Source organism: Staurois parvus, unplaced genomic scaffold (assembly GCF_062004578.1).
Source record: "Staurois parvus isolate SC_StPar_1 unplaced genomic scaffold, SC_StPar_1.0 ptg000606l, whole genome shotgun sequence".
Classification (NCBI taxonomy): domain Eukaryota; kingdom Metazoa; phylum Chordata; class Amphibia; order Anura; family Ranidae; genus Staurois; species Staurois parvus.
In genome coordinates, this window is record NW_028318402.1 from 2,019 (window position 1) to 290,376 (window position 288,358).

At 43.6% G+C, this 288,358-nt stretch overlaps 1 protein-coding gene and 1 pseudogene across 2 annotated transcripts; both read left to right on the forward strand.

The window, feature by feature from the left end:
- The first annotated feature begins 25,506 nt into the window (after positions 1-25,506).
- Positions 25,507-95,181, forward strand: LOC149449724 (class I histocompatibility antigen, Gogo-B*0102 alpha chain-like; annotated as a pseudogene). The gene is made up of 6 exons (XR_016315374.1): positions 25,507-25,801; positions 61,882-62,160; positions 84,510-84,784; positions 88,782-88,880; positions 90,394-90,423; positions 90,743-95,181. The product of XR_016315374.1 is annotated as a class I histocompatibility antigen, Gogo-B*0102 alpha chain-like (transcript).
- Positions 95,182-119,575: 24,394 nt separating this feature from the next.
- Positions 119,576-179,166, forward strand: LOC149449725 (class I histocompatibility antigen, F10 alpha chain-like). The gene is made up of 7 exons (XM_089692839.1): positions 119,576-119,685; positions 140,301-140,561; positions 157,071-157,349; positions 166,010-166,288; positions 168,184-168,279; positions 171,295-171,324; positions 172,554-179,166. Exons 1-7 carry the CDS (start codon positions 119,631-119,633, stop codon positions 172,583-172,585), a joined length of 1,032 nt encoding a protein of 343 aa, XP_089548965.1. The 5' UTR covers positions 119,576-119,630; the 3' UTR covers positions 172,586-179,166.
- Positions 179,167-288,358: the final 109,192 nt, after the last annotated feature.

Genomic DNA, 288,358 nt, shown 5'->3' on the forward strand with positions numbered 1-288,358 from the left:
GCGATATGCAATTTCCTTTTAACCCCCAAAATTTTCCACAATTTAGCCATCACTTCGCTAGTGAAGTGCGATCCTCTATCAGACTCTATCCTCTGTGGTAGACCAAAACGTGAAAATACATGATTTATTAGCAATGCAGCACATGTCTCGGAGCTATTATTTGGTGCTGGTATACATTCGACATACTTGGTGAATAAACATGTAACTGTTAACATATACCGATTTCCTCGTGAAGATTTTGTTACGGGCCCAATAAAATCCATCTGAAGGTCTGACCAAGGCATACATATCCCCCTCTTCTGGAGAGGTGCTCTGTGAGTTGGCTTGGTAGGTTGAAATTGGGGACATATTAGGCAACCTTGGCAGTACTCCTTCACATCACGTAACATATGAGGCCAGTAGGCATAATCCTGCAGGATCTCATACGTGATCTTTTCTCCACGATGACCGGAAGTGGGAGCATCATGGGCATGCTGTAGCATCAAACCTCTAAATTTAAGTGGGACGACCCATTGTTGTACGCCACCCTTTGAGGTTCGTATCAACAATCCCTGGTATAAAGAGAATTGGGATTTGGATTTCATTAAGATACGTAAATCCTCCTTCCCACTACATACTTCCTTATTTATGGGATTTTGGTTGGATCTTCCATATGACTATAAAACAAGCCAATTATTGGGTCTTCTTTTTGGGCAGTAATTAAATCCTCACTAGGAGAATCGTGACTCCACTGTAATGCATTCGGATCACCAGCTGTTCTGGCCTGTTGCCTGGTGACAGCTTCAACCTGTACAGTACCTAAAAATTGATCAATGTCTAATAGTTCACCGGTGATTGCCCCTTCCTTGGCTAGAGAATCGGCCAGATCGTTCCCTTCTTTCTCGGCACCTAGAACCTTGGAGTGGCCTTTGGTCTTCTTGAAGTGCAGGGTGAGATCATTGGACCTTACCAGTTCATCGATGTGACAAAAGAGCTTACCATGTTTCACGGGTTTGTGATTACTCTTGTTCATGTTGTTTCGCTTCCACCTAGGGAAATACTCCACAAAACTATTCCTGACATAATTGGAATCGGTTATGATGGCACACTCTCTGATGTTGAACTCTATAGCCATCTCAACTGCTCTAAGAATTGCAGTAAGTTCAGCAACCTGACTGCTTTTTGGTCCAAGTTTGTATCCCACAGAAATTGGGGTGACACCTTGGGTCCAAACGATTCCAATACCTGCCACTAGTTGGAGCTGTTCCCCATCCTTGTGATGAAAAGCACAACCATCCACATATACACACGGCAGCTGCTTACAGTATTCTTCATCATAAACCTTGTAGGGAGAGAACAGTTGTTCTTCCAGAAAGTCAGTGTCCGGGGCCTCCATAGCAGGCGTAGTTGCGGAACAATCATGGAGCTCGGCTAAGCCCTGGGCTACTGGACTTTCCTTATTCTGTTTGTACCGAATTTCAAGAGGCCACCCTTGCAAAGACAAAGTCCAAGCAGTGATGCGGCTATTAGACACATTTCCTCCCTTGATACGTTCACTCTTTAAATACTGTAAAGGCTGGTGTGCCGTTTCAACAATGATTCTCTCTCCCTGAATGTAACTGCGGAAATTCTGTAATGCCCACACGGTGGACAATAGAGCTTTTTCACAGTCACATGGCCTTGTGCATGAACACAGCAAATTCATGTCCGGAATTTATGAATCCGAAAGGCATTCGTACCCAACAATATTGTCGATTCCCAAAACTGAAAGCCAGTTTGTATTGGTCTTCCTCACTCACCTTAATGGTCCAATACCCCTGTGCACAATCCAAGGCTGTGAAAACCTGGGATCCTTGGAGCTGGGCTAGACACTGGTCTATGTATGGGACCGGCCATCCTGACATGTACACACGTTTGTTCAGCTGACGGAGATCAGCGCACAAACGCCATTGTCCATTGGGTTTTAAAATACCCAGGATCGGGTGGTTATAGGAGCTGTGGATGGGCCTAATTATACCCCTTTCATGTAACTTCCTGATAATCTCAGCTAGAGATTCATAGGAAGCTAATGGTAACCTATACTGTCTTACGAATACTGGTGGGGCATCTGGATCTGTTTGGATCCTAGCGATGTATAGGTCAGTAGTCCCACAATCGTAAGAATCCTTGGCAAAGATCTCTTGGAATTCAAGGAGAAGCTCTCGGAGCAATTGTCGGTCGAGATCACTAGCACACGCGTCGGCGAGGGCCACCATCTCTTCCACTAACTCCTTGAATCCAGGAAAGCTTTCCGGCTGACCTATCTCATATGCCTCTTCAGGTTTGTGGTGAGGTCATTGGGTATGTGATGTGTGTGTGTGTTCTCCTGCCATCAAGGTTCTTTGGGGTACTCTTGTTCTTTCATTGGGTGATCAAAGACAATTGATGTCTCTTCGATTCGACAGGTGCCATCTTTAGAATCGAATGGATAAATGGACTCTATGGTGAAAATACCCTCTGGTAATGAATGGAATGTTTGTTCAATTAATTGTTCCTCCGACAAATATTCATCGGGGATGAGTCCAATCACCTGGTTAGTGACCCCAAAGGTGTAATATTCAGTCTCTACCGCTAGACCAATAAGGGTCTCTTTGGGTAAGACGATGTCCTGATTGGACAGATTATGTATGTAAATGTACATCGGGGATTGATGTGTGTTGACTAGGGGCGTGTGTGTAATGTTCAGTCCCTCCCCCTGCATTTTATGGGAGAGGCATACTAATGCATCTGACCCCTTCAGTCTATGTCCCTTTTTAACTTGGATGGGGAGTATGAAATTATTTATGCCCTTAGGGATGGTAATCTTTTGGGCTACCTGGACTTCAACAGCATAAGGCATCTGTTGCTGGGATTTTAAAGCTAAGTCCAGATTTTGGTATTTTTCGGGGTCCCCCTTTAGTCGACTCCATAAACAGTCATTAATTAGGTCGACTTGCATTGCAAATCGATGTAACACATCGTTGCCAAAAGAAATTTTAGTTTGGGGATTATCCAAGACTAGGAACACATGGGTGGCTGTTTTATTTCCTATAGTGACGTTTAAGAGACACCTAGCCATTGAATTGTAATCATCAGAGTCATCAATGGAGTCTGAAATCCAATGACGCTGAGGTGTGGAGAAACGGATCATTTCCATTTCGGTCAGCTGTTTTATCAGCCCATGGCTTACAAAGCTGTGTTCCTGTCTCAAATCTAGTTTGGCATATTTTGACCTATTAAGACCATTTATCCGGATGGGGATAAACAAGTCGCTGTTAACCCTTTCAATACCTGTCAAGAATTGGGTGTGATCTCCCCCTTTTCTTGGTTTATCCTCCTGATGAAAAGATATCGTAAGGATGTCATCTTGGAGGGAAATATCTTTTATTTTATCTTGGGGAATTCTAAAAATGTGTTCCTCATCTCTTCTGATAGGGTTATGGTCATCAGGTTTGATAACCGTTACATCAGGAAGTTGGCTGTTCCTGAAATGGATTTCTAATGATCCAGGCCTTTCTTCCACCAGGTGGCAGTGTTGTCGGGAATGGGGAGTTTTAAGTTTCCCATATTTAATCGGGGTATTTACCTGTGACCACAGTACTTGGTTCACACAGTCAACGATTGTGTTCAGCCTTTTTAGGAAGTCCATCCCAATTATCATGTGGTGCTGGGAGATGCTGGCAATGATGATGGGGTGTCTCAATTCCTTGTTACCCAGTTTCAGTTTAAGCCAGGCGGTACCCATGACTTGTAAAGGGTCTCCACCTACACCAATCAATGAGCTGTCAAAACTTTTAAGTCTCGGCTTGGTGGGCATGACATTCGCCACTTTATCAAAATGTTCCTGTGACATGATGGTGGCTTGGGATCCAGTGTCTATTAGGCCGACAATAGAAAGATCACTGGCATCCTGCACCTGCACCGTGGCATAATATCTCCCATCAAATTCAGTCAGCTCACACATGAAATTGGTGTGGTTGAAGATCTGTGGGCCCTTCAATGACATATGACTGGCTCTTATCTCACCGCATGTGGTGGACACATCACCCTTATCCTCCCTGGTGGGATTCTTGGACTGTCTCAAGACAGAAGCACAACTAGAAGTTGGTGCTCCGTCTGGCTTGTCAATCCCGACGACTTCCGATGCCGCGACTATATTAGGGGCAATAGATGGACACTGAAAAACAGGAGAATCGTTAATAACCAACAAATGGTCCCCCTTTGCCTGAGAACTAGCTTCTCCATTAGTAGGCGTGTCAGGGACGGGGCACACATCTCCTGTCATTTGACTCAGTGTCCTCCCCTGTTGGTTTAAGGCTTGGTTGCCTGTTAATTCTGTGACCCTTGGTTGGTCACAGGAGCTGCTCCTAAAAAAGGATTGGATGGAAATTGAGTGACAAGCCTGTCCTTTTGTTCAGCCATTTTGCTGATCTGTGCCTCGATTTGTCCAATACGCTCAGAGGAGTCATTCTGTTGATTCTCCCATTTCCTATACTTGCGCTTGTATTTTGGACGAGACTGGTAATGAGACTCAGAGTCAGAACTACTGCTCTGGTCCCGACGCCATTGTTCTCTCTGAGGTTTTGGGGTCTCCCTGTCATTAAAGGGAGCCTGGGGTACTGTATCCCCCCTTTGAGCTTGAGGGTGTTCTTGGCGTGGAGGAAATCTTTGGAAGTCGGAGTTCTTATTAAAATTGGGATTCTTATTGTAATTATGGTTCCTGTTGAAATTGGGGTTCCCATAAAAATTCCCATGTTGGTTTTGGCGAGGATAATAGAACCTCCGAGGATACCATTGACTCCTTTGATTCTCATCACTATACTGGCCCTTACCATACTTTTTATTCTTCTCACTTCCACTACCGTAGTTCCCTGGCTTTTGTCTATCCTTTCTTACCCACTGGTTTTGGGGTGCAAAGTTATGGACCTCCTTCACTTGCTGGGTTTGAGGTACAAATCTAGGGGAACCATTGGTTTTACCCCCACGGACTACTTCCGCATATGATTTCTTCTCTGCCTGCAAATTTGGATTTGGAGGGGAAACGGTAGTGGTTGCTACTATCTTGGGGCTATTTTTGGGTTCTCTTTTTATCCCGCCCTCACTGGACTGTTGGATCGAGAATAAATAGTCACTCTCTCTCACCAACCAATCAAGAGAGCATCCCTTTCTGTAATCCTTTGCAAGTCCCAATTTTATGTAAGCAGGTAATGCTTCATAGAATAGTGTCTTGAATTCTGGCTGGTTAGGATTGGGATCCTTTTCAGCCAGGAAATAGGCATTTCTGAGGACAGCCAGAAATTCTGCAGGGCTTTGGTGAGGACCACACTTTAAATTGTAGGCCGCAGCCTTGGCAGAGGTTACAGTTTTATAAGGCCCAAATTCCATGTGGCACTTATGTTTAACCTCTCTCCAGGACTGATTGGAATAAGCCCTCAAGGTCTCAAAGAATTGCCGGTATTTCTCTTCAAACACCCATGGCAGCAATTCTATTTTGGTGTGGTCATCTCTAATGCCCAGAATCTCTAACGTCTGTTCATATGTTTTCATGTGTTCGGTGATCTCAAGGGACCCTTTCTTAGAAAACATAGGAACAGTGTCCTTCAGGAACTTAATGACCTTTGGGGTGTCATATCTCCTGAATGACCCCTGGGATTTCCCTTCCTGCCTATATGAAACCTCATACTTTTCTTCTGAGCGCTCTGGAGTGTATCTTAAAAGCTTAGGAGGTGACCTATATTCTGACCCTGCCTCACTATCAGATACTTTGCTGTGATGCGGGTATCTCCGCTCATCAGCCTCCGGCTTGACTGGGTTGGTCCGGTTTTGGACCCCAGAATTTATTTGGGCCGTCAACCTCATAATCTGCTCCTCCAGAGTTTTCTGCTCAGATTTTATCCATGTAAGTTCTGACTGGTCATGCTTATCCCCTGGGTGAACTTTAATTTTGACAGGGGATAACCTCTCTGATCTGAAGTACTCCACCTCATCTTTTAAGTCCTGATACTTCTCTTGAAGTTGTTTTAATTCCTGAAAGTTTCTTTCATACAGGTCCTGAGCACTTCGAAAGTCTCTGACCAATCTATCATAATCTTTCTGGGATTCGTCTAAACGAATACCGGCATGACCAAGCTTCCCTTTCAAAGACTCAATGTCCTGATTTTTGCTTTCTAACAAGAGGCGGGCCTCTGACAACTCTTCCCTTAAAGTCATGGTTCGCTGGGCAGCTCCAGCGGTCATAAACCATAACATGGGCCAAGCTTCTAGGAGAAGTCTGTCACTGCTTTTATCACTTTCTGCTCCAGCAAATGCTATTAAAAACTCAACAACCTGGCCCTTTTGGTTGAACAGGTCCTCAAAGGTGCTCATAGCCTGCCTTTTCTCTTCATCCACGAATTCATTATTGCTATCCCCCAAACTTAATCTCTTGCAGAGGTAATCTATTACTTCACATTCAACATACTTTTGCCAAGCACCGACAGCTTTCCGGGCTGGCTTCAGAGCTTCCTGCTCAATGCCTTGAGCCGCCATATTTTCCTCGTTATGCTTGGAAGAGGTGGATCCGTGATTACTGGATGCCATTTTGATATAAAATATATGTTTGACCAAGTGTACAAATATACAATCACCAGTGCGTTTTGTGTTATGGTACGATTTCTATGGATCTCAGCAGTGCCTCCAAATTTATCCTGTGGTGGTTTATGTAAGGATATATTTTATTTATAAAGGGCGTGTCCCTTTCCCTTAGATGAAATATTACAGTGCCTCCAGCCGTTAACATACGGCAAATATTTAGTGAACCAATAATTTGGACACCTTGATAATTTGATCACCACTTATTATATACCTTGAATTCTTTTAGCCAATATGATTTCGTACCATACACACAAAATTTGCCTTATAATAGATAAATATAAAGATTTATTTATGTACAAAAATTATATATATAATAACACAAAACGCAAAAGACTGGTGATAAATGAATATTGGTACACACAATCAAAAATATACCCTACTAATGTAATATACAATAATAAGGTTTCTAACTAATTACATCAATATCACAATTTTTTAAATGATCTGATTATTAATTAAATTTATTAATAATTAATAATTTCGAGTATCTCAAAGGTGATATTCTCACAAGCCGTGGCCATAGGATTGCAAGAAGCTATCCTCTGATATATTATACTCTGATTATTAATATTCAATAAATTATGAAATATGAAAAAAAAATTATAATATGGCAACAAACAATTTTTAACAGTAAAACAGGATCTCTCTACATATATCTAACTACCCAATATTGTTGTGATACACTAAGGTAATTTTATGATTCCACACAACAGAGAAAATAGGTAATACAAAATCAAATAAACAATCTCACCGCACCCGGCATTCAGACTAGGCAACTCTCCCGTGGATTTAGCTGGCAGTGGAACGCCTTTAGAAATGATATTATAGGGCAAGTGATAGATATTTAGTATGGGAGAATGTAGGAAGTTATAAGGATAGAGGTTTAGAAATTTAGTAAAGTTTTAGGAAGTTTGAAAGGATGGAAGAGTAGTTATTCAGAGGTCTCTTCAGATGTCAGGGTCTTCTTTTGATGAGGTCTTTTCTTTTGATGAGTCTTTTTTTCTTTTGATGAGGTTTCTTTCTAAAGGTGCATGGGCTTTTTATATCCACTAATCCATTGTTCTAAGATACCTTCCCACCAGGCTTCTTGATTGGCTAGTTGAGAAATGTGTGTACATAAGCTATTTCTCACCTGCCCACCAGATGGCCGTCATGTATCATAGAACAATTTGAGTATTTGAGATGACTCATACCTCGGGTGAAATCTTAAGGTAATTTCAGGAATTAAATATACGGCTTTTTCCAGATATAGAAGTGATCATACCTATAATATTCTAAATAAGAACCATGGAATATATGTGTATATTCAGTTATTCCTTCTGGAAATACCATCCTGTCTGTTTCCTGATAAGACATATCTAATGCTAGTTTATAATACATCTTACTTTCCATCATCTCAATACTCAAGTTAGTGATATATAGTTCCCATTGCTGAATATTTGGTGGTGTGTAAAACCTATCCTTTATAATATCTCATTTATAATATGTTTTTGTAGTATATCTTTGTAGTTATATACAGTCAATTTTTAGACTTAAATGTCCTGAATTTAACTTTTTTTGTTTTAGAACCAACATTTTCTATGTGTAGGGAAAAACTCTCTGTTTGCCTGGCTCTTGTATTGGAGTCACAGTAAACAACTGTTAATCCTTTCACCCTTGGTGGACAATAGTATATTGTGATAGTTTGAGAGTTCTGTTGGTTTATCACACTCTACAAGGTTTGGGTAAGCTCTCAGACAATCAGTTTGGTTCCTCTATTGTCATGTCCAGACCTTGTATATGTTTACCTGCTATTGAAGTCTGAATAATGGTGTTTGACCACCTGTAGAACTTCAAAATAGTATATTGTCTCTAGGAGGAAAAAAAAATCCCTTCACCCACCGTCTACACCTCTCCAGCCAGATGGTCATTCGACTTTCCAACCAAGACAAATTAACCCCTTAACATCCGGCTATATTGAGCTGCTTGTCATATAATATTATGTCTTGATAAAGTCATATTTTTGAGACATAATTCAAAAGGCCCACAACAACATGGAGATCATATCCCCCCTTATGTATTATACATGGAGATCATATCCCCCCTTATGTATTATACATGGAGATCATATCCCCCCTTATGTATTATACATGGAGATGATATCCCCCCTTATGTATTATACATGGAGATCATATCCCCCCTTATGTATTATACATGGAGATGATATCCCCCCTTATGTATTATACATGGAGATCATATCCCCCCTAATGTATTATACATGGAGATCATATCCCCCTTATGTATTATACATGGAGATCATATCCCCCCTTATGTATTATACATGGAGATCATATCCCCCCTTATGTATTATACATGGAGATCATATCCCCCCTTATGTATTATACATGGTGATCATATCCCCCCTTATGTATTATACATGGAGATTATATCCCCCCTTATGTATTATACATGGTGATCATATCCCCCCCCTTATGTATTATACATGGAGATCATATCCCCCTTATGTATTATACATGGAGATCATATCCCCCTTATGTATTATACATGGAGATCATATCCCCCCTTATGTATTATACATGGAGATCATATCCCCCCTTATGTATTATACATGGAGATCATATCCCCCCTTAGTTATTATACATGGAGATCATATCCCCCCTTATGTATTATACATGGAGATCATATCCCCCCCTTATGTATTATACATGGAGATCCTATCCCCCCTTATGTATTATGCATGGTGATCATATCCCCCCCTTATGTATTATACATGGAGATCCTATCCCCCCTTATGTATTATACATGGAGATCATATCCCCCCTTATGTATTATACATGGAGATCATATCCCCCCTTATGTATTATACATGGAGATCATATCCCCCCTTAATCTTCTCTTCTCAAGAGAGAATAAATTCAGTTCCTCTAATCTTTCCTCATAGCTGATCTCCTCCATGCCTTTTATCAGTTTAGTTGCCCTTCTCTGTACTTTCTCCAGTTCCCCAATGTTCTTTTTGTGAATTGGTGCCCAAAACTGAACTGCATATTCCAGATGAGGTGTTACTAATGATTTGTACCGGGAAAATGATATCTCTCTCTCTGGAGTCTATAGCTCTTAATACAAGAGAGGATTTTGCTCGCTTTAGAAACCGCAGCTTGGCATTGCATGCCATTATTAAGCTTGTGATCTACCAGAACTCCCAGATCCTTCTCCACCATTGATTCCCCCAGTTTTACCCCCCCCCCCAGTATGTATGATGCATGCATATTCTTAGCCCCCAAGTGCAGAACCTTACATTTATCAACATTAAATCTCATTTGCCACTTAGTTGCCCAATTAAACAGAGCATTGAGGTCGGCTTGTAAGTTGGAGTCATCCTGTAAGGAGGTTATTCCACTGCACAGCTTGGTGTCATCTGCAAAGACTGAAATTGGATTTTTAATCTCAGACCCTATATTGTTTATAAATATAATAAAAAGTAAGGGTCCCAACCCTGAACCTTGGGGTACACCACTGATGACCCCAGACCATTCAGAGTATGAATCATTAACCACTACTCTCTTTTAGCCAGTTATCTATCAATTTACATACGGATTTTTCCAAGCCTGTAGACTTTACCTTACAAATTAGCCATGTGTGGGGAACTTTGTCAAACGCTTTTGCAAAATCCAAGTATACCACGTCCACCGCCACCCCTCTGTCCAAGTATACCACGTCCACCGCCACCCCTCTGTCCAAGTATACCATGTCCACCGCCACCCCTCTGTCCAAGTATACCACGTCCACCGCCACCCCTCTGTCCAAGTATACCACGTCCACCGCCACCCCTCTGTCCAAGTATACCACGTCCACCGCCACCCCTCTGTCCAAGTATACCATGTCCACCGCCACCCCTCTGTCCAAGTATACCACGTCCACCGCCACCCCTCTGTCCAAGTATACCATGTCCACCGCCCCCCCTCTGTCCAAGTATACCACGTCCACCGCCACCCCTCTGTCCAAGTATACCACATCCACTGCCATCGCTCCTCATAAAAAGAAATCAGATTTGTTTGACAACGTCTGTCTTTCATGAATCCATGCTGTCTGTTGCTTAAAATATTTTTTTTCCAAAAAAGAACTCATCTATGCGGTCTTTTATTAAACTCTCCAGTATCTTCCCAACTATAGAAGTTAAACTAATAGGTCTGTAATTACTTGGTAAAGATTTTGACCCCTTTTTAAATATTGGCACCACATTGGCTTTACGCCAATCTAGTGGTACTATGCCAGTCATTAAACAGTCCCTAAAAATTAGAAACAATGGCTTTGAAATGACAGAGCTCAATTCTTTAAGGACCCGTGGGTGTATGCCATCCGGTCCAGGAACTTTATTCACCTTTATTCTGTCTAAATATTTTTGGATCATATCAGTTGTGAACCAATGTGGATCATCTGGATCTGTGTCAATTCCATGCCCATTATGGACCAGAGCTCCCCTATCCTCCTTTGTATACACAGAGCTCAAGAAGGTATTAAATAAATTTGCCTTCTCTTTGTCTCCAGTCACCCACTCTAGATTATTCTGTAAAGGGCCTACATGCTTGGACCGGACCTTTTTACTATTAATATATCTGAAGAATTTTTTGGGGTTGGTCCTGATATCTTTTGCAATCTGTCATTCGTTTTCAATTTTTGCGGCGTTTATTTCCTTTTTGCATACTCTGTTATAATCTTTGTAATGTTTAAACGATGATCGCGTTCCTTCATTTTTATATTGAAGCTCTTTTCTTATCTATAGCCTTTTTAACTTTGGCCGTAAGCCACATAGGTTTGATTTTTAGCCTTTTAAACTTGTTGCCCATGGGAATATATTTTGTAGTGTGTTCACATACAGTCTTTTTGAAGAACTCCCATTTCTGTGTTGTGTTCATCAATGCCAATATTCCCTCCCAGTCTAAGTCTTAGAGAGCAGCTTTCAGCCTTGGAAAATTACCTCTCTTGAAATTGAGCGTTTTTATTTTTCTCGTGTGAAACCATGTTATGGTCACTGCTACCCAGATGTTCTTTTATATGGACATTCGTAATAAGCTCTGCATGGTTTGAGATTATCAGGTTCAGCAGAGCATCATTCCTAGTTGGGGCCTCTATGAACTGTACCATAAAATTGTCCTGTAGTAGGTTTAAAAAATTTTGCCCTTTAACCATTCCTGCTGTACCATTACTCCAGTCAATTTCTGGGTAGTTAAAATGCCCCATTATTATCACTTTCCCAGCACTTGCAGCCCTTTCGATCTGTGCAAAGAGCTGAGTCTCCGCCTTCTCATTAACTCTGGGAGGCCTATAACAAACTCCAATGATTACCTTTGTAGTATGCATCCCCATGTGCAGTTCCACCCATAATACTTCAGCCTCAACTAGGTCCTCTTTCACACTCGCTCTGAGATCACTTCTCACATAGAGACAGACACCACCACCTTTCCTATTTACCCTGTCTCTCCGAAAGATAACATAGCCAGGAATATTAATGGCCCAGTTATGTGAAGAATGAAGCCAATATTCAGCAATACCAATTAAATCATAGCTCTCTTCATGCAACAAAGCTTTCAACTCACCTATTTTGCTTGGCAGACTTCTGACATTGGTGAACAAACACTTTAATTGATTGACACCTTGTTCACACGTATTTTGCATATTTTTTATTTTCATACAAATGGTACCAATTCCACTGGTTGTTTGTAACCTGGGAACTTATCTGCCATAGCCTTCCCCCCATCTTTCCCCATTCCACCCACCAATAAGTAATGACCCGTCTGATCTGTCTACCCTGTTATAATCTAATTCTCCCTCCCCCCTTGATCCTAGTTTAAATACTCCTCCAGCCTTCCCACAAACCTCTCCCCCAGCACAGCAGACCCCCTTCCATTTAGGTGCAAACCATCTCTAGCATATAGGTTGCACCCCAAAGAAAAGTCAGCCCAGTGCTCTAGAAACCCAAATCCTTCCCTCTTACACCAGGTCTACAGCCATGCATTGAGTTCTCTAATCTCCCCGTCTTTCCTGAGTTGCACATGGCACAGGTAATATTTCAGAGAATATCACCTTGGAGGTCCTTCCCTTCAACTTGCAGCCTAGTTCTTTAAATTGATTCTTAAAGAGCCTCCACCTTCCATGTATTCTGTCATTGGTTCCAACATGAACCAAGACAGCTGGGTTATGCTCAGCCCCTCCCAGTAATTTATCAACGCGGTCCACCACATGCCAAACCCTTGCACCAGGGAGACAGCAAACCATTTGGTTGAGGCGATCCTGGCGACAAATTATTCTATCAGTCCTTCTGATCATAGAATGCCCTACTACCACCAGCTGTCTAGGCCTTCCTGCTCTACCCTCACCACCTCTCCCAGATGGTCTGCCCTCCCGATGTTAGGGATAGCAGTGACATCCAGGGCTGCCACCCCTGAGGTTGCCACCCCCACATCTTCACCCAACTTGGAAAATCTGTTTGGGTGCTGAAACCCAGGGCCAGCCTTCCTTTTCTGTGAGCCCCTACCACTCCTTCTCGTTACAGTAACCCATCTTCCTACCTGATAATCCTGATTAGCTCATCCGCCCTCCACATCAATCACATTAGCTACCTTCTCAGAGAGCATAAGACCACTTTCAGGGTTGATAGCTCTGCCCAGTGTTGCAACTTTTTCTTCCAGACCTCTAACGCGAGATTCCAGAAGGGCAAGCCGCTCACATCTGTCGCAGTGGTATCCAGCCTGGAGCTGTTGCTCCATTGCTTCATACATGTGGCACACTGTGCACTGTACAAAACCTTCAACCCCGCTAGCACTCATATCCCAGTTACAATATTAACAGGAAAGATCAGTTGTCACTTACAGGTTAGTTAACTCATGTTATAATCCTGTTTTCCACTCCAGTTTTTTAACTCCACTTATCAAATGTCCACTTATGCAGGCCATAGATGGGTCGAAAATCGGCCGATTTTTCGGCCGAAAATAAAATCGGCTGATTTTCGGATCGTTAGTGGGCTAAATGTTCGGCTGTTTTTCGGTATTTTGGCAGATTTTTTTGTATCGGTAAAGTTGGAAAAAATCGGCCAATTTGGCGATCGGACGATTTTTGCGGCAATGATGGGCAAATCGGCCGATCTTTTATCGATAAAAAAATCTGCGCATGAGCAGTGACCTGCAAGAGGAAGACAAAAAGAAGAAAAAAGAAGAAGAGGATGAAGAAGAAGAGAAAGAAGGAGAAGGGGAAAAGAAGAAGAGGGTGAAGAAGAAGAGGAAGAGGATGAAGAAGATGAAGAAGAAAATGAAGAAGAAGAAGAAGAGGATGAAGAAGAAGAAGAGGATGAAAAAGAGGAAGAAGAGACTGAAAAAGAAGAAGAAGAAGAGGATGAAGAAGAAGATGAAGAGGATGAAGAAGAAGAAGAAGAGGATGAAGAAGAAAAGGAAGGTGAAGAAGATGAAGAAGAGGATGAAGAAGAAGAAGAGGATGAAGAAGAAGAAGAGGATGAAAAAGAAGAAGAAGAAGAAGAGGATGAAAAAGAAGAAGAAGAAGAGGAAGAAGAAGAGGATGAAGAAGAAGAGGATGAAGAAGAAGAAGAGGATGAAGAAGAAGAAGAGGATGAAGAAGAAGAAGAATTCCAGTCCGGCAAAAAGTGTCTCTGCAGAGAGCTCCGCTATTTCTTTGACAGTTCCTTGACATTTATAGCGGTTGCAACAATGTATCTATTTGTTTCCGAATAAAAACATCTGTATCCTAAATAGATACAAATAGATACATTGTTGCAACCGCTATAAATGTCAAGGAACTGTCAAAGAAATTGCGGAGCTCTCTGCAGGGACACTTTTTGCCGGCTGTAGGCGGGATGAAAATCGGCCGATTTTTTTTACCGTTGCTGGTAACGTCGGCTGCTTGAACGACCGATTTTTCGTTTTTTTAAAAGAAAAATCGGCCGATTTTCGACCCGTCTATGGCCTGCATTAGTCAAAGGTCTGGCAAGCAAAATACAGGCAAGCTCTGAGTGAGCTCTACAGCAAGTTATATAGGACCTGTATCACCTGTGACCAATTAACCCCTCCCCTTAATTAGCAGAGTGAAGGAAGACAAGGAAAGGAATACAAAAAAATGCTATTTAAAAAGTGACAGAGGTTGTCATCAGCCCGCCTCTCTGACTCAGCCAATCCGAGCAGGCTTTGTATTCATTAGTAGAATACATCGCTTGCCATGATTGGCCCAGCGTATACTGTATGTAGCCGCAGCTACAGTACATACACACATCCAGCAGGCTGATTACAGTAGGGACGTAACGGTACGTTTTGAGATAGCTTAGCTCAGCGCAGTATACTGTATATACCGCACATCCAGCGGGCTGACAGATTGATCTGTCATAGGGACATTTGTTTTGAGCCAGCTTGGCTCAGCGCGGTATACTGTATGTACATTATTACCGCACATCCAGCGGGCTGTATATATACTGTATACTAAATGTAGCCGAAGCTACTGTACATATAGTACCGTATTACCGCACATCCAATGGCCTGACAGATTAGTGGGTATACCGTATAGTTAAACAAAATGGCTGGTAGACAAGACCCCATCATGGCTCCAGCAAGAAGAAGGAAATATGAAGCCAGTTTCAAACTGAAAGTTGAAAAATTTGCCAAGGAACATAATAACTGCGCTGCTGCAAGACAATATGCAGTAACAGAAAAGATGGTCCGAGACTGGAAAGCAAATGAAGATGCCTTAATGAGTATGCCAAGGAGTAAGTGTGCATTAAGAAGAGGCACCCCACATTAGCCAGAACTCGAAAATCAAGTAGCAGACATGGTGCATGAACATCGTCAAAATGGTTATGTAGTGACACGAAACGATACGTATGTTTGCACTTCAGTGCGCCAAATCTAACCCAGATCACATTAAAGGATTTAAGGTCACTGTATCCTGGTGTACTAGGTTCTTAGAAAGGCATAATCTGGTACTGAGGCAAAAGACCAAAATTGCACAAAAATTACCTGCAGATCTTGACAGCAAAGTAAGTAATTTCCATCGATATATAATACAACAGCGCAAGGAACATGGCTATGTGTTAAGTAATATCGGAAATATGGATGAAACTCCTATGAATTTCAATATGGTTGGAAATAAAACTGTCAATTCAAAAGGTGCAAAAACAGTGTTAATTAAAACAACAGGACATGAGAAGTTCTGTTTTACAGTGGTACTAGCATTTGTTAAAGAAAAACAATGCCAAAGATCAAGTTCCCTGTTGGAGTTTTTGTACATGTGAATGAAAAAGGCTGGATGGATGAAGAAGGGGTAAAGCTATGGCTTGATAATGTATGGAGTAGTTGACCAGGTGGACTTCATCAAGAAAGTAGCCTACTGGTGTGGGATATGTTCAGGGCTCATTTAACTACCAGCACAAAGAAAAGGCTGGCAAGAATAAACACACATGCGGCAGTTATTCCTGCAGGATTGACATCATTGGTACAGCCCCTGGATGTGTGCCTAAACAAGCCATTTAAAGATCGCATTTGAGAACAGTGGAATGAGTGGATGGTTAGCGGCGAAAAGTCATTCACAAAAGGAGGAAACATGCGTGCTCCACAATAGGATGTTTTCTGTAACTTTGTCATAAAAGCCTGGAATGCAATTGATACGTAATCAAGTCTTTCAAGAAGTGTGGAATATCAAATTCATTGGATGGTATGGAGGATGACTACTTGTGGCAAGATGAAGGGGAAGCCAAAGCTGAAGCCACATCATCTGATTTGGAATTAGATCCATATGATGACTGTCTTACAAATGTATCACAAGATGTCATTGATGAACTTATGATGTCAGAGGATGAATATGAGGATTTTGAAGGATTTTAAGTACCGGTAAGTCATAACCATTTCAATTAAAAAATCTGATGTTTTTAAATGGTCTTGCCTCGAAAGGGGGGTAGTCTTGTATGGCGAGTATAGCCCAAAACCTATGTTTTAACTGGAAAATTAGGGGGTCGTCTTATACACCCAGTCGCCTTATACGCCGGAAAATACGGTATTTTGTTTGCAGGAGCCTGGAAAGCATTGCCCCATTGATCAGCAGATCACTTATGCCATGCAGGTCTCCTGCAAATTTGTCAGTTAATCTGCTCCCCTGGGATGTAGAGACAACCAGATATACTGACAGGAAGATTAATTGAACTGATACAGGCTCAGCGCTCCACAGCACCATGGAAGTTAATTGAAAACTGCAAGCCGACAGCCGCTAAGGTGAACTTATCCTTGAAGGGAGTGCTTGACAGATTCGTTTTGAATCTTGGAGCCAGCTAAAAAAGTTAGGAGCTAGTTTTTTAGCGTAGCAGAGGTTGTACTCTGTACTCCCCATACACCCTGCATGTCCTCATGCTCTGTACTCCCCATACACCCTCCCGCCCAAGTCCTCTTATTCTGTGCTCCCCATACACACACCCCACCATGTCCTCATACTCTGTACTCCCTATTTCTCCCCCCTCCCCATGTCCTCATACTCTGTACTGCCTATATCCCCCCACCGCCATGTCCCCATACTCTGTACTCCCTTTATCCCCCCCCATGTCCTCATACTCCGTACTCCCTATATCCCCCCATGTCCTCATATTGTGTGCTTCCCATACACCCCTCATGACCTCATTCTCTACTCCCCATACACCCTCCCGTGGCCTCATACTCTGTACTCCTCATACACCCCTTTTATGTCCTCATACTCTGTACTCCCTGTACCCCCCATGCACTGATCCTATGCTGTCACAGAAGTAAAAGCTGTGGACTTGAAATTCCCACGGCTTTCTCTCCTCTCAGTGCAGGGATGACAGTACTGGTTAGATGGCTTTTGATTGACCAGAAGCCATCTAGCCCATACTGTGATCCCTGCAAGGAGAGGAGCGAAAGTTGAAGTGATTTCAAATCCCCAGAGCCGTGAAGCGGCTTTCTCTCCTCTCCTGATGGGGTTGACAGTACAGGCTAGATGGCTTCTGATTGGTCAGCACCGTCATGTTGCTGACCAATAAAAAGCCAATCTAACCAGTACTGTCATTCCTGCACTCAGAGGCAAGAATGCCATGAGGATTTAAAATCCCCGGCTTTTCGTTCTGTGACTGCATGGGAGCGGTACAGGGAGGTTTCACACGGGGCTTCCCTTACATCGGGGTACTCTGTCACCACCACCGCGTTGCTGAGCCGCTTTACAATTCAGTATGAGATGGCTCAGCCATGAAAATCCAGAAATCTCTCCATCAGAGCCCGGCTCTCCGCACAGTCCCTCATTTCTGGCCTGACGTGTTGTGATCCTCCAAAGTGGTCCTGGGCCAGTCTGACACATACTAGATGCTTCCAGCCATACCTGTACAGAGGATGAGCCACTCACTGTCCACACTATCCCATTCAGCTGGAAAGCTGCTGGGAGGGAGAATCCTGCAACCCCTGCTCCAGATCTACCCTTCCATTGCATCCTATTGGGTATGGCCTGACACGCCCACGAATCTTAATGCTACATTGGTGTCCGCTCCATTAAGGGAAAAAAAACAAAAAACAAATCCTTTCTTCTTCCCTGCAAATGATCCCTGACCAACCATGAGAATATAGCTTAAACACCATCACTATTCCTAAGTATGTTTGCAAACATTTTTTTAATAACTGAGAATGCGGTGGGGGCTGTACTGTCACAATGACAAGTTGCTAAATCATTGCTCCATCCAGTTTCATTTTTCTCTAGAAAGCGGAGTTCCCCTCAGCGGAACTATAATGTGGGTGATTGGGAATTACTATCTGTTAAATCAGCCCTAGAGGAGTGGAGTTATCTGTTGGAGGGAGCATCACACCCTGTTCTCTTTTTTACAGACCACAAGAATCTAGAGTATTTAAGGACAGTTAATACTTTTAAAAGAGAAGTTGTAGCGCTAAACACAAAAATATTGAATAATGTCAATGCCATCAAGTGCGAAAAAATAAAATTCACATAAAACAAAAAATATACATAAGTCCAATGGTGTTCAAATCAATGACTGTGCACTGCGATATACTGAATAGAATAGTCCCAATGTCCACTGTATAATAAATCTTCACCCAGTGATCCAGGAACAACAGACGTGTCACCTCCACCAAAGGCTAGAATGAAAACTCACCAGAAGATGTTGCTATTTAGAAAAACAGCAATAGCGCTTGTACGTTAAATTCCCAAAGTATGAACCTTCAGTGTATCAGGAAACTCGATAGTCCTCATATCCTGCTCCACTAGATGTCAGTACATGCACTCTCATCCTCCAAAAACCACCAACAAATCTCTTATAGTGTAGTAGTTTTAATAAAATGCGTATACACACAGATAAAATAACCAATCAAAAACAAAGAAACTACTGTGTGTTCGCTTACATAAGGGGCCGCCAGACACTCGGAATGGCGATGCGACCTCCAGCAATAACACCTAACAACCCAACACCGTTTCATGTGACAGTGCGTCCTCAGGGGTTCAAAGACTAACAAATAACAGCAGCCATCAATATGTAGCGCATCTATACAGACAGCGAAACATCACTTCCTGTCTCAGCGCCATTTTCTTGTGGTCTAAAGAAAGTATAATTACATCACATCCGATATTAGCACCATTTTCTTATAGTCTTGAAAGACCAAGACACGGCTGCCATCATGTTGAAGATCAGCTCACAGGATCTAACAGATCACAAAAACCGGACCCATTCTGTTAATTCAGAAAACAAAAAGGATAAATCAAATACTTAGATGGGCTACATATCTTGATAGAATTAATATCACAATAATAAATACATACTGACAAAGTTTTTCTGGTGGAAAGAAAATCTCAAACTAAACAAAATATATAATAATAAAAACTGAAAAAAAAATTAAAATTAAATAATATTAAAAAAAAATAGAGAAATTAGCTGGTATCAATAAAACAATTATTATCCCAATCTACATTTAAACCTAATGGGGCATAAAATTTTAATTCATACAGCCATTTTATTTCAAGTTTAGAAATTTCTATTCTATGGTGGCATCCTCTCCAATGAGGTTGTAATTTAGTATTTGCCGTAAATTTGAGGCCCATAGGGTCTATATTGTGGTGTTGCCGAAAATGTGCTATGTTTTTTAATCCCTTTTTTTATATTGTAAACATGGTTCCTAAGGTGATCTCTTATCCTTCTAGTAGTCCTACCGGCATATTGTTTCTGACATGGACACTCCAATAGATACACTATATACAGTCATGGCCGAAATTGTTGGCACCCTTGATATTTCTCCAGGAAATCATGTATTTCTCACGAAACGTATTGCATTAACACATGTTTTGCTATACACATGTTTATTCCCTTTGTGTGTATTGGGACAAAACAAAAAAAGGGAGGAAAGAAAGCAAATTCGACATAATGTCACACAAACCTCCAAAAATGGGCTGGACAAAAGTATTGGCACCCTTTCACAACTGCGGATAAATAAGAATGTTACAAGCATGTGATGCTCCTGTAAACTCACCTGGGGCAAGTAACAGGTGTGGGCAATATAGAAATCACACCTGAAAGCAGATAAAAAGGAGAGACGTTCACTTAACCTTTGCATTGTGTGTCTGTCTGTGCCACACTAAGCATGGACAACAGAAAGAGGAGACGAGAACTGTCTGAGGACCTGAGAACCAAAATTGTGGCAAAATATCAACAATCTCAAGGTTACAAGTCCATCTCCAGAGAACTAGATTTGCCTTTGTCCACAGTGCGCAACATTATCAAGAAGTTTGCAACCCATGGCACTGTAGCTAATCTCCCTGGTCGTGGACGGATGAGGAAAATTGATGAAAGATTGCAACGCAGAATAGTCCGGATGGTGGATAAGCAGCCCCAAACATGTTCCAAAGACATTCAAGCTGTCCTGCAGGCTCAGGGAGCATCAGTGTCAGCGCGAACTATCCGTCGACATTTAAATGAAATGAAACGCTATGGCAGGAGACCCAGGAGGACCCCACTGCTGACACAGAGACATAAAAAAGCAAGACTACAGTTTGCCAAAATGTACTTGAGTAAGCCAAAAGCCTTCTGGGAAAACGTCTTGTGGACAGATGAGACCAAGATAGAGCTTTTCGGTAAAGCACATCATTCTACTGTTTACCGAAAACGGAATGAGGCCTACAAAGAACAAAACACAGTACCTACGGTAAAATATGGTGGAGGTTCAATGATGTTTTGGGGTTGTTTTGCTGCCTCTGGCACTGGGTGCCTTGACTGTGTGCAAGGCATCATGAAATCTGAGGATTACCAAAGGATTTTGGGTCGCACTGTAGGGCCCAGTGTCAGAAAGCTGGGTTTGCGTCCAAGATCCTGGGTCTTCCAGCAGGACAATGACCCCAAACATACGTCAAAAAGCACTCAGAAATGGATGGCAAAGAAGCGCTGGAGAGTTCTGAAGTGGCCAGCAATGAGCCCAGATCTAAATCCCATTGAACACCTGTGGAGAGATCTTAAAATTGCTGTTGGGAAAAGGTGTCCTTCCAATAAGAGAGACCTGGAGCTGTTTGCAAAGGAAGAGTGGTCCAAAATTCCGGGTGAGAGGTGTCAGAAGCTTATTGATGGTTATAGGAAGCGACTGATTTCAGTTATGTTTTCCAAAGGGTGTGCAACCAAATATTAAGTTAAGGGTGCCAATACTTTTGTCCAGCCCATTTTTGGGGTTTTGTGTGACATTATGTCATATTTGCTTTTCTGCCTCTGTTTTATATTTGTTCCAATACATACAAAGGGAATAAACATGTGTATAGCAAAACATGTGTTAATGCAATACCTTTTTTGTGTGAAATACTTGATTTTCAGGAAAAATATCAAGGGTGCCAACAATTTCGGCCATGACTGTATTTATATTCGCATGTCATGCATGTATAAATGGAATATTGTTTATCAGTAACAGTTGAAGCAAAAGTCACTACTTTTTTCTTCCTAGTATTTACCGTACAAATCATGTATCTATTACAAGACTAAAATCCTTTGGGATGCATAAAAAAGGGAGTGAGGAGGGTTTTGATGGGTCAATTACATTTGGGGCCAGTTTATCCCTCAAATTAGGTGCTTTCCTAAAAATAACCTCTGGTTGATCCGGCAAGATCTCTCTTAGAAATGGATCCGTTTTCAATATACCCATCTCCTCTTAAGTATCTGTTTGATCTGGGTATATTGAGCAGAACAGTTAGTAATAAAAGGGCAAAATATGTTCGTTATTCTCTTTTTTACCATTTAGGAGGACCTAATAAGGTCTCTCTGTTCATCCTTGCTACTTTCCGAATGGCGTCATTTAATAAGGCCACCCTATATCCTTTTTCTAAAAATCTATTTTTAAGTACCGTATTTTTCGCTCCATAAGACGCACTTTTTTCCCCCCAAAAAAGGGGGGAAAATGTTAGTGCGTCTTATGGAGCGAATATGGAGCGGCCGGTCCGGTATTTCCACCGCCGCCGTGTCAGAATACCGGGCCGGCCGCTCAGCTCTGCAGCGGGCCTTATGGAGATGACTGCTGACCTTTGGGGAGGTGGGGAGCGGGTACCTGAATTTGACAGGTACCCGCTCTTACTTCCGCGGAGTTGTACTTTGACCTTACCTGTTCCTCTATCCAGCGGCGTGCTGTCTTCTCGGCTTCTGTAGTGTCGGCGCTGGGCTTGACAGCCGGTTGCCAAGTGCGCATGCGCAAGAAGCGGTGCTTTTTGTGAATGGTAAGGCGGTACCTGGGACACATGACAGATCCCAGAAGCCGCCAGACCAATCACAAAGCGCAAGTGCTTCTCGCTCATGCGCACTGGGCACCCGGCTGTCATGCCGAGCGCCATTACAGAAGCCGGGAAGACAGCGCGCCGCTGGATAGAGGAACAGGTAAGATCAAAGAACAACTCCGCGGAAGTAAGACCCCCCCCCCCCCTCCCCAAAGGTCAGCAGTCATCTCCTGTACTGTCTGCAGTCTCTGGTCATCTCCTGTACTGTGTCTGCAGTCTCTGGTCATCTCCTGTACTGTGTCTGCAGTCTCTGGTCATCCCCTGTACTGTGTCTGCAGTCTCTGGTCATCTCCTGTACTGTGTCTGCAGTCTCTGGTCATCCCCTGTACTGTGTCTGCAGTCTCTGGTCATCTCCTGTACTGTGTCTGCAGTCTCTGGTCATCTCCTGTAATATGTCCTCAGTCTCTGGTCATCTCATGTACTATGTCTGCAGTCTCTGGTCATCCCTGTGCTGTCTGCAGTCTCTGGTCATCCCTGTGCTGTCCGCAGTCTCTGGTCATCCCCTGTACTATGTCTGCAGTCCATTAGTTCAGAATTTTTTTTTCCTGTTTTCTGCCTCTAAAACCTAGGTGCGTCTTATGGAGCGAAAAATACGGTAAATTGGCTTGCTCAATATAATCTTACAGGTTACGACATTTCCGCCTCATTCTCAAGAATTGTCCCTTAGAAACATTCTTGAGCCAGAGTGGATGGTGGCAACTTTCCAAGGGAATATAACTATTCCTATCAGATGTTTTAAAAAAAGACTTTGTATAAATTTCTCCACTCCTTCACGCATCATCATAAGCCGATCTCTCTATGCACTCGCCATAATGTTCTAACTAGTAATCCTGTAGCAGTTTTGGAGGAATTCCGGCATCGCGAATTATAGGCCAATTTCCCTTATTAACATTGACATGAAAATTGTAACTAAAATTTTAGCCACTCGTTTAAATTCCTTTCTTTCTTGGCTGATCAAAAAGAATGTTTTGTCCCCGAAAGACAAGCAGGGGACGCCATCAGATGAGTTCTGCAGTTGCAACATCTGGCTCATATTCACAGAATCAATATGCTACTCTTATCCTTAGACATCAACAAGGCTTTTGACACTTTATCCTGGCCTTACCTTATGTCGGTCTTTTACCATTTTGGTTTCGGTCCCTCGTTCTTGCGTTGGATTTCGTCGCTATATACAGTTGTGTTCACAATAATAGCAGTGTGTTGAAAAAGTGAATAAAGCTCAAAATCCTTCTAATACCTTTTATTTCCATCCACACAAATGCATTGGGAACACTACACATTCTATTCCAAATCAAACATGAAGAAAAATATATCAAATTTGTGTTGTTCCTCTAAAAAAATTGAAGAAAGGTGAATATTAGACTGTTCAAAAAAATAGCAGTGTTTGTATTCTTCTTTACAAACTCAAACATTCACTATATAAATTGAAACATGTTCGAAGATTTTGCTTTCCTTTGAATCACTTAATGAATATTTGGTTGTAGTCGCACTGTTTCTGAGAACTGCTGTACATCTGTGTTGCATGGAGTCACCCAACTTCTGGCCCCTGTGATCAGGTATTCCAGCCCAGGATGATTGGACGACATTCCATAGTTCTTCTCTATTTCTTGGTTTGCCTCAGAAACTGCATTTTTGATGTCACCCCACAAGTTTTCTATTGGATTAAGATCCGGGGATTGGGCGGGCCACTCCATAACGTCCATCTTGTTGGTCTGGAACCAAGATGTTGCACATTTACTGGTGTGTTTGGGGTCGTTGTCTTGTTGGAACACCCATTTGAAGGGCATTTCCTCTTCAGCATAAGGCAGCATGACCTCTTCAAGTATTCTGATGTATTCAAACTGATCCATGATCCCTGGTATGCGATAAATAGGCCCAACACCGTAGTATGAGAAACATCCCCATATCATGATGCTTGCACCACCATGCTTCACTGTCTTCACAGTGTACTGTGGCTTGAATTCAGTGTTTGGGGGTCGTCTGACAAACTGTCTCTGGCCACTAGACCCAAAAAGAACAATCTTACTTTCATCAGTCCACAAAATGTTGCGCCATTTCTCTTTAGGCCAGTCAATGTGCTCTTTGGCAAATTGTAACCTCTTCAGCACGTGTCTTTTTTTCAACAGTGGGACTTTGCGGGGGCTTCTTGCAGATAGCTTGGCTTCACATAGGCGTCTTCTAATTGTAACAGTACTCACAGGGAACGTCACACCTTCTTTCATCTTCCTGGAGCTGATTGTTGGCTGAGTCCTTGCCATTTTGGCTATTCTTCTATCCATTCAAATGGTAGTTTTTCGCTTTCTTCCACGTCTTTCAGGTTTTGGTTGCCATTTTAAAGCATTTGCGATCATTTTAGCTGAGCAGCCCGTGATGAAGAATGTTAACTAATGATTATGTGTTTTTATTTAGATTAGTAGTTAAGAAAATACATATGGTGATGGCTCCTGAAGAAGTGGATCAAGTCCATGAAACGCGTTGAGCTTAAAGAGTTGGGTCACCCATGAAGCAATATATTTTTCTATGATGTTGCAATCTTTTATTCTTCGTGTGATACAGTATTTTGGATGTGATTAGGGTATAATAAATATGTTGGTTTTTGATATACAATAAAAAAAGATTTTATACAGATGCTATGTCTCAAACGTACCCATTTTTAGGGGGTTGCTCCTCTTTATTCCCCCTCTTTTTTGGTCTATGTTTTCCCATACTGCACTGGAAGAATCTGGTTGTTATAGGCAACAAGAAACGCTCATTCACACATTAATTGTTAAGTACTAAACAGCAGGAGCTAAATGATGACAGTAACCCTGTGCAGTGATATGTAACAGTCTATGGGGTCAATTTGCTATAAGAAAACAGGCTGTTCACTTTGCAAGGAAAGTTGCACATGGCAACTTTTGCCCCATAACTTGGTGAATGAGGTGAAACTCTACTGACTTCAATCATCCAATCAAGTGCAAGAAAAATTGCAGTTTTTTAAAATTAGTTTGGTGCAAATTCGCTTGCAAAGTGCAACTTTATTTGTAAAGTGAAGTTTGTTTGTCAGAGAGAATTACTAAAGTCGGTCATACTGCACAATATGATATTGTACAGGACTAAGTTTGTATGTCTCTTTCTCTCCTAGACAATTACTTTCTGCGATATTATTACACAGCGGTCTCAGCTCCCGGTTCAGGTCTGCCAGAATTTTCTATCGTTGGATATGTGAACGATCACCAGCTAGATTTGTACAGCAGTGACATTGGCCGGGCTCATCCGGTGGCTCCCTGGATGAATAAAGAAGGACCAGAGTATTGGGACAGTCAGACACAGATTGCTAAGGGCGCCGAGCCTGTATTCAGACACAATGTGAAGACAGCGATGAGCCGCTTCAACCAGACTGGAGGTAAACACAATTTACTGTACATTCATGCTGTTACTAATCACAAGCTAAAACTAACACTTACAGGGGTTAGACAATAATATGGAAACACTGCATGATTTGCAGGTGTGAAAGTGACAACATGTTTGGGGTTTTTTGCTTCTGCTGTGTCATGAGACAGCTACAGTTGCAAGAAAAAGTATGTGAACCCCCTTGGGATTACGTGGAGTTTTGCATGAATTGGGCATAAAATGTGCTCTGAACGTCATCTAAGTCACAACAATAGAAGAACACAGTCTGCTGAACATAATACTACACAAACATTAGATGTTGCCATGGTTTAATTGCACATAACATGTAAACATTCACAGTGCAGGGAGGAAAAAGTATGTGAACATTTGGACTTAATAACTGGTTGACCTTCCTTTGGCAGCAATAACCTCAACCAAACGTTTCCTGTAGTTGCAGATCAGACCTGCACAACAATCTGGAGTAATTTTGGACCACTCCTCTTCACAAAACTGTTTCAGTGTAGCAATATTCTTGGGATGTCTGGTGTGAATCGCTCTCTTAAGGTCATGCCACAGCATTTCAATCGGGTTGAGGTCAGGACTCTGACTGGGCCACTCCAGAAGGCGTATTCTGTGCTGTTGCAGCCATTGTTTTGTTGAATTACTTGTATGCTTTGGGTCATTGTCCTGTTGCATCACCCATCCTCTGCGGAGCTTCAGTTGGCGGACAGATGGTCGTACGTTTTCCTGCAAAATGTCTTGATAAACTCTGGAATTCATTTTCCCATCAATGACAACAATCCGTCCAGGCCCTGAGGCAGCAAAGCAGCCCCAAACCATGATGCTCCTTCCACCATGTTTTACAGTGGGGATGAGGTTTTGATGTTGGTGTGCTGTGCCTTTTTTTCTCCACACATAGTGTTGTGTGTTCTTCCCAAACAACTCAATCTTGGTTTCATCTGTCCACAGTATATTTTGCCAGTAGTGCTGTGGAACATCCAGGTGCTCTTTTGCAAACCTCAAACGTGCTGCAATATTCTTTTTGGACAGCAATGGCTTCCTCCGTGGTGTCCTCCCATGTACTCCATTCTTATTTAATGTTTTCCTTACTGTAGATGTGTCAATTATTATTAATAGTATTATGTTCAGCAGACTGTGTTCTTCTATTGTTGTGACTTAGATATCGTTCAGAGCACATTTTATGCCCAATTCATGCAAAACTCCACGTAATCCCAAGGGGTTCACATACTTTTTCTTGCAACTGTAGCTTACAGGTGGGAAGCCTCACTTTGTCATTCGCTGTGTGCGCCGCTAGTAATACAGAGTTGTGTCAGAGCTTACTGAGCTTCAAAGTGGGCAAATCGTTGGTGCCGCTTAGCTGGTGTCTCTGTGACTGAAGTTGCCAATTTTGTGAGGATGTGAGGTCCAGCATCAGAGGTTATGACGGCATATACAGTTTCTGGGAAAAAGTCGTCTGATAAGCATAAGCACGATCAACATGGTCAACTGACCGAAAGAGAAAAAAGGAGATTGCACAGGATTGTGACCTGGAATAAGAAAACAACAAAAGTGACTGTAGAGCTCGGTCTGAGTCCCATGAAGACTGAGATTGAGCTCTGCAGTCACTTTTGCAGTGGTTGATCATGTCAATCGTGCTTATGTTTATCAGATAACGTTTTCCCGGAAATTGTATATGCTGTCATAATCTTTGATATTGACAAATTGCAAACAAATTGGCAACTTCAGTCACAGAGGCACCAGCTAAGCGGCACCAACAATGTGCCCTCTTTGAAGCTCAGTAAGCTCTGACATAACTCCATATTACTAGCCACACATGCAGAGAATGAAGAAAGTGATTCTTCCCACCTGTTAGCTAGGTGTCTCATCACACAGCAGAAGTAAAAGAATGTTATATCACTTCCGCTTTCAACAAGAAACATGTCATCACTTTCACACCTGTAAATCATGTAGTGTTTCCTTTTTTTGTCTAAGCCCTGTAAACTATAAGCCCCCATTCACACTGGTGTGACTTGTCATGCAATTTGACAGTTTCAAATCGCATGACAAGTCGCACCCTTTTGTTTGCAATGGACACGTTTTAATTTGTGCGACTACATTGGACTTGCACCGATTTTGAAAGTAGTTCCTCCACTGCTTTTGGAGACTACAGGTGCAACTTGCATAGACATCAGTGCATGAAGTCACAATGATGTCTTCCAGGTCACACCTAAAGTCGCACTAACATGCAACTTAGAAATCGTGTGACTTCAAGGGAAGTCTCACAATTTCAAAGTCGTATTTATTGTGAACGTGGGCTAAGTGTATGTATGCTATATGCTGATGCACTTTTTTCTTCTATTTATTTTTCACTTGATTCTTTTTGCACTAAATAAGCAATAACGTTTGCAATGGTGTGGCTTAGGGCTTCACCTAAATCTAAGAGACCAGAAGCTATGAGCATTTAATCATTTCTGTTTCGCTGGATGTTAACAGCACCGTTTTTAAATTGGGAAAGCATCTGATCTCACCGATCTTGGTGTGATCAGATACATTAGCGGCAGAGGAGATATCTAGAGTCTAATAGACCCCAGATTTCTCAGGAGAGAATACCTGTCACTGCCTATTGCTATCACAGGGGATATTTACATTCCCTGTGATAACAATAAAAGTGATAACAAAAAATGAAAGGGACAGTGTAAAATGAGTGAGGAAATGTGATAGGCAGTCAGAAAATTTTTGCACCCGAGGAAATGTGATAGGCAGTCAGAACGTAGAAACTGTGAAAATCACAATATATATACCATAGTTTGTTGACGCTTTAACTTTCATACAATTCAATTAATATACACATGTTGGGATTTTTTTTACCAGACATGTAGCAGAATAATTTTGGCCTAAATTTAAGCTTCATGTACATGAGCAGCTTCTAAACTCAAGTTTAGGAGCTTTTGGCATTTTTTTGCCAAAGCTCCTAAACTCAACTCCATAAAAGCCCATCTGTCCATGTACACATGTGCTTATAGCAGAGTTTAGGAGCTGCCACGTTTAGGTGTCATGTAAACCTCCCTCTCCTGAATGCGGTAGAATCATGTTCAGGATAGGAATGTTCTGACCACGAGAAAACGCAAACCGCGGCGTAACCATGGCACCGCGTTTTTGCCGCAATTTGTATTTTCCCGTAGCTAGCGGTCAGGGTAGGCTCGTGTACAGGAAGCCTTATGACTAACTGAGTTTATTGGATACTTTTTATACCCAAAAGTGAAAAATATCATTTTCTTTCAAATTTTTTGCTCTTTTTTCTGTTTATAGCACAAAAAGTAAAAACCGCAGAGGTGATCAAATACCACCAAAAGAAAGCTCTATTTGTGTGAAAAAAAGGACATAAATTTTGTTTGGGTACAGCATTACACAACCGCGCAATTACCAATTGAAATAGTGCAGTGCTGAACAGCAAAAAATGGCCTGGTCATGAAGGGGGGTAAAAATTGCAGAGAGCAAGTGGTTAATAAGTGTTTTTTTAATTGAAAAAAATAAGCAATATAGTAATATAGTAAGTTAAGCTATTTTTATGATGTGGTTTTTTTTTTATTAAGTTGAAGATACCCTGTTGCCACATCATTCATGTTGACAACAATCTTCCCATAGGATTCTTTGTACATTTTATATATTCTATGCATGTTATTTATCTGATGTCAGCAGACCCAGAGCTACAGTATCAGTCATGTGTTCCCTTCGTTACTTCCCTGGCAGTTACATATACGTTTATGTGAGGAGGGGAAGGGTAGAGGAGCTGGCCCAGCACAGATATTTATTAGGCACTCTCAGAAAAGGAAAGGGCTGTGACATGCAAACAGAGAGAGGGGGCTTTGATAAGGCAATTTTTCTTCCTAAAGAAGTCAAACTTGCTAGCAATTTCAGAGGCATGTTGCAAGTGAATAAACAATCATTTTGGAAGGGAATAACACTGTAAGTAAGCATTTAAAATACCTTAAGTGTCCCCTCTGTAACATACCTGTTGATCCTACCGAAAATTGTATACTTTTCCACTAAATATAGCATGCTGTCCAGCAAAAGGGGCAGTCATAGTTACAGGAGGTTCCTGTCTCAGCTGCTAAATAGTCAGTCCAGTTATCAATCAACAAGCGGGTTGCTTTGACTGCAGCAGATTGAATGAAAGCTCCAGGACACCACCGTCCTGCAGAATTTGGTCACCTTATTAAAAAAAAGTTGAGCAAAGAAATAGAGCAGAAACTTGTATTTATTTATGAAACATTTACTCATACCAATATAAAAACCACCACCGCTACATTTACAAAACAAAAAATGAGCTATTTACATAATTTTCTGTGCTTTTACTTGCAATTTCTTGAGCTGATGACAAGGAGGTCAATTCACGATTATTTTACGCATTATTTGAGTTCTTTAAATATTGCATGCGATCAGAAAAGAGACATTTTATTAAAGTAAAATGTTGAATTTTAAAGTGCTACTAAACCCACAACAGTAATATCAGTCTGTATATGCAATACAGCATGCTTGTTATACTCACTGTGGAACCTAAGGGGTTAATCCTCTGCATTGTGTAAAAAGGCTGTTTGATCCTGTCTTCTCTGCTCCTCCTGTTGTTTAAAGGTCCATGTCTTATCTCCTGATAAGACAGACTGAACTGTAGCCATTCTGTACATGCTCAGTTTAGTGTGTATTGTTAGTTTTTTTTTCTTGAGAGAGTGCATGTAATCAGCACAGAGCCAATCAGCACTGCCCAGACAGAGGTCAGGGGTTTTCCATCCTCCTAGAGCAGAAATAAAACTCCTCCTACAAGCTTTAACCAGTGTTCTGCTGGACACTGATAGAAGTCACAAGACTGCTCTAACTGCTGATGAGAAAAGGTATTTAGCAGTTTATATTTACTAAAATAATTGCATTTCCATGTTGTGTGTACTGTGGGAGACCAGATATAGTGAATGCCGGGTCCTGGGTTTAGTAACACTTTAAGGTAAATACTGCAAATTCTGTAAATATGTGAGGTAATAAATACAAATAATGAGATAAATCAATAAAGTCAATTCAATTAAAGCAGAACTTAACCCATAACAACTTGATCAGCCAGGAGCAGTAAAACCATAGCTCAGACAACCATTTTAACACCCCCCATTCGCCCATCTAAAAGAGACCCATCTCATGAATAGTTGAACCTATTATTCCTAGCGCCAGGTTTTTGCTTTCTGTATGTTTACATACTTACAGACCTTCCTAGGTCCAAAAAACATATTGAGAGAAATTATGTTCGACCCTCCACAACAGTCCCAGTTTCTCATGTGGCCCCTTGGAAAAATGAATTGCCCACCCCTGCTGTACTGGATAATCTGTTTATCCACTATGTCCCCCCACCAATCACAGCCTGCCTCTGGCCCACACACCCTATCGCATTCACAGCCTGCTTCTTGAACACACCCAACTGCTCAAGCAAAGCCAACATCTTGCTTCAGGCTGAACAGATCACATATACAGGAACAATATGGGGTGATTTGCTAAAATTGGAGCACAAGAATCATGTGCAGCTGTGTATAGAATCCAATCAGCTTCCAAGTTTTATTGTCAAATCTTTATTGAACAATCTGAAGTTAGAAGCTGATTGGTTCAGGGGTGTTGGATTGCTATCGCCTGATGCCCTGGACATGTAGTTATGGGCGCCAGGCAGGTACTTTTTTTCTAGCTTTAGCCGGGCAAGCAGCAGGGCACACCTGTCAGGTGGAAGCATTCGGGCATCAGCGTTGCCGCCCGATTGCTTCCACGCAGTGCCAGGCTCACCACCCCCCTTTGTCCCCTATGTGATGAAAAAAAATGTAAAAAAAAAAAATTTTTAATTGTAAAAAATTAAAGTTACACCCAAGCACATATCATCCCCCCCAAAAAATTATTGAGGCCCCCCCACCCCCACATATACACAAACGTAAAAGCACAAGTTGGGGCGCCTATGCATGAAACCATCAATACACATGTCACATATTTAAATACAGTTTTGGTTAAATTTTTTTTTCAATCTTGACAAGTAGATTGGGGCACCAACATAGTCCCTGGACAAGTAGTTTTTCAAAACTTTCTACACCCCTGTGGTTACTATGCACAGCTGCACCAGATTTTGTGTGCTCCAGTCTTAGTAAATCCTCCCCTATGTGTCTGCAGTGTTCTGTAACCCCACCCCACTATCCTGAAGAAGAGATGCATGGTCACATGACAGAACTTTTTAAGCTTGTGAAAAAGATAAGAAAGATAATATCTGAACTAAAGAAAAGCAGTTGTGGTGCCTGTGTTGTTATACCCGTATTACAAAGTGTCTCTAACATTATATGTTCACAACTACTTTAGGAAATCATTTTTGTGTTAGTGAGAAAAAGAATACTTTTCAGGTTTTCTTCCTCTGCTAGCTGAAAGACTTCATAGGGATTTTTTTTATGAAGTATACACAGATTTAAAAAGGAACTTTGCTGTAAAAAAAAAAATCTAATTTACTTGAAAAAAAGCACAAAGGGGATCAAATATGTGTTATAAATGGGCATTTTGGAAAAACAGTACACTCGGGGCTCGTTTACACATGTGTTGATTATGGACAGCAAAGAGAGGCTCATTAACCTGCCTATGGCATTTACAACGTTTTTTTGTTGTGTTTATGAAGTATTGAAAAAGCATCAAGAATGCTTGTTAAATGTCCATGAAAGTATTGCTTTTCCTGGGGGGAAGTGCCTAAAAGGGAAGATGGATTTATGTATTTTGAGCTATTTGACACTTGGCTTGGTCCAACTCAAAATGATCATGGAAAGAATGGCCCAGTGGAAAAAGAGGAGGGTGTTGTGCCGTTAATGGATGCATACCATTGTCTTGCAGAGAATTTCCAAGAGGCATTTCTATACTCTACCATGAATTTTGGGCATTCCCCAATAGTTCTTTGATTACACCCGCATGAAGGTGTCCATGTTTGATGCCCTTGAGTTTGTTAGACCCCCTACTGATGTAAGCAACAACCGAGGTGTCCTCAAATATATGTTGCGCTCCTAAATACTTTTCAATAAATAATAATTAAATTATTACCATTAAATTAATTCAAATTATAATACAAATAACTAATAAAAGTGTATAAATACCAAAAAATATTTAAATAGATAGTTTCAACTAATCAATCTCCTCTAAATAAATATCAAAATAATTCCACATGAAATACTCCTCTAAAAAAATATTTTACCAAGTGCTCATAAATCATCTATTAGTGACATGATGTACTTACTAATACCCTCAATTTCATTTATATTCATAATACCCTCATTTAATATAATAAAAATAGTAAACCAACTAATAACCCTCAACTAAAACGCATTTAAATGATCCCCCATAAATAAAAATAACCAAATGCTCATAAATAATTAATAGTGATTAGTATGAATCCAAATATCATCAAAATAATAGTCCCATTGAATAAACAATTGTTTATATATAGTGACTTGGTGCTTGTTGTTCTTCAATTTGTGACTTTTGTGAATCCTTCAAATAGTGAAGATGTGCGCTCACCTCCTTTGATGCAATTAGGCTATACACGCTTTCGGTTCACTTTCCCTGGAACCTGCTAAACATATACTTTTGCTGGTGAAATAGGGAGATCCTTTCTTTAGGAGTAATGGATGTATCCTCTGGTGGCTGATTATCCCCTCAGGGATTACACACTCCTTTTGTTATCCCAGACCTCCTAATTATCCTCTCCTTGTGTTACTCCGCATGCAGGAAGAAATAGAGGACATGCGGACATTTTTCTACTGTAAACTTCTATGGAATAGGCATATCCCTGGATCTTTCGGAATTCTAACTCCAGTTACCTCCTGGATTTGGTCAATTATTCCCCCCCAATATTCTTGAATTTTAGAACACTCCCACCATATACAGTATCCAACAGAAGTGCGTGATTTGTAAATCTTTTATTACATCCTTTCATGTGACAACACTGAAGAAATGACATTTTGCTGCAATGTGACGTAGTCAGTGTACAGCTTGTATAACATGTAAATTTGCTGTCCCCTCAAAATAACTCAACACACAGCCATTAATGTCTAAACCTCTGGCAACAAAAGTGAGTCCACCCCTAAGTAAAAATGTTCAAATTGGGCCCAAAGTGTCAATATGTTGTGTGGCCACCAGTATTTTCCAGCACTGCCTTAACCCTCTTGGGCATGGAGTTCACCAGAGCTTCACAGGTTGCCACTGGAGTTCTCTTCCACTCCTCCATGATGACATCACGGAGCTGGTGGATGTTAGAGACATTCCGCTCCTCCGCCTTCCATTTGAGGATGCTCCACAGATGCTCAGTAGGGTTTAGGTCTGGAAACATGCTTGGCCAGTCCATCACCTTCACTCTCAGCTTCTTTTGCAAGGCAGTGGTCGTCTTGGAGGTGTGTTTGGGGTCGTTATCATGTTGGAATACTGCCCAGTCCCCGAAGGGAGGGGATCATGCTCTGCTTCAGTATGTCACAGTACATGTTGGCATTCATGATTCCCTCAATGAACTGTAGCTCCCCAGTGCCGGCAGCACTCATGCAGCCCCAGGCCATGACACTCCCACCACCATGCTTGACTGTAGGCAAGACACACTTGTCTTTGTACTCCTCACCTGGTTGCCGCCACACACACTTGACATCATCTGAACCAAATCAGTTTATCTTGGTGTCATCAGACCACAGCACATGGTTCCAGTAATCCATGTCCTTAGTCTGCTTGTCTTCAGCAAACTGTTTGCGGGCTTTCTTGTGCATCATCTTTAGAAGAGGCTTCCTTCTGGGATGACAGCCATGCAGACCAATTTGATGCAGTGTGCGGCATATGGTCTGAGCACTGACAGGCTGACCCCCCCACCCCTTCAACAATGCTGGCAGCACTTGTACGTCTATTGCCCATAGACAACCTCTGGATATGACGGTGAGCACTTGCACTCAACTTCTTTGGTCGACCATGGCTGTTAAACTGCTGTATGGTCTTGGCCACTGTACTGAAGCTCAGTTTTGGAGTCTTGGCAATCTTCTTATAGCCTATGCCATCTTTATGTAGAGCAACAATTCTGTTTTTCAGATCCTCAGAGAGTTCTTTGCCATGAGGTGCCATGTTGAACTTCCAGTGACCAGTATGACAGCATGAGAGCAAAAACACAAAATTTAACACACCAGCTCCCCATTCACACCTGAGACCTTGTAACACTAACGAGTCACATGACATCGGGGAGAGAAAATGGCTAATAATTTTGAGGGAACAGCAAATTTACATGTTATACAAGCTGTACACTGACTATGTCACATTGTAGCAAAGTGTCATTTCTTCAGTGTTGTCACATGAAAAGATAGAATATAATATTTACAAAAATGTGAGGGGTGGACACACTTCTGTGAGATACTGTATGTGCCATTGTGCCCTTAATCCGCATCCCTGCCAACACATAGGTGATTTATCTCCATATTGCATATGTGCCACATTCGGTGTAATATACCACCTAGCTAAACATTTAGAATTAATTTCCACCACCTTCATATCTACAGTCCCATGTGCTAATCTAAAAATGTTCTTTTTTTTGTTGCTCATCATATATTTCCAATTCCCTTTCCCATTTCTCCATATACAAGGGGGAAGTGACTTCTGTCATTACAGTACCATGCTTCCCTTCTCTACCTTTTCAGAGTAATTGTTCAGATGGGTTCATATCTACTTTTGTCCTTAAGGGCCTAGGGAGCTTTGCCACAAAGTGTCTTAGTTGAAAATATCGCCATTCATCTAATCTAGAAAACAGTTCTTCCTTGTTTTTCAGCTCCTGAAAGGAGCAGATTTCTTCATCAATCATTATATCTGTATATATTATATACATATAATCTGTAGCCACCATCAGCATCAACATGGAATTAGACTCCCATCCCATTTGTTTGTGAATTACATCCCAAATTCTTAATACATTTCGTGTGTAAGTGCTCGTGCTTTGTGCCAGCCTACGGTATTGATGTGGAAACCACACCATCCTACCCAATTGTGTCTCATTTAGTGTATTTTCTATATTTACCCAACTTTTCCCAAGTGCATTATATGTCCAATCAAAAATACGTGATAATAATACTGAATAATAATATCTCTTAACCACTTGCCCTCCAGAGGATTTACCTCCTGTGATGGAAGTGTAGGCGGGACAGAATGCACACGGAGAACGATAAACACACAAGGGTTTTATTGAAGGATGTGAGACACTTGGTCAGGGTAATAAGGGTAGCGTCCGGGCACACAATTGGGGAGAGTCCAGGCAAAGATAATCCAGGCACACAATAGGGCAGTTCAGGCAACAATAATCCAGGCACACAATAGGGCAGTTCAGGCAAAGATAACTGGGCACACAATGGGGCAGTTCAGGTAGCAATAGTCCGGGTACACAGTGGGGCAGTCCAGGCAAAGCTAACTGGGCACACAATGGGGCAGTTCAAGTGGCAATAATCTGGGCACTCAATGGGGCAGTCCAGGTAACTATAATCCGGGCACTCAATGGGGCAGTGCAGACAATAATAATCCAGGCACACAATAGGGGCAGTTCAGGCAAGCAATAATCCGGGCATTCAATGGGGCAGTTCGGGCAATAATAATCCGGGCACACAATAGGGGCAGTTCCGGCAGCAATAATCCGGCACTCAATAGGGAAGTCCAGGTAGTAATAATCCGGGCACACAATAGGGGCAGTTCAGGCAAGGGTAATATGGGCACACCATGGGGCAGTCCAAGCAAGGATAATATGGGCACACAATAGGTACAGTTCAGGCACTCCGCAACATGCAGCTTGGAGGGACACTCACGGCAAGTGGCATCCAGGGACACTCGGCAGAAGACAGCTTCCAGGGACACAGAGCAGACAGTGTGCAGGGACACTCACAGCGATCAGTTTCCAGGGACACGCAGCAGCCAGGGTGCAGGGACTCTCACAGCGATCAGCGTCCAGGGACACGCAGCAGACGGTGCAGGGACACTCACAGCGATCAGATTCCAGGGACACGCAGCAGACAGTGTGCAGAGAGACACTCACAGCAATCAGCTTCCAGGGACACGCAGCAGCCAGTGTGCAGGGACACTCACAGTGATCAACTTCCAGGGACATGCAGCAGACAGTGTTTAGGGACACTCACAGCGATCAGCTTCCAGGGACACGCAGCAGCCAGGGTGCAGGGACACTCGCAGCAATCAGTGTCCAGGGACATGCAGCAGCCAGTGTCCAGGGACACTCACAGCGATCAGCTTCCAGGCACACGCAGCAGCAAAGGTGCAGGGACACTCACAGCGATCAGCGTCCAGGGACATGCAGCAGACAGGGTGAAGGGACACTCACAGCGATCAGCTTCCAGGGACACGCAGCCGCCAGTGTGCAGGAACACTCACAGCGATCAGCTTCCAGGGACACGCAGCAGCCAGTGTACAGAGACACTCACAGCGATCAGTTTCCAGGGACACCCACAGGCAGTGTGTAGGGACACTCACGGGCAGTATGCAGGGACACACAGCGACAGGCTTGCAGGGACTTGGCGGGGTCTTGGCTGTGGGGTCTGGCTTCAGCTCAGACCTCACACAGCACTCTCCGACAAGCAGGGGACCAACTCTTCACGTGTCTCAGAGGGCTGTGTGTCTTGGCCGCAGCTTCAAGACTATACAGGCAATATAGGACCACAAGTCCCAGCAGTGCGCAAAGCACAGTTCAATGCATCTCATAGTTAGGGCTCAGCCAGAAGTGGCTCTGACATCCTCTTTCAAGCTCTCCCACTCATAAGGAGATAGTATGGCCCTTTCAATTGACCAAGACCCCAAACTCCTGGTGCACAAGCCTGGCCTTTCATGGCCACACAACACCATGCTGTCTGCACTTTCTGCTGAGATCAATCCCATTTCCCACCTCCTGCAGGGTGCAGGAACTCCAAATTATAAACAAAGCAGACAAGTTGACTGTTTGGCCACAAACAAAACAACACAAAAATAAAAGAATACTTCTGCTGTCCATCACCCCCCCCCCTTCCTGACCAGGCCTCTTTTTGCTACTCAGCACTGCACTAATGCAACTGATAATTGCGCGGTCATGCAATGCTGTACCCAAACGCAATTTACATCCTTTTTTTCACACAAATAGAGCTTACCTTCAGTGGTATTTGATCACCTGTGCGCTTTTTATTATTTCGCGCTATAAACAAAAAAAGACAAAAAATTTTGAAGAAAAACCATATTTTTTACTTTCAGCTATAAAAAATATATAGTAAACTCAAAATTAGTTATAAATTTAGGCCAAAATGTATTCTGCTCCATGTTTTGGTAAAAAAAATCCCAGTAAGTGTATATTGATTGCTTTGTGTGGAAGTTATAGCGTCTACAAACTATGGTATAAATACTGCAATTTACGCCATTTTTTTGCTATACAGCGCTGCTCTAATTCAACTGATAATTGCGTGGTCATGAAATGCTGCACCCAAACGAAATTTACGCCCTTTTTTGCACACAAATAGAGCTTTCTTTTGGAGGCATTTGATCACCGGTCCGCTTTTTATTTTTGGCGCTATACACAAAAAAAGTTTTGAGAAGAATATTTTTAAAAAAACGATATTTTGGTCATAAAATATTTGAAAAAAAAAAATAAAATTTAATCATAAGCGTAGGCCAAATGTATTCTGCTCCATGTTTTTGGTTAAAAAAAATCCCACTAAGTGTATATTGATTGCTTTGTGTGAACGTTATAACATCTACAAACTATGGTATAGATAATGGAATTTACACAGCTTTTACTTTTTGACTGCTTATCACATTTCTTCAGGTGCTAAAATACCAGGATAGTACAAACACCCCCAAATGACCCCTTTTCAGAAAGTAGACATCCTAAGCTATCTGCTGAGAGGCGTATTGAGTCCATGGAAGATTTTTCTTGTATCACATTTCTGGAAAATGACAAAAACATTTTTTTTTACACAAAGTTGTCATTTAAATTATATATTTCTTGCACAAGCCATGGGTATATGTGGAATTACACACCAAAATACATTCTGTTAGTTCTACCGAGTATGGGGATACCACGTGTGTGAGACGTTTTGGAAGCCTAGCCACATACAGGAGTCTGAAATCCAGTGACCACTTTGAAAGCCTGAAGGTGCATAACTTCCTCATTACACTTTATCACTACCTATCACAGTTTTGGAGGCCCTGAAATGTCAGGATAGCCCCAACCCCCCTTACCATGCTTCCTATCAAATTCTGTGGTGTGTCTACTTTCCAAAAAGTGGTCATTTGGGGGGGTTGGTGCTATTCTGGCATTTCAGGGCCTCCGAAACTGTGATAGGTAGTCAGGAAGTGTTATGAGGAAATAAAGCCCTTTAAAAGCCTGAAGGTGCTTATTATTATTATTATTATACAGTATTTATAAAGCGCCAATAGTTCGCTCAGCGCTGTACATTACAAAGGGGGACAGAACATGTGACAGAACAATACCAATACAATGCAAAACATGAGGGGATTGAGGGCCCTGCTCTTTCGAGCTTACAATCTGGGATGGAGGGGATGGTGGCACAGGAGGAGATAGCTGTGGGGGATGGGGTGGTAGGAAGAGTGGAGGAGGTCGGCAAGTTAGCAGGGGGTGGGGTAGGCTTCCCTGAAGAGATGGGTTTTCAGGGTGCGCCTAAAGGAGAGGAGAGTAGGTGATAATCTGATGGGTTGGGGCAGGGAGTTCCAGAGGATGGGTGACACCCTGGAGAAGTCCTGGAGGCGGGCATGGGAGGAGGAGACCAGGGAACTAGAGAGAAGGAGGTCTTGTGAGGAGCGGAGTGTGCGTGCTGGGCGGTACTTGGATATTAGGTCAGTGATGTAGTTCGGGGCAGTATGGTGGACGGCTTTGTACGTCAGCGTTAGGATTTTGAATCTGATCCGTTGCGCAATCGGAAGCCAGTGGAGGGATTGGCAGAGGGGGGTGGCGGAAACGGAGTGGTTGGAAAGGTGAATGAGTCTGGCAGCCGTATTCAGGATGGACTGAAGCAGGGATAGCCAGCGGCGAGGCAGGCCAGTGAGGAGGGAGTTGCAGTAGTCGAGTCGTGATATGATGAGGGAGTGGATTTTGGGGTCCTGTACTTGGCTAGGCTGCCAAAACGTCTCCAACATGTGGTACCCCCATACTCGGGAGAAGTAGCAGAATGTATTTTGGGGAGGAATTCCACATATACCCATGGCATGTGTGAGCAATAAATCATTTAAGTGACAATTTTGTGTAAAAAAAATATATATTTTTTGTCATTTTCCAAAAACCTGTGGTAAAAAAATAAATTCTTCTATTGATTCAACATGCCTCTCAGCAAATAGTTTGGGGTGTCTACTTTCCAAAAAGGGGTCTTTTTGGGGGGTGGGGGCATTCTATGCCCAGCATTAGAAGTTTATGCCACACATCACTCACTCGCATCACCTGAAGATCAAGCCTTTTCTGACACTTTTTGTTCACATGAAAAAAAAAATCAGTATTTTTTGCTAGGAAATTACTTTGAAACTGCTTTAAAACTGCGCATGCCCCATGAAATGGCGACAAACTGTATATGTTTTTAATATCCATAGGCAATGCTTTAAAAGCCTTTACAAGCTACCATTATAGATCTACAGAGGAGGACTAGTGTAAGAATTACTGCCCTTGATCTGACATTCACAGCGATACCTCACATGTATGGTGCAACCGCTGTTTACATACTGGCACAGGGTCAACGCTCACGAACACAGGTGTGCGCGTGCGGGGGGCGAGGGTGATTTTTTTTTTCAAGTTATGTTGATTTTTTTTTATTATTTTTACACTGTCCCTTTGATTTTTTTTTTAATCACTTTTAATGCTATCACAGGGAATGCAAATATCCCCTATAACTTCAATGGGCATTGTCATATATTCTTTTTTAAGAAATCTGGGGTCTATCAGACTCTAGATCTCTCCTCTGCGCTTACATTATCTAATCAAACCAAGATCGGTGTGATCACATGCTTTCCCAATTTACAAATGACGCTGTTTATATCCTGTGAAACTGAAGTGATGATATGCTAATAGCTTCCGAATTTTTAGACTATAGAGATGATTGGCACCACTCTGGTCTCCAATCAGCTCTATGGTCAGCTGGCAGAAACACCGGCTGCCTTTTCAGCTTCCCCCGATGGTGCGGGACTGCCCAAAAAGGCCGTGGAAGGCAGCGGGGGAGGTTGGGCATCATCTCCCACTACTTGTTAAAGCAATCCTGCAGCTAATTAGCCACTAGAATTGCTATTCCATGAAAGCCGATCGCTGGGTGAAAAAAATTATACCAAAATGATGCCTGCAGTTGTAGGCATCATCCTGGTATAACTATTCAAAGTCCAGTGATGTACCAGTACGTCGCTGGTTCTTGTTGGTTATATATATAAGCAAGCTCTGAGCCCTGAACCACTTGGTGAGCGCCCTATAGCAGTTCTATTACCACAGGGGGGCTGCTGTGTGCACAATCAAATCCATCATATACCTTAGTGAAAGCATCTGACACAGTACACATGAACACTGGCCAGGCACACATTTAACCCTTTCATCACCCTGGATGTTTAACCCCTTCCCAGCCAGTGTCATTAGTACAGTGACATATGTCTATATTTTCAGCACTGATCACTGTATTAGTGTCACTGGTTCCCACAAACTGTCAGTTAGTGTCAGATTGTTCACTGCGTTATTGCAGTCCCGCTATAAGTCGCTGATCGCCACCATTACTAAAAAAGAATAAAAACATTTTTTTAAAAAGTTCAGTATATATCTCATAATTTTGTAGACACTAAAACTTTTGCACAAACCAATCAATATACGCTTATTTTGATTTTTTTAACCAAAAATATGTAGCAGAATACATATTGGCCTAAATTTATGAAGTAAATTGAATTTTTAAAAACTGTTTTATTGGATATGTTTTATAGCAGAAAGTAAAAATTTGGGGTCTTTTTTGTTTATAATGCAAAAAATAAAAAAAAATCCAGTGGTAATCTAATACAACCAAAAGAAAGTTCTATTTGTGGGAAAAAATGACATGAATTTTATTTGGCCACAGCGTTGCATGAACGCGCAATTGTCAGTTAAAGTAACGCAGTGTTGCACAAAGTGGCCTGGTCATGAAGCGGGTGGGGGGCGGGGTAAATCTTCTGGAGGGCAAGTGGTTATAGTCCTTACATCTACACATCAAGTGTTTTCAGTAGATAACATGCACACTATAACGCATATATACTCCATGGGTGTGTACAAATGTGTTTCCAAGTGACCACCAATGGAAGTGTGTATGGAGATCTACACAGGAATGTTGGGACTTGTTATGGGTATAAACTGAATGTGATGAAAAGAATCATTCAGGTTTATGTCATAGTTTGATGGAGCAAATATATTGTGTACATTACCAGCCTGTACTCTATAGCAGTGTACCTCAACCTTTTTTTTTAGGAAGGGCGCCCTCTAAAATTATGGACAGTCTTGAGGCACCCCATTCTAAAATGTAAAAAATGATTCTATAACGCGGCAACATCCACACATGTAGGACACCCAACATTAGAGGGGATTTATTCTTCCAAAGCAAATACATTTTTGCACACTGGTTGTAACATACATGTGACATAAATGTACAGATTTGAGTAGATAAGATGTGATCAGTAGCAATATGTAATCGTAACTGTAGTGACATTCCTTTGTCATTAAAAATGTATATTCAGTCAGACACAGAGGCATCAATTAGTGGCTAAAAAGCCGGGCTTCCTGGATGTGACGCCTACAGTGCTAAATAAGGTTTTGTCACCTGGTGAAACCGGTTTAAAGGAAGTGGCTGGAGACATTTTGGCTTCATGACAGCAGGGGGTCTCTGATCTGTGTGGGGAGCTAAAGGTGTCTCCATACATCAAAAGGGGTATGTTTCATCTCTCATAAAAGCTAAAATATTATTTGCAGAGAGATGAACATACTCCCTTCTGTAGGCTACATCAGCACAAAAAAAACATATTTGTGGCTTAAGTAGAAGGCCAGGAAAATGCAGGAAATGGCTAGGTGGCACTGGATTGCGACAGTTGAATGGTGTTTAATACTGTCGGGATTGGGCCGATGCGCTGGTGTCTATATTATTCTACATAATTAAAAAACTAATCTTTATTTCATGATGGAATAACCTTTGGATGGTAATATATTTTCCTCAAAAAGCATTTTATTTAAAAAAATCCGATTTAAATAAAAAAAATCTGATTTTTTTGATTTTTTAAAAAAAATCATTGATTTTTATCCACCCTGGTCTAGGGGATATCTGCATTGGCCATGACCAATGACATCACCCACGCATGTGCAGTGACACTCTGTATTCACAGCCACACAGTATGCTGTGGATTGCAGAGTGCTGAGCTGCGACCGCGGCTCCTGTACACATGCACGGGAGTGACGTCATTGCAGCCCAGCCATTCAATGGCCAGAGCCCCCAATCCGGGAAGGAAGAGCGGGTGCAGATGGAAGCCTGTGCAGTGGTGACAGGACGCCACTAGGGGGCTGCGTTTCTCGGGTATGTTTATCATACTGTGTTTGTAGGTGGAGCATACTAGCACATTGTAGCAGAAACCTGAGGGGGGGGGGGGGACAGATTTTATTTTTGTGCAGTTTCACTAACACTTTCGGCAAGGTTGAGATTGTCATCCCATTTGTAATGATGGTAATGTCTGCATCCAGCTTTAGAGTACTAAAGAACCTAAACCACATGAATGTTCATATCTGAAGACTGTGGGGGGGGGATGGGTCGCCATATTTTGTCTTTTTGTTTTAGGTGGACCATACAAGATAAATCATTAGCACTTTTCCTTAGTATGACAACTGTGTTTGTAAAGAACATTCAAGGAATGCTTGGAAATATTTTGTACTGTTTTTCTTAAACTCTTTATATTCTGTTGTTTTGTTTTTAAATTTGTTGTCTGAATGTCACAAACATTTGTACAACCATCAGGAATAATCTCCGCATTGTTGTGTCCAATATGTTTAGTTCCTGTGTTCACCGGCTCTATTTAGTGTCCATAATATGCAGTATTTCCTGAAATACCTCAAACAGGAAAATATCATATTCTGCCCACTAGGGGGAGCAGATGATCATAGGAAATGGGCATACAACACACATGAGGGATTCTTTGATGGCTGTGCTGGTGACATTCATACAGCAATATGTATATAAATCGCCCCTATATCTTAGAATTGTAGAAGAGCCTCTTGTGCATGGATTGGGAATGGGAGGATCGGGGAGAATATCGATGTAGAACTACTTCTTAGTACTTAATGAAGAATATTTGTGCAGCTCTGTCAGTAAGGGGGATCCTAAGCTCCGGGTTCACACTAGAACGTGGTGCGGGAAACCCCCAATCCAATCCCATTTCCTGCACCGAGCTCAAATCGCACTGCCCTTGTGATTAGCAGCGGGTGTCAGTGCAATATCCCAAACGCAGGTCACCAATGCAGTGCGATTCCTGCATCAGATCACACGGTATAAAACTACCACACAATTTTAATCTGCCCAGCAACAAGTTGCTGAAAAAAAAGATTCAAAAAAATTCTTCAAAAACGTGCGTGTAAAAACACCAAACGCACTGCAGAATGCAAACTGCATTAGTGTGAAACAGGCCTGAAATGCATGGAAAACGCATACAAAATGCACACGTGTTGCGTTTCTAATTAGTTTTGCATTTTTAATCTGCCCAGCAACAAGTTGGCCAAAAAATAGAAAACCTTAAAAAAAAAAGCACTGGAAAACTGACAAAATGCAAACTGTGAAACAGGCTTGAAATGCATGTGTTAAAAAATGATTAAAAGGATTTTAAAAATGCTTCAAAAATGTGCATGCACGAGTTGCATTTTTTTATGCATTTTTGTGTTTTTAATCCGCTCAGCAACAAGTTGCTAAAAAAAATAAAAAAAATGCTAAAGAAACGTGCATGCAAAAACACAAAACGCAAAAAATGCAAATTGCATTGGTGTGAAACATGCCTGAAATGCATTGAAAACACATAAAAAAGCATGTGGTGTGTTTTGTAGGCATTTTGCGTTTGTAATCTGCCAAGCAACAAGTTGCCTAGAAAGTTTTTTTTAAAGCATCAAAAACGCAAAAAGGTAAAAGGCATTTTGTGCTTTTAATCTTCCCAGCAACAAGTTGCTAAAAAAAAAAAGAATTTAAAACATGCTTCAAAAACACAAAGCGCACAACGAACAAAACAAACTGCATTGGTGTGAAACAGGCCTGAAATGCATAAGTGCACATTTTGCATATTTTTATGCATTTTGTGCTTTTAATCAGCACAGCAACAAGTTGCTAAAAAAAAAAAAAAATTATAAAAATGCTAGAAAAATATCATTGCAAATAAAAATGCACTGCAAAACGCACAAAAATGCAAACCACATTGGTGTGAAACAGGCCTGAAATGCGCTGAAAAGGCATCAAAAACGCATGTGTTGCATTTTTGATCTACCAAGCAACAAGTTGGCAAAAAGTTTTTTTTAAAAAGCATCAAAAACACACATGCAAAACTAACAAAACACAAACTGCATTGGTGTGAAACAGGCCTGAAATGCATTGAATATTCATGTGTTGCATTTTTTTATACATTTTGTGTTTAAGGATGTAGAAAAGGATGTAAAGCATGTTTCAAAAACACACAGCTCCCTCCAAAACTAACAAAACGCAAACTGCATTGGTGTGAAACAGGCCTGAATGCATCAAAACGCATGTTTTACATTTTTAATCAGGCAAGCAACAAATTGGCCAAAAAAAAAAAGCGTCAACCACATGTGCAAAAAACGCAAAACGCATTGCAAAAGGAACAAAACACAAACTGCATTGGTGTGAAACAGGCCTGAAATACATGGAAAACTCATCACAAACGCTCATGTTGCATTTTGTGTTTTATACTCTAATATCCTTTATTGCAGTTTCTCCAGCAGATATAATAACATATCACAGACAGGAGACAATGGCGGCTCTTTGTTGTACAGATGATGAGGGTGAAGGGGAACAATTCCATCGTTTCCCAGGATAACAATGTATACATTTACTGACATGAACGTGTGATAATGGAATCGGCTTCAATTGTCAGACAACTAAGACCCGTAGGGGACAAGGGGGGGAGGAGGGTACGGGGAGGAGGAGGGTACGGGGGGGGGGGGAGAAGGGTACAGGGAGGAGGAGGGGAGGAGAAATGACAACAACAGGAAGAACTGTCAGAGCCAGAGGGGAGAACAACAACAGCATACCGGTCAGGATAATATTGTATACTCCGGGGAGGAGAAGTCATCAAAATGTAACTTTACAATTGGGGGTAAGTGATCACTGACACCATGAGGAAGCACATTTTGGGTGTGATAAGTTGGCAGATCTCTTCCATGTCACATTGGTATTTCTATAATGAATTATCAGTCATTGGGGGGGTCAGCGATTTCCATGGTCTGGTGATATTATTTGGCTTCTAATAGAATATGGAGAACAATCCAGCGGGGCCCAGAAGGAACGTTGTCTAATATGGAGGAAAGCTCGGGCCGGTCTGGGCGCACTGTGCAGCCTATTACTTCCGACATTCATTACAAATACTATTCCAGAATGATTGCAGGGATTTGTAGGGCCGTAGTACATGTAGTGGGGGCCTCATTCTCTGCATTGATGCCAGCACTGAGGGGAAGGGGGGGACAGATTTCTGAAAGTCGGATTGGGGTTCAGTACCATTGATGTAGGATTTTTAGGTCGGATTCCCAATGTGTGGCACATCGGGAGGATTTATAGGTGACAGGAAAGGTTTTACTCCATGTGTGATCTGAGAAGGATCGGGAGAGAATCCATTCCCAGTTGTGAAGGGATGATGTCCTCGTGGGGAGTTCTAATTTAGTGAGAAAGGAGTAGAAGATGGAGATCCCCTTTCCGGGGTGTTTAGATTTCTGTAAGTATTGGAATACTGGGGTTGGCAGAGTGGAGGGCGATGGAATCTTCTCACAGCAGATACAGGGGGGGATCTTTAGGTAGGTAAAGTATCCTCTGTGGGTACTAAACATTTGTTTTGGAGCACCTGAAAGGGTACGATGTCTTCTGCTGAATGGAGGTCTAGGACTAGGTTATATTACATTGTATCCACCTGTTTAGGCTGAGAGAGGCCATGAATGAGTGTAGGGAATGAATGGGGATCGGGATTGAGGTCGTTTCAGTGGATTTGTAGGAGAGGAATGTGGACCGGCTGCTAGGAGGCTGTAATGCAGGAGGATTAGTGGAGGTTCCTGTGTGGTCTATCCAGCTTCTGGTGAGGATATATTGTGGATAAAGGGGAAGGAATAATGATGTCTCTATAAGGGATCACATTTTCTCTGTAGACGGATGCCACCAAAAATATATTTGGTCAAGAAGTGTATCTAAGTAATATGAGTGTATATGGGGGAGACCAGCTCCTCCTTTGTGGAATGGAGGAATTCATAGATTCGGGACACATCTCGGGCGTTTTGATTCCCATAGAAATTGGGAGAATTGTTTCTGAATATTGTGGAAGGAAGCTTTGGGTGCTGGTAGAGGGGGGGTCCGAAATATATACAGTAGATTGGGTGGGACAATCATTGTTGGGGCCGCAATACGTCCTAATTTTGAAAGGCCAAACGTTTGAAGTGAGTGGATTTCTTTCGGAAGGGATTGAAGGATTGGTTTATAGTTGGTATCAAACATCTGTGAGGTGGGGGGGTGTTAGATGAATTCCTAGGAGGGTATGGAGCGGTTGGACCATATAAAGGGAAATTATTTCAAGAGTCGCAGTTGAGTTTTCAGAGGTGTGTGTAGGTTCAGTATTAAAGATTTGTTCTCGTTTAATTTGTAATAGGAAACTTCAGAATATTGGTTGAGTATAGACCTGATACGAGGCAGAGATTGGGAAGGTTTGGTGACCATTAAAATAATATCATCAGCAAATCAGCTGATTTTGTGTTCGGATCCTTGGCAAGAAATGCCTGTGAATAGACTCTTTTCTCTCATTCTGATCACAAGAGGATCGATAAGTAATGTGAGCACAATAGGGGATAAAGGGCAGCCCTGTCTAGTGCCGTTGGTGATGCTGAAAGGCTGGGATAATATGCCATCATTAAGAGCCCCGGCCGATGGGTGTGAGTATAAAGACATGATAGCATTTTGTATCCATCCTGTAATACCGAATTTTTGTAAAAAATCCCCAATGGATGCGGTCCAACGCCTTCTGTGCGTCTAATGAGAGGAGCAGAGAAGGTGTATTTGATATTCTAGGCAATGAATTATGGAGAGTATTCTTCTGGTGACATCTGGGGCTTGTCTCCCTGGTATAAACCTACTTGATGGGTGAATCAGATTTGGAAGATAAGAGAGTAATTTGTGGGAAATTAATTTTGCAAATAATTTCATATCTGTATTTATGAGAGATCTGGGTCTGTAGTTTTGTACAAGTTGGGGATCTTTACCCGGTTTAGGGATGGTAGTGATGATAGATTGTAGCATTTTGTTCGGTAAAGAACCAGAGATTGCGGCGTGATTGAAGAGGTTCGTTAGATATGGAGAGAAGATGTCAGCAAAACATTTATAATATTCGTTGGAATAACCGTCTCCTCCTGGGGATTTGTGAAGTCGTAGTGGTTTAATTGCTGATTCAGTTTCTTTGGGGGAGAACGGTTCTGAGATTTCTTGGATCTGAGATGGGGATGGGGCTGGAAGTGAGATGGAATTCATGAAATGTTGTATAGAGGTGGAGGTTGGTTGGATTGTTTCTTTGTCATCTTTGAGATTATAGAGAGATTGGTAATAGTCGGCAGACGCGTTCGCTATGTCTAGGGGGTTGGTTACCGGAGCGTTGGATAGGGGGTGTCCTACAGAATTTATTTTAGATTTGAGGCAATGTTGTTTTACCGATCTGGCAAGTAGTGATCCGGCTTTGTTTCCTAGAGAATAATATTTCGCTTTAGTTTTCTGTAGGTTGAGGTCGTATTTGAATCGTAGTAAAGAGTGAAGTTTATTTCTAAGCTCCAATAAGGAAGATGAATGGATATCACTCGGGTCATGTTTGTTCAATTCCTTGATTTTTAAAACCTCTTCAATCTGACGCCTTCTCTGGGTAAGAATTTGTGAGTTTATTTTCCTTCTCATGTAGGCTTTGTAGGTGGCCCATAGAGTAGTTCTAGAGATGTCAGCCGTGTCGTTTGTGTCAGAGAACAGAGAGTGATCTTCTATGATAGTTTTGCGATTAGTAGGGTCTTCCAGTAGAGAGGAGTTGAGTCTCCAGGGATGTGAGGTGTAAGATTTATTCGGGTGTCCTAGGGTAATGCTTATAGGAACATGGTCAGTCCATGTCATTGTGCCTATTTCCCATGAGGTGATATCTTGCAGAGTCCATTTATCAGAGAGGTCTATCCTTGAGTACGAGTGCTGAGAGGGAGAGTAGTATGAATCGTCTCTTTCCTCCCCATGTTGGCATCTCCATATGTCGTATGTCATTGGTCTGTAAGAAGTGGTGCAGAGATGAGCAGAGGGACGTTTCCTGAAGAAGAGTCTAGGGGGACATTTCCCATTATATTGAAGTCTCCTCCTATGATTAGATTGCCTTTTCTGAGTGATGAAATCTTGGTAATTAGGTGATTGCAGAACTGTATCTGGTTAGTGTTTGGGCCGTATACGATGACCAACGTGTGTTGGGTGTTAATGAGGCAGATCGAGATGTGGAATCATCCTTGGGGATCAGCAGATTGTGAGATGAATTGGACGTTTACTGTATTTTGTATTGCTGTCAGAACGCCGTTTTTCTTTTTGGCGTTAGATGTAAGGTGAAGAGTTCGGAATTGCTTGATATTGAAGTTGGGTGTTTTTGTGTTGGTGAAATGCGTTTCCTGGATGAGGATTCTGTCCGCTTGGAGAGAGCGAGCTTCCTTGGTTAATGTGGATCTCTTGAATGGACAGTTGAGGCCCCTAACGTTCAGGGATGATATTCTAGGAGCCATCATTGTGTGAGTAGAAGTTTGGGAGTTGCTTCATATGAGATATCGTATCCTTTGTACTCGGTATCTGTTTGTGACGGTGATCATTGTTACGGTCAGTCTGAGATTCATGTGAAGTAAGGTGGTAATGGGTGGATTCTGGGAGAGGAGGTTGGGTCACATACATGCAATTTGCGTGCTTTCTGTTGCCTTAGTGCAGATGGAGGGTATAGGAGAATATAGGACGGGTTGTTCCAGTAGAGAACTAGTGAGCAAAGAAAATATAAAAAGATCTTGTTAAAAATACAAGAGAAATGGGAAGCAAAATGATCTCCTGTTATCTGGGGGTACACCGGTCGCCATGACAGTAACAGATAGTCATGGTGTAGAGAACTTGTCATTCCTTGGATTGTGAGAACACGGCCGAGCCATTCCAGCTACTAATGTAAAAGGGAGATGTATAGCAGGATGATGTAAGGGATCGGGGAACCTGCTCAGGTCCAATCCCCATCCATATGGTGAGGATGGTGGGAGGTGCGCTGAGGGTCTTCCACCGGCAAGATATTCCATTCCTTCAGTAAATCAATGCCGGCTTCCAGACTTCTCATAGTGAAGTATTTGCCGTGTGGTTTATAGTAATCTTGGTGGGGAATCCCGGCTGGTATCCTATGTCATGGTTGTGGAGGGATTTAGTGACAGAGATTCATGTTTTCCTGTTGCTGAGTGTCGCTGTCGATGGATCAGCATATAATTTGATGCCCACATACGGATGTGGGAGAGATGTCGGAGCTCTTATTGCCGCCATGAGCTTTTCTCTGACATGGTAAAAATGTATTCGTGACAAAGCGTCTCTGGGGACTGAGGAGGGTGTAAAAGTGGGTTTGGGATTCTGTGCGCTCTGCCGATCGCTAGTCCCACATCTGTTAGTGACGGCATGAGGTGTTCATTCATTGTTGAAGATCGGACATCGGGGTATCGGGGCCGACCAATTCCAGGATGCCAGGAATTTATATTATTACGCCTTGAGAGGTCTTCCAGATCCGCTATTTTGAGATTTAGTTGTTGTTGTTGTGAATTGTTCTGTGTGAGCGTCTGCCATGTGGTTGTGGGCCGTGTATAGGGCGCTCATTGTTTCCCCTATGGTTGAGCCGTTTGGTATGTTCTTGTACAATGTTTGATATCGGGGCTATAACCGCTGATATGTCGCAGTGTAGAGCCTTCATGACAGCAGCTTGTTCTTCATTGTTGGCTCAGAGACTGGCTGCTCAGAAGATGGAAATGCTTCAATGGTGGATTGCAGCTGAGACTGAGCCTCATGAGGGATGGCAGGCATATGGGATCCTGTATGTGTGGGATCCTCTATTCTGGGCCTGGACTGTGCTGGGCTCATGGTGGAGGGACAAGGGGGGAGAAGACTCACCCAGGTCCCCATCATACAGTGACATCAGCATCCTCGGGTCTGGAGTATATTGTTTGTCCCGTGAGGGAGCGGAGGAGCGCTCTGCAGGCCGTTGGCGCCATCTTGGCTGCAGGGATCGTGGGCCGGATAGAAGTCTGTCAGCTTCCGTGGCTGACGGGGAGATTTGTGGCGTCGGGGCGTAGTGGCGGGTGTTACCGGGAGGGGAGACGTCACCTCGGTACGTTTGAGACCTGCTTATGGGTTGTAGCCGGTGTTCGGGCCGGGATGGCTGAGGAGCTCCGTCAGTGAGCGTCCATCACCGGAGCCGGCCGCGCATGCACCCCCCATTTTGTGTTTTTAATCTGTTTAGCAACAAGTTGCTAAAAAAAAAAAATTAAAAATGCTTAAAAAATGTGCATGCAAAAACACAAAACGCACTGCAAAACGCAAAGAAAGCAAACTACACTGGTGTGAAACAGGCCTAAAATGCATCCAAAATGCATGTGCTGCGTTTTGCGTTTTTGATCTGCCCAGCAACAAGGTAGCCAAAAAAAGTCAAAAAAGCGTAAAAAATGTATGTGCAAAACACAAACTGCATTGGTGTGAAACAGGCCTGAAATGCATTGAAAACTTAAAAAACACGTGTTGCATTTTGTGTTTTTAATCTGCCCAGCAACAAGGTGCTAAAAAAAGGGATTTAAAACACTCTTCAAAAACACAAAACGCACTGCAAAACGAACACAACGCAAACTGCATTGGTGGGAAGCAGGCTTAAAATGCATGGAAAACGCATCACAAATGCTTGTGTTGCATTTTTTATGCATGCTGTGTTTTTAATCTGTCTAGCAACAAGTTGCTAAAAAAGATTTAAAAAATGCTTCAAAAACATGCATGCAAAAACACAAAACGCACTGCAAAACGGCAGGCCTGAAATGCATTAAAACCACTTCAAAAGTGCATGTGTTGCGTTTTGTGTTTTTCATCTGCCAAGCAACAAAAAAATTTTCAAGAAAGCATCAAAAACGCACTGAAAAACGAACAAAAGTCAAACTGCATTGGTGTGAAACAAGCCTGAAATGCATGGAAAACGCATACAAAACACAAATGTGTTGCGTTTCTAATGTGTTTTGCGTGTTTAATCTGCCCAGCAACAAGTTGAACAGAAAAAAGAAAACTTTTTTTTAAAAAAGCGCGGGAAAACTGACAAAATGCATTAGTGTGAAACAGGCTTGAAATGCATTGAAAACACATCAAAAACGCACGTGTTGCATTTTGCGTTTTTAATCTGCCAAGCAACAAGTTGACCAAAAAATTATTTTAAAAATGTCAAACGCACTGCAAAATGAACAAAATACAAACTGTATTGGTGTGAAACAGGCCTGAAGTGCATTGAAACGCATAAAAACCGCATATGTTGCATTTTTTAGGCATTTTGCATATGTAATCTGCCAGGCAACAAGTTGGCCAGAATTTTTTTTTTTAAGCATCAAAAACGTGCAAAAAGGCAAAACGAACAAAACACAGACTGCATTGGTGTGAAACCGGCCTGAAATGCACAGAAAACGCATCAAAAATGCAATCTGTTGCGTTTTTGATGCATTTTTTATCTGCAAAGCAACAAGTTAACCAAAAAAAAAAGGATTAAAAAAAAGCTTCAAAAACGTGCATGCAAAGAAAGCAAACGGCATTGGTGTGAAACAGGCCTGAAATACATTGAAAACGCATGTGTTGCTGTTTGCGGTTTTAATCTGCCAAGTAATAAGGTAGCTGAAAATTTAAAAACAAAAAGCATAAAAAATGTGGAAAACGCACTGCAAAACGGAAAAAAACACAAACTGCATTGGTATGAAACAGGCCTGAAATGCATTGGCAAAAATAAATGCACGTGTTGTATTTTGTATGCATTTTGTGTTTTTAATCTACCCAGCAACAAGTTGCTACAGAAGAAAAAATTAAAAAATTCTTCAAAACCGTGCATGCAAGAACACAAAACGCACTGCAAAACGCAAAAAAAGCAAACTGCATTGGTGTGAACCAGGCCTGAAATTAATTGAAATCGCATCAAAAACGCATGTTTTGTGTTATTTTTGTGTCTTTAATCTGCCAAGCAACAAGTTGGCCAAATTTATATTTTTTTTAAGTGTCAAAACGCACTGCAAGACTAACAAAACAGAAACTGCATTGGTGTGAATGGCCTTGAAATGCATTCAAAATGCATAAAATCCGCACGTGTTGGATTTTTTATGCATTTTGTGTTTTTTAATCTTCTCAGCAGGAAGCTGCTAAAAAAAAAATTAAAAAAATGCTTCAAAACCGTGCATGCAAAAACACAAAACTGCAAACCACAAAGAAAACAAACTGCATTGGTATGAAACAGGCCTGAAATGCATTGTAAATGCAGACAAATGCATGTGTTGAATTTTTGAGGTGTTTTGAATTTTTAAGCAATAAGTTGGCCAACACAATTTTCAAAAAGCGTCAAACGCATGTGCAAAAATGCAGAACGAACAAAACAAACTGCATTGGTGTGAAACAGGCCTGAAATGCATTGAAAACGCACCAAAACCGCACGAGTTGCATTTTTATGCATTTTGTGCTTTTCTTCTGCCCAGCAACAAGTTGCTAAAAAAAATTAAAAAAGGATTTTAACAAAATGCTTCAAAAACGTGCATGCAAAAACACAAAACGCACTGCAAAACGCCTAAAATGCAAACTGCACTGGTGTGAAATGAGCCTTAATGCATTGAAAACGCATCAAAAATGCATGTGTTGCATTTTTGAGGCATTTCGCGGTTTTAATCTGCCAAGGAACAAGTTGTTCAAATGAAAAATTTTAAAAAGCGTCAAAAACGCACTGCAAAAGGAACAAAACACAAACTGCATTGGTGTGAAAGAGGCCTGAAATGCATTGAAATCGCATCAAAAATGCACGTGTTTTGCGTTTTTGAGGCATTTCATGTTTTTAGTCTGCCAAGCAACAAGATGGCCAAAAAAAAATTTAAAGAAAAAGTGTAAAAAAATGTACATGCAAAAGGAACAAAAGACAAACTGCATTAGTGTGAAACAGGCCTGAAATGCATTGAAAATGCATGCATGTGTTGTGTTTTTGATGCGTTTTGCATTTTTAATTTGTCCAGCAACAAGTTCGCCAAATAAAAAAAACAAAAAAAACGCAAAACGCACTGCAAAACAAAGAAAAGACAAACTGTATTGGTGTGAAAAAGGCCTGAAATGGATTGAAATCGCATCAAAAAGCTTGTGTTGTGTTTTGTTTTTTTATTATACTTTTTATTAATTTTAATTATCTCACATTATACAGCAATATCCTTCCATAGCAACAATTCTACACTAAAGAAAAAAACCCTACAAACCCCCCTCCCCTCCCCCTCCACACACATACTCCACTCAGCTAATCCAATCTCTATTTCGGGGGTTTCCTTCCTTTGCTGACATTTGGGGTTCAGCCCTTTAGCTGCATTTATGAAGTAAAATATTCTGGTGTTCTATTGCTCCCCCGTGACGTCTCCTGTATGGAATAGTCACCCCCGAGGGTGGTTGGTGTTCTTCTTCCTGTTATCTCCGGGATTTGTTGAATTCTTCCTTGCGGAATCTCCTGAATATCCGGGCAATCCCCCCATATATGTCCATCGTCACCCCCCCCCCCATCCCCCCATATATGTCCATCGTCACCCCCCCATCCCCCCACATATGTCCATCGTCACCCCCCCATCCCCCCATATATGTCCATCGTCACCCCCCCATATATGTCCATCGTCACCCCCCCATATATGTCCATCGTCACCCCCCCATCCCCCCATATATGTCCATCGTCACCCCCCCATCCCCCCATATATGTCCATCGTCACCCCCCATCCCCCCATCCTAGCAGTGAGTTGTGCTGGCTGTGTATTGCTGCACTCGGTGTACAGGACACCTTCCTGCACATTTACACTTCATCTCTCCTGTAGTCACCTCTCCAGCACTCGGGGCTGAATGTTCTTCTTCTCACGTTCCTCTCGTTTTCTGATCTTTTTCCCATTTCTCCAGGTCCAGCGGACAGATCGCTCCGCAATGTCGGGGAGAATCTTCTACATACAAGAAGTTTTCTGTTTACATTTCATCTCCTGACTAACAATCATTCCGGAGGATACAAACTGCCCACCGCCCTTCATGGTTGTGGAAGAGCGGATACAAAATGCCTCGGTGATCCCGCCACACACAGAACCTAAAATACAAATCCCTCTCATCTTGTAGAAAGCAGCTCCCCTCCCCCGTGATCTCCTTTATATGGCATTTGTATTCTTCATCCAGTTACCTGCAACGTCTTCCTTCCCTGGGGGGACACAATCTGTTCCTGCAGTGGAATTAATAGTGAATTCTATTCCATCCCATTCCCTTCTGTAATCCATCCCATTCCCTTCTGTACTCCATCCCATTCCCTTCTGTAATCCATCCCATTCCCTTCTGTAATCCATCCCGTTCCCTTCTGTAATCCATCCCATTCCCTTCTGTACTCCATCCCATTCCCTTCTGTAATCCATCCCGTTCCCTTCTGTAATCCATCCCATTCCCCTCTGTAATCCATCCCGTTCCCTTCTGTAATCCATCCCATTCCCTTCTGTAATCCATCCCATTCCCTTCTGTAATCCATCCCATTCCCTTCTGTAATCCATCCCGTTCCCCTCTGTAATCCATCCCATTCCCCTCTGTAATCCATCCCATTCCCCTCTGTAATCCATCCCGTTCCCCTCTGTAATCCATCCCATTCCCCTCTGTAATCCATCCCATTCCCTTCTGTAATCCATCCCATTCCCTTCTGTAATCCATCCCATTCCCTTCTGTGATCCATCCCATTCCCTTCTGTTATCCATCCCATTCCCTTCTGTAATCCATCCCATTCTCTGAGAACATTCCGTGTTACATACTTCTATTTCCCGATAAGTTGTGTGTTGTTGTGGAAGCCGTGTTGTCTGATCTGTGACCCACTTCGTGTATTTTCTGTTGTCACCCGTATCTTCTCCGGTGTATTGTGAATCCACTCAATCATTGGTGACATCAGAGCGATAATCCCTCCTACAATCCGCCGCCGAAACCTCCATCAGCCTGATCTCTGCAGAATACGTCACAACTAACCCTCGGCTTTATATGTCACCAAATGGATTTCCTTCTCCTTCTTCTTCTGGTCTTAAAGAAGGACTCCGGGAAATGTATTGGAAGCAGATGGAATTTATACCGGATTTTCGGCACTATAACCATTTTTATAATATTTCTGCGTCCAACCACGAGAGCCCCGCAGACATTTCCTCAATTCTTCCGTCACGTCATTTACAATCACATCTAGTTTATGTGGTAAAGATTTCTCCGGGAGGGAGTGAGCTTTACTCCGAAATCACTTCATTCTCTTCCCTCCAGACAAAGGGGAAGCTTCCGGCAAGTTCTGTACTTCTAACTTGGAGACGGAAATATTCCATATCTCTGATTGAGGAATTGATCTTCCAATGTGACAGATCTCCAGAATATGGGACAGTTGTCATTAGATTGGGTGATGTTACTCCGGGGTTGGTGACACAATAACATGTCATCTGCATAAGCCACACCCTTATGTCTTTCCTGCCCAATCAGAACTCCTTTTACATCTGAAGACTTCCGAACGGTCAGCAGACGTGGTTCCAGTGAGATCACAGAAAGTGGTGACAGAGGGCGACCCGCCTCGTCCCGTCATACATTCTGCAGAATTGTGATAATGGACCATTCATCTTCACTGCGGATGAAGGAAAGCGTTTATAATCTGCCCGGCAACAAGGTGCTAAAGAAAGGGATTTAAAACATGCATACAGAAACACAAAATGCACTGCAAAACGAACAAAACGTAAACTGCATTGGTGTGAAACAGGCCTGAAATGTATCAAAATGCATGTTTTGCATTTTTAATCTGCCAAGCAACTAATTCCCCCCGAAAAAAGAATCAACCACATGTGCAAAAAATGCAAAGTGAACTGCAAAAGAAACAAAACACAAACTGCATTGGTGTGAAACAGGCCTGAAATGTATTGAAAATGCATCACAAATGCTTGTGCTGCTTTTTGTGTTTTTAATCTAAAAAAAAAAAGATTCAAAAAATGCTTCGGAAACATGCATGCAAAAACACAACGCACAGCAAAACCTAAAGAAAGCAAAACTGCACTGGTGTGAAGCAGGCCTGAAATGCATTGAAAACATTAAAAAAACTTGCGTTGCATTGTTATGCATTTGTGTTTTTAATCTGCCCAGCAACAAGTTGTTAAAAAAGATTAAAAAAAAGGCTTAAAAATCACAAACCGCACTGCAAAACGCAAGGAATGCAAACTGCACTGGTGTGAAACAGGCCTGAAATGCATTGAAAATGCATCAAAAACGCATGTGTTGCGTTTTTGATGCATTTCACATTTTTAATCTGCCAAGCAACAAGTTAGCTAAACAGAAAATTAAACCGCATGTGCAAAAATGCAAAGCACACTGCAAAACGAACAAAACACAAACTGCATTGGTGTGAAACAGGCCTGAAATGCATTGAAAACGCATCACAAATGCACATCGTGTTTTTAATGTGCTTTGCGTTTTTAATCTGCCCAGCAAGAAGTTGGCCACAAAAAAAAAAAATTCAATAAAACAAAAAACGCACTGCAAAACACAAAAAATGCAAACAGAATTGGTGTGAAACAGGCCTGAAATACATTGAAAACGCATCAAAAACGCATGTGTTGCATTTTTTAGGTGTTTTGCATTTTTAATCTGCCAAGCAACAAGTTGATACAAAACAAATTTTAAAAAGCGTTAAGAATCCACGTGCAAAAACACAAAACAAACAATACACAAACTGCATTGGTGTGAAACAGGCCTAAAACGCATCAAAACCTCACGTTTTGCAATTTTTATGCATTTTGTGCTTTTCATCTTTCCAGCAACTAGTTGCTAAAAAAAAAATGTTCAAAAAGGATTTAAAAAATGCTTCAAAAACGTGCATGCAAAACGCACTGCAAAATGGAAAGAATGCAAATTGGTGCATTGGTGTGACAGGCCTGAAATGCATTGAAAACTCATAAAAATCACGTGTTGTGTTTTGTGTTTTTTGTTTATCTGCCGAGCTACAAGTTGGCCAAAAAAAAATTAAAGCGTCAAACGCTCTGCAAAACGAACAAAACACAAACTGCAATGGTGAGAAACAGGCCTGAAATGCATTGAAAACGCATTAAAAACGCACATGTTGTGTTTTTGATGTGCTTTGCATTTTTATGTTTCAGTAGTTTTTATTGAAACAGTTGAGTACTGACGTGATACTTCTTTTATCTGCACTAACATACAATTTTGAGGACAAGCTTTCGGGGTGTGCCCCCTTCTTCAGGGTCCAGGCAGTACTACTTCACAAAGTTTTAGCAGAATGTTGGAAGAGATGTGGGGGATGGAAAAAAAAAACAGTTTAGCCATACATGTACGGCTCCGATCGCACCGCACACAAGTCGCATGTGATTTGTACGGAATGCGGTGCGGTTCCTGAGCCAATCACTTGGGATTATTGCACCGCTGCAGTGTGAACCCGGGATTTACGTGTCAGAGCTTACAGCGATCAGCTAAAGAACCTTCTATAAGTGAGCCGTTCACACGGGCGGGTTTGTTTGGTATCATCTGAGCCGAGGTCACCGAAGGGAAAATACTTTCATTATTATTATAGAGGATTTCTATGGTGACAACAGTCTGCTCAGCTGTACAATATGAAGGTAAACATTCCAGTTACAATACAATTTGGTAGAAGAGGAAGCAGAGGGCCGGCTCACCAGAGCTCACAATCCAGGAGGGGACTTTTCTATATTTCCTATCTCTAGAGGCCATGACAAGTCCATGAGAACAATGCCTGGGAAGGATGCGATGGTGTCAGACGCAGGGGGCGGAGTCAGACGCAGAGGGCGGAGGAGAGGTTTTCCAACATCTAGTAATCCTCCGTCTGGCTGCCACAAGAATGTGGGGGGTGGAGGGTTCAGCATGGGGGGGGGTAATGCTGTCAGTATTTCAGTCCAGGAACAGTAAATTCGGGTTCAGGGAACAGAGGATGGTGATACAGCAGATAAAATCTGACCAATCGCAGAGCAGAAGTTGTTTAGGAGCCGACAGATGTGAATAAATCTCCCGGGGTTCCCGCAATTCCTCCATCACAGAGGGGAGACGTCATTATAACGGGCCGGGTGCTTTGTGTCTATAATCTGCCCGGCAACAAGTTGGCGAAAAAAAGAGAAAACATTCAAATGACGCAGAAAGCGTTGTGGTGCGGCGGCCATATTTGTAAGTGCGGCGATTCTCTCTCCACGCGGATGTGTTTGTTCCTTCTTACCATCAATGACTGGACTTTGTTCCTCCATTTCTGGGCTCCACTTTGTGAGCTTTTCTTTAGGATCCATCTGTGCAGAAGAGGCGTGTCCCCCCCGTAGTGAAGGAGCCGCGTGTCCCCCCCGTAGTGAAGGAGCCGCGTGTCCCCCCTGTAGTGAAGGAGCGGCATGTCCCTCCTGTAGTGAAGGATCGGCGTCTCACCCCTGTAGTGAAGGATCGGCGTCTCACCCCTGTAGTGAAGGAGCGGCGTGTCCCCCCTGTAGTGAAGGAGTAGGGTGTCCCCCCTGTAGTGAAGGAGCCGCCTGTCCCCCCCCGTAGTGAAGGAGCCGCCTGTCCCCCCTGTAGTGAAGGAGCGGCACTGAAGTCTCTGCCACTCGGATGTCACGTCCCTCCTGATGGTCGGTGAATGCAGTTGCAGTTCTGGGACCATTTGCTGCACTTCAGGACACATCACTGCGGACTCCTCTGATTGGTCGGTATTATTGGCTGTTTGTCCCGACATGTTTATTACTGACAGACGTTTACACTCCATAATGGGCGATATACAGCGCTGCGCTCTCTGTGATTGGATGTGGATTTAGTGGGATCACCATTTGTGCTGCTTTCAGCTTCTTCCGAGCGCTCACTTGTCTTGTCACTATTTCTTCAACGCAAAACTGACAAACCGCAAACTGTGTGACACAGGCCTGAAATGCATTGAAAAAGCATAAAAAAGCATGTGTTGTGTTTTTGATGCGTTTCTCATTTTTAATGTCAAGCAACAAGTTGGCCAGAAGAAATTTAAAAAAGCGTGAAACGCACGTGCAAAAACATGCAAAACCCACAAAGCACAAACTGCATTGGTGTGAAACCGGCCTGAAATGGATTGAAAACACATCAAAAACACGTGTTGCATTTTTTTAATGCATTTTGTGTTTTTAATTTGCCCAGCAACAAGTTACGAGGAAAGAAGAAAAAGATTCAAAAAATGCTTCAAAACGTGCATGCAAAAACACAACGCACTGCAAAACACAAAAAACTGCATTGGTGTGAAACAGGCCTGAAATGCACTGAAAACGCATAAAAAACTTATGTGTTGCGTTTTTGATGTGTTTTGTAGTCTGCCAAGCAACAAGCTGGCCAAAAAAAGTCAAAAACGCACGTAAAAAAAAAGACGAACAAAACACAAACTGCATTAGTGTGAAACAGTCCTGAAATGCGTGGAAAACATTAAAAAGTGTTGCATTTTTATGCATTTTGTATTTTTAATCTGCCCAGTAACAAGTTGCTAAAAAAAACAAGATTACAAAACGCACTGCAAATTGCACAAAATGCAAACTACATTGGTGCAAAGCAGGCTTGAAATGCTCTGGAAACACTTCAAAAACGCATATGTTGCATTTTTATGCATTTTTGTGTTTTTTTTAATTTGCCAGGCAACAAGTTGGCCAAAAAAAATTATTCAAAAACGTACGTGCAAAAATGCAAAACGCACTGCACAACGAACAAAACACAAACTGCATTGGTGTGAAACAGGCATGAAGTGCATTGAAAACGCATGTGTTGCATTTTGTGTTTTTAATCTGCTAAAAAAAAAAAAGGAAAAGAAAAGGGATTTAAAACCTGCTTCAAAACGTGCGTGCAAAAACACAACGCACTGCAAAACACAAACTGCATTGGTGTGAAATAGGCCTGAAATGTATTGAAAACGCATCAAAAATGCATAAATTGGGTTTTTAATGCGTTTTAATCTGAAAAGCAACAAGTTGTCCAAAAAAAAAAATGAAATTAAAAAACTTCAAAAATGTGCATGCAAAACCGCATTGGTGTGCAACAGGCCTGGAATACATTCAAAATGCATCAAAAACGCATATGTTGCATTTTTTGTGCATTTTGTGTTTTTTAATCTGTCTACTTTAATCTTCCAAGCAACAAGGTGGCCAAAAATTAAAAAAAAAATGTACGTGCAAAAACGCACCGCAAAACGAACAAAACACAAACTGCATTGGTGTGAAACAGGCTTGAAATGCATCGAAAATGCACATGTTGCATTTTTAATGCATTTTGTGTTTTTAATCTGCCCAGCAACAGGTTGCTAAAAAAATGCTTCAAAAACACAAAATGCACTGCAAAACGCATAAAATGCAAACTGATGTGAAACAGTCCTGAAATGAAGTCCATGGCTGGACACATGACACCCTCACCCACACCGCACATCACATGGGACAGCCATGGCTGGATACATGACACCCTCACCCACACTGCACATCACATAGGACAGCCATGGCTGGACACATGACATCCTCTGATCCCACCTCACATCTCCCTCTTCTCTCTGCAGGGATCCATATCTACCAGGAGATGTACGGCTGTGAGCTGAGAGATGACGGCACCACTGCGGGGTATCAGCAGGAAGGATATGATGGGAGAGAATTCTGCTCTCTGGACACACAGAGAGGGATCTGGATCCCGACCATGAATGAGGCTCAGATCACCACACAGAGATGGAACAGTCCGGAGGAGAGAGTGGGGGAGAGAAACAAGAATTATCTGGAGAATATCTGTATTCCGGCACTGAAGAGATACATTGAATACGGGAGAGAAGATCTGGAGAGGAGAGGTGAGCGCACACCATATACATTGTACTGTATACACCCTCTGTGACATCTCTGTACTCTATATACATCCTATCTGTATACACAGTGATGACACAACACACTCCACCCACTTCTGGGATAAGCCACACCCACTGACACCTTACACCACACCCACTCCTAATAACACCCAATACAGGACAGTCCTTTGCCCAGTAGTGGGTGGAGTTTAATCAAGTGGGTGTGGCTTCCCATCCCACCAATAGGGACTCCTCATTCCTGACAATCGGCCGGGTCTGTCTGTTGGTGATGATCTGTCCATCCCAGTGTGTGTCCATTCATGTCCTCCAGTCTGTAGATGTGGGGATCTGTCCGGTCACATGGGTGAGTATTGGGGTGATGTCAGGAATAATGACTCATTCAGGATCTCGGGGTTCTCCTCAGAGATCAGTCCCCTCTGTACACCTTCTCTTCCTGTAACTGCTTCCATCGCACATGTCACACCCAGTCTGTGTTCATCCGCACAGTATGAGCCGCTCCCTGCACCCCCATACTGGAGGGTTATGGGGGATTTCTGCAGAACAGGTCACAGGAGACGAGGAACCGAGAAACTCCAACACTGAGTGTATCATACAACCGAAATCTGTGCAGATCTACACACCGTACAATGCAGAGCAATCCGAAATACAGAAGAATGTCCGAGACGTGTACACTCCGCCCATCACTCAGCTGGGGTCCAATGTAATCTATCCATCAATGGCTCCGCCCTAGGAGGAGGAGTCAGACTAAGCCCTGCTTCACACTAGTGGGACATGAAAGTGGCAGCGACTTCCAGCGTGACTGCAACAAGTTGGCCAAAACACAAACTGCATTGGTGTGAAACAGGCCTGACATGCATTGAAATCGCATAAAAAATGCACATGTTGTGTTTTTATTGTCCTTTGCGTTTTTAATCTGCCCAGCAACAAGTTGGCCAAAAAAAAGAAAACTTTAAAAAAAGGCAAAGAGCACTCAAAAACTGACAAAACGCAAACTGCATTAGTGTGAAACAGGCCTGAAATACATTGAAAACTCATCAAAAACGCATGTGTTGCATATTTTAGGTGTTTTGCATTTTCAATCTGCCAAGCAACAAGTTGATTAAAAAACAAATTTTAAAAAGCGTTATAAATGCATGTGCAAAAACACAAAACAAACAATACACAAACTGCATTGGTGTGAAACAGGCCTAAACACATCAAAACCTCAAGTTTTGCAATTTTTATGCATTTTGTGCTTTTCATTTTTCCAGCAACTAGTTGCTAAAAAAAAAAATTTCAAAAAGGATTTAAAAAATGCTTCAAAAACGTGCATGCAAAACGCACTGCAAAATGGAAAGAATGCAAATTGGTGCATTGGTGTGACAGGCCTGAAATGCATTGAAAACTCATAAAAATCACGTGTTGTGTTTTGTGTTTTTTGTTTATCTGCCGAGCTACAAGTTGGCCAAAAAAAAATTAAAGCGTCAAACGCTCTGCAAAACGAACAAAACACAAACTGCAATGGTGAGAAACAGGCCTGAAATGCATTGAAAACGCATTAAAAACGCACATGTTGTGTTTTTGATGTGCTTTGCATTTTTATGTTTCAGTAGTTTTTATTGAAACAGTTGAGTACTGACGTGATACTTCTTTTATCTGCACTAACATACAATTTTGAGGACAAGCTTTCGGGGTGTGCCCCCTTCTTCAGGGTCCAGGCAGTACTACTTCACAAAGTTTTAGCAGAATGTTGGAAGAGATGTGGGGGATGGAAAAAAAAAACAGTTTAGCCATACATGTACGGCTCCGATCGCACCGCACACAAGTCGCATGTGATTTGTACGGAATGCGGTGCGGTTCCTGAGCGAATCACGTGGGATTATTGCACCGCTGCAGTGTGAACCCGGGATTTACGTGTCAGAGCTTACAGCGATCAGCTAAAGAACCTTCTATAAGTGAGCCGTTCACACGGGCGGGTTTGTTTGGTATCATCTGAGCCGAGGTCACCGAAGGGAAAATACTTTCATTATTATTATAGAGGATTTCTATGGTGACAACAGTCTGCTCAGCTGTACAATATGAAGGTAAACATTCCAGTTACAATACAATTTGGTAGAAGAGGAAGCAGAGGGCCGGCTCACCAGAGCTCACAATCCAGGAGGGGACTTTTCTATATTTCCTATCTCTAGAGGCCATGACAAGTCCATGAGAACAATGCCTGGGAAGGATGCGATGGTGTCAGACGCAGGGGGCGGAGTCAGACGCAGAGGGCGGAGGAGAGGTTTTCCAACATCTAGTAATCCTCCGTCTGGCTGCCACAAGAATGTGGGGGGTGGAGGGTTCAGCATGGGGGGGGTAATGCTGTCAGTATTTCAGTCCAGGAACAGTAAATTCGGGTTCAGGGAACAGAGGATGGTGATACAGCAGATAAAATCTGACCAATCGCAGAGCAGAAGTTGTTTAGGAGCCGACAGATGTGAATAAATCTCCCGGGGTTCCCGCAATTCCTCCATCACAGAGGGGAGACGTCATTATAACGGGCCGGGTGCTTTGTGTCTATAATCTGCCCGGCAACAAGTTGGCGAAAAAAAGAGAAAACATTCAAATGACGCAGAAAGCGTTGTGGTGCGGCGGCCATATTTGTAAGTGCGGCGATTCTCTCTCCACGCGGATGTGTTTGTTCCTTCTTACCATCAATGACTGGACTTTGTTCCTCCATTTCTGGGCTCCACTTTGTGAGCTTTTCTTTAGGATCCATCTGTGCAGAAGAGGCGTGTCCCCCCTGTAGTGAAGGAGCCGCGTGTCCCCCCCGTAGTGAAAAATGCACATGTTGTGTTTTTATTGTCCTTTGCGTTTTTAATCTGCCCAGCAACAAGTTGGCCAAAAAAAAGAAAACTTTAAAAAAAGGCAAAGAGCACTCAAAAACTGACAAAACGCAAACTGCATTAGTGTGAAACAGGCCTGAAATGCATTGAAAATGTATTAAAAATGCACGTGTTGCGTTTTTAAGGTGTTTTGCGGTTTTAATCTACCAAGCAACAAACAAGTTGGCAGAAGAAATCAATTAAGCGTCAAAAACGCACATGCAAGAACGCAAAAACCACTGCAAAACGAACAAAATGCAAACAGCTTTAGTGTGAAGCAGGCCTGAAATTAATTGAAAATGCATCAGAATGCACAAGTTGCATTTTTTTCACGTATTTTGTGTTTTTAATCATCCCAGCTAAAAAAAAAGATTCAAAAACATGCATGCAAAAACACAAAACGGAAAGAATGCAAACTGCATTGATGTGACACAGGCCTGAAATTCACTGAAAACGCATCAAAAATGTATGTGTTGCGTTTTTGATGCGTTTTGTATTTTTAATCTACCCAGCAACAAGTTGGCCAAACAAAAAATTCAAAAAAGCATCAAAAACGCACGTGCAAAGCGCAATGCAAAACGAACAAAACAAACTGCATTGGTGTGAAATTATTATTATTATTATTATACAGTATTTATAAAGCGCCAATAGTTCCCTCAGCGCTGTACATTACAGAGGGGGACAGAACATGTGACAGAACAATACCAATACAATGCAAAACATGAGGGGATTGAGGGCCCTGCTCCTTGGAGCTTACAATCTAGGAGTGAAATAGGCCTGAAGTGCATTTAAAACACATCAAAAACGCATGTGTTGCGGTTTTATGCATTTTGCGGTTTTAATCTGCCAAGCAACAAATTGGCCCAAATTTTTTTTCAAAACAAGCGTCAAAAACGCACTGCAAAATGAACAAAATACAAACTGCACTGGTGTGAAACAGGCCTGAAATGCATTGAAAACATAAAAGATGCACAAGTTGCATGTTTTAATGCATTTTTTGTTTTTAATCTGCCCAGTAACATGTTGCTTTAAAAGAAAAAACAATTAAAAAAAATTAAAGATTAAGATTAAAAATGTTTTCAAAAATGTGCGTGCAAGAACACAAAACGCACTGCAAAACACAAAGATTGCAAACTGCATTGGTGTGCAACAGGCAGTACAACTTCCCAGCGACCAGGTCATCAGGACTTTATAGCGACTTTCCTGATTACATTCTTATGTGATTTGATGGATTAGTGTTTTTTTTTTTCCCAGCCCTCACCTCTCCTCCCTGGTCATCCTTGCTGCCTTAAAACTTTCACCCCCGTACATTCACAGCTGAGTGTAGCAGAAATGCGTGTTCCCGCTCACTTTTTTTTTGTGCGTTTTTCAAACAAACATCAGTCACACACAGGGCAGTCCCTGTAGCGTAATGCGTAGGGGAGGGGCAGTGACGTCACCACACATCCGCAGTCGGACACGGCGAGTATTGACAGTGTGCGCAGGCACACGAACAAGGCTGTCTTCACCGCTATCCGCGGCTGTATATACGAAAAGCGCATTATATTTTATCTACATGTGAGTACAATATTGGCGCACATTAAACGTTTCTTACCCAGGATAAGACACTATGTATCTTTTCTTCTTTCCCTTATGATCCATGGGAGGAGAGTTGGACTAAGGAGAGTGCTGGGGAAGGAGAGATTTCGTCTATCACAGTGATTCACAGTGCAGCTCCTATTGTTTTTTTTTTTTTATAATTTAAATATTTATTGATTTTCATTTTAAATACTTTTCAACATCATGATATACAAACATATAAATATATCTATACACCATAGTATCCAACATTTCTACTTTATTTACTTTATTCCAAATTTCCCCCCCCCCTCCACCACCCTCACCCAAATCCCATCTTCCTACTTTTCCTTTTCTCTGCATCATTTTATCTCAGCAAGTGCAGTTTTCCTATTATTTTCTTTAATCTTTCCTATATTTCGTATATAACTTAGCTTTTTCCCAATTCTCCCATTTCCTATTATAAATCTCCATCCTATCTTCCTGGACATGGCACAACCTTTCCATCTTTTTAATCTGCTCAACTTCTTCTACCCAGTCTTCTACCCTCGGTACTTCTATTTGCTTCCAAAACCTGGGTATCAGAGCTTTTGCAGCATTAATGTAGCACCATATCCCTGATTTTTTATATTTATTGACTGATATGTCCATGTTATGTAAAATACACACTTCTGGGTCTAATCCAATATCTATTTCTGTTATTTTTCTTATCAAGTGGGTTATTGTCTTCCAGAATAACTGAATTTTTGGGCAACCCCACCATATGTGATATGTTGTACCCATTTCACCACATCCCCTCCAGCACCACGGTGAACTCTCTTTACACATCTTATTTTCAACAATTGGTGTAATGTGCCATCTTGTCAAACACTTATAGTTCATCTCTACTTCTCTCATAGAAATGTTTTCGTGGGTTAATCTATATATTCTCCTCTGCTTCTCCTCATCTATCACACTTCCCATGTCAGTTTCCCATTTTATTATATATGTTGGCTTTGTATTTATATCTAGTTCTGTGAGTATTTTATATACCTTAGCAATCCCGTGTTTCCCATCACCTTGTGTACCCAAAACCTTTTCAAACAAGTTCCAATTGTCTCTTGTCCTTAAAGGTTTTGGCAAGCTTCCAACAAAACTCTTCAATTAAAAATACCGCCACTTGTCTAATTTAGTGAAAATCTCACCCTCTTTTTTTTTCAATTCCCCAAATGATCCTATTTTATCCCCCACCAAAATATCTCTTAATTGAACCTCTTCCTTTTTAAACCACCTACCTCCTATTTCTTCTCTACCAGGGGGGAAAAACTCCGTGTTTTTTAGTGAAATTAGTGTTGAATTAAAAGACCATTTCAAACTTTTGTGTAAATTATCCCAAATTTTTAAAACATTCAAAGTGTATGTATTTACATTATCATTTAGGCCCCTATACTGTGTTGGTATCCATATCACTTTACCCAAATCTATTCCACTAAGTTCATTCTCTATCCTCACCCAACTTTTTTTATAGTTCTGTGTCCAGTCTATAGTTCTAGCCAATATTACAGCTTTATAGTATCTTTTAAAATCTGGAAGCCCTAAACCACCTCTTTCTTTCCTCCTACTCAACAACTCATATGACAATCTTGGTTTTTTATTCCTCCATATGTATTTTGTTATCAGTTTCTTAATTAACTTAAAAAAGGTCTCTGGGAGTTTAATTGGTATCATTTGATATCTATACATGATTTTTGGTACTATTATCATTTTTACTAGGTTAATACGACCTATCAATGTCGGGGTTCCCTCTTGCAATATTTTTAGCTCCTCTCTAATCTCATTAATCAGTGAAATATAGTTTAATTTGTAAAGGTGTTTATATGAAGCTGTGAGATTTACTCCTAAGTATTTTATATCTCTATCTTTCCATTTAAAGGGAAATTCCTTTTGTATTTTTTCTTTTTCATTTTTTGAAATATTTATATTTAGAATCTCCGTTTTTGTTGGATTAATCTTTAAATTTGACAATTCTCCATACTCCTTCAATAGCTTCATTAGGTTTGGCAGTGTCATCCTGGGGTTTCTCACGTAGAACAGCAAGTCGTCAGCAAAAGCGGCGACTTTATGTTCCGTGTCCCCTATCTGAATTCCCTTTATATCTCTATTTAGCCGTATTGTTGACAGAAGTGGTTCTAGTAATACAACATACAACAATGGGGACAGTGGACATCCCTGTCTTGTACCGTTTGACATCTCAATGGGTTCTGACCTCTCCCCGTTCACCACAACAACTGCAGAGGGGTATCTATACAACTTTCCTATCCACTCTCTCATCTTGGGCCCAATTCCCATGACTTCCAACGTATCCATCATGAATCTCCAATTCACTCTATCAAACGCTTTTTCAGCGTCTATAGAGAGTAGAATCACCGGTTCTTTTCCCTTTTTACTTTTTTGGATCAGCATCAATGATCGTAGCCCATTATCTCTACCCTCCCTCCCGGGAACGAAGCCCACCTGGTCCTGATGTATCCATTCCGGCATTAGCTCTTTCAATCTATTTGCCAAGACCTTTGCGTATAGCTTAGTGTCAGTGTTTAATAATGAGATAGGTCTATAGTTCGAACACTGTGTAGCATCTTTTCCCTCTTTTTGGATAAGCACCATTTGAGCTTGTAGCGATTCTTTTCTTATTTCCATCTCTCCACCTAATGCATTCATATATTTTCTAAGTTTTGGTACTAAGATTTCACTATATTTTTTATAATATCTCACAGTATAACCATCTGGACCTGGACTTTTCCCAGACACTGTACCCTTCAGAGCTAATTTTATTTCCTCTTGTGAGATATCTGCATCCAGGGAGTTCATTTGGACTTCGCTTAATTTTAGTAACCCAGCCTTCTCTATATATTTCTTTCTCTTATGGTTCTTCTCACTTTCTATATTTTCAGATTCCCGCAGGGGATTTATATTATACAGATCTCTATAATATTCCATAAAAACTTTGGTGATTTCTCTATTTGAGTGTTTCAGGTTCCCCTTAACGTCTTTTATTTTTTCTATATAATTTCTATTTTTCTTTTTCCTTAGGGCCCTCATCAAGTATTTTCCCGGTCTTTCTCCCCATCTATATCTCTCACTCAAAACCCTATTATATGCTTTTCTCCTCTCCTCTTCTATTACACCTTCCAATTCTTCTTTCTTTTTTTTTAACTTCAACTCTATTTCTTTTATTATTCTATTCTTGTGTTGTTGTTCTAGCTTACTTATTTCTTCTAAGAGTCTGCTCATTTTCTCTCTTCTTTCTTTTTTCTTTCTTGCCCCAATCGCTATCAATATTCCTCTTATGTATGCCTTATGAGATTCCCACACTGTAGCTATGGACACATCACCTGTCTCATTTTCCTGGAAATACCGTTCAATCTCTTCCCCTATTTTCTGGGCTATTTCGTTTTCTACTAATAGTGTCTCGTTAAGTTTCCATCCCAGCCCTCTTGTTTTCCCCTTCCCCCATTCCAATTTCATTCTAACTGGGGCATGATCCGATAAAGAGATTGTCTCTATTTCAATTTGAACTAGGTGGTCGATTAATTGATGTTCTATTAATATGTGGTCTAATCTTGAATACCTCTTATGCATGTTTGAAAAAAAGGTATAATCTCTATCTTGCATGTGTGTAATTCTCCAGGCATCTACTAATTGACTTATATGTAGTTCTTTCTTCAAGAGTTTCAGAGCCCTACTTCCTTCTCTCTGTGCATGGGAGGTAGCATCTTTTTGTGGATCCATACAAAAATTAAAATCCCCTGCGAGAATCAAACAGCCTCTTTTAAAGTCCATCAACTTCCTCAGCACTTTTTTCAGATATATCTCTGGGCTTTTATTAGGACAATAAATATTGGCCAATGTACATTCGATCTCCTGTAGTTTTCCCTTTAAGAACAAGAATCTCCCCTCTGGGTCTGTCATTCTATCGTCCAGCTCAAACCTAGTATTCTTTGCCACACCTATTGCAACACCCTTCGCTCTCTTAACCGGGGAATCAGCATAATACCATGTTGGGTGATTTCTGGATCTCAGCCTAACGTTCGATTCTATCTCAAGATGTGTCTCCTGTAGGAATACTACTGAGGCTGCTCTATGATGTAATTCTTTAAACAGTCTAAATCTTTTCCCAGGGGAGTTCAACCCATTTACGTTATATGTTATAAACTGAATCTCTTCCATCTTCCATAAATCTTCTCTTCCCCTTCTTCTCCCTTCTCACTTGCTTTTGTATCTTTTTTTTTTTTTTGCAGGAAAAATACCCCCCCTCCCCACTTACCCACCCCCCCCAACTTCCCCCTCCCCCCCACCCCCTTCCCCCCCCCTCTTTTTAGGCCCATCTTTTGCCTATTGATCATTTATGGAAGAAACTTCCACTTTTGATCTAGTCCTTGGGCTAAAAACTCTGGGCATGGACGACCTTCCCCTTGTCCGACCTCCTCATAGCTCCCCTGGTCCCTCCTAGATTCATCTCCAGCACCGTAAGGCAGGGGCAGTAGGGTGAGGGCTGACCAGTGTAGAGGAAAGACAAAAAAAAAAAAAAAAAAAAACCAGCCTTATCTTCCCTCCACCACCTCTCTCCCCCTCCCCCTCTCCCCCCGCCCCCTCCCCCCCACAAGTTGCCAATCCTCTTTTCTCTTCATTCTAAATTCCCATTGATCTTCTTCCCAGCCTGGAATCTCCATTCTTTGTATTTTTAAACTGTCACAAAAATGTTTCAGATCTTCTGGGAACCTGAGGTGCGCCGTAACCCCGTTTTTCCATCCTATTAAACATTCAGGAGACCCCCATCTGTATTGCACATTATATTCTTTTAACCTTTCCAATAGGGGCCTCAAAGTTCTCCTTCTCCACAGAGTCTCTGGGGCCAAGTCCGCATATATCTGTATGTCGCCACCTTCATAGTTAATAGCTGGTTTCCCTTTGATCTTCTTCCAAATTTTTTCTTTATCTCGAAACTCATAAAATTTAACTATAATGTCTCTTGGCCTTTCTTTCCCCAGGTATCTCTGGATGTTTCCTTTTCTGAAAATTCCTTCTATTTTAGTCTTTTCCATTTCAGTGCTGTCTGTTATAATATTTAATATTTTACAAACCACTTCTTGCAGGTTTTCTCCCTTAGAGTTCTCTGGGACCCCACGTATCATGATGTTTCTCCTCCTGTCTCTATTTTCTTGTATCTCAGCTTTATATTTCAATTTTTCTTGGGCTTTCCCTATGCTAATTATTACTTTTTCAAGCTCAGAGATAGCCTGGGTCTGATTTTTAACTTTCTCCTCCGTTTCCTCCACTCTCACCAGCAGGTGTCCCAGGTCACTTCGGATATTTACCATTTCTTGTTTTATTGTTTTCTCCAGTTCTTTAAACATTTCTGCCATTTCTTTTTTATTAGGTATTTGTAGATCTTTTTCCGTCTCTGTATTTCCTAATGCTTGCTGATTGCTGGTGTCCAGGCCTAATGATACTCTTGGGCTATTTTCCATGCTGAAATCAGCTTCTCCTCTTTCAGTCCTATTCTGGGATCTTTCTGGGGTTACGTTTCCTTGGGAGGTATATTTTTTAATTGTACCAGTCTGGGACCCTTTAAGCCCACTTCCTTTTACACTTTTATTTTTCATTTTCTCTGTAACTTTTGTTCTTTGTTCTTCTATTATAAAATTCCTGGATTTAGGGGGGAGAGAATCAAAGGTCTTGTATACTAGTCTCTGCACTATTCCCCGGCTGGTCTTTTTGGGCTGTTCTGTCCTCAAATCTTTTCCACCTTTTTTGCAGTCGCCGGGGTCCCCCCTTTCACTTACCCCCTGCTACCCTTTAGGGAGCCATGTAATGCATCACAGTTAGGGTATAGAAGATTTCAACTTAAAGTCACTCACCCTCCTCGTATGTTTCCTCCAGTGGCCCCGCTGTTTGCTCTCTCCTTCAGGTCACATAGGGTCTTTATTCAAGGAGAAGGGGGGGGGGACCCTCCAGAGTCTCTTTGATCTTCAGTTTACCAGGGCTCAGTGAATATCTTCTTATCTTGCTTTATGCCCTGGGGGTCTCGGGGGAATAGAGGGAGAATGCACCGATCCCCAGCCGACAGGACCGTTCTGCTCTCTCACCGCAGAACGCCGGCCGGCCGGCTTCCCGAACTCCCAGGCGTGCTTTGCGGTCGGTCACGTGCTCGCGCCGACTTCCCAGCATCCAACCGCTCTCTCACCGCTATTCACCAGCCACTCTCCTCTCTCCCCCCGCACACCTCCGCTTTCCGTCCCGGGGAGCCGCCAGGCCAGGGTAAGAGGCAAGCCACCAGGCTATCTACATATCTCGGGGGGATCACAGGGGACCTGGGGAGGTCAGGACACGGAGCTCCGTCCGAGAGCTCCTACATTGAGCTCTCCTCCGCCGCCATACTCAGGCTCCGCCCCTGCAGCTCCTATTGTTAACCATTATAGCCATACAGCACAGGCTACTACAAAGGAGAGTATACTGCATTCATCTCTCTGTTGAACTTGTATGGAAATTGATGGCATCTCAGTGAAATTGGGACTATCCATCCATAGTTTATTTTCAACTTAGTAGTATTATTATTAATATTATTTTTATTCACAAGGATTTTTTTGTTTTATGTAAATATTGGCACAAGGTGTTTACGGTGTTAATTGAGAATATATATTGATTTTTCATTTTTTTAAAAAAACAAGGAATAGAACGCGGCATCCCAAAAAAATTCTTTACATAAATTCTTCTTACGCACATCTCGTGAGGGTGAGCAAGGAAGCCTGCGACACTTTGTTTATATACACACAGATATTTGTATTCCTCAGTGGCTCACAAGTACAATCTAAACAAAAATGGTAACGTGTGTTGCCGTGCGTTTGTTGCTGTGCGATCAGACACGAGCCGATGTAAATGAATGGTAACACAAGCACACTGCACGTTGCCACGAGTTCACAAACACAGGTGAGAATGCAGCTGAAATGCAAATACAAGCGTGATGCACAATGCTGTACATTTTCTTGTGGTTTTCTGTGCGTTCAGAAACACGTGGATGCAATTGAATGGTAACACAAGTGCTACATGCATTGCCACAAATGCAGTTTCTTGCAAGTTGCCACATAGATGCAAATAAATAGAAACGCAAGTGCTACACGCATTGCAGCAGGTTTTTTGAAACGCAGGGCAAATCACGCATTTTACTTGCAGGTTGCTGTGCACTTGGAAAGGTGCAGATGTGAATGAATGGCAACGCTCGAGCAAAGCACATTGCAGCATGTTATTGAAGCGCACGGCAAAGCGTGAGTTCTCTTCCGGGTTGCTGTGCGTTTGGAAACACACAGATGAGAATGAATGGTAACACAGGCAGGACATGCGTTGTTGCACAATTCTGAGACAATTCCGAGACGTACAGTAAAGTGTTTTTTTGCGGCTTGCCACAAAGCACACAGATGTGAATGGAGCCTAAATGGTAACTCCAGTGTGACATGCATTGCCATGCATTTTTGAAAACGCGTGTCTGTTTTTTGTGCGGGTTGCTGTGCATTCAGAAACATACAGATGCGAGCGCAGTCTAAATGGCATCATGAGTGCAGTGTGCGTTTGGTGGGCAATGCCATGCGTTCTCTGTGTGGGTTGCATGCGTTTGGAACCAGTTATATGTAAATGGCAGCAGAAGCATGATGTGTATTTCCAAAACACGGGTTGCTGCGCTTTCACATTTGAATTTAGTCTATTTGTTAATGACGCCACAATCGCAGTTAGCAGACGTGTGTTTTGCTGCCAAGATGCGCAATGCTCCACCACCGAAAAGGTTCTTGAGCTACTTTGAGATGTTCGCTGTATGTAGGGCAGCCCATTCAAAGGAATGACCTGCCCTATACGTGATGCATGTTCACACATGAGAAACCATGCAAAAACAAAGTAAGCAGGAACGTGCGTTTCTACTACGTTGAGGTGTGAATGGAATGTGCTAGGGAGGAAGTTTTTAGACAGCAAGGCTGACCAGGGAGGAGAGGTGAGGGTTAAAAAAAAAAAAAGACTACATCAGTGGTTGCAGCAAAGTCGCTGCATCTAAGACAAATGTAGCTTTACTGGCGATTTTTTTTTTTTTCCATTGAAGTATATGGGAGTCGTGCTGCACAAGAATCGCCCAAAATTAGTGCAAGAAGTATTTTTTTTCTTTGTCACAGCGACTCACGACACGGCAATTAAGACAGGACCCATTAAAATCTATGTGTGTTTCACTAGATTTGCGATTTTACATGTCGCCAGAATGTTGCAGGTCCTGGAAAATGGCTCTAGTATGAACCGTGGCTACATGAGTGTTCAGAAATAGAAAATATATGTATCAATCGCTCCACCCTAAAGGGAACAAACCAATATACACGGCTCAGAAATATGAAAGGAACACTTTGAAAACACATCAGATCTAATGGAGAAAAACCTCCTGCTGGATATCTATACTGACATGGACGGGGTGATGTGTTAGGAATGTAAGGATGCCCCATCGTTTGATGAAAATGATCGACCTACAGAGGACTGCATTCAAAGACGCCCGAAAATCAAAGTGAAAAAATGATGCAGCAGGCGAGTCTATTTTGCTGAAATTTCATCGTAGCAACTCCGAATGGTCCTCAGTAGTCTGTATGGCCCCCACGTGCTTGTATACATGCCTGACAACGTCGGGGGAGGGTCCTAATGAGACGACGGATGGTGTCCTGGGGGATTTCCTCCCAGATTTGGACCAGGGCATCACTGAGCTCCTGGACAGTCTGAGGTGCAACCTGGCGGCGTCGGTTGGACTGAAGGTGGTTCAGAGGTGTTCTATTGGATTTAGGTCAGGTGAGCGTGGGGGGCCATTCAATGGTATCAATTCCTTCATCCTCCAGGAACTGCCTGCATACTCTCCCCACATGAGGCCGGGCATTGTCATGCACCAGGAGGAACCCAGGACCCACTGCACCAGCGTAGGGTCTGACAATGGGTCCAAGGATTTCATCCCAATAGCTAATGGCAGTCAGGGTGCCATTGTCTAGCCCAGCAATGGGCAAACTACGGCCCGCGGGCCGTATACGGCCCGGCGGACCTTTTAATCCGGCCCGCGGAGCTAGGCTCCCACAAGGCCAGTGGTCGGCAAGCCGCAGCTCTTTACAAACTTAGATGCGGCTCTCCTGTGTGCCGGGCGCCCGCTCCCCTCCCTCCTCTCGGGCGGGCGGGCGGCCTCCTCTCCTCCTCTCCCCTCCCCTCCTCTCGGATGGCCGCCCCCCCTCTCGGATGGCCGCCCCCTCCCTCCTCTCGGGCGTCAGGACTCTGCAGCTGTCAGGATGTAGGCGGGGCAGCCAGGATGTAGGCGGGGCAGCGTGACGAACTCTTCTCCTCACAGTCCTCCCTGAAGACCAGAACGGCGCGGGAATACGAGAGGAACGCGCGGAGCAAAGGTAAGTGAATTGACACAGGGGGGGACTTACTATATGGGGGACTTACTATATGGGGGATGAATTACTATATGGGGGACTTACTATATGGGGAATGAATTACTATATGGGGGACTTACTATATGGGGGACTTACTATATGGAGGACTTACTATATGGGGAATGAATTACTATATGGAGGACTTACTATATGGGGAATGAATTACTATATGGGGGATGAATTACTATGGGGGAGGACTTACTATATGGGGGATGAATTACTATGGGGGAGGACTTACTATATGGGGGATGAATTACTATATGGGGGATGAATTACTATATGGGGGATGAATTACTATATGGAGGACTTACTATATGGGGAATGAATTACTATATGGGGGACTTACTATATGGGGGACTTACTATATGGAGGACTTACTATATGGGGAATGAATTACTATATGGGGGACTTACTATATGGGGAATGAATTACTATATGGGGGATGAATTATATGGGGGATGAATTACTATATGGGGGACTTACTATATGGAGGACTTACTATATGGGGAATGAATTACTATATGGAGGACTTACTATATGGGGAATGAATTACTATATGGAGGACTTACTATATGGGGAATGAATTACTATATGGGGGACTTACTATATGGGGGATGAATTACTATATGGGGGACTTACTATATGGGGGACTTACTATATGGGGGATGAATTACTATATGGGGAATGAATTACTATATGGAGGACTTACTATATGGGGAATGAATTACTATATGGAGGACTTACTATATGGGGGATGAATTACTATATGGGGGACTTACTATATGGGGGATGAATTACTATATGGGGGATGAATTACTATATGGGGACTTACTATATGGGGGACTTACTATATGGGGAATGAATTACTATATGGGGAATGAATTACTATATGGGGGACTTACTATATGGGGGACTTACTATATGGGGGATGAATTACTATATGGGGGACTTACTATATGGGGGACTTACTATATGGGGGATGAATTACTATGGGGGATGAATTACTATATGGGGGATGAATTAATATGGGGGATGAATTACTATATGGGGGATGAATTAATATGGGGGATGAATTACTATGTGGGGGATGAATTACTATGGGGGATGAATTACTATGTGGGGGATGAATTACTATATGGGGGATGAATTGCTATATGGGGGACGAATTACTATATGGGGGATGAATTACTATATGGGGGATGAATTACTATGCTTACTATGGGGGAATATTACTATACTTACTATGGATGACACATACACATCATTCATCTACTCTTGGTCCGGCCCCCGGGTCCAATATATGAACCCATTGCGGCCCTCAAGTCAAAAAGTTTGCCCACCCCTGGTCTAGCCTGTAGAGGTCTGTGCATCTCTCCATGGATATGCCTCCCCAGACCATCACTGACCCACCACCAAAACGGTTTTGCTGAACCATGTTACAGGCAGCATAACATTCTTCACGGCTTCTCCAGACCCTTTCATGTCTGTCACATGTGCTCAGGGTGAACCTGCTCTCATCTGTGAAAAGAACAGGGCGCCAGTGGTGGACCTGCCAATTCTGGTGTTCAATGGCAAATGCCAATTGAGCTCTATGGTGCCAAGCAGTGAGCACAGGGCCCACTAGAGGATGTCGGGCCCTCAGGTCACCCTCATGAAGTCTGTTTCTGATTGGTCAGAGACATTCACACCAGTGGCCTGCTGGAGGCCATTTTGTAGGGCTCTGGCAGTGCTCATCCTGTTCCTCCTTGCACAAAGAAGCAGATACTGGTCCTGCTGATGGGTTAAGGACCTTCTACGGCCCTGTCCAGCTCTCCTAGAGTAGCATTCTGTCTCCTGGAATCTCCTCCATGCTCTTGAGACTGTGCTGGGAGACACAGCAAACCTGGCAATGGAACATATTGATGTGCCATCCTGGAGGAGTTGGACTGCCTGTGCAACTTCTGTAGGGTCCATGTATCACCTCATGCTACCAGTAGTGACACTGACCCCAGCCAAATGCAAAACTAGTGAAAAAGTCAGAAAAGATGAGTAGGGAAAAAATGTCAGTAGCCTCCACCTGTAAAACCATTCCTGTTTTGGGGGTCATCTCATTGTTGCCCATCTAGTGCACCTGTTGTTATTTTCATAAGGGCTCATGTACACGGGGCGTTTGGAAAACTCTTCTGAATGATGGAAACTGACTGCTGGAAAACGTAGGTTAAAAAACATTAGTTTAGCTGCGTTTGCATAACGTGTTTAGCCGCGTTTATGCACATTTGCGTTTAGAAGCTTCTTAAAAGATAACCTCAGGAGACCTACCTGAATGCGCTGAAAAATGGTAAATTCACTAAAAAAGGTTACTAAAATACAGCAAGGGTTATTTTATCAAGTCATGCGGTATTTTATTAGTGAAAACCATGCATTAATGTTTCAGCTGTCTGCGGGATTCCCACTGACAGCTGAATGTAAAAGAGAGAAATGCTAGCAATTAAAAAATACAAAACGGCATGGGGTCCCCCCCTCCCATCCATACCAAGCCCTTCGGGTCCGGTATCGATCTTGAGGGAACACCCCACGCCAAAGTTAAAAAAAAAAATGGCATGGAGTTCCCCCCAGAATCCATACCAGACCCTTATCCAAGCATGAAGGTCAGGAAAGGGGGGGGAGGCCCTCCTAAACCATACCAGGCCACATGCCCTCAACATGGGGGGCGCTTTGGGGTAGGGGGAGCTCCCCCCCCCCCCAAAGCACCTTGTCCCCATGATGGGGACAAGGGCTTCTTGCCCCCAAATCCCGCCTCCCCCCCCCCCCCCCCCATGTGACTGAGTATGGGGTACATGCTGTAGTGTGAAAAAGACAGGAGTCATTCTTTGACAAGTCCTTTAATAAATTAACGTCCCCCATTTTTTTTGTGAATGGGTAGCGGTACCATGTACCCCATACTCATTCACGTGGGGGGCGTGATCTGGGGACCCCTTTGCTAAAGGGGGTTTCCAAATTCCGATAAGCCCCCCCGCTCGCAGACCCCTACAACCACTGTCCAGGGTTGTGGGGAAGAGTCCCATGTCCCCATCAACACGGGGCTCCCCCTGCTCCAAAGCACCCCCCCCCCCCATGTTGAGACAAGTGGCCTGGTATGGTTCGGTATGGGGAACCCCACGCTGTTTTTTAAATTATTTTATAATTGCGTGGAGGTAGGAGAAAGATGCAATTACCCAGGAGGAGAGCAGCAGGAGTCAATGCGTTTTTGGGTTAAGAGTGGAGGTAGGAGAAAGATGCATTTACCCAGGAGGAGAGCAGCAATTCTTTATATTCAGCTGTCAGTGGAATCCCGCTGACAGCTGAAACAGGATGCACGCTTTTCACTATTAAAATTCCGCATGACTTGATAAAATCATGTGGTATTTTAGTAGCCTTTTTTAGTGGATTCAAATAGGTTTTTTAACCACTAGCCTACTGGGCACTTATACCCCCTTCCTGCCCAGGCCAATTTCCAGCTTTCAGTGCTGTTGCACTTTGACAATTGCGCAGTCATGCAACACTGTACCCATATGAAATTTCTATCATTGTTTTGTGATAGAGCTTTATTTTGGTGGTATTTAATCACCTCAGGGTTTTTATTTTTTCTTAAACAAACCAAAAACCACAGAAAATTTTGAAAAAAAAAAAAAAAAAGTTTTTTCTTAGTTTTTGTTATTTTTGTAAATACGTGATTTTTCTCCTTCGCTGATGTGCGCTAATAAGGCTGCAGTGATGGACACTGATGGGCTGCACTGATGGGCATTGACAGGCATCACTGATGGGCACTGACAGGCAGCACTGATATATGGCACTGTTAGGTGTCACTGACTGGCACTGTTAGGTGTCACTGACTGGCACTGTTAGGTGTCACTGACTGGCACTGATAGGCAGCATTGACTGGCACTGATAGGCGGCATTGACTGGCACTGATAGGCGGCACTAATTGGCATTGATAAGTGGCACTAACTGGCACTGATGGGTGACACTGAAAGGCAGCTCAGATGGGCACTGATATGTGGCATTGATGTGCGCTGGTAGGCACTGATATGTGACATTGATGTGGCACTGATGGGCACTGGCACGTGGCACTGATGAGCATTGACAGCTGGAACTGATGGACACTGACATGTGGCACTGCTGGGGCTACACTGATCATCAGGGCACACTGATCATCAGTGCTTTAATGATCAGGGCACATGTCCCCTCTGAGTAATGCCAATTACCGGCTCTCCTCTCCTCTCGAGCTGTTAGCGTGACAGCTCGTGAGGAGAGAAATGCCCATAACCGTCATTTCCCTGTTTACATGTGATCAGCTGTGATTGGACACAGCTGATCACATGACCGAGCCGACCTCTTCGGCTCTTTTCCATGGATCGGTGATCCGCTGTGTCTGAGGGACACAGCGCACCGCCGATCGCAGCGCGCTCCTGGAGCCGTGCATGCGCTGTTAGAATGGGAGGATGTCATATGACGTCCTCCCAGAGCAAGAGAACCGCCTTGCATCCATCATATTACTTAATGGCGGGCGGGAAGCGGTTAAAAAAGATGCTATACGGTATCCTACCCCATACTCAGATGTGGTAAGATACTGCTTAGTGAATTGTGGTCTGGACATGGACCAGTCAAAAACCACTTATAAATGCGGTTAGACGCGTTTACACGCGTTTGATATGCTGATAAAATCTACTCCTGAACACAAGTTTGCTGTGTTCAAAAAAACGACTGTAAACTCAACTGCCTGTAAACGACATAGTGTACATGGACACATAGGAACACATTAGGGAGGGTTCAGGGGCTGCTGAAAAAAACGCAGAAAAGCTCCTGAACGTGAGTTTATCAGCTGCAGTGTACATGAACCCTTAACACCTGACATATGAAAAATTGGGACTATATGTTTGTAGCCCCCCAGTAGGCTACTGCTGTGTAAATGTATTTTTGGCCTCCCTGTAGTCAGGAAGAGCAACAATTGTTTGGTGAAGTCTGTTCTGGGTTTTGGTGAAGGCTTGGTTACTTCCCCTGTATCCCAGGGTGTTATGAGACATAGAGGGTGGAAGAACACAGTTCCTGTCCTGCATATTAATTCCTCTCTGACCAATCCCTGGTCAGGATGGTCAATGACCAGCAGGGGGCTGCGAGGGGTATAAATAGGCTGGAGCCCAGAGCAGAGCTGTCTTGTTCCTGGGGGAGGAAGACTCAACCTGAGGGCTGTGGCATCCCTGGGAGATCTATCTGCAGCTGTAAGAATCCTTTTGGGGTCCCGGCTTCTGTTTGGTTGGGGGACCTCTGGCCTGTTCACCTGAAAATTTGCAGAGTTTAGAAACTGCAGGTGGCTACACAGTATTCAGGACATGGGGGGTCGGGGGGGGGGGGGTGTTGCTAAGGACACATATACTGTGCACTGAAAGTGCAGTTTCTCTAGATCTGAGGGGAAGCTCTGCTGATTTCTATCATCCAATCATGTGCAAGCAAAACTGCATTTTGTTCTATTTTCCTTGCATGTGATTGGGTGTTCTCTGCAAAGTGAAGCCCCCCCCCCCCCCCATTTACTAAGCTCTGGAACACCTGAACTTGCAGTGTGCAGTATATGTACATTTAGTAAATCCATCCCAGTGAGTTCCGGGCTTCTGGACTTACAGACTTTCTTTGGCCTCATTTGGGAGTTTCTTTCCTCTGCAGTACACTCAGGACTCTGCCATCTGTTGAGGAGTCCCTGTTTAGGACCAGTTTACCTTCACTTTAAAGGGGGCGCTTCACCCTGAAGTACTAGTTCAGCATCCGTGTCCTCTGCTGCAAGCTCTGAAGTTGATTGGAGTATCCCTAGGCTCACCCTCACCCTATCACAGTTCATACCATAAAATAAAACCACAAACAAGACATTCATGGCCGGGTCATTGTCTGGAGTGACTGTGAAATACCGTGTGCCTGGCTGCTGGGTGCCTATCAGGGAATGGAACCCGGGACCAAACAGCCAGACCAGTCCCGGATCTGCACTACATGTTACATTTGCCTTTACCCTCTATATACATGGATAGGGGTTGATGTATAATACAGGTGATTTCTGGGGAGCAGTGCTACAATCCCACCCGGCAATCATGATTCCACAGAGATGGGGCTGCATTGGGCTCTCTATGGGGTACAAAGGGGAAATGGTCCCACATGCGGTAAGTATTTAGTGTTCATGTCTGGTTAATGACCTCTAAAGGAGAAGTCTGTACAATCTCATCCTACCATGTATGGCCAACCTCAAAACCTATAGAAAGAGAATTATTATGGCTGACATTGCTGACCTCTATCCAAAAATGTTTTTTTTATGTAATACTTTCCGATTCGTTGGCTCAGAAGAAGCATGCAGCAAGTGAAGCAAGAATGAACATAGAACTGATCTACATACTTGTTCTGGGCCAACAACTCAGGACATATTAGAACATATGAGCAGCATGACAGCCAGGGAACATGCATTTTTATGTGAGTTCAGCAATAACAGCCTCAATATTTCTCTCTCTGCTGATTTGTATAAGATGTTCATCAACATAAAGTAATCGGCACCCAGTGCAGACAGATTTGGCTGATTGAAGAGATTAATGTCTATGGACACCTTGTAATCAGGTTGGACTTCCCTGGGTGAGCCGTTTCCTTCATGGAGAACAATCAGGTGGATTGGATTTTACCAACCAACATCTACTGCTCCCCGGGGAGAAGGTTGGGGCGGCTGAGGGGTGCGGAAGGTAAAACCCGACTCCAGGAATATTTGATGTGATCTCCTGCAGTGTGGCTGCGTCTACTGCTAGGGTGACTTGCTGGTTTTGTTTGGGGAGGAGAAACCATTTTACTTTTATAATAATAATAAACTTTATTTTATGTAGCGACTTTTAAAGGTTTCTTCCCAAAGCGCTTTACACAGAAAACACAAGAAATACACAGGATAAAACAAAGGAAAAAAGGGACCATTGAGGGAAAGATTGTCTAAAGAAAAAAGGTTTTAGATTTGTTAGAGAAGACGACTCTCTGATGTTCCTTGGAAGTGAATTCCAGAGTTTTGGAGCATATCAGGAGGAGGCTCTGTCTCCCATCCAGTGTAGGTGAGTAGGGGGGATACACAGAAGACCAGAATTTACAGGGTGGGGGGAGTAAGTTGATAAAAGACAGATAATGGGGTGCCAAGACATGAAGAGCCTTATAGGTGAGCAAGAGGATCTTAAAGTCAATGTGAAACCTGACAGGTAACCAGTACAAGGACTCCAGGATAGGGGTGATATGGTCACTTGTACCAGATCTAGTCAGGATTCTGGCTGCACAATTTTGTACATATTGAAGCTGATTAATAGTGGATTTAGGTACACCATCGAGTGTACCTAACCTGATCCTCTGTTGCCCTGGAAGATGATGCCCCCCCCTCTGGCGGTGGACTCTACGTCGGCGTTGTGACATCCAAGGCTATGGACCCTTCTTTGTCTGGATGACTTCAGGACCTGAGACCCCTAACGTGTGGGAGAGAAGATGCTGCATGGAGCCGTTTAGCAGCCGGGAGGAATTGAGGATCGGGTAAGTAAATCTTCTGTTATTGTTCCTCTAGACCTAAATGATGGACTAACCCTTGTAGTGCTGGCACAGCTCCTCTGCACAGGATCATGTTGTAGTTGTCTGGAGTTGGGCTTCAGGTGAACCTGTTGCTTTATCCTGTGTGGGAAAGGCATATGTATTTCCTAAAGCTGAATGCTAGAAATGGATCAGTGCCGGTCTGTATTCATAATTACAGCGCTGCGCAAACTGTTGGCTCTAATAATAATATAATAATTACAACATAAAATGTATTTTTTAAACATAAGCAGTGCAAGTACCTTAGTTTAACTTGGCATCAGCCGTTTGATGCAGAGCTCAGATAGTAAATGCACATTATTTTTTTTCAGGCAAAAAGTGGGGAGAAGATCTCCCACTAGCTGTCACAGCAGGGATGGGGGGGGGGGGGGGGGCGGTCAGATTGTAACATGTTAGGTAAGGTGAACTGATCCTTTTAACATGATATTGTGATAGAGATGAAGCTCATCAGTTGGCTCTCATCCTTTCACTTTCCAGTCTCAGGTTGGGGGTGGGAATGAGACCTCGAAGTGTTACTTACCTAAAGCAGAAAAGTATCTGGTCCCTTATCTGCCAGAGGGGGGGGGGGGGGGGGGGTTGTGTAATCTCAGGACTGGATTGGAGAGAGACAAATTGTTAAGCAGGTAAAACATTTCCCTGGATATGATCTTCACCTGTGTATACTTTACTGGAGTCCAGCTTCCAGAATAAGATCTTTGGAGTAACATTGATCTGCCAGATTGCACAATCAATCATTCACAAGTCATTGTTCACCAAGATTCTGACAAATAATGTCACATTTTCTGCCTCTGTATGTGTATGATCCTCTTATATCTGTTTACAATCAGTGACTTTATGTATTCTCTCTGTTTTTCCATCTCAGTGCGTCCAGAGATGAAGGTGGTGGGGCCGCCGTCAGTCGGATGATGTGACCAGACTTCATTGCCTGGTGTACGGGTTTCACCCCCGACTGTGGATGTGAAGTGGATGAGGAATGGGGAGGACCATATTCCTTCAGATGAAATGACTCCAATTCTCCCCCATCCTGATGGCACCTATCAGATCAGAGTCAGTGTGGAAGTGCAACCAAGGATGCAGAGACTTACTCCTGTCATGTGGACCACAGCAGCCTGGAGGTTGACCTTACTAAGAAATACGGTGAGTAGAAGATATTTTAATTAAAAAGCTAATCATGAATGCACATGAAGTCTGCCTTTTGATTGTAAAGATGTTAAAATGTTTTTTTTTTTTTTTTTTTTTTTTTTTGTAATAGGTCCTTTTAAAAATATTAAAATATCCATGTAATGTGTATTTATTCCTGACTCCTGATATATGTGCTCTGTACTGGGCATCACTAGAACTGTTATACACAGTGGTGTCACTAGGGTTGGTGTCACCTGGTGCAGTACAGCATGGTGTTATTCTATCCCCCCCCTCCTGTGGACATGATACAAGAGATGGTCAGACTACAGGATACGGTCAGAGACTGCAGACGTACTACAGGGGACGGTCAGAGACTGCAGACGTACTACAGGAGACGGTCAGAGACTGCAGACGTACTACAGGAGACGGTCAGAGACTGCAGACGTACTACAGGAGACGGTCAGGGACTGCAGACGTACTACAGGAGACGGTCAGGGACTGCAGACGGTACTGCAGGAGACGGTCAGAGACTGCAAACGTACTACAGGAGACGGTCAGGGACTGCAGACCTATTACAGGAGACGGTCAGAGACTGCAGACGTACTACAAGAGACGGTCAGAGGACTGCAGGCGTACTACAAGAGACGGTCAGAGGACTGCAAAAGCTACTACAGGAGACGGTCAGAGACTGCAAAAGCTACTACAGGAGACGGTCAGAGACTGCAGACTTGGTGCAGGAGATTGTGGCCATAGCTGTGCTCAGAATGGCATTGGAGTCTCCAGCAGTCATGGATGGTGCAGGGAAGGGGTCCATTCTTCTCATTAATCAGGGACATGGGTGATTCCATACACTGTAGTGGGTGAAGGAGAGGGACTGTCTCTCTATCAGGTATTCTGTGTATACAGTGGGTGAGCGGTCCCTCAGCATGTGTTGTCTCAGTGTAGCACACACACAGGCAGTAGACATGTACAACCGCCCTCCCCCTCCTGAAGACGGGTTCCTGGTCCCCTTACCTCCCCTGACAGATGGCTATAGTTCTTTCAGCACAGGCACAGAGCATTCCAGGGGGGCAGGTTAGGGAAGGGGGAGGTAGAGAAAGTGACTGACATGGAAGCACACTGTACACAGTTCTGGTTGCCTAGGCTCATCCATCCATGAGGCGGCTCTTCAGATGTGCACTTGTTCCCCGATCCCCTCCCCCTGACAATGTAATGTGTCCCGGCACTCCTCTCTATGGAGAGGGCAGAGGCTGGGGTCCCCCTCCAGAACAACACTCACTGTGTGATGGGGACATCGCTGGTTCTGGCTGCTCCTTGCTGTGAAGGGTCCGGTGCAGAGTAGAGAGATTCGTGGAGGTGAGTTAGCAGAGACTCCAGCTGAGCCAGCTCTGTTCTGTGGGATGTCGGCCCCTCTACTGACAGCAGACATCACCCAAGTGCCGGGATACTGTCATGCTATGCTGTGGCCGTTCGTTTAGAACATGACCTCACTGAGCATGCACCAGGCCTGACAAAAATTTTCCAGCCCAGTCGGCTTTGGAACTGACATACTTTTTACAGATTGCTGACCATCCTGGTGTCACCCCTCTGGCGGGTGTCACCTAGGTGCGGTCCACACCCCCATAGCTACGCCTCTGGTATACAATATATAGGATTCTTTGACCATGTACTCAGTTTTGAAAAGTGCTGATTACACTGATAGACAGTTGGGTTTGATTTACTAAAGGCAAATAGACTGTGCACTTTGCAGGAGCAGTTGCTCCAGAGCTTAGTAAATGAGGGGAAGCTCAGCTGACGTCCATCATCCAATCATCTACAAGCAAAAATGCAGTTTATTTTATCTACATTTTGAAATGTTATGTTACCTAAGAACATGAGAGAGTCACGGACCAATCCCTGTGATTAAGGCAAGGTGAGGCTACAGTCCTGTGTACAGGAGAAGTGCAGCCAGTATCCCCCGCCCCCCCCCCCCCCCCCCCGGCCACCGAGAGGAGAAAGGAGTTTAAGTGTAACTTTAGTGTGGGAAAAATAATTGCACGCAGGCAGGATGTTTAATGCAGAAGAGACATACTGGGGCTGATTTACTAAAGCCAAATAGACAGTTTACTTTCAGTTGCACTTTGCAAGGGAATTTGCTCCAGAGCTCCATAAATGAAATGACTTCCGTCGTCCAATCATGTGCAAGCAAAAATGCTGTTTTTTTTTTTATTTTTCTTGCATGTGATTGGATATTCGTTTATAGCTCTTAAGGTGGAACTTCACTCTCTCAATCCACATGGACTATTATTAATCCTTCTGCCGCTATCATTAGTAACTAGGTAGGAAAGTAGATCAGATTTACTTGTTTTAAACAGTTTTTTCCATTTCTTTAGTTACTTCCTAGTTTCCATGCCTAGGCAAATTATGTGATACATCCCAGGAGTATTCAGGAGGGAAGGAGGGGTTTTCTCAGCCAAGCACACCCTCCTGCTTGTATGCCTGAGCTAAGAGCAGATGGATTCCAGAAAATAAATGCTACATGAATCATCTGCCCTTACTCAAATTGGCCACGGCCAGAAATGCTAGGGGAGTGTTTTTGTAAGTGATTTATCAGCGACATATATCATGGAGACATGGATGGGTGGATGGGGGGGTTTGCTTTACATATTAAAAATGAAGTAAATGGTGCGTTTGGTTTGTGGAGCTCAGATACAGTGCAGTTCTGCTGGAAGTAAATGTCCTCGTAGAGTCCAATCACACTTGTAAAGTGAACAGTCTGTTTGCCTTCAGTAAGTCAACCCCACTGTGTCTCCTGCATTAGGCTGCTTACCTGTCTGTCTGCGCTGTACATTGGGCTGCGTACGCACAGCTCAGGGTGTCATTTCAGCAGTATGGAGATCACTGACCTCCTGCACATACGTGGGAGTGACATCATCGCAGCCTGGCCAATGACATCATCGCAGCCTGGCCAATGACAACAGCCGGGGATTGATACCTGGAAACAGATGATACATGTTTTACATGAGCAACGTGGCTGATAAATAAGATTTGGGGTGGTAACTGGTTTAGGGCTTGTTTACACCTTCCGTGCCCTCTGAGGAGCGATCTGCAGTGGATCACTCTTCAAAGGGCATTTGACAGGGGGTGAGGAAGCATTATGCTGCTCCTTTTTAGCGTGTTTTTACCTCTAAAGCCCTGCACATGGTCCCAAGTGGGGATCATATTTTTCTACATCACAAGGCAAAGGATCATGGCTGTGGCATGAACACCCCACTCACTGCTATGGCAGCTTTAGTGGGAGCAGTTGTAGGGTGATAAAAACGCTGCCAAACCGCAAACTCCAACCACAAGTGTAGACAAGGCCTTACTGTCAGATGATGTAACTGCACTCACCTTTGCACACAATTTGTCGGCTGATTTCAGTTGGACAGATAAAGACAATCCCAGCGTAACATTCCGGGACTTTTCCCGCACCCTGGAGGCCTCCGGTCACATTCCTGATGAAGAGGTCCTGAGAGGCTTCTACTGTAATGATGTGATTGCTGAATAAAGCGTTGGACCCATTCTGGGGATCCATGGGGTGCTGGTGACATCCTCTTGCTCTGGAAGCCTCAGGTTTTATGTACAGCCCGCCATTCTAGTGGTTGGCTGTATGCAGCCTTACACTTGTAACCACGAGAGCTTCTGAGCATCGGCATTTACCCCCCACACGTGTGCATGTAATGGGTGAGGGGACACGAGATTTGGTGTACGGTGATCATGTCATATGTACATGCAGGAATGCACAGAAGCATTTACAAGAATACAGCCACATACAGCCATTCAATTTATAGCAGGCTGTACATGGAACCTGCGGCCCCCCAGGTGTGAGAAAACACACAGAATTCTACACTGGGCATATATTCCGCCTCTCCCCATCCATGTGCATGAGGTCCAACTATGAAATGTCTCCTATTATAAAAGATCTTTACCTGAACTTCTCACTTGTAAGATTCTCACTGTTCCCTCCATCTCATGTGTCTCTCTCTTTCAGAACCTGACAATGGCCTCCCACTTGCTGTGATTATTGGCATTGCCTGTGGTGTTGTTGTGATCGCAGTCGCTCTCGGTGTTGGAATCTATTTGTACAAAAGTAAGTGACAGTTTAATCTTCTTCTCAGATGTTACTTTCTGTCACCGTATAAAGGAATGGACTGCAATATCATTTCTAGTAGTGTATTGTGAAAGATGGGATCTTGAGGCACAACTATTAAAAATATACTTTATTTATTCAATTAAATATAAAATCTGCTAATATAACATACAATATTTCATAAAATCACTCCATAATGTAATCTCATTCATCGCTTTCACCAAAACAGGTTATAAAATGTACAGATATCAGGGTCTTTTGTATCCCAATGCGTTTCATGCAATCCTCCACTCCTTCAGGAGATGCCCGTTTAGTATTGATGCAATAAATAAATAAAGTATTTTTTTTTTAATAGTTGCGCCTCAAAAACCCATATTTCCTAATACACTACTAGAAATGTACAATACAGGGGTGTGGCACTTTACAATTTATTTAGGATTTGACTTCAAAAGAAGTTGATTCCTTAAAGTGAGAAGTATGGAAGGGGTTCAAAAAACAATTCTGGGTTCAGTACTTACTCCCTCCTCAGTACTGTCCCCCACAATACTTCTTCTCTGCCAGAAGAGGCCCTCAGTGTTCCAGGTATAATTACACCTACAGTCATTCATCCAGGGAGACTGAGAACATGCTGTGAATGCGGGGTGTCATGGACCTGCTTTTGAGGGGGCATCACTATGGTGGTCTGTACTCCCAGTTTGTTGGTGCAGGGAGATGCTCTGACGTCATCATGTCCTGTTAAAGATTCAAAGAGGAAGAGGATCCTGCATGTCATGTGACCAGCCTGAACCCCTTATGAAAAAGGTAAGTATAAAGTAAAGTATGAAATACAGGGGGGCCTCAAGGGGTGGGGGGGTCATCCAGGGGGAAGTTGGGTTTTTAGTACTTTTGCATCACAGACCTGGAACAAGCATGCTGTAAATAAAGGTCAGAAAAGCATCAGATTCCATAACTCAATACCTGTTTTGGTTCAGCAGCTCAAACAACATTGAGGCCAAAGCATCAGCATGACAACAAAGGAGCATTTGCAAAAGATGATTTCAGCAATGGCAGCCTCCATTATTCTCTTATGACCGAGTCCTTTTAATGTCTTATGAGCACCAATAGGGGGAGATGTACTAAAACTGGAGCACTCAGAAACTGGTGCAGCTCTGAATGGGAGCCAATCAGCCTCTAATTTCAGCTTGTTCAATTAAGCTTTGACAATAAAACCTGGACGCTGATTGGTTTATATGCAGAGCTTCACCAGATCTCCAGTTTTAGTAAATCTCCCCCATAGTGTCATTTACAAAATTTGCAATCAGTTCATCAATGAGTTAAAAAAAAAAAAAATTCTACTATTGTTTTTTTGCATAGCCGTCCCTGTTTAGCGTGTGTAGGCCTTTTCTGATGGTTCATGTCCCATGTATGTGACCCCCAGACACAACATTGTGAAAGTTTGGATATTTTCTATGACAGATTGTGAGATAATGTTTGTTGTATTTTCCTGCCTCTAACACAATTTTATACATTGCAGAGAAGGGACGAGGCTACAAGACCACCAATAGTAAGTATCCATCATGTCCTGTTCCTGTGTGATTGTAGTGTGCGGTGTGTGTAGGAGATGTGAGGAGATGAGACGTCCTGCAGATCATCCTCTCCTATGACACAAGGAACGTTATTATCAGAGCCGACATTATATGATACAAATAGAAGTAACTGAGGAGCTCCCAATTATTGGCTGTCTGTACAGATTCCTCTGTATACTGGAAAGCAGAGTGTCAGGAGGATGTTCTCTCTGTACTTTATATAGTGGAATCATTGCATGTTACTCCTCATTCACCGTGGTCCTCATACACAATGCATTTCTACACTTTCTTTTACAGCTTCAGATACCAATTCTGACTCCTCCAACAACCCGAAAGCCTGAGAGTGCACGATGGAGCATTAAGTGAGGACATCACAGGGGGAAGAGGAGATACAACTGTTCTTCATTCAGATTTGGCCTATTTTACTTGCTTCTGTCTGCTTTTATCAATACATCAGATGCTATATAATTTAAAGAGAACCTGTCATGTATTCTAATCCATTGTTTTGTGAATGGCATAAATTTGAATGTAAAATCATGGTGGTACACCGATTGTATGAAGATTGAGAGAAGGATTTTCCAATATTGATCAAATCATCATGGCTGACCATGTGACCCCTATAAAGGACTGTGGTATCATAAATACTCATTAATAGATTTAACTGATTGGATCAGGGCTGTGTAAGTACAGGGGTGTGGAAATTTTTTTTAAATACTACTTGTCCAAGGACTAAATCGGGGTCCCAGTCTACTTGTCACGATAAACATTTTTTTTATTTTTTTTTTTTCCAGGATGGAAATTATGAAGGGTTGCTGTTATTAAGCAGAGGTGCTTTTAAAAACGAAAGGGGCTTAATGGCAAGAAAACGTTTAATGGTTTTTATTCTTTGCTAGACGATGTCTTAAAATCCCCAAACATTATATATTTTTAAAGCAGAGGCCCTAGAGAATAGATTAGTGGGGGTTGCATTTTTTTAATGTCCATTCCCACATCCTAAGGCCCTTTATTATGGTCCCTCAGCGGGCCCCTTTCCTGTCATCTTGTGGCCCTCCCATGGTGGCGGAACACCAAAGCCAGGTCACAAGTGTGACCTTTGAGACCCTGGTAGTTCCTCCACTTGGTCTCTCCACTCAGCAGCTACACAGCACACATACCAGTCCTGCAGCCTTCTTTCACAACAGCACATTTGTGGAAAGGTGTGATCACCTCTGAGTCCTGCCACACCCCCTCAAGTCCCACCCAATCACTGCGAGCCTTGTAGCAGGCTCCACCTCGGGGGTCAGGGATAAGTGTGACACTGGGGAGCCGCCTGATCTCTGCTGGGGGAGAAGGTACTGATCTTTCCCTGGCATGCTCCGCAATGGGTTCTGCCACTGCCTCCTCTATGATCAGCTGGCGGAAGTGCCGGCTAGTCGATGGGGACGGCCCGCAGAAGGCAACATGAGGGTGGCTCTAAACCCTGCTGCTTGCCTGCAGTAGAGCTAAGTGTGAAAAAAAATACTACTTGCCCAGAGCCCGAAAATGCATGTCCCGGGCATCGGCTATAGAAATTCAACATCCCTGATAGTACCATCATCTTATTCCGTACTCCACTGCTATATATTATCTGAGTGATGATGGGGAGCACACATTGGACCCCTGTACATGTATGTACTGTACAGTAAACCCATGAGGATAGATTCATGGGAGATGCCATTGCTGACCTGCTTTTTGACTTGGGTACATCATGAGTCAGTGATCTGGAACAGGCATGCTGTCAGAACTCCCTTCTGTGTGCTCGTTTCAGGTCAGGGAATCCTGTGTAGTGGATTCAAGGACCAGGATGATAGTAATTCAAGGACCAAGATGACAGCCCCAGAACTTGCACTCCTAAAAACTGATTCACAGTGGTGGCTCTCATATTTCCATCCTCACGGGTTCCGTTTATTACCAGCCATGTATAGGGAGCAGCCTTTCCTTTGATTTTGGGGGACAGATTCTCTGTACATTAGTCAGAAGAGCATTGATATCCTGATACATTGCTAATGAGATAATAAACACAGTGTGCCATATTCTATGACAGGTTTTCTGTAGGAATAGGATTTATATAGCAATTATCATATTATACAACATAATTCTGCTTTTTAGCATTGCATTTTTTAATAACTTTTACATATTTGCAATAAGGTGAAGGTTTTCAATTTTGTTGGTTTTATTATACTTGTAATTGATAGTTTATAGTTTGATTTGTTTATGATTTGTAAAAAAAGACATTATACCATACCTACATTTACCATCTCATTCCATCATGGACACCACTGTCGTATTCTGGAATTCATTGCTAGGCATCTTCAGATGGATGATGACACGTTATGTCAGATAGACACATCTCTCCCGCTGCCCTGAACATGTATGTCAGAATGTTTCTGAGAGGCTTCAGCCATCTTTGCAATGAATGGTGGTGTCATCTACACACAGCAAAGGTCAGACAACATTGGCATTTCCTTTCCATTAATTCAGAGTCCATTGCTGACCAATATACAGAATTAACAGATCTTTTCATTGTATGTATATGAGACCTCCAGACATGGAGATGAATGAAGCTTGTCAGAAAATGCAGAGCACTGAGCTGTGTCTGCCTTAGGGCCTGTGCCATCGGGCCAAAGACAAAGTACATCATGAGTCAGTGATCTGGAACAGGCATGCTGTCAGAACTCCCTTCTGTGTGCTCGTTTCAGGTCAGGGAATCCTGTGTAGTGGATTCAAGGACCAGGATGATAGTAATTCAAGGACCAAGATGACAGCCCCAGAACTTGCACTCCTAAAAACTGATTCACAGTGGTGGCTCTCATATTTCCATCCTCACGGGTTCCGTTTATTACCAGCCATGTATAGGGAGCAGCCTTTCCTTTGATTTTGGGGGACAGATTCTCTGTACATTAGTCAGAAGAGCATTGATATCCTGATACATTGCTAATGAGATAATAAACACAGTGTGCCATATTCTATGACAGGTTTTCTGTAGGAATAGGATTTATATAGCAATTATCATATTATACAACATAATTCTGCTTTTTAGCATTGCATTTTTTAATAACTTTTACATATTTGCAATAAGGTGAAGGTTTTCAATTTTGTTGGTTTTATTATACTTGTAATTGATAGTTTATAGTTTGATTTGTTTATGATTTGTAAAAAAAGACATTATACCATACCTACATTTACCATCTCATTCCATCATGGACACCACTGTCGTATTCTGGAATTCATTGCTAGGCATCTTCAGATGGATGATGACACGTTATGTCAGATAGACACATCTCTCCCGCTGCCCTGAACATGTATGTCAGAATGTTTCTGAGAGGCTTCAGCCATCTTTGCAATGAATGGTGGTGTCATCTACACACAGCAAAGGTCAGACAACATTGGCATTTCCTTTCCATTAATTCAGAGTCCATTGCTGACCAATATACAGAATTAACAGATCTTTTCATTGTATGTATATGAGACCTCCAGACATGGAGATGAATGAAGCTTGTCAGAAAATGCAGAGCACTGAGCTGTGTCTGCCTTAGGGCCTGTGCCATCGGGCCAAAGACTTGTGTTGATGGCATTAGTTTGAGACACATGAGATCATCTAGAATTCACTGACCGGTGCATGTGATCTGCAGGCGACCTCCTTTCCTGCTTCAAGCAGGTTTTGCATACCCATAGTATACTGGAGAGAACAAAAGCCATCTACACAGACCCCTAACACTGTTCATCACATATCTGAAAAAGCCTTTATATTCCAAACCCCCCCCCATGTTATGGACCCTCTGATGTTATAATACCATAGCAGGCATGTTGTAAATGAGTGCACTCAGACTATTCTAGAGGAATCTGAGAAGAGATCATTGATGACTTGAATCTGAATGGAAAATGTCCGTATGTTGTGTGTTTTTTTTAAAATTATTTTAATGTAGCTTAAAAGAGAGAAATGGTATTTTTAATTACGTATATTGCACATAAAAGCCATAAATATCAACTGATTGTGTAGTGCAGCACACGCATCGCAGTGCTTTGTGGTGCCATTTGTTTTGAATGACGCTCCAACACTCTGCACAGTAGAGCACTATGCACTGCAGCCCATCACAATGCTCATGGCAAGGTGCATGCCCAATGTTTGTAGAGTCAAGCTGCTCTGTCAGTACTTTCAGAATGAATGGGCTGTCTTAGGGCAGTGGGCCGTAATGCTCTGTAATATGTTGTTGCATTAACATTCTCTGTAATGTGAATATCCCCTAAATGCTTTTTCTCAGAAATTCCATTGGCTCTGTCTGGCCTCCCAGCTGCAGGAGGCTTAGCATTAGCTTCATGTTGTTGGAATCATAAAATAAAAATAAAGAATGATCTTCCCTCTAAACTTCACATCAGTTGGGGTGCAGAAAACTTCATACCAAACCTCCCAAAACACATTTGAGGTTGGGTGATTCATCCAACTGGAATCCACCCAAAGCTAATGTATCAGATTATGGTGGTCTAATTCCCCAATTATACATTGAATAAATTATCTAACGCTTGAAAGAAAATCATTGTCCTAATCACCAGACAGAGACCTGAAATGGTCAGATACAGGTATGAGGCGCGTGAACAAATGGCATGTTAGTAATAAGACTGTATTTACTTTGTGGACATGAAGGCAATAAATGATAGAATTTTGGGATGTAACTATTTTTCTAAGATTTAAATTATCAATAAATGTGGCTCTCCCCTAAGAGGTGACTCTGTTGACGTTTTTTGATTGTCCTGTTTTCTAAAATAGTTAAAATATATCTGCAAACTATTTTTTAAATCTGAGTCTCTGATGCTTGTCTATATAAACCCTAACAATGAACTTTTTTTTTTTTCAATCCCTTTCAGTATTAAATGCGTTTTTTAATATATGTTGTATAATAATTTATTATTAATAGTTTATTTAAAGTGGAAGTAAACTCCTTCTGGTCACTTGTACCTACCTTTTAATAAAGCGTACCTGTAGGTACAAGGAATAAACGTGTCCCTCGTAAACGTGTCCCTGCAGCTGGTGACGTCTTCGGTACATGCGCTCTGAAGGAACAGCATACGCGTGCCGTTCCTTCACAGCTCTGTGCCAGGGCCAAGACTCCCATGCACAGGAGTGATGTCATCGCGGCTCAGCCGCTGGAGGGCTTCATTCTAAGGTAAGTTTTTCATTTTCGGAGTCAAGTTTACTACCACTTTCATTTATACCTGTTGTTGATTCTGTTAGAAATCCAATAAGCTGAAAACATTGTGTGCTCTCTGCATGTGCTGCATCCTGTGGCTTTACCACATGAGGGTAGACCATACAATCACAATACAAATGAATACAAAAGGGATCAGGGGGCCTTGTAATGGAACTGGACCCCAGTCCACACTTTTGTATTTTCCGTTATACCGCAGCTTCCCTGTCCAAACACCATCCACGCACCACGCCCTTGAAATCCCTCAGGAAATAGCACCTGACTTTTCTTAAAACAGGAAGTCAACTCCTTTATTTTTACACAAAACACAAGTTATGTACACAGGGCGGAAAAACACAATCAGGAATAGGAAACACATCATCAGCCCGCCCCATCAGTGGGAAGGGCTACAGGAAGTACATCATCAGCCTGCCCCATCAATGGGAAGGGCTACAGCACATGGCAAAGGACAATGGACAGCCACATGGCCGAGAACAAAGGACAATACACAATACTAGGACATTCACACCCTGTACCCCTTATTACATTACATCGAGTTTATATAGCGCCAAAGGGTTTGCTCAGCGCTGTACAATACTGGGGGGGACAATACATGAAACATTACAGCAACTATAAACAGCACACGAGGGGTAAGAGGGCCCTATTCTTTCGAGCTTACAATCTAGGAGGGAGGGGTAGTGGTACAGAAGGAAGTGGCTGTGGGGGATGGAGTGGTAGGAGGAATGAAGGAGAGCAGCAGTTAGGTGAGGGTGGGGTAGGCTTCCCTGAAGAGGTGGGTTTTCAGGGAGCGCCTGAAGGTGAGGAGGGAAGGTGACAGTCTGATGGATTGGGGTAGTGAGTTCCAGAGGATGGGGGAGGACCTGGAGAAGTCTTGCAGACGTGCGTGTGAGGAGGAGACCAGGGAGCAAGATAGAAGGAGGTCCTGTGAAGAGCGAAGGGTACGGGTAGGGTGGTACTTGGGAATCAGGTTGGTTATGTAGTTAGGGGCAGTGTTGTGAACGGCTTTGTAGGTCAGAGTGAGTAGTTTGAATTTGATGCGTTGGGCGATAGGGAGCCAGTGGAGGGATAGGCAGAGGGGGGTGGCAGAGGTGGAGCGGTTGTTGAGGTGGATGAGTCTAGCTGCTGAGTTCAGGATGGTCTGAAGCGGGGAGAGCCTGCACTGGGGTAGGCCGGTGAGGAGGGAGTTGCAGTAGTCAAGGCGTGAGATAATCAGGGAGTGCACAAGTAGTTTAGTGGTGTCTGGGGTAAGGAAGGAGCGTATCTTGGCGATCTTGCGAAGGTGGAGCCTGCATGTGTTTGTAAGTGATTTGACATGAGGTTGGAAGGAGAGGTTAGAGTCCAGAATGACTCCAAGGACTTTGGCTTGCGGGGCGGGATTGATGGTGGTGATGTTAGTAGTGATGGATAGGATGGGGGGGGGGCAGGGGGGAAGACGAGAAGCTCGGTTTTGGAGAGGTTAAGCTTGAGGAAATGGAGCGACATCCAGTCAGAGATGTCGTTCAGGAGGTGAGTGATGCGGGCAGAGAAAGTGGAGGTGAGGTGGGGGGTGGAGAGGTAAATTTGAGTGTCATCGGCGTAGAGGTGGTAGTTGAAGCCGTGGGAGTGTATGAGTTTGCCAAGGGAGGAGGTGTAGATGGAGAAAAGAAGGGGTCCAAGGACAGAGCCCTGGGGGACCCCAACAGAGAGGGGGAGGGAAGGGGAGGTGGCACCATTGTAGGAAACGCTGAAGGAGCGTCGGGATAGGTAAGAGGAGAACCAGGAGAGAGCGGTGTCTCTGATGCCAAGGGAGAGTAGTTTATTAAGGAGGAGGGGGTGGTCAACTGTGTCGAAGGCCGCGGAGAGGTCCAGGAGGAGGAGGACAGAGTAGTCGCCTTTGGCTTTGGCGGTTAGTAGGTCGTTGGTGATTTTGAGGAGGGCGGTTTCGGTGGAGTGTAGGGAACGGAAGCCGGACTGTAGTGGATCAAGGAGGTTGTTGTCAGTTAGGTGGGCGCTTAGGCGGTCGTAGACTAAGCGCTCCAGGAATTCGGAAGTGAGTGGCAGCAGGGAGATGGGTCTGAGGTTGTTTGGGTCAGAGGGGTCCAGGGAGGGCTTTTTGAGTATGGGGGTGATGTGCGCATGCTTTAGGGGGGAGGGGAATCCCTTAACAGGCACAGGTTGAATTAAACATAATGAGGGGAACATGAGCTGACACAGAGGTCCCCCCACCCCCAAATGTCACTCCCGTCACACTTAGGGCTTACAATTACTTACATTATTCCCATCAATCTCAGAGAACTACAACCCCCATTTTATGCAGAAAAGGAAAGGGGGAAGTTTCTGTAGTCCTAATATACATTCTGGCCAATAGTGACAACACTGCTTCTACTTAGATACAGAGGTAAGCAGTGTCACACTAGGAAGGAAATGTGTTACTGGCAGGATCACCAGGTGAACATAAAGGAAAAAATCTGGAAAAAAGAAAGCTAATGCAACCACCACATCTAAGGACTGGTAATCTGGAATATGTAGAATCATCCGAGCATAGGATGCTAGGCAAATGTAGTTTTTGTCTCCTGTAAACAAGGGAGCAGAGACTGTTTGTTTTGGGCTGTTCAGGGTTTCACAGGTTGGGAGTTTGATTGCTTCTCCCTGCCTCTGAAAGAAGCTTCCAAAGTATAAGGAGGGAAAATTCAAATGTTCAACGTAAATATTTATCATGCTTCAGCCAGTCCCTATAGAGGAATGTCCAGAAGGGGGATGGACAGGGAATAGATAGTTTGAAACACTGGAGAGCTGGGCTGTCTCTGCCCAGGAGGGTTCCAAGCCTGAGGGGCTACTGTCATTAGGCAGTCCATGGACTGTGAAGCTGTTTCTGAGGCCTCCATGGAAGCAGGGCTGAGGGCCTGGATGAATCTTGGTAGAAGCTGATCGCAGGATTTCATTACAAAGTTGGCAGCTGACTTGGTGACATGTGAATAAAGCCCCTAAATCAGGGGAAGGCAATCTTTGAGAGGTGGAGATCTATCTAAACAACATGAAAGATATCAAACATCTCAGGGGTTCAAGGCTTTTTTTTTAAAGACATTAACTAGCAAGGCCTAATTAAATAGTAAGAAAATGTTAAAAATATATACAGTTGTGGCCAAAATTATTCAACCCCCACTGAAATTGAGTGTTTTGGCCAGTTTGACATTGCTTTTGATCATTCAGTCATCTTGCTTACATTTACATTAAAGAGGCACTTGTAGGTCAGACAAATATAACATAACAGTTATAATGAAATAACCACAAATGTCTTTTCTGTGCTCACAGCATTATCAGTTTTATTCAACCCCCAAGTGACATTCAATCTTAGTACTTAGTACAGCATCCTTTTACAGTTATAACAGCTTTTAAACGTGAAGCATAGCTTGACACAAGTGTCTTGCAGCGATCTACGGGTATCTTCGCCCATTCTTCATGGGCAAAGGCCTCCAGTTCAGTCACATTCTTAGGCTTGCGCACTGCAACTGCTTTCTTTAAGTCCCACCAGAGGTTCTCAATCGGATTTAAGTCTGGTGACTGCGATGGCCACTCCAAAATGTTCCAGCCTTTCCTCTGCAACCATGCTCTAGTGGACTTGGAGGTATGCTTGGGATCATTGTCCTGTTGAAAGGTCCAACGTCTCCCAAGCCTCAGGTGTGTGACGGACTGCATCACGTTTCCATCCAATATCTCCTGGTACTGAAGAGAATTCATGGTACCTTGCACACGCTGAAGCTTCCCTGTACCTGCAGAAGCAAAACAGCCCCAAAGCATGATTGACCCTCCACCATGCTTCACAGTAGGCAAGGTGTTCTTTTCATCATAGGCCTTGTTCTTCCTCCTCCAAACATAGCGTTGATCCATGGGCCCAAACAGTTCTAATTTTGTTTCATCAGTCCACAGAACACTATCCCACAACTTTTGTGGTTTGTCCACATGGCTTTTGGCATACTGCAGTCGACTCTTCTTATTCTTTGGAGACAGCAAGGGGGTACGCCTGGGAGTTCTGGCACGGAGGCCTTCATTACGCAGTGTGCGTCTTATTGTCTGGGCTGAAACTTCTGTACCCACATCTGACAAATCTTTTCTCAGTTCCTCAGCAGTCACACGGGGACTTCTCTCCACTCTACGCTTCAGGTAGCGCACAGCAGTCGAAGTCAGCATCTTCTTTCTGCCACGACCAGGTAGCGTTTCAACAGTGCCCTTTGCCTTGAATTTGCGAATGATGCTTCCTAAGGTGTCTCTTGGTATGTTTAACATCTTTGCAATCTTCTTATAGCCATTGCCCTTCCTGTGAAGAGAAATCACCTCTTCTCTTGTCTTCCTGGACCATTCTCTTGCCTTCACCATGTTTGTAACCACACCAGTAAATGTCTAGAAGGAGCTGAGTATCACAGTCATTTTAAAGCTGCCTAATTGGTGCTTATTATGCTTGATTGCTGCTCGGTGACATCCACAGGTGTTTTCAATACCTGATGGAAAGCACCTGTATGAACCTCTGTTCTTCAGAGTGGTAGTCTTTAAGGGGTTGAATAATTGTGGCAATGAAGAAACCACATAAGAACCATTTACTACTGTATTACATAAACAATTGATGTCATTTTAGTTGCATTTGGGTAGTTACAACGTCCTTGTAGGATTTGATTCTGAATACAATTCCAAATGTACACTATAGTCCCTAAACCCCTTTACAGCATTGGGGGTTGAATAATTTTGGCCACAACTGTATTAAAAAAAACACTTTACAAATATAAACTTAGCCTACATTAAAAGAAGACACTGCCAAGCTGTAGGGTAGTGAGTGGTATGTGAACAAGCAGTGAATGGGTGTGCTGGCCACACCCACTCTTTGGCCATGCCCACACATGCGCGATAGGTGGTGCTCCACGTGCTGCATTAGCACTCCCTCTTGGGGAAGCAGCACAGCACCCCCAAAAATGTTTGGAGCCACACTGCTCATTTTCCGAATATCTGAAATACACAACTCCAAATCTATTTACTCTGTACTTACTGTAGTTTTGGGCAACGCTGTACCCCCAATATTTTTATCAAAGAATTATTTTTTCACAAAGGGCCAAAGGACATTTAAAGTTGTTGAACCACAGTTTCCATTGCTTTCACCATTCTCTGCTAAATCATGTTTGATCCTACAAAATCACAAGGAACATCAACCCTTGTATCATCAGCAAAAGACATTCCTTTCATGGCCAAACCTTCAAGAAAGCTAAACAGAACATTACCACATACAAAGCCTTGTGGTACACAGCCAGTGACTGTATTTAAACAAAAACGGGTGCACATACTTCCACACCAAAGCCATGGGGAGAACAAATGCCGAACGGTTATTAGGATTGTAACCGCTTCTGTGCCGCCCTATAGCAGAAATACTGCTACAGGGCGGCGCGAGTGTGCAAAATTGTGTGCATATATATATATGTATACAGTATATATATAATATGATTTTTGCAGGTCCGGGAAGGGGGCGCATGCTCCCTACCTGCATAGCTAATGGTGGCCTCGGCTATCAATCGCCGTGTCCCGGGCCGGTGATCCCCCACCTGCACCCAGTGGTCTCTGAGGATTTCCGACGGGGGAGAGACCAGTATGTAAACAATACAGATCTCTCCCCTGTTAGCTCCTGCACACTGCTTTGTATGGCATAGCATAGCAGAGTCATACAAAGCCGTGTGCTTACAGTGAAGCACAGCACACAGCCTCAAAGTAAAACAGCACTGTGACATAAAATGTACAGATTTGAGAGAGGTGACCTGTAGCAATATGTAATCCTAAATGTAGTTTCAGTCCTTGTCATTAAAGAAATAAGGTGTTCAGAGACAGATGGTCATCAATTAGCATCTGAAGGGACTAGCTTCCTCTGGAAGTGGCACCTGGGCCTAATAAGTTTTTGTCACCTTCTGGAGAAACCGGGAAGGAAACGGCTGGAGACAGGTTGGCTTCATGACAGTGGGAGACAAGAGCTTTGAAGTATATCAGGGGATCAAAGGAGTATGTTTTATCCCTCATAAAAGCTAAAATATTAGTTGCAGAGAGATGAAAATACTTCCTTCTGATGGGGCACTCTGTAGGCTACATGGGAATATACAAACTATATTTGTGGCCTATGTAGAATGCCAGAAAAATGCAGGAAATGGTTATGTGGCACTGGAGTGCGATAACGGAACAGTGATTGGCACTGTCACGATCCGATTGATGCGCTTGTATCGAAAATCCAATCCCCGACTTGGTGATTCAAGCTGGTCTTGGTCCAATTGACTTTGGGCAGGTCAGCACCCAGAACATCCTGTGGGCGGGTACAGGAACACCCCACAGGGTCAATTGGCCGTGGACTAATGTCCCGCCTACATCCATATCCCTATAAATTGAGGACCCGGATATTGTAATTCGTACGGAGCTGGTTCGATCGACTAACGGATTACGGACTTTTTCTGACTTGCTCCAGTCGCAGGATAAATCAGGTAAAAGTTTTATTTCTGTTTTCGCTTTTATTTTATAGTGAATAGTCAATGTGTGTCTTCTTGTATTTTTTGTATTTTCTTTAACTTTTTATACTTTATACATATTTTATGCACTGCCCACTTTCGGGATATTAAATCTTAAAATTAATAAGTGACTTCTGTGTATTTAAGCATGGGCTCATATCTTCGGAGAGATTAGATTGTATTTTATGTTAGTGCCTTTATATGCTCGGTCAAACTCATTGCCAATCTGTATGCAATTGCACTGCGTGTTGGCAGATTGCGTGCAGATTGTAAAGGTAACAGATCTGCCAGACGGAGATCTGTGTGTGGGGTGTCCCAGCAGACCGTTCTGCGCAGATAAACTGTTGGGTGGTGGCAAGCTACCGTTTGTGGTGTGTCTGGTGTGGGGGTGTGTGGACAGTGGAAGAGTGATTAACACTGGGGTTCTAGCTGTAGGATAGCTGGAGGGATCCTAGAAGGGTGTGTGATTGCTAAGCTGCTCCTCAACTCTAATCAGTGCACCAGATTGTCTGTAAGATTTGTATCTGCCAGTGTGTGGTCAGCCATCTGGAGTGGAGTCTCCCTCCAATGGTGACCAAGAGGTACTGCGGGCTGTGGAAGTATATCACGGCTGGTCTTATATACGGTTTTATATATTCAAAGCTAAGTCCCCCTTATTCCCTCTCACCCCAAGTCACAGCCACACGTGCACGCCTAGGTTAGCCAGTCGCTGTGGGCGTGGCGTGTGGGTGAACTCTTGACAAGCACACAGTTAACTCTTTGATCGCCCCAGATGTTAACCCCTTCCTGCCTAGTGCCGCTAGTACAGACAAAATTTTTTTTTTTTTTTACTGGACATCTTTAATAGCAAAAAGTCAAAAATATTTTTTTATTTCAAAATTGTCAGTCTTTTTTTTTTATAGCACAAAAAATAAAAAGTGCACAGGCGATCAAATACCACCTGAAAAAAAAAAGCTGTTCGTGGGAAAAAAAGGATGTAAATGTAATTTGGGTGCAGCTTTGCATGACCACGCAATTGTCAGTTAAAGTAACTCAGCGCAGTAAAAATGGCCTCATCAGGAAGGGGGGGGGGGGGTAAATCCTCTGGAGAGCAAGTGGTTAATAAATGGTAGGACTGTTGTATGTGTGTGTTTTATATTATTAGAACATGGACCCTGAACCTCCAGACAAGCTGGGAGATCAAAATAAATCAATCTCTCTCACCCAAAGTCATGGCAGTATATAAAAATACACTCAGCAAAATCTGAACCAAAATTCAAAACGGTGTCCCTATACCATGGCGGATCAAAAATGTCTCCCCCTTAATAGGAATAAGACATCACATGAAATAACCTCTTGGCTGTATCCTCCAAGTATCAATATATCAACCCCTCTGCAGTCTTGCACTACTTGGGCTCCCTGATCACTGTGGTGGTAATCGCATCATCTCCACCACCAACTGACCAATCCCAATAGAGTACAGCTAGTGACTGGTCTCTGTTCCAAATGACCACCATTAACAACCACACTTCCATATCTATTATCCTTTATCCAGCTGCATATCCACTGAACCGAGCCGTATCTTGTACAACTTCTGAGATCCTTGAGTTGCCTTTACTAAAATGAAGATAAATATGTCCCCAGTGCCACCCTGGTCTACATCATTGGGGATCACAAATTTCAGTCAGATACTTCTGACATGATCTGCCCTCAGTAAAGCTGCGCTGGTTTGGGTCCAGCAAGTTCTATGTTTTTAAATTATCATTGATGCTTTTGTTTAGGAGTGATTACATGAATTTTATGTATCATAGTTAGTCTGGCTGAAAAACACAAAAGTCCATCCAGTTCAGTTATGTCTACAGATGTTTAACTCAATGGGCTGGTAATTCTGGTAATAATAAAGAAAATATATACGTATGTAATCCTGTTTTGGGGGTCATATGAGATAAACCTTTTCTAGACCGTTTACATCCACGAATTCACCAAAAGGAGAAGTACAGACAAAGCTCTTCTGGCTGAACTTCTGTGGATCGGAGGAGTGCAGTTCGTTCTGCACTCCTGAGACTTGTTTTCAGCTGACAGTGGGCTGAAGCCTGTCTTCTGACGTCACTCATCTGGTCCAGGCTGGTGAAAGATCCCGACTTTAAAGTCCGGAACCACCCCAGAGTCTGGAGCAGCACTTGGCTCAGCCTCTCAGCGATCCACTGAGAGCCTGAGCCAGCCGCTCCCTCCCCAGCCCAGTGCTCCAGTGAGCGCGGGGAGAACAAAGCAGACAGCGATGACTGACAGTCACATCTGTCCGCTCAGAGGGGCTGCGAGAACTCAGCGATCATCGGTCATGTGATGTCTGAGTTCTCACCCTTATAGCCGGCGGGGGACAGATGCAGCATCGGACCAATGCTGCATCCACCTAGGTAAGTATGATTGTGTGTAAATATAACATCCCATACTTCTCTTTTAAGCACCTGGTGACCTAGGAAGCTGATCTTCCCCATCAGTGAGAAGTATGGGGACTTGTATGGTTCCTCTAGTGCAGTGCTTCACTCAGAGGGGTCTGGAGCTTTGCAAGTCATACCCTTTGTGAGATCACCCAGCTCCAGGCAGTTACATTTCTTGCAGTGATGCCGGTCTAGTCCTTATGTGTCTATTAAGGGGTTTTATTGTGGAATAGAGTGAATGAGTAGAAGGAGAACTCACAATCTGCTTGTTTCTAAACCTTCTCTTGCTGACAGTCCTTGGATGGGATTCATCTTCAGGGGTATACAGCAAGCTACAGTAACTCTCCCTGAAACAGAAGTTCTAGTGGGTGCGCTGTACGAGGTCTCTGACGGTCTCTTTAGTCAGTGGCAGTTCTAGTGGGTGCGCTGTACGAGGTCTCTGACGGTCTCTTTAGTCAGTGGCAGTTCTAGTGGGTGTGCTGTACGAGGTCTCTTACGGTAGCTTTAGTCAGTGGCAGTTCTAGTGGGTGTGCTGTACGAGGTCTCTTACGGTAGCTTTAGTCAGTGGCAGTTCTAGTGGGTGCGCTGTACGAGGTCTCTGACGGTAGCTTTAGTCAGTGGCAGTTCTAGTGGGTGTGCTGTACGAGGTCTCTTACGGTAGCTTTAGTCAGTGGCAGTTCTACTGGGTGCGCTGTACGAGGTCTCTGACGGTAGCTTTAGTCAGTGGCAGTTCTAGTGGGTGCGCTGTACGAGGTCTCTGACGGTAGCTTTAGTCAGTGGCAGTTCTAGTGGGTGCGCTGTACGAGGTCTCTGACGGTAGCTTTAGTCAGTGGCAGTTCTAGTGGGTGCGTTGTACGGGGTCTCTGGCGGTCGCTTTAGTTAGTGGTAGTTCTAGTGGGTGCGCTGTACGAGGTCTCTGATGGTAGCTTTAGTCAGTGGCAGTTCTAGTGGGTGCGCTGTACTAGGTCTCTGACGGTCGCTTTAGTCAGTGGCAGTTCTAGTGGGTGCGCTGTACGAGGTCTCTGACGGTCGCTTTAGTCAGTGGCAGTTCTAGTGGGTGCGTTGTACGAGGTCTCTGACGGTAGCTTTAGTCAGTGGCAGTTCTAGTGAATGCTGCACTGTTCATTATATCTAGTGTCCCACATAGGATCTGTTAGGGTGAGGTCTTCCTGGATCATGACAACTTCTACAGGAACACAGCCTGTGAGAATACGAGGCCTCTGGACATGGGCTCCAGCCCAGGAACTTCTAATCAGGCACAGCCTGCAGGCTAAGGACACTTCAAGAACAGAGCTCAGCCTGCTTGGTCCTGGTAGTCTAGGCTAAACCTTAACGTGTCACTAAACCCACAACAGTAAAATCAGTCTGTATATACAGTAAAGAATGCTTGTTATACTCACTGTGGAACCTAAGGGGTTAATCCTGCACATTGTGTAAAGGCTGTTTGATCCTGTCTTCTCTGATCCTCCCCTTCTACTGACCCCAATCCATCTGCTGATAGAACAGAGCCCTAGGAGGCACTGTGCACAAGCTCAGTTTGGTTTGTATTGCTAGTTTTTTTTCTTTGGGGAGGGTGCATGTGATCAGCACAGGGCCAATCAACACTATCCTGACAGAGGGTCATGGGTTATGCAGCCTCATAGGACAGTCAGAGCTGAATAAAAACTGCTACAAGATTTAACCAGTGCTCTGCTGATAGAAGGCACAAGACCGCTATATACTGCTGATGAGAAAAGGTATTTAGCAGTTTATATTTACTAAAATAATTGCATTTCCATGCTGTGTGTACTGTGGCAGACCAGATATAGTGAATGCAGGGTCCAGGGAGACCGGATATAGTGAATGCAGGGTCCGGGGAGACCAGATATCGTGAATGCAGGGTCCGGGGAGATCAGATATAGTGAATGCAGGGTCCGGGGAGACCAGATATAGTGAATGCAGGGTCCTGGGAGATCAGATATAGTGAATGCAGGGTCCTGGGAGACCAGATATAGTGAATGCAGGGCTCGGGGAGACCAGATATAGTGACTGCAGGGTCCGGGGAGATCAGATATAGTGAATGCAGGGTCCGGGGAGACCAGATATAGTGAATGCAGGGTCCTGGGAGATCAGATATAGTGAATGCAGGGTCCTGGGAGACCAGATATAGAGAATGCAGGGTCCGGGGAGAGCGGATATAGTGAATGCAGGGTCCGGGGAGATCAGATATAGTGAATGCAGGGTCCTGGGAGACCAGATATAGTGAATGCAGGGTCCGGGGAGAGCGGATATAGTGAATGCAGGGTCCGGGGAGAGCGGATATAGAGAATGCAGGGTCCGGGGAGACCGGATATAGTGAATGCAGGGTCCGGGGAGACCAGATATAGAGAATGCAGGGTCCGGGGGTTAGTAACACTTTAACAAACACCTCGGGTATTGGCCAGCTAACAGACAGGCAGACTTTCCTGTGTCACACCTCTGACACAACATTCTTGAGTCTACACAACATAATCTAGCAGATAATGTGATACTGAAAACTCCCAAACAGAACATTCTTAGAGAGGCCTTACTAGCAGAAATACACCTGTAGGGTCCCTGCTTTAGGCTGGAGTGTCTCTGGATAAATTATTTTCCTGGCTATGCTGTATTCAATGGTGTGAGCCATCGGAAGGGCAAGGGTGGTCAAATATCCATCTCATGATGCTCACTGCAAAGGGGGGACACCAAATCACCCTCCATATCCCTCTATAATCAACATAAAAAAATGTGTAAATTAGGTACAAAGCTTTTTCAGAAGACCTAAAAACTGAGATTCTAGTTAATGTATGAAGAAATGCTGACCGTATATAGGACAAGGACTGGGGAGGACCATGTTCCTTCAGATGAAATGACTCCAATTCTCCCCCATCCTGATGGCACCTATCAGACAAGAGTCAGTGTGGAAGTGCCAACCAAGGAGGGAGACTCTTACTCCTGTCATGTGGACCACAGCAGCCTGGAGGATGTTCTTTCTAAGAAAGTAGAAGAAAGTTTAATTAAAAAAAAGCTAATCATGAATGCACCTGAGGTCTGCCTTTATGGTTGGAAAGATATTAAAAAAAAATGTTTAGGTCTTTTTTAAGTGGAATTTAACAAAATATCAATGTAACGTGTATTTATTCCTGCCTCCTGATATATGTGCTCTGTACTGGGCACCACTAGAGCAGGTATATTTTATATATGATTCTTCCACAGTGTACGCAGTTTTGAAAAGTGCTGATTGCACTGATAGACAGTCTGAGTTTGATTTACTAAAGGCAGATAGACTGTGCACTTTGTAAGAGCAGTTGTTCCAGGTCAGTAAATGAGGGGAAGCTCAGCTGACGTCCATCATCCAATCATGCGCAAGCAAAAGTGCAGTTTATTATATTTTCTTTGCATGTGATTGGGTATTCTGTGTGAAGAGAAGCTTCCAGCGCACAGGATTACTCAACTGTTTATAGGACTCCAGAGAGATTGTAGATCTGGGGCAGGAGAGACACACCCTTATGTCCAAAATGTAACCTACACCAGGGAGACTCATATGTTTTGGCATTGTCCAAAGCTCGCTAGATATTGGGCCGAGGTTTTATGTCCCTTCTCCTTAGTTTCCCAATCTTATGTTCAGCTAGATCCCGTCATATGCCTCTTAGGGGCAGTAGAGGCTGAACAGTACCAACCAGGAGTGTATATTATGGTTTCTCGCCCGCTATACCTTGCTAGGAAACGTATAGTCACGGACCAATCCCTGCGGTTAAGGCAAGGTGAGGCTACAGTCCTGTGTGCAGGAGAACTGCAGCCAGTACCCCCCCCCCCCCCCCCCGGCACCGAGAGGAAAAAGGAGTTCCAGTGTAACTTTAGTGTGGAAAAAGTAAACAGGATTTGTAATGCAGACGAGGCATACTGGGGCTGATTTACTAAAGCCAAATAGACTGGTCACTTTGCTAGTGCAGTTGTACTTGCTGGGGAATTTGCTCCAGAGCTTAGTAAATGAGGCAACACTCTGCTTACTCCATCGTCCAATCATGTGCAAGGAAACATGCTGTTGTATTTAATTCCCTTGCATGTGATTGGGTGTTCCTAGTAAATGAGGTGAAGCTTCACTTCCCTTGAAGAGTTCAATCGCACTTGCAAAGTGAACAGTCTATTTGCCTTTAGTAAATCCAGGCCACTATGTCACGTCTGCAGTATATCTGCGTACCTGTCTGTCTGCGCTGTACACTGAGCTGTGCGCACACCTCAGCCTATCATTTCAGCAGCGTGGAGATGACTGAACTCCTGCGCAGTGGCGTCCCGAGGCAGGTGCAGGGGGGGCGGTCCACACTGGGTGACACCGACAGCACGGGGTGACACCGGACCCGCTCCAAGAAAAAGTAAGTTGTAAAGCAAGCCGACGATCCCCGCAGGATGGATCGGATCTGCGGATTGAGCATAATGGTTTGGAGTCTGATCCATCATGCTCAATCCGCTGATCCGATCCATTCTGTGGGGATCATCAGAGGGGGTGTTACCGCACCGGGTGACACCAACCCTAGGGACGCCTCTGCTCCTGTGCATACGCGGGAGTGACATCATCGCAGCCTGGCCAATGACAGCGGACGGGATTGATACCTGGAAACAAATGATACGTGTTTTACATGAGCGACGTGGCTGATAACATAAGTCTGTGGGTGGGAACTTGGTTTTGGGATTGTTTACACCAGCAGTGCCCTCTAAAGAGTGATGTGCAGTGGATCACTCTTCAAAGGACATTTGACACGGGGTGAGGAAGCATGATGCTGCCTATTGTAACCTCCAAAGACCCACATGTGAACCCAAAGGGGATCGTTTGTAAAGCATCCTGGCTGTGGAGTGAACATCCCACTCACTACCATGGCAGTATCAGTAGGAGCAGTTGGAGGGCAATAAAAATGTTGGCTCAACCGCAACCTCCAACTGCAAAGGTAAACCAGCCTTATGCAGGCCATAGACGGGTCGTTTTTCGGCCAACAATTTGGCCGTTCTGTTGCCACCAATACTTACGAAAATCAGCCGTTTTTTGTAGATTTTCCAGCATGACCAATAAAAGAAACGAGAAAGAACTGGGAAAATCGGCCGATGACATTGCCCACTAATGGTGCAAATATCGGCTGATTATTCTTTCGGACGAAAATTCGGCAGATAAATGACCCGTCTATGGCCTGCATTACTGTCAGATGATGTAACTGCAAATAATCTGTCAGCTGATTTCAGTTGGAAGGTAAAGACAAGCCCAGCGTACGACTCCAGGAGTTTTCCGGCACCTTAGAAGCTGCAGGTGTCATGTACAGCCTGTCATTCTAGTGGTTGGCTGTGTGCAGTCTTTGCTTGTCAACACGCATGCTTCTGCCCATCGGCATTTACCCCCCACACGTGTGTACAATGCATGTGGGTACACAGCGGGTCAGTGTATGGTAATTCTGTCATATGTACACGTGTGGGGGAACAGAGATGCACAGAATCATTGACAAGAATACATACAGCCATTCAGTTTTATGGCGGACTGTACATGGAACCTGCGACTCCCCAGGCATGAGAACACCCCCAGAACTTTACACTGGACATATATTCCCCCTCTCACCATCCGTGTGCATGAGATCTAAATATGACATGTCTTCTATATAAAGTATCATTCCCTGAACCTTCAGATTCTCAGTGTTCCCTCCATCTCATGGGTCTCTCTCTTTCAGAACCTGACAATGGCGCCCCCTTGCTGGGATTCTTGGCATTGCCTGTGCTGCTGTTCTCATCGCAGTCGCTCTTGTGGTTGGAATTGGTTTATATAGAAGGAAGTGACAGATGATCATTTTTCTCTCAGAGGTCACTTCCTTTCACATTATAAATGAATGGACTTCAGATGAATTTGATTGCTTAAAGCGACAAGTATGGAAGCAGCCATTGTTGGCCCCCGAGAGGTTAGAGCAGTGCTGGGTCCAGTACTCACCCCCTTCTCAGTTCGGCCCCCACATTAGTAAACAGAATATGTCCTCAATATTCCAGGTGAACTCACACTTACTGTCTTTCAACCCAGGAGACTGAGGACATATTGTAAATGTAGGGTGTCATGCACCTGATTTTGAGGGGCATCACTAGGCACCCCGTACTCATGGTGTATTGGTGCAGAGAAGTCATCTCCAAAGTGTGGCCCATGGGTCAGATGTGGCCCTTTGCTTGGCTTTATCTGGCCCTTGGGGTATTATTCCTCCCACTTATACAAGGCACTACTCATCTCACTGACAACATAGATAAGGCATCATTTTTCCCACCGACACCAACAATGGGGCACTATTCCTCCCACTGACACCAACAATGGGGCACTATTCCTCCCACTGACACCAACAATGGGGCACTATTCCTCCCACTGACACCAACAATGGGGCACTATTCCTCCCACTGACACCAACAATGGAGCACTATTCCTCCCACTGACACCAACAATGGAGCACTGTTCCTCCCACCGACACCAACAATGGGGCACTATTCCTCCCACTGACAGCAACAATGGGGCACTATTCCTCCCACCGACACCAACAATGGAGCACTGTTCCTCCCACCGACACCAACAATGGGGCACTATTCCTCCTTCTGACACCAACAATGGGGCACTATTCCTCCCACTGACACCAACAATAAAGCACTATTCCTCCCACTGACACAGCTTCACAAAGACCTGCTCGGGTTGTACAGTAAGGTTAGGTAATATCCAGTCTTAGGTCTCACTCATACATTGTAGATTTCCATGGTGCTGCAAGTATACTGCCAATACCTTCCTGTACACCTGAGTGGCAGGCTGAGAGCCAAGGCTGTCCACTGCTGTGAACATGTATCTGCCCGTCATGAGGTTACCTGCTGTTAGGGACAAATGTCCAAGCCTGGATGCAGAGAGATTGGGTCCGAGGGCAGACATGTATCCCGACCTGCAGGTAACATGACATGACATGTATCCCGACCTGCAGGTAACATGACATGTATCCCGACCTGCAGGTAACATGACATGACATGTGTCCTGACCTGCAGGTAACATGACATGACATGTATCCCGACCTGCAGGTAACATGACGACATGTATCCCGACCTGCAGGTAATATGACATGACATGTATCCCGACCAGCAGGCAACATGACATGACATGTATACCGACCTGCAAGTAACATGACATGACATGTATCCCAACCTGCAGGTAACCTCAGGACATCATAGCCAGTGAGGAGTGTGACGGGCGCAGCGTCAGACCCCAGCTCTTCTCACCAAACTTGTGACCGAAGGACTAGCCAATCTAAAACCGAGCTGTGACGTGCGTAACAATGCCACGCCCAGCTGCACCCTGCACAAAGATTTTCCAGCTAATGGACCACAACCTGTGTGTCGGCTGCCTGGGAGTGATTGTTACTGGGTCAGGTTAATTACACAATTAACCCTTCACACTGTCACCACCTCCTTTTTGTACAGAGAAAGAGGAAACTCGGCAATATCAGCAATAACACTATGAAGGTTGAATAATCGTCGGTGTACCACTGTCACCGCAGGCAGAGATATACCGAAATTTAAAACACAGACAGTAGCGCTTTTCAGGGGTAGGGATTCTTAGTTTGCAGTAAGGAGCTTTAGAAACAGTTCAACACTTTGAGAAAATAAGATTTATTACTAAAAGGTCAAAAGGGTGCAATAAAAATATTTACAGAAAAAGATGTAGCCTATATATATATATATATAGATACAGAAAACAATAGCACAGCAAAGAGATAACAGAAAGAGGTTTAGAGGGTTAAAGTACTTGCCAAACGTCCTGGTTTAAGCATATCAGGTTTCATGAGCCAAAAGGATGCCTTATCTCCCAACGTTCGTTCCGATGTTAAAAAGGGAGAATTCTTCAACTCCCTTAACTCAGCTCAGCTTTTTCTAGCAACTCCACAGGGTGTCTCCCTGAAACAGAGAACCAATCGCCTCATTTGGGAAGGGAGTTGTAGGTGGAGACCTCAGGCTATGACCAAAGCCTGCACAAATTATAATATGGTTCATAACTTACCCTGGATACATATAACATTCTATCCACGAGTAGATTAATACGCAGAATCTTCTGCTGAATGGTTAGATATGAAATATCCGCTTGAATGGTTACAGAGATATAATTTTCTGCTCTCCTGTATATGCCAGCTAGGGGTTGTAATATACCAGGAGACTTATTTTAAAGTCAGCCGTCCGAATATGTGCTCCATGTTTGTGTAAATATTTTCTATTTGAAGATATAAACTTATATTGAAAAGTGAGATTTTAAATGTAAGTATGTTTTTACGACCTCCTTTTGAAGCTCAGTGAGGGCTCGGTTTATGGCTTTACGAGCCCTTCTCTAGCAAGAGTCTGGCAGACATCAGGGAACCTAGCTAGTGAGGTTTATAGCCATGACGCCCTCCCAATGAGTTTGTTGCCTGTGATTTCTGCAAACACACACCGACCACATTCCTGAGGAAGGGGGGAAATCGGAAGAGTAAGACTGATTTGGGAGAGAGAGAGATACAAAATGGAGGGGTTTGGAGCAAAATGGATGACCGCGTCCATCTCTGTGTGCATGATTGCTACACCGGTGACCATGTGTTCCCCCTCCCCCTAAGCAAAAATATCTGCCATTCAATAAAAACCTCCCTACACTAGGCACATCTCTGCCCAAAGCACCCCTTTTTCCTCCAGCAGCCCCCTAAAAACTAAATTATCCTCCTCCAAGCAAAACTCCCTCCTAAAGCAACCTACCAACCCCACCCCAACCATCTCCCCTTCTCCCAGCAAATATAGCCCCCCGTCTCTAAACCCCCCCCCCCCCCAAAAAAAAATCTGGCAAGACCCTCCTAGGCAAAAATTCCTAAACCTAAAGAAAACCTCCCTTCGTTCAAGCAATCCCCCCCCCCCTTAAAAGCAAGTCTCTGCGTATAACCACCCCTCTGTAAACTTCCACACATAAAACTACCCCCCTTCCCAAAAGTGAAACCATCCTCTTTCCCTAACCCCCCACCAAAAGAAACTTTCAAAGGCATGAATTCTCACGTCCTCCTTCCACCAAACAGAAGGTCTATGCCTTTCCACTTACCAGACCTTAGATTCAGGGTGTCACAGAAGCAGGAGAAGTTCTGCCTCCCTGCTCTCCCTTTGGTTCTGCAGAGCAGAGGAGGAGTCCGAGTTCCTTTGGCTGTGCGCTGTCATTTGCCAATATGTGTGTGCTGTGCGTCTGTTCTTAGCATCGGCACCTTGCAGGGGATGGGGTAGGTGCCTGGGGCAAGCGAGTTTCAGGTCTCTCGGGACCCCCTTATTAAACTGATAGAGCTTGAGCTCCTAACAGGGATACGGACCTGACAGATAACTCCATTTCTACTGTGCTGAGGATGAGTGGCACAGCAGCATAGACATTGACTGGGCATTTTGGCAGGTTTCTGGGGGGGGGGGGTTGAACCCCCTAACTCCCCCCTTATCTACATCCCTGTACTACTGCATGTAGTACCGCCACACTGGTATCCCTTTTTATACCTGTAAAATTAAAAGTCCCGGTTTGACTTGAATGCCCTTCGTAGTTCGTTTGGACCAGGACTACTTTCCTTCACTAAGTTCTACATTGGCTCTGTTGTGTTTACACTATTTGATTTATTATTATTTCTCTGTGACCATCACTTGTTTATTATTGCTCTGTGTCTTTAATCTTTCTTCTCCTGTCTAAGCTGAACTCTTTCTCTCACCGTACTTGTGTATACCCCTCCCCCCTGCCTCTCTCTGGTAGTCATCCTACAGTATCCTGTCCTCCTGTATGCATCTTTTCATGAGGCTTATAACATTAACGTTTTTCTATCTATGATTATCCTCCATTAAACAGAACATTTGAATGGTTTTTCCTCATCTGACTTCCTCAACATGTGAATTTATTCATTGAATTAAACTGTCTGACCCGATGCAAGAGATAGATTCAACACCACATCATATAGCTGTATACATTGCTGGAGATGAAGTTTATCGTCTCGTAGTTGAGTCAGAACAGGCTCTTAGCACTGTATGAGCTGTATATATCTTCAGCTACATACAGTACACAGTGCTGGGTTCTGGCTGTGAGACAGAGACTCCCCTCCTCACACCTGAAACAAAACAGTCAGTCTAAGCGGTGCTCAGCCAATAACAGCCAATCATAACCATTCTTTCATAGCTGCCTATGAATGGCTGAGCACTGCTCATCCCGACTCTGCATTGTTCCGGGTGTGAGAAGGGAAGTCTCTGTCTCAAAGCCAGAACCCAGAACTGTGTACTGTATGTAGCTGAAACTTCATACAGCGCTAAGATCCAATGCAGCACTTAGTGAAGGACATACTTCCTATGGACCAGCTTGGTCCAAACAAATTATTTAAAGTCACAGGAAACATGGAATCAGCTTTAATGTATACCTAAAGGCAAAATCTTTCTTTAATTTTGTACAGAGTGGATAGGGATCAGACCAACTGTCAGGTGTTTATTACTGTTAGTGCCCCCACTAGTGAAGTTCACCCTCTCTCTGTCATGGTTACTGTTGTCACTGAGCGTGAAAGCAATTCCTAAATTCCAGGTTGTCACCAGAATAGGAATAAAGGGGAAATCTTTTTGGGGAGACAATAGTTCTAGTGACAACAGAACTACTTTATTTTGAAGGGATTTCCTCTCACTCCCTGTCATGGATGTATAGGGCAGGAAGTGAAAGGAAATCTTCCCTATGGGACACAGATGTAAAAAATAACTGACAGGGGTTATAACCCTCCCCTACTTTAAAATGATAAAACAGTTTTCCATTTAAAGTGTTACTAAACCCCCAACCCTGCATCCACTATATTTGGTCTCCCCGGACCCTGCATCCACTATATCTGGTCTCCCTGGACCCTGCATTCACTATATCTGGTCTCCCTGGACCCTGCATTCACTATATCTGGTCTCCCCGGACCCTGCATCCACTATATCTGGTCTCCCTGGACCCTGCATCCACTATATCTGGTCTCCCTGGACCCTGCATTCACTATATCTGGTCTCCCCGGACACTGCATTCACTATATCTGGTCTCCCCGGACCCTGCATCCACTATATCTGGTCTCCACGGACCCTGCATTCACTATATCTGGTCTCCCCGGACCCTGCATCCACTATATCCGGTCTCCCCGGACCCTATATTCACTATATCCAGTCTCCCCAGACCCTGCATTCACTATATCCGGTCTCCCCGGACCCTGCATTCACTATATCCGGTCTCCCCAGACCCAGCATCCACTATATTCCGTCTCACCGGACCCTGCATTCACTATATCCGGTCTTCCCAGACCCAGCATCCACTATATCCGGTCTCCCCGGACCCTGCATCCACTATATCCGGTCTCCCCGGACCCTGCATTCACTATATCTGGTCTCCCCGGACCCTGCATTCACTATATCCGGTCTCCGCAGACCCAGCATCCACTATATCCGGTCTCCCCGGACCCTATATTCACTATATCTGGTCTCCCCAGACTCTGCATCCACTATATCCGGTCTCCCCGGACCCTATATTCACTATATCCGGTCTCCCCGGACCCTGCATTCACTATATCCGGTCTCCGCAGACCCAGCATCCACTATATCCGGTCTCCCCGGACCCTATATTCACTATATCTGGTCTCCCCAGACTCTGCATCCACTATATCCGGTCTCCCCGGACCCTATATTCACTATATCCGGTCTCCCCGGACCCTGCATCCACTATATCCGGTCTCCTTGGATCCTGCATTCACTATATCCGGTCTCCCCGGACCCTGCATTCAGTATATCCGGTCTCCCTGGACCCTGCATCCACTTTATCCGGTCTCCCCGGACCCTGCATCCACTATACCCGGTCTCCCCGGACCCCACATTCACTATATCTGGTCTCCCACAGTACACAGAACATAGAAATGCAATTATTTTAGTAAATATAAACTGCTAAATACCTTTTCTCATCAGCAGTTAGAGCAGTCTTGTGACTTCTATCAGTGTCCAGCAGAGCTCTAGTTAAGTCTTATAGGAGGAGTTTTCATTCTCCTGTAAGGAGGATGCAGAACCCCTGACCTCTGTCTGGACAGTTCTGATTGGCCCTGTGCGGATCACATGCACTCTCCCAAGAAAACAAAAAAAACTATCAATACACACCAAACTGAGCATGTGCAAATGCCTACGGTGCACCCTGGAGATAAGTGGTGGTCGCTTGAAAAAGGGGAGGAACAGAGAAGAAAGGATCAAACAGCCCTTTTACACAATGCAGAGGATTAACCCCTTAGGTACACAGTGAGTATAACAAGCATGCTTTACTGCATATACAGACTGATTGTACTGTTGTGGGTTCAGTAACACTGATTCTGCTTTAAGACGGTAGTAAAGTCTCTTGAAATAAAAAAAACACGATTCCTCCAGCAAGGTTATATCATAATGTGCCAGTATGCATCGCATCGCATCGAATCGCATACCAGCACATTACGAAGGACTTACCCTAAAACGAACCCCTCCAGCGGCACGCTGTCACGGCTGACATGACTTCCATCTTCACCTGGTCCACCTTCTGGGTTCGCACTCTCTGGCCATCTGACTGGCTGAGCTGCAATGACATCACTCCCATGCATGCGTGTGGAAGCACCGGGCACGGCATACAGTTCTGAAGGAACGGCAGGGGTATGCATTTCTTCATGTGTGGGTGACGTCTCCGGCTGCTGCTGCTCTCTGCAATATCTCCTACACAGCGCACGCTTCGGAGATATTCATTTTACCTACAAGGTACGCTTCATTATAAGTCAAGGAACGCACTTTACTTCCACTTCATTCCACTTCTATATGTTGGATTGGTTTATATGCAGAAAAACAATAATAGAGGAGAAGACAGAAATCCCCATATACATTCCGTAATAATACACTATATTGCCCGCAGTATTGGTCGTCCTGCCTTTACACACACATGGACTTTAATGGCCCCCCAGTCTTAGTCCGTAGGGTTCAATATTGAGTTGGCCCCGCCCTTTGCACCTATAACAGCTTCAACTCTTCTGGGAAGGCCATCCACAAGGTTTAGGAGGGTGTCTATGGGAAGGTTGGACCATTCTTCCAGAAGTACATTTGTGAGGTCAGGCACTGATGTCGGGGGAGGAGGCCTGGCTCGCAGTCTCCTCCCTAATTCATCCCAAAGGTGTTCTATGGGGTTGAGGTCAGGACTCTGTGCAGGACAGTCAAGTTCCTCCACCCCAAACTGGCTCCTCCATGTCGTTATGGATCTTGCTTTGTGCACTGGTGTGCAGTCATGTTGGAACAGGAAGGGGCCATCCCCAAACTCTTCCCACAAAGTTGGGATCATGAAATTGTCCAAAATGTCTTGGTATGCTGACGCTTAAGAGTTCCCTTCACTGGAACTAGGGGGCCAAGCCCAACCCCTGGAGGGGGAAAAATGCCCCCTCCACCAAACTTTACACTTGGCGCAATGCAGTCAGGCAAGTACTGTTCTCCTGGCAACTGCCATACCCAGACAAGTCCATCGATTGCCAGACAGGGAAGCGTGATTGGTCACTCCAGAGAACACGTCTCCACTGCTCTAGAGTCCAGTGGTGGCGTGCTTTACACCACTTAGAAAAATATATATGGTGTAGCACTAGATCGTATTAATATGCATATGTATATATATATATAACCATATACATATGCAAAATCTGACAGATAAATATACATAAAAAACACACAGATAAACATACATAAATACACTCCCCTTGAGTGTCCCCAATGTAAAAGGGAAGCCAAAAAGCGACTCAATTGATATACAGCAGTTAAAACACAAACTCATGCAAGTATAACACACTTAATAAGTGGTAATAGTGAGTAATGAAACAGTCCACTTCAAACATAAGTGTAAAAACTTCAAAAACGTGAGAGTGCCACTGGTGTCACAATCCTAAAGTGGTCTGAGTGCCCCCTCACCTCCTTGCAGTGACCACAAGGGCCAGCACGCTTTGTTGTATAGAAGACGTATCCCTCAGGGGCCACCTGATCTAGAAGACCATACTGGATACCACATCAGGGCGCTGTCATCCAGAACTCCTCCAGCCACTGATTAATCTGATGCTGACTCTTTATCACAGGGTCATGCTCAGAGACACAAAGATCTCCCATAGCGGAATTCAGTCATTTTTATTAAAACATATACAATATAAAATGCCCCCTCACATCTTCACACACAATATTGCACATGAAAAAGTCCTCATGACATCCTCATAGCATAGGTATGTTTTACATGCTTTACACCACGGCATCCGACGCTTTGCATTGCACTTGGTGATGGAAGGCTTGGATGCAGCTGCTCGGCCATGGAAACCCATTCCATGAAGCTCTCTACGCACTGTTGTTGTGCTCATCTGAAGGCCACATGAAGTTTGGAGGTCTTTAGCTATTGACTCTGCAGACAGTTGGCGACTTCTGCGCACTGTGCGCTTCAGCATGCGCTGACCCCGCTCTGTCATGTGACGTGGCCTACCACTTGGTGGCTGAGTTGCTGTTGTTCCCAGTTGCTTCCACTTTGTTATAATCCCACTAACAGGTGACTGTGGAATATTTAGTAGCCAGGAAATGTCACGGATGGACTTATTGCACAGGTGACAACCTATCACGGGACCACGCTTGGAGTCACTGAGCTCCTGAGAGCGACCCATTCTTTCACAAATGTTTGTAGAAGCCGTCTGCATGCCTAGGTGATGATTTGATACACCTGTGACCATGGAGGGGATTGGAACACCTGAATCACATGACTTGGAGGGCGGGCCCAATACTTTTGGCAATATAATGTATTTTCTCTTTGTGGTTTCAGCTTTGCGATCCTTTTCAATATTTGTCTTCCTGGCAACTGCTAATCAGCAATCCTTTTATTTTCCTATTGGACAAAGCACAAGGTTCCTCCAATCAGCACAGAGCTCTGCCCCCCTGTACACGGAGAGGGGGGGTTGGTGTGGGACTTTCCTGGTTGTGAAGTTGTGCCTCTGTGTCTATCACATCCTGGAGGATGAAGGTGACCCCCCTCATCCTGATTGTTCTGGGGGTGTCAGGGGGGTGTTGTGGTGAGTACAGGGAGGGGAGGGGCTGTGTGATGTATTCTGATCAGTGATTGGTGGAGGAATTGTGATGATAAATACTTCTGAGTGTTGAAGACAAAGCAGTGCAGTGGATACAGTGATGTCATCTTCACAAACAGCCTCAAGCGTGGCCCCAACATGTCTGAAGGGCCACACCATGGCATCTGTATACTATGACATCACCTGGGTGCACAATACAGCCGGATCTGCTCCTTGTTATCAGGGCAGCACAGCACCCAGACAGCTGGTATCTCTGGGCTGTGGTGTGCAGACAGGCGGGTGTTGTGATCACTCTGCATACACATTGTGGTGCCGATCACAAAACATCGATTATAGGTTCCTGTATACCGCCATCAATTTATATATATTGTACATTCACATCAGTCCCTGACCCTCAAGGGGGGTACAATCTAAGGTCCATAACTCACATTCATACATACTAGGGACAATTTATTTATCAGCATGTCTTTAGATTGGTAGACACAGGCACAGGGAGAACATGCAGACTCTGAGCAGGTAGTGCTGTGGTTGGGATTTGAACCAACAACCACAGTGCTGCCAGGCAGAAGTGCTAACCACTTACCCACTGTGCTGCTCATTGAAAGCTGTCCTGTGTGTTGCAGCCATGTGTGGTACAAATATACATGTTAACAATTTACTGCAACTTATTAGTCTGAAAAGCTCTAATACAGAAAGTAGTGCAACCTCCTGACCTCTAGAAGGTTCTACCCCCTTCATGACATTTTGTGATATTCAGCACTGTGCTACTTTAACTGGCAATTGCTCGGTAATGACACTCTGTACCCAGATACATTTATATCATTTCTTGTAACACAAATAGAGTTTTCTTTTAGTGGGATTCGGTCACCTTCTGGGTTTTTTATTTTCTGTTATGTAATTAAAAAGTCTGAAAATCTTGAAATAAAAAAAAGTGTTCCACTTTCTTTTACAAAACATATCCAATAAAATCAAATTTCTTCATAAATTTAGACCAAAATGTATTCTGCCAGATGTCTTTGGTCAAAAAAATACATTTATATTGATTGATTTCTGTGAAAGTTACATTGTCTACAAAGAATGGAATATTCACTCCCCAGACACTTTATTAGGTACCCCTTGCTAGTACCGGGTCGGACCCCCCATAAGAAAAACAAACAGTTTGCTGTATCTGCAGTGTGAGCTGGAGTTTGGTTTCAATGTGTTAGTATATCCAAATCTGCTAGTACACCTAACTCTGTCCTCCCCCTAGACCAGCAATGGGCAAACTACGGCCCGCGGGCCGTATACGGCCCGGCGGACCTTTTAATCCGGCCCGCGGAGCTAGGCTCCCGCTAGGCTCCTCTCACAGTCCGCCGTGTAGCATGAAAATCTGTCTCCTATGAGGATCTGTCCCCCTCGACGTATCTGCGCATGTGCCGGAGATCGCCGATCGGCTGCTAATGCCTGAAACTGGCACATGCGCAGATACGTCGAGGGGGACAGATCCTCCTAGGAGACAGATTTTCATGCTACACCGGAACGGCGCGGGAAGACGGCGAGAGGAACGCGCGGAGCAAAGGTAAGTGAATTGACACAAGGGGGACTTGGGTACTTAATATGGGGGATGAATTAATATGGGGAATGAATTACTATATGGGGGATGAATTACTATATGGGGGACTTAATATGGGGGATGAATTACTATATGGGGGATGAATTACTATATGGGGGATGAATTACTATATGGGGGATGAATTACTATATGGGGGATGAATTACTATATGGAATGAATTACTATGGGGAATGAATTACTATATGGGGGATGAATTACTATGGGGGATGAATTACTATATGGGGGATGAATTACTATATGGGGGATGAATTACTATATGGGGGATGAATTACTATATGGGGGATAAATTACTATATGGGGGATAAATTACTATATGGGGGATAAATTACTATGGGGAATGAATTACTATATGGGGGATGAATTACTATAGGGGGGATGAATTACTATAGGGGGGATGAATTACTATATGGGGGATGAATTACTATATGGGGGATGAATTACTATATGGGGGATGAATTACTATGGGGGATTAATTACTATATGGGGGATGAATTACTGTGGGGGATGAATTACTATGGGGGATGAATTACTATACGGGGGATTAATTACTATGGGGGATGAATTACTATATGGGGGATGAATTACTATATGGGGGATTAATTACTATATGGGGGATGAATTACTATGGGGTATGAATAACTATATGGGGGATTAATTACTATGCTTACTATGGGGGAATATTACTATACTTACTATGGATGACACATACACATCATTCATCTACTCTTGGTCCGGCCCCCGGGTCCAATATATGAACCCATTGCGGCCCTCAAGTCAAAAAGTTTGCCCACCCCTGCCCTAGACTGACAATGCTGCTGTCCAAAGGTGCATCCTGTGCTCCTTCATCCAGAGTGGGGACACGCTAATACAGGAGGTGTGTTACTGGCCAAATCACCAGGTGAAAAGAGATGTGGAAAAAGCTTAAAAAAAGAAAACTAATGCAGCCACCACATCTAATGATTGGAAAGCTGTAATATTACATTTCTGGTTTGGGGTTTAATATCGCTTCAATAAGGCATGTTGTGGGAGGGGAAATATTCTCCAGAAATCCTTAGAATCGGCCATGACACCTTCTCCTTAGATACCTCTAAAAGGGGAGAAATATTTGTTGTTTCTCTATGTTGTGTGATGGGAACACATGACAGACATACAGTGGAGGCTTCTCAAATCTGACTGCAAACACGGAGAATCCCAGCTCTGCTCTCTGTCCTGAACACTTCCTATCCTGACACTTTATTTACATTATTTATTTATGACCTCATATAAGTAGAGAATAATTGGGGATCTTACAGAAACAAACCGCGGATTGCAGGAAAGAAAATCACTAGATTTCCCCGCAGCACCATTGTATTCTGCCAGCAGGGAGCCTTCCTACCAGCAGAACACAATGATCACTGCTAGCAGCTATTAGTATTGTCCAAAAAACCGTGAGAGACAGAAAAAAAAAAAAACCCAAAAAAGGAACGGGCAGAGACTCTCACTAACACCTACAGTTGTGACCAAAATTATTCAACCCCCAATGCTGTAAAGGGGTTTAGGGACTATAGTGTACATTTGGAATTGTATTCAGAATCAAATCCTACAAGGACGTTGTAACTACCCAAATGCAACTAAAATGACATCAATTGTTTATGTAATACAGTAGTAAATGGTTCTTATGTGGTTTCTTCATTGCCACAATTATTCAACCCCTTAAAGACTACCACTCTGAAGAACAGAGGTTCATACAGGTGCTTTCCATCAGGTATTGAAAACACCTGTGGATGTCACCGAGCAGCAATCAAGCATAATAAGCACCAATTAGGCAGCTTTAAAATGACTGTGATACTCAGCTCCTTCTAGACATTTACTGGTGTGGTTACAAACATGGTGAAGGCAAGAGAATGGTCCAGGAAGACAAGAGAAGAGGTGATTTCTCTTCACAGGAAGGGCAATGGCTATAAGAAGATTGCAAAGATGTTAAACATACCAAGAGACACCTTAGGAAGCATCATTCGCAAATTCAAGGCAAAGGGCACTGTTGAAACGCTACCTGGTCGTGGCAGAAAGAAGATGCTGACTTCGACTGCTGTGCGCTACCTGAAGCGTAGAGTGGAGAGAAGTCCCCGTGTGACTGCTGAGGAACTGAGAAAAGATTTGTCAGATGTGGGTACAGAAGTTTCAGCCCAGACAATAAGACGCACACTGCGTAATGAAGGCCTCCGTGCCAGAACTCCCAGGCGTACCCCCTTGCTGTCTCCAAAGAATAAGAAGAGTCGACTGCAGTATGCCAAAAGCCATGTGGACAAACCACAAAAGTTGTGGGATAGTGTTCTGTGGACTGATGAAACAAAATTAGAACTGTTTGGGCCCATGGATCAACGCTATGTTTGGAGGAGGAAGAACAAGGCCTATGATGAAAAGAACACCTTGCCTACTGTGAAGCATGGTGGAGGGTCAATCATGCTTTGGGGCTGTTTTGCTTCTGCAGGTACAGGGAAGCTTCAGCGTGTGCAAGGTACCATGAATTCTCTTCAGTACCAGGAGATATTGGATGGAAACGTGATGCAGTCCGTCACACACCTGAGGCTTGGGAGACGTTGGACCTTTCAACAGGACAATGATCCCAAGCATACCTCCAAGTCCACTAGAGCATGGTTGCAGAGGAAAGGCTGGAACATTTTGGAGTGGCCATCGCAGTCACCAGACTTAAATCCGATTGAGAACCTCTGGTGGGACTTAAAGAAAGCAGTTGCAGTGCGCAAGCCTAAGAATGTGACTGAACTGGAGGCCTTTGCCCATGAAGAATGGGCGAAGATACCCGTAGATCGCTGCAAGACACTTGTGTCAAGCTATGCTTCACGTTTAAAAGCTGTTATAACTGTAAAAGGATGCTGTACTAAGTACTAAGATTGAATGTCACTTGGGGGTTGAATAAAACTGATAATGCTGTGAGCACAGAAAAGACATTTGTGGTTATTTCATTATAACTGTTATGTTATATTTGTCTGACCTACAAGTGCCTCTTTAATGTAAATGTAAGCAAGATGACTGAATGATCAAAAGCAATGTCAAACTGGCCAAAACACTCAATTTCAGTGGGGGTTGAATAATTTTGGTCACAACTGTATTAGCAGGGATAGGTGCAGGTACTCCCCCCCCCCCAAGTCACCCCTTGTCTCTGCCCCCTACACACCTCAAAGCCCCATCTCTATGGAATTGGTTACTGATAACAAGAAAAGCAGTAAAAAAGATCACCAGACCCCCCAGCAACAATAGACCCCCAAGCAACAACAAATGCCCCACAACAAAATGCTCATCCCCCAACAATAGATCCCCAGCAACAAAATACCCCCTCCCCTAGCAACAATGGACCTCCCCCAGCAACAATAGATCCCCTGCAATAAAATACCCCCTTCCCATAGCAACAATAGATCCCCCACAACAGAATACCCCCTCTTCCCCATGCAGCAATAGATCCCCAGTGAAAAATACCCCTCCCCAGAAATAGCAGACCCCAACAGCAACAATAGACCCACTACAACAAAATACCCCCTTCCATTAGCAACAATAGACCTCCCCCAACAACAATAGATCCCCAGCAACAAAATACCCCCTCCCTTAGCAACAATAGACCTCCCCCAGCAACAATAGATCCCCTGCAATAAAATACCCCCTTCCCATAGCAACAATAGATCCCCCACAACAGAATACCCCTTTCCCCTAGTAGCAATTGATCTCCAGCGAAAAATACCCCCTCCACAGAAACAATAGATCCCCTACAGCAAAATACCCCCTCCCTTAGCAACAATAGACTTCCCCCAGCAACAATAGATCCCCTGCAATAAAATACCCCCTTCCCATAGCAACAATAGATCCCTCACAACAGAATACCCGCTTCCCTCAGCAACAATAGATCTCCAACAAAAAATACCCCTTCCACCAGAAACCGTATACCCCCCACAGCAACAATAGATCCCCTACAACAAAATACCCACCTCCCTTAGCAACAATAGACATCCACCAACAACAATAGGTCCCCTGAAACAAAATACACCCTTCCCTTAGCAACTATAGATTCCCCACAACAGAATACCCCTTCCCACAGCAACAATAGACCCCCTACAACAAAATACCCCTTTCCCCAGCAACAATAGACCCCATTCTTCACAATACCCACGTCCCCCAGCAACAGTAGATCCACCCAAGCAACAATAGACCCCACCAGCAAAAACAGATCTTCCAGCAGCCAGCATCAATAAATGCAGCCATCTCCAATAACAAATAGACCCTTCCTAAAAAAGAGTATATCATTCTAGCAACATCAGACCCCCCCCCAACAGAATAAGTCCCCCCCTACAGCATAAGATCCCACACCCCTGTGACAATAGATCCCCCACCAGTGAAAACAGAGCCCCCGCCAGTGACAATAGATCCCTAGCAGAAGGCATCAATAGTCCCTCCAGCACACCCCAGCACCCCTTACCATTACATACATTCAGTGATGGAGGTGCCGGGACTGCGTTCCCGCTGAAAAGAAGCCCTGCATATTAGTAACCTCTCCCCTCTCTCTTCTACACCAAAATAAATAGGAAAATGGTTGGGTGGGGATGAGGACAACGGGGTCAGAGGGGAAAGAACGGCTCATAAATGTACTGTTTATACTAAAAAGAGTAAATAAATTCTCCCCAATGGAACCATTTCTAAAGGCTGGAACACTCGGGCCGAATATCGACTGGTATCAGCCGGTTCAGCAGAAAGCGACATTCAGCCGGTGTGTACAGCAGCCTGACCAGCAGATGTCAGCCTAACGACCGGCTTTTATTGAACAGGCATGCTGGGAAACCAGCATCCAATCAGTGCTCGCAGCCAAGGGCTTACAGCGCTGATCAGTGTGTTCTGGCGGGGGGGGGGGGGGGGGGGCAGGCAGGATACATTTACTCAGTGGGGGGAGATCACTGCACTGACATCACTTAGTACAGTGACCTCTCCCCTGATCTGTGAATTGAGATCTGTTCCTGCATGTGTCCTGGTTTGTCACTGTACCCACATACACCGGCTCCTGCGATACACACGTATGGACGTTTTCTTGTTATCCATGTTATGTTGTGTGTTCTTGTTACAAAGTGATCAATGTACATTTGTCATGACGAATGTTTTGTCTTCCACGGTTCATGTATGTGAGGCATCACCGCTCTTCACTCACAAGTCATTTATCTATCAGAACACATAATAGCGGGAACCATCGTATCTTTTATAAATGTATTGCAATAAAAACGTATTGAAAGTGACAAAGAAAACTCCCCGTGTGCCGAGCATTGGTGTGTTCTGCAGTCCTGATGGCTGACGTAAGGCCCTCCGTGGTCTGAATGTCACTCACCCTGGAAAACCGTTTGTTAATTGTCGGTGGACTCGATTGTTTCAAAGTGCTAGGAGCACAGTGCATGCCCTAGCAGTATTTAACCACTCGCCCTCCGGAAGTTTTACCCCCCCCTTCGTGACCAGGCCATTTTTTGCTGTACAGCAGTGCGCTACTTTAACTGACAGTTGCGCGGTCATGCAACACTATACACAAATGAAATGTATACAATTATTACACACAAATAGAGCTTTATTTTGGTGGTATTTGATCACCATTGAGTTTTTTTATCTTTTGCGCTATAAACGAAAAAAGACTGTAAATAAAAAAAAAAACATTTTTTTTACTTTATGCTATAAAACATATCCAATAGAAAACATTACATGTCTGCTACATGTCTGTGGTAAAAAGAAAATCCCAATTTTATACTAGTTATGGCGGCGATCAACGACTTATAGCGGGACTGTGATAGTACGTCGGGCATTCTGACACTAACTGACACTGGGTGGGAGCTGAATAACTGCCACGGACATCCCCAGTGACACTAATACAGGGATCAGTGCTAATAAAAAGCACTGACAGTGCACTAATGATGCTGGGCAGGAAGGTGTTAATATCTGAGCGATCAAAGGGTTAACTGTGTGTCAGCAGGTGTGATATTGTGTACTGTTTTACTAGGGGATGTGCTGGTTTTTATTCCCTGCTTTGCCATGTGTGTTGTTTACATTCACAGATATCTCTCCTGTCAGTGGTTCTGCTGATTGCTGGGTCCCGGCCGTGAATCGCTGGCCGAGACCCGGTGATTGACATGTACAGCAGCCAATGACAGCGCGGGTAGGCAGGAGCACACGTGTGTGTGTGTGTATGTATATATATATATATATATATATATATATATATATTGTGGGAACTCGCTTCAAGTGGTAGAGCTTCTTCAAAGCACACGGCAACTCGCTTATTTTTTAAGGGCCTGTTTGCCCACTTTTATTTAAATGTCAGTTCAATACCATAAAGGTTTCCCACGCAGGGGTATCCACCATCACACGAATTCAAATGAACAGTATTCAGCCTCCTGGCTTGTACGCAGTTTTAAGTCTGCCTCCTGCAGACTCTTCCCAAAGTATGGCACTAGCACACAACTAGTCTGGCTTCCACCTCTCCTAGGTGTAGCCCACCTGACTCCACGGCAGAGACCTCCCGTCTGCCGGGGTGGAATCCTCCTGACTCCTATCTGCCGGGGTGGAGCCCAGAATCATGGCCTGGCTTCCCCTAAAAGGCCTGCACACACCTGTGCAATCAGCACGCTGGCTGCTCCCAAAATATGGGCCCAGGATTGGAGATTTCATCCCTCCCAAATCTCTAAGAAATCTCCAGGCTACAGGTCCCAAAACAGGCTTTACAAACCAAAGAGGAAACTTATAAATCAGTTTCCTCTGCATTGTGAGAACTGCCTGGAGCCCCTCAACCTGTATAGTTGAGAATCCTGGGTCTCCATCGTGATTTCCACCGTGGCAGGATACCGTACTGCCACATATCCCCCCCCTTTGTTTTGATCCCGTAGGGGGCAGAACACACAAGCTCAACCTCTTTAATTTGGCACCTCTGTGCCAGCTTTCACCTATATGAGCCCATTCCTGACTGACCTTGCTTTCTAAGGGAAACTTTCCTTCCTGTCTTATGAGACGACTTTCCCTGTGTTCTATTACATGGACTTGGGCCCTATAAAGACACTGTGCCTTTTTACGGGTACGCTTCCAAAAGCGTTGCCTCTCTATTTTCCTTGGGGCCACCCAAGTCACCTTCCCATTAAGGAACTTCCAAAACTTGGGACCTTTCTGAGGATGAGGTTGACGCCTGAGTTTTAGGTGTTGGATAACATTACAGCTACGCTGCACTCTCAACTGCCGGTTTCCCTTTACCTTTGAAGGGGTCACGCTTTTAAACACAAAAAGTGCGGGCTCTTTTATTGGGGTTACCTTAGACCCTCTCTGCATTCTATGTACATGCATCTTCTTACTGACAAAACTTAGCTCGGTTGGTTTCCCCCCGTACACTGCATGCTTCCTTTTGTCACTGACATTCTCAGACGACAGCAATGTCCTACTCTGCTTCTGAAGGACAGACCGATTGTCTTGCCCTTTAGATGTTTTTATGTCAGGGTACCTTTTTAAATAATCCACTTCTTTAACGTTTTCCTTCTGGGCAGATAAGCCATTTAAAGTTTCTCTTCCCAGACTACCCTCCTGAACCTGTAGGGGGCCTAATTCAACTGCAGCTTTTATCTCAGCTGTGTCTACCACATCATTACCCACCACATCACATGTTTCAGGGTTATCAGCACACATGTCCACTTGACCTTCAGATCCATCATTGGGCGTATGGTCACCCACAGAAACGAACTGATCGACATTTACCAGTGCCTCGCACTTTTCCAAATCATCATATTTATCATTTACCAGTGCATCGCACTTTTCCAAATCATCATATTTATCATTTACCAGTGCATCGCACTGTTCCTCATCATCATAAACATTTACAAGGGCCTTGCATTTTTCCTCATGGTCATAAACATCCACATCTTTGTCAGAACTCATTTCAATGTTTGGCAGGGCAGTGTCTGGAGACCAAGTGCACAGCTTGGAGTGGTTGTCTCCCATGGCAACATCGCTATCCACCAGCTCCACTGGCACATGAACCTCTTCCAGCAACTGTCCTGACACCTGACAGTCATCACATAATTCCACATTTGGTTTACTGACCCCAATCACCTGATTTGTGCCATCTGACACTTCCACCAACACTGGCTCATTTGGGATCACAGTATTCATTCCCACACCATTGGATCCTTTGTGATTTGTGGGCACGATCTCTGCTATGTGCTCAATCTCACTTGGCCCATCCATATTGGGAGGGAGACCATCTGCAGCAACAGCAAGTGTGCCCTTGTCTATAAACTGCTCTGCAGTCCCTCCATTTAGCACAGCAGAAGTCATGTCCACTCCATTGTTGGAAACAGAGGTCCCTTTCAACAAAGCCAACAGGTTTTCAGCCCATCTGTCCCAGTCTACTTTCTCTGCGCTCCAATCAGAGGTACTACGCAGTACCGCACCAACTGCCGGAGGAGACACAGGACAGAGTGGCTCAGCAGACACATCACATATCTCACTTTTGTTCAAATCAAACTGTGGCACTAAATTTTTAACCTCAACAGGTTGCAATACCACACCCTCACCACCGTGCTCTGATGGCGCTTCATTCAACTCAGGAACACTTCCATACCTATTGTCAGCACTGACAGACTCCATTAACCCATTATCACCAGGAGCATTTTCAAAGATTTCAGTTTTAGCATTTAAATCATCATTTGGTTCAAGTACTCTCTTGTCCAGAGCAGCAACATAGTTGTCCCAGGCAACCTCTGGCTCCAACCCACAGAGCTCCCAGGAAGTTTCCATGGACACCTTTGCAGCCTTGGATACTGTTGCCAAGGGCAACAACATATCTTTACTCATATTCACATCAACACTGTTGTTATCTTTAGTGAGCTGTGCTAGCCCATCACCAACCATAACAGTACATTTACCAACAGTAACACTTTTGTCGGCATGACCATCAGCCTTCTCATTGCATATAGACATGACTGTGGCTTTTGCAGGTAATCCCCGGCTATTACCCAGCTGAGCAGCCTGTGAGCCATGCCTCACAGCACTCTCTCTCTTTAAAGGGGCACTATTTTCAGCAGCTCCATAGCTGACCTGGGAAATCCTCTGCTCCGTCACTGCGGGCTCCTGGGAGGTTTCCCTGGGCATCTCTGCAGCACCTGGCACTAGGGAACACGGTGCCATGACAGTTTTGGTCACCCCTAGTTTACCTTCCCCAGCCATCTGCTGGATTATAGCAGGTACATGCAGAGTCCCCATGTCCTTTTCCATATTTAGTCCTACTGATCGTTGGGCTTCTCCCTGTGCCTCCCCACTAAGGGTAGCACACAGCAGCCAGTCCATGTCCATTTGTATTGTGGAACTCCCTGAAGGACACACTCTCACTTCCTTGGAATCAGTCCCACAAACTGAAACAGTCTTACCATTTCCTGAAGCAGGTGTCATAGCCTTCACTTGAGTGCGTAGTCTCTCCTCTGTGGTTTCTCCACAGGCTGACTTCCCCAAGTGGTCACGGTGCAACACTGCAGCCATTCCGGACCAACTTACACCCCCTGCAGGTAACACCATATCCCTGTTGCTAGGGGTAGCTGCCAACATTTCTAAACACGAATCTGGGCTTGCAGATGAAGACTTTTGCCCAGTAGCACCCTCAGCAGTGGTATTCCAAACTCTGGGGCAGGTAAAGATACCATGCCCAAACTGACCACATTCCAGGCAGGGTATGGTTCCACCGATAACCTTCTTAGGATACGGAACCACATCTCCCTTGTAGCCCCTTCTCCTGGTTGGCAGGCTCTCTCCTGTTGCCATGGGAGATGGCACTCTCCCAGCTGAACTTTGTGGGTTCCTCCAGATGCGCTGAACTCTCATTTCTGCGTTGCCACAATCCTCTGCAGATGACACTCCTCTTACAGGGTCCGCAGGCCTGAAGTCACATGTGTTGCTATGGGCAACCACATTCTTAAACTTGTGGTCAGGCTGTCGCTCCTTCCTTGCACTCAGAGCCGGCTTGCCTAACACAGATGCAGTCCTTTGCTTTGATATGCAACTTTGCAATGGAGGCTGAGACAAAGGGCATTTAGAGACAGCGTGCCCCCACTCCCTGCACCGCAAACATCGCTCTTGCCAGCGTGTCTTGTCCAGGCTCCCCACATTGCAGCCTTTTTCCAGCTTAGGACTCTGCACATTCATAGCTGGTCTCCTTTCACCAGTGTTGCCAGCAGCAACAACATGCACTTCCCACTTTGGCAAACTTTGTTCATCCATGTATGGGGCTTGTTCTGGGGACAACAACCCCTCCAGCCACAGGGCTCGGTCTCTCATATCAGCAAATCTTGCGTCTTTTCTTTGCTTTGACCGCCCCATCTTCACAGTCACTTCACAACACTTTTGCACAGTCCAGCAACAAAGAAATGAAGTACTGTCTCTTTAAGGCAGGTTCTCCTCACCTGCACACACACACCAAATTGTGCTGTCCATTGCACATAAACACAGTTCATATAACTGATGAACTTACTTCTTTTGCAGGGATCTCCAATTCTGCCCGCATCCTCCACCATATGTGGGAACTCGCTTCAAGTGGTAGAGCTTCTTCAAAGCACACGGCAACTCGCTTATTTTTTAAGGGCCTGTTTGCCCACTTTTATTTAAATGTCAGTTCAATACCATAAAGGTTTCCCACGCAGGGGTATCCACCTTCACACAAATTCAAATGAACAGTATTCAGCCTCCTGGCTTGTACGCAGTTTTAAGTCTGCCTCCTGCAGACTCTTCCCAAAGTATGGCACTAGCACACAACTAGTCTGGCTTCCACCTCTCCTAGGTGTAGCCCACCTGACTCCACGGCAGAGACCTCCCGTCTGCCGGGGTGGAATCCTCCTGACTCCTATCTGCCGGGGTGGAGCCCAGAATCATGGCCTGGCTTCCCCTAAAAGGCCTGCACACACCTGTGCAATCAGCACGCTGGCTGCTCCCAAAATATGGGCCCAGGATTGGAGATTTCATCCCTCCCAAATCTCTAAGAAATCTCCAGGCTACAGGTCCCAAAACAGGCTTTACAAACCAAAGAGGAAACTTATAAATCAGTTTCCTCTGCATTGTGAGAACTGCCTGGAGCCCCTCAACCTGTATAGTTGAGAATCCTGGGTCTCCATCATGATTTCCACCATGGCAGGATACCGTACTGCCACAATATATATATATATATATACTTCTGTACAGAGTGGGCACCCTGTAGCAGTAAAGCTGCTATGGGGCAGCCTGGAAGTGGTTAATAAGTAAATGAACAATAAGACTGGCCATACATTATACAATTTTCTTGAGATTTTTGGTTTAGATTTACCAAAAACCATATAATAGGAGGTTAAACCTAACTACACTTTCAGTTGTATCCACGTAGTCAGGCTCTTGCACTACATAGTTGAAGGTATATCTAAAGGAAATTGGGCAGAAATTGGACAGAAAATTGTATAGTGTATGGCCAACCTTACTCTTCATTGCAATTGCAGGACACAAGAGTGCGATGGAGAAGAACAGCTGCCGGCAGTGACTTGTTATCCTGCTGAATTTTTGTACTATAAAATAATATTTAGATTGTAAGCTCCATGGACAGGCCCTCCAATTCCTTCTGTATTGTAATTGTACTGCCCCCTGATATTGTACAGCGCTGCGTAAACTATTGGCGCCATATAAATCCTGGATGATAATAATAAATCGTACAGTAAGAAGGGACCCATCTGATGGCTGTGGTGGGTGTTGGTGCTGTAGGTCCAATGTGCAGAACTTGCTAGAGATGGAGATTTGCTCAAACTGTCCAGTAATGTGTATCTACGGGCAGCATGAACCATGACATATATGCAGATCTTCCCTAACAATTATAATGCGGTTTTATTGCCTGTTAATCCAGCCAGTAGTAGTATATATATTTTAACGTTCTGTAATAGGGTGACAACACTGTTGGGTTTGCAGTGAAATCACTCAGCAGCCTCCATTCAGAGGGCCACAGCAGGATCTGCGAATGGAGTGGGCGGGGCTAACAATCATTCACCCATCCCCCATTCAGAGACCCGGTGGTATACATAGAAACTGTAGTACGGCTTTAATGAACGGTAGATCTGGCAGGAAAGGTGGGCATAGTCAAGCTGTCTTGATAAGAACTCCTGAGACGGCCCTTTAATAACCGCGGACACACTGGAAGATGATAGAAGCCGTGGTAGAGTAGAACAGAGGAAGATTTCTGGTGAAAGGATGAGAATCAACACAAGGAACACATACTAAGCCCGGGTTCACATATATGCGGTGCAGTATACCGCATGTGATTCGCACAGCAACCGCACCGCATTCCTGTACAATCACATGTGATTTGTGTGCGGTGCGATCGGAGCCATACATTGCGTATGGCTCTATTCACACCGCACCCGCACCAGAAAGGTGCAGGACCCTTTTTTGGTCCGCACTAGAATCAGATGGCATGGGTATTCACACCTAAGCGATCCCATTCTGCACATCACACCGCGTTTTACGGACCACTTTCGGGGTGTTTTTAACTTAACATACACACCCGCAGCGGTTCGCATGAATGGGGTGCGATTCTGATGCAGTGCGGAATTCACACTGAAAACGCTGTGAATTCCGCATCGCATCAGTGTGGACCCGGGGCTGACTGTAAGTTACCTCCCCTGTAATAATGTCACTATTTGTAATTGGAGCTAAACTGAGGCTTGAACAAGTCACAAGACTGCTGTACATGCTGAGGAGGAAAGGTTCTCTCTTTTTTCTTGAGGGTGGTCTACACTCTGCATCTCGTGGGTGGTCATTCATACTGTAGAGCGCACCCTGCACATGCTCAGAAACGCGTCGCACTCTTGTGACGTCAGACGCCGACACTGCTCCGGATTCCACAGTGGACCAGTATAGCAATACCAGCTGGCACTCCTCCTTCTCTCTGGCACTCCTCCTTCTCTCCGGTGTTTCCCACTGTCCAGTGCTCCTCCTTGTCTCCAGCGCTCCTCCTTCTCTCTGGTGCTCCTCCTTCTCTCCAGTGCTCCTCCTCTTTCTCCGGTGCTCCTCACTGTCCAGCGCTCCTCCTTCTCTCTGGCGCTCCTCCTTCTCTCCGGCGCTCTCCACTGTCCAGCGCTCCTCCTTCTCTCCGGCGCTGTCCACTGTCCAGCGCTCCTCCTTCTCTCCAGCACTCCCCACTGTCCAGCGCTCCTCCTTCTCTCCAGCACTCCCCACTGTCCAGCGCTCCTCCTTCTCTCCAGCGCTCCTCCTTCTCTCCAGCACTCCCCACTGTCCAGTACTCCTCCTTCTCTCCGGTGCTCCTCCTTCTCTCCGGCGCTCCTCCTCTCCAGAGCTGTCCACTGTCCAGTGCTCCTCCTTCTCTCTGGCGCTCCTCCTTCTCTCCAGCACTCCTCCTTCTCTCCAGCGCTCCCCACTGTCCAGTGCTCCTCCTTCTCTCCGTTTCTCCCCACTGTCCAGCGCTCCTCCTTCTCTCCAGCGCTCCTCCTTCTCTTCAGTGCTCCCCACTGTCCACCGCTCCTCCTTCTCTCCAACGCTCCCCACTGTCCAGTGCTCCTTCTTCTCTCCGGCGCTCCCCACTGTCCAGCGTTTCTCCTTCTCTCCAATGCTCCGCACTGTCCAACTCTCCTCCTTCTCTCCAACATTCCCCACTGTCCAGTGCTCCTCCTTCTCTCTGGCGCTCCTCCTTCTCTCCGGCGCTCCCCACTGTCCAACTCTCCTCCTTCTCTCCAACATTCCCAACTGTCCAGTGTGCCTCCTTCTCTCCGGTGCTCCTCCTTCTCTCCAGCGCTCCCCACTGTCCAGCGCTCCTCCTTCTCTCCAGTGCTCCCTACGTCCAGCTTGCATAATCCACACTGCAGTTTACTACCTGGCGATGAGGCGTTTTGCACATCCGATTCTAATGAGCCTGTTTGTCATTTTAAAGATGCGAGTTATTAACTTACGTTTTAACTATTAAAGCTGTCATACAGTCTACACTCAGGCGCTGTGTTCCTTCTTTTGAATGAGACCTATAAATAATACACATAAATTACTGCTCTGGTCACAGCATGCAAAAAAATGTTTTAGAAAAAAAATTGAAAAAAGTAAAAATGTTATAATCACAAAATTTTTTACATACTGTCACCATTCAGTATTCCTGATCACCGTCATACCAGTCATGTGGTGATGCTGTACTGGTCTTGTGACAGTATGTGAAAAAAAGAAAATGTGAAAAAAAATGTTTAAGTAATTTCTTCATTTTCCAAAAAATTGTGACAAAGATTACAACTTTGAAAAACTCGCCATGCTCTTACTAAATATATTGGGGTGTCTACTATCCAAAAAGAGGTCATTTGGGGGGTATTTGTACTATCCTGACATTTTAGGGACTCAGGAATTGAGGAAGTGAGTACATCAGGAATGATTTATTTTCAAGTACCAAAGATTGTAGACTATAAATTCCCTACAGACTAAATATCATAAATTCATTTGGATTATTTATTTTTAGCAAAGAAATGTAGCAGAATCCACTTTGGCCTAAATTTATGATGATTATTTATGTGCAAACTTTTATAACAGAAACAAAGAAAAACATGTTTTCTTTTTTTTTAATTTTTGGTATTTTGTCATATAGCTTAAAATAAAAAAGCCTGTAGTGATTAAAGTGTTACTAAACCCAGGACCCTGCATTCAGTATATCTGGTCTCCCTGGACCCTGCATTCACTATATCTGGTCTCCCAGGACCCTGCATTCACTATATCTGGTCTCCCCAGACCCTGCATTCACTATATCTGGTCTCCCAGGACCCTGCATTCACTATATCTGGTCTCCCAGGACCCCGCATTCACTATATCTGGTCTCCCCGGACCCCGCATTCACTATATCTGGTCTCCCAGGACCCTGCATTCACTATATCTTGTCTCCCAGGACCCCGCATTCACTATATCTGGTCTCCCCGGACCCTGCATTCACTATATCTGGTCTCCCAGGACCCCGCATTCACTATATCTGGTCTCCCCGGACCCTGCATTCACTATATCTGGTCTCCCAGGACCCTGCATTCACTATATCTGGTCTCCCCGGACCCTGCATTCACTATATCTGGTCTCCCCAGACCCTGCATTCACTATATCTGGTCTCCCAGGACCCTGCATTTACCATATCTGGTCTCCCCGGACCCTGCATTCTCTATATCCGGTCTCCCCGGACCCTGCATTCACTATATCTGGTCTCCCCGGACCCTGCACTTACTATATCTGGTCTCCCCGAACCCTGCATTCACTATATCTGGTCTCCCAGGACCCTGCATTCACTATATCTGGTCTCCCAGGACCCCGCATTCACTATATCTGGTCTCCCCGGACCCTGCATTCACTATATCCGGTCTCCCCGGACCCTGCATTCACTATATCCGGTCTCCCCGGACCCTGCATTCACTATATCTGGTCTCCCAGGACCCCGCATTCACTATATCTGGTCTCCCCGGACCCTGCATTCACTATATCCGGTCTCCCCGGACCCTGCATTCACTATATCCGGTCTCCCTGGACCCTGCATTCACTATATCTGGTCTCCCCGGATCCTGCATTCACTATATCTGGTCTCCCTCGGTACACAGAACATGGAAATGAAATTATTTTAGTAAATATAAACTGCTAAATGCCTTTTCTCATCAGCAGTATATAGCAGTCTTGTGACTTCTATCAGTGTTCAGCACTGGTTAAAGTTTGTAGGAGGAGAACCCCTGACCTCTGTCTGGGCAGTGCTGATTGGCCCTGTGCTGATCACATGCACTCTCCGAAGAAAAGAAAAAAACTTCTCTAGCAATACACACTACACTGAGCATGTGCAGAAAGTCTATGGGTTCTGTCTGTCTTATCAGGAGATAAGACGTGGACATTTGAACAAGAGGAGGAACAGAGAAGACAGGATCAAACTGCCTTTTTAAACAATGCAGAAGATTAACCCCTTAGGTTCCACAGTGATTATAACAAGATTATATACTGCATATACAGCCTGATTTTACTGTTGTGGGATTAGTAACACTTTATATACCACCAAATGAAAGCTCTATCTGTAAAAAAAAGGATAGAAATTTCATTTGGGTGCAGTGTTACATGACTGAGTGTCCAGTATTGAAGAGGTTGAGACAAAGTTTCCTTAATCGCTTTTTTTTTTTTTTTTATTGTATAAAGTTAAATTACCAAAACATTAAAAAAAAAATGCTTCTCTTACTTTCTGGTATAAAACACATTGAATAAAAGTGACAGAAGAGTCCAAACATCCCCAAAATGGCCCTTTCTTGAAAAATGGACATCCAAAGGTGATCTCATTTTTTGCCCCAAATATTTGGAAGAAGACTTGAAGAAACAAGTTGGCATTGAGGTGGATAAACCATGGCCCCTGGTAATGGTGCGCTAGATGCAGGACATCACTAATATACAGGCCATACACAGAGGGAGGAGGGGAAGTGGTTAATATGGAGGTCACATACAGTGGAAGGATAGAGATCAGGTAGGTAATGTGCCGGATAATGGAGGTAAAGGTGGTAACATACCGGTTACATACAGAGACCGCATGTACAGAAAGTGGGGGTGGGGGGAAGGGGAAAAGACATTCCCATAATCAGTTTAATTGAACCCCAAACCTTAAATGGTAACTTAAATATCAAATAAAAAAATATACAGCATATACAATTACTACACAAGTCATGATATAATGTTTATAGAGATTGCTTCTACTGCAGGGCTGTGATTTTCTGTAAAATGCAATGCAATATGGCTACCTGGAGAGTAGCCATATTGCAAGAGTGCACAGAAACCCCCAGAAATGTCATTTCCTGCTTGTGTGATTGGCTTACTGATTTTCCCTCACTAAAATACAAGTCAGATTTTGGGCATCCCCTGCAACAAAAACTTCATTTTTGGTGAGCTAGTCCCAAAGAAAGTCACTTCTAAAGGGATGCAGACCCTGCCACTTTCCTTATTAGAATCCTGCAAATGCAGCAGCTGATTTGTGGGAAATCACTTCCATACAGATTCATTGTGCACATGACACAGACAAAATCAGCTATTTCTACAGAATAACAAAAGGAAGGAATCTGCAACAAAGTTTGTTAAACTCCCTGCAATGTACAGAGATCACCCGGAGGGGAATGCTTACTTTCTCAACAAAAGTGGATTTACTCTCTAAGGCCTTGTTCAGTCCGGTGTACTTAAAGGAGACGTACAAGCAACTGTTTTGGCTCTACTTCTCCTATGGATCCCAGGAGAGCAGTTTGTTTTGCACTCCTGTGACACGTTGTCAGCTGACATTGGGCTGAGGCTTGCTGTTGGGTGACGTCACAGAGCTGGTCCAGGCTGGGGAGGGATCATGACCATATGGTTGGGATCCACCCCAGAGCATGGACCGGCACCTGGCTCAGCCTGGACCAGCCAATCCCTTCACAGCCCTGCGCTCCAGTGAGTGCAGGGGGGAGGAGCAGACTGTGGTGACTGACAGTTACTGTTCTCAGCTCACAACAGCAGTGGGCACTCAGCGATCAGTGGTCATGTGATCGCTGAGTCCTCACCCTAAAGCAGGCCATTAAAAAAAAATAAAAATTGGTCGTTCGATGGGCCAACATTACCACCAATGGTAAAAAAATCGGCCAATTTTCGTCCCGTCTATGGCCGGCATTTAACCCCATAATTATTTCTGTCCCTAAGAATTCCAGTTCGCTATTATATTCTATATGAAAAGTCTTGCAGTTGCAACAATGTATCCATTTGTATCCATTTTGGATACAGATGTTTTTATTTGGATACAAATGGATACATTTGTTGCAACTGCAAGACTTTTCATATAAAATATAATAGCGGACTGGAATTCTTGTTCTTTTTCTTCTTCTTCTGCTTTTTCTTATTATTATTTTTCTTCTTCTTGCAGGTCACGGCTCATGCGCATTTTTTTTATCGGTAAAACGATCGGCCAATTGCGGGGAAATTTTCCAACATACCCAATAAAAAAATGTGCAAAAACCCCAAAAAACAGCCAACAAATTAACTCACTAACAGAGCGAAAATCTGCCAATTTTTTTTTCCGGCCGAAAAATTGTCCGATTTTGGACCCGTCTATGGCCAGCATAAGGTTCCTTTCACACAGGCGTTACACTTTTTCATCAGTTCAGTCATGTTTTTTCCAAGAAAAACCGGATCAGTTCACATCAGTTTTTCATCAGTTTACATCCGTTTTTCATCAGTTTACATCCGTTTTAAGTCTATTCTGTTTTTTTAAGAGAATAAAAATAGGGTTTTCGTCCCTTAAAAAAAAACGGATGTTAACGGATGCAGACATTAATGGATGTAAACAGATGATCATCCGTTTACATCTGCTAGTCCATAGAAATACATGGGTGTATGTTTTTCATCCGTAAACATACAGATAAAAAAACGGACATACGGAACGCCTGTGTGAAAGGGGCCTTAGAGTCGGCGGGGGGCAGATGCTGCATCCACCTAGGGAAGTATGATTTTTAATCATACTTCTCTGTTAAGTGTAGTCCATGTCAGGGCACATTTGCTTGTTTGGGGATGTACAGAACACCTGAGAAGACAAGTCGGCTTTTGTTTTGTCATTTGGGCAAAGGCAGGCTATATATTAAGCAATTTACTTTCCCGCAGCCACAGGAAATGTGTTGATGGGGGAATCCCTCCTGCAGTGCTATTGTGTTCTGCCGCGGGGAGCCTTCCCTGTCAACAGAACACAATGACAACTGGCAGCAGCTATGGAAAAAATTCATAAGGCTGGTTGTACTGTGGAAGAGATAGCGATGGTCAATTCTCAGTTCTTAAAGAGCTCCTCGCTGTATACATAGATGATAAAAGCTTTTCAATCACTGACAGATCTGCCTGTGTATGTCTGGCCATTTCTATGTTGCAGGATTCAGTCTGTATTCATATATTAGATGAGATGTATAACAGTCTGTATGTCTCTCTCTTTGTCTCCCAGACAGTCATTCTCTTCAGTATTATACCACTGCAGTCACCTCTCCGGGGTCCGGGCTCCCGGTGTACTCTGAAGTCGGATATGTGGACGATCGAGAAATAACAAATTATAACAGCGACACTCGTCAGTATCTTCCCAAGACTGAGTGGATGAAGAAAGTGGAAGTGGAATACTGGGAGAGAGAGACACAAAGAAACCAATTAATAGAGGTGGATTCCAAACACAATTTGCGGACAGTGATGAGCCAATTTAATCAGACTAGAGGTGAGGCCATCCTTCCACCCAATTATGTATATGGTGCTAAATATTATTCTGTGCACAACACACTCCTCTACACAAAGGACTATTCTGTATAAGGAGACATTCTGTATTACACTCACTGGACACTTTATGAGGTACACCCGTTCAATTGCTTGGTAACACAAATTGCTGATCAGCCAATCACATGGCAGTAACTCAGTGCATTTAGGCATCTAGACGTGGTGAAGAAGACTTGCTGAAATTCAAACTGAGCATCAGATTGCGGAAGAAAGAGAATTTAAGTGACTTTGAACGTGGCATGGTTGTTGATGCCAGACTGGCTGGTGTGAGTTTTTCAAAAACTGCTGATCTGGGATTTTCACGCACAACCATCTCTAGGCTTTACAGAGAATGGTCTGAAAAAGAGAAAATATCCAGTGAGCTGGAGTTGTGTGGACAAATGTGCCTTGTTGAGGTCAGAGGAGAATGGGCAGACTGGTTGCTACAACATTCAGATGATATGGTCAGAATTTGGTGTAAACAACATTAAAGCTTGGATCCATCCTGCCTTGTATCAATGGTTCAGGCTGGTGGTGGTGTCATGGTGTGGGGGAGATTTTCTTGGCACTAGCAAGGTGTACCTAATACAGTGTCTGGTGAGTGTATCCTGTACTATCCTGTGCTTCTAGTATTAACATTGGTACATGTCCCACATAGGGATGAGCTAAACTGCCCCGGGTTTGGTTTGAGCTGGGTTCAGTGAACTTCACAAGATGCTGAACCCAAACCCCAATGAAATCAATGAGAAAAAAAATGAAATACAAAAATGCCCAATTTCTTGGCTAATAGGCATAGGGTTGTAAAAAAAATTAGTATGGGACGGACACTGGCCTGGGGAACATGTACCAGTGCAAAATGTAAAAAAAATCTATTCCATTTTTTATTGAGATTTTGAGAACCAGAACATGAACAGCTTGCACAGAGATGTCTCCAATGCACATTGTGAAGAGTAAGCGATGAGCTCACAATAACGTCTCCTAATTACAGTAGATGACATGTAACGAGTATTCTAGTTCAGCAGCTCACATTGCACCATTCACCCCAAGTTCACCATTGCTTTTTAAAGTGTATGATGCAGAGCTGAATGACAATGATCTTCCATGCAGGTAATTGACTAAGTTGAGAGCTTCAGCCGGATTGGCTGCGATCTTCGGTGTCTCAGTATAGTAGTTCTAGCCGGCAGTAAAATATGAATGACTATCGTACGAGAGTTGAGTGGAAATCTCTCGATTTCTAGATTCAGTAACACCGAAGCAGGGCCGGGTTAGTATTCCAGAGATATCAGAGGTGAGCTGGAAGACCTTCCACAGAAGACAATCAGGATTTACAGGACCACAGTATGTGATAGATAGTGCCTGTATGACCGCACTCCTGCCATAAAGGTGAGCTGGAGGAGGAGAATGTAGAGAATCAGTAAGGGGTATAGTATCATCGGAGAATTATCTTTTGTGCTACTTCCCAATGCTTTACACAATGAGAAGCTGTATGTATAGAATTGAAGGCTTTGAGCCATTGGGAGGGGTGCAGGTCTCATTGTACCATGGGAGCAAACAACAGTTTAACCTTGGAGTATATTATATAATAAAGATTTTCCATTGCTTGGAGAGGTAGGTGATGTGTAGAATTGCCAGATTTTAGGATGGGTAGTAGGCTTGGGGGATATGGAAAGTGATAAAGCATGTGATGATATATGTGAAAGTGAAATGTTCAGATAGGAAATGTACAGGATGGTGAGGATGGGTCCTGGATGGGCGCTACGTGTCGCCGATATTTGGGTTATGGTCCCTTTAAGGGAAATGGTTGGTGGACAGTCAAGTATAGAGGAGAGGACTGACTAATGGTTCTCTTCATTAATAATTGCCTATTTGGGAACCAGAATTTTGGATGTTTAGAGTGATATTCGGATGGGAAAGAACCTCCACCCCTGATTACAGAGATTCTGGTTCCAAGAGGGTTAAGCAGCCTCCAGGAAGCAGCACTTAGGACATGGAGCTCCTGGTGCTGGATGTAGAGTAGTAGGAGTTTGGGAGAGGAGACACGTGTCTGAGTGCGTCATACGTGCTGGAAGATGCCAAACGGCTTAAAGGAGAAGTTCACCTTCTATAACATGTTACATGTTACACCCATATTCAGGTTATAACATGTTGAGCTCAGACCGGCCCCCACTACCCCCCCCCCCCAATCCCCACTTTGATAGCTAGCAGGGGATCTTCTCCCACCTCACTAGCTGTCAAGTTTTTTAAAAACGTGGCCGTGCGGGGCTCCGCCCACACAGCCGTCACTCATTCACAGTCTTCTGTGAATGAGAGACTACAAGTCCCACCAGACTTGGCATCTGTCAGCTTGTAGTCCTCAATGAACTACCACGGCGCCGCGAAGCACCATGGTAGTTCATTCATTCTTCCTGTCAGAATATCTGCTTACTTGTACATCCCGTACGGGAAGCAGATATTCTGACAGGTCTGCAGGAGACCTACATGGCATCAGAGATCTACTAATAGCTGGTGCAATGCTTTCCTGCAGACAAAAATAATAATTTGTTTACTTGCAAAAAAATGTGCATTTATTATTTTTTTCTATAAAGTAAACTTATCCTTTTAAACTGGACTTTTCTAACTTTAGGTAAATCTCCTACATGAACTTTGTGTGTCTTAAATTTGTGGTGAAGACAAGTGGACTTTGTGTTGTGTTGATGAAGTCAGGTCAGTTTTGTTTGCTGGTGGCAGCTCTGTTTTCATTTGCTTTAGACAGAAAATAAAGACGTTTATGTTTAGGACAAGCAGCTATGCATGTGATCCTGAGGTGCTATACACCCGAAATTTACAGGAGGTTCAATTCCTCCACTAGATCCCTAATGCATTTGGAAGTGATGATTTTTTTTTTAAAGCACTGACATTTACAAATTACAAATAGTTTTAAATTGCTGGTAAATGACATTTCCCTTCTAGCTTCTATGTAAAAAAGGCAAACAGACCTCTAAAGGTCCCCTAAAATATTTGGGGGACCTTTGGAGGGGGTCCGTTGGCCGGCTTCTTTTTTAATAAAAAAGGCAAAGAATGTGTTTTGCTAACAATTTAAAGGTTACAAACGCCTTTAATAAAAAAATAGATGCATATATTTGTGCAGGAAAAAATATGTATTTTTTTGTTTTTCCACAGGAGCCTACAAAGCATTGCACCCGCTGTCATGGGGGACTCTGAGGTTGGTGTAAGGGTGCTTAACAACATTACAAGTTACACCCTAAATACAAGTGTAATATTTTTGTAAAGGTGTAAAAAATTAATCTCAAATGCAAAGACTGTAAAAAAAAAAAACAATACGTGCCCGAAAACACTATAAGCAAAATATATCACCTTTTAAAAAACTTTTTATAGAACAATAAAACTAATATTAAAGAAATACCCAAAATAAACAAAAGAGGGAGAGCAGCAAAGTAACAGAACCTGCTGCTGACATACACAAAAATGTAGTCTTAACAAGGGCTGTTGTGTTCTAGGATATTACAGGGTGGAGCTTCAGCGTGTGACGTCACCATGTTCTGGAGGGACAGCGGCCATGTTTCTGGTTGGAAACTTTGTTCAATGCTGGTAACCATTTATATTGATGTACGTGGAACTTGTATTACATTGGTTTGGTTTAATATCAAAATACTACACTATGTTTGGTCTTCTTTTCATATTCTTCATCTGATTACTGGATGGGAGTCTTTTTTAAGGCCTTTAAAGATCTTATGAAAGGAAGATTGAATCTTATCCTGGGAGGATTGTCAGCTTCATCACCTGCATTACTGATCCCTTTTTTGGATTGCGTTTATTGATCGGTGTGTTTCGGTGAGAACGTCCGGTAAGGGGCTTATTCATTCTGGTGCCTTGGTGATGGTGGATCGTGCCGAACTCCTCTTTGTGTAATATAGCCAAACTGTTTTTTACTATTTGGACTTTATGATTATCTATTATGATATAGATTAGCGCTGCATTTCTCACTGTTTATTATTTGTATATTGCCTTTTATGCGAGAAGATTTTTTATTTATAATCTTTTTTAATTTTGTATATTAATCTAAGCGCAGGTTTGATTTTTTTGATATTACAATGAATGCAGGTGGGACGCCACTCTCCCTAGTCACAAAAACTGCAATTCACTAGCCAACTCTCCCTACAAATCAATGTCCGCCATCCCTCACTCTCACTAATCTCTGACACGCTGTCAATGGAGAACAGTCTTTAATAGTGTGTGGGCTGCAACTTAGCTGAAATCATCATTGGCTAGAGTTATGGACCTCACAGGTACAAGACTTGGGTCAATGATGGCCTTGGTAGTTCATTAAGAATCGTTCACCAGAGGAATTCTCGCCAAATGCCAAACATCCTTAAAGTTTTCAATTCATCTGAACAGCGAATGTTCAGTCTGATCTTAGATCCAGAACAAATACTTATCTCATCCCCACCATGAGCTTTATTACTGACTTTCTCTCCTCTGAGGGCTGCACTGTGATCTGGGTGGTTGTTGACCAATTCGCTATGATGGTACATCTAATATTGCTTTCCTCAATGTCTTCAGTCACTGTGTTGATGTTGATATTTACTTAAGCGATCATCATGGTATGTTCTCTTCTATCGTGTCTGATAGTGGAGTCCATTTCACCTTGCTATTCTACAAGCGCATCAGCAAATCCTAGGAAGTCTCTTAACAGTTCTCCTCTGCCTATCACACACAATCGTTTGGGCAAAGCAAAATAACAAGCAGTCTTCAGAGAAGTTTCTCCAAGCCTTTGTGTTGGCCCTCTAGGTTGCTCTTGTCCCATTGGTGGAGTTTGCCCATAAAAATCACCTGAATTTCAGCAACCTAGAGTCTCATTTCTTTATCATTTATGGCAGACACCTACACATACCTTTGCCAATGTATTTGGCTCCTGAAAGTCTTGCTCTGGATTCCATGCAAAAGAATATGTAACAAACGGAAATCCTCTGCCCTGTTGACCCCCTGTACACTGCCCTGCTGACCTCCCATTCTCTGCCCCCAGACATCATTTACTACACCCCCACATCGGACAGGCTAAATCCCGCTTTGATAGGCAATTTTGGTAACGGTTTTAAAGATTTATTTTTATATAGTTATTTCAGAATTTTTAATTATAATTTCAATTTGTTTTACATAGTTGTTCACTAAATTAACATTTTTTTTATATTTTTACTTTTAAAAATTAAAAATGTAAGTAGAAATGCATACTCTTGTGTTGCTTTTTATTAAGTTTAGCAAAAGAAAATTCTGCTCTGTGTGTGACAATTGCCTAGAGTCAGGACCCTGGAAGGCATTGCACCAATGATCAGCAGATTGCTGGTGCCATGCAGGTCTCCTGCGGACTGTCAGTGTGGTCTGTCTTCCCATACATCATACAGGCAGGCTGTTTCACACTAACAGGAAGACTCAATGAACTACCACAATGTTTAGTCGTACTGTGATAGTTCACTGAGAACTACAGGCCGACAGCCGCAAAAGCTGTTATTATTTGTAGTTTTCCAACTCACAGAATACTGTGAATGAATGACGCAGGTGGGCAGTGGTTTTTTTTTTCAGATTTTGACAGCTAGCTGTGAAAATGGGGGATTGGGGGGAGCGGAGGCCGATGCATCTGTGACATGTTACATCCTGAATATGGGTGTAATATAGAACGTGTTACAAAAGGTGAACTTATCCTTTAATGGTTGAATTGTGGGTCACTTTAGGAGAAGGGGGAGATTGGTAGGCATGTTTCTCCTTAAAGGATGAAGTTGAACGTAAGCAGCAAAATGTCCTCCTTAGGTGGTTATGCTGAAGAATGTCTTTGAACTTGAAGAACCTGAATGGTAGCAACCGTTTGTAACTGAATATGAGGATAGGTGGGTCAGGGACCCTCTCACCAGGTCCTTATGTAACAATCAGTGAAGCAATAAGCATCCGTGCCCCCATTTCATTTGATGATGCGTCTGTGATGGCGGCGACTCTCACATTTCTGTGGTGGACGGGTCTCCAGAGGTCAGCCTCTTACGCTCAGTGCTTGGCTTATCATCGATCTGTGTGGCTTATCATCGATCTGTGCGGCTTAACATCGATCTGTGCGGCTTAACATCGATCTGTGCGGCTTCCCCAGCAGCTCTGCACTTCCCGGCCTAACCCAGCCCGGTCCAGGCCCATGCAGCTTCCTCAGGCAAAGTCTCTCTCCAATCCCCCTCTGCCTTCCTAGGCTTTTACTTTTCTATGTTTCTGCCCCCTGGTGGTTGCTCATGGACTGTATAATTTAGTTGCAGTTCTTCTCCCGGCAGTCTCTGTACATCTGTATTACAATGCTAGTAAACTCCTTTTGTATACTTTTACCTACGAGTAGGACTGTAATAAAGCTTACCTGTAGGGAAAATAGGGTGACCACCTCATCCTTTTAAACCCGAAGACATAATAATTACACAGGTTCTGGGGCTGATTAAGGTGGCAATTAAATTCACTTAGTGCCTTATCTGCAATAAATTAGCCCCAGAACCCGTGTCATTCATATGTGTTCAGATTTAAAGGGATGAGGTGGTAACCCTATGGTAAAATGAATATCTCCTAATCGTGCACCGTTTAGAAGATATTCACTCCTTTTGCATGCGCTCTGAAGGGACAGCATACCTGTGCCGTTCCTTCAAAGCGCTGTGTCATGGCCCAGGACTCCTGCACATGTGCGAGAGTGACATCATTGCGGCTCAGCCGGCTGGAGCTGGAGCTCGCCGCTGGATGGCTTCGTTTTACAGTAAGTCCTTCATAATGTCATAGTGTGCTAATTATGACATTACCTTGCAGGGGACTTTTTTTGTTTTTTGTTTTTTTTTCTGTGCGGTTTATTACCACCTTTTAGGCTGTGATGAGCAGTAATGCTAAACACTGCCATCTTGTGGTTAAATATAAATCTGCATTCACAGTAACAATGCAGTTACAACTGAAATGTCAGATACTCCCAGATTTCATCTGTTGTTTTTGGACTTGTGTATATATGTTTGGCATGTTCTCTCCCTCTCCTGTTTTTCATATCCAAGAACAGTCATTTTTGGTGAGACTAATAATTGTCATATGTTGTAGTGAAATCTAAAGATTTCAGGCAGGGAGTGTACAGACCAGGGTGGATAAAAATCAATGTTTTAAAAAAATCAAAAAATCGGATTTTTTTAATTTAAATCAGTTTTTTTTATTTAAATCGGATTTTTTAAATAAAATGCTTTTTGAGGAAAATATATTACCATCCAAAGGTTATTCCATCATGAAATAAAGATTAGTTTTTTAATTATGTAGAATAAGGCTGTATATGTTTAATTTTTTTGGTAAATAAATTCCATGAATCCATTCACAATGTCATGCTCTTCCAGAGGTTTTTGTAAGATTATTGGGCAGTTTCTCCGCCTACAAGATATTATCACAGATGATTGGTTTACTTTTGCAGTTCTCAAAACTGAATTTGACTCAGCGGAGATCACATGCCTCTTCTTCACAGCAAAAATGTTATAACATGAACAGAGTTAAGAAAAAGACCTTCATCCTAACTTCTACAAACCTATGAATACAGAATCAACCCCTTCACTGCTAAGTTTCAAGAAGTTCAGTGAATAGAATAGAAACAATATTTTTCTGATTGTTTGGAGTGGAATAGATCTGCACAAGAAGAAAGTGAAACTAAGTGTGAGGAGGAAGGGGCTGACAGTCTAAGTTTCTTAAAATATATAGATTTTGTTTAGCCAAATTAGTTACCAAACATGGATGTTTATTTAAGCAAATCACATATGCTGGAATGTGATTGTTTCAGTTGAATAAATCTATTTAAATTGTTATTATTAAGGTAATGATTATTTTTCTCCTTCCTAAGTACAACAGAAAAGTTGTCCAAATATGAATGATTAACCTATTAAACTGGAGATAAAAAAACTAATATGAAAAGTTATTCTAAAAATCTTCATCTACTTGCATATTAAAGTTATACCAGCAAGAATTAGTCTTTATGTAGAAAACTAGGATTTAAATCAAGCCTTACTGACTAGTGATTTAAATCAAATCCACCCTGGTACAGACCCATCTACAATGTATTTTATGTTATTGCATTGAACTGTGTCTGGTTATTGTTGTTCTGATGTACAGCATGCTGACATCTAGTGGTAGTTTTACTTGTTTATTTGTGATTTAGTACATCCCTCTTTTATTTCCTGTCCTGTTCAGTACTAGTTATTGTAGTCCTGGCTGCATTGTTATTTCTCATTTCCGTCAGCCTTAGGCATCACAGAAATATGGGTTCAAATGCTTATGCTTCAAAATACTGGGAAAAACATCCTCTGTACTGCACTTTTATGTACTGCACTTTTATGTAGCTAGATTGTATTGGATTCAAATTTTGTATTGTATTAAAGGGTTAAGCTGTCTGTGGATGTTGTCAAGTCAGCAGGTGACCATACTGCCTGGACAGACTGATGTCAATTCATAAAGTGGCATTTAACACAACACCCTCTCTACATGCAGAAAGGGGCAATGTGTCCTCTGCAGTCATGTACACACTGTCCTCCGTGGAATACACAGGAGTTGGGCCACGTATCGCCAAGGCAGGCCATTACCAGACATTTTGCTAAAAATAAATACATTTAGTTATAAACACATCAACTTTAGAAACATTTAATATTCTAATAGGTGGTTTGTTGGCAATATCTGGCGATATATCACAATAAAGAAAAACAGCAAGTCATTTTCATTTACATTACATTGCAGAGGAATGAGAAACAACATGGGAAATGGATGTCATCATCACCATCACATACAAATCTATTTGAGAGCAAACGTTCGGTATGATCAGGGCTGTGATATGTCACCTTGTGCTGTCATGTTAGAAAATAAGATTTAAAGTGGTTGTAAACCTCAGACATGAAAAATCAACAAAGTACAATATTATTATTATACAGGATTTATATAGCGCCAATAGTTCAGCACTTTACAACATGAGGGCAGACAGTACAGTTACAGTACAATTCAATACAAGAGGAATCGGAGGGCCCTGATCCTTAAAGCTTACAATCTAAAAGCTTCACATCCCATTATAGTGTGTACTAACATGAATCCATAACACCAAGTGTGGCTCCTCTCTGATCTTTCCTTTCTCTGCTATCTGCATAAATCACTTCTGACAGTTTTCCCCAAGCAACAGCCTGACCCCTTCCTGCACATAGCAGGTGACATGGCCTCAGCTCTGTATATTTTTCTATCAGCCTGTATGTCCTTGTAGAATGGGGTGTCTGTTCCCTCCAATCAGATATCAGGTACCTCTGTACTGTAGCTCGGCAGTGTGTGTGTCTGTGACACCAGATCAACACCCCTTTTTTTTAATGCTGAAAGAGTGCTTTGGAAGGCTACAGAGAAGAGTGTTGCAGATAATCAGGTACAACTTATGTAGGGAGATTTGTTTCATCTCTGGGTATCACCTGAGGCCAGTCACTTCACTGGGTATATGTAAGGGTTTACAACCACTTTAAAGTTTAGGATCCCATTGAGGTTTGGCTTTGTAGTGCCATTAAGGAAACATAATTCACCAATCTCTCACTTTAACCCCTTGACGCCGACGTCACACAAATATGCGGCCTCACGGAACTGGGCTTTTTCTGTGGGGCCGCATATTTGCGTACCTGTCTTTGTGCTGGGAGTGTGCTGCTCGGCGTGCTCCCAACACAGAGACCATGGTGTCACTGAGAGCCCCGTGTCCCGTTCTAACGATCGGGACCCGGGACTCCCGATTCTAACGATCGGGACCCCGGGACTCCCGATTCCGGGTCACGTGATCACTGTGATAGCCTCTGATTGGCTATCACAGTGATCAGTCACTGTGCAGCTCGGCCCCCTTGTTTTCTCTCTCTCTATGAATGTTTTCTCTCTCTCATTGTATCTTTCTAACTCCTGACATAGAGAGATAAAAAAAATGTTTGTAAAAAAAAAAAAACGAAGATAAATAAAGAAATATTAAAAAATAAAAGAAAAAATAAAGAAAAATACCTAGATCAAGGTTTGATCTAGATCAGTACCAGGGTTAGTGTTTGGGTCAAGGTCAAAGGTCAGGATTTAAAAAAAAAAATGGTATCAGTGTCAGTTAGCATTAATGTCAGTGTCAGTGTGTTTTATGTAAAAAAAAAAAAAAGACAAAAACAAAATGCGCACTATTGTTTCTCAGCAGTACTACGGGTACAAACAACAAATAACATACACATATATGGTATCGCTGCAATCGTCAAGAGCTGGAGAATTTATTTTGGGTTGTTCTATGGAGGTAGGTTATGGTCGTAACAAGAAACACACAGCTTAATAAAAAAAAGGTTTTTTTTTAATATTTTGGCTTAGTTTTCCTTTGATAATAAAAAAAAAATTAGGAGCTATCCATTACCATTTACCACCAAATGAAAGCCCAATTTTTCCTGAAAAAAACAAGGTATAATCCACCTGGATGTACAAAGTAGTTGTGATGATATGTACAGTTTTACTAACACATGTCAATGTTGCAGAATTGTGCTTAGGCATTTAGATCTGTGTTACCCTCAGGCATGAAGGGGTTAAGGAAGAATTATCACTATTCTTTACATTCTAAACACTGTTTTTTTTTATTCTTCTCGTCTCCTTTGTAATTCCCCTAAACACAATATTGGTGTTAATCCTGCGAGCAACCAATTTAAAACAATCCCTCTTTAAGTCGCCTACACCCTTCACACACTCATATATATGTGTAAACATATGCAATAAACAAATAATAGTGCAGCGCCTCCCTATTGCTACAATACCCCTTGTCACAATGCTTAACCTCCTTGGCGGTATGATTCCTTCTGGTTTTTTGTGCTGAAAGCGGTACCATTTTTTGCATGGAAATAGTTTTTTATTGTAGGCTGTAATTTTTAGGAAAATTTCCCCACAAATCATTATCACTCAATTCTGCAAGTGGTTCTGATTTACTATCGCTGTTCTCTAGCTGGTCTAAAACCGCTTTTGACGTAAAGGGACGCTTTTTGGACGCCATGGACTTTTCTAAGTTTCCAGGCAGAAAGAACAGACAAAATGCAGGCGGGGCACAGGGCAAAGCACTCGGGACAATATGTATGTGAAATGGGATGAAACAGCAATGTTTTACTATTTAAAATTGAAAAAAAAAAAATGACATTTTTTAAATTTTTTAAATTTCCCGCCGCCGCCGGCGCCCGTACGTCCCGACGTCACGGGGACCGGAACACGGAAGCCGGATGCCGGCATCCGCCGGAGGAGATGGACGGGGACGCTGCAGGGGACACATCGCGGGAGCGAAGGACAAGGTAAGTGCTGCAGGGACCCCCAGAGAACGCCGCATGGTAAGCCCGAGTGTAGCTCGGGGTTACCGCTTGTGGTATAGAAATTCTACCCCGAGCTACACTCGGGATAACCGCTAAGGAGGTTAAATCAATATATCATAACATATGTAGGGTCCTTGGTTCGAATCCCAGCCACAGGATCACCTTCCTGGAGTTTACATGTTCTCCCTGTGCCTGCGTGGGTTTCCTCCGGGTACTCCGGTTTCCTCCCACACTCCAAAGACATGCTGGTAGGTTAATTGGCTCCTGTCTAAATTGGCCCTAGTATGTGTATGTATGTATGAGAGTTAGGGACCTTAGATTGTACACCCCTTGAGGGTTAGGGACTGATGTGAATGTACAATATATATGTAAAGCGCTGTGTAAATGGATGGCGCTATATAAGTACCTGAAATAAATAAATAAATATGTGCTAAAAAAAAGTCCTATATAATATAATGTCTACTGAATTTCTTGATGATCTTCCAATTTTACACCAATTCACAATTCTTTTCAATCAGTCTCTTCATTCACTTTTTGTGTTCCTCCACCATCACCTGGAGCTTTTTGACCTCACATTTTCTAATGTTTGGTCATAAAGTCTTGTTTCCTCCTAGTGGGACTAATAGAATGATGTCTCCCAGATGGATCTCCTTCCTTCCACGGCGATCTCTAGTGCTTCTTTTGTACCTCCTCCTCTTTTAATCGCTCCATAAAAAAGCAGAATGGGCAGAAATAGTGTTTTCTCCTTAAAAATGCTTTATTACCTAAAAACTTTTAAAATATCACTCACATTTTCATGGTATTTGATCGAACCAGATATGTACAGTATCTACTAGTAATCACAGGCTCTCCTCTCATCTGTCTGTTGATCTCACAAGCGTTGTGACGTCAGCTTGCCCCTCCTCTACATGTTACGCCACGGGTCACTTGGCTTCCTCAGGGAATGTGTTGCTACCTAACCCCGCTCCACTCCTATATATATTCTACCACCCATTTTTTCAGAGCCTGTGTTCCAAAACCAATCTAACCAGAAGAGCCATCATGCCATAGATCACTTCACTCCATTGTAATGGCTCTCACTAACTCCACATCCATCATTATTATGCCGATATCTTCATTACTATTTGCAACCTCTCTCATTCTCTAATATATTCTCATTTACTGCCTATTTCTTAAACTAAATTAAAAATTCACTCCATTGAATAATATTAAAAATTCCTTTAAAAGCACGTTAAATAAAATTCTGCATTCAAACCTTTGGGGACAAGAGATCATAATTCATATATCCACCAGGATTCTTTTTTACTCAATTTTCTGATCATGTTATCCCCCTCCAGTGTTTTTATATTTTTCTATTCCCCAGAATTGCAAATATTTATAGTTCTTATTATGTGTAATCCTAAAATGGTTGATAAATTGCTTTATTTGTACCCCTACTAATATAACATTATATGAAATAATAATATAAAATAATTATTACTATTGTTTTTACATTCTATACACTACAATGTTTTTTTATTCTTCTTGTCTCAGTTTCCTAATTCCCCTATACACTAGCTGCAGTGTATGACCCGTCCCTTGGCACATGACCTCTTAACACCACAGCTAATAAGGAAATTGCTGCTGTGATAGCGAATGCCTCCATCTTCCGGCGCTGTCAGAGGGAGGTGATGTATATCAGCCTCACTTCCCTCTGTATTCCTTGTGCTGGCACAAAGAAAGAAGAGGGAGATGAGACCATCACACATCACCTTCCTCTGCATTTCTCATGCCCATGTGTGCCCCAAGCAAGTGCTGGGAACTGAAGACAGTCATTTGCTATCAAAGAAGCTGTTCCCTTCCAACTGTGGAATCATGTTGTTGTGCGCCAAGGACGGTGTTGTGTCAGATATCACAGCTAGTGGTTTAGGGCACCTAGGAAGAGTAGAAATAATACATGTACTTTTGTCCCATCAGAAACACAATTATGTAAAAAAAAATGATAATTCTTGTGACGAACTAGGAGCGCAGAGAGAGAGCACACGGAGGCAGACCACACAAAACCCCGACATGCGGGTGTTTACTGGGGAGACTCAGGCTGCAGACAATAGAAAGACTACTCCACAAAACACCACAAGATGCTGCAATGAAGAATGATTCTCAGGATGGCAACATGGGGCAGCAGAGAGCAGGTAGTCCACAGGGCAAATACGGCAGAGCAGTGAGGGCATAACAGGGCAGTAAGTCCTCAGAACACAGGGCAAAGGGTTCCGGGCAGAATAGGGTTAAGTCCAACACACGGGGCAAAGGGTTCCAGACCGAATAGGGTTAAGTCCAGCACACAGGGCAAAGGAGATGCAGGCAGAATAGGGTTAAGTCCAGCACATGGGGCAAAGGGTTGCGGGCAGAATAGGGTTAAGTCCAGCACACGGGGCAAAGGGTTCCGGGCAGAATAGGGTTAAGTCCAGCACACGGGGCAAATGGTTCCAGACAGAATAGGATTAAGTCCAGCACACAGGGCAAAGGGTTCCAGGCAGAATAGGGTTAAGTCCAGCACACACAGCAAAGGGTTCTAGGCAGAATAGGGTTAAGTCCAGCACACAGGGCAAAGGGTTCTAGGCAGAATAGGGTTAAGTCCAGCACACAGGGCAAAGGGTTCTAGGCAGAATAGGGTTAAGTCCAGCACACAGGGCAAAGGGTTCTAGGCAGAATAGGGTTAAGTCCAGCACACAGGGAAAAGGGTTCTAGGCAGAATAGGGTTAAGTCCAGCACACAGGGCAAAGGGTTCTAGGCAGAATAGGGTTAAGTCCAGCACACAGGGCAAAGGGTTCTAGGCAGAATAGGGTTAAGTCCAGCACACAGGACAAAGGGTTCTGGGCAGAATAGGGTTAAGTCCAGCACACGTGGCAAAGGGTTCCGGGCAGAATAGGGTTAAGTCCCAGAAACCACTAAGCAACTTATCCACTCCCTCATCATATCATGACTCGATTACTCCTCCTCACTGTCCTGCCTCGCCACAGACTATCCCCGCTTCAATCGATCCTGAATACGGCAGCCAGACTCATCCACCTTACCAACCGCTCTGTTTCCGCCACCCCCCTCTGCTAATCCCTCCACTGGCTTCCGATTGCCCAACGGATCAAATTCAAAATCCTAACACTGATGTACAAAGCTATTCATAACACTGCCCCAAACTACATCACCGACCTGATATCCAAATACCACCCAAAACGCACCCTCCGCTCCTCACAAGACCTCCTTCTTTCTAGTTCCCTAGTCTTCTCATCCCATGCCCAGGACTTCTCCAGGGCATCACCCATACTCTGGAACTCCCTACCCCAATCCATCAGACTATCACCTACTCTCCTCTCCTTTAGGCGCACCCTGAAAACCCACCTCTTCAGGGAAGCCTACCCCACCCCCTGTAAATTCCCGACCTCCTCCACTCTTCCTACCACTCCATCCCCCACAGCTATTTCCTCCTGTACCACCATCCCCCCCTCCTAGATTGTAAGCTCCAGGGAGCAGGGCCCTCGAACCCCTCGTGTATCGCATTGTATTGTTATTGTACTGTCGCATGTTCTGTCTCCCATTGTAATGTACAGCGCTGAGCGAACTGTTGGCGCTATATAAATACTGTATAATAATAATAATGTATAAACTCGCCTTTATTGTATCAAGAAAAATATATTACCTCCTGTTTACTACTTGATATTGTTTGGCGTTCTTAACGCCTACTCTGTACCTTTTGTTATGTCTGAACTTCGAATGAAAAAAATTAAGAAGAAAAAAAGGTATTGAAGTCACTGGCTCAGCATGGCAGTTGTGAAACAATTTTTTGACAGCGAAATTACTGCATTGGTAGCCTCTAGATTTCTTTCTGTATCAGATTTCTCCTCAGTGGCTGCACATCATCATAATGAGGAACTTTTTCAAATTACCTGCCTTACAAAATAGTAGGATAGTATGAGATCATCAAACCTGGATAACACACCATGTACTCCCCTCTCCTCATCTCTTCATAGAAGTCCGGTGTGGTCAGTCACCTCCACAGGCATGGAATGAGGTTTGTATTTCCTGATCCTGAACTATGTGTGCACTGACAGTATACACTCAGCATGACATGACCTTCCCTGGGTGGGGTGTCAGTCAGTGATCAGCACAGACTCCATCAGATCTCTCACTGTGTCCGATCATTTCTCTGTATAATATTCTCATCTCTCAATGTTGTACAATGGATTCCTCCCCCGTCATACCCCCCATGGGGTGGAACATTGCTCTTGTCTCTGACAGACGTGGTGCTGATTGGTTGAGGGAAACAATAGTCAATCAGCTGCCTGAGGACATTTCATCTGATTGGATGTTGGATTCATTTCACAGCTCAGAGCATCCAATCAGTAGCTTCTTAGTGATACCGTAGTTGTACAGACTTCCCCCATGTGATGATTGTCTCCATTCCTATTGGGTCTTCCAGTCATGTGACCCGATTTCCTCTGGTGAATTAGCGGCTCCATCCAAGGGTGATTGTACACGGCGGTCAGGGGAGTGCAGGAGGCCGGATCCCACTTACTCTGCTTCTCTAGACGTGTCTGAAGGGGATTGCTGGGACTTGTAGTTCTCCCCGGGCTGCAGATGGTGAGTGTAGAATGTACAGAGTGAGCGCTCTGTTTCTGTACTATACACACCGTACATGTCATGTCACACCCACACCGCACATCACATGGGACAGCCATGACTGGACACATGACACCCTCACGGACACCGCACATCACATGGGACAGCCATGGCTGGACACATGACACCTCACCCACACCGCACATCACATGGGACAGCCATTGCTGGACACATGACACCTCACCCACACCGCACATCACATGGGACAGCCATTGCTGGACACATGACACCCTCACCAACACCGCACATCACATGGGACAGCCATGGCTGGACACATGACACCTCACCCACACCGCACATCACATGGGACAGCCATTGCTGGACACATGGCACCCTCACCAACACCGCACATCACATGGGACAGCCATTGCTAGACACATGACACCCTCACCGGCACCACACATCACATGGGACAGCCATTGCTGGACACATGACACCCTCTGATCCCACCTCACATCCCCCTCTTCTCTCTGCAGGTTTTCATATCTACCAATGGATGTTCGGCTGTGAGCTGAGAGATGACGGCAGCATTGCGGTTTATGATCTGGATGGATATGATGGAAGAGATTTCCTGTATCTGGACACACAGAGATGGATCCATATTCCCACCATAAATGAGGCTCATATCTCAACACAGAGGTGGAACAGCCCGGAAGTCAATGAGGGGTTGAGAATGAAGATTTATCTGGAGAATGAATGTATAGATTGGCTGAAGAGATTCCTTGAGTACGGGAGAGAAGATCTGGAGAGGAGAGGTGAGCGCACACTATATACATTGTACTATATTAGATTGTATGCTCAAAAGAGCAGGGCCCTTGAACCCGTCGTGTTCTGTTTTGTTCCTGTATTGTCTCATGTTCTGTCCCCACTATAATGTACAGCGCTGAGCAAACCTTTTAGCGTTATATAAATACTGTACAATAATAATAATATAATAATATACACCCTCTGTGACATCTCTGTACTCTATATACATCCTATCTGTATACACAGGACCTTCTACTACAAGATTAGGCTAATACCTTGTGCCAACTGACACATTACGCCCCGCCCACTTCTGTGATAAGTCCCACCCACTGTCACATACTCTCCTAAGAATAGGAAAAGAAAAGGGGGATTTCAATATAGGGCCCCCTTATCTTATGGGACTGTGGCAGGGGCAAGTTTTAAGTCTCCCCACTATATATACAGTGGAGAAACTGCCAAAAGGTCAGCAGATTTTTAGTCCCCCCTTTGTTGTATGAGGTTGAAGAAAACTGTTAAATGTTTCAAGCCCCCTACTAGCTATTAATAAAATGGGGAAGTTTCTAGAAAATGGGGAGTTTTAAGCCCCCCCACGGCACCTGGGGAGCGTAGGGAACACCTAGAAGGCAAACTCAACACACAGCCATTAATGTCTAAACCGCCGGCAACAAAAGTGAGTCCAACCCTAAATGAAAATGTCCAAATTGGGCCCAAAGTGTCAATATTTTGTGTGGCCACCATTATTTTCCAGCACTGCCTTAACCCTCTTGGGCATGGAGTTCACCAGAGCTTCACAGGTTGCCACTGGAGTCCTCTTCCACTCCTCCATGACAACATCACAGAGCTGGTGGATGTTAGAGACCTTGCACTCCTCCAACTTCCATTTGAGGATGCCCCAGAGATGCTCAATAGGGTTTAGGTCTGGAGACATGCTTGGCCAGTCCATCACCTTTACCCTCAGCTTCTTTAGCAAGAAAGTGATCATCTTGGAGGTATGTTTGGGGTCATTATCATATTGGAATACTGCCCTGCGGCCCAGTCTCTGAAGGGAGGGGAACATGCTCTGCTTCAGTATGTCACAGTACATGTTGGCATTCATTGTTCCCTAATGAACTGTAGCTCCCCAGTGCCGGCAGCACTCATGCAGCCCCAGACCATGACACTCCCACCACCATGCTTGACTGTAGGCAAGACACACTTGTCTTTTTACTCCTCACCTCGTTGCGCCACACACGCTTGACACCATCTGAACCAAATCCGTTTATCTTGGTCTCATCAGACCACAGGACATGGTTCCAGTAATCTGTGTCCTTAGTCTGCTTGTCTTCAGCAAACTGTTTGCAGGTTTTCTTGTGCATCATCTTTAGAAGAGGCTTCCTTCTGGGATGACAGCCATGCAGACCAATTTGATGCAGTGTGCAGCGTATGGTCTGAGCACTGACAGGCTGACCCCCCACCGCTTCAACCTCTGCAGCAATGCTGGCAGCACTCGTCTATTTCGGAAAGACAACCTCTGGATATGACGCTGAGCACGTGCACTCAACTTCTTTGGTCGACCATGGCGAGACCTGTTCTGAGTGGAACCTGTCCTGTTAAACTGTGTATGGTCTTGGCTACCGTGCTGCAGCTCAGTTTCAATCTTCTTATAGCCTAGGCCATCTTTATGTAGAGCAACAATTCTTTTTTTTTTCAGATTCTCAGAGAGTTATTTACCATGAGATGCCATGTTGAACTTCCAGTGACCAGTATGAGAGAGTGAGAGCGATAAAACCAAATTTAACACACCTGCTCCCCATTCACACCTGAGACCTTCCAACACTATTGAGACACATGACACCGGGGAGGAAAAATGGTTAATTGGGCCCGATTTGGACATTTGTACTTAGGGGTGTACTCACTTTTGTTGCCAGCGGTTTAGACATTAATGGCTGTGTGTTGAGTTATTTTGAGGGGACAGCAAATTTACAGTTATACAAGCTGTACACTGACTACGTCACATTGTAGCAAAGTGTCATTTCTTCAGTGTTGTCACATGAAAAGATATAATACAATATTTACAAATATGTGAGGGGTGTACACACTTCTGTGAGATACTATGTATATATATATATATATATATATATATATATACACACACACTAATAATAAAATGGCCGTGGCCAAGTTATTACCCAAAATAAAAGTTGTATGTTTTTTATTGGTTAAAGGGGAAAAGCATACTGCCTACAGTCCCATGCAATTTGCAGAGTCTTTGACCCAAACGTGGGTGGAGTTCAGAGATCTGACTGTAGGTACTCATTCCACCAATAGGGACTCATTGTTCCTAACAATCTGACCAGGTCTGTCTGTCATTTATTATCTATCACTCCATCCCAGTCTGTGTTCATTAATGTCTTCCAGTCTGTGTCGGTCAGCCTTAGTCTGTACATATTAGTATCTGGGTACATAAAGAGTACTGAGGTGCTGTGTGGAATAATACCACCCCCCTACATGGAGTCATCTAGGATATCTGAGTTTTCCCCAGAGATCAAAACATCTATACATCTTTTCTTCCTAAAAAAAATGCATCACTCACACATGCTCACCGGGTCTGCATTTATGTGCACAGTTTGAGCCCACTCCCTGCATAGCGATGTTGAAAGTGTTACAGGGGATTGCTGCAGAACAGTTCCTATCCATATGCACACACCAACATAAAATAAATAACAATGCAAAAATAAAGAAACTTTAGAAAAAGTAACTGGAAGTATTGTGAGTACTGAGGTCTATAAGTAACTGGGTGCATTGTGAGTGACATGGAGCATTGTGAGTACTGAGGGTCTTTGAGTAACTGAGAGCATTGTGAGCATTGAAAGCTGTAACTGGGAAAATTGTGTGTACAGGGAAACATCGGTAACTGTAGCATTGTGAGTACTGAACCCTGCAAGTAACTGTGATCACTGAAGACTGTGAATAACTGGGGCACTGTGAGTACTGAAGCCTGCAAATATGTGTGATCACTGAAGACTGTGAATAACTGGGGCATTGTGAGTACTGAAGCCTGCAAGTAACTGTGAGCACTGAAGACTGTGAATAACTGGGGCATTGTGAGTACTGAAGCCTGCAAGTAACTGGGAGCACTGAAGACTGTGAATAACTGGGGCATTGTGAGTACCAAGGCCTGCAATTAACTGTGAGCACTGAAGACTGTGAATAACTGGGACATTGTGAGTACTGAAGCCTGCAAGTAACTGGGAGCACTGAAGACTGTGAATAACTGGGGCATTGTGAGTACTGAGCTGCTGTGAGTGATCAGGGCAGTGAGAGTACTGAAGCACTGTAAGCAACTGAGCATGGAGGAGCTGTCACCAAGTGTTATGAGGTCAGTGAGTAGGAGTGGGGGAAAGGATCAGTGAGAGCGAACTGGAGGAGAGTACACTGGGAGCCATGTGATCAGGGAACAGGAGATCCCAAACAGATCCCAATCACCGCCCTGAAAACAAAATTGGACCGTACCCATGAGGTGCTGGCAGGGGCCAGTACAGAGGGGGGTGAAAAGTTGGAGGTACAGGCACCAGAGAGGAGTAGATGGGTAACACTTAGACAGGGTAGAGGGAAAAGCATTAGGGAGGCCATTTTGAAGCTGACACATCCTGATAAATATGCCTGGTTGCTTGATGTTGATGATATCAGTTCAGGGGTGGCAATGCTGGAGAAGAGTGACTCCTCTAGCTGTCATGGGAACAACTCCTCCAGTGAGGATAGGGGTAAGGTTATAGGAAAGGATAGGCAGATACTGGTGGTAGGGGACTTAAAAGGACAGAAAAGACTGTGACCATACAGCAGTACATGGCTTACTGGGCACTTGGGTTCGGCACATTGCGGATCAGATGGACAGATTATTGGGTGGGGCTGGGGAGGACATAGCTGTCATATTGGCGCCAATGACAAAATTAGCAGAAGAAGATGGAGTGTCCTAAAAAATTATTTCAGGGATTTAATTGCTATTTTAAAGAAAGACCACCAAGGCAGTATTCTCCAAAATGCTGCCCATACCTCGAGTCACACCACAGAGGCAGCAGGAGCTTAGGGAATGTAAACTGGAACTTCGCCCTCTCAATCAACATTGACTAGTTGTAACCCTTATGCATGCTGCCAGCATTAGTAAATAGAATGAATATTATATATACTAGTTGTAAACCTTTTTTATCCATTTCTTCAGTTACTTCCTGGTTTCTATGCCTAGGCAAATTATGTCATACATCCTAGGAGTCTTCAGGGGGGAAGAGGGGCTTTCTCAGCTAAGCACACCCTCCTGTATGCATGCCTGAGCTACGGGCAGAGGGATTCCAGGTAGTGAATGCTACATGAATCATCTGCCCTTACTCAAGATGGCCATGGCCAGAAATATTAGGGAGTGTTTTTCTAAGTGATTTCTCTGCAAAAATAAAGCATGAAGACATGTATGGATGGGGGAGTTTTCCTTTGAATACTAAAAATAGTGTATTTTTTTTGTGATGTTCATATACAGTGTAGATCCTCTTGAACAAGTGGTCGAGGAACTTGTGCAGGAAGGAGGGTTTTAGATTCATCGAGAACTGGGCTGACTTTTCTGTTGGTTACCAGCTCTATAGCAGAGACAGACTGCACCTAACCAGGGAGGGTGCAGACCTGATGGGAGAGAAGATGGCCAAGAAGTTGAAGAAGATTTTTAACTAGGTGGTGTGGGGAGGGATCAGAGGAAGTTATAGCTGGCAGTGAGCAGAGGTCAGAAGGTGCAACAGGAGGTAACCTAAGTAGTGTAAGTAGAGTACATAAACCCAAGGTCTGTAGGTTGGCAGAATCCAATTGCAAATCCAACACAGCAAACACTTTTCTCCTGCGCTGGGAATGGACTCAGCAGAACCAATATGAACGTTCTGGAATGTGCACTGCTTGCTGCTCTCAACAGACCGGGACGGTCCAAAATCACTAAATGCAAATGAAAAAACAAAAAGAGGGCGCACCGGCCTAGTGCATTATCGTTTAAAAGTATTTATTGGGAGAAAAAAGTAAGTATCATGCTCACAATGGACATAAAAAACACAGGCATGTCACACTGAACAAGATGTTCAATCCAAACAACATCTGAGTCCATACGATGGAACCCTGGATGACCAACTAGCTAACGCGTTTCAAGGACACAGCCTCTGCCTCACAGCCAACACTTTAAGAGTCTGCACTTCTCCTATATAGGCTAACAAATGATGACAGTGGGCCGTATCAAATCCACCCGAAGGCGGAGGCAATTTGGATACTGCAGTAGCCAGTTTAAATAGCCCACTCGGTGCCGTCATTAGTGACAGGCGCGCACCCGTGAGCGTGCCTGGCTGCGCCCCTCTGTCCTAGTGCCCGCAAGCCTGTTCGCCTCGTCGGGATCCCGCGCATGCGCAGATTCGTGCGCCGCGCCGATCCTTTCATTCCCTGACATTGCCCCCCCCTTATGGGCAGCCTCCGGATGCCAAATTGGCTCCTCTTTTGCGGGTGACTGCAAAAAATTCCTGAATAGGTCTGTGGCATGAACGTTCTGAGCTGGTTCCCATGAGTTTTCCTCCTGACCATAACCTTTCCACTTAATAAGGTACTGAGTCTGACCCCTCCTTTTCCTACAGTCCACAATAGCCTCGACCTCAAATTCCTCTTCCCTGTCAATGTTTATGGGCTCAGGGGGCCTTGACCTACGATTAGGAAAAGGATCGGGTACTGCAGGCTTCAATAGCGACACGTGGAAGACTGGGTGTACTCTAAGGGACTCCGGAAGTGCTAATTCGTAAGAAACATTGTTAATCTTTCGTCTTATCGGAAATGGGCCCACAAACCTTGGTGCCAACTTCATCGAAGGGCATGCCATCTTAAGATTAGTTGTAGCCAGCCAGACCTGGTCTCCCGGATGTAGAATCAGTTCTCCCCTTCTCCTTCTGTCGAAGACCCTCTTGTTGTCTTCCTGGGCTTTTGCGACCACCTCCAGTAATAATTTGTTGTTAGAGACAAAGAAATTTAGAGTATTCTGGGCAGCAGGAACAGAGGTTTCTGGGATCAGGTAAGGTAAAAAGGTAGGGTGGAACCCATAGTTAGCAAAAAATGGTGATTTTTTTAGTGGCAGAATGGCTAGCGTTGTTATATGCGAACTCCGCCAGAGGCAAGAGTGCCACCCAGTCATCTTGGAGAAAGGCCGGGTAACATCTGATGTATTGTTCCAGAGTCTGGTTGGTCCGTTTGGTTTGCCCGTTTGTTTGTGGGTGGTAGGCAGAGGAGAAAGATAACTTGATTTCCAGGGTTTTGCATAGTGCTCTCAAAATCTTGAAGTAAAATCTTGAAGTGTACTCCCTGGTCAAAGACACTGTCCATAGGAACTCCATGGAGTCTTGTGATTTCCTTAATGAAGATCCAAGCAGTCTCAGAAGCAGAGGGTATATTCCTTAGTGGCAGAAAATGGGCCATTTTTGATAACCGATCCACTACCACAAAAATGGCGGTATGTCCTTGGGAAGGCAGACGTTCCACTATAAAATCCATAGTTATCATCTTTCAAGGCCTATCAGGTACTTGTAGGGGTTTAAGTAAACCCCAGGCTTTGTTTCGGGTGGTCTTGTTCCGATTGCAGATGGTGCAAGTCCTTACATACGTCTTGCAATCCTTGGCCATGTTCGGCCACCAGAATGTGCGTTGTGCCAGCTCCAAAGTTTTGGAAACCTCGAAGTGACCTGCTAACAGGTGATCATGGCAGTAACTCAGGAGAAGAGTTCGTGTCCCTTCGGGTACCAAAATTTGCTCCCCTTTCCATAAAAGCCCTTCCCTGCTCTGTACCGTGATTCCGTGTGGGCTGGATGCTCATATTGATGCTTGTTGTAATTGAGACAAGAGTTCAGACTGTAGTAACAAGAAATTCCCTGCTGGTAGAATGGTGTCTGGTTTGGAGATTCTTTTGGATCCTCGAACATGCGTGAGAGCGCATCTGGTGTAGTGTTTTTGGATCCCGGCCTGTAGGTGATGTGGAAGACGAATCTGGAGAAAAACAGTGCCCATGTAGCCTGGCGTGGTTTGAGACGTTTAGCAGTCCTTAAATATTTTAGATTCTTGTGATCTGTGTATATCAGAATTGGGTGTATGGCCCCTTCCAGCAAGTATCTCCATTCCTCCAGTGCTGTTTTTATTGCCAAGAGTTCCTGGTCCCCAACGTCGTAGTTCCTTTCAGCTGGGGTAAGTTTCCTAGAGAAGAAGGCTACTGGATGCATTAGTTCCTTAAGGCCTTTCCTTTGTGAAAGAACTGCCCCTACTGCGTTTTCGGATGCATCTACTTCCAAGATGTAAGGAAGAGAAGAGTCCGTGCAGGATGGATGGATGCGGATGCACCGAGAGGTGAGTAGCAGAGTCAGATGAGCCGGTTTTGGTATTGGATGAGGCAGAGCAGAGTCATACGAGCTGGGTTTGGTATCAGATGAGGCAGAGCAGACCAGAGCAGCAGGCAGAAGGATAGTCGGTTCACAGGCCAGGTTCAGCAGCAGGAGGTCAAATGATCAGGAGCAGGCAGAAGAATAATCCAGAGGTAAGTCAGGGGTCAGGGCAGGAGATGGTCAACAGTAGTCAGGAGTAGGCTAGGTTCGGCAACAGAGAACAATACAGAATCAGAAAGCACAGGCAGGGGAATAAGACCATACGGCAATTTGGATACTGCTGTGGCCAGTTTAAATAGCCCGCTCGGCGCCGTCATTAGTGACAGGTGCGCACCCGTGAGTGCGCATGCGCAGCTGCGAGTGCCGCCGCGCACGCCTCTGTCCTAGTGCCCGCACGCCTGTTCGCCTCGTCGGGATCCCACGCATGCGCAGATTTGTGCGCCGCGGCGATCCTCTCATTCCCTAACAAGATCAGTGGAATTTGGCTGGGTGAAGGCAGAAGATCAGTGGAATTTGGCTGGGTGGAGGGCAGAGGATCAGTGGAATTTGGCTGGGTGGAAGGCAGGGGATCAGTGGAATTTGGCTGGGTGGAAGGCAGAGGATCAGTGGAATTTGGCTGGGTGGAAGGCAGGGGATCAGTGGAATTTGGCTGGGTGGAAGGCAGAAGATCAGTGGAATTTGGCTGGGTGGAAGGCAGAGGATCAGTGGAATTTGGCTGGGTGGAAGGCAGGGGATCAGTGGAATTTGGCTGGGTGGAAGGCAGAAGATCAGTGGAATTTGGCTGGGTGGAAGGCAGAGGATCAGTGGAATTTGGCTGGGTGGAAGGCATAGGCTCATTGGCAAATAGCTGGGCAGCAGGCAGATGGTCAGTAGAATCTGGACTCTAATTATGTGTGCTAGGACCTCCCACTGGCCACTGTGGGCCTCTGCGCATGCAACCTTCTGTGATATGAGATGTGTATCAGAAGAATAGGGGCAGGACGACAGTAAAACCTTTTAAAAATGTATGCATATATGTATTTAATATATTTTGTTTGATTCAACCTTTAAAAATAGAATAGAATAAAAGGTATCATTGACCTGCCAAATTTCAAAATCAACTATTTAATCAAATTCACTCTGGAAGCTTCAGAATGAAGCTTCCCTAAAAATCATGATAAAGATTTGAACAGTTGTTGCCTTTGTATGTGTAAGGCTCTCTTATACCTGTTGTCCATCAGAGGCTTTATATATTTCCATTTGTTTTATCTCCTTCATAGTGCGTCCAGAGGTGAAGGTGTGGGGTCATCCTCAGCCAAATGGTGTGACAAGACTTCAGTGCCTGGTGTACGGGTTTCACCCCCGACCTGTGGATGTGACGTGGATGAGGAATGGGGTAGACCACCTTCCTGCTGATGAAATGACTCCAATTCTCCCCCATCCTGATGGCACCTATCAGATCAGAGTCAGTGTGGAAGTGCCAACCAAGGAGGGAGACACTTACTCCTGTCATGTGGACCACAGCAGTCTGGAGGAGGGAATTTTCACTTCAAAATGGGGTGAGTAGAGATGAAGAGTAGGAAAATTGCTTACCATAAGAGATGAGCTCAGGTGACTTTCGAAATAACACTTTCTTTTATTCCAAAGAGCTGCAGGCTGGGTTATACCCACATATAAAAAAAATGCAGGCTCCAGGTCAGGAATGACCCATCTCGCAGGTCATTGGAGTAAAGAAAAGAGTGCAAGCACAGAGTTTGGCTAGAGATGAAATCAAAGAATGTCCACATTTATCTGCTTAACTTGACATAAGACTTTATGGTGATAAAGTTATTAAAAAATATATATTTTTTTTAAATTCTTTATTTATTTAAAGATAGTAAGCTTTTGGCAAAAAGTAAATTGTTACAGGAATGGTAACATCACAGTCCTTGATTGCCCATAAGACATTGGAAGATTGAAGGACGTAATGTGTAACAATTGTCAGATTAGTCATATGTGTAGAAATGAACACGTGAAACATTCATGTACATAGTTACTTCTATTTGTAACTTCTGAAGCAGAGGAGTAGAGCTTCAGTGAGCCTGAATTAGACCCTGCGGGGCCATGACAACAGAGTAAATGTTTAGTCAGTTGCCCTGGCAAAACCTATGCACACCACGTCTTCAAAAAGAAGAAATATAAAAAAAATGTAGGAAAGGGAAGTGAAATGGGAGTAGCAAAGGAAGGAGGGATAGGGAAGAGGAAAGGAAAGGGAAATGAGAGGGAAGATTTTTTAAAGATTCTCTCTATCCTTTTCTTCTCATTCAATCCAAACAATCTAATTCACTGCTCTAAGGACCAACTGAAAAGTATTTGAAAAAGTGAGAAAAGTATTATTAAAAATATAACCCCTGCTGCTGCCCAGAAGATATGTGTAAACACAAAATCTGCAGACTAAGTATATGTGAGCAGCGATAGGTTTTAAAATCAATCATTAAGTGCCATTCATATTAAAAAATATGCAAAACAAATTGTATAGTAAATGCAAGTCCTTTAAGATATATTCTCTATAGCCCAAAATAAGTGTCCATCATTAGTGTTCAAATTTTATAATTTTTTCCCCAAAAAAATTGCATTTGCAAGACCACTGCCTAAATACCGCTTGGCATAAAAAATTGCAAAAGACGTCAATTTATTCTCTAGAGCCTCTGCTTTAAAAAATACATATATACTCTTTGGGGGTTCTAAGAAATTTTCTAATAATACCGATTGTTACATGTAAATAAAAGGTGTCAGAAAAGGCCTGGTCTTCAAGTGGTTAAAGCAGGGCTCCAGTCATTTTTGAAAAAATTAAAAGTCGGCGGCTACACAAACTTTAACTGCTGACTTTAAATAAACAGACACTTACTTGTCCTCGGATCCAGCGATGTGCTCACTCAAGGGGCACCAGGTATCATCTTCAGTCCCCGGTGCTGGCATCTTAGCTGTGGTCACCCGGCTGTGACAGCTTGGGCCTTTGGTACCCACTTTGCATGCGCGAGTAGCACTGTGCACTGTGATTGGTCCCGCAGTCTTCTGGGACCTGTGCTGTGTCCCAGAAGACTGCGGGGAGGGAGGGGGGAAAAAACACTTCCTAGGTGATCCGAGGGGAAGTGGGAGCGGGTACCTGTCAAAATCAGGTACCCGTTCCCCTCCCTCCCAAAAAGACTGCCAAATGTGAAAGCGGAAGGGGGGAGGAGGCCTTAAAGCAGAACTTCCCCTTCTGGGTGGAGTTCCGCTTTAGGTAAAAAAAGAAATTTGATCTGCATAGTCAACGCGTTACATTTTCATAAAGAGGTCCCAATCTATTTACCATCGGAGGTATAAAATGTTACTATTACATTTCTCCTTTTATAAAGTATCTTCACCTGAACTTTTCACTTGTACAGTTCTCAGTATTCCCACCATCTCATGTTCCTTTGTGTCTCTCTTTCAGAACCTGTCAATAGCTCCATCACTACTGTATTTGTTGCCATCGCCTGTGCAGTTGTCATCGCTGTCATTCTTGGTGTTGGAATCTCTTTATACATAAGTAAGTGAAGGATTTTGTAGCAGCGTGAATTAATTCACTTCTAAAGAATTAGATTGTTTAAATTGATTCTGTCATAGGACAGGTATTGAGACATCCATGGCTGGTTCAGTTTTGTACACCTTGTCTATGGCAATCAAGTTTTACCTTTCAAGTAAAGAAGATATTTGATCTGTGTAGTCATAATGTCCAATTTTAATGAATACGCACCAATCTACTCACTACTGGAGGTATAATACGTTACAATTACATGTCCCTTTTTGTAAAGTATCTTTACCTGAGCTTCTAACTTGTACAATGTTGAGTATTCCCACCATCTCATGCTCTTTTGTTGTTGTCATCACTGTCAATCTTCATGTTGGAATTTTTCTATATGAATAAGTGACAGATTTTGTTTTTTTTTCTTCTCAGATAATACTTTTTGTATAAATGAATGGACTTAGACAGAATTAAATTGCTTAACCGCCTCCCACCTGCCATATAGTACAATGACGGGCGCAAAGCGGTTCTCTCGTTCTGGGAGGACGTCATATGACATCCTCCCATTCTAACCGCGCATGTGCGGCTCTGGGAGCGCACAGCGTGGCGATCGGTGGTGCGCTGTGTCGCTCGGACACAGCAGATCATCGATCAACGGAAAGAGCCGAAGATGTCGGCTCAGTCATGTGATCAGCTGTGTCCAATCACAGCTGATCACATGTAAATAGGGAAATGCCGGTTATCGGCATTCCTCTCCCCATAAGCTGTCACGCTGACAGAAGAGAGGAGAGCAGAGCCGGTAATCGGCATTCCTCAGAGGGGACATGTGCCCTGATGATCTGTGTAGCCCCAGCAGTGCCACCTGTCAGTGTCCATCAGTGCCAGCTGTCAGTGCTCACCCATGCCACCTGCCAGTGCCACATCAATGCCACATATCAGTGCCTACCAGTGCACATCAATGCCACATATCAGTGCCTATCTGAGCTGCCTTTCAGTGTCACCTATCAGTGCCAGTCAGTGCCACCTATCAATGCCAATCAGTGCCACCTATCAGTGCCAGTCAGTGCCACCTATCAGTGTGCATCAGTACCGCCTATCAGTGTGCATCAGTGCCGCCAACAGTGCCAGTCAGTGACACCTATCATTGCCAGTCAGTGTCGCCTATCAGTGCCACCTATCAGTGCTGCCTATCAGTGCCATATGAGTGCTGCCTTTCAGTGCCCATCAGTGATGCCTGTCAATGCCCATCAGTGCCACCTACCAGTGCCTCCTCATCAGTGCCATCTATCAGTGCCACCTATCAGTGCCCATCAGTGATGCCTATCAGTGCCCATCAGTGATGCCTGTCAATGCCCATCAGTGCCACCTACCAGTTCCTCCTCATCAGTGCCACCTATCAGTGTCCATCAGTGCAGCCTATCAGTGCCCATCACTGCAGCCTCATTAGCGCACATCAGTGAAGGAGAAAAATCATTTCACAAAATCTTATAACAAAAACTAAGAAAAAACTTTTTTTTTTTCAAAATTTTCAGTGGTTTTTTGTTTGTTTAAGAAAAAAGAAAAAACCCCGAGGTGATTAAATACCACCAAAATAAAGCTCTATCTGTCTCAAAAAAAATTAAAAAATTTCATATGGGTACAGTGTTGCATGACCGCGCAATTGTCATTCAAAGTGTGACAGCGCTGAAAGCTGGATATTGGCCTGGGCAGGAAGGAGGTACAAGTGCCCTGTAGGCTAGTGGTTAAAGTGACTCTGTCTGCACACTAGAATTGAGACATCCACTTATGGCCTCCTGGAGAAAATAATATTTGCCGGTCTGTGTCTGACTAGAGATCCAACTTTGGGCAATTTTACATTTCTTTTAAAGTCCCCTTAGAGGTTAAAAATAAGCAGCTCTGGGTCCAGTACTTACACTCTTTTTTTGTACTGCCCTCTGCAGAACCTTTTCTCTACCAGAATATATCCTCAATATTCTAGGTGGAATTTTACCTCCCATTTCATCATTCAACCCCGAAGAATGGAGATACGTTATGAGTGCAAGGCGCCCTAAACCTGCTTTACATTGCTATGGCACCCAACACTCACAATGTATTGCTATAGAGAGAAGCACTGATGTCAATATGCCAGTGTCCCTATCTGTATCAAGAGCCACCTACTTCCTGGAGAAGATCCAACAAGGACCCTGTGCATCATGTGTCCAGCCTGAAGACATATGGAAAAGGTTCATATAAAAAAGTCAGAAAATTGTCAAATTGCATAACTGTATATCTGTTCTGTGTCCACAACTCCAGACATCAAAGCAGAATCATCAGCATGACATTGAAGGAACTTCATTCTCAAAAGGAGATTTCAGAAATGGCAGACTCCATTATTGTCTCAGGATAGAGTTCATTGTCCCTTGCAGTGTTTTAGCAGAACCTCTAGGGTAGAAGTTAAAGTGATACATGTCATACTTACCTGCTCTGTGTAATGACTTTGCACAGAGCATCCTGGATCCTCCTCTTCTTGGGACCCCCACCAGTATTCCTGGCCCCCCTCTCCTGTCTGGTGCCTCCACAGCAAGCAGCTTGCTATGGGGGCACCTGAGCAGGCACCCTTCCAAGCCGTGGCTCTGCGTGTCTATTCCCACACAGAGCTGTGGCTCAGCCCCACCCCCTCCCTTTCCTGTCTGAGAGTCTCCAGAGAACCGAGGCTCTTGTGGGGATCGCTGGATCAAGAGGGTGCTCAGGTAAGTGTTAGGGGGGCTGCTGCACACAGAAAGTGTTTTACCTTCATACCTAGAACGCTTGAGAGTAAAAAAACTTGAGCCTTTAGAACCACTTTAAGATCGGGTCTTCACATATACAAAACATATACTAACTTTTTCCAAAGTCATTCATATTTTGATCTGGGTGGTTGAGGCCTTTTCTTGTGGTAAATATCCCATGTGTGGGACCTCATGGACTTCCCGGCCTCAATATTCGGAAGGTTTGGATTTTGGTCTGTGAGATATTGTTCAGTGTTTTCCTGTTTCTAACTCCATGATTATTATATTCCAGAGAAGGGACGAGGCTACAAGACCACCAGTAGTAAGTATCCCATCATGTCCTGTTCCTGTGTGATTGTAGTGTGCGGTGTGTGTAGGAGATGTGAGGAGATGAGACGTCCTGCAGATCATCCTATCCTATGATACAAGGAACCCTATTATCATTGCCTACATGATAAAATACCCCCCAACATTCTGAAAGAGGGACACCTTCTAGCACAAAGTTTGTTAGGTAAAGGACACACCGCCAGTTCTGCAGTCCATGAAGAATTAAACACAAAGTGATTGGTAAAACCCACAAAGGTTTTTTCTTACCATTTCCCTTTCTCCATACCGGCCTTTCAAAACAACAAATGAAATACTTCAGAGGTGGGGTGAAAGGTTTAGTGTGGTGTGACACTTTTGGTAGTTAATAAGTGCATTGTTATAGATGTCTGTATATCAGACCGAAAAGAAGGAGAATTGAGGAAGAAAGGGGGACAGAGGGATTTTTTTTTCTAACAGATTTTTATTTATTTATTTCAGGTACTTATATAGCACTGTCAATTTACGCAGCACTTTACACACATATATATTGTACATTCACATCAGTCCCCAACCCTCAAGGGGTGTACAATCTAAGGTCCCTAACTGACATTCATACATACACATACTAGGGACAATTTAGACAGGAGCCAATTAACCTACCAGCATGTCTTTGGAGTGTGGGAGGAAAGTGGAGCACCCAGAGGAAACCCACACAAGCACAGGGAGAACATGCAAACTCCATGCAGGAGGCACCATGGTCGGAAATTGAACCCATGACCCATTTACTGCAAGGCAGATGTGCTAACCACTAAGCCACTGTGCCGCCCACCACTAAGCCACTGTGGACAGTCCCTTTAAATGAAGGACAGTTGGGAGCTCTGCGATACAACTAGAAATACCTAAGGACTGAGGATACTGCCTATGATGGCAATGGGGCCCCCGTTCCACTTGTCAGGGCTCCCCCCTAGGTGGCAGAACATCAGGGCCCAGTCGCTGCGACCCTGGCAGCCTAATTTAGCCGGGGGGGCGAGGAATGACTTAGGGGGGCAATTGCACCCCTGCAGTAACGCCACTGAGTAGCTCCCCTTTATTGGCTCTCTCTGCAGACCTCTCTCTATAGTGAAGAGCACAGAGTGTGTCAGGAGGATGTTCTCTCTCTGTATATTATAGAGAGGAATCCTTATCTGACAATCATCATTCACCGTGATCATCATACAGACTAAATGTCTCCACTTTCTTTTACAGCTTCAGATACCAATTCTGACTCAACAACCTGAAAGCCTGAATGTACACGATGGAGTATTTTGTGAGGACATCACAGGGGGAAGAGGAGATACAACTTTTCTCTAGATTCAGCCCGTTCTGCTCGCTTCCGTCTGCTTTTATTAATATATCTGATGCCATGTAACCTAAAGAGAACTTTTCATGTATTCTGATCCATTGCTGTATGAATGATATATACTGGAATGTAAAACCAACTTTATATTTTTTTAATCAATTATTTATTTGTTTATTTATTTGATTTGATTTTTTACACTGTCGCTTAATTTTTTTTAAAATCACTTTTATTGGAATGTATGCATCCCTTGTGACAGCAATAGGCATGTGACAGGTCCTGTTTATGGAGAGATCGGAGGTCTGTAAGAACCCAGATCCCTCCTCTGCCCCTAAACGCATTTGATTAGTATGCTTTTCATTTTAAAAAATGGTGCCATTTACATTCGGGTAAACCAGAAGTGATGTGGGGTCACTGCTTCCGGGTTACTATATCATAGATCTGAACAGAGGTGATCTGGTCTTTGTTCGACTCTATGATCAGCGGGTGGAAGTGCCGGCTGGTTGATTGGGTGTCCCGGTGGGACAGGACAGCCCAATATAACTACAGAAGGTGGTGGGAGGGGGGATGTCCCTTTGCACTGCTTGTAACATCAACTCAGGGGCTAGTTAGCTGCTCTAATTGCGTTTTCAAGAGAGACAACTGTTGGCTCTACAAAACAGTACTGGGGTGATGCCTGCAGCTCCAGACATCTTTCCGGTATAACCGCTTGAAGTCCAGTGACTTACAGGTACATCGCTGGTCGGCAAGTGGTTAAAGTATAGCTAAGTTTTATAAATACAACTAATATAAGTTTTGGATGGAATGGAGAGGGATTAGAACCCCTGTCTGGTTGATATTGCTGTCTGTGTCCCCATTGGGGAGATTCACCCTCTCTATTTGTCCTGTTTACTGTTATCATCAAAAGAGACAGTAAAAGAAAATCCCAAATTTCGTGTTGTCCCCAGAAAAGTAATAGAGGGGAAATCGTCCAATGGGGACACCATATTTATGCCATAAAAATCACTAAAATAGCCATGGTCAGGGGTGTATTTATCACAAGGCAAACAAGGCATTTGCCTAGGGCAGCATTTTTCAGGGGGGGCAGCACTGGAAGAAGGGACAGAAGAAGGGACACACGCGGCATGGGGACCTGGTGAGTTTCCGAGAGATGGTGTGGGTTTCATGACGGTGTATGCACAGCCTGATTCTCGTTCCTGGGGATGTCCAGAGCTGTAGAGGTGAGTGTCTTTCAATCTCTTGCCATGGGGGATGGTGGCTGGTGTAAGGGGGGCAGTGGTATTGGAAGGCTCGGGTGGAGGGCAGGGGTGTTCTTGGTCAATGTCAGGCTCTTTCTGCGGAGGGGGGACGCCAATCTGTGTGTTGCCTATGGCAGCACAAAACCTAAATACACCACTGGCCATAGTAACGCAGACACTAGTTCTGGTGAGAGCCGGGGATTCCCTCGCTTTGGAGGAACTTCCTCTCATTTTATGTTTTGGCTATGAGGGGAAATCTCTCCAATGGGACAAAGATGGCAAAAAGACCTGACAGGAGTTATAGCCCTCCCTCATTTATCCAAAATGAAAAATGTATTTATTACAGGTACTTATATAGCACTATCAATTTACATATATATATACATATATATTGTACATTCACATCAGTCCCTAACCCTCAAGGGGCGTACAATCTAAGGTCCCTAACCCACATTCATACATACACATACTAGGGACAATATAGACAGGAGCCAATTAACCTACCAGCATGTCTTTGGATTGTGGGAGGAAACCTGAGTACTTGGAGGAAGCTCACACAGGCACAGGGAAAACATGCAAACTCCAGGCAGGTAGTGCTGTGGTTGGGATTCAAACCATCGACCTCAGTGCTGCCAGGTGTAAGTGCTAACCACCAGCCACTGTGCTGTCAAAATTAAGTTTTTCCTTCAGATCTATTTTAAAGCTGAAATTCAGGCAGATATAAAAGGCACAAATGGCTGCAGACCTGTAATCATTCATAAAGTGGTTGTAAACCTTTAACATGAAATATGAACAAAACATATCCTTCCATAGGGTATACTTGTCTTGAGTGTAATTTCTTTTTGCTGTCTAATTCCTCTGCTAGCTGTTATTTCTGACAGGTTTTCCTGACTTAGAGAGATAAAGGGGATGGGGAAGGATCTCCAGGACACAGCCTGTGATTGACAGCCTCAGTTCTGCATGTGTCCTCTATGCTGTGTGGAAGGGGATGCATCCCTTTCCTCCAATCAGCTCTCAGAGCTCTCCTCTCTGAGCTGTGCAGAGTGTAAGTTCAGCTCCCTGCTTTCTGAAAGCTCAGATAAGCTATAGAAATTCTGGACTTTGAACTGATGTAGAGGAAATGGGGCTGCAGATAAACAGGTAGAGCATCTTTCTGGTATAGCCACTTGAAGTCCAGCGACATAGGAAGGAAGATTTGATTCATCTCTGTGTATCACCTGAGGTCAGACACTTCACTAGGAATATGGAAGGGTTTACAGCCACTTTAAATGCAACTTTTTACATACTAGCATATTAGCAGTGTAAATATCTGAATATGAACTGTTAGTGGCCTCTTGCAGTTCCTGTACAGTAGAGCTCAGACTTAGAGAAGGAGAACCAGCAGTCTTTTTTTGCTGCAAAGCTCATGGGATGTTCCAGCAACGAAAATGTTGATAGGTGGAGAGAGCAGAGTGACAGATGATCTCACTAGTCTTCTGCTTCTCTAGCAAGTAAATAGTAAGTGTTAGTGCAGCAGAGGAACATCAGGTCTCCTATCCTGCCAGAGAAGACTGAACTGCATGTCAGACCTTTGTAAATATCTTGACTGGATGGACAAAAAAATAAATCCTTTGGCAAATAGAGAACTAAATTATATGTGAACCTGTGAAGATAGAAAAATGGGGGACCCCTGTCTTTAACCTCCATGGCGGTATTCCCGAGTGTAGCTTGGGATAAAGTTTCAGCACCACAAGCGGTAACCCCGAGCTACACTCGGGAATACTCTGCAGCGCTGCTCCGGGTTCCCTCGGTCACTTACCTTGTCCTGCGCTCCCGCGATGTCCCTCCTGCAGTGTCCCCTGTAATGTCCTCCTGCGGATGCCGACATCTGTCATCTGGGTTCTGTCCCCTGCGAGCGTCGGGACGTACGGGGGGACGTAACCGGCGGGAAATTCAAAAATGTGAAAAAGTGACATTCACTAAATACACTAAAATCACATAGTATAACATTCCTGTATCAAACCATTTCACATACATTTTGTCCCGAGTGCTTTGTCCTGTACCCTGCCTGCATTTTTACTGTTCTTTCTGCCTGGAAACTAAGAAAAGTTCAAGGCGTCCAAAAAGCGTCCCTTTAGGTCAAAAGCGGTTTTAGACCGGCTAGAGAACAGCGATAGTAAATCAGAACCACTTGCAGAATTGAGTGATAATGATTTGTGGGGAAATTCATCATCAGACACTGAAAACGATTCTACGACTTTGCTCAGTGATGTGCGAACTTGGCGCTATATTTCAAATTTCAGTGTTTTTGGTTTGATTATATTATTGAATTAAATGTATTATTATTATATTATTATTTTTTATGATTATTAAATTATAATTTATGATTTCGTGTTTCAAATTTTATCCTACCCGGGATGTTTACTAGACTCTTGTTCGTACAGATTTCAGTGAGTTACTCCTAAAAATTGCAGGCTACAATAAAAAAAATACATATTTCCATGCAAAAAAAGTACCGCTTCGAGCACAGAAATATGGACATAATCAGACCGCTAGGGAGGTTACTGTTGAATGTCTTACATTGCATTCCTGGCTGATGTTGGTACCAACAGTCAGTGACCTGGAAGGAGCTTCTGTCCAATGACATTGATATGCTCCTCATGTGTGATTGTTTCAGTCGCCTTCTCTCTCTCTCCCTCTCTTGTCCTTCTCTGTCTCCCCCCCCCCTCTTCTCTTTTCTTTCTCTCTCTCCTTCCCTCTCACACTCCTCTTGTCTCTTCCCTCTCTTTTCTTTCTCTCTCTCCTTCCCTCTCACATTCCTCTTGTCTCTTCCCTCTCTTTTCTTTCTCTCTCTCCTTCCCTCTCACACTCCTCTTGTCTCTTCCCTCTCTTTTCTTTCTCTCTCTCCTTCCCTCTCACATTCCTCTTGTCTCTTCCCTCTCTTTTCTTTCTCTCTCTCCTTCCCTCTCACCCTCCTCTTGTCTCTTCCCTCTCTTTCTCTCTAGAAAGGTCGACTTCCTTCAATTTGCCAAATATTTTTCCTAAAACAGTTGCGTTTATCAACTAGTTTTCAAATGATTCCCTATAGCAGATGTTGGTGCCCAGCCCCATATGACCCCAGTTAGGCCCCATTCACACTCCATGTAGCAGGAATGCACACTTGTTTCAGTGTGGACAGTTGCATGTTATTTCATTAAGCATTGACAAAATGCACAACCATACATGTGCTTCTAACTGCATTTGGGGCGCCTTTAACAATGAATGGCAGGCAAGCATGACATGACATGCTTTTTTCACACATTTCCTGTGCGTTTCCTGTGCGTTTGGAAATGTGAATTGTGAATGAGGCCTCAAGCTTATTGTTCACCGCAATCAGTTTAACCTCTTCGGGACCACCCACCACACTTATACTGCGGCAGGGGGGCCTTGATGCACTGGATCACGTACATGTATGTTATTTGTTGTTTCCAGGCAGGGGGCACATGCATCCGCCATCCTGGATCTGCTTTCATTCACTAACAGCACAAGCCAGTCAGCGGGTCCCAGGTAATGATTTATGACCAGAACCCATTGAGCGAATGATAGAAGAGATCCCTGGGTTGATAAACAGCACAGGGCTCTACAGCTAGAAGAAATGTGCTGTTTTTTCTCCCTACAAGGCAGGGAGTAAAAGCCAGCACATCGCTCAGTAAAATCAGCACACAGTACATACAGTAAACATTGTTAGGCACACATTTAACCCTTTGATTGCCCTTAAATGTTAACCCTTTCCCAGCCAGTGTCATTAATACAGTGAGAGTGTACAGTATATTATTAGCACTGACTACTGTATTAGTGTCACTGGTGGTGTCAGTGGCAGATAGTCAGTTCCCTCCCAGTGTTAGTGTCAGATTGCCCGCCGCACTATCACAGTCCCACTATAAGTTGCTGATCACCGCCATTACTACTATATAGAAAAAGAAAATTCCAGTATATATGTCTACTGTCTATATATAGATGTTATAACTTTCAAAAAAAGAATTAATTTACACTTGAGATTTTTTTTTTACCAAAGACATATAGCAGAATCCATTTTGGCCTACATTTATGAACAAATTTGATTTCTTTTATATTTGTTTTTGTTGGATATATTTTGTAAAATAAATGTAAAAAATATTTTTTTTTTTTTAAAATGTTTGGACTTTATTTTTTTATAGCTCAAAAAAAAAAAACCCCAGTGGTGATCAACTACCACCAAAAGAAAGCTCTATTTGGAAGAAAAATAAAAGGATATAAAATGAATTTGGTTACAGTGTTGTGTGTGACTGGGCAACTGTTAGTTAAAGTAGCATAGTGCTAAATAGCAAAAAATGTCCTGGTCATGAAGGGGGTAAAATCTTCCAGAGTTGAAGTGGATAGAGGCATTGCACATTTCCAATGTATTGGTTGTTTTAGCTAGGTATTAGTGTACTTCTATTCCCTGTGATGTTTGTCTTCTTCTGTAATGATGGGCTCACATGTTGTGTATACAGTGTGTAGTATCATGGCTGATCAATTCCCCTGTCTGTGTCAATACAGCGAGCTTGTTCCTTCACCAGAATGACAGACAACTTGTGCCAGTCCCGCAGTGATCAGTGCACGCCTTACCATTTCATCTGTTGCATCACAAATGTGGGAGTGCTAATGTGATGAAAACACTTCTTTTCCAGAATGGTGATTGCTCTACCTCTGTCACATCTAATTACTATTTAATGTTCACCTGCAGAGCACTAGACTGATAGACCCGGGGAAGATGGGATATGTAACTTCTTCCTAGGAAGTGTCAGTTCTTACACTACAGACAGATGTCTTACTTTGCCATGTGTTAGGTGGCATGCCTCATGTTTGAGCACAGAAACAGAAAATGCTGAAAACGAAATGTGAAGATTTACTGTATTTTAGGCTGTATGTATGGGGTGAAAAGTACAAGGTGAAGGTGGGAGGGATTATAATGCATTTACCGTAAAGATTCAATTAGTGATCCCTCATTATAAAGTCCTCCTCCCAGCACAGGAGGCTCAGTACAATTGCTGTCCTTGGTGCTGTACAATGATTACATTAGGTGGACTGACCCTCCCTTTGAATGTTGAATAAATCATCTGTGAGCATTGACAGAAAATCCATCCTAATCATGAGACAGAGACCTGCAATGATCAGATCCAGATATGAGCCCCATGAGAAGAACAGTTAGAATGTCAATAAAAAGACGTTATTTAATTCAAGGATATTAAGTTATGTTTTGTAAATATTTTTAAGATGCAAATTTTCAATAAAAATATTGTCATGTCCAGTTGTCTCTGCTTATTTATACCAATCAGCCGTACCTTTTTGACCATTCACCTAATATTCAGTAGGTCCCCCTTTTTGCTACCAAAACAACTGTGAACCATCAAGGCATGGACAGTACTAGACCTCTGAAGGTATGTTGGTGGTATCTGGGACCAAGCCGTCAGTAGCAGATTTTTTAAGTCCTATAAGTAAAGTGGTGCCTCCAGCACATCCCAGAGATGCTCAATTGGATTGAGATATGGAAAATTTGCAGTCCAAGTCAACACTTCAAGCTTGTTGTTGTGTTCCTCAAACCATTCCTGAACCATTTTTGCAGTGTGGCAGAGTGCCTTATCCTGCTAGAAGAGGCCACTGCCATCAGGGAATACCATTTCCACGAAGAGTGGTCAGAATCAATGTTTAAAGTGGTCTGTGCATAAAGGTAAAAAATGTTCTGTGTGCAGCAGTGCCCTCCATAATACTTACCTGAGCCCCACCCAGTGATGTGCACAAGATGGGGAAAGAACAAAGAGAGGGCGCACAGGCCTAGTGTATTACCATAAAAAATGTTTAATAAAACATAAAGTAGGTGTTGTACTCACAAACGACAATATAGTCAAGGCACATCATAAAAGAACAGCTGGGTCAACACCGCGCTGAGTAACAGTCCGCAATAGGGAGTTTAGACATCCAAAAGACTGACGTGTTTCGAGGACTTGCCTCTTCCTCAGAGCTGAAATATATATAAAAGTGGGAGGGATTTACAACTTGCACAGAGCACAGGGGTCAGAAGTATGTAACATACAGAGCACAGGGGTCAGAAGTATGTAACATACAGAGCACAGGGGTCAGAAGTATGTAGCATACAGAGTGCAGTTAACAGGTGTATATAATGTACAAAATGAAGGTGTCAGGAATATGTAATGTACAAAGCACAAGGGTCATGAGGGGGTAATGTAAATATTTCAGGGGTCAGGAGCGGGTAAGGCATAGAGTGCAGGGGTCAGGTGTATTGCGATGATCTCATGTATTCTCTCTTTTTTAGAACCTGACAATGGCACCTCAGTTGCCTATGTCTGTGCTGCTCCTGTCATCGCAGTTGCTCTTGGTGTGGGAATCTTTTTCTACAAGAGTAAGTGACAGATTTCGATTCTCTTCTCAGATGTTACTTTCTGTCATAGTATAGTATAAATGAATAGACTTCAGAAGAATTTGATTGCTTCATTGACAAGTATGGAAACTGCAATTGCTGCATCCCCCCCCCCCCCCAAGGTTAAGAAAAGCAGTTCTGAGTCCAATACTCCCTCTCTCTTCAGTCCTGTCCACTGCAGTACCTTTGCTCCGCCAGAAGATGTTTCAGGTGAAATCACACCTTCTGTCACTCAACCTGGGAGACTGAAGACATACTGTGAATTCAGAGTGTCATTGACCTGCTTTTGTGGGGGTGTCATCAGGGTGGATTTGATTTAAATCAAACTGATTTAAATCACGATTTACATCACTAGTCAGTAAGGCTGGATTTAAATCCTAGTTTTCTACATAAAGACTAATTCTTGCTGGTATAACTTTAATATGCCAGTAGATGAAGATTTTTAGAATAACAACTTTTCATATTAGTTTCACTTTCTTCTTGTGCAGATCTATTCCACTCCAAACAATCAGAAAAATATTGTTTCTATTCTATTCACTGAACTTCTTGAAACTTAGCACTGAAGGGGTTGATTCTGTATTCATAGGTTTGTAGAAGTTAGGATGAAGGTCTTTTTCTTAACTCTGTTCATGTTATAACATTTTTGCTGTGAAGAGGCATGTGATCTCCGCTGAGTCAAATTCAGTTTTGAGAACTGCAAAAGTAAACCAATCATCTGTGATAATATCTTGTAGGCAGAGAAACTGCCCAATAATCTTACAAAAACCTCTGGAAGAGCATGACATTGTGAATGGATTCATGGAATTTATTTACCCAAAAAATTAAACATATACAGCCTTATTCTACATAATTAAAAAACTAATCTTTATTTCATCATGGAATAACCTTTGGATGGTAATATATTTTCCTCAAAAAGCATTTTATTTAAAAAAATCCGATTTAAATAAAAAAAATCCGATTTAAATAAAAAAAATCCGATTTAAATAAAAAAAATCTGATTTTTTTGATTTTATTTAAAAAATCATTGATTTTTATCCACCCTGGGTGTCATTGTGATACCCTGTACTCACGGTTCATCAATATAGAGGGAGGCGCTGATGTCATCATGTCAGCGCTGCAATCTGTATCAATAAGAACCACAGACTGCTAGGAAAGGACACATAGAGGACTATGACCCTATGGGGTTTATTTACTAAAGCTGGAGAGTCCAAAATCAGACTCCCTTCTGCATAGAAACCAATCAGCTTCTAACCTCAGCTTGTTCAATGAAGCTTTGGCAATGAAACCTGGAAGCTGATTGGTTTCTATGCAGAAGGGAGTCTGATTTTGGACTCTCCAGCTTTAGTAAATAAACCCCTATGCATCATGGGACCATCCCAAAGACACATGAAAAGGTAAGTGCAAAACTAAAATAAAATATACACAAATACAGCAAGGGAGCCTCAATGGGGGAGGGGTCATATGGGAGGAGTTGGGCTTTTAGTACTTTTGAGTCAGACCTGGAACAAGCATGATGTAAATGAAGCTCAGAAAAGTCAAATTCAGTAACTCCCTACCTGTCCGGGTCACCAACTCAGACAGCATTGAAGCAGAAGCATCAGCAAACAGCCAGGGAATGAGCATTCTCAAACAGAGATTTCAGCAATGGTGGCCTCTATTATTCTCCCATGACATAGTCCCTTTATTGCTTTATTAGCAGATATAGTGTGTTATTTTTTTTTTTTAAAGTAGGCATCAGTTCTTCAATTAATTAAAAGAATATATTTCTACTAACTCTTTTTTCATAGTAGTTTATAGTTAGATTTGACTGGGTTACGCCTTTTCTAATGATCGATATCCCATGTGTGTGACCTCCAGACGCAATATTCTGAAAGTTTGGATATTTTCTATGACAGATTGTGAGAATCTTTTATTTAGTGTTTTCCTGTTTCTAACACCATGATTCATATATTCCAGAGAAGGGACGAGGCTACAGAACCACCAGTAGTAAGTATCCCATCATGTCCTGTTCCTGTGTGATTGTAGTGTGCGGTGTGTGTAGGAGATGTGAGGAGATGAGACGTCCTGCAGAAAATCTTATGATATGATATCATCATTGCCCCCATTATATGATACAAATAGAAATAATGGAGGAGCTCCCCATCATTGGCTCTCTACAGACTTCTCTCCAGAGTGAAAAGCACAGAGTGTGTTAGAAGGATGTTCTGTCTCTGTATGGACACTATATAGTGGAATCATTGTATGATAATCATCATTCACCGTGATCTTTGATTTGTACGCCCCTTGAGGGTTAGGGACTGATGTGAATGTACAATATATATATATATAAAGCGCTGCATAAATTGATGGCGCTATGTAAGTACCTGAAATAAATAAATAAATAAATCTTCATACACATTGCATTTCTCCACTTTCTTTTACAGCTTCAGTTACCAGTTCTGATGCCAACAACCCAAAAGCCTGAACATGCACAATGGCGTATTATGTGAAGATATCACAGGAGAGAACCTGTCCTGTATTCTGATCCATTGGTTTATGAATTAAAGGTGTCAGTGAAGATTATCAGGAACCCATCCTCTCATCCCCCTTATAAATCTGACAGTAGGGATTGTGGTATGGTAAATCATTATATATATATATAAAGGTGTTCCATAGATTGGATTGGATCATGTAGCTGCTTTCAAGGGTGTAGACTCACTTTTGTCTTCTTGTTGTTAAAGGATAAGTTCACCTTTGGGAACATGTTACATGTTCCACCCGGTTTTAGTAGGGTGGAACATGTAACATGTTCCCATAGCTGCAGCCGCCCCCGCCGCCCCCCATCCCTATGACAAATAGTATGAGGAGAAGTTTCCCTGTACTATCTGTCAGATTTGAAAACAGTATGGCCGTGCGAGGCTCCGCCCACACATCTGCGTCATTCATTCATGAACTAACATGAATGAATGAACTGCAAGTCCCGACAGCTGTCGGCTTGTAGTTTTCAATGAACTACCACGACACTGTGGTAGTTCATTGAATCTTCCTGTTAGTATACCTGCTTGTTCGTACATCCCGTACAAACAAGCAGATATTCTGACAGGTCTGCAGGAGACCTGCATGGCATCATCTACTGATCGCTGGTGCAATGCTTTCCAGGCTCCTGTAGACAAAAATAATAAATTAACATTTTTTACCTGCAAAAAAATGTGTATTTATTATTTTTGTCCAAAAGATAACTTATCCTTTAACTTGGGTACCTCGTCAGTAAATGACCTGGAACAAGCTGTCTGTGAAATCCCAAACTACATGCTTGCTTTAAGTCGGTGATTCAATGACCAGGATGACAGCTCCCTGAGATTGCACATTAACAAATAAGTCAGCATCAGTGGCTGTCACATCTCCATCCTCACATGTTCTTTTTATTAATCTCTAGGTGTCTGGGGCAATTTTTAAATTTTTCATAAAATCAGCATTTATTTCAAGAAAATTAGTTAGAATCCCACATTATTATATATTTTCTGAAAGCAGACACCCTGGGGAATAAAATAGTGGCTATTTCAAAATGTTTATGTCACACGATATTTGTGCAAATGTTTGCCAAATGCAATTTTTATGAAAAATACACCTAAAGAGTAACTCCACTTTTGTTGAGAAAAAGATATTCCCCTTTGGGTGATCTATTTAAACATTTTTAACAAACTTTGTTACAGATTCCTACCTTTTGTGATTGTGAAGAAATTGAGGGTTGTCAGTGTCCATGGGCAGAGTGAATCTGTATGGGAGTGATTTCATAATTATCAATTAGCTGCTGTACCTGCAGGGCTCTAATGAGGGAATTGGAAGGGTCTGCATCCCTTTGGATGTGATTTCCCTTTGGGCGTATCTCACCAAAGTGACATGTTTGTTGCAGGGGATGCTCAAAATCTGATTTGTATCTTAGTGCAGACTTCTGGGAAATCAGTAAGCCCATCACACAAGCAGGAAATGACATATCTGATGGGAATTCTGTACACCATCTATGTACAGAACACCTCCAGGTAGCCATGTTACATCGCATTTTACAGAAAATGACAGATCTGCAGATTGAAAAGGAAATGTCATTTTTAAGAACATTCAATTACAGTATGACTTGTGTCACAAATGTATACGCTGTTTTTAAAAAATTTTCCCACAAGTGGAGTTACCGTTTAAATGAATTTTAATCCACAGAAACACAGTGCCAAAACCATTGTTTTGGTAAAATGTAAAAGATGATGTTGTGTCAAGTAAATAGATACCAAACCTGTCAAGATTTAAAATTGCACATGCCTGTGAAATAGTGACAAACTACGATACCTAAAACTGTCCATAGGTGATGCTTTAAACGCCTTTACAGGTTAAAAGCTTAAACAGAATCAAGAATTTTGGTCCTAGAATTATTGCTATCACTCCAACATTCACAGCAATACCTCCAATGTGTGGTACAATCACCTTTTTAATGTGTGCTCCATCTACATGTGTGTTTCCAATTGCACGTGTGCATGGAGGAGTGAGGGTTTTTTTTTTTCCATTTTTTTATTATTATTATTATTATTTTTTTTTTTTTATTATTATTTTATTTACATTTATTTTTACACTATTTTTTTAAATTTTATTGCTATCGTGAGAGCCCCCTTTTTATAGCTTTATAGGCAGGTGACAGGTACTCTTTATGGTGACATTTCCCTTGCTCTTCAAAGCAGATGATCAAATACAGATCGTGTTTGATCAGCTGCTTGCCTGGCTGTACCTGCCAGGGAATGACAGCTGAAACAAAAAGTGACAAAATCTGTCACTCTCAGGATCACAGAGATTTGTTATAGAGGAGATCAAAAAACAGATGTTCCCACATCTGCTCTGCAGGCAGCCACCCCAACCACTTACCACCATGAATGGTGGTAAAGGGGGGTAGGGGTCCTTCCCAGTGCTGTAAAAGGGATTGGGTGGCTGCAAAGCTTCCTGGGTCACTTTTACATAACAGGTGATCACCAGCTGAAACAATGGTACAAAGATAATGGCTCCAGCTGCAGCCATGATCCTGGTGTTAACCAACTGCCATCAGGGTATTTATACATGTACATCAGATAGCAAGTGATTAAAGGGTTTGTTTTCTCCTATCCACCCAGCCCCTCGCTATTATGTCTGGGGGCAGGAGCAGGTCTTAATTGCTCCATGCGCAATTAATGCGCTATCTGGTTAGTGCATTGTTTGTACATTCACAAGTACACAAGAGTCACCTTTATCTTTGACCATGGACCTGTGGAATACCTGCACATAATCACTTTGCTTGATCACTATAAGGACTGAGCTATCTAACATGTGATTTAGCATATGACATTGTGTTATTTATTTGTTTCTTCACCAGATTTTATCAATATTTACTCACATTAGCGCTGCATATTTATTTTATATAGGAAGGTCTTCCTGATCACATGACCACTGTGATTGGCTGACTGCGACGGCAGGGTCTCTGTGCACAGTGGGGGCACTCTCAGCATAGAAACCTCTGCCATCCATGGACGCATATGTGCAATGAGCACACGAGCAAAAAGAGGTCAAGGAAGCAATCCGTTACTTTACTTCATTATTGGGGCCAAATGACCTATAATTCTGGTGGATACATACATTAGTCAGGATATGTCTGGATACACAGCCTCTGGGAGATTCTCCAGTAATAGGCATAGTGGGCCGTAGTTTTTTTGTAGAAATAGGATTTATACAGCAATTAACATGATTTTACTTTTTCTAGAATTTCATTTTTATATTTACTGTAGGGTTGCACTGATTCCGGTGTCGGTGCCGTTACTAAGCATTTGCACGGGTACTTGTACTCTTACAAATGCTCCGATACCTAAAACTGATACCTTTGCAGTGCGATTTATGCTCCTTCATTTTGTATGGACTCAATTCACACTGCAAATGTATCGGTAATTGGTATCAGTGCATCCCTAATTTACTTTTATATCATATCTGAAACAAGGTCGATGTTTTTGTTCATTTTTTTTTTTATGATATTTGTAGGTGATAGTTTATAGCCTGATTTGTAATTAAAAAAAAGACATTATACTAAATCTTATTTCAACTTATACCAGCGCAAAACCCACAAAACAATAAAATACATCACCCAACTCATAAATAATAGTTACTAAATATCACAATCTTAAAATACACTGTGACACAAAATTATTAATTAAAATATTAATGAAATAAAAAATATATATAATTTGAAAAATAATAAGTCCAATGACAAAATCCAAAAAAACAGTCCCGTGAAAAAATTATATTTTCATTAGATTCTTCAGTGCCAGTGATACCTCCACCATCCACCAGTGCAAAACCAACATTAACCGCACTCACCAGATAATGGGGAGTAAAACGCCTTTCAGGGATATTAAGGGCTCCTGGACCCCCTTTACTTTGTATATGACCTCCAAATATTGCCTCCTCTAGGATATGGACACCTCCTCTGGTTACTCCTCTCACCGAATCCCCCAGAGAAAATCAGGAAGAAGAAAAGACCATAGTGTGATACCGTAATGATTTACAATCTTAAAAGAATTAAGGATAACAGACCTCAGATGCAGACTCATCCACTATGCAAAGATGGCCCCTTGGAACGCACCGCTCGGCGTGCGTTCCAATCACCGGAAATGACGTCAGACGCCGGGACAGGCAGCCGGAAATACGTCAGCGCGTTTCGCACCACCCACAGGGCGTCTGCCTTCATTTCCGGTGAGTGGAACACACGCAGAGCAGTGCGTTCCAAGGGGCCATCTTTGCATGTTGGATGAGTCTGCATCTGAGGTCTGTTATCCTGCTGTATACCTGGCTGTGGGGTCTCTATACAGAAATCGTTTTATGAAAGAAAGCTCGTTTTGCTTCAATAAAATGCGGGTTAATATCTGCTAATATGTGAGTGGTCTGGAAAAATTCTTTTAAGATTGGAAATCATTACGGTATCACACTATGGTCTTTTCTTCTTCCTGATTTTCTCTGGGGGATTCGGTGAGAGGTGATTTTCAAATTATATATATTTTTTATTTCATTAATATTTTAATTATTAATTTTGTGTCACAGTGTATTTTAAGATTGTGATATTTAGTAACTATTATTTATGAGTTGGGTGATGTATTTTATTGTTTTGTGGGTTTTGCGCTGGTATAAGTTGAAATAAGTTTTTTGGTTTTGCACCTGTGTACAGCAGCATCTCACGGGGAATAGTGTGCGGAATAAGAGAATCCTGGGCGCTGAGGTTTTTTCTCTCTTTATTATACTAAATCTGCTGTAACATCTCTGGGGAACAGCAGCCAAATTCTAAAATTCACCGCTGGGCTTATTCATATGGATGATGACCATCATCATAGTCACATCTCCAAAGCTGCCCTATAATGTGAAGCACCCACTCTCCAGCACCTCAAAAAGGAAGGCGGGGGGGGGGGGATGGCAGGAAGAGGCCAGGGATTTCAATGTGCTGATGGATAGATTCTCGGTGGTGCAGCCCTCGTCAGACTGGGAAATCATCAAAACTGGAAAGGAAGCACACAGGTGGAGCAAACACCTAGCGCATTATCCAAGGTTTATTTTGAAAGAAAAAAAGACAAATAACACACATAAAATGAAGAGAATAAAAAAGCCTGAATGCCTCAATGATGGCCTACAATGATGGAAGTGTCAGGCTGGTGGTTGCAGTCGGTCTGATGCGTTTTGGGGACGTGTCCCCTTCCTCAGAGCTGGGTGTTGTTGGGAGCTGGTCTGTGGATGGACAAATGGCCGCTGGAGCGCACTATAATGTGTGTCAGGAGAAAGATTATCACTCAAATGTAACAAAATTAGATGGAAATTTACCGTAATTCTCTCAGTGATCAAAGTGTGACAGGTTTTCTGTGCATTTGTTGCCCCTGTGCCTGTTATCCTGGGCAGCCAACTAAGAAATATTTGCTCTAACACAGATTTAGCATTGCTGATGAGAATTTTACACCAACAAACCCACAATTTAAAAAGTGGTGAGTAGTTTTTTTTTTTGCTTTAGAGCATTTGTAGCACTACCCCCTTAGGGGTTGCTATTGAATTTGGGTCCCCCTATAGTCCTGCACAGCCATTCAGTTAGCATTCTCCACACAAGCGTTCATCCATAGACAGAAATCAGGCCTTGAGCGCTGGTTTTGTTATTTTATTGAGGGGATTAAACTTGGACGAGGTAAGAGGTGTATAGGATGACCAAAGGGAACTGGATTCTGAGGACAACTTCCTGAACTATTCACAGCTTCTCCTCTCTGACACAGTCATTGTTGGAGTGCTAGCCAGCAGCTACCGCAGATCCTAGATGAACTCCTCTTCCATCCAGCAATCAGTAGGCTTTCTTACTTAGCAGGGGATCTGGCCTCTGTTAGTTTAACCTCTTACCAACCGCACTATAGCCAAATGACGGCTACAGTGTGGTTGTCCAGTTCTGGGAGGGCGTTATATGACGTCCTCCCAAAACGTGCCCTCCCGTACACCCCCAGGGGCGTGCACCCAGCGATCTCTGTGATCGCTGTGTCCTACAGACAAAGCTGATCATGTGCTGTGATAAAAGGCCAATCACAGCAGCTTTTCACCACGTGATCAGCTGTGTCCAATCACACAGTAGATCACCGTGTAAACACAGTTGCCGGTTATCGGCTGCACTTTCCTCACGCTGTTACAGTGCCCTGATCATCAGAGCCCAGCAGTGCCATCCACCTGTACCGATCAGTGCCACCCAGCGCTATCACACTTTGAATGACAATTGCGTGGTCATGCAACACTATACCCATATGAATTTTTTAGCATTTTTTTGAGACAGATAAAACTTTATTTTGGTGGTATTTATTCACCACTGGGATTTTTATTTTTTTTGCTATATAAATGAAAATGTCCAAAAATTTTGAAAAAAAGTGTTTTTCTTATAAAAGTTTGCAAATAAATAGTATTTCATCATAAATCTTGGCTAAAATTTATTCCGTTATCTTTTTAATAAAAAAAAAAATAACCCAAATTAGTTTATAACCAAAAATTATCATTTTTAAACATTATTTTTTTAAATTTTTTTATATTATTATTTATTTTCCCGGAGGACACAGCAGGCACCGGATCGTGGTGCTGCACGCTCCCAGGGAGCGTGCACAAGCAGGGTGCGGGGAGGCCATTTATAAACGGCCACCCGACCCTGCGCTGCCACTGGGGAGGTGGTTAAGATGCTTTTCTGGCGTTTTCCATTGATTTCAATGGGAAGAGGCGTTTTTCTTTTAAATCCCCGAAGATGCTGCAAGCAGGAGTTTTTCGGCTACTTTCACACTGATCTGCTGCTAAAAAAACACAGCAAAAACGTATAGGTGTTTTTACCGTGCTTTTGCCGCGCTTTCTGAGCTTATTTAAAGAATACGTGACTTAAAAACCGCTCCAAAAACACTTCCCAGAGGCGTTTTTAAGGTGATTTTCAGGCATTTTCCATTGATGTCAACGGGAAGACGTGTTTTTGGGGTGTTTTTTTTAACTCCACAAACATGCCCCAAAGATGCTGCAAACAGGAGTTTTTACCCCGTGCTGCAAGTGCAACGCCTCTGTGTGAAAACATACATAGATATACATTCACATACACAGGGAAGTGTTTTTCTTGAGTTTTTCAGGTGCTTTTTTTTTATGCAAAAACTCTTCAAAAACTCCTCAGTGTGAAAGTAGACTGATCCGCCGCAAAAACACAGCAAAAACTCATAGGCATTTCTACCGTGCTTTTGCCGTGCTTTCTGGGCATTTTTAAAGGACATGTGACTTAAAAACTGCTCCAAAAATGCTTCTCAGAGGCATTTTTAAGGCGTTTTCCATTGATTTCAATGGGAAGAGGCTTTCTTGGGGCATTTTTTTAAAGTTTATACAGAGCGTGCCCAATTATAAAATAAAATTGATCTCACTCAGCGTCCTGATGAAGTAATATTTTACATAAGGATGACAATGCAGCATTGTACATACAGAATGCAACATTTAGGTTGGGCTCACACTTATGTGATTTAAGTACACGTGTCTCCAAGAAAATCAATGAACATGGGCAGCACAGTGGCTAAATGGTTAGCACTTCCGCCTGGCAGTGCTGGGGTTGTTGGTTCAAATCCCAGCCACAGCACCTCCTGCCTGGAGTTTGCATGTTGTACCTGTGTGGGTTTCCGCTGGGTACTCTGGTTTCCTCCCACACTCCAAAGACATGCTGGTAGGATAATTGGCTCCTGTCTAAATTGTCCCTAGTATGTGTATGTATGAATGTGAGTTAGGGACCTTAGATTGTACACCCCTTGAGGGTTAGGGACTGATGTGAATGTACAATATATATGTAAAGTGCTGTGTAAATTGACAGCGCTATATGAGTACCTGAAATAAGTAAATATATAACATGTGTGTCAACATGTATTGTAGCATGCGTGTTATTTTGCATTTTTATTAATTTCAATAGAAAAGACTAGTGCCCAGCGAGGTGTGAATGCCGGTTCAATCAGTGAATACACTCAATTATGGGGACATGGTGCTGGACTAACCCCCCATAGGCTTCTCTCAGAGGGTCCGTCATTTCTGTCCCTCCATTTGGCACATGAGACTCCATAGTAGTGCTGTATTATTAGCAATATAAATGCAATGAACGATCGCACTTATAATGGCCAAATCAGCTGAGAAAGGCAGACACTTGGGTGAGGAGATCTCACATCCACACTCCCTGAAATACACAAGTGCTTGTTGTTGATTTAGCCAACTGCTCTCCACATGGAATCGATATATCAGATTCGGGTGGACCAATTCCTCCTTTACATGCTGAATAAATTGCCTGTAAGCACAGAGAGAAAATCATTGTCCTAATCGCTAGACAGAGACCTAAAATGTTTACATATTGCAGGCCACAGACGGGTCGAAAATCGGCCATTTTGTAAAAAATAAAAATAAAAAAACGGTTGTTCAATCGGCCGACGTTACTACCAACGGTAAAAAAATCGGCTGATTTTTATCCCGTCTACAGCCGGCATTTTTACTTCTGTCCCTTGCAGAGAGCTCCACTATTATATTTTACATGAAAAAGTATTGCGGTTGCAACATTGTATTCATTTGTATCCATTTCGGATACAGATGTTTTTATTCGGATACAAATAGATACATTGTTGCAACCGCAAGACTTTTCATATAAAATATAATAGCGGACTGGAATTCTTCTGTTTCCTCTTCCTTCTTCCTCTTTCTTCTTCTTTCTTCTACTTCTTTCATCTTCCTTCTTCTTCTTCCTTCTTCTTCCTCCTTCTTCTTCTTCCTTCTTCCTCCTCTTCCTTCTTCTTCTTCCTTCCTTCCTTCCTTCCTCCTTTCCTACTTCCTTCTTTCCTTTCCTCCCAGGAAAATCGGCTGAATTTTCCAACTTTACCGAATAAAAATGTGCCAAAACCCCGAAAAACAGCCAACCAATTAACCCACTAACGGTGTGAAAATCGGCCAATTTTTAACCCATCTATGGCCTGCATATGTTATGTGAAGAAGAAACACTGAAATGTTTATAATGGGATTGTATTTACTGTGCGGACATTAATAAATTGTAGTAATTTTTGTGATCAATAAATGACATTGTCTTGCTCCTTTTGAGGTGTCTCTCTGTTTAAATAAAGTTTGTATTGTTTCTAGTAGATGTCTATGATATCACCAGTACAGATAGAATGAAACATTGAATCAAAACGGCAGCCCTGTACAATGATTCCGTGATAATCAAAAATCATCAGTATTTCCAATGAGATAGAATGGAGTGATGTCAGCAGCTCTGCTCCCCTGGTGTACATGGGAGGGAAGTGTGTAGGACGGGCCTAGGAGGACCATGGTGAAAGAAGTGATGTGAGCCGGGCACAGAGACCTCGGCATCCTTTCTATGATAAGACCCTCCACTGGCTGTACACATGTTGTCTGCTCTACTGGGCATTAAACGTGTAGAATCTCACTCTCTGTAATGTTCTGTGGAAGGTAAAAGTGCAGGACTCCTCCAACATGATGTGGGTTTCATACGGGAGGAATTTTTATAGCAGGCTAAAGTTCCACTTTAATTTGTACAACTGGAAACTGTCAGTTATGGGTGGAAGCTGCAGAGCCTCCAGTTGGCTTCTCTCAGGCATTCCATAACCCCAGGTTCACACCTAAGCATTTTCCGCAGCGTTTTGCAGAAATGCACTACAGTCCATTTAACATGATTTCCTATGGGACAAGATCCCATCTCCGCGTTTTCACCCGGTGCGTTTTTTTGGAAAGGGTCAGGGACTTTTTTTTGCGTTTTTTGTTTCTATAGACCTCAATGGAAACACTGCAGAAAAGCATGTATTGCGTTTTTTATGTGTTTGTGCCACATTTTTAATGTGTTTTTGATGTGTTTTCCTTTTTGCATTTTAAATCTGCCTAGCAACAAGAAAAATTAAAAAAAGGAAAACAAAACGCATCAAAAATGTGTCAAAAATGCAAGTGCAGAAATGCAAAACGCAATGCAGAAATTGACCAAACGCAACCTGCATACAGTAGGTGTGAACCGAGCCTTAGCTCCGCCCTCCTCCCAGCACTGGCGGCTCAGTACAATTGCTGACCTTGGTGATCTAAAATAAAGAATGATTTCCCCTTCTAAACATTACAATAACTGGGGGAAGCTGGGAATTTGCGTGAGGAGATCTTATCACAATGCTTCTGAAATACACAAGAGGTTGTATGATTCACACAACTGCATCCACCCAGAACTGAGATACCAGATTGAGTTGGACTAAGGCTGGCCATACACTATACAATTTTCTTACAATTTCAGCCCAATTTCCTTTAGAATTACCTTCAACTATGTAGCAATGTTTAGGTTTGACCTTATATTATATGGTTTTTGGTAAATCTAAATCAAAATTCTGAAGAAAATTGTATAATGTATGGGCAGCCAAACCCTCCCACTGCATGCTGAATCATCTGTGAGCATTGACAGCGAATCTATCCTAATCACCAGACAGAGACCGGCAATGATCAGATCCAGATACGAGTCGTGTGAGGAAGAACAAATGGAATGTCAGTAAAATGATTGTATTTAATGATATTACATTATTTTTGTAAATATTTTTTAAGATCTATACTGCCAATAAAAAGATGGCTTGTCGATGAGATGTCTCGTTTTTTAGGTTTGCATTGCTCCTAGGATATTTTAATTATATGAAAATACGCAATATTTACTCAGCATTTTCTAAATCAGTTGATGCTCCTTATTGACAAAACTAATGGGGAAGTAAAGTAAATACTTTTCCTGCTAGTGTCACCAATAGAGGGATCTATACCTGAATAAACCTCCAACCTGAACCCGCTTCCCCACAGTATACCAGCAGAGGGCGCTCTGTTCCTCCGGGGATTTCTTCATACTTCATCCAGTCTACTTGTCATCAGACCAATCAGGAGTCGTTATGGGAATAGTTCTCTTCTAACAATGATATGACCTGTATTGTCTATACTGTACAGCAGTGTTTCCCAACCTCTTTTCAGTCAAGGTACCATTTAAAATTCTGCACAATCTTGAGGCACCCATTACAATATGTAAAAAACAAAACAAATAGTTTTACAGAACGCAGCAACATCCACACATGTAGGACACCCAACGTTAGAGGGGATTTATCCTTCCAAAGCAAAAACACTTTTGCACACTGGTACTGACTAGTATCCCATTGTTTCTCTCCTCCCTCAGTTTCTCTCACTCATCTAGTTTGACCCCAGTGCTTACAGAGAAGGGCGGGGAAGGGGAACACAAGGATGCTGTGCTGGTGCCCGATGCCCTTCGTATCAACTGACAACATCATTGGTTGTTATATCACCAGCGGCCTGAACATTGTAATGGTGGAATGTAAACCTATGGCTTTGTGTAACTAAAAGACAGATTTGATCCACCCGCTGGCTTGTATATGATTTTGTGCAAATTTTTAGGCATTTTGCCAAGGCACCCCTGAAGAAACCTGAAGGCACCCCAGGGTGTCTTAGCACCCTGGCTGAAAAAGGCTGCTGTACTGTATATGATTGGCTGTTGAAGCCAAACTTTCATTCAATACTAAACAACTCTGGAATATACACCCAGGAATGCTGTTCACAAAAAATATGAGTTATTAATAAAATTAGACATTTATTTATTACATACATTTACTTGCATTGGATGTCCTGGTCTATTGAGGCACTGGTGACCAGGGGAGGACTGACAACTCATGGGGCCCCTGGGCAATAGGGGATCATGGGGCCCCTGTTTCCTTGCCCAAACTCAAAAAAGCCTATGAAAAAGGTACCAGGGGCATCTCATGGGGCCCCCTACTGACCCCGGGCCTTAGGGCAGTGCCTGAGTTTCCAAATGGTCAGTCCGCCCTTGCTGGTGACATTACCAGGACCTCACAGCTTCCCCTTGGAATACATCACCAGTACCTTCCAGGGAAATCTCATCTTTAAGCAGCAAGATCTCATGAGATTTACTGAAATCCCGCTAAATCTTGAGGAAATATTCTTCTTAATAAGATAACATGTACTGTCTCGTGTTCAAGAATGCAGGTCAGGGATAGACTAAGTGCACAAGTTTGAGATCTTTCTGCACATCATCATGGCGGAGAGATGATAACTGGAGATTCCAGCATTTTTAATGGTCCACCTGAAGACCCACTTTAAGCATTCCTCACTCTGTGACCAGAATATCTTTCAGTTTCCCTGTCTTAACAGCTCTGTGTATAAAAGTGCATTTATTTTTGTTCAGGATAGATACTACTTTCTGTGTGCAGCATGGTGAATTCAATATCTTACATGTAGCACCCTCCTAGGCAGCTAGGGGGAGCTAGATCTTGATTGTTAGTGAGGGGGGCTGAGTAGCAGTCTGGGTGTGATAGCTAGCAGGGTCAAAATTGGGTCAGAGCTGAGAGGCTCTGCAGACCAGCCCTCTGAGACTTTGCCCTGCACTAGAACTTTGGAGAAAGATTTAGAAGCAGTGGGCAGAGGTAAGGAGTGGCTAGTCTGTACTCTTAGGGGATCCTGGCCAATCCACAACAGGGTACTTGGCAAGGGGCCAGGACATCCCTCAAGAGTAACCAAGCCTGCTCAGCAGCAGGAAAGTTCAGGTGGAAGATGGAGAAGTGAGAGGCTGGAGAGCAGGAGCCTGGGAGGGAGCCCAGATGGGAAGGGATTCACCTCCAGGCAGAGGAGCTTGGAAGGAGGAAAATGTGGGACTTCATTGGCCCCCAGAGTGAGGACCACCTGTGTAGCAGGGAAGGAGTGGCTCAGCTAGAAGGCCTGGTAGCAGCCATCATCCCACCAGCAGCACAGGAGAAGGACTGAATGAGTAGACCTACACTCCCTGGGCCAGATAGGGGAAGGTGCACTGTGGGGGCAACTACCCAGGACTGTTTCATTATTTAAAGTGACAGGCACTGGATCCCCTGCCCAGGGATTCCCCCAGAACAGCTGGATTAGGAGAATCTAAGACCTGGGGTGGTACATCAGGAGAAGCTGGCTAACTCTCCAAGAAGAGGATTTTTGTGTAAAGACTTGTACATAGTTCAGGAAGATTGTCCTCATTTGCAGTTCCATTGGGCATCCCGTACATCCCTAACCCCATCCAAGTTTATTATTCCCCAATAAAACTACAAAAGAAATCTTAAGGACTGGTTACTGTCTCCTGGATGCAAGTCTGTGAAGATGCGTGTTGCCTGGCTGTGCAGGACTATAGGGAGACCCAAAACTTCAACAACTCCTAAGGGGGTATTGCTACATATATAAAAATTCAGCCTATAAGGCTCCGTTCACACTAGTGAGACTTCTTTTCAAAGTCGCTGCGACTTTTAAGTCACTTAGATTGGAATGGGTGCCATTGAACTCAATGGGATGCAACTTATCATGTGACTTATGTATCCAAAGTCGCACTAATATGAACAGAGCCTCAAAGACAGATGAGTATAAAGAAGCAGGTTGTAGCCATACCAGACCCCTAGGCCGTGGATAGGCGGGTACTACCAGTCCTCCTGTACGGGGCCCAGACCAGCAGGGGGGCCCATGCCTCTGGGTGAATCGGATGAGGACAGGGAGGGTGATTGGCATGGTGGGGGGGGGGGCAATTACTGAATCTGATCCCCTGTATGGCTCTCTCTGCAGCAGATGAAAGCTGGCTTCTTCTCCTCTCTGTCCGGCTGGTTTTCAGCCGCTGCAAAGAGAGCCATACAAGGTATCAGTTCCAGTAATTTCCCCCCCCCCCACACCCATTACCCTTCCTGTGCACCATATGGTTCCATACGGTTCCCCTTCTGCCCAGGTCCCCCTGTGTGTCCTCCTTACCCCCACAGTGCTTCCGGCTTCCCTCCTCTCCTTCCCACCAGAAGCTGCAAGAACACAATAGGATCCTTCAGGATGAAGAGTGGGGGAAGGGTCCAGCAAATATGTCACACTTACCAGCCCCTTCCTCTCCTAAATGAACACAATGAGTGATCGGTACCGATCACTTACTGTGTTCATTCATAACTGAAGCATAGTGAACTTTTTTTTTGCTTTTTTTTGCTTTTTTTGGGGGGGGGGGGGCTGTCAGGTTGGCTATATGGGGCCCTGTGGTTTCTAACGGCAGCCCTGCCAGACCCCAAAACTATCCATGAATAAAGAAAGAAGAAAAGTGATCCTATCAGAGAAAAAACTCCTAAGATCCCACTGATAGAGAGACCGGGTTTGTTAAATATTCAGCAATTGTGCGCCCATTCATGATCAGGGACATAATGAAGTGGGCCTAAATGTGAAAGTGATGCTGTATGGAGGATGGTGTATGGAAGGAGTAGTTGGTGTTTGTGAGCAGCAGACAGGATAGTGATGTTGGTAGAGAGTAGGTACGCATTCTCACTAGATTTGCTCTCTGAACAGTGATCGGCATTTGAGTTGCTCTTCAGAGAGAATTTGACAAGCAGTAAGGAGGCATTGTATTGCTTTCTCACTACCTGCTTTAACCTCCTGAACCCCGCACTGGAGCACCAAGCATTTCTTGGGGTGCTTGTGGAGTGGCCCCGTTCACTTGACACATGATGTGTATCATGTTCAATGGGCATTACACCCGCTAAAAGCGACAAGAGGTATAATTTCTGCCATGGCCGTGATGTTTTGTACACCATTGGCTGTTGCCTTTGCATCTAAAGATGGTAGCTATTGGGGGGGGGGGGTAAAAGCACAGCTTAATTGTGGGGTTCTACTGCCCCCCAACCATTAGTATGATTGAGCAGTAAAAGTGAAGGTGTAGGGGATGACGATGAAGGTGGTGGAAAGGTGTGTAAGCAGTACATAGGGGAGCGTAGGTGAAAGTAGTGGAGGAATTGTGGAAGATGGCGGAGTGTATGGGCAGAATAGCGCAGAGTGGGGGTGGGGCTGAGGACACAAGTTGGAGGTGTGGAGGGGGTTTGTGGTTTTGGAGAACATTGGAGAAGAGGACAGTGCAGGTGGAAGGGCGGTGTGAGCAATATATAGAAAAGTGTAGATGTTATAGCAGGGAGGGAGGGAGCTGCATGGAGGATGTGTGCCCATTGGTGCACAGGATGGACCAGGATGGACAGTACAGGAAAAGGAGAGACATTAGTGAGGAGCAGCCGGAAAATCCAACCTGCCCTAAGGCTGGGATCACACCTATACAGTTTGCGTTTGATCCGTTTCTGCAGTGCGTTTTGTGTTGCATTTTGCACATGTGTTTTTGCCACGTTTTTGATGCGGTTTTTTTACTTGTTGCTAGGCAGATTTAAAACTTATCAAAAACGCATTAAAAAAACAGCAATAACGCACTAAATGCTTTTCTGCAGCTTATCCCATGAAGTCTATAGAACAAAAAAAACACAACTTTTTGAGTTTAAAAAAGTCCCTGACCCTTTCCGAAAAATGCACCAAACGCTGCAGAGAACACTTACACCCCGGTCACATCAAGCCCGACTTTGAAATTGTGAGACAGGTCAGGGGACACGCCGATTTCAGGTGCGACTTGTAGGACATCTGACACAGAGGTCTATGTAAATCGCACCAAAATTAGTGCATGTTTTACTTTAGAAATCGGTGCTGTTCTGACCAAGTCGGAACTGCGGTGATATGACCGCTGTAATTGTGGACAATGGGGTGTGACTTGTCATGCGATTTGAAAGTGGCATGGCATGCAAATCATGTGCCAAGTTGCACCCGATGTGACCGGGGTCTTAGGTGTGAATCTAGGGTATTGCAAAGTTTGGAGATGCATAGATTTACATCTGAGCAGTAGGGGGCAGTATAGACCTCTCTGGGCTCAGCTGGGTGATGCAACTCAGCTGGCTGGGAAGTCATGCGGCTTCCTGGAAATGACCAGCTCATCAGCTGCAAAAATTCTCCAGCAGGTGGCGCCATGTACACTGAATACAGGAGGAGAGTTCCCAGGGAGGACAAGGGGGGGGGGGGGTCATTTCTGTTATGTATTGGGGCTCATTTACTAAAGTAGTAGAATGTTTTCTTTGCAATTTTGTGTTAGGTTAATGAATAAGGTGAAGCAGCTCCATCTTCAAGCAGGTAGTAGTCCCCATCCACACCGAGCGTTTTAACCATTTCAAGTCCGGACACTTTCACCTCCTTCCAGTCCAGGCCAGTTTTCAGCTTTCAGCACTATCACACTTTGAATGACAATTGCACGGTCATGCAACACTGTATCCATATGAATTTTTTAGCATTTGTTTGAGACAGATAAAACTTTATTTTGGTGGTTTTTATTCACGACTGGGATTTTTATTTTTTTGCTATATAAATGAAAAAGTCCACAAATTTTGAAAAAAAGTGTTTCTCTTATAAAATTTTGCAAATAAATAATCTTTCATCATAAATCTTGGCCAAAATTTATTCCGTTGTCTTTTTAGCAACAAAAAAAAAAAAAAAAATAACCCAAAATACTTTATAATCAAAAATTATAATTTTTCTTTACATTTTTATTTTTTTTAAATATTATTTATTTTATTTTTTTCAGGTACTTATATAGCGCCGTCAATTTACGCAGCACTTTACACATACAGTATATATTGTACATTCACATCAGTCCCTAACCCTCAAGGGGCGTACAATCTAAGGTCCCTAACTCACATTCATACATACACATACTAGGGACAATTTAGACAGGAGCCAATTCACCTACCAGCATGTCTTTGGAGTGTGGGAGGAAACCAGAGTACCTGGAGGAAACCCACACAGGCAAAGGGAGAACATGCAAACTCCAGGCAGGTGGTGCCACGGCTGGGATTTGAACCAACGACCCGAGTACTGCCAGGCGGAAGTGCTAACAGTTTAGACACCAACGACGAGGCACTATTCCCCCCCACTGACACCAACGATGGGGCACTATTCCCCCCTACTGACACCAATGATGGGGCACTATTCCCCCCCCCCCACACTGACATCAATGATGGGGCACTATTCCCCCCCCCCCCCACTGACACCAATGACGGAGCACTATTCCTCCAACTGTTATCAATGATGGGGCACTATTCCTCCCACTGACACCAATGATGGGGCACTATTCCTCCCACTGACACCAATGATGGGACACTATTCCTCCCACTGTTACCAATAATGGGGCACTATTCCTCCCACTGATACCAATGATGGGGCACTATTCCTCCCACTGACACCAATGATGGAGCACTATTCCTCCCACTGACACCAACGATGGGGCACTATTCCTCCCCCCACTGACACCAACGATGGGGCACTATTCCTTCCCCCCACAGACACCAACGATGGGGCACTATTCCCCCCCCACTGACACCAACGATGGGGCACTATTCCCCCCCCCACACTGACATCAATGATGGGGTACTATTCCCCCCCCCACACACTGACATCAATGATGGGGCACTATTCCCTCCCCCACTGACACCATTGACGGGGCACTATTCCCCCCCCCCACTGACACCAATGACGGAGCACTGTTCCTCCCACTGACACCAATGACGGGGCACTATTCCTCCCACTGACACCAATGACAGGGCACTATTCCTCCCACTGACACCAATGACGGGGCACTATTCCTCCCACTGACACCAATGACGAGGCACTATTCCTCCCACTGACACCAATGATGGGGCACTATTCCTCCCACTGATAACAAAGATGGGGCACTATTCCTCCCACTGTTACCAATGATGGGGCACTATTCCTCCCACTGACACCAATGATGGGGCACTATTCCTCCCACTGATAACAAAGATGGGGCACTATTCCTCCCACTGACACCAATGATGGGGCACTATTCCTCCCACTGTTACCAATAATGGGGCACTATTCCTCCCACTGATACCAATGATGGGGCACTATTCCTCCCACTGACACCAATGATGGAGCACTATTCCTCCCACTGACACCAACGATGGGGCACTATTCCTCCCCCCACTGACACCAACGATGGGGCACTATTCCTTCCCCCCACAGACCCCAACGATGGGGCACTATCCCCCCCCCCACTGACAGCAACGATGGGGCACTATTCCCCCCCACACACTGACATCAATGATGGGGCACTATTCCCCCCCCCCCACACACTGACATCAATGATGGGGCACTATTCCCTTCCCCACTGACACCATTGACGGGGCACTATTCCCCCCCCCCACTGACACCAATGACGGAGCACTGTTCCTCCCACTGACACCAATGACGGGGCACTATTCCTCCCACTGACACCAATGACGGGGCACTATTCCTCCCACTGACACCAATGACGGGGCACTATTCCTCCCACTGACACCAATGACGGGGCACTATTCCTCCCACTGACACCAATGATAAGGCACTATTCCTCCCACTGATAACAAAGATGGGGCACTATTCCTCCCACTGATACCAATGATGGGGCACTATTCCTCCCACTGACACCAATGATGGGGCACTATTCCCCCCCCCAGTGACACCAATGACGGAGCACTGTTCCTCCCACTGACACCAATGACGGGGCACTATTCCTCCCACTGACACCAATGACGGGGCACTATTCCTCCCACTGACACCAATGACGGGGCACTGTCCTCCCACTGACACCAATGACGGGGCACTATTCCTCCCACTGACACCAATGATGGGGCACTATTCCTCCCACTGATAACAAAGATGGGGCACTATTCCTCCCACTGTTACCAATGATGGGGCACTATTCCTCCCACTGACACCAATGATGGGGCACTATTCCTCCCACTGATAACAAAGATGGGGCACTATTCCTCCCACTGACACCAATGATGGGGCACTATTCCTCCAACTGTTATCAATGATGGGGCACTATTCCTCCCACTGACACCAATGATGGGGCACTATTCCTCCCACTGACACCAATGATGGGACACTATTCCTCCCACTGTTACCAATAATGGGGCACTATTCCTCCCACTGATACCAATGATGGGGCACTATTCCTCCCACTGACACCAATGATGGAGCACTATTCCTCCCACTGACACCAACGATGGGGCACTATTCCTCCCCCCACTGACACCAACGATGGGGCACTATTCCTTCCCCCCACAGACACCAACGATGGGGCACTATTCCCCCCCCACTGACACCAACGATGGGGCACTATTCCCCCCCCCACACTGACATCAATGATGGGGTACTATTCCCCCCCCCACACACTGACATCAATGATGGGGCACTATTCCCTCCCCCACTGACACCATTGACGGGGCACTATTCCCCCCCCCCACTGACACCAATGACGGAGCACTGTTCCTCCCACTGACACCAATGACGGGGCACTATTCCTCCCACTGACACCAATGACAGGGCACTATTCCTCCCACTGACACCAATGACGGGGCACTATTCCTCCCACTGACACCAATGACGAGGCACTATTCCTCCCACTGACACCAATGATGGGGCACTATTCCTCCCACTGATAACAAAGATGGGGCACTATTCCTCCCACTGTTACCAATGATGGGGCACTATTCCTCCCACTGACACCAATGATGGGGCACTATTCCTCCCACTGATAACAAAGATGGGGCACTATTCCTCCCACTGACACCAATGATGGGGCACTATTCCTCCCACTGTTACCAATAATGGGGCACTATTCCTCCCACTGATACCAATGATGGGGCACTATTCCTCCCACTGACACCAATGATGGAGCACTATTCCTCCCACTGACACCAACGATGGGGCACTATTCCTCCCCCCACTGACACCAACGATGGGGCACTATTCCTTCCCCCCACAGACCCCAACGATGGGGCACTATCCCCCCCCCCACTGACAGCAACGATGGGGCACTATTCCCCCCCACACACTGACATCAATGATGGGGCACTATTCCCCCCCCCCCACACACTGACATCAATGATGGGGCACTATTCCCTTCCCCACTGACACCATTGACGGGGCACTATTCCCCCCCCCCACTGACACCAATGACGGAGCACTGTTCCTCCCACTGACACCAATGACGGGGCACTATTCCTCCCACTGACACCAATGACGGGGCACTATTCCTCCCACTGACACCAATGACGGGGCACTATTCCTCCCACTGACACCAATGACGGGGCACTATTCCTCCCACTGACACCAATGATAAGGCACTATTCCTCCCACTGATAACAAAGATGGGGCACTATTCCTCCCACTGATACCAATGATGGGGCACTATTCCTCCCACTGACACCAATGATGGGGCACTATTCCCCCCCCCAGTGACACCAATGACGGAGCACTGTTCCTCCCACTGACACCAATGACGGGGCACTATTCCTCCCACTGACACCAATGACGGGGCACTATTCCTCCCACTGACACCAATGACGGGGCACTGTCCTCCCACTGACACCAATGACGGGGCACTATTCCTCCCACTGACACCAATGATGGGGCACTATTCCTCCCACTGATAACAAAGATGGGGCACTATTCCTCCCACTGTTACCAATGATGGGGCACTATTCCTCCCACTGACACCAATGATGGGGCACTATTCCTCCCACTGATAACAAAGATGGGGCACTATTCCTCCCACTGACACCAATGATGGGGCACTATTCCTCCCACTGTTACCAATAATGGGGCACTATTCCTCCCACTGTTACCAATGATGGGGCACTATTCCTCCCACTAATACCAATGATGAGGCACTATTCCTCCCACTGACACCAATGATGGGGCACTATTCCCCCCCCCACTGACACCAATGACGGAGCACTGTTCCTCCCACTGACACCAATGACGGGGCACTATTCCTCCCACTGACACCAATGACGGGGCACTATTCCTCCCACTGACACCAATGACGGGGCACTGTCCTCCCACTGACACCAATGACGGGGCACTATTCCTCCCACTGACACCAATGATGGGGCACTATTCCTCCCACTGATAACAAAGATGGGGCACTACTCCTCCCACTGTTACCAATGATGGGGCACTATTCCTCCCACTGATAACAAAGATGGGGCACTATTCCTCCCACTGACACCAATGATGGGGCACTATTCCTCCCACTGATAACAAAGATGGGGCACTATTCCTCCCACTGACACCAATGATGGGGCACTATTCCTCCCACTGTTACAAATAATGGGGCACTGTTCCTCCCACTGATACCAATGATGGGGCACTATTCCTCCCACTGACACCAATGATGGAGCACTATTCCTCCCACTGACACCAACGATGGGGCACTATTCCTCCCCCCACTGACACCAACGATGGGGCACTATTCCTTCCCCCCACAGACCCCAACGATGGGGCACTATCCCCCCCCCCCACTGACACCAACGATGGGGCACTATTCCCCCCCACACACTGACATCAATGATGGGGCACTATTCCCCCCCCCACACACTGACATCAATGATGGGGCACTATTCCCTTCCCCACTGACACCATTGACGGGGCACTATTCCCCCCCCCCACTGACACCAATGACGGAGCACTGTTCCTCCCACTGACACCAATGACGGGGCACTATTCCTCCCACTGACACCAATGACGGGGCACTATTCCTCCCACTGACACCAATGACGGGGCACTATTCCTCCCACTGACACCAATGACGGGGCACTATTCCTCCCACTGACACCAATGATGGGGCACTATTCCCCCCCCCCACTGACACCAATGACGGAGCACTGTTCCTCCCACTGACACCAATGACGGGGCACTATTCCTCCCACTGACACCAATGACGGGGCACTGTCCTCCCACTGACACCAATGACGGGGCACTATTCCTCCCACTGACACCAATGACGGGGCACTATTCCTCCCACTGATAACAAAGATGGGGCACTATTCCTCCCACTGTTACCAATGATGGGGCACTATTCCTCCCACTGACACCAATGATGGGGCACTATTCCTCCCACTGATAACAAAGATGGGGCACTATTCCTCCCACTGACACCAATGATGGGGCACTATTCCTCTTACTGTTACCAATAATGGGGCACTGTTCCTCCCACTGATACCAATGATGGGGCACTATTCCTCCCACTGACACCAATGATGGAGCACTATTCCTCCCACTGACACCAACGATGGGGCACTATTCCTCCCCCCACTGACACCAACGATGGGGCACTATTCCTTCCCCCCACAGACTCCAACGATGGGGCACTATCCCCCCCCCCACTGACACCAACGATGGGGCACTATTCTCCCCACACACTGACATCAATGATGGGGCACTATTCCCCCCCCACCCACACACTGACATCAATGATGGGGCACTATTCCCTTCCCCACTGACACCATTGACGGGGCACTATTCCCCCCCCCACTGACACCAATGACGGAGCACTGTTCCTCCCACTGACACCAATGACGGGGCACTATTCCTCCCACTGACACCAATGACGGGGCACTATTCCTCCCACTGACACCAATGACGGGGCACTATTCCTCCCACTGACACCAATGACGGGGCACTATTCCTCCCATGGACACCAATGATAAGGCACTATTCCTCCCACTGATAACAAAGATGGGGCACTATTCCTCCCACTGTTACCAATGATGGGGCACTATTCCTCCCACTAATACCAATGATGGAGCACTATTCCTCCCACTGACACCAATGATGGGGCACTATTCCTCCCACTGACACCAATGATGGGGCACTATTCCTCCCACTGACACCTACGATGAGGCACTATTCCTCCCACTGACACCAATGATGGGGCACTATTCCTCCCACTGTTACCAATGATGGGGCACTATTCCTCCCACTGACACCAATGATGGGGCACTATTCCTCCCACTGACACCAATGACGGGGCACTATTCCTCAACCCACTAACACCAACGTCGGAGCACTATTCCTCCCCCCACTGACACCAACGATGGGGCACTATTCCTCCCCCCACTGACACCATCGATGGGGCACTATTCCTCCCCCCACAGACACCAACGATGGGGCACTATTCCTCCCCCCACAGACATCAACGATGGGGCACTATTCCTCCCCCCCACTGACACCAAGGATGGGGCACGATTCCTCTCCCACTGACACCAATGAGGGGCACTATCCCTCCCCCCACTGACACCAATGATGGGGCACTATTCCCCCCTCATGCTGACATCAATGATGCGGCACTATTCCCCCCCACTGACACCATTGACAGGGCACTATTCCTCCCACTGACTCCAATGACGGGGCACTATTCCTCCCACTGACACCAATGACGGGGCATTATTCCTCCCACTGACACCAATGACGGGGCACTATTCCTCCCACTGACACCAATGACGGGGCACTATTCCTACCACTGACTCCAATGACGGGGCACTATTCCTCCCACTGACACCAATGACGGGGCACTATTCCTCCCACTGACACCAACGATGGGGCACTATTCCCCCCCCCCACTGACACCAATGATGGGGCACTATTCCCCCCCACACTGACATCAATGATGGGGCACTATTCCTCCCCCCACTGACACCAATGACGGGGCACTATTCCTCCCACTGACACCAATGAAGGGGCACTATTTCTCCCACTGATACCAATGATGGGGCACTATTCCTCCCACTGATACCAATGATGGGGCACTATTCTTCCCACTGATACCAATGATGGGACACTATTCCTCCCACTGACACCAATGATGGGGCACTATTCCTCCCACTGACACCAACAATGGGACACTATTCCTTCCACTGATACCAACAATGGGGCACTATTCTTTCCTCCACTGACACCAACGATGGGGCACTATTCCACCCACTGACACCAATGATGGGGCACTATTCCTCCCACACTGACACTAATGATGGGGCACCATCGTTGATGTCAGTGGGAGGAATAGTGCCCCATCATTAGTACCAGTGTGGAGGTAATAGTGTCCCATCATTGGCATCAGTTGGAGGAATAGTGCCCCATTGTTGGTGTCAGTGGGAGGAATAGTGCCCCATCATTGGTGTCAGTGAGAGCAATAGTGCCCCATCTTTGTTATCAGTGGGAGGAATAGCGCCCCATTGTTGTTTTCAGTGGGCGGAGCTCTAATAGGAAAAGGTGGAGCCTGAATAGGAAGGGGTGGAGTTTACAGATGAAGAGGTGGATCTTAAACAGGAAGGGGTGGGACAAATTTAGATCAGGGGGATGCCCGATTTTAGTCTTGCCTAGGGCAGCACGAAACCAAAATATACCACTGGGGTGGAGGTCTCCTTGTATAAGGAGTCACGGGTTCAAAAAGTCTCTGATATCTAGAAGTCTTCCATTCACACCTTGCCTGCAGATACCCAACAATCAATAGTACAATGTTTTCAGTATACACAATGGTTTCAAACCGGACTGCTAACCAATGGCTCTCCGATTGATATCTTACCCTCCAATTAAAATGAAAATATATTTTATGCTTTACCAGCTAAAGCCTCTCCTCTTTCCATCATTTGCTAGTTGTTAGACCAACCGCCTGCCGTCTTTTTTGTTTCTTACCCCAGGTTTACACCTAAGCGTTTTCTGCAGCGTTTTGCAGAAACGCACTACAGTCCATTTAACATGATTTCCTATGAGACAGGATCACATCTCTGCGTTTTCACCCGGTACATTTTCTGGAAAAGGGCAGGGACTTTTTAAAATGCAAAAAGTTGCATTTTTGGTCCGAGAGACTTAAATGGAAACACTGCAGAAAATTATGTAGTGCATTTTTGCCACGTTTTTGATGCATTTTACATTTTAAATCTGCCTAGCAACATGAAAAAAAAAACCGCAACACACAGAATAATGCATGTGCAAAAACGCACCGCAAAACGCACTGCAGAAACGGATCAAATGCAAACTGCATAGGTGTGAACCAAGCCCTAATGTCCATCCTTTGACCCAGCACTGATACCTGGTTCTCAAACTATACTAACAAACTGTATGCTGGCAATTTTGTATTGTTCTACTGGCCAAATGTTGTGGCTATTTGTTATCTGCATTCTCGCATCAATAAATAAAAATGTAAAAAACCTTACCTGTAGGTACAAGTGAGCAAGTGGTGTTTACTATTGCTTTCAGTCAAGAGCAAAACAACTTCTGTTTTTTTAACTGCTTCAGCTCTGCCCCATTGCAGGAATACTACTACAGGGTGGCAGCTGTGCGCAAAATCACATATATATATATATATATATGTCGGCCGCGGTTGTCATTCACCGGGTGCCGACCGGTGATTACAGTTCTCCTCCCTGTAATCTCCGGCACACTACTTTGCATAGTTACATACATAGTTACATAGTTAGTCTGGCTGAAAAAAAGACAAAAGTCCATCCAGTTCAACCATTAAAAAAAAAAAAGTTATAATCCTACACCCACAGTTGATCCAGAGGAAGGCAAAAAACCCAGCAAAACATGATCCAATTTGCTACTGCTGGGAAAAAAAGTACCTTTCTGATCCCCTGAGAGGCAATCGGATATTCCCTGGATCAACTTTCCCTATAAATGTTATATCCAGTTATATTCTGTGTATCTAGGAAAGAATCCAGGACTTTTTTAAAGCAATCCACTGAGCTGGCCAGAACCAACTCTTGAGGGAGTCTATCGACATTTTCAGAGCTCTCACTGTGAAGAAACCTTTCCGTGTTTGGAGATTAAATTTCGTTTCCTCCAGACGTAAACAGTGCCCCCTTGTCCTCTGTGATGACCTCAGGGGGAATAACTACACCGAGTTCACTATATGAACCACTGATGTATTTATACATGGAGATCATATCCCCCCTTATGTATTATACATGGAGATCATATCCCCCCGATGTATTATACATGGAGATCATATCCCCCCTTATGTATTATACATGAAGATCATATCCCCCCTTATGTATTATACATGGAGATCATATCTCCCCTTATGTATTATACATGGAGATCATATCCCCCCTTATGTATTATACATGGAGATCATATCCCCCCTTATGTATTATACATGGAGATCATATCCCCCCTTATGTATTATACATGGAGATCATATCCCCCGTTATGTATTATACATGGAGATCATATCCCCCCGATGTATTATACATGGAGATCATATCCCCCCTTATGTATTATACATGGTGATCATATCCCCCCTTATGTATTATACATGGTGATCATATCCCCCTTATGAATTATACATGGAGATCATATCCCCCCTTATGTATTATACATGGAGATCATATCCCCCCTTATGTATTATACATGGAGATCATATCCCCCCTTAGGTATTATACATGGTGATCATATCCCCCCTTATGTATTATACATGGAGATCATATCCCCCCTTATGTATTATACACGGAGATCATATCCCCCCTTAGGTATTATACATGGTGATCATATCCCCCCTTATGTATTATACATGGAGATCATATCCCCCCTTATGTATTATACATGGAGATCATATCCCCCCTTATGTATTATACATGGAGATCATATACCCCTTATGTATTATACATGGAGATCATATCCCCCTTATGTAATATACATGGAGATCATATCCCCCCTTATGTATTATACATGGAGATCATATCCCCCCTTATGTATTATACATGGAGATCATATCCCCCTTATGTATTATACATGGAGATCATATCCCCCCTTATGTATTATACATGCAGATCATATCCCCCCTTATGTATTATACATGGAGATCATATCCCCCCTTATGTATTATAAATGGAGATCATATCCCCCTTATGTATTATACATGGTGATCATATCCCCCTTATGTATTATACATGGAGATCATATCCCCCCTTATGTATTATACATGCAGATCATATCCCCCCTTATGTATTATACATGGAGATCATATCCCCCCTTATGTATTATACATGGAGATCATATCCCCCTTATGTATTATACATGGTGATCATATCCCCCCTTATGTATTATACATGGAGATCATATCCCCCCTTATGTATTATACATGGAGATCATATCCCCCTTATGTATTATACATGGTGATCATATCCCCCTTATGTATTATACATGGAGATCATATCCCCCCTTATGTATTATACATGGAGATCATATCCCCCTTATGTATTATACATGGAGATCATATCCCCCTTATGTATTATACATGGAGATCATATCCCCCCTTATGTATTATACATGGAGATCATATCCCCCCCTTATGTATTATACATGGAGATCATATCCCCCCTTATGTATTATACATGGAGATCATATCCCCCCTTATGTATTATACATGGAGATCATATCCCCCCTTATGTATTATACATGGAGATCATATCCCCCCTTTTGTATTATACATGTTGATCATATCCCCCCTTATGTATTATACATGGTGATCATAGCCCCCCTTATGTATTATACATGGAGATCATATCCCCCCTTATGTATTATACATGGTGATCATATCCCCCTTATGTATTATACATGGTGATCATATCCCCCCTTATGTATTATGCATGGAGATCATATCCCCCTTATGTATTATGCATGGAGATCATATCCCCCCTTATGTATTATACATGGTGATCATATCCCCCCCCCCTTATGTAATATACATGGAGATCATATCCCCCTTATGTATTATACATGGAGATCATATCCCCCCTTATGTATTATACATGGAGATCATATCCCCCTTATGTATTATACATGGAGATCATATCCCCCCTTATGTATTATACATGGAGATCATATCCCCCCTTATGTATTATACATGGAGATCATATCCCCCCTTATGTATTATACATGGTGATCATATCCCCCTTATGTATTATACATGGAGATCACATCCCCCTTATGTATTATACATGGAGATCATATCCCCCCTTATGTATTATACATGGAGATCATATCCCCCTTATGTATTATATATGGAGATCATATCCCCCCTTATGTATTATACATGGAGATCATATCCCCCCTTATGTATTATACATGGAGATCATATCCCCCCGATGTATTATACATGGTGATCATATCCCCCCTGATGTATTATACATGGTGATCATATCCCCCCTTATGTATTATACATGGAGATCATATCCCCCCTTATGTATTATACATGGTGATCATATCCCCCCCTTATGTATTATACATGGAGATCATATCCCCCTTATGTATTATACATGGAGATCACATCCCCCTTATGTATTATACATGGAGATCATATCCCCCTTATGTATTATACATGGAGATCATATCCCCCCTTACGTATTATACATGGTGATCATATCCCCCCTTATGTATTATACATGGAGATCATATCCCCCCGATGTATTATACATGGTGATCATATCCCCCCTGATGTATTATACATGGTGATCATATCCCCCCTTATATATTATGCATGGAGATCATATCCCCCCTTATGTATTATACATGGTGATCATATCCCCCCCTTATGTATTATACATGGAGATCATATCCCCCTTATGTATTATACATGGAGATCATATCCCCCTTATGTATTATACATGGAGATCATATCCCCCTTATGTATTATACATGGAGATCATATCCCCCCTTATGTATTATACATGGAGATCATATCCCCCCTTATGTATTATACATGGAGATCATATCCCCCCTTATGTATTATACATGGTGATCATATCCCCCTTATGTATTATACATGGAGATCACATCCCCCTTATTTATTATACATGGAGATCATATCCCCCCTTATGTATTATACATGGAGATCATATCCCCCCTTATGTATTATACATGGAGATCGTATCCCCCTTATGTATTATACATGGAGATCATATCCCCCCTTATGTATTATACATGCTGATCGTATCCCCCCTTATGTATTATACATGGAGATCGTATCCCCCCCTTATGTATTATACATGGAGATCATATCCCTCCTTATGTATTACACATGGAGATCATATCCCCCCTTATGTATTATACATGGAGATCACATCCCCCTTATGTATTATACATGGAGATCATATCCCCCTTATGTATTTATACATGGAGATCATATCCCCCCTTATGTATTATACATGGAGATCATATCCCCCTTATGTATTATACATGGAGATCATATCCCCCTTATGTATTATACATGGAGATCATATCCCCCCTTATGTATTATACATGGTGATCATATCCCCCCTTATGTATTATGCATGGAGATCATATCCCCCCTTATGTATTATACATGGTGATCATATCCCCCCCTTATGTATTATACATGGAGATCATATCCCCCTTATGTATTATACATGGAGATCATATCCCCCCCTTATGTATTATACATGAGATCATATCCCCCCTTATGTATTATACATGGAGATCATATCCCCCCTTATGTATTATACATGGTGATCATATCCCCCCTTATGTATTATACATGGAGATCATATCCCCCCTTATGTATTATACATGGAGATCATATCCCCCCTTATGTATTATACATGAGATCATATTCCCCCTTATGTATTATACATGGAGATCATATCCCCCCTTATGTATTATACATGAGATCATATCCTCCCTTATGTATTATACATGGAGATCATATCCCCCCTTATGTATTATACATGGTGATCATATCCCCCTTATGTATTATACATGGAGATCACATCCCCCTTATGTATTATACATGGAGATCATATCCCTCCTTATGTATTATACATGGAGATCATATCCCCCCTTATGTATTATACATGGAGATCACATCCCCCTTATGTATTATACATGGAGATCACATCCCCCTTATGTATTATACATGGAGATCATATCCCTCCTTATGTATTATACATGGAGATCATATCCCCCCTTATGTATTATACATGGAGATCACATCCCCCTTATGTATTATACATGGAGATCACATCCCCCTTATGTATTATACATGGAGATCATATCCCCTCTTATGTATTATACATGGTGATCATATCCCCTCTTATGTATTATACATGTAGATCATATCCCCCCTTATGTATTATACATGGAGATCATATCCCCCCTTATGTATTATACATGGTGATCATATCCCCCTTATGTATTATACATGGTGATCATATCCCCTCTTATGTATTATACGTGAAGATCATATCCCCCCTTATGTATTATTCATGGAAATCATATCCCTCCTTATGTATTATACATGGAGATCATATCCCCCCTTATGTATTATACATGGTGATCATATCCCCCTTATGTATTATACATGGAGATCACATCCCCCCTTATGTATTATACATGGTGATCATATCCCCCTTATGTATTATACATGGAGATCACATCCCCCCTTATGTATTATACATGGAGATCATATCCCCCCCTTATGTATTATACATGGAGATCATATCTCCCCTTATGTATTATACATGGACATCATATCCCCCTTATGTATTATACATGGAGATCATATCCCTCCTTATGTATTATACATGGAGATCATATCCCCCCTTATGTATTATACATGGAGATCATATCCCTCCTTATGTATTATACATGGAGATCATATCCCCCCTTATGTATTATACATGGAGATCATATACCCCCCTTATGTATTATACATGGTGATCATATCCCCCCTTATGTATTATACATGGAGATCATACCCCCCTTACGTATTATACATGGAGATCATATCCCCCCTTACGTATTATACATGGAGATCATATCCCCCTTATGTATTATACATGGTGATCATATCCCCCCTTATGTATTATACATGGAGATCATATCCCCCCTTATGTATTATACATGGAGATCATACCCCCCTTATGTATTATACATGGTGATCATATCCCCCTTATGTATTATACATGGAGATCATATCCCCCTTATGTATTATACATGGAGATCATATCCCCCTTTATGTATTATACATGGTGATCATATCCCTCCTTATGTATTATACATGGAAATCATATCCCCCCTTATGTATTATACATGGTGATCATATCCCCCTTATGTATTATACATGGAGATCATATCCCCCCTTATGTATTATACATGGAGATCATATCCCCCCTTATGTATTATACATGGTGATCATATCCCCCTTATGTATTATACATGGAGATCATATCCCCCCTTATGTATTATACATGGAGATCATATCCCCCCTTATGTATTATACATGGTGATCATATCCCCCTTATGTATTATACATGGTGATCATATCCCCCTTATGTATTATACATGGAGATCATATCCCCCCTTATGTATTATACATGGTGATCATATCCCCCCTTATGTATTATACATGGTGATCATATCCCCCCTTATGTATTATACATGGTGATCATATCCCCCCTTATGTATTATACATGGTGATCATATCCCCCCTTATGTATTATACATGGAGATCATATTCCCCCCTTATGTATTATACATGGAGATCACATCCCCCCTTATGTATTATACATGGTGATCATATCCCCCTTATGTATTATACATGGAGATCACATCCCCCCTTATGTATTATACATGGAGATCATATCCTCCCTTATGTATTATACATGGAGATCATACCCCCCTTATGTATTATACATGGTGATCATATCCCCCCTTATGTATTATACATGGGGATCATATCCCCCCTTATGTATTATACATGGAGATCATATCCCCCCTTATGTATTATACACGGAGATCATATCCCCCTTATGTATTATACATGGTGATCATATCCCCCCTTATGTATTATACATGGAGATCATATCCCCCCTTATGTATTATACATGGTGATCATATCCCCCCTTATGTATTATACATGGAGATCATATCCCCCTTATGTATTATACATGGTGATCATATCCCCCCTTATGTATTATGCATGGTGATCATATCCCCCCTTATGTATTATACATGGAGATCACAGCACAGTCATGCAAAGCAGTGTGCTTACAGTGAAGCACAAACACAGAATATTGTTAAAAATAGCACACAGTTAACCCTTTGATCATCCCAGATGGTAACCCCTTCCTGCCCAGTGTCATTAGTACAGTGCCATTGCTTTTTATTAGCACTGATCACTGTATTGGTGTCACTGGGGATGTCAGTGACACAAAGTCAGTCCCCCCCCCCCAGTGTCAGAATGTCCGCCGCAATCCCGCTATAAGTCGCTGATCGCCGCCATTACCAGTAAAAATTTAAAAAAAAAAAATCCTAGTATATATACCGCCATTTGTAAACGCTATAACTTGTGAACCAATTAATTTATACGTATTGAGATTTTTAGCAAAGATAAATCGCAGGATACATTTTGGCCTAAATTTATGATGAAATTTGATTTTTTAATTTTTTTTACTGGACATGTTTAGTAGCAAAAATTCAAAAATAATGTATTTTTTCTTAAAATTGTCTGTCTTTTTTTTTTTTATAGCGCAAAAAATTAAAACTGCACAGATGATCAAATACCACTGAAAGAAAGCTCTATTCTTGGGGAAAAAAGGATGTAAATTTCATTTGGGCGCATGACCGCTCAACTGTCAGTTAAAGTAACGCAGCTCTGTACTGCAAAAAAAATAGCCTGGTCAGGAAGGGGGGGGGGGGGGGGGGTAAATCCTAATGAAGGCAAGTGGGTTAAATTTGACTTGAACATATTTGGATATGCAAAGTTAACTTCACCTAATTTACTATAATAAGTGAACATTCTCTTTTCCTTTAGTAAATAACCCCCAATGACTGGTGTGATCACATCTGGACTTGGCGGGTGCAAATCTCACAATGTCTTTACAAATGACTAAAGTCCCATTTATGACAATGTTATCAAATGATTAATCCAAGTACTTTATATTGGTTTTTACTGCTGTAAACCAACTCATACATAGCGCTGTGGTAGAGGCCCATCACTCTTTCTGCTACAGTGACCCTGCAGGTTCCTGTTCCACAGTTCCAGCACTGCATCCTCTATAACAGGGGTGGGCAAACTGTGGCCCTCCAGCTGTTGTGGAACTACAAATCCCATCCTGCCTATGCGAGTCATGATGGAACTGTCAGCCTTTCAATGCCTCATGGGACATGTAGTTCCATGACAACTGGAGGGCCGCAGTTGCCCACCACTGCTCTATAAGAATCTTCAGAATTCAACATTTCTGGGATCATTGGACTCCTCCACTCAATTTTAAAAAATTACACGAGATACTTGTCATGTTTGTTGTATGTAGGGCAGTCAATTGAAATCAGCGAGGTGCTCTGTGTACATAGTGCAACAACATGCAAATAACACACAAAACATGAACATACAATTGTGTTCTAATGTTTGCATCCCCTGTCAGAAATCATGAAATTTTGGCATTGATAATTGAAATATGATGGATCGTGCCCACAAATGTCTTTTATTGAAGGATGATGATCATATGAAGCCATTTATTACCACATAGTTGTTTGGCTCCTTTTTAAATCATATTGATAACAGAAATCCCCCAAATGGCCCGGATCAAAAGTGTCCATACCCTGGAATGTTTGGTCTTGGTATAGACGCACAAAGTGACACACACGGGTTAAATTGGCAATTAAAGTTCATCTGTGAATATGGGAAATGTTTCACTACTAAAATGCCGCATGACTTAATAATATACAGTTGCAAGAAAAAGTATGTGAACCCCTTGGGATTACGTGGAGTTTTGCATGAATTGGGCATAAAATGTGCTCTGAACGTCATCTAAGTCACAACAATAGAAGAACACAGTCTGCTGAACATAATACTACACAAACATTAGATGTTGCCATGGTTTAATTGCACATAACATGTAAACATTCACAGTGCAGGGAGGAAAAAGTATGTTAGGCCCTAGCTTAATGACTTCTCCCAGAGCTAATTGGAGCCAGGAGTGAGCCAACCTTGACTCCAATCAGTGTGATGATATTGGATGTGTTGCTGACAGCTGTCCTGCCCTTAAAAAACACACACCTGTTTTGGGTTTACTGGTTTCAAGAAGCACTGTCTGATATGAACCATGCCTCGCAGAAAAGAGCTCTCAGAAGACCTACGATCAACAATTGTTGACTTGCATGAAGCTGAAAAGGGTTACAAAAGTATCTCCAAAAGCCTTGATGTTCATGTGTCCACGGTAAGACAGACTGTCTACAAATGGAGAAAGTTTAGCACTGTTGCTACTCTCCCTAGGCGTGGTCATCCTGTAAAAATGACTGCAAGAGCACAGCGCAGAATGCTGCATGAGGTAAAGAAGAATCCCAGAGTGTCAGCTAAAGACCTACAGAAATCTCTGGCACATGCTAACATTTTTGTTGACACATCTACAATAAGGAAAACATTAAACAAGAATGGAGTACATGGGAGGACACCACGGAGGAAGCCATTGCGATCCAAACAGAATATTGCAGCACGTTTGAAGTTTGCAAAAGAGCACCTGGATGTTCCACAGCACTACTGGCAAAATATACCAAGATTGAGTTGTTTGGGAAGAACACACAACACTATGTGTGGAGAAAAAAAGGCACGGCACACCAACATCAAAACCTCATCCCCACTGTAAAACATGGCGGAGGGAGCATCATGGTTTGGGGCTGCTTTGCTGCCTCAGGGCCTGGACGGATTGTTGTCATTGATGGGAAAATGAATTCCAGAGTTTATCAAGACATTTTGCAGGAAAACGTACGACCATCTGTCTGCCAACTGAAGCTCCGCAGAGGATGGGTGATGCAACAGGACAATGACCCAAAGTATACAAGTAATTCAACAAAACAATGGCTGCAACAGCACAGAATACGCCTTCTGGAGTGGCCCAGTCAGAGTCCTGACCTCAACTCCATTGAAATGCTGTGGCATGACCTTAAGAGAGCGATTCACACCAGACATCCCAAGAATATTGCTACACTGAAACAGTTTTGTGAAGAGGAGTGGTCCAAAATGACTCCAGATCGTTGTGCAGGTCTGATCTGCAACTACAGGAAACGTTTGGTTGAGGTTATTGCTGCCAAAGGAGGGTCAACCAGTTATTAAGTCCAAAGGTTCACATACTTTTTCCTCCCTGCACTGTGAATGTTTACATGTTATGTGCAATTAAACCCTGGCAACATCTAATGTTTGTGTAGTATTATGTTCAGCAGACTGTGTTCTTCTATTGTTGTGACTTAGATGACGTTCAGAGCACATTTTATGCCCAATTCATGCAAAACTCCACGTAATTTCAAGGGGTTCACATACTTTTTCTTGCAACTGTAACTCATGCAGTATTTTAGTAGCTTATCGCATGCTCAGATGTGGTAAGATACCACTTAGTGAATTGTCCCTGTTCGAAGTTCACGGTCGAACTTTTGTTAGGTTCGAATGTTCGACCGCGAACCGAACAGGGGGTGTTCGGCTCATCACTAAAAAGATATCCAAAGCCTTGAATATGCCAGTCAGTCCTGTTCAATCACTCATTAAGAAGTGAAAAATTTGGGGATCTCTTGATACCAAGTCAAGGTCAGGTAGACAAGAAATATTGTTTGGTCAAGTTGCCACAAAGAAGTCTTTTCTGCACCAATGCTACAAAAAGAATTTGAAGATTTGGATGAAGCTGAGAGCAATAGACTTCTTTGAGTTAAGAAAACGGGCAGCACAGTGGCTAAATGGTTAGCACTTCCGCCTGGCAGTACTAGGGTCGTTGGTTCAAATCCCAACCATGGCACCACCTACCTGGAGTTTGCATGTTCTCACTGTGCCTGCGTGGGTTTCCTCCGGTTAACCTGGCTTCCTCCCACACTCCAAAGACATGCTGGTAGGTTAATTAGATCCTGTCTAAATTGGCCCTAGTATGTGTATGTATGATTGTGAGTTAGGGACCTTAGATTGTACACCCCTGGAGGGTTAGGGACTGATGTGAATGTACAATATATATGTAAAGCACTGTGTAAATTGACGGCGCTACATAAGTACCTTAAATAAAATACATACTTGAATTATTTTGAAAACCAAAGTTTAGTGTCACTTCAACTCCTTCCCACCACCACCCCCGACTCTTTATGAGAATCTAAATGCCAGGAGGCATAGATGGGCATTCTGTCCATATGACCACTGTGATTGGCTGTTGCAACAATCACATGCTCGGAAAGTCCCAATTGTATTGATGCATCAGAAGCTTCTTGTGACATTTTAGTTATTGGGTGGGGAGCGCACAGTGAGCATGCTCTGAGAACAGAAAACTATTATCCCTGGATATATGTGATATATGTGATATAAAGCCCACCCACCCTATGGCTGCATGTATGTGTATGGCTGGCAGTAACAGGTTAACATCCATCCTGATACAGACGGAGCGGGCTGTGTGATGGAGGGTGTAAGAACCATATGAAAATTAAGATTGGGATAGATTTATCTATATAAAGAAGAGTTTAGTTATTATATATTCCATTAGCTCCGTCCTCCTCCCAGCACAGGAGGCTCAGTACAATTGCTGTCCTTGGTGCTGTACAATGATTACATTAGGTGGACTGACCCTCCCATTGAATGTTGAATAAATCATCTGTGAGCATTGATAGAAAATCCATCCTAATCATGAGACAGAGACCTGCAATGATCAGATCCAGATATGAGCCCCATGGGAAGAACAGTTAGAATGTCAATAAAAAGACGATATTTAATTCAAGGATATTAAGTTATGTTTTGTAAATATTTTTAAGATGCAAATTTTCAATACAAATATTGTCATGTCCAGTTGTCTCTGCTTATTTATACTGATCAGCCGTACCTTTTTGACCATTCACCTAATATTCTGTTGGTCCTCCTTTTGGTACCAAAACAACTGTGAACCATCAAGGCATGGATGATACTAGACCTCTGAAGGTATGTTGGTGGTATCTGGCACCAAGCCATCAGTAGCAGATCTGTTAAGTTCTGTAAGTTACAAGGTGGTGCCTCCAGCACATCCCAGAGATGCTCATTAGGATTGAGATCTATAAAATGTGGAGGCCAAGTCAACACCTCTAACTTGTTGTTGTGTTCCTCAAACCATTCCTGAACCATTTTTTCAGTGTGGCAGAGTGCCTTATTCTGCTGGAAGAGGCCACTGCCATCAGGGAATACCATTTCCATGAAGAGTGGTCAGAATCAATGTTTAAAGTGATTGTAAAGGCTGAAGGTTTTTTACTTTCATGCAGTCTATGCATAAAGGTAAAAAACGCTCCGTGTGCAGCAGTGCCCCCCCAATACTTACCTGAGCCCAGTTGCGATCCCGTGATGTGCACAAGATCCTCTGCTCTCTGGAGACTCTCCCTCCTGCTGCCATCTCTTCCCCAGGTAAGCGACTCACATCCACATGATGTACAAGAAAATGTAATTCATCAGACCAGACCATCTTCTTCCATTGCTCCGTAGTCCAGTTCTGATGCTCATGTGCCCGTTGCAGGCACTGTTAGTTGTGGACACGAGAAAGCATGGGCACCGTGATCAGTTTGCGGTTATGCAGCCCCCAACTGCGATGCCCATTTTTCTGCTTTCAACACATCAACTTCAGGGACAACATGTTTACTTAATGCCAAATATATCCCAACCTCTTTCAGATGCCATTGTAATGAGATAATTACTGTGTTTCACTTTACTCTCAGTGGTCCTAAAGTTATGACTGACAACTGGTGTATGTATTTATTTATTTTGAATTTGCATTGTTTCTAGCATATTTCAGATATATCAAAATACTCAAAATGTACTCAATATTTTCTAATTTTTAAGTTTACAAGACATATCACCTGATCTAGGGCAGCACAGTGGCTAAATGGTTAGCATTTCTGCCTGGTAGTGCTAGGGTTGTTGGTGCAAATCCCATCCATGGTACCACCTGTCTGAAGTTTGCATGTTCTCACTATGCCTGCATGGGTTTCCTCCGGGTACTCCAGTTTCCTCCCACACTCTAATGACATGCTGTAGGTGAATTGGATCCTGTCTAAATTGTCCCTAGTATATGTATGTATGAATGTGAGTTAGGGACCTCAGATTGTACACCCCTTGAGGACTGATGTGAATGTACAATACAGTATATATGTGAAGCGCTGCATAAATTGATAGTGCTATATAAGTACCTGAAATAAATAAATACTGAGGAACAAAAGAGTCAGAAAGTATCTAAAGAGTAACTCTACTTCTGTTGAAACAAAAATTCTCCTCTCGGTGATCTGTGTACATTGCAAGGATTTTAACAAACTTTGTTGCAGATTCCTACCTTTTGTTATTCTGCATTAATAACTGTTTGTTCGTGTCCATGTGCAGGCTGAATCTGTATGGGAGTGGTTTTATAATTATCTATCAGCTGCTGCACCTGCAGGGCTCTAATGAGGAAAGTGGCAGGGTCTGCATCCCTTCATATGGGATTTCCCTTTGGTAGCATCTCACTATGAAAGGATACATTTCTTGCAGGGGATGCCAAAAATCTGACTTGCATCTTAGAGCAAAATTCTGGGAAAATCAGTAAGCCAATCAAACATGCAGGAAACAACATTGCTGGTGGCATTCTATACACCATCTGTGTACAGAGCACCTCCAGGTTACCATATTGCATTTTACAGAAAATGACAGCTCTGCAGATTGAAAAAGAAAGGTAATTCGTAATAACATTCAATTATAAATGGCTTGAGTAGCAATTATACACGCTATATCATTTGTTTTCCATTTCTTTTTTTATTTCTGGAAAAGTGGAGTTACCCTTTAAGTTTGCATTGCTCCTAGGATATTTTAATTATGTCAAAATACTCAATATTTACTCAGCATTTTCTAAATCAGTTTATGATCCTTATTGGCTAATCTACTAGGTAAACAGAGAGGCAGATCCCACTTACCCACAGTGTGACAGCAGAGGGCGCTCTTTTACTCCAGGGCTTTCATGTGCATCATCCAGTCTACTTGCCATCAGGCCAATCAGGAGTAGTTATGGAAACAGTTATTTTCTAACAGTGATAAGACCTGTGATCCAGGTATAACTTGTAGTGCTACTCTAAGCTGAGACCAAGATCTCCCCGCTGGTTGTAGTGAAGGGAGCAGACACCTATGCACCATGCAGGGGTGTAGAACAGGGGCGGACTGACAATTCATGGGGCCCCAGGGCAATAGGGGATCATGGGGCCCCTGTGTCCACACCCACACTCAAACCACACTCAAAAAAGTCTATGAAAAGGTACCAGGGGCATCTCATGGGGCCCCCTACTGACCCTGGGCCCTCGTGCAGTGCCCGAATTCCCAAATGGTCAGTCCGCCGCTGGTGTAGAAGCATCATCAGAGAAAGGAAGCAACACCAACCCAGTGCATGAATATGTGAATGAGTGTGGCCTCAGCCTCTCTAGAGGACACAGCTGGAGTGGCACTAGCTGAGGCCACACTTATTCACATATTCATGCACCAGCTTGGTGAGTGGTGTTCCTTCTTTTCTCTGATGATATGACCTGTAGGGGCTGATTTACTTATAATAAGGTGAAGTCGGCCATCACTATTCCTATGCGGATGACCCTGAGGGTGTGGAGTCCGGCTAGAGTTCAGTTTTGGATGCAAAACTCGTACTCCCCTCACACGCCACTCTGGGGCAACCCAGCCCTTCCCCATCTGCATACAATACTGGATCCAATGGTGTGGGCTCAATATGGCATTACTACGTTGCACCACATTATGCCTAGTGGCATTCTGCTCCCTTTTGACAAACTCAAGCGTAACCATGGCTTGCCTAATAGAATGTTCTTTCGGTTTTTACAGTTGCATCATGCAGTGGCCGCTCAATTTCCTTCTCCAGTGACCAGACAGATCCAGTAGAATGCTTGTTGTTAATGGAGGATTTGCCTAAGTCGTTATCCACTCTACATTCCTTGTTGATACCCCTCTCTACCCCTAGAATGCAGGTGCTTTATGATAAGTGGCATACAGACCTTCCCTCGCTTTCAGAGGATGATTGGGAGGATTGTCTTCTACAGCGCCTTCCTACCATGATCTCAGCCAAAGACCGCTTCATGCAGCTTAAATTTATCCACAGAATATATTACACTCCTCGGCGCTTGGCAGTGATACAGTTATGTTCAAAATAATAGCAGTGTGTTGAAAAAAGTGAATAAAGCTCAAAATCCTTCTAATAGCTTTTATTTCCATCCACACAAATGCATTGGGAACACGACACATTCTATTCCAAATCAAAACATGAAGAAATATATATCAAATTTGTGCTGAAAAGTGAATATTAGACTGTTCAAAAAAATAGCAGTGTTTGTATTCTTCTTTACAAACTCAAACATTCACTATATAAACTGAAAAATGTTTGAAGATTTTGCTTTCCTTTGAATCACTTAATGAATATTTGGTTGTAGTCGCACTGTTTCTGAGAACTGCTGTACATCTGTGTTGCATGGAGTCACCCAACTTCTGGCCCCTGTGATCAGGTATTCCAGCCCAGGATGATTGGACTACATTCCACAGTTCTTCTCTATTTCTTGGTTTTGCCTCAGAAACTGCATTTTTGATGTCACCCCACAAGTTTTCTATTGGATTAAGATCCGGGGATTGGGCTGGCCACTCCATAACATCAATCTTGTTGGTCTGGAACCAAGATGTTGCACGTTTACTGGTGTGTTTGGGGTCGTTGTCTTGTTGGAACACCCATTTCAAGGGCATTTCCTCTTCAGCATAAGGCAGCATGGCCTCTTCAAGTATTCTGATGTATTCAACCTGATCCATGATCCCTGGTATGCGATAAATAGGCCCAACACCGTAGTATGAGAAACATCCCCATATCATGATGCTTGCACCACCATGCTTCACTGTCTTCACAGTGTACTGTGGCTTGAATTCAGTGTTTGGGGGTCGTCTGACAAACTGTCTCCGGCCACTAGAACAATCTTACTTTCATCAGTCCACAAAATGTTGCGCCATTTCTCTTTAGGCCAGTCAATGTGCTCTTTGACAAATTGTAACTTCTTCAGCACGTCTTTTTTTCAACAGTGGGACTTTGCGGGGGCTTCTTGCAGATAGCTTGGCTTCACATAGGCATCTTCTAATTGTAACAGTACTCACAGGGAACGTCACACCTTCTTTCATCTTCCTGGAGCTGATTGTTGGCTGAGTCCTTGCCATTTTGGCTATTCTTCTATCCATTCGAATGGTAGTTTTTCTTTCTTCCACGTCTTTCAGATTTTGGTTGCCATTTTAAAGCATTTGCAATAATTTTAGCTGAGCAGCCTATCATTTTCTGCACTTCTTCTTTATATGTTTTCCCCTCTCCAATCAACTTTTTAATCAAGGTACGCTGTTCTTCTGAACAATGTCTGGAACGACCCATTTTCCTCAGAATTTCAGAGAGAAATGCGCTGTAACCAGCATGTACAACATTTGCTGCCTTCCTTCCTTAAATAAGGGCAATAATTGCCACCTGTTTTTCAAAGAATGAATGACCTCACTAATAGAACTCCACACTGCTATTATTTTGAACATGCCCCTTTCAATTAGTGATTCAATTACACAGAATCAGCAGCATGCATGTCATGACTGTTGGGTCTGTTGGATTTCTATTACTCTACTACACCTGCTAGTAAATTATTTGCCATGTAGAAATATCATTTCTACCAAAAACAGTGATTGATCCGGTTAGTGATGTCTGACTGCTATTATTTTGAACATAACTGTATATCCGGATAGATCGGACACTTTTCCTCGCTGTGATATGGAGGTGGGCACATTTCTTCATATGTTTTGGGACTGTTACAAACTTCTCCCCTTCTGGGTAGGGGTGCTACCATTACCACTGTAAGTAAACTGTCTATTCCCATGGATCCAATGATTGTCTTGCTCAGTCTTTTGCACCTCGTGGAGACATCTAAGCATAATCGACTGTTTGTCTTCTATGCTTTTTACTAAGCCAGGAGGGAAATTTTGTTGAAATGGAATCAGTCGGCTCTGCCGACAGTCTCGGGCTGGGAATCAGCAATCAATGGGGCGATTCCACTATACAAACTTACTTATATGAGCTGTAATTGCCCAGCCAAATTTGATAAAATATGGGCTGGGTTGGTGGAGGCTCAAGGCCTAATGGTATAACCATTGGTTGATTCTCTTGTGGGTATGTCCAGTTTGTGATGTTTATTTGCTTTGTTATTGTTTATGCTTATGATTTGCCTTTTCTCCTTGGCCTTATCCTTCTTCTCCCCCTTTCTCTTCCCTTTTTCCCCCCTCCCCTAGGTATTCCTTCTCTTCCCCATTTTTCTCTATTCTCTCCCCCCCCTCCATTCACCCAGGATGCCCAGTTGGCTCAGTATGATCTTTACCATTGGAATGTCATGTGTATTGTATTGCTACTGCTTGCCATAAGTTTGCCTGTTCTTATGTGTCTTGCTTTGTTCTACTTTTGTACGAATTTAATAAATGCAACTGTTAAAAGAAAAGAATACGGTGAAGCAATAGAAGTTAGACACCAAACTGCACCTAACTGAAACAATTAAGACCTTGTTGTGGTGAATGGAAAAGTGATTTCACCTTGGAAAATGACTTTTAGTAAATGCCGAATCGGCATAGTCAAGTTTACATAGTAGGCAATGGTAAACTTGGACCCTAGAAGGTGTAGGAGCGAAGGATTAAGCCAAGATCCTATATCTTTGTGTGTGTGTAAAAAGAAACAATTGGCAGGTGTGATATATTGTTTGGCTTCTTTTGATGCTAATTCTATTTTTAACTTATTGTGTTTTTTTACATGTTCTGCAAACAAATGCATTTTTAATGAATGTTACAGAGTAATGCATACTATTTTCTAATGTTAAATATATATCTAAACATTTCAGTTATATTATTTTATTTATTTCAGGTACTTATATAGCGCCGTCAATTTATGCAGCGCTTTACATACATATATATTGTACATTCACATCACTCCCTAACCCTCAAGGGATGTACAATCTAAGGTCCCTAACTCACATTCATACACTTAATAGGGCCAATTTAGACAGGATCCAAATAACCTACCAGCATGTCTTTGGAGGGTGGGAGGAAACCCACACAGGCACAGGGAGAACATGCAAACTCCAGGCAGGTGGTGTCTTGGTTGGGATTCAAACCAACGACCCAAGTACTGCCAGGCGGACGTTCTAACCATTTACCCATCATGCCATCTTGTTATATGACTAATAATTTTTAATGTCTAATTTGAATTTTCTTAGAATATCTATTTATAATTATATATTTAATTATTGAATATTGGTACTACTGTACACTCAATAGTATGGTCAGCATTGTGGCTTAGAGGTTAGTACTTCTGCCTAACAGCACTAGGGTTGCTGGTTGAAATCCTACCCATGGCACTAAATGCATGGAGTTTGCAAGTTCTGCCTCCATGGGGTTCCTCCCACACTTCAAAGACATGCTGTGAACTGTTTTTGCTCCTGTCTAAATTGTCCCTAATATATGAATGTGAGTTCGGGACTTTAGATTGTAAGCTCCTAGAAGGCAGGGACTGATATGAATGTACAATAAATATGTAAAGTGCTGTGTAAATTGACAGTGCTATACAAGTACCTGAACTAATATGAGGGAGTCTTGCAGTTCTCTCTTTCCTGGCCTGCAGGACTGTATGCTCAGATAAGGGTGTGTTAGTGATTTGGAGGGGAAGCCACACTTTTTTTGTATTTGCCCATGGGGCTCCCCTTCAAATCTATGACAGTTATATCTCTGATTATATGACAAATAATTTTTAATGTCTAATTCGATTTTTTTATACTATCTACTTTTAATTATATATCCAAATTCTTGAATCATGGTACTACTATATATTCTACTTACTGTTAAGGGCAGCATAGTGTCTAGCATGTCTGCCTAGTAATACTAGGGTCATTGGTTCAAATTACAACCATGGAACCACGTGCCTTGAGTTTGCATGTTCTCCCTGTGCCTGTTTCTAACCCACACTCCAAAGACATACTGGTAGGGTAGTTGGCACTAGTATGTATGAACGTGAGCTCATAGAGGTGTATATTTGCTTCTTCTCTAAGCAAAATCTGTAATAGACATCAGAGTCCTGCATGCTTTCCAAGTATGCACATGGTGGAAAAAACCCGTGGCTTCTGAAGACACTTGGCTGTGTTCCTCCTCTCTGTTTTGCAGAAGGTTCTTGCAAACAAAGCCAGTTCCAGCAGCAGCGCCTCCTCCTCGTCAGCCATCATTGCCAGAAGTGGTCCTTGGCACAAATAAATACACACAATTGAAACCTGTTTGTTGTTCCTGCGTTTCCAAGTTTGGTGTCACCTGCCTTCAGCTGCTGTGTGTTTACGTTTGGCCTAGAAACTGACATTTCTTGGTCTCAGGGTGCATGCGAATGTACATCCACAAATGCGATGACGCAGTTGCGGTCCGGGAGCTGGTCCTGAGACTATTTGTGTGCGATAATTTTTATGTGCACTCATGGCTCCCACATATGCAAATAGATTTCCTTTTGTGTTTAATACATTTATTATGACAACTATTTGACTTTATTTACAGATTGATTGGTGTTCTTCAGATTGCAACTGGTGGATTTAAAAAAGAAACCAAGGCCCGGGTTGACATATTAAAGACTATACCTGTCCACCAAATGAATTCAATGGAAGCTGAAAATACACTTTGGAGCTGTTAAAGGTTTTTTTTATTTTTCTCGAAGGGGGTATTTTTATTTAACACCTTGCTTGTATACAGAATAAAAGGTTTATTTTGTAGACTTATTTGTATGGATGTTAACAATACATTCCACTTGAGAAAAAAAAGTTCACTGATTTAATACAGAAATAGCTTAATATGCTACATTAAGTTTGACAGCAGCAACACAATTACTGTATTTTTCGCACCATAAGACGCACTTTTTTCCCCCCAAAACGGGGGAAAATGTCAGTGCGTCTTATGGAGCGAATATGGAGCGGCCGGTCCGGTATTTCCACTGCCGCCGTGTCAGAATACCGGGCCGGCCGCTCAGCTCTACAGCGGGACCTTATAGAGATGACTGCTGACCTTTGGGGAGGGGGGGGGAGCGGGTACCTGAATTTGACAGATACCCGCTCCCACTTCCGTGGAGTTGTTCTTTCATCTTACCCGTTCCTCTATCCAGCGGCGCGGTCTTCCCGGCTTCTGTAGTGTGGGCATGACAGCCGGGTGCCAAGTGCGCATGCGCAGGAAGCGGTGCTTTTTGTGAATGGTAAGGCGGCACCTGGGACACATGACAGATCCCAGAAGCCGCCGGACCAATCACAAAGCGCAAGTGCTTCTCGCTCATGCGCACTGGGCACCCGGCTGTCATGCCGAGCGCCATTACAGAAGCCGGGAAGACAGCGCGCGGCTGGATAGAGGAACAGGTAAGATGAAAGAACAACTCCGCGGAAGTGGGAGCGGGTACCTGTCAAATTCAGGTACCCGCTCCCCCCCTCCCCAAAGGTCAGCAGTCATCCCCTGTACTATCCACAGTCTCTGGTCATCCCTGTGCTGTCCGCAGTCTCTGGTCATCCCTGTACTGTCCGCAGTCTCTGGTCATCCCTGTACTGTGTCCGCAGTCTCTGGTCATCCCTGTACTGTGTCCGCAGTCTCTGGTCATCCCTGTACTGTGTCCGCAGTCTCTGGTCATCCCTGTACTGTGTCCGCAGTCTCTGGTCATCTCCTGTACTGTGTCCGCAGTCTCTGGTCATCCCTGTACTGTGTCCGCAGTCTCTGGTCATCTCCTGTACTGTGTCCGCAGTCTCTGGTCATCCCTGTACTGTGTCCGCAGTCTCTGGTCATCTCCTGTACTATGTCCGCAGTCTCTGGTCATCCCTGTACTGTGTCCATAGTCTCTGGTCATCTCCTGTACTGTGGCCGCAGTCCATTAGTTCAGAATTTTTTTTTCCTGTTTTCTGCCTCTAAAACCTAGGTGCGTCTTATGGTCAGGTGCGTCTTATGGAGCGAAAAATACGGTAGCTTCATTTACTTGTGTAAAAAAAACAACGGTATTTATGGTGCTACATTTTGCTCAGCACTTTACAATGGGGTTAGAAGGGCCCTGCTCATAAGAGCTCACAGTATGTACAACTGAACACAATGTACAGCTGGGAACAAAGTTAGGTCAATAACCAAACAAAACATTTCACAACAACATTTACAACAGATCTCACCATTCCACCCATATCAATTGGTTAGGTGCTCAAACAAAACAGAGTATAAACAAAACAGGGTATAAACAAAACAGGGTATAAACAAAACAGGGTATAAACAAAAAAAACAAACAAAAAAAAACCACATAGCGCCAAGCCCTCCCCACTCCCATAAGCAGGAAAAGCAGGAAGCTGTCTAAATGATTAAGCAAACTACTGTATGTCAGGCGTTGTAAAAATAGAACAAGTGACGTTAGTAACAAAACCAGTTAAACAGAGGCTCACAAACCATAAATGCATGGTCAGACTGGAAAAACACACACAAAATTGAAGCCATACTTACAAAAACCCACTTTTGAGGAACAAATGCACAACAATTACAGCAAACATTCATCAAACATGGGGTGTTGGTCATTACGCACTATTCTCATTCTCCCCCCCCCCCCCAAAAAAAAGTAGGCCACCAAGGACTGACAGCAAAAAATATGGCCCTTTCTCAGGCCAAGCAATCCCCCCCACTACTGCAGTCCTCTATATAACATAGTAAATATGGGTGTAGCGCTAGATGTTAAACAAAAAAACCTGATCTATGTTTTATAAACGCATGTGTAAGATAAATGCATTATGCATATGCATAGTAATCATGAAAGGTAGCGAAAGTACACTGAAAGTACACTAAAAATGAATGAATTGGGTTTTTGGCATTTTTGGAGCTTTTTTCAAATTTTCTGATGCTATAAATAGCTGCATTGAGACGTCAGGCTGCACACAGGCATACCCCTTTTGAGAATGAACGCTGAGTTTGAAACGCGTTAAGGAGCAGCCCTTGTAAGCCGTTGACGTCAAGCCGTCGGATCACGGGGATCTGACGGCCACTTCATATTTCCAGCTGGTCAGTTGTTCATGTGTTTTATATAAGCGAACCTTATGTGGCACTTCTATAATACTACAGTTCTTTTTGTACGTTTTTAAATACAACTTTTATTATTACCAATAAAGTACTTTTATAATACTACACTATGGGATATTCCTAATGTTTGCTCTGCACTGAGCATCTTAAATCCCCCAGCACCACTTCCAGTTAGTATTCCGGCACCCTGAAGAGGTTAAGTTACCTGTATAGACCAGTGTACCCCAGCACTTAGAGGAGGATCATCCACCCCCAGGCTGCATCTTCATCTACACTCGAGGGACCTCTTCATACCAGGAATACTATAAACAACGCGCTTTTAATTAGCACATCTGGTAAGTGCGCATTCTGTACATTTATTACATCATCCCAAGAAGAACAAACATTTTGAGACTCCATACAAGCTTTTTGAAGATTGCACCTGATCCTTAGATATTTGGACATTAGGATACTTCTACGCATGTCATGATCATGCGTTTTTTATGATCATATTAATTAATTCATTTTTAGTGTACTTTCGCTACCTTTTATGATTACTATGCATATGCATAATGCATTTATCTTACACATGCGTTTATAAAACATAAATCAGGTTTTTTTGTTTAACATCTAGCGCTGCACCGATATTTACTCTGTTACCTAAAGGCATTGTGGTTCACCTTTTAGTGTGTTCAGCTGCTTATTCCACCAATTAGATTTAGCGCTCGCTTTATCAGTTTGTCATTCTCTATATAACATAGGTTGTATTGTTAGCATGCCCAATCCAAAAAAGGGCACGCCTATTCAATCTGTCTCTTCATGAATGCCTCAAGTGATTGTACCGGATTAGCAGGCAAATGCGCCTTCCAAATGTGTTAGACCTTGGCTATATGCATTAATTCATAGACTACAGGCCAAAGATCTAAGGCCATTAGCATGCACAAAAAAGCAACAGTTATCTAATCATATGTACTTGTGCAGTGTAACAGAAAATGTGACATGTCCAAGTCCCTATGCAAGTTGTAAGTCCTTGGGCATAGTTACATAATCTGGCTGAAAAAAAGACAAAATTCCATCCAGTTCAACCACAAAAAAAAAGTTATAATTATAATCCTATACCCACAGTTGATCCAGAGGAAGGCAAAAAAAACAGCAAAGCATGATCCAATATGCTCTTACAGGGAAAAAAATTCCTTCCTGATCCCTCTAGAGGCAATTGGACAATCCCTGGATCAACAAGGGTATTCCCTGGAGGAATAGTACCTAATTGTTTAGATCAGTGGGAGGAATTGTGCCCCATCCTTGGTGTCAGTGGAAGGAAAAATGCCCCATAGTTGGTGCCAGTAGTAGAAATGATGCCTCCTTATTGGTATCAGTTGGAGGAATAGTATCCTGAGGGCCACATAGAGGCAAGAAAAGGGCTGCATTTGGCCCATGGGCCACAGTTTGGAGACCAATGCCCTAGATGAATCTTCTCCTCATCCAGCTGTACTGGGTTTTTCCTGGGCAGGGAATCCAGTGCCTACCACTGCAATGTGAACAGTCCCGGGAAAAAAGCGAATTTAGTTTCCCTCCAAAGTGCCTCTTTCCCTTTGCTTGACCAGGTCTACTCACTCAGTCCTTCCTCCTGTGCTGATGGTGGGTTGGTGGCTGCTACCAGGCCTTCTAGCTGGGCTGTTCCTTCCCTGCTGTACAGGAAGTCCTCGCTCTGGGGGCCGGTGAAGTCCTGAGCTTTCCTCCTTCTAAGCTTCTCTGCCTGTAGGTGACCCTCTCTCCCAACTAGGCCCCCTCCCAGGCCCCTGCTCTCCAGCTTCACCTCCTCATCTTCCACTTGAACTCTTCTGCTGCTGAGCAGGTTATGTCACTTTTAAGGGCTGTCCTGGCCCCTTGCAAGTCTCCTATTGTGGATTGGGCAGTATCCCTCAGAAGTGCAGATCACCCACTTCTCACCTCCTCCCACTTTTTCTAGAAAGTTCTCCAAAGTCCTAGTATAGGAGGAAGTATGATCTGCAGAGCCTCTCAACTCTGACCACAATTTGACCCTCTGACTAATACACCTGGGCCGCTATTTGATGAGATTTGTTTAGATTTCTTTTATGTCATACATTTTATAGCAGAAAGTAAAAAAAAATATATATATATATATATATATATTTTTTTTTTATCTTTTTAATTGTCGGTCTTTTTACTTTCATATATTAGGAAATAAAAAAACAGTGGTGATCAAATACCACCAAAAGAAAGCTCTATTTGTGTGAAAAATAGATATACATTTATTTTGGATACAGCATCATATGACTGTCAGTTGTCAGTTAATGCAGCTCAGTGCCGCATAGCAAAAATGGCCTGCTCATGAAGGGGGGTAAATCTTCCGGAGGGCAATTGGTTAATTACAGCCATTCCTCTCTAACACCCCTTTTCCTCTCTCTGATCACAACTTTATCAGCTTCACACTCCCCCTGCCTCCTACCTCTCATGCCTCCAACCAGCCAACCGTTACCTGTAGAAACCTCCATCACCTCAGCCCTGACCTTCTCCACTCCGCTACTGAGCGCCTCTATGATGAAATTGCACCCCTGTCCTGCCCAGAGCTGGCCACATCTGCCTACAACAACTATCTATCATCCTCCCTGGACGCTCTTGCTCCTCTCTCTATACGCAGAACCAGGCCTCGCCTGTCACAGCCCTGGCAAACAGATGACACCAGAAGTCTCAAGAGACGTAGCCGCACTCTTGAGCGAGCATGGCATAAAAATAAATCCCTGGAAAACTTTACCCTCTACAAATCCGCTCTTCTCAAATACAACTCCAGCCTCCACGCTGCTAAGCAAACCTACTAGAACACTCTCATCAAGACCCTCTCATCCAATCCTCGTCAACTCTTCTCTACCCTTAATTCCTTACTCCACCCCCCACTGCCTCCACCCACCAACTTACTTACTGCACAGGAGATTGCCAGGCACTTCAAGAAGAAGATCGACACAATTCGTGATGAGATCTCCAGTGTCAAGCTCCCTCCTCTAACCAACATACCAGGCCCAACACCAAACTCTACACTCTTCTCCTTCGACCCTGTTACCACCAAGGAAGTTACCGAACTCCTTTCCAAGGCCCACTTCACCACCTGTCCCCTGGATCCTGTCCCCTCACGACTGTTGCAGCCTCCTTCCTGCTCTATCCTAAACTCTCTAACCCATATCTTCAACCTCTCACTCGCCATGGGAACCTTTCCCTCCCCACTCAAACATGCACTGGTTACCCCCATCCTCAAAAAACCCTCGCTGGACCCCACCTGTTTGAATAACTTAAGACCCATCTCCCTGCTCCCGTTTGCCTCCTAGCTTCTCGAGCGCCTTGTTCACAACCGTATGATCTGCTACCTCACCGACCACAGCCTTCTTGATCCCTGACAGTCTGGCTTCCGCCCACAACATTCCACAGAAACTGCCCTACTAAAACTCACTAATGACCTACTAACTGCTAAAACCAACGGCCATTACTCCATACTCATACTCCTTGACCTCTCCGCTGCCTTTGACACAGTTGACCACCCGCTCCTCCTCCGTAAACTCCACTCCACTGGCCTCCTTAACTCTGCTCTCTCCTAGTTCTCCTCTTACCTTTCTCAGCACACTTTCAGTGTCACATACAACTCCTCCTCCTCTCTGCTTCCTCTTTCTGTTGGGGTACCCCAAGGTTCTGTTCTCGGGCCCCTCCTTTTCTCTCTCTATACCTCCTCCCTGGGCCAACTGATAACCTCCTATGGCTTCCAATACCACCTCTATGCTGATGACACCCAGATCTATAGCTCCACTCCCCAGCTCACCCCCTCAATCTCCTCACGTATCAGAAATCTACTAAGCGACATATCAGCATGGATGCCACATCACTACCTTAAACTCAATCTTTCAAAAACTGAGCTTGTAATATTTCCTCCCCCACTCACAACTTTACCATTAAAATCAACAGCACAACCAGTGGTCCTTCCCCTCATGCCAAGGTGCTAGACATAATCCTAGACTCTGATCTCTCCTTTGGGCCCCACATCCACTCACTGGCTAAATGCTGCCACCTCAACCTCCGGAACATTTCCAAAATCCGCCCCTTCCTGACCAATGACACCACAAAACAACTTATCCATGCTTTGGTTATATCCTGCCTCGATTACTGCAACTCCCTCCTCACTGGTCTACCGTTACACAGGCTATCCCCCCTTCAGTCTATTATGAATGCTGCTGCTAGACTCATACACCTTACCAACCGATCAGCGACTGCTGCCCCTCTCTGCCAATCTCTCCACTGGCTTCCACCAACCCAACGTATAAAATTCAAAATTCTAGCCACAACATACAAAGCCATCCACATCACTGCCCCTAGCTACATCACCAACCTCATCCACAGATACCGCCCAAATCGCCCACTCTGCTCCTCCCATGAAATCCTCCTCTCTAGCTCCCTCATAACCTCCTCCCATGCTCGCCTCCAGGACTTCTCCAGAGCCTCTCCCATCCTCTGGAACTCCCTACCACAGCATGTCCGGTCAGCCCCCACCCTGTCTTCCTTTAGGCGATCTTTGAAAACTCACTTCTTCGGGGAAGCCTACCCCTCCTCCATCTAAGAACTGTACTTGAATCACGTCCACCAGATCATTCCCCACAGCTATCACCTTTTGTATCGCCTCCCCCTTCCTTTAGATTGTAAGCTCCACGAGCAGGGCCCTCCTATTCCTCCTGTACTGAAAGTATTGTAACTGTACCGTCTCCCTTATATTGTAAAGCGCTGCGCAAACTGTTGGCGCTATATAAATCCTGTATAATAATAATAATAATAACTACAGCCATTCCACAGTTTTTCAATGGGGTTTAAGTCTGGTCTCGGACAATGCCATGCACGGACATTCACCTTTTTCTCTTTCAACTACTGTGGGCTCATTATTGCTGTGTGCTTTGGGTCATTGACATGCTGAAAGGTAAACCTTCTTCCCATTGACAACTTTCTGCCAGAGGGCAGCAGATTTTCCTTAAGAATTTGACATTATTTTGCCCATCCATTTTTCCTTCTATCCTGACAAGTGCTTCAGTCCCTGCTGCGGAGAAACCCCCCATAACAGGAAATTACCACCACCATGCTTTACTGTAGGATTTGTGTTATTTGGAAGTGAGCTGTTTTGGATTTCTGACTGACATATCGTTTAGTGTTGAGGCCAAATAAATCAATTTTAGACTCATCTGGCTAGAACACCTTTTTCCATGTGGCCTCAGAATCTTCAAGGTGCATATTGGCAAAGCTCAGTGGTGACTGCATGTGGCCTTTCTTGAGGAGTGGCTTTTTTCTTGCAACCCTCCAATACACGCCACATTTGTGGAGAATTGGTGATATTGTTCTCACATGCACACAACGACCACACTTTGTCATCAATTCCTGCAACTGCTTCAGAGTTGCTGTAGGCCTCTTGGTAGCCTCTCTGACCAGTATCCTCCTGGCTCTTTCTTCCAGCTTGGAGCACTGTCCTGATTCAGGGAGCCTGAGAAAGGGGGAAAAGGGAAATAGGCAAAGGGAAAAATGGACTTTAAAGGCACAGAATACATATACACATATTAGTAAAAATCAATTGTACTTTATTATGACAAAAAGTCATGACAAAAAAAAAATTTAATTTAAAATTTCCATTGTACAATGTCCCTGCGGACCATGTCACACATCCCACCATACCAAAGGAGCAAGACCAATGATAAGACATACTGTAACCACCAGGAAAAGTCCTATGGGTTGGTGAGGGACATTAAGCTTCTAGAAGAATGGCCCAACATTATTCAGGACAACAATCGCTTCTTCATGGGCTGAATTATAAAATCTAAAAAGGAAGACATATACATATAAGTATATTAGCTGTAACAGCTTGCATCATAGACATGTAAATATCCAAATAAATATATCATAGAACTTACATATAGAATTTATGTGTGCCAAGTATCAAAAGACCTCCTATTTCCAACTAACTAATGGGGAACTACTCTGCCCTAAATTCCAGGCCAACTGTGAAACTAAGGGAGTGATTTATCACATGTTATGTACATGTGGAGCTTACTATGTGGGTAAGACTATACGTCAGTTTAACCAGAGAATACATGATCACATTTATTATTCTTCCAATGCTAAGATTGTTACCCCCATTAGTCGCCACCTTGGATTGTATCACAAATTTAAAACATCACAGGCAAAATTTACTGTACTGGAGGTGGTTACCAAAGATCCACGTGGGGGTAATTGGGATAAAAAATTACTACGTAAGGAAACTATGTGGATAGAATGTCTTAATGCAACTCATTATCCAGGTTTAAATGAGATAATATCTTATAAACCATTTCTATAAGCCACTATAAATGGCGATGATAGGTCTATGTATCTATTACTGGCTTGTATTATTAAACTGTATAATGGGTTTGCACATTATTAGATGTCCAATTTAAGTATTCCCATTTGGATATATATGGACTTCAGTTATAGATATGACTGTCTGTAAATATCTAGATGTTTCCAATGTATGGTTTTTCCTGCTTTCCTGGGTCCTTATGGTACCCTGTGTGTTTTTGACTGTAATCTTTGAATTCTGTTGGAGAGTGCTGCAGGGATCTCCTATGGTTATTCTTTGTCTCATTCCCATGATTTCTTTGCCATGCTGTAGCCTTTTTTTATGGACTATATTATGTCACCAGTATATATTTCTATTTTTGTGTAAATTGTACCATATGTTGTATTATTGATTTCTATTGAGGCTGTCCTTTGTTGCTAATTATATGTGTCTGGTTTCCATATTCCTCCTGACTCCTAGAGGCCGGACCTGCATTTGCTCCTCTTTGCCCTGGGTATTGGGGCCTATCCTCCCTTGGCCTGATGAGCGGCCGTTGGCCGCGACGTCCCTTGCCCCTTTTGCGTGGGACGTTCGCGGCATGTTTGGTGCGCCTGAGTGGGCCTATCCCACTGCGCCTCCGGCGTCACCACCAAAGGCCGGACGCGGTGACGTCATACGTTCTGACGTAGACGCGCCGTGCCTGGGGTGCTATAATAGCCCGTGGCCATGGGTCTTTCGGCACCTTTCTTCCTGGGGATGTTCATGTGAGAGGAATCCACCTCAGACCACACCCAGCGATACCCCTGAAGGGGCTGCTTAAGTTTGTTCACTCCGCCACTCTGCCTCGAAAACCGCAAGAACTGTCTCAGCCCCAACTGACACTCCTGGCAATAGTGAAGTACAAGGACCAATGAAAAGCACACACTTTATAATAAAACACAGAGATCATCTTTACTGTAGACCTCTATGGGAAATAATAAACATTAACAACAGGTATTCGTTAGGTTAATCAAGAGAACAGCAAATACTGTGACCGAAAGCAATATAGCTCACTTTTACACTCAGGCTGCTTTCAGGGGATTCCAACCGTGAATAACCCCAAGAGCAGAGGCAAACACTTACATGGCGCCCTCAAAGTGGGTCTAAACCCCTTTACATAAATTTGGCTCTATGATGTCCAAGCAGGAGGAGAGCAGAAGAATGACTCTCTGTTGTGTCAGACTTCTCCCTTCTAACCCCTGACACCACAAGCCCAGTAGGCAAACACTGTACCCAACTAATGCTTAATAGCTACTTTCCAAGGTAAAGCTATTCCCTCACACACCATGCAGTATAGAGGCCTGAATACGCATGCGCGTGCTCGTATGGCACCAGTAACTTCAGTCTCTTGGTAACAGGATTAATCTTGGGATCTTCAGCGAGCCACTTTTGTTGGTGCACTTAAACTCCTATGGTAAAGTATAATTGTAATCCTGTGGCAGTATTTGTATAGCATAGCAAACACTGTGTCTGTTCAGCAGGGCCATCTACATATCCCAGTGCCTGGTGAGTATGGGCAAAGTGTAATGTCTCTGTATGTGTGCAGTGTTCCAGTCATCTGCCAGTGGGCAAAATCCCTCTCACCAGATCCTGTGACAAAGGCTCAAACGATCGTCCTGGAAATGACAGGCTCTTGTGGTCACCTCATGATGAGCGCTTCTGTATTGTAGGTCTACATCTCTCAGTTTGGATGTTCCCCTGACTGATGCAGATAACTCAGCATGCCGTGAACTGACCCTGAGCACTTCTCTGCTAGGTCCAGACTGCTACCTTGTTCTATTTCTTTATAAGCCTATCAGATTGTTTCTGTTCAAGACTGCATATTCCACAATGCTTTGCAGCTGCACCTCCTGCTTGAGAAAGTCCCTGTCATTGGCTCCTTTAATGACTCTTCTGATTGGCTCTCTCTTTATTACAGCCTGAGTGGAGAAGGGAGGGGCTGAAATCCCTCACTGTCCATGTGTCAGGGTTCAGAGGAGATGCAAGTCAGTAGCTTTCAGCAGTCACAGATAGGATTAATTTCCTCCGCTACAAGTACAATGACATTTATCCTGACTTGTCTGCCTGGCAACAATTAATCTACATACAGTCAGGTCCATAAATATTGGGACATGGACACAATTGTAACATTTTTGGCTCTATACCCCACCACAATGGATTTGAAATGAAAGGAACAAGATGTGCTTTAACTGCAGACTGTCAGCTTTAATTTGAGGGTATTTACATCCAAATCAGGTGAACGGTGTAGGAATTACAACAGTTTGCATATGTGCCTCCCACTTGTTAAGGGACCAAAAGTAATGGGACAATTGGCTTCTCAGCTGTTCCATGGCCAGGTGTGTGTTATTCCCTCATTATCCCAATTACAGTGAGCAGATAAAAGGTCCAGAGTTCATTTCAAGTGTGCTATTTGCATTTGGAATCTGTTGCTGTCAACTCTCAAGATGAGATCCAAAGAGCTGTCACTATCAGTGAAGCAAGCCATCGTTAGGCTGAAAAAACAAAACAAACCCATCAGAGAGATAGCAAAAACATTAGGCGTGGCCAAAACAACTGTTTGGAACTCCCGCCTCCCGTTGACTCCCGCCTCCTCTGAGAGGGGTTTGCTATAATATAATGTGAGGATTTCACTGGCTCTGGATGGAGCTCCGATGGTCTGCACTTAGATCAGCCCCCCTCCTTTCCACCCACTTGTCCTCACAGCAGCAGTGTCAATGCTGCCTACACTATCATGGCAGCTGTTCACTTCATTCGTGCTGGCTCGTGGTGGATTGCATATGCAGTGAGGTTGTTCCTGCCTCCCTCGGGAGGAGTTTACAACCAAGCCCCCATGTGAGAGCCAATGCCCTCACGACTGGCTCTCTTTGGCCCTGGATGGAGTGCAGATGGACCGCATATGGATCCGCCCACCTCCCACGATATTCAGCCCATGTGATCTCGGGCCAGCAGCCCATTGGCTGCCGTTACTGAATCTGACAGCCAGGACACATGAGAGCTTCTCCACGTCCAGCTGACCTCGGTTTGTTTGTCAGAGTCCTGCAACGTGGTAGTGGGTCGCACATGCTGGTGTGCGCTCCAGCCCCACATGTTGTATACCATTTTGAACATCTCATTCCACTATCATCTCATCTCATTCTACAGTCTATTATCATTATTCAGCTACATGGCAGTGGTTCACACATGTTGGCAAACCCTATTTACAATTCACCTTCCTTTATATTATATATTTTCATTATATATATATATATATATATATATATATATATTTTTTTTTTTTTTTTCTTTCTTTTCTTTTTTTTTTCTTTTCTCATCATACACCACCTATGACCTTCCTATAAGTGTAAGTGTTTACACATTTATTATATTTATTATGTTTCTATAATACAGTTCTTAATCATCATTTAATTATTATATATATATTATTATTTAATTAATTAATTTTTTTTTATTTTATTTTTTTATATTTTTTTTTTTGTTGTATTTTGATGCTAACGGGTCATGTGATGTCAGGCTCCGCCTTTGGGTGGTTCTGATACAGCCCTTTTGTTATCACTTAGTAACTTATATAAAAAGAAGTGCAGACTCCTGTAGTGTTGGCTCTGAGGAAGAGGTTGTGTCCCCGAAACGCATTAGCCAGTTGGTCATTCAGGGTTCCATCGTATGGACTCAGATGTTGTTTGAATCATACATCTTGTTCAGTTTGACATGCCTGTGTTAATATGTCCATTGTGAGTATGATACTTACTTTATTTCTTCAATAAATTATTTTAAACGATAATGCACTAGGTCGGTGCGCTCTTTTACTGTTTCTCCATTTGCATCCAGTGTATTTGGACCACCCCGGTCTGCTGAGGGCAGCAAGCAGTGCATATTCAAGAAAATTCCAGAACATTCCAATTGAGTCTACTGAGGCCTTTCCTAGCGCAGGAGTAAAGTGTTTGTTGTGTTTGATACTGCAAAAGCAACCAAAGAGTTTTTAAGGGAAAGAAGTGGAATGTTATGCAATGGCCAAGTCAATCACCTGACCTGAATCCGATTGAGCATGCATTATACTTGCTGAAGACGAAACTGAAGGGAAAATGCCCCAAGAACAAGCAGGAACTGAAGACAGTTGCAGTAGAGGCCTGGCAGAGCATCACCAGGGATGAAACCCAGCGTCTGGTGATGTCTATGTGTTCCAGACTTCAGGCTGTAATTGACTGCAAAGGATTTGCAACCAAGTATTAAAAAGTGAAAGTTTGATTTATGATTATTATTCTGTCCCATTACTTTTGGTCCCTTAACAAGTGGGAGGCACATATGCAAACTGTTGTAATTCCTACACCGTTCACCTGATTTGGATGTAAATACCCTCAAATTAAAGCTGACAGTCTGCAGTTAAAGCACATCTTGTTCGTTTAATTCCAAATCCATTGTGGTGGTGTATAGAGCCAACAATGTTAGAATTGTGTCAATGTCCCAATATTTATGGACCTGACTGTATTTATAGACTGTTATTTCCTGATTTATATCAAAGATGCTGACTTAGCCACTTCTTCTGGACATGATTGGTTGACTAACGGTCTGGGCATTACCTTTATTGGTCAAATCCTAGAAGAAGGTATAGCTAAGTCTTACAGATTCTTAATAAGGAAGTCATTTTACATTCTCATACAAGGAAGTATTTTAGCAAGCTTGTAGTTTTTTCTAAACAATGACATGTTTCTCTTAGCCTAGCAGGTGGGAACCAAGGACATGTTCTAGCCTTGCAGATTGATACAAAGATTTGCACACTTTGCAGTTTCATACAAGAAAATGACTTGTAGCTAGCATGTATTTCAAAAATACAGTTTCTTAAGTAACCCTTTATAGGCAAGCATAAATGATCTTTCTGCACCTCGGCTTCCAGGATTTCACCAAGGTCCATCATATAGTTCACATATCAGAGGCAGAGGTATAGTCCTTGTAGTCATCCACATCTGTTTCAGAATGGAGTTCAGAATATGTCTTTTTGGAAAAACATTGTCTTTGTCAAGGTTGTATCAATGAACCGTTGTGTTTTGGACTAGGTCACCTACAGACCATTGGGTCACCTACAGACCATTTACTGTGATCTACCAGTGAGCCAAATTGATATAGAATTACGTACACGTGGAAGAAAGTCACTGACTCTGTTTGCAGTTTGCCAACTTCCTAAAATTCTATTTTATTGAGGAACTAACAGTATCATTTATAGGTCTTATGATGCAGGCAAAGCATATACATTGATTGGGTGAAAAGTCCACTGAGTTTCTGTGTATTCTTCCATCCGTGTTGATATCTTCCAATCATTGTCCCCAAAACGACTCATTCCCTTTTATGGGGGTTGAATGGGGGTTGTTTATGTTAAAAGATACTTTTCTCCTAATGAGTCACCTAGGGTGAGACTCCGGATGAAGGCGCCATCTTAATTATCATCATTGTTCTGTCAACTTATATCTGATTGTTTACTTAAGAGAGTAAGGAATTTAAAGAGCAAGAAGCAGAAAGTAGCAAGACTATAAAATTGTCATTTTACTGATCATCTAATAAAACGTGGACTGTCTATCACAATCCACTACAATCCCCCCTTAAAATGGCTATTTTATTCCTGACTGTCCCTATGTCTTCTGATGTCCTAACTGCCTGGTGGCCCCCCCTTGGAACTCTTTTAAGACGCATATAGAGCCCCGAGTGGGTAATCCATCCCTAGAGTCTCGATGCATCCTGAGAAGGCCACAGTCAGGCACTGTCTTTCCCTGCTTATAGTTGTCTGTTAAGGGGGGAAATTGTAGCATTCCCTTTTTTTATAAGGCTGAAATATGATGGTCAGGGGCCACGGTCTGTAAGGGAGTATAGGATTCCCTTTCTTTACAGGGGAGTTCAACATTGTTATAGTTCAGGAATGTAGGGGAATCTCATTCACAGTTTTCCTATTAGCCTCTTAATGCAAGGGATCACACAGCAGGCGACTACTACCATTAGAATGATAATACCCAGGATAACCACCCCTGCTTGGGCGAGGGCTTTCTGCCAGCCACTCAGCCATCCAAACCACTGATCCCAGGGATGTGTAATACCTGAGTTTTCCTTAAGTTCATTTGACAGATCCTCCAACCTCTTGATGGCCAGTGTCACCTTCCCATTTGGGCCTGTGTTATCTGGGATATATGTACAGCAGGTCATGGTCTTTGGTATCATTTTACAGACCCCCCCTTTTTCAGCTAATAACATATCGAGTGTCATACGATTTTGAAAGACCATGTTAGAAGTAACCTCCAACTGTGCTGCTATCCCCTTTAGGGCATCTCGTGTGTAATTTACAAACCGTTGTTGATTATAGTAAATGTAGTTTATCCAATCTACATTCTTGTTCTCAGTGATGAAGAGGAATAGGGATTCAAATCCTGCGGCCACCTGGTCTCTGGCCTTGAATTCATTGGGTACCCCCCTTGGGACTCCTATTGCGTCTATATAGACATGGGGGTCAAAACTCCCTTGTGGGGCACTTCGTTTCTGCTTGGTTGCACGAGGGGGGTTGGGCGCCCCCTTAAGTAATGGATCTGAGAGGATATGTAGCGGCATTATAGCCTTGGCAAGGGTGCATTCTCCCTTCCATTTTCCTGCCAATCGGGTCCTAATCTTTTGATCACCACAGATCCAGAAAATATCCCCCAATGATATGACCTGGTTCTGGGTTAGATCCAACCGGGCTGTACTATAAGTAGCGCAGAATCCCTTTGTGAAATTCCCCAGGAACCTTCCTCCTCCATCGTAGTTGGCATAGCAGGTATAATTACTGAGATATATAGTTAAACCATTTGGGGCCTTTTCGTCTCCTTGGACTAGGGGGTAACGCTTCTTCCAGTCCTCACATAAAGACTGGTTCGTAGAGATGTTAGTATACAGGCTTAAGACACACTCCTCTATGGAATCTGGTAGGGTTAGTGGCACCGTCCCCAGATGTGGTCTGGCATGTCCACACACATAGCAGTTGGACTTATTATGCGAGTTTGCATTGTATCTCATCCATTCTAACCAAAGATTGGTGTCTGAGAGGCCGGTTTCTACTGCCATGGTATCTTTGTACGTAGGGTTTGCTATGGCCACCATCTCTGCCAACGTTTTGATTTTTGGCATAAGTGGGTTATAGGTGGGAGCGATATCTCTGGAAGATTCCCATCGGTTTGATCTATACATATCCCTTATCCAGAATTTTCCCATCACTCCCCCATGTCCCCAGTGGGGATATGCAATGGCATTATGGCCTTGGCAAGGGTACATTCCCCTCTCCATTTCCCTGTCAGTCGGGTCCTAATCTTCTGATCACCACAGATTAGTGTCTGAGAGGCCGGTTTCTACTGCTATGGTATCTTCGTATGTAGGGTTTGCTATGGCCACCATCTCTGCCAACGTTTTGATCTTTGGCATCAGTGGGTTGTGGGTGGAAGCGGTATTTCTGGAAGATTCCCATCGTTTTGACCCATACATATCCTTTATCCAGAATTTTCCCATCATTCCCCCATGTGCCCCTGCCAACCAGTGTCGCAACCAGTAAAGCCCCTCATCTCCTGGGCTGGGGTTCTCTATGGTGAGGGTGAGTGGCATAGTTCTCCCTGTTGGTTTTTCATATGAACATGTGCCTGTTTTAAGTATAGTCAATCTATCAATTAGGCTCTTCCCATTCTTACCTTTACGGTTTAAAGCACTTAGTGGTTTATACCCCCAGTCAGGCCCCGTATTTCATCCTACTGAGCCCCAGTATCCGCACTCGTCTCCCCAATAGTCATCCGTCACACATATATATATACTACTGGAGTGATCCTGATACATAGTACACTGCCAAGGTTGTTTCGGACAAGACGCTATGTAGCAAAAGTCAAAGGTGAAAGTGGCCACACGAGTGTTGGAAGAATTGTACCAAAATGTTATCAGGCCACTCTGTTCGGGTGTCCCACCTTCCCTTGTGATTGCCACTCTTTGTCCCCTACCCATTCCCCAAAGCACATACAAAAGGATATATGCGTATACTCTCATGTTTCTAGTTGTCTTCTGGGGGTGCAGCTTTCTTGCAGTGAGAGGCGTGGATCCAGGTACTCTTTCCTTCTAGCTTCACTGAGGTGGCAGTCACCAGGAGCACCTGGAAAGGACCATATCTAGGTTCCGTATCTGGGTTCCAATGTATGGTTTCACAGAAACTTCTTGACCAAGACTCAGTCTCCAGGTTGTACAGTGTGTGTTCCTATGTCCGCCTCAGGATCTGGAATGGAGGAGAAAACTTGCGCATGGATATTAGTCAACACACGTGCCAAAGATATCACATACTTTGTCAATGAGTCAGACTGCAATTGTAATTGTTGAGGATAGTAGGTACCCAGTCTAGGGGCGGACCCAAACAAAATCTCATAGGGAGACAACCCATGACTTCCCCTTTGTGTGTATCTAACACTGAAGAGAGCGATAGGCAGGCTGTCCGGCCATCCCATGCCTACCTCTTGGGCCATTTTTAACATTCTTGACTTTAGGACCCCATTCAGGTGCTCTACCTTCCCACTACTCTGGGGATGATAGGGTGTGTGAAAAGCAAGTGTGACCCCCAGAGCCCCCCAGATCTCTTTTGTGACATTGGCAGTAAAAGCCGGTCCCTGATTGCTTTCAACCACCTCGGGCACCCCATATCTGCAGACTAAGCCAGATGTTTGCTTGGAGGTTTCTCAGGTCTTCCAGGGTTGCACTTGGCACACACAACACAAGACTTATAGAATCTGTCTGTGTAAGCCGTAATTCCGGGTGCCACGTAGTATTTATTGATCAAAGAGTTCATTAGCATCTTGGACAGGTGTGATGCTCCATGTGCCCACTGCACTGTGGCCGGATATAAGGATCTGGGGAGTAAAAACTTCTTCCCCACTACCCACAACCCTTTGTCCTCAACTGCTCCTTTCTGTATCCACTCCTTCCTTTCTGCTTCTGAAGCGTTATCCTGGGCTTCCTGGAGTTGGCTGTCCTTGTGCTGATGAATTAACACAGGCACCACCTCACTGCACATCTCTTCATCCTCTTCCTGCTCCCTGACTGCAGCTTGCTTAGCAGCCATGTCTGCCAGTTGATTTCCTTTTGCTTCCATAGTGGTCAATTTACCGTGGGCCTTCACCTTCAGTATGGCCACTTGAGCTGGTAGTAAGAGTGCTTCCATAAGGCGGTCAATCGCCTTTCCATGCTTTACAGGAGTCCCAGCTGCCGTGAGGAAGCCCCTCATTTTCCAGATTAGACCAAAGTCAAGTGCAACGCCCAGTGCATATCTGGAGTCTGTGTAAATGTTAGCTGTCTTTCCTTTTGTTAACTCACAGGCTTTGGTGAGCGCCCTTAGTTCAGCCTCTTGTGCAGACATAAAAGGTGGAAGAGGTCTAGCTTGCAGTACCATTGTGTCGGTAGTCAAAGCATATCCAGTGTGGTAGGTGCCAGCATTATCTGCAAAGCGGGATCCGTCCACAAAGAGTATTAGGTCAGGATTTGATAGGGGCGTATCATGGACTGTTGGTAGGTGTGTAGTTTCTGCCTGCATAAGTTCCAAACAGTCATGTGCCATATCCTCTGGTGCCATGTCTTCGGTGTCTTCTTCTGTTTATTCTACCCCCCCCTCTGGAAGAGGAAGAAGAGTTGCAGGGTTTATCTGTGTGCATCTGACCAGGGTAATATGATCAGGCAGGAGGAGGGAGCCTTGTAGTCGCAGATGCCTGGCAGCAGATAGATATTTTGGTTGGGTTTGGTTCAGTATTGCGGTAATGTCATGGGGGGCCAAAATGTGAGGGGGTGTCCTAGGACCAAGTCTGCCGTCTTATCCAGGAGAAGATGAGCAGCAAAGACAGCCCTCAGACAGGAGGGACCACCCCGTGCAACCGGGTCTAGCCTGCAGGAGTAATAACCCAGAGGCCGGAGGCGAACCCCATGGCGTTGTGCCAGAACTCCTGTTGCATGACCCTGCCTCTCAGCCACAAAGAGTTTGAAGGGCTCATCATAATCTAGTAGACCTAGTGAAGGTGCAGTGGAAATGGCTAGAGATGAGCGAAGTATTCAAAAATTCGATTCGGCTGATTCGGCGAATTCCAGGAAGAAATTCGATTCGATGCGAATTTATTCGCTACGAAGATGACTTATAAAAAGGGTTTCTAGGCTTCAGAGAGCCTTTAAATTAGTGCAGAACACTGTACCTTTAATTTAAATGCCCTTGGAGATGAGGAAGGAGAAGGAGAAGGATGAGAAGAAGGAGAAGGATGAGAAGGAGAAGGAGAAGGATGAGAAGAGGAGAAGGATGAGAAGAAGGAGAAGGAGAAGGAGAAGGATGAGAAGAAGGAGAAGGAGAAGGATGAGAAGATGGAGAAGGAGAAGGATGAGAAGAAGGAGAAGGAGAAGGATGAGAAGAAGGAGAAGGATGAGAAGAAGGAGAAGGAGAAGGAGAAGGAGAAGGATGAGAAGAAGGAGAAGGAGAAGGATGAGAAGATGGAGAAGGAGAAGGATGAGAAGAAGGAGAAGGAGAAGGATGAGAAGAAGGAGAAGGAGAAGGATGAGAAGAAGGAGAAGGAGAAGGATGAGAAGAAGGAGAAGGATGAGAAGAAGGAGAAGGATGAGAAGAAGGAGAAGGATGAGAAGAAGGATGAGAAGAAGGAGAAGGATGAGAAGAAGGAGAAGGAGAAGGATGAGAAGAAGGAGAAGGATGAGAAGAAGGAGAAGGATGAGAAGAAGGAGAAGGAGAAGCAGAAGGAGAAGGATGAGAAGAAGGAGAAGGAGAAGGATGAGAAGATGGAGAAGGAGAAGGAGAAGGATGAGAAGAAGGAGAAGGAGAAGGATGAGAAGAAGGAGAAGGAGAAGGATGAGAAGAAGGAGAAGGAGAAGGATGAGAAGAAGGAGAAGGATGAGAAGAAGGAGAAGGAGAAGGATGAGAAGAAGGAGAAGGATGAGAAGAAGGATGAGAAGAAGGAGAAGGATGAGAAGAAGGAGAAGGATGAGAAGAAGGAGAAGGATGAGAAGAAGGATGAGAAGAAGGATGAGAAGAAGGATGAGAAGAAGGAGAAGGATGAGAAGAAGGACAGTTCTGTGACAGTTTCTGTCTATTTCTGACAGTTCTGGGACATTCACTCCATACAGCGGTTTCAACCGCTGTATGGAGGGAATGTCATAGAACTGTCATAAATAGACTATTTCTGACAGTTCTGGGACATTCACTCCATACAGCGGTTGAAACATTGTATCTATTTGTTTCCATAAATGGATCCATTTATGGAAACAAATAGATACAATGTTTCAACCGCTGTATGGAGTGAGTGTCCCAGAACTGTCAGAAATAGACTATTTCTGACAGTTCTGGGACATTCACTCCATACAGCGGTTTCAACCGCTGTATGGAGGGAATGTCATAGAACTGTCAGAAATAGACTATTTCTGACAGTTCTGGGACACTCACTCCATACAGCGGTTGAAACATTGTATCTATTTGTTTCCATAAATGGATCCATTTATGGAAACAAATAGATACAATGTTTCAACCGCTGTATGGAGTGAGTGTCCCAGAACTGTCAGAAATAGACTATTTCTGACAGTTCTGGGACACTCACTCCATACAGCGGTTGAAACATTGTATCTATTTGTTTTCATAAATGGATCCATTTATGGAAACAAATAGATACAATGTTTCAACCGCTGTATGGAGTGAGTGTCCCAGAACTGTCAGAAATAGTCTATTTCTGACAGTTCTGGGACATTCACTCCATACAGCGGTTGAAACATTGTATCTATTTGTTTCCATAAATGACATTCTGCAAATACACTTAGAGGAGCGCTGCAGATACACTTTTTGCCGGCTTGGAATTAATCTTATTTTCATCCTACTTTTTCTTCTTCTTCATCCTCATCCTCAGAAGAAGAAGAAGAGGATGAAGAAGAAGAAGAAGAAGAAGTAGGATGAAAATAAGAATAATTCCAAGCCGGCAAAAAGTGTATCTGCAAAGCTCCTCTAAGTGTATCTGCAGAATGTCATTTATGGAAAAAAATAGATACAATGTTTCAACCGCTGTATGGAGTGAATGTCCCAGAACTGTCAGAAATAGACTATTTCTGACAGTTCTGGGACATTCACTCCATACAGCGGTTTCAACCGCTGTATGGAGGGAATGTCATAGAACTGTCAGAAATAGACTATTTCTAACAGTTCTGGGACACTCACTCCATACAGCGGTTGAAACATTGTATCTATTTGTTTCCATAAATGGATCCATTTATGGAAACAAATAGATACAATGTTTCAACCGCTGTATGGAGTGAGTGTCCCAGAACTGTCAGAAATAGTCTATTTCTGACAGTTCTGGGACACTCACTCCATACAGCGGTTGAAACATTGTATCTATTTTTTTCCATAAATGACATTCTGCAAATACACTTAGAGGAGCGCTGCAGATACACTTTTTGCCGGCTTGGAATTAATCTTATTTTCATCCTACTTCTTCTTCTTCTTCTTCTTCATCCTCATCCTCATAAGAAGAAGAGGATGAGGATGAAGAAGAAGAAGAAGTAGGATGAAAATAAGAATAATTCCAAGCCGGCAAAAAGTGTATCTGCAGAGCTCCTCTAAGTGTATCTGCAGAATGTCATTTATGGAAAAAAATAGATACAATGTTTCAACCGCTGTATGGAGTGAATGTCCCAGAACTGTCAGAAATAGACTATTTCTGACAGTTCTGGGACATTCACTCCATACAGCGGTTTCAACCGCTGTATGGAGGAAATGTCATAGAACTGTCAGAAATAGACTATTTCTAACAGTTCTGGGACACTCACTCCATACAGCGGTTGAAACATTGTATCTATTTGTTTCCATAAATGGATCCATTTATGGAAACAAATAGATACAATGTTTCAACCGCTGTATGGAGTGAGTGTCCCAGAACTGTCAGAAATAGTCTATTTCTGACAGTTCTATGACATTCCCTCCATACAGCGGTTGAAACATTGTATCTATTTTTTTCCATAAATGACATTCTGCAAATACACTTAGAGGAGCGCTGCAGATACACTTTTTGCCGGCTTGGAATTAATCTTATTTTCATCCTACTTCTTCTTCTTCTTCATCCTCATCCTCAGAAGAAGAAGAAGAGGATGAGGATGAGGATGAAGAAGAAGAAGAAGAAGAAGTAGGATGAAAATAAGAATAATTCCAAGCCGGCAAAAAGTGTATCTGCAGAGCTCCTCTAAGTGTATCTGCAGAATGTCATTTATGGAAAAAAATAGATACAATGTTTCAACCGCTGTATGGAGTGAATGTCCCAGAACTGTCAGAAATAGACTATTTCTGACAGTTCTGGGACATTCACTCCATACAGCGGTTTCAACCGCTGTATGGAGGGAATGTCATAGAACTGTCAGAAATAGACTATTTCTAACAGTTCTGGGACACTCACTCCATACAGCGGTTGAAACATTGTATCTATTTGTTTCCATAAATGGATCCATTTATGGAAACAAATAGATACAATGTTTCAACCGCTGTATGCAGTGAGTGTCCCAGAACTGTCAGAAATAGTCTATTTCTGACAGTTCTGGGACACTCACTCCATACAGCGGTTGAAACATTGTATCTATTTTTTTCCATAAATGACATTCTGCAAATACACTTAGAGGAGCGCTGCAGATACACTTTTTGCCGGCTTGGAATTAATCTTATTTTCATCCTACTTCTTCTTCTTCTTCTTCTTCATCCTCATCCTCATAAGAAGAAGAAGAGGATGAGGATGAAGAAGAAGAAGAAGAAGAAGTAGGATGAAAATAAGAATAATTCCAAGCCGGCAAAAAGTGTATCTGCAGCGCTCCTCTAAGTGTATCTGCAGAATGTCATTTATGGAAAAAAATAGATACAATGTTTCAACCGCTGTATGGAGTGAATGTCCTAGAACTGTCAGAAATAGACTATTTCTGACAGTTCTGGGACATTCACTCCATACAGCGGTTTCAACCGCTGTATGAAGGGAATGTCATAGAACTGTCAGAAATAGACTATTTCTAACAGTTCTGGGACACTCACTCCATACAGCGGTTGAAACATTGTATCTATTTGTTTCCATAAATGACATTCTGCAAATACACTTAGAGGAGCGCTGCAGATACACTTTTTGCCGGCTTGGAATTAATCTTATTTTCATCCTACTTCTTCTTCTTCTTCTTCATCCTCATCCTCAGAAGAAGAAGAGGATGAGGATGAGAATGAAGAAGAAGAAGAAGTAGGATGAAAATAAGAATTCCAAACCGGCAAAAAGTGTATGTGCAGAGTTCCTCTATTTCTGACAGTTCTCTGACAGCTCCTTCACATGTACAGCGGTTGAAACATCTGTATCCTAAATGGAAACTAATAGATACAATGTTTCAACCGCTGTACATGTGAAGGAACTGTCTTAGAAATGTCAGAAATAGCGGAGCTCTCTGCAGGGACACTTTTGTCGGCTGATCGGGAAAATTTTCTGAAATTCGTATCGAATTCCGGTTCGATTCGCTCATCTCTAGAAATGGCCTTTTTCAGGCGATGGAAGTCAAGTACAGCTTCTTCTGTCAGGAAGAAGGGTTCAGATTTCAGGGCATCATAAAGGGATTGCATCAAGATGGAGGCTTCTGGGATCCAGGAACGACAATAGGAAACGAACCCTAGGAAAGCATGCAGGGCTTTTGGTCCCTGAGGTATTGGGACATTATGAATAGCCCGTACTCTATCCGGCATAAGATGACGAGTGGTTTGGGAAATGCAATCAACCATTGTAACTTGTCCTTGGAAACCTTGCATCTCTGTTCAGCCAGGTGGTGGCATTGCAGACTCTTCCCACCCTGAGTTGTAGTCATTGGGTCGCCGTGGACGTCTGGTGGTGGGACTCACCTGCCTTGTGGGTTGCAGCACCAGGACTGGCCAGCGGGTGCTCTCAGCAACCAGAGGCTCACTCCTGCAGTCAGTCAAAACACCTGAGGCTGATTGTAGAAGGTGCATATAAGGAATGACCAGGCTTGTGATCTGGGCCTTGGTGTATGTTTCCCAAGAGCCCCTGTACCTGCATCCTGTCTGCTTCCTGTCTGATCCTGCTTGATCCCTGACTCTGATTGAACACCGCCTGTCCTGACCTCTGCTATTCCTGACCACTCTCCAGCCTGCTCCTTTGTACCTTGTCTGCATGATTGTTCCTGACCCGGCCCGTCTGACTACGCTCTGCCTGCTCCTTTGTACCTTGCCTGCCCGTTTGCTACCGACCCGGCCTGCCCGACTACGCTTAGTATTGATCTTTTGTTATCTGTTGGGGGTTTTGGTTTGGTTTGTTTGCACTGTGTTTATGTTTAGTCTTGCACTGCGTTTATGTATTGTTTAGTCTTAAATAAATTATATTGTTTATACCATATCTGAAGCCTGCGTTTCCCTGTGTCAGTCCACACACCTCTGGTCATACCCGGAGCCCTGACATTATCGGTGTGCTAGGCCCAGAGATAACATGGCTTCCGGTGGCCTCACTGGGCACCGCCATCTTTGATGAGGGCGGAAGGGGCGGGGCGGGGCCGGAGGCGGAAATGGAGGTGACTGAGTTGGAAGCATCGGATATTGCATAGTCAGCTTCCGGTCACATCCCTTGCAAATCTCCTCCCACCCCGGATTTTTAGCTAAACACCCCTTACATATCCGGAGGTTTTGACTACACGGTATGCAAAAATCTGGACTCTCGGGGTGGGGTCTTCCTGTATTTCCACATGCCTCGCACCTCCAGGACGGGCCATCATCATAGGGGGGTGGCGCCTTCCCGGGCGCATCTTTAACATGTTTCTTCTCTTTACACAGTTTCCTCCAATCCTCCGCCTGCAATCTTCCTTCCTTTTTACATGTTCCACCCAGTTTGTTTAACTTCCCCAACTTTTTTGTGTATTGTCCCCCCTCTCTCTCTGCTCCACCAATTCACGAGCAAACAAACTGTTTTCTGGCTTCGTAAGTTTCTGTCCCATTTTGTATTACTTCCCTCCTGGGGACCCTAAGGTGAACCCCAAAGCCGTTACTCTCTCTTGTTCTGAGAGTGCTGTGTCGTGATATAGTTTAAACAGGGCCCACGGACAGCACGCAGCACTTTCCCCCCTGCTTCTCCTGCAGTGACTTCCCTATTTTTCAGCTCCACTGAATAATGTACATTAACCCTGTAAACCAATATATCAGGAGCTACGATACGAGCGTCACTGTACTACTTTCACCAATCTCCACTCCTTTTTTTATGTACACCAAACATTAATCCACATACACAGTGTGACAATGACATAGTATTTCAGACACGCCTGTTGGGAGTAAGATTTTTAATTCTTCGAGTGCTCGAACACAGGGAATACAATAGCAACCTCACAAAATCAACACTGTAGCACCCATTACTATTAAGATCACCATATTTCTTACCAGCTCATCCCACTTACCAAACCAGGTCTCAAAAAGTCCAGCCAGAGGGTTTTCCACTCCAGAATTTTCCGCCAGTTCTTCAGACAGCATCTGCAATCCTTGCAGGGCCTTCATTATGCTTCCACCGGGGGCTGTATTGTTAGGAATGAAGGTGCAACAAAAGGTTCCGTACATCTTGCATACACCTCCTCTCTCTGCTAACAGCATATTGAGAGCAATACGATTCTGCCAGGCTGTCAATGAGGTTGCATCCAGTTGGCTGGCCACTCCTTTAAGGGCATCTCTGGTGTAGTTTACAAACCTTTGCTGGTTATAGTAGATGTAGTTTATCCAATCAACATTCTTGTTAGGTTGAATCCACAAAAAGATGGAGGTGAATCCGGCTGAAATCTGATCCTGTGCTTTAAATTCATCAGGGACTCCTCATGGTACTCCAATGGAATCGATGTAGACTCGATTGTCGAAACGATCCTTGTGGTGCTCCTCTCTTCATTCGAGAATATTGTTTCTTCAATGGTGGTATCTTCATCTTATCACCTACAGGTATCATATAAAAAGGAAAAAGCAAATAGGTTAAGGCACAGCTCCCCTTCCACTTGGGAGGGAGTTTGGTCCTAAGTTTCATATCCCCACACAGCCACCAAACATAAGCTAATTGACTCGTTTGGTCATGAAACTAATCCTGCTGGTAAGGTGGGTCACTGGTTGATATATTTTTTATGAAATAGGTCGGGGGTAAGTCTCCTACTTGCTGTCCATTACCTTCTATGTTGACAAAGCAGGTGAAATTTCCTGGGATTACTGTAACAGAGGGAGGAATGCTCTGCATCCTAGTGGTTAAATACAATTTCCGCTCCTCCTTGCACTCAGTATGTGTGATGTTTTCCTTAAACATCCTTATTATACATGTCAGGTTTGTTTCGTCAGTCAGGAAAGGGACAGTCGCTAGCTGAGGCCGTGAGTTGGCACATGAGATACAGTTTCCCAGCCCTTTGGTCTTGGTTGTCCATCTGACCCATTCTATCAACTCATTCTTATCCCCAAACCCTGTTTCTATACTTAACTGGTCTTTGTAAGTAAAGTTAGTTTTGAACAAGTCTGGGCGAAGTTTTAATGCTGGTGACTGGAGGTGCAACTTGTCCTTTCCCAAGTACTTGAATCTGTATTGTTCCCATTGCATCATTCCCCAGGGGTATGTGTATACCTAACTTATAGGTTCCAGAATCCTCCCTTTTTTCATGTCTCAAGACTATTAACAATCGATTATAGTCATTCCCCCGTGATGGTATCCTATACAAACGATGCACTATACTTTTTTGTGGGGGAAACTGAGCTGAAGAGGTTAGGTAATCATCTAAATCTGTAGTCCACCATACTTCAGACCACGAAGAACAGGTGGCAGTTCCATACATATACTTTTCGTATTTGCTATATGTAAGTGTCCGATTGCGTGGGCATTCTACCACTTGGCATGCGTCAAATGTGACTGCTATGATGGGTCCTTCGTTTATGGAGATGATTAGGTCATCGTTTGGGCCTTTTGTCACATTTCTTTGGTGTATTTTTTTATCTTGGTTTTGGGCCATAAGTTTTAGATTCAAAAGTATTTGTGCTAATGTTAAAATGCTTCCCACTGTCATCAACCCTATTAAAAATCAGCCTGTCCATGTTTTGGTAAAGTTCCCTAGTTCTAGTATTTGTGTTTCCCTAAGCTGTTTTACCGCCCCTATGAGCCTATATTGTGCCATATTTCTTCATATTTCTTGAGACGGGTGGTCCCTATTGGAGTCACCCCCCTTTGTAGCCGGACTTACACTCAAGACTCCGTGGGCGTTCCCTAATCTGTCCCTAAGTTCCTTGCCCTTTTGCAATGTGAAAGGTGTATTCAAGGTACTCTTTCTGCTATTTTGACTGTTGTGGGTGTGGACAATAGTACCTGATAGGGCCCTTTCCACCTTGGATTTGACCAATGCTTTCACTTGATTATTTTGATCCAAACCCAATCCCCTGGTTGGACAAGCGTGTCCTGCTTTGTTGGAGTTTCTTGACCTGTAAGAGAGTTTGGAGACAAAACTTCCTTAGATATCAGTAATTTTCTCCATGTAGCTTGCTAGCTCGCAATCCATTTCTTCATCTTCCCTAGCAAATGGCTTGAGCTGTGGAATGTAGTATGGTCTATCATACAGTACCTCATAAGGTGTTAACCCTTTTGCTGTGGGGGTTATTCTCATGCTCCATAAAGCTATTGGTAGACACGAAACCCAATTTTTTTCCAGTTTCCTCCATTAGCTTTCTCAGTTTACTTTTTATTGTACCGTTATGTCTTTCCATAGTGCCTATAGACTGTGGATGATAGACACAGTGGTGTTTTAGGTCAATATTATACCATTTGCCAATATGCTGTATTGTTTGGTTTACAAAATGTGAACCATTATCACTGTAAATGATAGGATCCTAAATCTTGGAACTATTGCCTTTATAATTGCCTTGGCAACTGACTGCCCATCAGGGTGTGTCAGTGGGAAAGCTTCCACCCATTTTGCGTGGAGATCGACAATTGTCAGGCAATATTTTGTACAGAGGTTCCCCTATGCCTGAGGACCAATATGCAAATATTACTTTTTCAAACAACCTTTCTTAATAGGAGGTATATCTACCTGGCATCCTGCCGACTACGCCTAGGATGCCAGGTATATAAAAATCACCAAAACTTGGCAATCAGCCAAATGACCAAATTTTGCACGAAGATCCCCCCGGCATTTGAGGATCAACCCTCAAAAATCATTTTTTTTTATATCACTTTCCTCTTAAAATATATATTTTTTTCAAAAATTTGTCAAAATGCCAAATGGCAAAATTTCTTATTTTTACCTTTGTTTAATTCAATGAAATCCATACATATCGTGTGAAAGGGGTAGGGAGGCTTAGGGAAGGGGCACATGATACTTGTTTTAAATTACGCAGGTCAAAAAAAAGTTTTTTAGTAATTTGTGAACCCGTATGTTGTAAATACTCTGTTAATCATCTATACCAGTGGTCGGCAAGCCGCAGCTCACGAGCCACATGCGGCTCTTTACACATTTTAATGCGGCTCTTCTGTGTGCCGGGCGCCCGCTCCCCTCCCTCCTCTCGGGCGGCCGCCCCAAAAGTCAGGACTCTGCAGCTAGCCCAGCAATGGGCAAACTACGGCCCGCGGGCCGTATACGGCCCGGCGGACCTTTTAATCCCGCGGAGCGTGGCAAACATTGGCTGTCAGGATGTAGGCGGGGCAGCGTGACGAACTCCTCTCCTCTCACAGTCCGCCCTGAAGACCGGAACGGCGCGGGAACACGGCGAGAGGAACGCGCGGAGCAAAGGTAAGTGAATTGACACAATATGGGGAATGAATTACTATAGGGGGGATGAATTACTATATGGGGGATGAATTAATATATGGGGGATGAATTACTATATGGGGGATGAATTACTATGGGGGATGAATTACTATGAGGGATGAATTACTATATGGGGGATGAATTACTATGGGGGATGAATTACTATGGGGGATGAATTACTATATGGGGGATGAATTACTATGGGGGATGAATTACTATGGGGGATGAATTACTATATGGGGGATTAATTACTATGGGGGATGAATTACTATATGGGGGATGAATTACTATGGGGGATGAATTACTATATGGGGGATGAATTACTATGGGGGATGAATTACTATATGGGGGATGAATTACTATGGGGGATGAATTACTATATGGGGGATGTATTTTCAGTTTTAAAAATGTGGCTCTCAAAATAAATTTCAATCGTGGTTTTGGCGAGATTTGGCTCAGTTGAAAAAAAAGGTTGCCCACCACTGATCTATACCATCCCCCCTTTTGAGACATGGCTTTGCCCATGGCTCAATAAGGCTTCATATCTAAACAATGAGATAGGCAAGGTAGGTTGAATAATGAGGTAGTGTATTTCCTGTTTGCCTTCAACTGCCTCTTTTGCTGCTCTGTCTGCTAGAGTGTTTCCTAATGTGATTGGGTCTGAACCTTTGTTATGTGTTGCATATTTGCATATAGCTACTTGAGTTGGCTTTTGTACACTATCTAACAGGGTCTAAATGAGATCTCTGAGTAAAATGTGTTTGCCTGTTGATGTGACCATACCGCTATTTTTCCATTGTTGTGCAAACACACGTATGGTAGAAAATACATATTGGCTGTATATGTATATGTTCACCTTTTTCCTTTACCTAGTTCACATGCCCTTGTTAAAGCTATGATCTCTGCTTTTTGGGCTGAGTAAAAACTAGGTAGTTTATCTGTCTCAACAATCTGATCATGTGTTACAATGGCATACCCTGTTTGATTTGTGCCTGTATTATTCTTTTTACACAATCCATCAACAAGGTAGGTAATAGCAGCATTGTTAAAGTGCATATCTGTGAGATCATTTCTAGGAAGTATTCTTTCATCAATATGAGCTATACGGTCATGTGGATCCCCTTCAATAGGTGTAGGCATAGTACACCTTTCAATGGTAATGTGAGGTTGTCCTAAGAGGGTGGTCATACATGATATCTTGCTGGGGACTGAAAGGAAATTCTGTCCTGAAGCAAGATTACTGTAATGGCATGTGGGACCTTTAGAACAAGAGGGTGAAAGAGAACTATCATTGCTGAGGACTTAACCTCCCTAGCGGTATTCCCGAGTCTGGCTCGGGGTAAAATGCAGCTGTCAAAAGCGGTAACCCCGAGCCAGACTCGGGCTGACCGCAATAGTATTACCTGGTGCCGATCTGTGTCCCTGGTCCTGCGCTACTAGCAGCCATCCCCTCCGTCCATCCCCAGTCTCCTTCCCTGCTTCCCTGCTCCTCTGGTTCCCGTCTATTTCACGCTGATCAGTGTGATCAGCGCGAGTCTGACGTGTTGTCGGGGGCGGGGCTTGTGGGAGGCGGGAATTATAAAAATAGCACACATTCAAAAATAAAGTGTTACTCTGTGCATACATTGTAACTCCACCTGTGAATATAGCCATAGTGCAGTTTTTGTGACTAAAATCAATTTTGTGCCATTTTGTGCTCATGGCTTCCAAAAAGCGCCTCGCTAGCGATAAAGCGGTTTACGATGAGCTAGCGAACAGCGACAGTGAGGAGCTGCTTGAATTGGGTGATAGCGACTCATGTGACAATTTATCATCTGACACCGAAAGTGAAGATAGCGGCGAATCAGAGATGGATGTGAGTGAACTGCGCACATGGTGCACTATTGATTGTGATACACCAGCGCCGCCAAGGTTTCCGTTTACCGGCACACCCGGTATGAAAATACATGTTGAAGGTGACAATCCCTTGGCATACTTGGAATTGTTTATGACCGATGAGGTCATTGAAATTATTGTGACGGAGACAAACCGGTACGCAGCGCAACAAATGGGTGCTCCTCAGAGCCGGTTTTTACGCAGCAGAAAGTGGGAGCCTGTCACCAAAGATGACATTTGGCTGTTTCTTGGCCTAATTATTCTGCAAGGAGTGGTGGGGAAACCGCTGCAGAAGTGGTACTGGACCACCAACAAAATGCTCGCCACGCCGTTCTTTGGCACCGTCATGTCAGAGTAAAATTTTTCCCTCATTATGAAATATTTGCACTTCGCAAATAATGAGGATTTTGATGAAACAAGTCATCCAGCTCCCAAGCTAAAAAAAATTTGGGAACTCTACCAAGTAATTGTATGAAATTTCCAGCAGAGCTATGTGCCAGAGAGGGATATCAGCGTAGACGAAAGTCTAATGGCCTACAAAGGAAGGCTCAGCTGGATACAGTACATCGCATCCAAGAGAGCAAGATTTGGCGTGAAATCCTATCTGCTGTGCGAATCCTGTACCGGCTACATCTGGAACGCTGTCATATACACCGGCAAAGGAACAAAATTCAATCCTAAGTACAGCAGCTACGGACTGGCAACATCATCCGTCCTGTCACTAATCGAGCCTCTGCTAAACCAAGGCTATTGCATAACGACGGACAATTTTTACACCTCGCCAGAACTTTACGAGGTTCTTCTTCAAAACAGAACGGATGCCTATGGAACCGTTTGGGCTAACCGGCGTAACCTGCCATCCATGTTTAGAAAAAACAAACTAAAGTTGGGAGAATTAGTTGCCTGGCAGAAAGGCAAAATGATTGCGCTGAGATGGCGGGACAAGAAGGATGTGTGCCTGATGAGTACCATTCACAATGCCTCCACAGTGATGGTCCAAACAAAAGGTGGCAAAAACATCCAGAAGCCGCAGGTTGTCATGGACTACAACAAAACCATGGGAGGTGTCGACAGAGCTGACCAAGCTATGACGTTTTATCCTACGATGAGAAAGCAGCAGAGAAAGTATTATAAAAAGATTTTCCGGCATCTTCTGGAGCAGTGTTTGTGGAATGCATACGTTCTGTTCCGCAAACACAGTGAAAAGCCTGTGATTCATGCAGACTTTATATGGAAATTGGCGGAATTCATCTTCCTGAAATACCAAACGCCATCAGTGTCTGTGGGTAGACCCGGACGACGTTCTGTGGAAGTTGTCAACCCAGAATGTCTGACTGGACGTCATTTTTTGGACCACATCCCACCAACCCAAAAAAAGGCAGCACCTACCAGGATGTGTGTGGTATGCTGCTCTCGGAGAGATAACAGTGGAAAAAAAATCTGCAAGGAAACAAGGTTCCACTGTCCTGATTGTGATGTCGGACTTTGTGCAGTCCCATGTTTCAAAATTTACCACACCCGGGATGTTTACTAAAAAAAAAATGCAGTGTCTGTATAATATTGTTTGGACAGAGTTCCGTTTGTTTTATTTGATTACATTATTTAATTTATTATTATATTATTATTTTTTATTATATTATAATTTATGATTTAATTTATTAAAATTTATTGCACCAAACATGTCTACTAGACTCTTGTTTAAACAGATTTCGGGGGGTTATTCCTAAGAATTACAGGCCTACAATAAAAAAGACAACAAATTTCCATTGAAAAAAATGTACCGCTTTTAGCACAGAAATACTGACATAATCATACCGCTAGGGAGGTTAATGGCCATTGAAGCAGCTATTACGGCTTGAACACAATGGGGCAAACTATGTGCTACCGGATCTAATCTGGTAGAATAGAATGCAAATGGTTTGTGTTTGTCACCGTATATCTGAGTGAGAACTGATGTCATGTGTTTTTTTTATATATATTACAAGAAACAAAGGTGTATTGCAAGGTGAATCTGGACATTCTATGATTACACCATCATACAATAGTGCTCTAATTACAGGATCCACCCCCACCTCTGCATCTTCTCTCAAAGGATATTGTTTATGATGTGGCCTCATAGTACTTTTGGGGGTGATTTGTACTTCACTTGCTGTTTTGATTATTCCCACATCACCTTTTCCTTTTGACCAAAGGTGGTCGGGGATGTCTTTTAGTGCATCCTCTTCCTCCTGGGTCAAGAGGGCCAATCATTCTTTTTTATGGTACCCTCTTGATATACATTGTGTGACTTAGTTAAAATTACAAAACTGAATTCCCTTTACTTTCTGTTATTAAGGTGTCAAGTGTACCCAGTCAGTTAAAATATCCCCCAGCTCAATACCACTCCACTGAAGTATTTTGAGTGATTGGCATTTGGGGTACAGTAAAGTTTGAACACTTCATCGGGAAGGAGACAGGTGGCCATTCTATTTACTTCCTGATCCCAATTCAAGGTGTTTAGGGTAATTCTGACACCTGAAATTTTAGTTAATTTCTTTTCATAATTAGTATCAGGTCCCAGGGAATGTTTGAAACACATTGTTCAATGGGAATGATGTTGAACCTTGTAATTTTTCCTTTTCTTTTCACCTTTTTTAAGGAGGGGTTGCTGAATGCATCCTGGACCCGTGGAACATAGATCCAGGCTATACCAATAATAAGGCTCATTGTCAGCCTCCACTACATGTGTTTCACAAGCACAGTGGGCTCTTAAGCCCCCCCTTTTGTTAGTACAACTGAAATATCAAGTGCATGCAGCAAGTCCCCACCCAACAGGTTAACCGGACATCTATTAGACATCACAATTTTACATTCAGTTTTTTTTTGTTTTTTTTACTCGTCTGTGGGTCTTCCATTGGAAGGTTTTCTGAGACCTCCTCTTCACACATTAACCCGTTTGCTGATTTTACAAAAATTGTACCTTTTTTCTTAACTCCTCCAGGCATATCCTGGGGATGTACCAAGGTTCCGAATGCCCCTGTGTCACACAGAAAAGTGACTTGTTTTCCCTTCACAGTGAGTGTTATTTCAGGTTTTATCTCACTTTGTAAATACATTTCAACATTGCATATATCCAACATTTCAGGTTCCTCTGAACCTGGTTTACTTTCACTTTCCATACATTCTCTTTCATTCATCTCATTTCCCCCTAGTCTTGTTTCTTCATTTTTCTTCAACTTTCAATCCCTTGCCAAGTGGCCTTTTTTGCCACACCGGAAACATTCACCCCTTTTCCTCCTGCCGTCATAATCTTTGATGCGAGGCTTTCGCTGGGGTTTTCTTGTCTTCCTTGTATCTTTCTCAACAACATACATAACCCTTCCATCCCCCACAGTAAATTCCTTATTAAACACTTCTCCTATTCTTATCAATATAGTTATGTGAAGAACAGAAACTGCAAATAACTGAGGGATACCATATAAAGTAGTTCCGCTTAGAGAAATGAAACTAATCTAAGGAAACTAGAGAGAAGTTACAACATTGAAACTAACTGTTCACACATCTAGAATATAAATCCGGGTTTTTTAAAGATGTGCTACAATGCACATGCAAAGTTTAGCAACAACATAGAATACAAATGTTAGTAAAAAAACAACAAAATCAGCATATCTACTTTCTAAAACCATTAAGCTTGTAAAACATTTACCAGATCTCTATGGTTCTATATGACTTCATAGCAGTCTGTGGTCTCAACAGATATGTAATGTATTCATATACAACACTCATAGTCAATAGTAGACTCACACAACTCGGTCAATGCTATACCCATTTGTTCAATTTTCATTTCATTCATGAACACCTGTTTCCTATATTTTTTAGTGCCAGCTTCAGTTTTAATTCTTCTACATAGCTTAACACAAGGATACTTGTCTAATGATGCATCAAAATCATAATATTTCATTCATTTACTAAGATATTTCCCATTTTCTTTTCTAATTCAAAACATATATTTAAAACATACATTTGGTACCACCTCTCATCACATTTTGTTTCACACATCTCTGGCCCATATTAGCGTAGTTATTTTTGGTCTTCTCACATAGACACATTATACAATACTTTTGTTATCTCGCAGACATACACAGATTCTCTAAGAGGTTTACTGTACGTCTTCAAACCTCCTAGTTCTATGTTCCACTAAAAAATATTGTATTCTTATTTATACCAACACTTATTCCTGGAATGTTGCAGGTGTACTCTTCTCGCCAGATATTTGATATACTTCTACGGAATGTTGACATCATTCAATAGTGGTGAAAAAGATCATTCCTAGTTTTATTAGGATGATCTGGTGTTCACATTGAATTCATTTTAGTGTTAACCTTCTTTTTTATTTTTGTTTATGCCTCCAGACCAATTATCTAGTAGAAGGCTGGATCCATCCTCTAGCATTTTTTGCGTGCTTTGTTGACATCTTAATGGACAGGTCAAGGTATTTTTTTCCCACTATATACATTTTTTTTTATAATCTGATAGGGAATTTGTATCATTTAATCATGGGGGTTATTTGAAGTACCGTTTTTCACTTTTCTGCAATTAATATAATATTCTGAGAGTACATTAATATATATATATATAATCTTAGGGAGTGTCTCTGCCTTTTAGGGCTGAGCTATTGGAATATCTTCCTGGCCATTCCTGTCTCCTTCCTGGATATTGGAGAGTGAATGTTTCGGTTTCTTTTCTGTGGATTGTCTGTCCAATTTGGGGACAGGGCCTTCTTCTATTCTCAAGAAATCCTAAATGTGTTGCTGCATAATATACTTTTGAGGTAATATTTAATTAATCAATGTTGCTATCATCTGTATAACTTGGTTTTAAGGTAGATTTGTAGCTCATATGTAGTGTATACCTTACTTAGATGTTTATTACATACATCATGACTAGAGATGAGCGAATTTTTCAAAAATTCGATTCGCCTGATTCGCCGAATTTTCCGAAAAAATTCGATTCGATTCAAATTTATTCGCCGCGAATTTTACTTATAAAAAGGGTTTCTAGGCTTCAGAGAGCCTTTATATTAGTGCAGAACACTGTACCTTTAATTTAAATGTCCTTGGAGTCTGCTGGGGAAGAGAAATAATACTGTCAGTCAGTATGACATGCAGATGAGTGCCGTCGATCTTAGAATCACCGCACACTTCACTCATTTGGGCAGTCACGGGGCCAAAGAAGAAGAAGGAGAAGAAGAAGAAGAAGAAGAATGAAAAGAATGAAAAGAAGAAGAAGAAGAAGAATGAAAAGGATGAAAAGAAGAAAAAGAATGAAAAGAATGAAAAGAATGAGAAGAAGAAGAAGAATGAAAAGAATGAAAAGAAGAAGAAGAAGAATGAAAAGAATGAAAAGAAGAATGAAAATAAGAAGAAGAATGAAAAGAAGAATGAAAAGAATGAAAAGAAGAATGAAAATAAGAAGAAGAATGAAAAGAATGAAAAGAAGAATGAAAAGAAGAATGAAAATAAGAAGAAAAATGAAAAGAAGAATGAAAAGAAGAATGAAAAGAAGAAGAAGAATGAAAAGAAGAATGAAAAGAATGAAAAGAAGAATGAAAATAAGAAGAAGAATGAAAAGAAGAATGAAAAGAATGAAAAGAAGAATGAAAATAAGAAGAAGAATGAAAAGAAGAATGAAAAGAATGAAAAGAAAAATGAAAATAAGAAGAAGAATGAAAAGAAGAATGAAAAGAATGAAAAGAAGAATGAAAAGAATGAAAAGAAGAATGAAAATAAGAAGAAGAATGAAAAGAAGAATGAAAAGAAGAATGAAAAGAAGAAGAAGAATGAAAAGAAGAATGAAAAGAATGAAAAGAAGAATGAAAATAAGAAGAAGAATGAAAAGAATGAAAAGAAGAATGAAAATAAGAAGAAGAATGAAAAGAAGAATGAAAAGAATGAAAAGAAGAATGAAAAGAATGACAAGAAGAATGAAAAGAAGAATGAAAATAAGAAGAAGAATGAAAAGAAGAATGAAAAGAATGAAAAGAAGAATGAAAATAAGAAGAAGAATGAAAAGAAGAATGAAAAGAATGAAAAGAAGAATGAAAAGAATGAAAAGAAGAATGAAAATAAGAAGAAGAAGAATGAAAATAAGAATAATTCCAGTAAAGCAAAAAGTGTATGTGCAGAGTTCCTCTATTTCTGACAGTTCTCTGACAGTTCTTTCACATTTACAGCGATTGAAACATTGTATCTATTTGTTTCCTAATAAAAACATCTGTATCCTAAATGGAAACAAATACATACAATGTTTCAACCGCTGGAAATGTGAAAGAACTGTCAGACAGCTGTCAGAAATAGCGGAGCTCTCTGCAGGGACATTTTTGCCGGCTGTAGAAGGGATGAAAACGGCCGATCAGGAAAAATTCGATTCGACCATCCGAAGTCGGCAAAAATTTGGATTCGCCGCAAATCGAATTTTTCCTGAAATTCGAAACGAATTCCACTTCGCCTGATTTGATTCGCTCATCTCTAATCATGACCTCTTCTCCCTTATATGGTTTTTTAGACCTATGAGGTCCGTGCTTTGTTGGCCATTATTGTGCCCCCATATCTGGCTCTTGGATGGCCCCTTACCTTATATGAGCAATAGAGGAGGTAGGCTCCCTGGAAATAGGAGATCTTTTGATGCTTGATACACATAAATACTATATGTAAGTTCTATGATATACAGTCAGGTCCATAAATATTGGGACATGGACACAATTCTAACATTTTTGGCTCTATACACCACCACAATGGATTTGAAATGAAACGAACAAGATGTGCTTTAACTGCAGACTGTCAGCTTTAATTTCAGGGTATTTACATCCAAATCAGGTGAACGATGTAGGAATTACAACAGTTTGCATATGTGCCTCCCACTTGTTAAGGGACCAAAAGTAATGGGACAATTGGCTTCTCAGCTGTTCCATGGCCAGGTGTGTGTTATTCCCTCATTATCCCAATTACAATGAGCAGATAAAAGGTCCAGAGTTCATTTCAAGTGTGCTATTTGCATTTGGAATCTGTTGCTGTCAATTCTCAAGATGAGATCCAAAGAGCGGTCACTATCAGTGAAGCAAGCCATCATTAGGCTGAAAAAACAAAACAAACCCATCAGAGAGATAGCAAAAACATTAGGCGTGGCCAAAACAACTGTTTGGAACATTCTTAAAAAGAAGGAACGCACCGGTGAGCTCAGCAACACCAAAAGACCCGGAAGACCACGGAAAACAACTGTGGTGGATGACCGAAGAATTCTTTCCCTGGTGAAGAAAACACCCTTCACAACAGTTGGCCAGATCAAGAACACTCTCCAGGAGGTAGGTGTATGTGTGTCAAAGTCAACAATCAAGAGAAGACTTCACCAGAGTGAATACAGAGGGTTCACCACAAGATGGAAACCATTGGTGAGCCTCAAAAACAGGAAGGCCAGATTAGAGTTTGCCAAACGACATCTAAAAAGCCTTCACAGTTCTGGAACAACATCCTATGGACAGATGAGACCGAGATCAACTTGTACCAGAGTGATGGGAAGAGAAGAGTATGGAGAAGGAAAGGAACTGCTCATGAACCTAAGCATACCACCTCATCAGTGAAGCATGGTGGTGGTAGTGTCATGGCGTGGGCATGTATGGCTGCCAATGGAACTGCTTCTCTTGTATTTATTGATGATGTGACTGCTGACAAAAGCAGCCGGATGAATTCTGAAGTGTTTCGGGAATATTATCTGCTCATATTCAGCCAAATGCTTCACAACTCATTGGACGCCGCTTCACAGTGCAGATGGACAATGACCCAAAGCAGACTGCAAAAGCAACCAAAGAGTTTTTTAAGGGAAAGAAGTGGAATGTTATGCAATGGCCAAGTCAATCACCTGACCTGAATCCGATTGAGCATGCATTTCACTTGCTGAAGACAAAACTGAAGGGAAAATGCCCCAAGAACAAGCAGGAACTGAAGACAGTTGCAGTAGAGGCCTGGCAGAGCATCACCAGGGATGAAACCCAGCGTCTGGTGATGTCTATGCGTTCCAGACTTCAGGCTGTAATTGGCTGCAAAGGATTTGCAACCATGTATTAAAAAGTGAAAGTTTGATTTATGGTTATTATTCTGTCCCATTACTTTTGGTCCCTTAACAAGTGGGAGGCAAATATGCAAACTGTTGTAATTCCTACACCGTTCACCTGATTTGGATGTAAATACCCTCAAATTAAAGCTGACAGTCTGCAGTTAAAGCACATCTTGTTCATTTCATTTCAAATCCATTGTGGTGGTATATAGAGCCAAAAATGTTAGAATTGTGTCCATGTCCCAATATTTATGGACCTGACTGTATTTATTTGAATATTTACATATCTATGATGCAAGCTGTTACAACTAATATACTTATATGTATATGTATTCCTTTTTAAATTTTATAATTCAGCCCCTGAAGAAGCGATTGTTGTCGTGAAACACGTTGGGCCATTCTTCTAGCGGCTTAATGTCCCTCACCCCCCAGTAGGACTTTTCCTGGTGGTTACAGTATGTCTTATCACTAGTCTTGCTCCTTCAGTATGGTGGGATGTATGACATGGTCCGCAGGAACATTGTACAATGGAAATTTTAAATTAAAAATGTTTTTTTTTGTCATGACTTATTGTCATAATAAAGTACAAATGATTTTACTAATATGTGTATATGTATTCTGTGCGTTTAAAGTCAATTTTTCCCTTTGCCTATTTCCTTTTTGCCCTTTCTCAGTCTAGTAAATTGGGACGTGGCACCAGTGTATTTATATTGGAAGTGTCCTAACACCCGAGTGCACTCTTTTTTTTGTCTGATTCAAGGAGAGTCTGTATGTGCCAAAATACCTTCTACTTCTTAATAATAGACTTCACTGTGCTTCTAGACATTGATAAAACCTTTGAAATGTTTTTGTATCCATTTCCTGATTGTGCTTGTCCACAATTTTATCCCAGAGATCTTTTGACAGTGCTTTGCACCCAAAGTTGATTGCTTCAGTTTCACTTTCAAGGACTGAAATGCTTCAGGAAAGCTCTGAACTAATCACAATGACCACTGCTGATCACAGTTGAAAATAAAATGGTTTTGTGATCCATTGAGAAGGTGATTAGCTACACCTGATTGAGTTCACCGGTCATTTTTAGGAGGGGGATCCTTTTTCCAACTCAATTTTTTTAATTTTTCTCTGACCTGTTGGTGTTGTACCTTTCACTTGGATGTTATAAAATGCACTGTGTAAATACAGCTGGATTAAACAGAAACTGTGTATGTCTTCATTTCTGGCTGCAAAGCAGCAAAATGTGATCATTTTTAAAGGGGGGCGATTGTTTTCTATACCCACTGTATGTGATATGAAATTATTACATGCTTGCTCTGCATTAAATATCTTACTAATTTATTTAAATTACTTGTAGATCAGCGACTAATGGGACCTATCACTGACTCAATACCTTGCCCATTTGTTAACAGATATAAAATAAGACATCAGCCACACAGAGAATCCATTGTTTTCAATGAGTCAGCCAGTTCACAGTGAAAAGAAGCAGTGAAGTAAAACCACTGTGTAGCACTGCAAATCAGGAAGCAAAATCTGCACATGTAATGAGCAAACATGGTAACCCCTATGTACATATTGTAATGGCAATTTTGGGCCTACATCTTCATGAAGGTTATTGACTGTTGGGGGATTACACTACAAAAGACTCAATGGAGCTGAGGGGGATGGAAGGCAACTTGAATTTCCTGTTCTTTCTTTTATTTAAACTAACCATTGCTCTGAAGCCCACCCATTTGAGGTGTGATTTACTTGGGTGGGTGGGTTTAGGGATGGTCTTTTGGAAAGTGTATAAAACAACAAAAACAAAAGAGCCCTGCCCTTTTTCCTGCCATGTGCCTTCCACAACACAGACCTCAGAACTTCAGGATCGCTGTAATGTATCACCATTGTTCTGTCTTTTTCTTGTAACTATTTCTTTCTTGTAGTCTTTGTATAGGTAACATTATGTATTATATTTTTGTTGTATTTGATTAATAGAAAGCTTCCTTGCTTTGTAAATAAATTAGATGTTTATTTTTTGCACAGTGGTTATCTTTTAATATTAACACTATTGGCTAAATTCAGGTATAGACAAAGGGTTATAATCACTTATTACATTTATAATCTGTATAGAACCAAGTAAATAAGTGTGGGTAGGAAAACCGCCAAAACAATATAAACTGTAAATGATAAATATGGTGACAGCTTTATTTAACCCCTTTAAACCACTGTGGGCATACCACATACTTTTTCTGGCAGAATTTCTTCTTGCACATTGACCGATGTAAATGGAGGAATCTGTTTGGTTCTATTTTTTCATTCAGTCCACAGGCTGCATGAAAAAAAAAGAACATTACTTACAAATAGGTCCATATATATTTGGACATGGCACAATTTTAGATTTTTTTTCAGGTATTTACCAAAATATATTCAAGCTCCCCTGTTTTCGTGTGTATCACGATCGCGGTGTTAGACCCCAGACCTTCTCACCAAACTCGTGACCGAAGGACTGGCCGATCTAAAACTGCGGTGTGACGTGCATAACCATACCACACCCAGCTGCACCCTGCACAATGATTTTCCAGCTAATGGACAACAGATCGATGTGCCGTCAGTCTGAGCGATTGTTACTGGGTCAGGTTAATTACAAAACTGACCCTCACACACTGCCACCACCTCCTTTTTGTACAGAGAAAGAGGAAACTCTCTTTATCAAATATACACTGTAATGGTTGAAAAGTTGTCTGTCCAATACGGTCACCGCAGGCCGATTGGGCAGAGGATTAAACAAACACAGTAGCATCTCTTTAGAGGCAGGAATTCGTAAATAAGCAAGAAGCAGAAAGTAGCAAGACTATAAAATTGTCATTTTACTGATCATCTAATAAAACGTGGACTGTCTATCACAATCCACTACAATCCCCCCTTAAAATGGATATTTTATTCCTGACTGTCCCTATGTCTTCTGATGTCCTAACTGCCTGGTGGCCCTCCCCTTGGAACTCTTTTAAGAGCCCCCGAGTGGCTAATCCATCCCTAGAGTCTCGATGCATCCTGAGAAGGCCACAGTCAGGCACTGCCTTTCCCTGCTTATAGTTGTCTGTTAAGGGGGGAAATTGTAGCATTCCCTCTTTTTTTATAAGTTTGAAATATGATGGTCAGGGGACAAGGTCTGTAAGGGAGTATAGGATTCCCTTTCTTCACGGGGGAGTTCAACATTGTTATAGTTCAGGAATGTAGGGGAATCTCGTTCACAGCTTTTCCTATTAGCCTCTTAATGCAAGGGATCACACAGCAGGCGACTACCACCATTAGAATGATAATACCCAGGATAACCACCCGTGCTTGGGCGAGGGCTTTCTGCCAGCCACTCAGCCATCCAAACCACTGATCCCAGGGATGTGTAATACCTGAGTTTTCCTTAAGTTCATTTGATAGGTCCTCCAACCTCTTGATGACCAGTGTCACCTTCCCATTTGGGCCTGTGTTATCTGGGATATACGTACAGCAGGTCATGGTCTTTGGTATCATTTTACAGACCCCCCCTTTTTCAGCTAATAACATATCGAGTGTCATACGATTTTGAAAGACCATGTTAGAAGTAACCTCCAACTGCGCTGCTATCCCCTTTAGGGCATCTCGTGTGTAATTTACAAACCGTTGTTGATTATAGTAGATGTAGTTTATCCAATCTACATTCTTGTTCTCAGTGATGAAGAGGAATAGGGATTCAAATCCTGCGGCCACCTGGTCTCTGGCCTTGAATTCATCGGGTACCCCCCTTGGGACTCCTATTGCATCTATATAGACATGGGGGTCAAAACTCCCTTGTGGGGCACTCCATTTGTGCTTGGTTGCACGGGGGGTTGGGTGGCCCCTTAAGTAATGGATCTGAGAGGATGTGCAGTGGCATTATGGCATTGGCAAGGGTATATTCCCCTCTCCATTTCCCTGTCAGTCGGGTCCTAATCTTCTGATCACCACAGATCCAGAATATATCCCCCAGTGATATGACCTGGTTCTGGGTTAGATCCAACCAGGCTGTACTATAAGCAGTGCAGAATCCCTTTGTGAAATTCCCCAGGAACCTTCCTCCTCCCTCGTAATTGGCATAGCAGGTACAATTACCGGGATATATAGTTAAACCATTTGGGGCCTTTTCGTCTCCTTGGACTAGGGGGTAACGCTTCTTCCAGTCCTCACATAAAGACTGGTTCGTAGAGATGTTAGTATACAGGCTTAAGACACACTCCTCTATGGAATCTGGTAGGGTTAGTGGCACCGTCCCCAGATGTGGTCTGGCATGACCACACACATAACAGTTGGACCTATTATGAGAGTTGGCATTATACCTCATCCATTCTAACCACAAGTTAATGTCTGAGAATCCTGTCTCTACTGCCATAGTGTCCTCAAAGGATGGGTTTGCCAGAGCCACCATTTCTCCCAACTCCTGAAATTTAGGCATCAAGGGATTGGGAGAAGGGAGAGAATGATTAAGGGGGGCCAACCACTCTTTTGAAAGGTACATATCTTTCAGTTGGAACTCACAATGGTGGATTGTGCCACCTCCGGGGTATAACACCCCTAGAAGGTAAGTTCCCTGATCTCCTGGACTGGGGTTCTCTATGGTCAGAGTAAGGGGGATGGCTACAGTGAATTGCTTGTTCATTTTTGTGGATCACCTATCTACCTTAGGGGTAAGTGAGTGTCATTCGAGAAATTAGAGATTTTCCATATCGGTCTTTCCGCTCTACTGCACTTTCTGGCTTATACCCCCAATCCGGTCCCGTGTTCCATCCCACTGATCCCCAGTAGCCACAATCTGCTCCCCAATAGTTATCTGTAACACATATATATATTGTGGAGGCAATGGGGACAGGTGTGTTCTTGCACAGGCTATGATTGAAGAAAAATGTTGCTACTTGTGTGTTGGATGAATTATACCAAAACTGGGTGGAGTCACCCTTGTGAGTGATGGCCACCTGTTGGCCCCCTCCCATTTCCACCAAAAAAAAGGATATGCAACACAATCATTGTGGTGTGGGTGACACGGACAGGGCCTCGTCCTCTGGAGCTGGAACCTTCTTGCAATGTGAGGCGTGTATCCAGGTAGACTTTCCCTCCAACTTCACTGAAGTGGCAGTCACCAGGAGCACCTGGAAAGGACCGTTATATCTGGGTTCCAATGTATGTTTTTGCAGAAACTTCTTGACCAAAACCCAGTCTACAGGTTGCAAAGTGTGTGTTCCTCAGGATCTGGAATGGAGAAGAATACTTGCACATGGATATTAGTCAACACACGTGCCAAAGATATCACATACTTTGTCAATGAGTCAGACTGCAATTATAATTGTTGAGTATAGTAGGTACCCAGTCTAGGGGCGGACCCAAACAAAATCTCATAGGGAGACAGCCCATGACTCCCCCTTGGTGTGTATCTAACACTGAAAAGAGCAATAGGCAAGCTGTCCGGCCATCCCATGCCTACCTCTTGGGCCATTTTTAACATTCTTGACTTCAGGACCCCATTCAGGCACTCTACCTTCCCACTACTCTGGGGATGATAGGGTGTGTGAAATGCAAGTGTGACCCCCAGAGCCCCCCAGATCTCTTTTGTGACATTGGCAGTAAAAGCCGGTCCCTGATCACTTTCAACCACCTTGGGCACTCCATATCTGCAGACTATCTCCGTGAGCAGCTTCTTGGCAGTGGTTCTTGCCGTCTGGTTGGTTACTGCGAATGCCTCTGGCCATCCTGAGAACATATCCACCACCACTAGGACATATTCAAATTGTCCACTTTTTGGCATCTGGATATGATCTATCTGGATCCTCTGAAATGGATATAGTGCCTTGGCCAGATGTTTGCTTGGAGGTTTCTCAGGTCTTCCAGGATTGCACTTGGCACATACAACACAAGACTTACAGAATCTGTCTGTGTAAGCCATAATTCTGGGTGCCACGTAGTATTTACTGATCAAAGAGTTCATTAGCATCTTGGACAGGTGTGACGCTCCATGTGCCCACTGCACTGTAGCTGGATATAAAGATCTGGGAAGCAAAACCTTCTTCCCCACCACCCACAATCCTTTGTCCTCAACTGCTCCTTTCTGTATCCATTCCTTCCTTTCTTTCTCTGAAGCGTTATCCTGGGCTTCCCGGAGTTGGTTGTCCTTGGGCTGATGAATTAACACAGGCACCACCTCACTGCACATCTCCTCATCCTCTTCCTGCTCCCTGACCGCAGCTTGCTTAGCAGCCATGTCTGCCAGATGATTTCCTTTTGCTTCCATAGTGGTCAATTTACCGTGGGCCTTCACCTTCAGTATGGCCACTTGGACTGGTAGTAAAAGTGCTTCCATAAGGCGGTTGATTGCCTTTCCATGCTTTACAGGAGTTCCAGCTGCTGTGAGGAAGCCTCTCATTTTCCAGATTAAGCCAAAGTCAAGTGTAACCCCCAGTGCATATCTGGAGTTTGTGTAAATGTTAGCTGTCTTTCCTTTTGTTAATTCACAGGCTTTGGTGAGGGCCCTTAGTTCAGCCTCTTGTGCAGACATAAAAGGTGGAAGAGGTCTAGCTTGCAGTACCATTGTGTCGGTAGTCACAGCATATCCAGTGTGGTAGGTGCCAGCATTATCTGCAAAGCGGGATCCATCCACAAAGAGCACCAGGTCAGGATCCGACAAGGGCGCACCACGGACCACCGGCAGGCGTGCAGCCCCCGCCCGCACAAATTCCAAACAGTCACGTGCCACATCCCCTGGCGCCACACCCTCCGTGCCCCCCCCCCCGCCCCCCCACCCCCCCTCTGGAAGAGGAAGAAGAGTTGCAGGGTTTATCTGGGTGCATCTGACCAGGGTAACATGATCAGGCAGGAGGAGGGAGCCTTGTAGTCGCAGATGTCTGGCAGCAGATAGATGTTTGGGTTGGGTTTGATTCAATATTGCAGTGATGTCATGGGGGGCCAGAAGTGTGAGGGGGTGTCCTTATCTAGGAGAAGATGTGCAGCAAAAACAGCCCTCAGACAGGAGGGACCACCCCGTGCAACTGGGTCCAGCCTGCCGGAGTAATAGCCTAGGGGCCGGAGGTGACCTCCGTAGCGTTGTGCCAGGACTCCTGTTGCATGACCCTGCCTCTCAGCCACAAAGAGTTTGAAGGGCTCATCGTAATCTGGTAGGCCTAGTGCAGGTGCAGTGGAAATGGCCTTTTTCAGGCGATGGAAGTCAAGTACAGCTTCTTCTGTCAGGATGAAGGGTTCAGATTTAAGGGCATCATAAAGGGATTGCATCAAGATGGAGGCTTCTGGGATCCAGGAACGACAATAGGAAACCAACCCCAGGAAAGCATGCAGGGCTTTTGGTCCCTGAGGTATTGGGACATTCAACCTGTTCAGCCAGGTGGTGGAGGAGGCTCAGAGAGGCGATTTTTCCTTCAGAGTGGTCGGTGGCACATAGGAGCAAGTCGTCCACATACTGGAGCACTATGACTTCTGGGTGTGACTGTTGCCAGGTGCTGAGGATGGTTGCCATGGCCTTTGTAAATTGGCTTGGCGAATTTTGGGCCCCTTGGGGCATAACTCTCCAGGTATACTGTCGGCCAGCATGGGTAAAGGCGAAGAGGTACATGCAGGAGGGGTCCAGTGCGACACTGAAGAAGGCATTGCCAAGTAAATAACTGTGAACACTTGGGCTGTGGGAGGTACCCTCGCAAGCAGGGTGTGGGGTTTGGCACAATGGGGGTTTCCAAAATAGTTACCTCATTGACTGCTCTCAGATCTTGAACCATGCAATATTTGGTGGGCTCACCCTTTGGAGTTCTTTTCTTCACTGGGAAAAGGGGTGTATTGCATAGGGACACACAGGGAATTAATGCCCCGTTTTCCAGAAGTATATTGACTTGTTTGGAGATGGCGTCCATCTGGGCCTGCTTCAGAGGGTATTGAGGCTTCCGTGGCAATAGTGCTCCAGGCTTAAGCTGGACTAACACTGGAGCAACTTTCAGATGGCCAATATCCTCAGGGCCGGAGGACCAAAGAGTGAGTGGCAGCTCCTGTAAGGCCTGTTCTACATGGTCCGGCAAGGGGCGGCCTGAAACTTCCTGTAGAGACATCATCAGTGGTAATGAACACAGAGCCGAGGTGTCCTCCTCTCCCAAGGGTGGTGGAGAGCTGAATGGTGCCATCTGGTTGGTAGGATATAGTTGCTTGAAACCTGGATAAAACATCAGCTCCCAGTAGGTTCAACGGGCAAGTATTTGACACCACAAAGCGAGACAGAAGATTGGGTAAGGTGCCGATATGTAGAGGTTTTGTAAGCCAACTGCATTGTGGGCAGCCGTCTACTCCAACGCAGGAGACATCAATGTTTGAGAGGTATGTTTCATTGGGTAGATCTTCTCTCCGCAAAACGCTTCTAGCTGCACCTGTGTCCACTAAGAATTGTGTAGGATGTCCCTCAATGGGGACAGTGACCTTTGCTAGGGGCCCACTAGCACAATGTCCATGAGAAGAAACAGTCATAAGGGGGGTGGACACAGGCCTGCCCCTGTCCTATTGGAGAAGGTTTAGATGTTCTTGGGTAGGACCTGTCTGTGCGGGTCCTGGAGGCGGTGGAGGTGGTGGCATTTCAGACTCTTCCCACCCTGAGTTGTAGTCATTGAGTCGTCGTGAACGTCTGGGAGCTCTGCATTCCCTTCTGAAATGTCCTGGTTTTCCATAGTTGAAGCAAACAAGTGGGTTTCTTCTGGAGACCTGCTCTCCAGCCAACAATATGAGTGGTGTCGGCTTCCGGGCCACCTGGGCGGTCTCCAGACCCTTTGCCACTAATAGCAGTATATCCAAGTGGAGGGTACAGTACTCTGGACGGGCAGTGATCAAACCCTTGCAAACAGACTCCATTAGTACAAATGATACAAATGCAGAGGCCAGCATTTGAGTATGTACCTTGTTATGGACACTGAATCCAGGTCTGTAAACACCTGTGTTAGTCTGGTATGGAATTTTTCCACCGACTCAGTCTTGTCTTGGGTAATGTCCTGCAATGTGGTGGCCTGGTCCGCCAGTCTCTCTCTGGCCCACTGCTGCAACTGGTCACAGAAGGAAGTTCCCGAGGCATAAGTGGTGTCCTCATTTGGCCTTACTCTGGTGATGTCTTCTTCCATTATAGGCCAATATGCATCCCCAGCCTTGATCTCACACAGACTCACTAGGTCCCTCCAAGCTGTGGAATAAATCTTGAGGATCTGGGCTATGCGCCGGTAAAAAGGCATCGGGTGTTTCTCCGGATCTGGACTGCGGCCCTCCGAGGGTGGGCGGTCCCGTTGGGGGGCAGATGGAGCCGGCATCATCTGCCTGTGTGACCCGGCGATCCGCCGTGGCCGCTGTCACTTCTGGGGCCCTTCTATCTCCTTGGGGGGCCAGGGAGTCTGGGTCGGTAAACTTCCAGCCCTTCCATGTCCTGGGCATTTTTGGTTTAAACTGGTCTGAGGTTATTACAGGCATTAGGGGTGTATGGAGCGCTGAAGGTGGTTGGGAGCCAGGGACAGTAAGCACTGGGCAAGGGGGGGCAGCTGGCATGAGGTGTGTGTGGTATATCGGTGTGCTAGGCCCAGAGACAACATGGCTTCTGGTGGCCTCACTGGGCGCCGCCATCTTTGATGAGGGCGGAAGGGGCGGGGCCGGAGGCGGAAATGGAGGTGACTGAGTTGGAAGCATCGGATGTTGCATAGTCAGCTTCTGGTCACATTCCTTGCAAATCTCCTCCCACCCCGGATTCTTAACTGAACACCCCTGACATATCCGGAGGTTCTGACTACACGGTATGCAAAGATCTGGACTCTCAGGGTGGGGCCTTCCTGTATTTCCACATGCCTCGCACCTCCAGGACAGGCCATCATCATAGGGGGGTGGCGCCTTGCCGGGCGCGTCTCCTTTTCTGTAATATACATATACAACTCCCCCATCCTGATTCAGTTTTTGCTCCACCCACCACTCCTGATGTAGGGCGCGGGCCACATTAAGCCAAGTTTCTGCTGTCTTTAACATGTTATGCTTCATTAGAAGCCCTTTCTTCTCTTTACACAGTTTCCTCCACCAGTTCACAAGCAAATGAACTGTTTTCTGGCTTTGTAAGTTTCTGTCCCATTTTGTTTTACTTCCCTCCCGGGGACCCTAAGGTGGACCCCAAAGCCGTCACTCCCTCTTGTTCTGAAAGTGCTGTGTCGTGAGACGGTTTAAGCAGAACCCACGCAGCACTTCCCCCGTGCTTCTCCTCCAGTGACTTCCCTATTTTTCAGCTCCACTGAGAGCAATGTACATTAACCCTGTAAACCAATATATTAGGAGCTACGATACGAGCGTCACTGTACTACTTTCACCAATCCTCACGCTTTCATGTACACCAAACATTAATCCACATACACAGTGTGACCATGACATAGTATTTCAGACACGCCTGTCAGGAGTACATTTTTTTTTTTCCCCCACAAAGCCAATCCCTGGCTGTGGTGTTTTCCCTCGTGTCGCCATTACTGCGACTCCCCTCGTGTCGCCATTACTGCGACTGCGAGTTCAGTTCCCCTTGTGTCGTTATTACTGCGACTGCGAGTTCAGTTCCCCTCGTGTCGCCATTACTGCGACTGCGAGTTCCCGGCACCCTCTCTCAAATCAGGGTGTATCCTGTCCACTCCTGATGAGGAATATTGTGCCGTAATTCTCCCCTCCCTCACAGGCGCATCAACAACAACCAATCACACTGGTACACTCAGACAACACAAAAGACAAGACATATTACACTGGTAGATGACGTTACACAGACAGGTGGGTTCAAAGGAGCCCCGGGCAAGTATACCTGTCCTTTGCTGACCAACGGACAGCCAGACGGGTGAGTAGTCCCGCTGGGCAATTCCAGACTACGCAGGCAAGGAATTATTAGACATAAAAATTCATCTACCGCTTTAGGAGGTGATCAGTCTCCGCATCTGGAATGCTCCACGGTCCCCCTCGTCCACTCTCGGTCGGCTCATCCGGTGTTCAGAACCCGGGCTCCACGTTGGGCGCCAAAATGTTTTGGATGTGGTCACTTACCGACCACAGCTGTTTTGATCTACCAGTGAGCCTAATTAATGTGAGAATACGTGCACGTGGAAGTAAGACACTGGCACTGTTGCAGTTTGCCAACTTCCTAAAATTCTGTTTTATTGAGGAACTAAGTATCATTTATAGGGCTTATGATGCAGGCAAAGCATATACATTGATTGGGTGAAAAGTCCACTGGGTTTCTGCATGTTCTTCCATCCGTGTTGATATCTTCCAATCATTGTCCCCAAAAAGACTCATTCCCTTTTATGGGGGTTGTTTACATTAAAAGATACTTTTCTCCTAATGAGTCACCTAGGATGAGACTCCGGATGAAGGCGCCATCTTAATTATCATCATTGTTCTGTCAACCTATATCTGATTGTTTACTTAAGAGAGTAAGGAATTTTAAAGAGCAAGAAGCAGAAAGTAGCAAGACTATAAAATTGTCATTTTACTGATCATCTAATGGAACATGGACTGTCTATCACAATCCACTACACCACAGATCATTCCAAAGAACTTCAACTCAAAGAGATCCATAGGGGGAAATGGCCATGAAAATTGGTCTCTCCTAAGCCTGCTTCCATTGATGATAGGCTGCAGTATCCCTGAAGGAAATGTAGCATGGGAGATACTAATGCTTCTAAAAGATATACTAGAGTTGGTGATGTCATCACATTTTACTGAAGAGATGATCCATTTCCTGGGTTTTGGCCCACTTGTAGATGTATGGACAATGCGTTTTGAAAGGGAAGCACAGTTTTTTCAAAAAGGTTGTGCATGACACTCGTAATTTCAAGAACATAGCACATACTTTGGCTGTAAGACATCAGAGGCTGATGGCCTTCCACTTAGATTCCTCCACATTCGTTAAACCTCCTTTGCAAATTGATAAAGTGAGGTCAGTTATGGTCACATCCTTCCCTGAAAATATTCAGCGTTTGCTACATCAACAAAATGCCAAGCAAAGTACAGTGCTGGTTGTATCTTCTGCATGTGTTCATGGTGTTAAATACAGTGCACATATGATCATTTCTGTTGGCAGATGCTCAGGTCTTCCAGAGTTTAGGCAAATAACACCCATTGTTGTCATCAACACAGAACTCCTGTTAGTCTGCAGACTTTTGAGTTCTTGGTATATTGAGCATTTACATGCTTATGAGTTGTGCTTCAGTGGAGGATGATCTCTCATAGTCACTTAGCTGTCCAAGCTGAATGATGTATTTCCCTTATCATCTTACAGAGTAAAATGCAGAGTGTATGTGACACTAAAGTGGTACATATTGTGCTGAAGGACAGTATGAACTGAGAACTAAAATGATTTTCACTTTCTGTAGGACCATGGAAAACTATAACGTAAGACTCATCATAATTGAAGAGGATATACGGAAAGTGTCACTGGATGAAAAATCGCAAACTGTTGAAGAGCTGAAGAAAACAAATCAAAGAAAAATGCAAGCTGCAGTATGACTTCCATGTCATGTATGAAGACCCTGACTTTGATAATGCTCTCTGCAACTTCAATGACACAGGAGACTTGCCAGCTACAAGAGCTACTCTGAAAGTTATTCCATTTATAGCGAATTCCTCCTCCACCAGTATGTCTGATGCCTCTGATGATACAGGGATCCTATCCACACACAGCTCCTCATCATCTACGAGACAAGAGCGATGGCCAGAGTTTTTTGACATTCCAAAGTTTTCAGTTGATGTAGAATTCAGACTGAGACAAGCTAATCTTGTATTTCTACAAGACAATTCATACCTAAATGTACCACGAGACATGAAACACAGCATTTTGAAAAAGCTTGCTGAAACAATTTACAAATGTGATGCCTATCCAAATGAAGAGCGGATTCATTCTGTGTCACTAGCGCTTATAAAAAAGCATCCCTGCCTCAAGGAACCAGGCTCAGCAGATAGGTGTTCTGGCTGGAAAAATAGCTTGAAATTCAAAAGGAGGAACTATCCTACTAAACTGAGAAGAGCAGGATGCATAGAGGTTGCGGTAAATGGGGGCAAACAAGGTTCCCCAGAAATGGCATCAAAAGGCCTAAAAAGACCAAAGAGATATGAGGTTAATTACTTACCAGACCTCCCTGAGGGACAGAATAAAGACGGCCTAGAGGCTGAGAGAAAGCTCCTAGTTGAAGAAATGAAAAAGCAGAACTCCAGTGGAAATGTCATTGAATAAAAGATGGACTTTACCTTTTCACTGCGTTGGTGGGAGTTTGTGGAGACTGAACCTTTAGTGAAGACAGTAAAAGAGAGGGGGCCAGCCCTGTTTACAGAGAGACAAGTACTGTAAGTGCTGATATTGATGTGCTCCTTCTGCTTTGTACTATGAAACATTTCATTTTATACTTGGGCTGATGTCTTTACCTTTTTAGTGACCACTTTTTCCAGTTGAAACTGGTGAAATCTGCTGTGTCCATGATGACTTTCTTTAGTGGTGTGTTTTTTTTTGTTTTTTCTTCTTCAGGTGTGCATTTATAGTGCCTTTTTAATCCCTTCCTGTCCTTAGGCTGTTCATAAACCACCTTAGGCTGAAGTGGCTATATCACGATTATGACTGGAGCTACAGTCATAATCCAGGTATGATTATTTTATATTTTTAAGCATCCATTTCCCTTCAAGGTAAAAGTAATTCTAGGGGGAATAAAGCCACTAGATTACTTTTACAGGTGGCAGAAAAGGGACCCCCCTCTCAATGCCGCCTCTGCCGGGCTTTCCCAGTCTAATCAAAAAGCTCAGTAAGGATGCGACCAGCGGCATCCATTTCCTGGGATACAGTGAAAGGAACTGAAGATTTTGTTAGTTTCTGTTTCATAAAAACAAGCCATTACCAGCTTACAAAAGAATCTGATCAAACCAATCTCTGTTTGATCAGATACTTTGGAGACCAGAGGAGAGATCTGGGGTCATGTCTACATAAAGGGGACCTGTCACAGCCCATGCTCTCAAAAGGGGTTAAGTATAACACATTTGTTATATTTAAACAAACAGAAAACACACAAGGACTTTGCTGTTTATCCCTTTGTGATGGCAATAAAGTTGATACAAAAAAATTTTTTTACTCACAATGTTTGTTTTGTTTTTGTGTTTGTAGGTGTTTGCAAAGTTCAATAGAATAGCCACCACAAATCTGCAGAATAACTTTTTTGATGCCCTGGATCGATACACACCACGCTTTGTCACAATCTTCAAGTCCAAGAAAGGAGGTATTGGAGAGACATTGTCCATGTTTGTGCAGCAAATTAATTCAGAGGTGAGTCTACTGCAACCTTGTTGTTGTTTGTTTGTTTGGTTTGGTTGTTTGTTTTCAACTTACAAAACACCTTGCATGATTCACTTTGTTGTAACATACAGAAATATGTAAGATACCATAAATGTACAACCTGTAACCTCTACTACAATCCATTTTTGCCTATGCTGCTACCTGTATTGATTTAAATATTTTAAAGTGGTCTTGAGAAGTTGTGATCTAGTGATGTTAAAACATCAAAGCTATAGGTGTAACTTAAATAACTTCAATCAGTAACTTTCCTGAATAGTCAAATAGCGTGATACTTGTTTCATAAACATGTAGGTTTACATTTTATGCAATATTAAACTGAACTTTTGATAATTTACTTCTAGAAACCTGATGTGACAGCCATGTGCACCCTTGTGCTCCGAGGCCTCCCTGTTCTACTTGGTGATGACCCCAGTACATTCTACATCACCTGCTTTGCAAGTTATCATAGTTGCACCTTGGCAGTTGTGGGGGGGATTCGCTTTGTATTCCTTAGAAATACAGATACTTATATCGCTAGTACAGTAGTGGGCATGGCAGTTTATAAAATGTAATCCCTTAGTGAGGGAGGGTAAAACAAATGTTAATGCCTGAACACAATTTTGCAAATTAGACATGTTAGTAGAACTGTATCATTACAACTACTTTGTGTATCCAGGTGGATTATACCCTTTTTTGCGTGTGTACATAAGAGGGGCGCCTGACCATTTGGGAACTCGGGCACTGCCCGAGGGCCCGTGGTCAGTAGGGGGCCCATGAGATGCCCCTGGTACCTTTCATAGGCTTTTTTGGGTGTGGTTTGAGTGTGGGCGAGGACACAGAGGCCCCATGATCCCCTGTTGCCCAGGGGCCCCATGAGTTTTCAGTTCACCCCTGGTATATATCTATCTATTTAAAGTGATATTAAAGTCCTTGTGTGTTTTTCTGTTTAAATATAAGAAACGTGTTATACTTACCACCTTTTGTGCAGTTGGTTTTGCACAGAGCAGCCCAGAGCCTCCTATCCTCGGGTCCCCTGCTGGCACTCCTGGCCCCTCCCTCCTGCTGAGTGCCCCTACAGCAAGCAGCTGTATGGGGCAATTGTGCCAAGGCTGTGTGTGTCCACTTAGACACAGCTGCGGTTTGGCCCCACCTCCTCTCTCTCCTCATTGGCTCACTGACTTTGAATGCAGTGGGAGGTAATGGTTCCCCCGCTGCTGTCTCAGTTAATGAGGACCTGCTGCACACAGAAGGTGCTTTATCCTAATGCATAGAATACATTAAAATATAAACCTGCCTTTAGAACTGCTTTAAAAATGGTTTAAAGGAAGAAAACCTTCCAAAAATAGATTGACTTTGACCCTTACCTTGAAGCTAAAACTAACCATATACAACACAGTGACAAATGATCATGTTTTGTTTTTGTATAGCCTTTTGACAGCGATGAGGTCTGGGCACGTTTACCTGTTGGACTGATGACTGTCATTGATGAAAGTATGCCTGCTTCTCCAAATCATCTTCACCTTGACCCAGTGTCTATTGCCATCATAGCCGAGGGTGGTACAGTAATGGAGGATCTCCAGAACCTACCTCAAGCACTTTGCCTCTTCTTTGGACTTTTATATGCTTTACACCTGGAATACCCTAAAGCCATGAAAAACACTTTTAACTTTATTCAAAGAGTGATGCTTGGCATGTGGGAGAACAAACTCCCACCAAAACTGCAAAGTCTTAAGAATCTCCTGTTGAGTTAGAATGTTTGTTTTTTGTTTTTTTTTGTTTTTATGCATGCCTGTGACCTGTTTTCAGTAGACTAAAGTTAGCTGACGTCACAGAGCTCAGAAACCTTAGTGTGCTGTTTTAAAATGTATTGTAATAGATGTTCAAGCTGGCCAACTGCATCAAACTGATCTGTCTCTGGTCCTTGCATACCAAATCACCAAAACAAAAAATATAGGCATACCTCAGTGGTTGTACAGAACCAATACAGGCTAAAGTAATTTCATATATTGCAATTGATGTTCAACTGCTTCAATGTAATCTATCTCTGATCATACAACAAACATACCTGAGTGGTTGTATATTACCAATTTGGGCTAAACTCATTTCATGTATCATAATTGATATTAAAGCTGACCAACTGCCTCAAATTGATTTGTACTTACGTGGAATAAACTCATTGATACAGTTGTCTAGTTTGTCAATCTCTATAAAATATGCAATGAGTTTATTCTATGTAAGTACAAATCACTTTGAGGCAGTTGGTCAGCTTTAATATCAGTTGTGATATATGCAATGAGGTATGCCTATATTTTGCTATTTTGGTGATTTGGTATGCAAGTACCAGAGACAGATCATTTTGATGCAGTTGGCCAGCTTGTACAGCTCTATAATATATTCAAAGTGATCCTTCTTTCACTAGTTCCTACTCATCCTGTAAAAGGTCCTTTACTTGCAGGCAGAGTTAATTTAATGAAGTTTACAACACATACATGTGAGTATGGTGTAAAATGACATGCAAACTACTATTAAAATGGTTGTGAACTTCAGACATGAAATATGAACAAAGTATATCCCTCTATAGTGTGTACGTGTCTCGATTAAAAGCACTGAGTGTAATTTCATTTTTGCTGCTTCATTTCTTTATATCGGCATGAATCACTTTTGACAAGTTTTTTTTCCTGACACCAAGAGAAAAAACGTGACTGGAGGGCCCTCTAGCAGATGGACAGGCCCAGCTCTGTTCCTGTGAAGGAGGTGTCTCATCCCACCAAACAGTTCTTAGATCTCTCCTCACTGAATTTCTGCAGAGTTTCATTTCAAGTGTCCATCCTCTGTTTTCTGAACTCTCAGACAAGCTTTATAAATGCAGCTCTTTAAATGGCTGTAGTGAAGATTGCAGATTAACAGGTATAACTTGTGTAGGAGGATGTTTCAACTCTGTATCACCTAAGGCCAGTCACTTCACTAGGTATATATGGAAGGGTTTACAACCACTTTAATTGTAAGGTATTATTATTATTATTATTACATCGAGTTTATATAGAGCCAAAGGGTTTGCTCAGCGCTGTACAATAGAGGGGGGGGGGGGACAATACATGAAACAGAACAGCAACATCAACAGCACACGAGGGGTTAGAGGGCCCTACTCTTTCGAGCTTACAATCTAGGTATCAAGGTATATTTACAGTATATAGGCAGTCATGGAAAACTCTGGACATTTTGTCAGGTTTTAAACCAAGTATCAACGTTTGTTATTATGGCCGTTGCTTACTTTTACAGTTTGTATAAGTAATATGTAAATTCCCTACAAGGGCAATAAACAGCTCTGTATGTGCCCTGTTCATCCCACAATGCTCATGCCACGTCCTTTCCTTTCTTTTTTTTTCTTCACACAGAAAACTGCAAACATTGTTGCAGGTTCCTGCTCAGGCAAAATCCGGAAATTATACCAGTTTTGTGGTATGAACATAGCACAGAACATGTTTTCATTCTCTTGGCAGAAAAAGGTGCACAAAACCTCATGTCTCTGTACATGGTGTGAACGAGGCCTAAATGTTTTCAAAAGCGATTTTGTTATGTAACAAAGTTTTAAAGAACAATGTTATTTCTTATAAAAGTAAGAAGAAAAAAAAATCGTATTTGAACTTTGGAACTGTCTTTTATTTATATGTACCTGTGAGAATGGAACCACTTGCTCCGCAGAAGCTTTTTCCCCTTCATGACCAGGTCATTTTTTTTTCTATTCAGCACCATGCTACTTTAACTGACAATTGCGCGGCCATGTAACGCTGTACCCAAATTAAATTGTATATCCTATTTTTTTTTTTCCACTCAGAGCTTTCTTTTGGTGGTATTTGATCTCCACTGGGTTTTTAATAGATATAGATTTGTTACAAAACATGCAATAAAAAAAAATCTAATTTCTTCATGAAGAAAATAGGTATTCTGAAAAAAAAATGATCGTATTCTAGTTAAAAAAAAATCCAGATAAGTGTATATTAATTGGATTGTGTCTACACATATGGAATTTACACAGCTTTATATTCTATACTGTAATGGCGGTTGTGATGAACCTTCCCTTTGTGATATTTGCCCTTTCTGTTCTGGTTTTTCTCCCCTATGTAAAGCTGTTTATGTTTCACAGACATTCTACACTGTTTGTTTAGGGAAATGTGACCTTGTAGTCTTTCACTTCTATAGAGTTCCTACATATTGTTGTATTGTATGGTTTGTTGTGGGTGGGGAAAACATGGTGCCAGGCTGCCTGGTGGGGGATGGGGGTGAAGTTGTATATACTGAGCTGTGTTTAATAAAGAGTCATTCATTTTCACCCTACACGAAGTTCTGACTCGTGGTTTTGGGGAGAGCAGGGAAGGGAGTGTTTTTAGTTCTAATACCTGCCTTGGGAGAGTGCTGGAAGACTTGCCAGAAAAGAGGACCATTGGGTGTGACGTATCGCTCCGCACGAGGAAGCCCAGGCGGAACGGTTCCGCCACAGCGTACAGCGATATAGTGTGACTGTGATGGAGTGGTGGGCAATCTAGAGCTAACACACTGGCTGGGAGGAACGCTAACTGACATCAATAGTGACAGTAATACAGTGATCAGATGAGTGGCTTAGTGGTTAGCACGTCTGCCTTGCAGTAAATGGATCATGGGTTCGATTCCCGACCATGGCGCCTCCTGCATGGAGTTTGCATGTTCTCCCTGTGCTTGCGTGGGTTTCCTCCCACACTCCAAAGACATGCTGGTAGGTTAATTGGATCCTGTCTGAATTGTCCCTAGTATGTGTATGTATGAATGTAAGTTAGGGACTAGAGATGAGCGAATTATTCAAAAATTCGGTTCGGCTGATTCGCCGAATTCTCGGAATAAATTCGCTTCGAGCCGAATATATTCGCTGCGAATTTAACTTATAAAAAGGGTGTTTCTAGGCTTCAGAGAGCCTTTATATTAGTGCAGAACACTGTACCTTTAATTTAAATGCCCTTGGAGTCTGCTGGGGAAGAGAAATAATACTGTCAGTCAGTATGACATGCAGATGAGTGCCGTCGATCTTAGAATCACCGCACACTTCACTCATTTGGGCAGTCACGGGGCCAAAACCAGAGTGTGGAGCCACAGTGTGGCGGTGGAGGCAGCAGCAATGGGAGGCCATACAGCACCCTATGACAAAATGGAACCCACCAGCAGTGTGAGGAGACCTGAAAGTGGCACATGGCAGAGTGTGGCGATGGAGACAGCAGCAATGGGAGGCCGTACAGGGACCCATGACACACTCTGGACCTGGCAGCAGCATGAGGAGGCGGTACAGGGGCCCATGACAGATTACGGGCCTGGCAGCAGCATGAGGAGTCGGTACGTGGGCCCATGGCAGATTACGGGCCTGGCAGCAGCATGAGGAGGCGGTACAGGGGCCCATGGCAGAGTGGCGGAGCGTAAGCAGCTAAAATTGAAGGCCATACAGAGGCCTATGTTAAAAAGTCCCCCCAGCAGCAGCGTGGGGAGACGACTATCAAGAGTCCAATGGCAGAGTGGCGGAGCAGAAGCAGCTTCAATTGAAGGCCATACACAGGCCTAGGTTTAAAAGTCCCTCACAGTTAATTCCAATAACGAACTCTACTCCTCCGTGCAATCTACTTACGAGACCCTGGGCAGGTCTGGGTCCAATTTGTGGTAGAGACTGGTTTTGTTCAGCCATGCTTGAGCGAGTAATAACAGGTCTGTGCTGCCCTTTGGTGTCTGGCTTAATGCGCACAACACTGAACGTCCCAGCGTTTGTCAACGATTTGCCGTTAAGTGATGCAAACCCGCTGAACCACGTTCATGAGGAGCCGGTACAGGGGGCCATGAATCAGTATGGACCTGGCAGCAGCGTGAGCAGGCGACAGAGGCACATGGCGCAGGGTGGCGGTGTAGGCAGCATTTTTCTGAAGCCATACACAGGCCTAGGTTAAAAAGCGGAAGCCGTCAGCAGCGTGAACAGACGACAGAGACACATGGCGCAGGGTGGCGGTGGATGCAGCAGTATTCGGAAGCCAAACACAGGCCTCGGTTAAAAAGCGGAAGCCGTCAGCAGCGTGAGCAGACGACAGAGGCACATGGCGCAGGGTGGCGGTGGAGGCAGCAGCAATGGAAGGCCATACAGCACCCTATCACAAAATGGAACCCACCAACAGTGTAAGGAGACCTGAAAGTGGCACATGGCAGAGTCTGGCGATGAAGTCAGCAGCAATGGGAGGCCGTACAGGGACCCATGACACACTCTGGACCTGGCAGCAGCAAGAGGAGGCAGTACAGGGGCCCATGGCAGAGTGGCAAAGCGTAAGCAGCTTAAATTGAAGGCCATACAGAGGCCTATGTTAAAAAGTCCCCCCAGCAGCAGTGTGGGGAGACGACTATCAAGAGTCCAATGGCAGAGTGGCGGAGCAGAAGCAGCTTCAATTGAAGGCCATACACAGGCCTAGGTTAAAAAGTCCCCCCAGCAGCAGCGTGGGGAGACGACTATCAAGAGTCCAATGGCAGAGTGGCGGAGCGGAAGCAGCTTCAATTGAAGGCCATACACAGGCCTAGGTTAAAAAGTCCCCCCAGCAGCAGTGTGGGGAGACGACTATCAAGAGTCCAATGGCTGAGTGGCGATCCGGGAAGTCAGCGTTGTGATTGCAGATGCAATGCAGAAATTCTACGAAGTAATGCCGTGGGTGCGAAGAAGATCATATACCGTCGTACTTCCATCCATAAGACGGAACAACCTGCGAACCGGGAGCTTTATTGTCCTGACCCGCTGAGCAGCTTCTGGGATACCCAAGAGGCCCATGGCAGAGTGGCGGAGCGTAAGCAGCTTCAATTAAAGGCCATACAGAGGCCTATGTTAAAAAGTCCCCCCAGCAGCAGCGTGGGGAGACGACTATCAAGAGTCCAATGGCAGAGTGGCGGAGCGGAAGCAGCTTCAATTGAAGGCCATACACAGGCCTAGGTTAAAAAGTCCCCCCAGCAGCAGTGTGGGGAGACGACTATCAAGAGTCCAATGGCTGAGTGGCGATCCGGGAAGTCAGCGTTGTGATTGCAGATGCAATGCAGAGATTCTATGAGGTGATGCCGTGGGTGCGAAGAAGATCATATACCGTCGTACTTCCATCCATAAGACGGAACAACCTGCGAACCGGGAGCTTTATTGCCCTGACCCGCTGAGCAGCTTCTGGGATACCCAAGAGGCCCATGGCAGAGTGGCGGAGCGTAAGCAGCTTCAATTAAAGGCCATACAGAGGCCTATGTTAAAAAGTCCCCCCAGCAGCAGCGTGGGGAGACGACTATCAAGAGTCCAATGGCAGAGTGGCGGAGCGGAAGCAGCTTCAATTGAAGGCCATACACAGGCCTAGGTTAAAAAGTCCCCCCAGCAGCAGTGTGGGGAGACGACTATCAAGAGTCCAATGGCTGAGTGGCGATCCGGGAAGTCAGCGTTGTGATTGCAGATGCAATGCAGAAATTTTATGAGGTAATGCCGTGGGTGCGAAGAAGATCATATACCGTCGTACTTCCATCCATAAGACGGAACACGGCGGAAGAAGAGGTGGTAGAGGCGGACATCTTTGCTGGACCAAGGACGTGCAAACGTGGAGGCAAAAGCGGCGTGACCTGTCCAAGTTGCTGGTGCGGCTGTGCCGGCACCACGTTCACCCAGTGGGCCTTAAATGACATGTACTGTCCCTGACCGTAGTTACAGCTCCACACGTCGGCACTGCCGTGCACTTTGGCAGAGACCGACATGCTCAAAGACTGGCCCACCATCTCTTCTACATGTGAATGCAGGGCTGGCACTGCCTTTTTGGCGAAGAAATGCCGGCTTGGCACTCTCCACCGCGGCTCGGCACAAGCCATCATTTCTCGGAAAGGTGCTGAGTCCACCACTTGGAAAGGGAGGGACTGCAGCACCAGCAACTTGGACAGGAGGACGTTCAGCTTCTGCACCGTCGGGTGCGTGCTCGCAAACTGTTGTCTCTTGGAAACGGATTCCAAGAAAGACTGCTGACGGAATCCGTGAAGAGGAGTAGCAGGAGAAGGAGCATCTGAACGAGCGGAAGATGCCAACGAGCGACAACTCCCCTCAGCAGAGGTGTTGGAGCCTTGACTGGCTGATAGAGGGCGATTGACGTCGGGTGACGGAGCAAGTAACGGAGCGGGTGATGGAGCGGGGGCTGGG

Bases quoted from the DNA above. Each gene is read 5' to 3' on its own strand.
- LOC149449725 (XM_089692839.1), top strand. From the start codon at position 119,631: ATGAAGGTGACCCCCCTCATCCTGATTGTTCTGGGGGTGTCAGGGGGG. The intron at 119,686-140,300 runs GTGAGTACAGGG...TTTGTCTCCCAG, and splicing joins GGTGTCAGGGGGGTGTTGTG to ACAGTCATTCTCTTCAGTAT. The intron at 157,350-166,009 runs GTGAGCGCACAC...TCTCCTTCATAG, and splicing joins AGAAGATCTGGAGAGGAGAG to TGCGTCCAGAGGTGAAGGTG.